The sequence below is a fragment of the Salmo salar genome, chromosome 02 (assembly GCF_965601325.2).
Source record: "Salmo salar chromosome 02, fSalSal1, whole genome shotgun sequence".
NCBI classification, from domain to species: Eukaryota; Metazoa; Chordata; class Actinopteri; order Salmoniformes; family Salmonidae; genus Salmo; species Salmo salar.
The window spans coordinates 86,286,031-86,519,991 of record NC_138292.1 but is presented as its reverse complement, the minus strand read 5'-3'; the positions used below and the strand labels follow the sequence as shown (position 1 = coordinate 86,519,991).

At 41.5% G+C, this 233,961-nt stretch overlaps 9 protein-coding genes and 1 non-coding gene across 11 annotated transcripts in view; all 10 read left to right on the top strand.

The window, feature by feature from the left end:
• The first annotated feature begins 4,939 nt into the window (after window positions 1–4,939).
• LOC106593232 (uncharacterized) lies at window positions 4,940–19,876 on the top strand. Of its 2 annotated transcripts, none has more exons than XM_014184590.3 (2): window positions 4,940–5,563; window positions 19,035–19,876. In XM_014184590.3, the coding sequence occupies exons 1-2, from the start codon at window positions 5,164–5,166 to the stop codon at window positions 19,580–19,582; spliced, it is 948 nt and encodes a 315-aa protein (XP_014040065.3). In that variant the 5' UTR covers window positions 4,940–5,163; the 3' UTR covers window positions 19,583–19,876. The 2 variants fall into 2 exon arrangements, with proteins under 2 accessions (XP_014040065.3, XP_014040052.3); XM_014184577.3 differs by lacking the exon at window positions 19,035–19,876 and adding an exon at window positions 10,118–11,518.
• A 2,299-nt stretch (window positions 19,877–22,175) lies between these two features.
• Window positions 22,176–32,935, top strand: LOC106593224 (uncharacterized). Its single transcript, XM_082967938.1, has 2 exons — window positions 22,176–22,307; window positions 29,954–32,935. The coding sequence occupies exons 1-2, from the start codon at window positions 22,274–22,276 to the stop codon at window positions 30,913–30,915; spliced, it is 996 nt and encodes a 331-aa protein (XP_082824064.1). The 5' UTR covers window positions 22,176–22,273; the 3' UTR covers window positions 30,916–32,935.
• An 8,909-nt stretch (window positions 32,936–41,844) lies between these two features.
• LOC106594470 (uncharacterized) lies at window positions 41,845–71,563 on the top strand. Its single transcript, XM_082969596.1, has 4 exons — window positions 41,845–42,481; window positions 59,738–59,929; window positions 70,882–71,020; window positions 71,313–71,563. The coding sequence occupies exons 1-4, from the start codon at window positions 42,059–42,061 to the stop codon at window positions 71,561–71,563; spliced, it is 1,005 nt and encodes a 334-aa protein (XP_082825722.1). The 5' UTR covers window positions 41,845–42,058.
• A 1,787-nt stretch (window positions 71,564–73,350) lies between these two features.
• LOC106594474 (uncharacterized) lies at window positions 73,351–108,356 on the top strand. The gene is made up of 6 exons (XM_045711456.2): window positions 73,351–74,011; window positions 82,164–83,029; window positions 86,736–86,928; window positions 90,927–91,507; window positions 94,885–95,311; window positions 106,523–108,356. Exons 1-6 carry the CDS (start codon window positions 73,576–73,578, stop codon window positions 107,563–107,565), a joined length of 3,546 nt encoding a protein of 1,181 aa, XP_045567412.2. The 5' UTR covers window positions 73,351–73,575; the 3' UTR covers window positions 107,566–108,356.
• A 3,487-nt stretch (window positions 108,357–111,843) lies between these two features.
• LOC106594493 (uncharacterized) lies at window positions 111,844–131,658 on the top strand. Its single transcript, XM_045711421.2, has 3 exons — window positions 111,844–112,458; window positions 120,571–124,120; window positions 129,753–131,658. Exons 2-3 carry the CDS (start codon window positions 123,352–123,354, stop codon window positions 130,463–130,465), a joined length of 1,482 nt encoding a protein of 493 aa, XP_045567377.2. The 5' UTR covers window positions 111,844–112,458; window positions 120,571–123,351; the 3' UTR covers window positions 130,466–131,658.
• Window positions 131,659–140,382: 8,724 nt separating this feature from the next.
• On the top strand, window positions 140,383–160,878 carry LOC106593767 (uncharacterized). The gene is made up of 3 exons (XM_045711420.2): window positions 140,383–149,831; window positions 153,776–153,914; window positions 156,670–160,878. Exons 1-3 carry the CDS (start codon window positions 149,823–149,825, stop codon window positions 158,241–158,243), a joined length of 1,722 nt encoding a protein of 573 aa, XP_045567376.1. The 5' UTR covers window positions 140,383–149,822; the 3' UTR covers window positions 158,244–160,878.
• Window positions 160,879–161,710: 832 nt separating this feature from the next.
• On the top strand, window positions 161,711–173,666 carry LOC106594479 (uncharacterized). The gene is made up of 3 exons (XM_045711419.2): window positions 161,711–161,955; window positions 167,543–167,681; window positions 167,857–173,666. Exons 1-3 carry the CDS (start codon window positions 161,947–161,949, stop codon window positions 169,680–169,682), a joined length of 1,974 nt encoding a protein of 657 aa, XP_045567375.2. The 5' UTR covers window positions 161,711–161,946; the 3' UTR covers window positions 169,683–173,666.
• A 504-nt stretch (window positions 173,667–174,170) lies between these two features.
• Window positions 174,171–183,128, top strand: LOC145850154 (uncharacterized). Its single transcript, XM_045711416.2, has 3 exons — window positions 174,171–174,397; window positions 179,998–180,136; window positions 180,385–183,128. The coding sequence occupies exons 1-3, from the start codon at window positions 174,389–174,391 to the stop codon at window positions 181,974–181,976; spliced, it is 1,740 nt and encodes a 579-aa protein (XP_045567372.1). The 5' UTR covers window positions 174,171–174,388; the 3' UTR covers window positions 181,977–183,128.
• A 15,204-nt stretch (window positions 183,129–198,332) lies between these two features.
• LOC106590052 (uncharacterized) lies at window positions 198,333–211,523 on the top strand. Its single transcript, XR_014382278.1, has 3 exons — window positions 198,333–198,556; window positions 205,601–205,739; window positions 206,000–211,523. It is a non-coding gene; the product is annotated as an uncharacterized LOC106590052 (transcript).
• A 12,740-nt stretch (window positions 211,524–224,263) lies between these two features.
• Window positions 224,264–233,961, top strand: part of LOC106594502 (uncharacterized) — a 12,096-nt gene continuing 2,398 nt past the window's right edge. Inside the window, exons 1-3 of the mRNA XM_014185876.3 lie at window positions 224,264–224,487; window positions 230,074–230,212; window positions 230,474–233,961. The exon at window positions 230,474–233,961 is cut by the window's right edge and continues 2,398 nt beyond it. Coding sequence (XP_014041351.2) covers window positions 224,479–224,487; window positions 230,074–230,212; window positions 230,474–232,422 — 2,097 coding nt within the window. The 5' untranslated portion in view covers window positions 224,264–224,478 and the 3' untranslated portion in view covers window positions 232,423–233,961. The remainder of the gene's footprint in view (window positions 224,488–230,073; window positions 230,213–230,473) is intronic.

The window sequence follows — 233,961 nt, the reverse complement described above, 5'->3', positions numbered from 1 at the left end:
TCGCCAAGCAGCTTGGTGAGAAGGTGACAACAGTTGGTGCGATTATTCGCAAATGGAAGAAACACAAAAGAACTGTCAATCAATCTCAGCCTGGAGCTCCATGCAAGATCTCACCTTGTGGAGTTGCAATGATCATGAGAACGGTGAAGAATCAGCCCAGAACTACACGGGAGGATCTTGTCAATGATCTCAAGGCAGCTGGGACCATAGTCACCAAGAAAACAATTGGTAACACACTACGCCGTGAAGGACTGAAATCCTGCAGCGCCCGCAAGGTCCCCCTGCTCAAGAAAGCACATATACATGCCCATCTGAAGTTTGCCAATGAACATCTGAATGATTCAGAGGACAACTGGGTGAAAGTGTTGTGGTCAGATGAGACCAAAATGGAGCTCTTTGGCATCAACTCAACTCGCTGTGTTTGGAGGAGGAGGAATGCTGCCTATGACCCCAGGAACACCATCTCCACCGTCAAACATGGAGGTGGAAACATTATGCTTTGGGGGTGTTTTTCTGCTAAGGGGACAGGACAACTTCACCGCATCAAAGGGACGATGGACGGGGCCATGTACCGTCAAATCTTGGGTGAGAACCTCCTTCCCTCAGCCAGGGCATTGAAAATGGGTCGTGGATGGGTATTCCAGCATGCCAATGACCCAAAAGACACGGCCAAGGCAACAAAGGACTGGCTCAAGAAGAAGCACATTAATATCCTGGAGTGGCCTAACCAGTCTCCAGACCTTAATCCCATAGAAAATCTGTGGAGGGAGCTGAAGGTTCGAGTTGCCAAACGTCAGCCTCGAAACCTTAATGACTTGGAGAAGATCTGCAAAGAGGAGTGGGACAAAATCCGTCCTGAGATGTGTGCAAACCTGGTGGCCAACTACAAGAAACGTCTGACCTCTGTGATTACCAACAAGGGTTTTGCCACCAAGTACTAAGTCATGTTTTGCAGAGGGGTCAAATACTTTTTTCCCTCATTAAAATGCAAATAATTTTATAACATTTTTGACATGCGTTTTTCTGGATTTTTTTGTTGTTATTCTGTCTCTCACTGTTCAAGTAAACCTACCATTAAAATTATAGACTGATAATTTCTTTGTCAGTTGGCAAACGTACATAATCAGCAGGGGATCAAATACTTTTTTCCCTCGCTGTAGGTAGAGTTATTAAAGTGACTATGCATCGATAAGAACAGAGTTGCAGCAGTGTAAAAGGGGGGCAATGCAAATAGTCTGGGTAGCCATTTGATTAGATGGTCAGGAGTCTTATGGCTTGGGGGTAGAAACTGTTTAAAAGCCTCTTGGACCTAGACTTGGCGCTCCAGTACTGCTTGCCGTGTGGTAGCAGAGAGAATCGTCTATGACTAAGGTGGCTGGAGTCTTTGACAATTTCTAGGACCTTCCCCTGACACCGCCTGGTATATAAGTCCTGGATGGCAGGAAGCTTGGCCCCAGTGATGTACTGCACCGTACGCACTACCCTCTGTAGTGCCTTGCGGTCGGAGGCCAAGCAGTTGCCATACCAGGCAGTGATGCAACCCGTAAGGATGCTCTCAATGGTACAGTTGTAGAACCTTTTGAGGATCCATGCCAAATATTTTCAGTCTCCTGAGGGGGAATAGGTTTTGTTGTGCCCTCTTCACGACTGTCTTGGTGTGCTTGGACCATGTTAGTTTGTTTGTGATGTGGACGCCAAGGAACTTGAAGCTCTCAACCTGCTCCACTAAAGTCCCGTCAATGAGAATGGGGGCGTGCTCAGTCCTCTTTTTCCTGTAGTCCACAATCATCTCCTTCGTCTTGATCACGTTGAGGGAGAGGTTGTTGTCCTTGCACCACACGGTCAGGTCTCTGACCCCCTCCCTATAGGCTGTCTCGTCGTTGTTGATGATCAGGCCTACCACTGTTGTGTCATTGGCAAACTTAATGATGGTGTTGGAGTCGTGCCTGGCCGTGCAGTCATGAGTGAACAGGTAGTACAGGAGGGGACTGAGCACGCACCCCTGATGGGCCCCCATGTTGAGGATCAGCGTGGAGGATGTGTTGTTACCTACCCTTACCACCTGGGGGCGGCCCGTCAGGAAGTCCAGGATCCAGTTGCAGAGGGATGTGTTTAGTCCCAGGGTCCTTTGCTTATTGATGAGCTTTGAGGTCACTATGGTTTTGAATGCTGAGCTGTAGTCAATGAACAGCATTCTCACATAGGTGTTCCTTTTGTCCAGGTATGAAAGGGCAGTGTGGAGTGCAATAGAGATTGCATCATCTATGGATCTGCTGGGGCGGTATGCAAATTGGAGTGGGTCTAGGGTTTCTTGAATAATGGTGTTGATGTGAGCCATGACCAGCCTTTCAAAGCACTTCATGGCTACAGACCGTGAGTGCTACGGGTCGGTAGTCATTTAGGCAGGTTACCTTAGTGTTCTTGGGCATAGGGACTATGGTGGTCTGCTTGAAACATGTTGGTATTACAGACTCAGTCAGGGACTGGTTGAAAATGTCAGTGAAGACACTTGCCAGTTGGTCAGCGCATGCTTAGTGTACACGTCCTGGTAACCCGTCTAGCCCTGCGGCCTTGTGAATGTTGACCTGTTCAAAGGTCTTACTCACATCGGCTGCGGAGAGCGTATTCACACAGTCGTCCGGAACAGCTGATGCTGTCATGCATGTTTCAGTGTTACTTGCCTCGAAGCGATCATAGAAGTTATTTAGCTCATCTGGTAGTCTCGTGTCACTGGGCAGCTCTCGGCTGTGCTTCCCTTTGTAGCCTGTAATAGTTTGCAAGCCCTGCGACATCCGACAAGCGTTGGAGCAGGTGAAGTAAGATTCGACCTTAGTCCTGTATCGATGCTTTGCCTGTTTGATGGTTTGTCGGAGAGCATTACGGGATTTTTTATAAGCTTCCGGGTTAGAGTCCCGCTCCTTGAAAGCGGCAGCTCAGTGCGAATGTTGCCTGTAATTCATGGCTTCTAGTTGGGGTATGCATGTACAGTCACTGTGGGGACGACGTCATCAATACACTTATTGATGAAGCCAGTGACTGATGTGGTGTACTCCTCAATGCCATCGGAAGAATCCTGGAACATATTCCAGTCTGTTCTAGGAAAACAGTCCTGTAGCTTAGCATCTGCTTCATTTACATTTTTACATTTTAGTCATTTTAGCAGACGCTCTTATCCAGAGCGACTTACAGTAGTGAATGCATACATTTCATACAATTTCATACATTTTTTTTTTTCCTGTGCTGGCCCCCCGTGGGAAACGACCCACAACCCTGGCGTTGCAAACACCATGCTCTACCAACTGAGCTACGGGAAGGCTATTGATTCATCTATTCATCTGACCACTTTCTTATTGACTGAGTCACTGGTGCTTCCTGCTTTAGTTTTTGCTTGTAAGCAGGTATCAGGAGGATATAATTATGGTCAGATTTGCCAAATGGAGGGTGAGGGAGAGCATTGTACGCGTCGCTATATTTGGAGTAAAGGTGGACTAGAGTTTTTTTCCCCCCTCTGGTTCCACATTTAACATGCTGGCAGAAATTAGGTAAAACGTATTTGAGTTTCCCTGCATTAAAGTCCCCGGCCACTTGGAGCGCCACCTCTGGATGATCATTTTTCTGTTTGCTTATGACCTTATACAGCTCATTGAGTGCGGTCTTAGTGCCAGCATCGGTTTGCGGTGGTAACTAGTTCGCTACGAAGAATATAGATGAAAACTATCTAGGTAGATAGTGTAGTCTACAGCTTATCATGAGATACTCTACCTCAGGCGAGCAAACCTTGAGACTTCCTTAGATATCGTGCACCCAGCTGTTGTTTACAAATATACATAGATCGCCACCCCTTGTCTTACCAGAGGCTGCTGTTCTATCCTGCCGATACAGTGTATCCCGCCAGCAGTATGTTATTCATGTCGTCGTTCAGTCACGACTCGGTGAAACATAAGATATTACAGTTTTTAATGTCCTGTTGGTAGGATATACGTGCTTGTAGTTCGTCCACTTTATTATCAAGTGATTGTACGTTGGCCTATAGTACCGATGGCAAAGGCAGATTAGCCACTCGTCGCCGGATCCTCACAAGGCACCCCGATCTGCTTCCGCGAAACCTCCGTCGAGTAACAATTAAACAATTAGTAACAATTAAACATAGTTAGTTTGATAAAATAAGTAACAGTCATCAGATTAATGATAGTCACATCACAACAATTTTTATCTGAATAAGAAGAAAATGAATATTTTTAACTGTGTTAGCCACTAGTGGACATTGATTATGTACATGTACATCTATGTACTTACAGAAATGAGCTCTTCTGAGCGGGTGATTGGATGGCTGGAAGGTAGACAACACAAGACAACGTGTCAGTCAGAACATCAGGAGAGCTCTTCTGAGTGGGTGAATGGATGGCTGGAAGGTAGACAACACAACATGTCAGTCAGAACATCAGGAGAGGTCTCTTCTGAGTGGGTGAATGGATGGCTGGAAGGTAGATAACACAACATGTCAGTCAGAACATCACTAGAGGTCTTCTGAGTGGGTGAATGGATGGCTGGAAGGTAGACAACACAACATGTCAGTCAGAACATCAGGAGTATTTTTCCAGGTTAGGACAGATGTTTCTACTACAGTGAATATTAACCAATGAGGTGGGTCTTTCCACATCCTACCAACCCAACAGATGTTTTTACTACAGTGAATATTTACCAATGAGGTGGGTCTTTCTACATTCTACCAACCCGACAAATGTTTCTACAACTGGGATTACTAACCAATGAGGTGGGTCGTTCCACATCCTACCAACCCAACAGATGTCTACTACAGTAAGTATTAACCGAAATTGAACCTTCCCTCGACTGTGTTACCCTTCCAGCCAGCAGATGGCGATGTGCCTGTTTCAGGCAATGCTGCCAGTGTGACGTATAATCTAATGGACGGGACGCTTCTTCAACAACAACAGCGAGTTATCCATCTCTGTATCTTTCTAGCCAACATAGCCGAAAACATTCAAGCTCTTTATAAGCTTTCGGTGTATATTAGACACAGTGTTATAAACACACTTGTCGTATCTACTAGCTAGTTACCCAATTTAATAGAATATTTACGTTGTTGTTAGTCAGCTAGCTAGCTGGCTGGGTAAATTAGCAGTAGTGCTAGTCTAGTCACTAATGCTAACTAGCTATCTAGCTAACATCCCAACCATGAGCTCACTAAACGACTCCCCTTCTGAAGAGGGGATCTGCTGGACGGAGAAAGAAACTCTGGGGCTGAACATTGTCGTGAAAGAGGAGAAGGAAGAAGAGGATGTCACAGTAAAAAAAGAAGCCGAGATTGAGGCTGTTACAGTGAAAGAAGTTAAATTGGCAGAAGATGAAGACGCGTTCAGAGTGAAAGAGGAGGAGGATGTTACAGTAAAAGAAGAGGAGAAAGATGAGGATGCAGTATTTGGATTGGGGGAGGTGACTGTCACAGTGAAAGAAGAGGCAGATATTTTTGGAATGAAGGAAGTGGGGGAGATTACTGTCACATTGGAAGAAGAGGAGGAGACAGGAGATCTGATTAACAAGAGTGAGTAATATCTTAAAAACAGGGCTACAAACTCTGCAGTTGTTGAACCGATGTGTGGTTTTAAAGGGGCATTCCACTGAAGTTCTACACTTTAATATTTCTGTACTGTAGGAATTGTGAAAGATACAAAGAGTGGGGGGGCGGCCAACAAAACGTTTATGGAGCAAATGCTTCAAAATATAATTTTCACTACATTTGTGAATAACTCTTTCTGTAGTGCTTTGCTCAGTGTCTATGCTTGACATCACATTAATGCAAAAATCAACTCATGTCTGACTTCAAATGATGAAGAGGACAGAATCAAGACAAGGAAGGATCATTTTGATCAGGATGAAATGTAAAAAAGAAATGACCACAGGTTATTTAAAAGCCGATGGAGTTAGTTTTGTGCCAACAGAAATAAGGGGTTAAATGTGTGTCCAAAAAAAACAACAAATATTTCCTTATCTTTTTTTATATCTGCTAGATCAAGGATAGACTTCAAAACCTTAGTCAAAATGTTGATTAATAAGGAATGTCTTTTTTGCCATTTATGAATGTGTTATTAAAATGCGTTTCTATGGGCTATAGTAGTAAAGGACAAATAAAATATTTTATCAAATGTTTAAATATTTTTGTGGGGATACCTAAAGGGATCCTACAATTCTTAATCTAATAGCTAAATGATCAACAGCATAACCATCTTAAAACAAGTCCATATGTTAGCTTAGTCAATTCTTAATCTAATAGCTAAATGATCAACAGCATAACCATCTTAAAACAATTCCATATGTTAGCTCAGTCAATTCTTAATCTAATAGCTAAATGATCAACAGCATAACCATCTTAAAACAATTCCATATGTTAGCTCAGTCAATTCTTAATCTAATAGCTAAATGATCAACAGCATAACCATCTTAAAACAAGTCCATATGTTAGCTCAGTCAATTCTTAATCTAATAGCTAAATGATCAACAGCATAACCATCTTAAAACAAGTCCATATGTTAGCTCAGTCTAAAAGCACCAACATTCCTAATGTTGTAAATTATGGAGAAATGACCATTTCTGTCTAACAGTTACACTGTTTCTTTTCTTAACCTTTTGTAACACAAGTTGATGTTTTAAATTCCCCAAAATAAGCATATATTAAAACATTTGTACACGTTTTTTTGTCAAATTTTGTGTTTACAAATATGTTTTTCATGTTTTGAATAGTTATTTTGATATATTTCATCTATTCCATGTTATTCATTCAAAAGTTTCTGTGATAGGCTGCGAAATTGGCAATTGAGCTAATCTGACGACCTAAAATGGTCACCGATATGGCCGTTATAGGCAATGGAACGCTATGGACTCTGGAAGTCAACTCCGTTATAGGCAATGGAACGCTATGGACTCTGGAACTCAACTTCTTTATAGGCAATGGAACGCTATGGACTCTGGAACTCAACTCCATTATAGGCAATGGAACGCTATGGACTCTGGAACTCAACTCCTTTATAGGCAATGGAACGCTATGGACTCTGGAACTCAACTCCGATGTAGGCAATGGAGCACTATGGACTCTGGAACTCAACTCCATTATAGGCAATGGAACGCTATGGACTCCGGAACTCAACTCCGTTATAGGCAATGGAACGCTATGGACTCTGGAACTCAACTCCATTATAGGCAATGGAACGCTATGGACTCTGGAACTCAACTCCGTTATAGGCAATGGAACGCTATGGACTCTGGAACTCAACTCCATTATAGGCAATGGAACGCTATGGAATCTGGAACTCAACTCCTTTATAGGCAATGGAACACTATGGACTATCAACTCTGGAAGCTTAATTGGAATTTACATATTTGCGTTCTTTTTTATGTTATAGTGGCTGTTACTCTCCCCAGGGGCCAAATGTGGGGTGTCTCCACATCTATATTTGTTCATACAGTACCAATAGAAAGTCTTCACCCCTCTTGGATTCATTTTCTTCAGTTTATTCAAATTCTACAGCACAACGGCAGAGTCATGTCCTAAGTGTAAAACAAACAGTGACTCCATGATTCAGGCCTTCTGGGAGTGCTATAAAGTCCAACAATTATATTGTTAGATTAAAGGAGTAACTCTGTTAGACTTAAAAAAATTTCCCCACCTCAAGTTCAACTGTCAGAGTCAGTTGGAACACATAGCTAAGCCCAATAATATCCACACCAAACCATAGCTAAGCCCAATAATATCCACACCAAACCATAGCTAAGCCCAATAATATCCACACCAAACCATCGCTAAGCCCAATAATATCCACACCAAACCATCGCTAAGCCCAATAATATCCACACCAAACCATAGCTAAGCCCAATAATATCCACACCAAACCATAGCTAAACCCAATAATATCCACACCAAACCATAGCTAAGCCCAATAATATCCACACCAAACCATAGCTAAACCCAATAATATCCACACCAAACCATAGCTAAACCCTATAATATCCACACCAACCATAGCTAAACCCTATAATATCCACACCAAACCATAGCTAAACCCTATAATATCCACACCAAACCATAGCTAAACCCTATAATATCCACACCAAACCATAGCTAAACCCAATAATATCCACACCAAACCATAGCTAAACCCAATAATATCCACACCAAACCTAAACAAAAGTTTCTTAACTTTATTAGGGTAATATCAAACGTAGGCCTGAGTCAAGTCATTGTTTATGGGGAAAATATGAACAGGTTGTTATATTGCAGCATTAAATTAAGTTTAGCATCTCACACTTTTTCTGTTTCATGGTTTGTGTGAGTAGCCCTATAGGCCAACTGGTAATTACATTATGTTGCAGAAAACACAACAGTAACTTAATTATGCCAAAGAAAACAGAATTAAACAAAACACTTGTTGCATACCATTCTAGCCCCATCTTAACCCCTTATGTACTATTCTAGCCCCATCTTAACCCCTAATGTACCATTCTAGCCCCATCTTAACCCTTTATCTAACATTCAAACCCCATCTTAACCCCTTATGTACCATTCTAGCCCCATCTTAACCCCTTATGTACCATTCTAGTGCCATCTTAACCCCTTATGTACCATTCTAGCCCCATCTTAACCCCTTATGTACCATTCTAGCCCCATCTTAACCCCTTATGTACCATTCTAGTGCCATCTTAACCCCTTATGTACCATTCTAGTGCCATCTTCACCCCTTATGTACCATTCTAGCCCCATCTTAACCCTTATGTACCATTCTAGTGCCATCTTAACCCCTTATCTAACATTCTAGTGTCATCTTAATTTAAGTTGTTGTTAGAATGGTACATAAGGGGTTAAGATGGGACTAGAATGGTACATAAGGGGTTAAGATGGGGCTAGAATGGTAGATAAGTGGTTAGGTTGGGGCAAGAATGGTAGATAAGGGGTTAAAAGATGGGGCTAGAATGGTACATAAGGGGTTAAGATGGGGTTAGAATGGTACATAAGGGGTTAAGATGGGGCTAGAATGGTACAATATAGGTTAAGATGGGGTTAGAATTGTACATAAGGGGTTAAGACGAGGTTAGAATGGTACATACGTGGTTAAGATGTGGCTAGAATGGTACATACGTGGTTAAGCTGTGGCTAGAATGGTACATACGTGGTTAAGATGTGGCTAGAATGGTACATAAGGGGTGAAGATGGGGCTAGAATGTTACATAAGGGTTGAAGATGGGGATAGAATGGTACATAAGGGGTGAAGATGGGGATAGAATGTTAGATAAGGGGTTAAGATGGCGCCAGAATGGTAGATAAGGGTTAAGATGGGGCTAGAATGTTAGATAAGGGGTTAACCCCTTATGTACCATTCTATTAGCAAACCAACAATTGGCCTCTAGGTGTCGTTATGGCAATTAAAGGGAGATAAAACATTTCTATGCATTTCTATTCAATAATAAATCTCCCCAAATAAGTTCTATACATATTTTATTTTACATACAAAATGGCTCAGATGCAGAGGTCGGATAGACAGATAGCAAGGATTATACAAGATGCTTTTTTCCAGTGGAGATTAGTTGATGAATTTCCTGGGAGGGCTGTGGGACAGTGGAGATTAGTTGATTAATTTCCTGGCTGGGTCTTCGGACAATGAATGTATAGGATTGATTCAAATGGAACTGTTAACATTACCGAGGTAGTATTGTGAATAACTAATGGCTATTAACCAATCGGCATCCAGGATCCAAATGCAAAGTTGAATAATGAGTGATCTAGTAATCAAATAAATAAAAAATACAACAGGAATACAACAAGCCCTTAACCAACAATGAAGTTTTAAGAAAAATACGTGTTAAGTAACAAATAGATAAATAAAAACAAATAAAGAGCAGCAGTAGACTGTGGCAGAAACTTTTATGTACAAACTAAGTTACAAATAATGCGAAAAAACACGCACAATTGGTTAAGAGCCTATAAAACGGCAGCCATCTCCTCCGGCGCCACTATATATTACAACAGGGTAATGGATTAAACCTCATAGGAAGAGCAGGAGATTTCATTCAGATCTCTCTGTTTAACTAAATACTCTGTCTTTGGCAGGAGAGAGACCAGACTCTCACTCTGACAGAGGGAAGAAGAGTCCTTCAGGAGAACCAGACCCAGAGACGCCAAAACCAGTGAGACGACACCACTGCTCCCAGTGTAATTTGAGTTTTAAGTTGTTATGGAAGCTGAAACAGCATGATAGGACACACACAGGGGAGAAGCCACACCACTGCTCCCAGTGTGGAAAGAGTTTTACCCTGTTAGGGAACCTGAAAAAGCATAAAGGAATACACACAGGAGAAAAGCCTTTCCAATGTTCCCAGTGTGGAAAGAGATTTTCACGATCACAGCACCTAAAATCACATGAGAGGACACATACAGGGGATAAACTACACCACTGCTCCCAGTGTGGAAAGAGATTTACCCAGTTAGGGAGCCTGAAAAAGCATAAAGGAATACACACAGGAGAAAAACCTTTCCAATGTTCCCAGTGTGGAAGGAGATTTTCAGGATTGCAGCACCTAAAATCACACGAGAGGACACACACAGGGGAGAAGCCACACCATTGTGCCCTGTGTGGAAAGGATTTTACCCAGTTAGGGAACCTAAAAAAACATCAGATGAAACACACAGGAGAAAAGCCTTTCCAATGTTCCCAGTGTGGTAAAAGATTTTCACGATCACAGGAACTAAAATCACATGAGATGACGCACACAGGGGAGAAACCACACCAGTGCTCCCATTGTGGGAAAAGTTTTACCCAGTTAGGGAGCCTGAACAAACATAAGAGAATACACTCAGGAGAAAAGCCATACCACTGCTCCCAGTGTGGAAAGAGTTTTACCCAGTTAGGGAACCTGAACAACCATAATATAATACACACAGAAGAAAAGCCGTTCCAATGTTCCCACTGTGGAAAGAGATTTTCACGATCACAGGACCTAAAATCACATGAAAGGACACACACGGGGGAGAAACCACACCACTGCTCCCATTGTGGAAAGAGTTTTACCCAGTTAGGAAGCCTGAACAAACATAAGAAGAGAATACACTCTGGAGAGAAATCTTAACATACTTTCCTGGACAGAGGACTTGAAATCACATGACAAAATAGAGAGGCTGTGTTCTGACGTCTGTTTTTTTATTAAATGTTGATATGAAAAATATGATTTGGATATTTTAAAATTACAGTTATTAAATAGATTAGTAGAATGTGCATTTCTTGATTTTAGCCTAGAAATGTTATGAATTTAGTAAAAAGCATTTCATTAAAGCAACATATCTTTTAATATAAATCTGAATATCAATTAAATATGGAACACCACTAGTGGACATTCATTATATACATCTATGTATTGTTACATGTAGGCGTATTATAGACCTAGATGCTTATTTAGAAATATTTTGATATTATCTGTTTATTTGACTGAATAAATCAGAAATTGCCTAAATACAGATGTGTAGTAGATGTAAAGTTTGTTTTCAATTCTCACTCATAAAAATGTTTCACTAATCAGTCAACACATGCTTCTCTTTATACATCTCAATATAATATTGTTAGCTTTCTAGTAAAAAAAAAAATTATACTTTTGGTCTGAAAACAAAAATATATTTTTTTGTACCCCTTATTCTCCCCAATTTAGTGATATCCAATTGGTAGTTACAGTCTTGACCCATCGCTGCAACTCCCGTGCAGCCTCGGGAAAGGCGAAGGTCGAGAGCCGTGCGTCCTCTGAAACACGACCCTGCCGCACTGCTTCTTGACACACTGTTCACTTAACCCGGAAGCCAGGCGCACCCAATGTGTCTTAGGAAACACTGTACAACTGGCGACCGTGTCAACGTGCACCTGGCCCGCCACAGGAGTTGCTAGACTGACACTCACAAGTGGCTGAATGATTTATTGCCATCATTGCCACCTTTGTCTACACCTCCCAGGGCATTTGAACTGGCATTTGAACTGATTCCAGAGGCCGACCCAAAACAATGCCGCCGGAGAAGAGGGTGCCGGAGCGGCCTTCTAGTGAGGCTTCGGATGCGCGCACACCATCCACCGCTCCTAGTATATTACTCGCTAATGTTCAGTCCCTAGTTAACAAAGTCAACGAAATCTGGGCAAGAGTTGGTTTCCAAAGAGATATCCGGGATTGTAACATACTCTGTTTCATGGAAACATGGCTAGCTGGGAACGTGCTGTCGGAGTCCCTACAGCCAACGGGATTCTCAGTGCATCGTGCCGACAGGAATAAACATCTCTCCGGTAAGAAGAAGGGAGGGGGTGTATGTTTGATGATTAACAACTCATGGTGTATTTGTAACAACATACAGGAACTCAAGTCCTTTTGTTCACTTGACCTAGAATTCCTCACAATCAAATGCCGACCGTATTATCTCCCAAGAGAACTCTCCTCGGTTATCGTCACTGCCGTGTACATCGACGTCTTGCTTCCAGACAAATTAAACAACTTCTTTATGTGCTTGAGGACAATACAGTGCCACCGATGTGGCCCGCTACCAAAGACTGTGGGCTCTCCATCTCCGTTGCAGACATGAGTAAAACATTTTAAACCTGTTAACCCTCGCAAGGCTGCTGTCCCAGACGGCATCCCTAGCCGCGTCCTCAGAGCATGCGCAGACCAGCTGGCTGGTGCGTTTACGGACATATTCAATCAATACCTATCCCACTCTGCTGTCCCCACATGCTTCAAGATGGCCACCATTGTTCCTGTTCCCAAGAAAGCCAAGGCAACTGAACTAAACCATGAAGTGCTTTGAGAGACTAGTCAAGGATCATATCACCTCCACCCTACCTGCTTACCGCCCCAATAGGTCCACAGACAATGCAATCGCCATCACACTGCACACTGCCCTATCCCATCTGGACAAGAATGCTGTTCATTGACTACAGCTCAGCATTCAACACCATAGTACCCTCCAAACTCATCATTAAGCTTGAGACCATGGGTCTCAACCCGGACCTGTGCAACTGGGTCCTGTACTTCCTGATGGGCCGCCCCCAGGTGGTGAAGGCAGGAAACAATATCTCCACTTCGCTGATCCTCAACACTGGGGCCCCACAAGGGTGTGTTCTCAGCCCCCTCCTGTACTCCCTGTTCACCCACGACTGCGTGGCCATGCATGCCTCTAACTCAATCATCAAGTTTGCAGATGACACAACAGTGGTAGGCTTGATTACCAACAACTATGAGACATCCTACAAGGAGAAGGTGAGGGCCCTTGGAGTGTGGTGTCAGGAAAATAACCTCTCACTCAATGTCAGCAAAAACAAAAGAGATGATCGTGGACTTCAGGAAACAGCAAAGGGAGCACTCCCCTATCCACATTGACGGGACAGCAGTGGAGAAGGTGGAAAGTTTTAAGTTCCTCTGTGTTCATATCCCCGACAAACTAAAATGGTCCACATACACAAAGACAGTGTGGTGAAGAAGGTGCAACAGTGCCTCTTCAACCTCAGGAGGCTGAAAAATTGTGACTTGTCACCGAAAACCCTCACTAACTTTTACAGGTGCAACTTTGAGAGCATCCTGTCTGGCTGTATCACCGCCTGGTATGGCAACTGCACCGCCCACATCCGCAAGGCTCTCCAGAGGGTGGTGCGGTATGCACAACGCATCACCGGGGGCAAACTACCTGCCCTCCAGGACACCTACAACACCCGATGTCACAGGAAGGGATAAAAGATCAAGGACAATAACCACCTGAGCCACTGCCTGTTCACCCCGCTATCATCCAGAAGGCGAGGTCAGTACAGGTGCATCAAAGCTGGGACAGAGAGATTTAAAAACAGCTTCTACCTACAGACTTGATATCATTGGCCACTATAATAAATGGAACTCTAGTCACTTTAATAATGCCACTTTAAGAATGTTTACATATCTCGCATTACTCATCTCATATGTATATAATGTATACTGTATTCTTCATCTAGGTTAGCACCAGCTGTTCTGGATGACTGTGTGATAACGCTCTCGGTAGCCGATGTGAGCAAGACCTTTAACCAGGTCAACATTCACAAAGCCGCGGGGCCAGATGGATTACCAGGACGTGTACTCAAAGCATGCGCTGACCAACTGGCAAGTGTCTTCACTGACATTTTCAACCTCTCCCTGACTGAGTCTGTAATACCTACATGTTTCAAGCAGACCACCATAGTCCCTGTGCAGGTGGTAAGGGTAGGCAACAACACGTCTGCCATGCTGATCCTCAACACGGGGGCCCCTCAGGGGTGTGTACTTCGTCCCCTCCTGTACTCCCTATTCACCCACGACTGTGTGGCCAAACACGACTCCAACACCATCATTAAGTTTGCTGACGACACAACAGTGGTAGGCCTGATCACCGACAACGATGAGACAGCCTATTTGGAGGAGGTCAGAGAACTGGCAGTGTGGTGCCAGGACAACAACCTCTCCCTCAATGTGAGCAAGACAAAGGAGCTGATCGTGGACTACAGGAAAAGGCGGGCCGAACAGGCCCCCTTTAACATCAACGGGGCTGTAGTGGAGCGGGTCGAGAGTTTCAAGTTCCTTGGTGTCCACATCACCAACGAACTATCATGGTCCAAACACACCAAGACAGTTGTGAAGAGGGCACGACAAAACCTTTTCCCCCTCAGGAGACTGAAAAGATTTGGCATGGGTCCCGAGATCCTCAAAAAGTTCTACAGCTGCACCATGGAGAGCATCCTGACCGGTTGCATCACCGCCTGGTATGGCAACTGCTTGGCATCTGACCGTAAGGCGTTACAGAGGGTAGAGCGTACGGCCCAGTACATCACTGGGGCCAAGCTTCCTGACATCCAGGACCTATATACTAGGTGGTGTCAGAGGAAGGCCCATAAAATTGTCAGAGACTCCAGTCACCTGAGTCATAGACTGTTTTCTCTGCTACCACACGGCAAGCGATACCGGAGCGCCAAGTCTAGGACCAAAAGGCTCCTTAACAGCTTCTACCCCCAAGCCATAAGACTGCTGAACAACTAATCAAATGGCTGCCGGACTATTACATTGACCCCCTTGTTTTTTACACTGCTGCTACTCACTGTTTATTATCTATGCATAGTCACTTCACCCTACCTACATGTACAAATTACCTCTAACCTGTACCCCCGCACACTGACTCGATACCGGTAACCCCTGTATATAGCCCCGTTATTGTTATGTTATTGTGTTACTTTTCATTATTTTTTACTTTAGTTTTTTTGGTAAATATTTTCTTTACTCTTCTTGAACTGCACTGTTGGTTATGGGCTTGTAAGTAAGCATTTCACGGTAAGGTCTACACATGTTGCATTCGTCGCATGTGACAAATAAAGTTTGATTTGATTTACTATCTATTGCTTCAGCCGCTCTAACACTGCTCAACCATATATTTATATGTATATATTCTCATCCCATTCCTTTACTAGATTGTGTGTATTAGGTTTTGTTGTGGAATTGCTAGATATTACCTGTTAGATACTGCTGCACTGTCGGATCTAGAAGCACAAGCATTTCACTACACTCATAATAACATCTGCTAACCATGTGTATGTGACCAATAACATCTGCTAACCATGTGTATGTGACCAATAACATCTACTAACATGTGTATGTGACCAATAACATCTGCTAACCATGTGTATGTGACCAATAACATCTACTAACATGTGTATGTGACCAATAACATCTGCTAACCATGTGTATGTCACCAATAACATCTGCTAACCATGTGTATGTGACCAATAACACCTGCTAACCATGTGTATGTCACCAATAACATCTGCTAACCATGTGTATGTCACCAATAACATCTGCTAACCATGTGTATGTCACCAATAACATCTGCTAACCATGTGTATGTCACCAATAACATCTGCTAACCATGTGTATGTCACCAATAACATCTGCTAACCATGTGTATGTCACCAATAACATCTGCTAACCATGTGTATGTCACCAATAACATCTGCTAACCATGTGTATGTCACCAATAACATCTGCTAACCATGTGTATGTCACCAATAACATCTGCTAACCATGTGTATGTCACCAATAACATCTGCTAACCATGTGTATGTCACCAATAACATCTGCTAACCATGTGTATGTCACCTATAACATCTGCTAACCATGTGTATGTCACCAATAACATCTGCTAACCATGTGTATGTCACCAATAACATCTGCTAACCATGTGTATGTCACCAATAACATCTGCTAACTATGTGTATGTCACCAATAACATCTGCTAACCATGTGTATGTCACCTATAACATCTGCTAACCATGTGTATGTCACCAATAACATCTGCTAACCATGTGTATGTCACAAATAACATCTGATTTGATTTGAAGTGCTAAATGTGATTATGTTCTTTTTTTTAATAATGTAGGAATTGTAAAAACGACACTATGTAGGCTAATAATGGACTGAACGAGCCTGACGGCTTACAGGAGATGTTGAATATGGAGATTCTCCTTTTCAAGCTTAATAATGTCAAAATACATTTTGGACTTTTAACAAAAAAATGGAGTTTCACTGAACAACTATGATCATTACTGCTGTCCCAACCAGTATGTACTTCCCAAAAAAATTTTAAGAAAAAGTTACATGCAACCTAAAATAACACCTTTAAATAACTTGTCTGGGAAATAAGTGTCCATTTTTAGGCCCAAATCCACCTCCGGCACACCAGGAGGATAAAAATGTAGATGTTCTCTGTGTGTACCCATAGTGATTACGCCCTCTCCTGGTGAGAATACGTTAGTGTAGGCTATCTTTAGTATATTGTTATGTAGGCCTACAGTGTTTTACAGGCTATGCATTATTATTATAATGCTCCTCTATCGTCACATGCGTTTTGAATGGAGCATTAAAGACCGTCAATGAACAGTTGATGGGAGAGGGGGCTTTAAACCCATGGTTAAAGTGCTCTATTGATTTCATCAACAGCTTTAGCAGTGTGTACCACTTAGAAGTGATGATGATAACAGTAGCCTACATGACTGCTATCTGACAAATTCAGAAGGCTCTTTGTTTGTTGTAAACACCTCATTTATCTTTTTTCCATAAAAGCACATGGATGTGTGAAACAGATAAACAAAAATTAAAATGTTGTCCAAAGTTAGTAGTAGCTGGTAGTCTAGTCAACGTTAGCAGTAGCTGGTAGTCTAGTCAACGTTAGCAGTAGCTAGTAGTCTAGTCAACGTTAGCAGTAGCTAGTAGTCTAGTCAACGTTAGCAGTAGCTGGTAGTCTAGTCAACGTTAGCAGTAGCTGGTAGTCTAGTCAACGTTAGCAGTACCTAGTAGTCTAGTCAACGTTAGTAGTAGCTGATAGTCTAGTCAACGTTAGTAGTAGCTGGTAGTCTAGTCAACGTTAGCAGTACCTGGTATTCTAGTTAACATTAGCAGTAGCTAGTAGTCTAGTCAAGGATGCATCAGTTAAATATTGAAACACAACATTTTGTTACAGAGCAACGGAACAAAAGGAAACGTTGAATTTGTAGGTTTAAAATATCCCTCTAGTGTCCAGGGTTGACCTATTTTAAGAAATACCATGTGGATCTAAAGTCTAAGATCTTTGATAGGCTGAAGAATTTGCAACATGATATAAATCACTGCCTCCTGGTTAGGTTAGCATAATGCTAACTTGTGCCATGTTATCTGATGGGACCAGCTACAATTTAGCGTTCTGTCACGTGCAAGTAAATCAACTATTTTAATGTTGAGCAGGAGAACCTGTTTAAAATTAAATGTTTGCTTATTGTTAGCTAGTGGTGCTAGACTGTTCGCAAGTATGGCCCCTGTGAGTTTGTTAGTCTTCAAAACATGAATAACCTTGACATTATCTATTATTATAGGGCTCTGCTCAGCCTAAAGACATGACATTAGGCTGAGCAGAGCTCTATAATAATAGATAAAGACATGACATTATCTATTATTATAGAGCTCTGTTCAGCCTGTAAACATGACATTATCTATTATTATAGAGCTCTGATCAGCCTGTAAACATGACATTATCTATTATTATAGGGCTCTGCTCAGCCTAAAGACATGACATCATCTATTATTATAGAGCTCTGCTCAGCCTAAAGACATTACATTATCTATTATTATAGAACTCTGCTCAGCCTAAAGACATGCCATTATCTATTATTATAGAGCTCTGCTCAGCCTATAAACATGACATTATCTATTATTATAGAGCTATTATAGAACTCTGCTCAGCCTATAAACATGACATTATCTGTTATTATAGAGCTCTGCTCAGCCTAAACATTACATTATCTATTATTATATAGCTCTGCTCAGCCTAAACATTACATGATCTATTATTATAGAGCTCTGCTCAGCCTATAAACATGACATTATCTATTATTATAGAGCTCTGCTCAGCCTATAAACATGACATTATCTATTATTATAGAGCTCTGCTCAGCCTATAAACATGACATTATCTATTATTATAGAGCTCTGCTCAGCCTATAAACATGACATTATCTATTATTATAGAGCTCTGCTCAGCCTATAAACATGACATTATCTATTATTATAGAGCTCTGTTCAGCCTATAAACAAGACATTCCATGAGAGCAGGATTACATTTTTTACATTTTAGTCATTTAGCAGACGCTCTTATCCAGAGTGACTTACAGTAGTGAATGCATACATTTCAATTCATACATTCTTTTTTTTTTTCTTTTTTTTTCTCCGTACTGGCCCCCCGTGGGAATCGAACCCACAACCCTGGCGTTGCAAACACCATTGAGCCACAGGGACGCCGGATTAGATTTGCATCTCTACATCATTAAATCTCACCAAGTTTATTTTGTATTATGAAATGTTGTGAAGACTGATCTCTGCCTATTGTGGGATATAGTCTGGATTAAACCTCAGAGGAAGATCGTTTTATCATGTGTAGGTTTCCTTCAGTTCTCTGTTTAATTAAATTATATGTTTGTCTTTGGTAGGGGAGAGTCCAGACCCTCACTCTGACAGCAGGAAGAGTCCTTCAGGGGAACCAGACCGAGAGATGTCCAAACCAACAGGACAACACCACTGTTCCCACTGTGGAAAGAATTTGACTCATTTACGGAATCTGAAAATGCACAAGAGAATACATACAGGAGAAAAGCCTTACCACTGTTCCCACTGTGGAAAGAGTTTTAGGTGGTACGGGAGCCTGAAGGAGCATGAGAGAATACACGCAGGAGAAAAGCCTTTCCAATGTTCCCATTGTGAAAAGAAGTTTACCTATCGAGAGAACCTGAAAATGCATGAGCGAATACACACAGGAGAAAAGCCTTACCAATGTTTCCAGTGTGAAAAGAGTTTTACCCAATCATGGAACCTGAAAAAGCATGAGAGGACACACACAGGAGAAAAGTCTTTCCAACATACTAACACACAGGAGGAGAAGACATACCACTGCTCTCATCGTGAAAAGACATTTTCACAGTCGGAGGACCTTAAATCACATGAGAGAATAGAGAGGCTGTGTTCTGACTTATGTTTTTGATTAAAAATTTGTTTTTATGACCATTAAATAAAATGGCATGTATGAAAGTTAAAAAAAAGACCTACTTGAGAAATTAAATAAAATGTGTTAAATGTTAAAATGTGTATTTTGTTGAAAATAATTAAGTAGATGAATAGAATGTGCATTTCTTCATTCCAACCTTGAAACCTCTTTAATTTGTTTCATTGAGTTAATTTGTGTTTCTAGTCTAGTAGCTAAAAGTGTATGAAAATGTGATGTTCTGATAACGTTGCTAAATTCTTGACATTAAAAAAACATTCACTACCTCGTGAATTGTTCCCATCAGTATTTTTCCACCATGTCAGAGTGCTGATTTATAAAGGATGTAGTTAACGTAACATATTTTTGTCTGAATAGAATTCAAATTTGGAACGTCACTAGTGGACTGTATACAGCTACATCAATGTATTCTTACATTATATAGAAGCAGTACTGACTGAATAATATATTGCCTTAAATGTAGCTGTGCAGTTGATTATTTATTTATTTAACCTTTATTTAATTAAGTAATCATAATATATTGAGACATACAAAAATAAACATATGTTGGTTCAGACTTTTAATGAGAATTGAAAACATACTAAGTGGCGAGTGGTGCAGCGGTCTAAGGCACTGCATCTCAGTGCTAGAGGTGTCACTACAGACACCCTGGTTCGAATCCAGGCTGTATTACAACCGGCCGTGATTGGGAGTCCCATAGGGCGGCGCACAATTGGCCCAGCGTCATCCGGGTTTGGTTGGTGTAGGCCGTCATTGTAAATAAGAATTTGTCCTTAACTGACTTGCCTAGTTAAATAAATGAAGAAAAAAAAGGTTTTGTCTGAATGTAAAATAAACATTTTCCTAAACTGCGTTGCCCAGTCAGCAGATGGTGATGTGCATCTTTCAAATCAAATCAAATCAAATGTATTTGTCACATACACATGGTTAGCAGATGTTAATGCGAGTGTAGCAAAATGCTTGTGCTTCTAGTTCCGACCATGCAGTAATATCTAACAAGTAATATAACCCAACAATTTCACAACAACACCTTATACACACAAGTGTAAAGGAATGAATAAGAATATGTATATAAAAATATATGAATGAGTGATGCCCGAACTGCATAGACAAGATGCAGTAGATGGTGTAGAGTACAGTATATACATATGAGATGAGTAATGTAGGGTATGAAAACATTATATAAAGTGGCATTGTTTAAAGTGGCTAGTGATACATTTAATTACATCAAGATGACAAGATGCAGTAGATGGTATAGCGTACAGTATATACATATGAGATGAGTAATATAGGGTATGTAAGCATTATATAAAGTGGCTAGTGATAAATTGATTACAAGTTGCACAGGGCGGGGTCGAGACCCAGGGCCTCCAGCTTAATGACGAGTTTGGAGGGTACTATGGTGTTAAATGCTGAGCTGTCGTCGATGAACAGCATTCTTACACAGGTATTCCTCTTGTCCAGATGGGTTAGGGCAGTGTGCAGTGTGATTGCGATTTCTTCGTCTGTGGACCTATTGGGGCAGTAAGCAAATTGGAGGGGGTCAGGTAGGGTGGAGGGTGTCAGGTAGGGTGGAGGTGATATGGTCCTTGACTAGTCTCTCAAAGCACTTCATGATGACAGAAGTGAGTGCTACAGGGCGATAGTCATTTAGCCCAGTTCCCATATTTTCTTAAATATTTTCCAACCTCATATTTTAAAGGCTACTAGAATATGAACTTAGTAGCACAGACTAGATCCATATAACGTTGAGAAATAGTGCATTGTGGGAAGTTTAGAAGATACCCTGGAAATAAGTTAATAAATACGTAATAACGCAAAAACATAACTGTTTGTACTTAATAAGTAACCAGATCGTGACCACAACTAAGTTACTAAGTATTTAACCACACTGTGTTGTTACATTGGTGAGTAAAAACTCATGCTTCCTACGCTGTCTGAAAATAAATATACATTTTGTTCAACTGCGTTACCCACTCCAGTCAACAGTTGGCGAAGTCAGACTTTAAGGTGACGTTTTTAGTGTGACGTATAATCTAGTGGACGGAACGCTTCTTTCAACAGCAACAACAGTTCGTCAGCCACCTCGGTAGCTTGCTAGACAAAATAGCGGAAACAATAAAGCTCTTTAGACGCTTTCGTGTATATTAGCCACTGTGTTTTAAACCCACTTATGTCGTCTACTTATTTATCCGGTTTAATTTCATATTTACATTGTTGTTGTTATTAGTCAGCTAGCGGGCTGGTTAAGTTAGCATTAGCCTAGCTAACTAACATCTCCGACCATGAGCTCACTAAGCTACTCTCCTCCTTCTAAAGAAGAGGTCTGCTGCACGGAGAAAGAAGCTCTCGTCAAAGAGGAGGAGGAAGAGGAGGCTGTTACAATACAAAAACAAGTAGAGGGTGAAGCTGTTACAGTGAAAGAAGAAGAGAAATACGTTTCCGTTAAAGAAGAGGAAGACGCGTTCAGAGTGAAAGAGGAGGAGGAGGAGGATGTCACAGTAAAAGAAGAGGCAGAGGAGGATGCTGTTTTTGGAGTGAAAGAGGAGGAGGGGGAGATGACTGTCACATCGAAAAAGGAGGAGGGAGGAGGAAACTGGATATCTGAGCCCGGTTTCCCAAAGGCATCTAAAGGCATCCAGTGGTTCTAATGATGAACTTAGCTGTAAGATGGTTTTGAGAAACCGGTCCCTGATTAACACTAGTAAGTACTGTCTTAAATACAGAGGCACAAACTCTGCAGTTGTTGAACTGATGTTTGGTGTTAAAGGGGAAATCTGCAGTTGCTACGTCCATATTGTGACTTTTAAATTATTTATATATAGCTATTGATTCATGAAGAATATAACACATGCCTCATGAGCTTAGTTCAACTGTTGTACCCCATCAGATCCCCAAATAAGCTTTTTTTACTCCAATGTTTAGAAACAATGTAAATCAACACTGTATAGCCTCAACATGGTTAAAACTATAATGTTGATATCATGGATGGTCAGTCCTTGCGTCCATAGGTCTGTCTATGAATTTGAGAGTAGTTACATTTCTCCAGCCCCATCCATCATCTTATTACCTAAACAGTGGCAAAGTGACGCTTTGTTATTGTTTGAACTGCAGATTGGTTGATTGATTGATGTGGCTTTTTTAAAGGGACAACCTAGGATTTAAACAGCAACAAAATGGCTGCCCAGAGACTTGGTTTGGTAAACAGCTGAGGGATGGGGCTTGGAGAAATGTAACCACTCTCAAATTCATAGAGAAAGCTATTTTAGAAACCTTAACCCCAAACCTAGCGACCTCGTCAAGAAGTTCAGACATCTTGGCGTAACAGTTATAAGGTGTTGGCTTGACAGTCACTGGACCCAGGTTTGAGTTCAGCTCAGGGCTACCCCCTGAATTCACTACACTATGAATACAAGGACTTGCCATCCATAAGGTTAAAATGATAGTTTTAACATGGTTTTGAAGCTATACCATGTTTGTTTATAAACAGTGGCGTTATACAAGCTTATGTTTTGGTTTCTGATAGGGAAATACATTTGAGGCATTTATAAGTGATTCTTGAAGAATATAAATGGTTATATAGTAAATGTGTCTTTCTATAACTGCCAGTGATGATTTCCTGTGGCGGTCAAATTGTTAGAGCTGTTGATAAGTCATTGTATAACATTCAGCCAATTGTTTTAGGGCTGACCGTAGTCGACTGGTCGATTGTTCTGTCGATAGGCAGTTTTGTTGACTGTGATTTATTTTTGTGGAGCAGTCGTAAATACGCTATATATACAACATTTTGTGGACACCCCTTCAAATTAGTGGGTTCAGCTATTTCAGCCACATCCGTTGCTGACTGGTGTATAAAATTGAGCACAATTGAGCACAAGAGTGCAATTTCCGTAGACAAACATTGGCAGTAGAATGGCCTTACTGAAGAGCTCTTACTTTAAACGTAGCACCATCATAGGATGCCACCTTTCCAACAAGTCAGTTCGTCAAATTTCTGCCCTGCTAGAGCTTCCCCAGTTAACTGTAAGTGCTGTTATTGTGAAGTGGAAACCTCTAGGAGCAACAACGGCTCAGCCGCAAAGTAGTGGGCCACACAAGCTCACAGGACGGGACCGCCGAGTGCTGAGCACATTCCAAGCTGCCTCTGGATGCAATGTCAGCACAAGAACTGTTCGTCGGGAGCTTCATGAAATGGGTTTCCATGGCCCAGCAGTCGCACACAAGCCTAGAGGTCGACCGATTATACATTTTTTTCAACGCCGATACCGATTATTGGGGGGCCAAAAAAAGCCGCTACCGATTAATCGGCTGATATTTTTTTTCATTTATTTAATTTATTTATTTGTAATAATGACAATTACAACAATACTGAATGAACACTTATTTTAACTTAATATAATACATCAATAAAATCAATTTAGCCTCAAATAAATAATGAAACATGTTCAATTTGGTTTAAATAATGCAAAACAAAGTGTTGGAGAAGAATATCATAAGGTGAATGCACCAATTTGTAAGTTGCTCTGAATAAGAGCGTCTGGTAAATGACGTAAATGTAAATGTGGAACGTTCCACAAATTATATTAAATTATAGTTGATATTCTTGAAGTCATAAACAGCGCAATGCTTGAAGCACAGCGAAGAGCTGCTGGAAAAACGCACAAAAGTGCTGTTTGAATGAATGCTTATGAGCCTGCTGGTGCCTACCACCGCTCAGTCAGACTGCTCTATCAAATCATATACTTAATTATAATATAATAAACACACAGAAATACGAGCCTTAGGTCATTAATATGGTCGAATCCGGAAACTATCATCTCGTTTTTTCTTTCAGTGAAATACGGAACCGTTCTGTATTTTACCTAACGTGTGGCATCCCTAAGTCTAAATATTCCTGTTACATTGCACAACCTTCAATGTTATGTCATAATTACGTAAAATTCAGGCAAATTAGTTCGCAACGAGCCAGGCGGCCCAAACTGTTGCATATACCCTGACTGCGTGCAATGAACGCAAGAGAAGTGACACAATTTCATGTTAGCAGGCAATATTAACTAAATATGCAGGTTTAAAAATATATACTTGTGTATTGATTTTAAAGAAAGGCATTGATGTTTATGGTTAGGTACATTGGTGCAACGACAGTGCATTTTTCGCAAATGCGCTTGTTAAATCATCACCCGTTTGTCGAAGTGGGCTGTGATTCAATGAGAAATTAACAGGCACCGCATTGATTATATGCAACGCAGGACACGTTAGATAAACTAGTAATATCATCAACCATGTGTAGTTAACTAGTGATTATGTTAAGATTGATAGTTTTTTATAAGATAAGTTTAATGCTAGCTAGAAACTTACTTTGGCTTCTTGCTGCCCTCGTGTAACAGGTAGTCAGCCTGCCATGCAGGCTCCTCGTGGAGTGTAATGTAAGGCAGGTGTTTAGAGCGTTGGACTAGTAACCGGAAAGTTGCAAAAACGAATCCCCGAATCCCCCCTGGACAAGGCAGTTAACCCCCGTTCCTAGGCCGTCATTGAAAATAAGAATGTGTTCTTAATCTGACTTGCCTAGTTAAATAAAGGTGTACAAAAAAATGGCAAATCGGTGGCCAAAAATACCTATTACCGATTGTTATGAAAACTTGAAATCGGCCTTAATTAATCGGTCGACCTCTATCTAAGATCACCATGCGCAATGCCAAACGTTGGCTTGGTGTAAAGCTCGCCGCCATGGGACTCTGGAGCAGTGGAAACACATGTTCTCTGGAGCGATGAATCCAACTTCACCATCTGGCAGTCCGACGGATGAATCTGGGTTTAGCGGATGCCCGGAGAACACTACCTGTCTGAATGCATAGTGCCAACTGTAAAGTTTGGTGGAAGAGAAATAATAATCTGGGGCTGTTTTTTCATGGTTCGGGCACCTTAGTTCCAGTGAAGGGAAATTTTAACACTACATCATACAATGACATTCTAGAATATTCTGTGCTTCCAACAGTTTGGGGAATAGTTTGGCTCTTTCCTGTTGCAGCACGACAATGTCCCTCTGTCTGTCTGTTTTCTACCTGTCTGCCTCTGCCTGTCACTGTGGCAACAGTTTGTGGAAGGCTCTTAACTGTTGCAGCATGACAATGCCCCTGTGCATAAATCAAATCAAATGTATTTTTATATAGCCCTTCGTACATCAGCTGATATCTCAAAGTGCTGTACAGAAACCCAGCCTAAAACCCCAAACAGCAAGCAAAGCATGTGAAAGAAGCACGGTGGCTAGGAAAAACTCCCTAGGAAAAACTCCCTAGAAAGGCCAAAAACCTAGGAAGAAACCTATGAGGGGTGGCCAGTCCTCTTCTGGCTGTGCAGGGTGGATATTATAACAGAACATGGTCAAGATGTTAAAATGTTAAAATGTTCATAAATGACCAGCATGGTCAAATAATAATAATCATAGTAGTTGTCGAGGGTGCAACAAGCACGTCCGGTGAACAGGTCAGGGTCCCATAGCCGCAGGCATAAAGCGAAGTCCAAACAGAAATTGTTTGTCGAGATTGGTGTGGAAGAACTTTACTTGCCTGCACAGAGCCCTGACCTCAACCCCATCGAACACCTTAGGGATAAATTGGTCTTAGCTTAATTGTCTAAGAAAATTGAGGAGAGAGCAAACCGCAACTTAATTAGGTCTATAATCAATAGCTTAACTGTTGAATATGCCTGGCTTTATAAATCAGCACCAGTCAAAAGTTTGGACGCTCCTACTCATTCAAGGCTTTTTCTTTATTTTGACAATTTTCTACATTGTAGAATAATAGTGAAGACATCAAAACTATGAAATAACACATATGGAATCATGTAGTAACCAAAAAAGTCTTAAACAAACCAACATTTATTTTAGATTTGAGATTCTTCAAATAGCCACCCTTTGCCTTGATGACAGCTTTGCACACTCTTGGCTTTCTCTCAACCAGCTTCATGAGGTAGTCACCTGGAATGAATTTCAATTAACAGGTGTTCCTTGTTAAGTTCATTTGTGGAATTTCTTTCCTTCTTAATGTGTTTGAGCCTATCAGTTGTGTTGTGAAAAGGTAGGGGTGGTATAGCCCTATTTTGTAAACGACCAAGTCCATATTATGGCAAGAACAGCTCAAATAAGCAAAGAGAAACGACAGTCCATCATTACTTTAAGACATGAAGTTCAGTCAATCTGGAAAATTTCAAAACTTTGTAAGTTTCTTCAAGTACAGTCGCAAAAACCATCAGGCGCTACGATGAAACTGGCTCTCATGAGGACTGCCACAGGAAAGGAAGACCCAGAGTTACCTCTGCTGCAGAGGATAAGTTCATTAGCGTTATCAGCCTCAGAAATGGGCAAATAACTGCACCTCAGATTGCAGCCCAAATACATTTTTCACAGAGTTCAAGTAACATACTTGAACTCTCAACATCAACTGTTCAAAGGAGACTGCGTGAAATCAGGCCTTCATGGTCGAATTGCTGCAAAGAAACCGCTACTAAAGGACATCAATAACAAGAAGAAGAGACTTACTTTGGCCAAGAAACACGAGCAATGGACATTAGACCGGTGAAAATCTGTCCTTTGGTCTGATGAGTCCAAATTTGAGATTTTTGGTTCCAACCGTTGTGTCTTTGTGAGATGCAGAGTAGGTGAATGGATGATCTCCGCATGTGTGGTTCCCACTGTGAAGCATGGAGGAGGAGGTGTGATGGAGTGGGGGTGCTTTGCTTGTGACACTGTTGGAGATTTATTTAGAATTCAATGCACACTTAACAGCATGGCTAGGAAGTGACTTCCTCGTGAAGCTGGATGACAGAATGCAAAGCTGTCATCAAGGCAAAGGGTGGCTACTTTGAAGAATCTAAACTATAAAATAAATGTTGTTTTGTTTAACTTCACTAGGGTAGGGGGCAGTATTTTCACGGCCGGATGAAAAACATACCCAAATTAAACGGCCTACTGCTCGGGCCCAGGAACTGGAATATGCATATTATTAGTAGATTTGGATAGAAAACACTCTGAAGTTTCTAAAACTGTTTGAATGATGTCTGTGAGTATAACATAACTCATATGGCAAGCAAAATCCTGAGAAAAATCTAAGCAGGAAGTGAGAATTCTGATGCTTGTAGTCCTTTCAAGTCATTGCCAATCGAACACACGGTGAGTTAGGGTTCATTTTGCACTTCCTAAGGCTTCCACTAGATGTCAACAGTCTTTAGAAAGTTGTTTGAACAGACACCGAATGAGAAGCCTGGGAAGTTTGTCACCCAGAGAATGACATCACTTCTTGGCGCGCATTCATGAGGATGGATCCTCCCGTTCCAGAACCTTTTTCAAGACACAGGAACCGTCCGGTTGAAATATTACTGAATCTTCACGTTCTGAAGGCCCTAAAGATTGATGTTTTACAACGTTTGACATGTTTGAACGAACGTAAATACAACTTTTTTTTACTTTTCGTCGCGACATCGTCCGTACACTTTCTACATTTGAAGTAGCTTACTGAATGCGCGAACAACAAGGAGTTATTTGGACATAAATTATGGACTTTATCGAACAAAACAACATTTGTTGTGGACCTGGGATTTCTGGAAGTGCCTTCTGTTGGAGATCATCAAAGGTAAGGGAATATTTCTAATGCAAATTAGGATTTTAGATGACTCCAAGATGGCGGCTATCTGTATAGCCTAGTGTATTTTTCTGAGCTCAGTACTCAGATTATTGCAAAGAGTGCTTTCCTCGTGAAGCTTTTTTGAAATCTTTCATAGCGTTAGCATAAAGGAGATGTTCATCTATAATTCTTTGAATGACAGTTTCATTTTGTATCAACGTTTATGACAAGTATTTTTGTAAATTGTGGCGCTCATTCACCGGCAGTATTTGAGGGAAAATATTTTCTGAACGTCACGCGCCGATGTAAAATGCTGTTTTTAGATATAAATATGAACTTTATCGAACAAAAAAAATGCATGTATTGTATAACATGGGGTCCTAGGAGTGTCATCTGATGATGAACGTCAAAGGTTAGTGCTTCATTTAGCTGTGTTTTGGGTATTTGTGATGAATGCTATTTGCTTAGAAAATGACTGTGTGGTTATTGTGTCGATGTACTCTCCTAACATAATCTAATGTTTTGCTTTCGCTGTAAAGCATTTTGGAAATCGGACAACGTGGTTCGATTCAGGAGAAGTGTATCTATAAAATGGTGTAAAATAGTCCTATGTTTGAGAACTTTAAATTTGGCGCTCTGATTTCTCACTGGCTGTTGAATAGGGTGGGACGATTTCGTCCCACATACCCGAGAGAGGTTAACACTTTTTTGGTTACTACATGATTCCATATGTGTTATTTCATAGTTTTGATGTCTTCACTATTATTCTACGATGTAGAAAACAGTAAATATAAAGAAAAACACTTGAATGAGTAGGTAGGTGTGTTCAAACTTTTGACTGGTACTGTACTTTTGAGGAAAAAAGGCAGCGTTCTCGACTCAAGCCCTGACTTTTATAAGGGATTTTCTGACGATTAGCTTAGCAATCACGTGACGCAGCGTGACAACCTGAACATGATTGGTCGACAGTCTGTTGGATGGGCGTTAGACGTTTGTTTACTAGCCTGTTTACTTTGGATCACGTGATGCGGCCTCAGTTAGCCCCGGGCTTGTGGCTGTTTAAATTCCTGCTGTTTGTTTTGGCAACAAACTGTAAATCACCGTGAGATGACATCATCACTGTCTGTGAATTATTATTTCAGATGACATTATCACTGTCTGTGAATTAAATGTCTGGCTTCTAAATAAACTGCTGTTCACCATCTGGGACCATTCAACACTCTAGATTTACCAGGTTATTACTTTTTGGGGTTCTCATAGGCTTACAATTGTTGTCTTGATTGTTGCTTGAACATGATCTTGCTCTGATAATGTGTAGAAATATTCGGAATACATTGTGAAAAACGAAGATCTTTGCTCACCATTTCTGCCCACGCAGATATACTGCAACTAGATAACAGATGTACTGCAACTAGATAACAGATGTACTGCAACTAGATAACAGATGTACTGCATATTGGTGACCAAGAATCTGCTTAGGGTTTCAACCACTGTATTAACTTATTTCTACAATCATCCACTTTACTACTGTAAAGTGGATGATTGTAAGACTAAATATGAGTGTTTTTGCTCACTTGACTGTGTTATTAAGACAATAGTCAAAGTTTGTAAAAGCTTTTAAACATTCATTACAATCATAAAAATCATGGGCATCACCTTTTAGCTCATATAAACAGTGGATTTCTGCTGTTGTGGGCCTTTAACCGTCTGTCTGACTTTGTTGTTCACACAGGAGAGAGACTTGACTATCGTGGATCCTCTGGAGAGCCTCAACAACCTCATGGTGCTGACGAGGCAGAGAAGAGTCTCTCCAGATCAGAACACCTCAAGAAACACCAGCAGAAACCCACAAGGAAGAAATCTCACCACTGCTCTGACTGTGGGAAGAGATTCACCTCTTCAACAGACCTTAAAAGACATCAGAGAATCCATACAGGAGAGAAACCATATAGCTGTGATCGGTGTGGGAAGAGTTTTACTACATCTAGCCAGCTGACTATACACCAGAGAATACACACAGGAGAGAAACCTTACCACTGCGCTGACTGTGGAACAAGTTTTGTTTCTTCCCAATATTTAAAATCACACAAGAGAACACACACAATAGCGAAACCTTTCCACTGCTCTGACTGTGGGAAGTGTTTTGTTTCGTCACAATATTTAAAATCACACCAGAAAACACACACAGGAGAGAAGCCTTATAGCTGTGATCAATGTGGGAAGAGATTTAGTCACTCAAGCAACCTGATGGTACATTTGAGAACGCACACTGGAGAGAAACCTTATTGCTGTGATCAATGCGGGAAGAGTTTTACTTCATCTAGCCAGCTGACTATACACAAGAGAACACACACAGGAGATAAACCGTACCACTGCTCTGACTGTGGAAAGAGTTTTGTTTCGTCCCAATATTTAAAATCACACCAGAAAACACACAAAGGAGAGAAGCCTTATAGCTGTGATCAATGTGGGAGGAGTTTTACTCACTCAAGCAACATGATATCACACCAGAGAACACACACAGGAGAGAAACCTTATAGCTGTGATCAATGTGGGAAGAGGTTTACTCAGCCAAATATCCTGATAGCCCACCAGGAAACACACACAGGAGAGAAATCTTATAGCTGTGATTGCTGTGGCAAGAATTATGCTGGTAAAAGAGCTCTGATTAAACATCAGAAAATACATGCATGAACGAGTTGTTACATGATATCAATGAAATAATGTAGAATGTTTTAACATTGTAGTAGGAGTATTTTAATGATGTCACAATGTGGAACCCTAAACGTTTGTCCCCTGTTCTATTGATTTCAGCATGATATGGATATTACCCTCATTGGAAAAATACAGGCTCTGAAATGGAAGAGTACTATTTATGTGATTAACATAAACACAAATGAAGTGTTGTGTTTCACTTCCCGCGTTTGCGACCTACTTGAATCAAACTGCAACACTTTAAAATGTAGCTTACTGTCTTCTGCAGGTTGTCCTCTAACCAGTGAGGTAAAAGATATCTCCCATGTCCATGTGTTTGTTTTAGTTGTTAGTTTCAACAGCACGTACAACCTGATTTCTCCCCTACTTGATATCAGTGATTTATTGCTACTTGTCAAAACAACAGTGTTTTTGGTCCTTGTGCAATGTATAAGGTGCTCGTTTAAAAAAATATAAGTAATATGATTACTATTGTGTTTGTGTAGATAGTACATTTTATGTTTAGGTTTTCAATATATCACAAACCATTTCTGCATATTGGTTATTGATTTGGACAAGTTAAAACTGTTTTGACATTGGGCTATCCCACCTAGGAAAATGTTGTTGAAAAGACGTTGAAAATAATAAGCCCGACGTCCAATCTACGTTCGGTTGTTGAAAATACTTATTTTTCAGGTCAATGACTTCAAAGCAACTCAATTTCAACGTACTTGCATTCTATGCATATGGATGCAGTATAAAAAAAATGAACTTGGACTAACTGATTAACAATTTTATTAACAAGAACAGTTTTATTAACAATGAACAGTTTTATTAACAATCCTACAACACTCCAGTATTTCTTTACAACATTCAACTGCTAATTGTCTTTATTCCACTACTGAAGAAGCATGACTCAAATCACCTCATATTTCAAACATCCAGCCTGACAAAAGATACATATTTTATTATTCCATGCCTCACCATTAAGTGAATTATTGCCAATACATATTAACAAAGGGGTGTACATTCGGTTTTTATATTTTCATAATATTTCAATGTAATGTAACATTTAGTAATCACAATAATTTATGAGACTAACTGAGTTTTATTGGCACAATGTAGTAAAACAAACGTATATTTTTGGTTGGATATTACATCCTATTCTTACTATTTTAATCAATGTCATTTCCTTAGAATGCTCATTAGTCTTTCAGTTTGTTATTCTTTAGTTTTTTATCCTCTTATGTTTGTTGTGTGGTAAATGTTTCCGTTTTTATTTTCATAGTTTTTTATTACGCTTGAAGAGCATTGTGTTCATCCATGTCTGAAATGTGCATTGTAAATTTGAACATATTGCAAAACAAATGAACCCAATGACTAACCAATCATCAGACTCTTGCAAAACCAAAAACCAAAATCAACACATATCTTGATCCATCTTAGTATCAGTTTTCAACCAATCCAGTACATTTTTGTTGAACTTTTTTTTTTTTAAATCAACAATACGTCAAAGGATTCAACTACTGAAAACTGAAACAAACAAATGGATCAAACAGATCAATCCCACTTTTCCAGCCTGCTGAAGGCGTGGTGGAGTGGTAAACACCACCCTCAGCTCTACCAGGGGCTTCAAGTGGTCTCCCACAGATTTAATATAATGTTTTAACAGAATGTAAACTTTCTGCACCCTCTTTCTCACTCAGTAGATTTCCTCTAGTTCTAATATGTTAACATGAATAAGTACATTTCAAGTTATAATTCAACACCATGTTCTGTGGCCTTGCTGTTCCATTTCTTGACTGCCCCTGCAACACAGAAACACATTTAGTCATATTATATAAAACACTCGAAGTATCTACTGTATTATTGACTGTATGTTTGTTTATTCCATGTGTAACTGTGTTGTTGTATGTATCAAACTGCTTTACTTTATCTTGGCCAGGTTGCAGTTGTAAATGAGAACTTGTTTTCAACTGGCCTACCTGGTTAAATAAAGGTGAAATAAAATGAAATCTACGGCCTCAAATCAAATGTATTCATAAAGCCCTTTTTACATCAGTAGATGTCACAAAGTGCTATACAGAAACCCAGCCTAAAACCCCAAACAGCAAGCAATGCTGATGTAGAAGCACAGTGGCTAGAAAAAACTCCCTATAAAGGCAGCAACCTAGGAAGAAACCTAGAGAGGAACCAGGCTATGAGGGGGGGGCAGTCCCCTTCTGATTGTGCCTGGTGGATTTTATAAGAGTACATGGCCATTAAGGCCAGATCGTTCTTCAAGATGTTCAAACGTTCATAGAAGAACAGCAGGGTCAAATAATAATCACAGTGGTTGTAGAGGGTGCCTCAGGAGTAAATGTCAGTTGGCTTTAATTTTTTACCCCTTTTTCTCCCCAATTTAGTGATTTCCAATTGGTAGTTACAATCTTGTCCCATCGCAGCAACTCCCGTACGGACTCGGGAGAGGCGAAGGTCGAGAGCCGTGCGTCCTCCGAAACACAACCCCGCCAAGCCTCACTGCTTTTTGACACACTAACCCAGAAGCCAGCCGCACCAATGTGTCGGAGGAAATACAGTACACCTGGCGACCGTGTCAGCATGCATGTGCCTGGCCCGCCACAGGAGTTGCTGGAGCACAATGGGACAAGGTCATCCCAGCCAGCCAAACCCTCCCCTAAACCGGATGAAGCTGGGCCAATTGTGTGTCGCCTCATGCGTCTCCCGGTCGCATCCGGCTGCAGCACAGCCCTGTATCGAACCAGTATTTGTAGTTAGCTGAGCCTTCTGAGGTCGAAACAACAGGTAAGGTAGAGAGCGGGTCGAAAACAGCAGGTCTGGGACAAGGTAGCACGTTTGGTGAACAGGTCAGGGTTCCATAGCCGCAGGAAGAACAGTTCAAACTGGAGCAGCAGCACGACCAGGTGGACTGGGGACAGCCAGGAGTCATCAGGCCAGGTAGTCCTGAGGCATGGTCCTAGAGCTCAGGTCCTCTTAAAGATAGAGAGAGATGGAAGAATTATAGGGAGCATACTTAAGATCACACAGGACCCCAGAGAATTGTGTGACCTCTCACCTCTCTGGCTGTAGATGTGTTCTTCCTAACCAGTCCCTCAACAGCTCTCAGACTGAGCTCCACCCTCACTGGGTCTTCAGAGGAGAGGAAGGCTGAGGAGGGATGGAAGGATGAATGGATCAGTCAGTCAACAAGTCAGTAATATAAAAAGAGAGTGCTGATCATCTTAAATGTCCATCTCCCACCCATGGAGAGACCTATATACTGTATCCAGGGTTGGGTAAGTTACTTTCTAAATGTAATCTGTTAGTTACTTGTTACTTGTCCAACATTGTAATCAGTAACAACCTTTGGATTACCCAAACTCTAACGTAATCTGATTACTTTCAGATTACTTTCCCCTTAAGAGGCACAGGTTTGTACCACAGTCATAAAATCTGATTTCACTTTAACCATACTGCTAACCCTAATGCCTAACCCTAACCTTAAATAACCCCAACTTTAACCATACTGCTATCCCTAATGCCTAACCTTAGATGATTTTTTACAATATAGCACATTTTGACTGCAGCTGTCCCTTTTAGCGGAAATCGATCAGTTCTGCGGAGCTATATCCAACAAAAGTGTCATACTTCTCGTGCTTCGCAGAGCAGCACAGAGCAGAGCTGTTGTGAAGAAAGTTGTCAAGGAAGTGAGTTTGTGTTTATACAGGACCTCCCCACCCTCACCTATCTTAAACCAATCATGTCAATGCAGAGCTATATGTAGCCTTCCGCATAGATACAAGAATTTGAGAGGCACACATCAATGCGGAACGGAGCTCAATTTGGCCTCTGCATGACTCCGGAGACTCCGCTTCCTTGACTAATTCCTTCACAACAGCTCTGCGCTGCTCGGCGAAACACAAGAAGTATGAAAACTTCGCCATGGTTTGTTGGACAAAACCTATGGGGAAACAAATGCCATTTTTGTAAGGTTTTTGGATAAACACTGAAAATAAGGTCTGTGGTGAACACAGGCTTAGGAGATCTTATAAGTTTTGTTTGTTTTGTCTTACCTTGTCTCGATCAAATCAAATCTGGATCAATCTGAATGTTCTCGGCTGCGATGACGTATCCCAGAAGGGAGATAGTGGAGCGATGAATTTCACACTCTGCCTTTTGACAAACAACTGGTTCTCCAGGAGACGCTGGAGAACTTGTAGGACATGAGGAACATGCTCCTGAACCGAACTGGAAAAGACAAGGATGTCGTCAAGGTAGACAAACACAAACCGGTTCAACATATCACAGAGCACATCATTGACCAGAGCCTGGAATACTGCGGGTGCGCTGGTCAGTCGGAATGGCATAACCAGATACGCGTAATGCCTGCTAGCTGTGTGAAAGACTGTCTTCCATTTGTCTCCTTCCCGTATCCAAATCAGATGATTTGCGTTCTGAAGGTCTAACTTCGAGAATACTGTCGCCCCCTGGAGAGGCTCGAAAGCCGAGGAGAGGAGTGGTAGCGGTTAAGGCCCTAGTAGTCGATACACGAGAAACTTGTGTCCTTCTCCACAAAGAAGAACCCTGCTCCCAGAGAGTCCTCAATGTAACCGTTGTCTTGGTTTCCGGACCAGACAGAGAATAAAGCTGCCCCGAGGCGGTGTAGTACCAGGCAGGAGGTCAATGGCACAGTCATAGGGTCGATGCGGAGGAAGATATGTGGCGTGGGCATTGTTGAAAACCTCCCCGGAGGTCCTGATACTCCGCTGGAATGGTAGATGTGAAGATGATGAACGTGCAAGTAGAGATGCACTACAGGTGCAGTGATCTGTGAGCTGCTCTGACAGCTGGTACTTAGAGCTAGTGAGGGAGATATGAGTCTCCAGCTTCAGTGATTTTTGCAGTTCGTTCCAGTCATTGGCAGCAGACAACTGGAAGGAAACGTGGCCAAATGAGGAATTGGCTTTGGGGGTGACCAGTGAGATATACCTGATGGAGCGTGTGCTGCTATGGTGAGCAGTGAGCTGAGACCTGTAGATAACCTGTAGCCAGTGGGTTTGGCGACGAGTACTAAGCGAGGGCCAACCAACGAGAGCGTACAGGTCGCAGTGGTGGGTAGTGTATGGGGCTTTGGTGACAAAACGGATGGCAGTGTGATAGACTGCATCCAATTTGTTGAGTAGAGTGTTAGAGGCCATTTTATAGATGACATCACCGAAGCCAAGGATCGGTAGGAGTAGTGATGCTGAACGGGCGGGCAGGTGCGGGCAGTGATCGATTGAATAGCATGCATTTAGTTTAACTTGCATTTAAGAGCAGTTGGAGGCCACGGAAGGAGAGTTGTATGGCATTGAAGCTCGTCTGGAGGTTAGTTAACACAGTGTCCAAAGAGGGGCCAGAAGTATACAGAATGGTGTCGTCTGCTTAGAGGTGGATCAGAGAATCACCAGCAGCAAGAGCGACATCATTTATGTATACAGAGAAGAGAGTCGGCCTGAGAATTGAACCCTGTGGCACCCCCATAGAGACTGCCAGAGGTCCGGACAACAGGCCCTCCGATTTGACACACTGAGCTCTATCAGAGAAGTAGTTGGTAAACCAGGTGAGGCAATCATTTGATAAACCAAGGCTGTCGAGTCTGCCAATAAGAATGTAGTGATTGACAGAGTCGAAAGCCTTGGCCAGGTCGATGAATACGGCTGCACAGTAATGTCTCTTATTGATGGCGGTTATGATGTCGTTTAGGACCTTGAGCATGGCTGAGGTGCACCCATGACCAGCTCTGAAACCAGATTGCATAGCGGAGAAGGTACGGTGGGATTCGAAATGGTCAGTAATCGGTTTGTTATCTTGACCTTAGAAAAACAGGGTAGGATAGATTTAGGTATGTAGCAGTTTGGGTCTAGAGTGGCACCCCCTTTAAAGAGGGGGATGACCACGGCAGCTTTCCAATCTTTGGGAATCTCAGATGATACGAAAGAGAGGTTAAACAGGCTAGTAATAGGGGTTGCAACAATTTCAGCAGATCATTTTAGAAAGAGAGGCTCCCGATTGTCTAGCCTGGCTGATTTGTAGGGGTCCAGATTTTTCAGCTCTTTCAGAACATAAGCTATCTGGATTTGGGTGAAGGAGAAATGGTGGCGGCTTTGGCGGGTTGCTGTGGAGTGTGCCGGGCAGTTGACTGGGGTAGGGGTAGCCAGGTGGAAAGCATGGCCAGCCGTAGAGAAATGCTTATTGAAATTCTCAATTATAGTGGATTTATCGGTGGTGAAAGTGTTTCCTAGCCTCAGAGCAGTGGGCAGCTGGGAGGAGGTGCTCTTATTTTCCATGGACTTTACAGTGTCCCAAAACTTCTTTGAGTTTGTACTACAAGATGCACATTTCTGGTTGAAAAAGCTAGCCTTAGCTTTCCTAACTGCCTGTGTATATTTGTTCCTAACTTCCCTGAAAAGTTGCATATCACGGGGGTTATTCGATGCTAATGCAGAACGCCACAGGATGTTTTTGTGCTGGTCAAGGGCAGACATGTCTGGAGAGAACCAAGGACTATATGTATTCCTAGTTAAAAAAAAATTAAATGGGGCATGCTTATTTAAGATGGTGAGGAAGGCACTTTTAAAGAATAACCAGGCACCATCTACTGACGGGATGAGGTCAGTGTCATTCCAGGATACCACGGTCAGGTCGATTAGAAAGGCCTGCTTGCAGAAGTGTTTTACGGAGCGTTTGACAGTGATGAGGGGTGGTCGTTTGGTCGCAGACCCATTACAGATGCAGGCAATGAGGCAGTGATTGCTGAGATCTTGATTGAAAACAGAAGAGGAGTATTTGGAGGGTGAGTTAGTTAGGGTGATATCATGAGGGTGCCCGTGCTTACGGATTTGGGGTTGTACCTGGTAGGTTCATTGATAATTTGTGTGAGATTGAGGGCATCAAGCTTAGGTTGTAGGATGGCCGGGGTGCTAAGCATGTCCCAGTTTAGGTCACCTAGTAGCACGAGCTCAGAAGATAGATGGGGGGTAATCAATTCACATATGGTGTCGAGGGCACAGCTGGGGGCAGAGGGTGGTCTATAGCAAGCGGCAACAGTTAGACTTGTTTCTGGAAAGGTGCATTTTTACAAGTAGAAGCTTGAATTGTTTGGGTATCGACTTGGAAAGTAATACAGAACTCTGCAGGCTATCATTGCAGTAGATTGCAACACCGCCCCCTTTGGCAGTTCTATCTTGGCGGAAAATGTTATAGTTAGGGATGGAGATTTCCGGGTTTTTGGTGGATTCAGACACAGCTAGGACATCCGGGTGGGCAGAGTGTGCTAAAGCAGTGAATAAAACAAACTTAGGGAGGAGGCTTCTAATGTTAACATGCATGAAACCAAGGCTTTTACGGTTACAGAAGTCAACAAATGAGAGCACCTGGGGAGTAGGAGTGGAGCTAGGCACTGCAGGACCTGGATTGACCTCTACATCACCAGAGGAACAGAGGAGAAGTAGGATAAGGGTACGGCTAAAGGCTACAGGGACTGGTCGTCTAGGACGTCCGGAACAGAGAGTAAAAGGAGCAGGTTTCTGGGGGCGATAAAATAGATTCAAGGCATAATGTATAGACAAAGGTATGGTAGGATGTGAATACAGTGGAGGTAAACCTAGGCATTGAGGGATGATGAGAGAGATATTGTCTCTAGAAACATCATTTAAACCAGGTGATGTTATCGCATGTCTGGGTGGTGGAACTGAAGGGTTGGATATGGTATTTTGAGCAGGCTAGAGACTCTACAGTGAAATAAGACAATAAACACTAACCAGAACAGCAATGGACAAGGCATATTGACATTAACGCGAGGCATGCATAGCTTAGTGATCATAAGGGTACAATATCACATTACATAAGGACCTTAAGGGACATACATACATTTATAATTCAACAGATTTTTTGTTAGTAGAGAATTTAATTGTCTGAAACTACAGTTCAATTTCTTTTTGTACAGTAAGAAAATGTGGTGTTTTGTTTGTAAATTTACATTTGGGAATATGAAATTTGGCCAAAAGAATAATTAAATTCATTACATAAAATTGTTTCAGCTTTTTTCTATCCTAGGTAAGCAATACATCTCTCCACAATGGTGTAACATCTTCATAAATGTGTTCAATTATATATCTACTGATGTCTTGCCGCAGATTCTTACATGAATACATTTCTGGGTGGTCATTACAAAAGGTACAATTTGAGTTGATGTTTTCCTTAAACTTCTTCATACAGTGGTTGGCAGGATAATATTTATGAATAATTTTAAAGGAAACTCCCTTAATTTTGTTAATAAGTAGTTGTGTGTGTGGCAACATCCAAACTTTTTCCCAACAGATGTTATCAATAAATCCGTTCCAATAAGACATGACATAAGATACAACATCCTGCTGAAACAAGGTTTGTATCGCTCTGTTGTTGAATGGACCAAAAGAAAAACAAATCTATCCTACTGATGAGTCAACAGGGGTAATCGTAGGTATGTTCTGAGGGTCAGGTCTTGACATGTTCCTGAATAATAAAACAACACCCGAGGGAATGGCAGCTAAAACAATGGCAAAATCTTTAGGTGTTACAGGGACCTTGTAAAGTGATAAGAATTCCTTATAACTGAGTAAAAGACCCTCTGCATTTACCAGTTGGCTCACCAATAGGATATTATTTACCAGTTGGCTCACCAATAGGATATTATTTACCAGTTGGCTCACCAATAGGATATTATTTACAAGTTGGCTCACCAATAGGATATTATTTCGGAACCAATATTATGAAAACAAAGAAGTATTTTCATACAATATGTCCCGATTATTCCATATATAATCTGTGTGGAGAAAAATGATGTTTATAAATGAAGGACCATGACAAGAAAACCTGCTGATGAAAAGCAGAAAGTTTCACTGGAACTTTGTCAATATTATAATTACAAACCAACATGAAGTTAAGGCCACCAAAAGTAGAGAAGACATGATGAGGAATAAAATTCCACATAGAAGTGGGTCTTCTAAGGAATTGTTTTATCCAATTGATCTTATTAGTATTATGGTGCCGCTAGCGGAACGCCTCGCCAATATCCAATGATAGAGCGTGGCGCGAAATTTCAAACACCCCAAAAATCCCAAAACTTCCATTTTTCAAACATATGACTATTTTACACCATTTTAAGGACAAGACTCTACATTATCTAACTACATTGTCCGATTTCAAAAAGGCTTTACATCAAAAGCAAAACATTAGATTATGTCAGGAGAGTACCCAGCCAGAAATAATCACACACCCATTTTTCAAGCTAGCATATAATGTCACAAAAACCAAAACCACAGCTAAATGCAGCACTAACCTTTGATGATCTTCGTCAGATGACACTCCTAGGACATTATGTTATACAATACATGCATGTTTTGTTCAATCAAGTTCATATTTATATCAAAAAACAGCTTTTTACATTAGCAAATGACGTTCAGAACTAGCATACCCACCGAACACTTCCGATGAATTTACTAAATTACTCACGATAAACGTTCACAAAAAACATAACAATTAATTTAAGAATTATAGATACAGAACTCCTTTATGCAATCGCGGTGTCCGATTTTAAAATAGCTTTTCGGTGAAAGCACATTTTGCAATATTCTGAGTAGATAGCCCAGCAATCATGGCTAGCTATTTTGACACCCACCAAGTTTGGCACTCACCAAACTCAGATTTACTATAAGAAAAATTGGATTACCTTTCCTGTTCCTCGTCAGAATGCACTCCCAGGACTTCTACTTCAACACCCAATGTTGTTTTGGTTCCAAATAATCCATAGTTATATCCAAATAGCTGCGTTTTGTTCTTGCGTTCAAGACACTATCCGAAGGGTGACGCGCCGGCTCGTATCGTGACAATTCAAAATATTCCATTACCGTACTTCGAAGCATGTCAAACGCTGTTTAAAATACATTTTTATGCGATTTTTCTCGTAAAATAGCGATAATATTCCGACCGGGAGACCTTGTTTTCGTTCAAACACTGAAAATAGAAAATGGAGTCTTCACATGCACGCGCGCCCCCGTGTCATTGTTCTCAGAACGACCACTTTCCAAAACCCCTACTGTTTTTCGCCCAGGGACTGCAGAGTCATCATTCCCCATTCTGGCGCCTTCTGAGAGCTTATGGGAGCCTTAGAAAATGTCACGTTACAGCAGAGATCCTCTATTTTCGATAAAGAGGCTGTAGAAGGACAAGAAATGGTCAGACAGGGCACTTCCTGTATGGAATCTTCTCAGGTTTTGGCCTGCCATATGAGTTCTGTTATACTCACAGACACCATTCAAACAGTTTTTGCAACTTTAGGGTGTTTTCTATCCAAATAAAATAATTATATGCATATTCTAGTTTCTGGGCAGGAGTAATAACCAGATTAAATCGGGTACGTTTTTTATCCGGCCGTGAAAATACTGCCCCCTATCCTAAACAGGTTAAGGTAGTAAAGTCCAGAAAATTCAGCCCACCATACTCATAAGTGTCTATTACAATAGTTTTCCTAATGTAATGGGTACGGTTTACTAGGATATGAACTCAGTAGCACAGACTAGATCCATATGACGTTGAGAAATAGAGAATTGTGGGAAGTTCAGAAGATACCCTGGAAATAAGTTAATAAATATGTAATAACGCAAAACATTACTGTTTGTACTTAAATTAATAGGTAACCAGATCGTGACCACAACTAAGTTACCAAGTCTTTAACCACACTGTGTTGTTACATTGGTGAGTAAAAAGTCATGCTTCCTACGCTTGAACATTTTGTAAAAAAAATATATATATATTTACTCAACTGCGTTACCCACTCCAGTCAACAGTTGGCGAAGTCAGACTTTAAGGCAATGCTGTTAGTGTGACGTATAATCTAGTGGACGGAACGCTTCTTTCAACAGCAGCAACAGTTCGTCAGCCACCTCGGTAGCTTGCTAGACAAAATAACCGAACCAATAAAGCTTTTTAGACGCTTCGTGTATATTAGCAACTGTGTTTGAAACATTCTGTCGTCTAGTTAGTTATCCGATTTACGGCGGTTATTGGTCAGCTAGCTGGCTGGTTAAGTTAGCGTTAGCCTAGCTAGCTAACATCTCCGACCATGAGCTCACTAAGCTACTCTCCTCCTGCTAAAGAAGAGGTCTGCTGGACGGAGAAAGAAACTCTCGTTAAAGAGGAGGAGGAAGAGAAAGATGTTACAATACAACAACAAGTAAAGGGTGAGGCTGTTACAGTGAAAGAAGAAGAGAAAGACGTTTCAGTGAAAGAAGAGGTAGACACGTACAGAGTGAAAGAAGAGGAGGAAGAGAAAGACGTTTCAGTGAAAGAAGAGGTAGACACGTTCAGAGTGAAAGAAGAGGAGGAAGAGAAAGACGTTACAGTGAAAGAGGAGGAGGATGTTACAGTAAAAGAAGAGGAGGATGCAGTTGTTGGAGTGAAAGAGGAGGGGGAGATGACTGTCACGTCGAAAAAGGAGGAGGAGGAAACTGGATATCTGGGCCCGGTTTCCCAAACGCATCTTAAGGTATTCAATGATGAACATAGCAGTAAGATGGTTTTGAGAAACCGTTCCCTGATTAACACTAGTAAGTACTCTCTTAAATACAGAGGCACAAACTCTGCAGTTGTTGAACTGATGTTTGGTGTGAAAGGGGAAATCTGCAGTTGCTACATCCATATTTGGACATTTAAATGATTTATTTATAGCCATTGATTCTTGAAGAATATAACACATGCCTCATGAGCTTAGTAAACTGTTATACCACATCAGAACCCCAAATAAGCTTTTTTTTACTCCAACGTTTAGAAACAATGTAAATCAACAGCCTCAACATGGTTAAAACTATAATGTTGATATTTACATTTACATTTAAGTCATTTAGCAGACGCTCTTATCCAGAGCGACTTACAAAATGGTGCATTCACCTTGTGATATCCAGTGGAACAACCACTTTACAATAGTGCATCTAAATCTTTTAAGGGGGGGGGGGGGGGTTAGAAGGATTACTTTATCCTATCCTAGGTATTCCTTAAAGAGGTGGGGTTTCAGGTGTCTCCGGAAGGTGGTGATTGACTCCGCTGTCCTGGCGTCGTGAGGGAGCTTGTTCCACCATTGGGGTGCCAGAGCAGCGAACAGTTTTGACTGGGCTGAGCGGGAACTGTGCTTCCTCAGAGGTAGGGGGGCCAGCAGGCCAGTGGTGGATGAACGCAGTGCCCTTGTTTGGGTGTAGGGCCTGATGAGAGCCTGAAGGTATGGAGGTGCCGTTCCCTTCACAGCTCCGTAGGCAATCACCATGGTCTTGTAGCGGATGCGAGCTTCAACTGGAAGCCAGTGGAGAGAGCGGAGGAGCGGGGTGACGTGAGATATCATGGATGGTGAGTCCTTGCATCATTTGGTCTGTCTGAATTTGAGAGTAGTTACGTTTCTCCAGCCCCATCCATCATCTTATTACCTAAACAGTGGTGGAATGACAGACTTGTTATTGTTTCAATTGCAGATTGATTGATGTGGCTTTTTTAAAGGAACAACCTAGGATTTAAACAGCAACAAAATGGCTGCCCAGAGACTTGGTTTGGTAAACAGCTGAGGGATGGGGGCTGGAGAAATGTAACCACTCTCAAATTCATAGAGAAAGCTATTTTAGAAACCTTGAGCCAAAACCTAGCGACCTCGTCAAGAAGTTCAGACATCTTGGCGTAACAGTTATAAGGTGTTGGCTTGACAGTCACTGGACCCAAGTTTGAGTTCAGCTCAGGGATACCCCCTGAATTCACTACACTATGAATACAAGGACTGGCCATCCATGATGTCATAATGATAGTTTAACCAGGTTTCTAGGATATATATAGTATATTCTATAATCCACCCATGAGGTCATAATGATAGTTTAACCAGGTTTCTAGGATATTCTAGAATTCATCCATGATGTCATAATGATAGTTTAACCAGGTTTCTAGGATGTATAGTATATTCGAGAATTCATCCATGATGTCATAATGATAGTTTAACCAGGTTTCTAGGATATTCTAGAATTCATCCATGGTGTCATAATGATAGTTTAATTCTAGGATATATAGTATATTCTAGAATCCATCCATGATGTCATAATGATAGTTTAACCAGGTTTCTAGGCTATATAGTATATTCTAGAATTCATCCATGATGTCATAATGATAGTTTAACCAGGTTTCTAGGCTATATAGTATATTCTAGAATTCATCCATGATGTCATAATGATAGTTTAACCAGGTTTCTAGGCTATATAGTATATTCTAGAATTCATCCATGATGTCATAATGATAGTTTAACCAGGTTTCTAGGCTATATAGTATATTCTATAATCCACCCATGAGGTCATAATGATAGTTTAACCAGATTGAGGCTATACAGTGTTAGTTTACAAACAGTGGCGTTATACAAGGTTATGTTTTGGTTTCTGGTGGGATAATACAATTGAAACATTTGAGGCATTTATAAGTTATATTCTTCAAGAATCAATGGTTATATAGTAAATGGGTCTTTCTGTAACTGCCAGTGTAGATTTCCTGTGGGGTTCAAATTGTTAGAGCTGTTGATAAGTCATTGTATAATATTCAGCCAATTGTTTTAGGGCTGACCGTAGTCGGCTGGTCGATTGTTCTGTCGATAGGCTGTTTTGTTGACCGTGATTTATTTTTGTGGAGCAGTCGTAAATACGCTATATATACAACATTTTGTGGACACCCCTTCAACTTAGTGGGTTCAGCTATTTCAGCCACATCCGTTGCTGACTGGTGTATAAAATTGAGCACACAGCTGTGCAATTTCCATAGACAAACATTGGCAGTAGAATGGCCTTACTGAAGAGCTCTTACTTTAAATGTAGCACCGTCATAGGATGCAACCTTACCAACGGGACCGCAGAGTGCTGAAACACAAACTGCCTCTGGAAGCAACGTCAGCACAAGAACTGTTCGTTGGGAGCTTCATGAAATGGGTTTCCATGGCCGAGCAGTCACACACAAGCCTAAGATCACCATGCGCAATGCCAAGCGTCGGCTGGAGAGGTGTAAAGCTCACCGCCATTGGACTCTGGTGCAGTGGAAACGCATGTTCTCTGGAGTGATGAATCCTCCTTCACCATCTGGCAGTCCGACGGATGAATCTGGGTTTAGCGGATGCCCGGAGAACACTACCTGCCTGAATGCATAGTTCATTAAACTGGGTTTAGCGGATGCCAGGAGAACACTACCTGCCTGAATGCATAATTCATTAAACTGGGTTTAGCGGATGCCCGGAGAACACTACCTGCCTGAATGCATAGTTCATTAAACTGGGTTTAGCGGATGCCCGGAGAACACTACCTGCCTGAATGCATAGTTCATTAAACTGGGTTTAGCGGATGCCCGGAGAACACTACCTGCCTGAATGCGTAGTTCATTAAATTGGGTTTAGCGGATGCCAGGAGAACACTACCTGCCTGAATGCATAGTTCATTAAACTGGGTTTAGCGGATGCCCGGAGAACACTACCTGCCTGAATGCGTAGTTCATTAAATTGGGTTTAGCGGATGCCAGGAGAACACTACCTGCCTGAATGCGTAGTTCATTAAATTGGGTTTAGCGGATGCCAGGAGAACACTACCTGCCTGAATGCATAGTTCATTAAACTGTAAAGTTTGGTGGAAGAGGAATAATGATCTGTGGCTGTTTTTTCATGGTTCGGGCCCCTTAGTTCCAGTGAAGGGAAATCTTAGTGCTACAGCATACAGTGACATTCTAGATGATTCTGTGCTTCCAACAGTTTGGGGAACAGTTTGTGGAAGGCTCTTTCCTGTTGCAGCATGACAATGCCCCTCTGTCTGTCTGTCTGTCTGTCTGTCTGTCTGTCTGTCTGTCTGTCTGTCTGTCTGTCTGTCTGTCTGTCTGTCTGTCTGTTTTCTACCTGTCTGCCTGTCACTGTGGCAACAGTTTGTGGAAGGCTCTTAACTGTTGCAGCATGACAATGCCACTGTGCATAAAGCGAAGTCCAAACAGAATTGGTTTGGTGTGGATGACTTGCCTGCACAGAGCCCTGATCTCAACTCCATCGAACACCTTAGGGATGAATTGGGCTTAGCTTAATTGTCTAAGAAAATTAAGGAGAGAGCAAACCCCAACTTAATTAGGTCTATAATCAATTGCCTAGCTGAATATGCCTGGCTTTTTAAATCAGTACCAGTCAAAAGTTTGGACACACCTACTCATTCAAGGGTTTTAATTTATTTTTACTATTTTCTACATTGTAAAATAATAGTGAAGACATCAATACTTTGAAATAACACATATGGAATCATGTAGTAACCAAATAGTGTTAAACACATCAAAATATGTTTATATTTTAGACTCTTCAAAGTAGCCACCCTTTGCCTTGATGACAGCTTTGCACACTCTTGGCATTCTCTCAACCAGCTTCATGAGGTACTCACCTGGAATGCATTTCAATTAACAGGTGTGCCTTAAGTTCATTTGTGGAATTTCTTCCCTTCTTAATGTGTTTGAGCCAGTCAGTTGTGTTGTGAAAAGGTAGGGGTGGTATAGCCCTATTTTGTAAATGACCAAGTCCATATTATGGCAAGAACAGCTCAAATAAGCAAAGAGAAATGACAGTCCATCATTACTTTACTTTAAGACATGAAAGTCAGTCAATCCGGAAAACTTAAAATGTTTGTGAGTTTCTTCAAGTGCAGTCGCAAAAAACATCAAGCGCAATGATGAAACGGGCTCTCATGAGGACCGCCACAGGAAAGGAAGACCCAGAGTTACCTCTGCTGCAGAGGATAAGTTCATTAGAGTTACAAGCCTCAGAAATTGGCAAATAAATGCACCTCAGATTGCAGCCCAGATATATTTTTCACAGAGTTCAAGTAACATACTTGAACTCTCAACATCAACTGTTCAGAGGAGACTGCGTGAAATCAGGCCTTCATGGTCGTATTGCTGCAAAGAAACCACTACTAAAGGACATCAATAAGAAGAAGAGACTTGCTTGGGCCAAGAAACACGAGCAATGGACATTAGACTGGTGGAAATTTGTCCTTTGGTCTGATGAGTCCAAATTTGAGATTTTTGGTTCCAACCGCTGTGTCTTTGTGAGATGCAGAGTAGGTGAATGGATGATCTCTGCATGTGTGGTTCCCACTGTGAAGCATGGAGGAGGAGGTGTGATGGAGTCGGGGTGCTTTGCTGGTGACACTATTGGGGATTTATTTAGAATTCAATGCACACTTAACAGCATGGCTGCCACAGCAATGCACCATCCCAGCTGGTTTGTGCTTAGTGGGACTATAATTTGTTTTTCAACAGGACAATGACCCAAAACACACCTCCAGGCTGTGTAAGGGCTATTTGACCAGGAAGGAGAGTGGTGAAGTGCTGCATCAGATGACCTGGCCTCAATAATCACCCAAACTCAACACAATTGAGATGGTTTGGGATGAGTTGGACCGCAGAATGAAGGAAAAGCAGCCAACAAGTGCTCAGCATATGTGGGAACTTCTTCAAGACTGTTGGAAAAGCATTCCAGGTGACTACCTCATGAAGCTGGGTGAGAGAATGCAAAGCTGTCATCAAGGCAAAGGGTGGCTACTTTGAAGAATCTAAAATCTAAAATAAATGTTGGTTTGGTCATTACGTGATTCCATATGTGTTATATCATAGTTTTGATGCCTTCACTATTATTCTACAATGTAGAAAATAGTAAAAATAAAGAAAAACCCTTGAATGAGTAGGTGCGTTCAAACTTTTGACTGGTACTGTACTTTTGAGGAAAATAGGCAGTGTTCTCGACTCAAACCCTGACTTTTATAAGGGATTTTCTGACGATTAGCTTAGCAACCACGTGACACAGCGTGACAATCTGAACATGATTGGTCAACAGTCTGTTGGACGGGCGTTAGACATTTGTTTTCTAGCCTGTTTACTTTGGATCACGTGATGCGGCCTCAGTTAGCCCCGGGCTTGTGGCTGTTTAAATTCCTGCTGTTTGTTTTGGCAACAAACTGTAAATCACCGTGAGATGACATCATCACTGTATGTGAATTATTATTTCAGATGACATCATCACTGTCTGTGAATTATTATTTCAGATGACATCATCACTGTCTGTGAATTGTTATTTCAGATGACATCATCACTGTCTGAATTATTATTATTATTACAGATGACATCATCACTGTCTGAATTATTATTATTATTATTATTATTACAGATGACATCATCACTGTCTGTATTATTATTATTACAGATTACATCACTGTCTGAATTATTATTATTATTACAGATGACATCATCACTGTCTGAATTATTATTATTACAGATGACATCATCACTGGGGAAGCAGACTATCTAGAGCACGTCCCCGTGAGATGACATCATCACTGTCTGTGAATGAAATGTCTGGCTTCTAAATAAACTGCTGTTCACCATCTGGGACCATTCAACACCCTAGATTTACCAGGTTATTACTAAATAAACTGTTCACCATCTGGGACCATTCAACAGTCTAGATTTACCAGGTTATTACTAAATAAACTGTTCACCATCTGGGACCATTCAACAGTCTAGATTTACCAGGTTATTACTAAATAAACTGTTCACCATCTGGGACCATTCAACAGCCTAGATTTACCAGGTTATTACTAAATAAACTGTTCACCATCTGGGACCATTCAACAGCCTAGATTTACCAGGTTATTACTAAATAAACTGTTCACCATCTGGGACCATTCAACAGTCTAGATTTACCAGGTTATTACTAAATAAACTGTTCACCATCTGGCACCATTCAACAGTCTAGATTTACCAGGTTATTACAAAATAAACTGTTCACCATCTGGGACCATTCAACAGTCTAGATTTACCAGGTTATTACTAAATAAACTGTTCACCATCTGGGACCATTCAACAGCCTAGATTTACCAGGTTATTACTAAATAAACTGTTCACCATCTGGGACCATTCAACAGTCTAGATTTACCAGGTTATTACTAAATAAACTGTTCACCATCTGGGACCATTCAACAGCCTAGATTTACCAGGTTATTACTAAATAAACTGTTCACCATCTGGGACCATTCAACAGTCTAGATTTACCAGGTTATTACTAAATAAACTGTTCACCATCTGGGACCATTCAACACTCTAGATTTACCAGGTTATTACTTTTGGGGGTTCTCATAGGCTTACAATTGTTGTTTTGATTGTTGCTTGAACAGTCGCTAAGATAATATTTGGTTGCGATAGTTGCAAAATACCTATTTTTGATGCTGCAGTTGTTAGCTTGAATGCTAACGCTCATTGACCGGCTGGTAGCAAAGCTAGCCAAAGAGCATTTTCCTCAAACATGATATTTAGCAGGACATTCAAACGAGCCTGTGAAATGCACTCACAAGCAACCTGTAAATGGAGGCTATTTTTGCTGTCAGCCTATGAGAACTCCGCAGAGTTTTCCCCCACAGTGTGGAATTAGTGAATAGCGACACAGAGCTTAATGTGAGTTTCCTTGAGTAGCACTCCTGATCTTGCTCTGATAATGTATGGTAATATTCGGAATACAATGTGAAAAACAAAGATCTTCGCTCACCATTTCTGCCCACGCAGATATACTGCAACTAGATAAGAGATATACTACATCCATAACTAGATAACACATATACTTCATTCATAACTAGATAACAGATATACTGCAACTATATATAACTACATCCATAACTAGATTACAGATATACTACATCTGTATATGTATATACTACATCCATAACTAGATTACAGATATACTACATCTATATATGTATATACTACATCCATAACTAGATAACAGATATACTGCAACCTTATAACAGATATACTGCATCTTTAACTAGATAACAGATGTACTACGTCCTTAACTAGATAACAGATATTTTACAACTAGATACATTTTTTACTACGTCCATATCTAAATAACAGATATACTACGTCCATAAATAGATATCAGATATACTACGTCCATAACTAGATAACAGATATACTGCATCTTTAACTAGATAACAGATATACTGCATCTTTAACTAGATAACAGATATACTGCATCTTTAACTAGATAACAGATATACTGCATCTTTAACTAGATAACAGATATACTGCATCTTTAACTAGATAACAGATATACTGCATCTTTAATTAGATAACAGATATACTGCATCTTTAATTAGATAACAGATATACTGCAACTCGATAACAGATGTACTGCAACTAGATAACAGATGTACTGCAACTGGATAACAGATGTACTGCAACTGGATAACAGATGTACTGCAACTGGATAACAGATGTACTGCAACTGGATAACAGATGTACTGCAACTGGATAACAGATGTACTGCAACTGGATAACAGATGTACTGCAACTGGATAACAGATGTACTGCAACTGGATAACAGATGTACTGCAACTGGATAACAGTGTACTGCAACTAGATAACAGATATACTACGTCCATAACTAGATAACAGATATACTACGTCCATAACTAGATAACAGATATACTACGTCCATAACTAGATATCAGATATACTACGTCCATAACTAGATATCAAATATACTGCGTCCATAACTAGATATCAGATATACTGCGTCCATAACTAGATAACAGATATACTACGTCCATAACTTGATAACACATATACTTCGTTCATAACTAGATAACAGATATACTGCATCCATAACTAGATAACAGATATACTGCATCCATAACTAGATAACAGATATACTGCATCCATAACTAGATAACAGATATACTGCATCCATAACTAGATAACAGATATACTGCATCCATAACTAGATAACAGATATACTTCATTCATAACTAGATAACAGATATACTGCATCCATAACTAGATAACAGATATACTGCATCCATAACTAGATAACAGATATACTGCAACTACAACTAGACAACAGATGTACTACGTCCTTAACTAGATAACAGATATACTACATCCATAACTAGATAACAGATATCCTGTGTCCATAACTAGATAACAGATATACTACAACTAGATAAGATGTACTACAACTAGATAACAGATATACTGCATCCATAACTAGATAACGGTTATACTGCATCCATAACTAGATAACGGTTATACTGCATCCATAACTAGATAACAGATGTACTGCAACTAGATAACAGATGTGCTGCAACTAGATAACAGATATTGTACGTCTTAACTAGATATCAAATATACTGCATCCATAACTAGATATCAGATATACTGCGTCCATAACTAGATAAGACATACTGCATCCATAACTAAATAACAGATATACTGCATCTTTAACTAGATAACAGATATACTACATCCATTACTAGACAACAGATATACTGCAACTACAACTAGACAACAGATGTACTACGTCCATAACTAGATAACAGATATACTACATCCATAACTAGATAACAGATATCCTGTGTCCATAACTAGATAACAGATATACTACAACTAGATAACATTTTTACTACGTCCATAACTAAATAACAGATATACTGCATCCATAACTAGATAACAGATATACTGCATCCATAACTAGATAACCGATATGCTGCAACTAGATAAGATATACTGCAACTAAATAACAGATATACTTCAACTATGTATATACTACATCCATAACTAGATTACAGATATTCTACATCTATATATGTATATACTACATCCATAACTATATAACAGATATACTGCAACTAGATAACAGATATACTGCAACTAGATAACAGATATACTGCATCCATAACTAGATAACAGATTGTAATGGTTGTTATCTGGAATGGAGGACCAAAACGCAGCAGGAATGTGGATGCTCATCTTGTATTTATTTGAAAATAAAGTGAACACCAAAATTACAAAAAAAACGAAGAACTCACGAACAACAAAACAGTCTTGTCATGCTCACACAGGCAAAACAAGAAACAATCTCCCACAACACCAAACCAAACAATTACCCATATATAGGACTCTCAATCAGAGGCAACGAGAAGCACCTGCCTCCAATTGACTCCAACCCCTATCAACCTAAACATAGAAATAAAACAAACCAGAAAGAACATAGACCAAAACCCGGAAATAATAAATCAAACACCCTACTACATAAATCACCACCCCGAACCACATAAACAAAATACCCTCTGCCACGTCCTGACCAAACTACAATAACAAATAACGCTTATACTGGTCAGGACGTGACACAGATATACTACATCTAGATAACAGATATACTACATCTAGGTAACAGATATACTGCATCCATAACTAGATAACAGATATTCTGCATCCATAACTAGATAACAGATATTCTGCATCCATAACTAGATAACAGATATACTGCATCCATAACTAGATTACAGATATACTGCATCCATAACTAGATTACAGATATACTGCATCGATATATGTATATACTACATCCATAACTAGATAACAGATATACTATAACTAGATAACAGGATGTACTACGTCCATAACTAGATAACAGTTATACTGCGTCCATAACTAGATTACAATTATACTGCATCCATAACTAGATAACAGATATATTACAACTAGATAACAGATATACTTCATCCATAAGTAGATAATATATATATACTTCATCCATAACTAGATAACAGATATCCTGCATCCATTACTAGATAACAGATGTACTGCAACTAAATAACAGATATACTGCATCCATAACTAGATAACAGATATACTACATCTAGATAACAGATATACTACATTTAGGTAACAGATATACTGCATCCATAACTAGATAACAGATATTCTGCATCCATAACTAGATAACATATATTCTGCATCCATAACTAGATAACAGATATACTGCATCCATAACTAGATTACAGATATACTGCATCTATATATGTATATACTACATCCATAACTAGATAACAGATATACTGCAACTAGATAACAGATATACTACATCTAGATAACAGATATACTACATTTAGGTAACAGATATACTGCATCCATAACTAGATAACAGATATTCTGCATCCATAACTAGATAACATATATTCTGCATCCATAACTAGATAACAGATATACTGCATCCATAACTAGATTACAGATATACTGCATCTATATATGTATATACTACATCCATAACTAGATAACAGATATACTGCAACTAGATAACAGATATACTATAACTAGATAACAAGATAACAGATATACTGCATCCATAACTAGATAACATATATACTACATCTAGATAACAGATATACTACATCTAGTTAACAGATATACTGCATCCATAACTAGATAACAGATATACTGCATCCATAACTAGATAACAGATATACTGCATCCATAACTAGATTACAGATATACTGCATCCATAACTAGATTACAGATATACTGCATCTATATATGTATATACTACATCCATAACTAGATAACAGATATACTACATCTAGTTAACAGATATACTGCATCCATAACTAGATATCAAACATACTACGTCCATAACTAGATAACAGATATACTTAATTCATAACTAGATAACAGATATACTACATCTAGATACATGCATCCATAACTAGATAACAGATATACTTCATTCATAACTAGATAACAGATATACTGCATCCATAACTAGATAACATATATACTGCATCCATAACTAGATAACAGATATACTGCATCCATAACTAGATAACAGATATACTGCATCCATAACTAGATAACAGATATACTGCATCCATAACTAGATAACAGATATACTGCATCCATAACTAGTTAACCGATATGCTGCAACTAGATAACAGATATACTGCAACTAGACAACAGATATACTGCAACTACAACTAGACAACAGATGTACTACGTCCTTAACTAGACAACAGATGTACTACTTCCTTAACTAGACAACAGATATACTACATCCATAACTAGATAACAGATATACTACATCCATAACTAGATAACAGATATACTACATCCATAACTAGATAACAGATATATTACAACTAGATAACAGATTTACTGCATCCATAACTAGACAACAGATATACTGCATCAATAACTAGATAACAGATATACTACATCCATAACAAGATTACAGATATACTGCATCTATATATGTATATACTACATCCATAACTAGATAACAGATATCCTGTGTCCATAACTAGATAACAGATATATTACAACTAGATAACAGATTTACTGCATCCATAACTAGATCACAGATATTCGGCATCCATAACTAGATTACAGATATACTGCATCCATAACTAGATTACAGATATACTGCATCTATATGTGTATATACTGCATCCATAACTAGATAACAGATATTCGGCATCCATAACTAGATTACAGATATACTGCATCCATAACTAGATTACAGATATACTGCATCTATATGTGTATATACTACATCCATAACTAGATAACAGATATACTATAACTAGATAACAGATGTACTACGTCCATAACTAGATAACAATTATACTGCGTCCATAACTAGATAACAATTATACTGCATCCATAACTAGATAACAGATATATTACAACTAGATAACAGATATACTGCATCCATAACTAGATAACAGATTTACTACATCTTCATATATATATATATATATATATATATATATATATATATTTATGTATACTACATCCATAACTAGATAACAGATATACTTCATCCATAACTAGATAACAGATATCCTGCATCCATAACTAGATAACAGATATACTACAACTAGATAACAGATATACTACAACTAGATAACAGAACATTTTCACTTCGTCCATAACTAGTTATCAGATATCCTGTTTGGGATAGGGGGCAGTATTTTCACGGCCGGATACAAAACTTGCCCGATTTTATCTGGTTACTGCTCCTGTCCAGAATCTAGAATATGCATATAATTAGTAGATTTGGATAGAAAACACTCTAAAGTTTCGAAAACTGTTTGAATGGTGTCTGTGAGTATAACAGAACTCATATGGCAGGCCAAAACCTGAGATGATTCCATCCAGGAAGTGCCCTGTCTGACAATTTGTTGTCCTTCTGTAGCATCTCTATCGAAAATACAGCATCTGTGCTGTAACGTGACATTTTCTAAGGCTTCCATTGGCTCTCAGAAGGCGCCAGAAAGTGGAATGGGGTGTCTGCTGTCTCTGGGCGAAGAACAGCAGGAGAATTTGTTAGTGGTCAGCCTGGGAACAGTGAGACTGAGAGGCGCGTTCACGAGACTTCTAAATTTTATTCTTTCAGCCTTTGAATGAATACAACGTCGCCCGGTTGGAATATTATCGCTATTTTACAAGACAAATAGCATAAAAATTGATTTTAAACAGCATTTGACATGCTTCGAGGTACGGTAATGGAATATTTTGATTTTTTTTGTCACAAAATGCGCTCGCGAGTCACCCTTCGGATAGTGACCTGAACGCACGAACAAAACGGAGCTATTTGAATATAACTATGGATTATTTGGAACCAAAACAGCATTTGTTGTTGAAGTAGAACTCCTGGGAGTGCATTCTGACGAAGAACAGCAAAGGTAATTCAATTTTTCCAATAGTAATTCTGAGTTTAGGTTGTCCCAAACTTGGTGGGTGTCAAATTAGCTAGCTGTGATGGCCGGGCTATGTACTCAGAATATTGCAAAACGTGCTTTCGACGAAAAGCTATTTTAAAATCTGACACCGTGATTGCATAAAGGAGTTCTGTATCTATAATTCTTAAAATAATTGTTCTGTATTTTGTGAACTTTTATCATGAGTAATTTAGTAAATTCACCGGAAGGTTGCGGTGGGTATGCTAGTTCTGAACATCACATGCTAATGTAAAAAGCTGTTTTTTGATATAAATATGAACTTGATTGAACAAAACATGCATGTATTGTATAACATAATGTCCTAGGAGTGTCATCTGATGAAGATCATCAAAGGTTTGTGCTGCATTTAGCTGTGGTTTTGGTTTTTGTGACATATATGCTTGCTTTGAAAATGGCTGTGTGATTATTTTTGGCAGGGTACTCTCCTGACATAATCTAATGTTTTGCTTTCGCTGTAAAGCCTTTTTGAAATCGGACAATGTGGTTAGATTAATGAGAGTCTTGTCTTTAAAATGGTGTAAAATAGTCATATGTTTGAGAAATTGAAGTTACAGCATTTTTGAGGTATTTGTATTCCGCGCCACGCTCTACCATTGGATATTGGTGAGGCGTTCCGCTAGCGGAAGGTCTGTCCTTAAGAAGACATTCTGCATCCATAACTAAATAACAGATATACTGCATCTTTAACTAGATAACAGATATATTACATCCATAACTTGATAACAGATATACTTCATCCATAACTAGATAACAGATATACTGCATCCATAACTAGGTAACAGATGTACTGCAACTAAATAACAGATATACTGCATCCATAACTAAATAACAGATATACTGCATCCATAACTAGATAACAGATATACTGCATCCATAACTAGATAACAGATATACTGCATCCATAACTAGATAACAGATGTACTGCATCCATAACTAGATAACAGATGTACTGCATCCATAACTAGATAACAGATGTACTGCATCCATAACTAGATAACAGATGTACTGCATCCATAACTAGATAACAGATGTACTGCATCCATAACTAGATAACGGATGTACTGCATCCATAACTAGATAACGGATGTACTGCATCCATAACTAGATAACGGATGTACTGCATCCATAACTAGATAACGGATGTACTGCATCCATAACTAGATAACGGATGTACTGCATCCATAACTAGATAACGGATGTACTGCATCCATAACTAGATAACGGATGTACTGCATCCATAACTAGATAACGGATGTACTGCATCCATAACTAGATAACGGATGTACTGCATCCATAACTAGATAACGGATGTACTGCATCCATAACTAGATAACGGATGTACTGCATCCATAACTAGATAACGGATGTACTGCATCCATAACTAGATAACGGATGTACTGCATCCATAACTAGATAACGGATGTACTGCATCCATAACTAGATAACGGATGTACTGCATCCATAACTAGATAACGGATGTACTGCATCCATAACTAGATAACGGATGTACTGCATCCATAACTAGATAACGGATGTACTGCATCCATAACTAGATAACGGATGTACTGCATCCATAACTAGATAACGGATGTACTGCATCCATAACTAGATAACGGATGTACTGCATCCATAACTAGATAACGGATGTACTGCATCCATAACTAGATAACGGATGTACTGCATCCATAACTAGATAACGGATGTACTGCATCCATAACTAGATAACGGATGTACTGCATCCATAACTAGATAACAGATGTACTGCATCCATAACTAGATAACAGATGTACTGCATCCATAACTAGATAACAGATGAACTGCATCCATAAATAGATAACAGATGAACTGCATCCATAAATAGATAACAGATGTACTGCATCCATAACTAGATAACAAATGTACTGCATCCATAACTAGATAACAGATGAACTGCATCCATAAATAGATAACAGATATTGTAACACTCTTCGTCGTCTGAAGATAAAGAGAAGTCATTGTCGGACCAATACGCAGCGAAATTATGTGCACTGATCTTCTTTATTTTAAACGGACAAGAAGGAGAACCAAAACAAACACGTACACAAAGAAAACACAACGACTAATCACAGGCTGGTAAGGCACAAGGCTATACACAGAACAATCTCCCACAAAGCACTCAACAAACACATACCTATATATAGGACTCTCAATCAGAGGCAACTAGAAAACACCTGCCTCCAATTGAGAGTCCAACCCCAATAAACAAAACATAGAAATACAAAAGACTAGACAGAACATAGAAATACACTAACATAGAACAGTGCCCAAAAACCCCCGGAATACATAAATCAAATACCCTACTAAACAAACCACCACCCCGAACCACATAAAACAAATACCCTCTGCCACGTCCTGACCAAACTACAATAACAAATAACCCCTATTACTGGTCAGGACGTGACAGATATACTACATCCATAACTAGATAACAGATATACTGCAACTATATATATATATATAACTATAAATATATATTACATATATATACTACATCCATAACTAGATAACAGATATACTACATCTATATGTATATACTACATCCATAACTAGATAACAGATATACTGCAACTAGATAACAGATATTGTGCATCCATAACTAGATAACTTCTATACTACAACTAGATAACAGATATACTGCAACTATATGTATATACTACATCCATAACTAGATAACAGATATACTGCATCCATAACTAGATAACAGATATAGTGCAACTAGATGACAGATATACTACAACCAGATAACAGATATACTGCATCCATACCTAGCTAACAGATATAGTGCAACTAGATGACAGATATACTACAACCAGATAACAGATATACTGCATCCATACCTAGCTAACAGATATTCTACAACAGGATAACAGATATACTGCGTATAAGACTAAATATGACTGTTGTTGCTCACTTGACTGTGTTAACCTCTCTTGGGTAGGGGGCAGTATTTTCACGTCCAGATGAAAAGCGTGTTACTCAGGCCCAGAAGCTAGGATATGCATAGAATTGGTAGATTTGGATAGAAAACACTGTAATATTTCTAAAACTGTTAAAATTCTGTCTATGAGTATAACACAACTGATATGGCAGGCGAAACCCCGAGGACAAACCACCCCCCCCCCCAAAAAAAAAAATCAGCCTACCACTGTTTTCAATGGCTGTCACTTTTTATTTTAAGGCGAATCCTCCCAGATTGCAGTTCCTAGGGCTTCCACTAGATGTCAACAGTCTTTAGAAAGAGTTTCATGCTGGTTTTTGGAAAAATGAGCCAGAAATTGTAGTTTTTCTAGGTGGCTCCCATTTTGGCTGTAGTGTTTCCAAGCGCGTAGAAGAGAGCGCGTTCTTTGGTATTTTTCTCCGGTAAAGACAATAACGATTCTATGTCTTACATTTGATCAATTATTTACATATTAGGGTACCTAAGGTTTGATTATAAATGTTGTTTGACTTGTTTGGAAAAGTTTATTAGTAACATTTGGGATTCATTTTGTATGCATTTTGATGGAGGGAAACTGGGTGGATTATTGACTGAAGCACGCCAGCTAAACTGAGCTTTTATGGATATAAAGGACATTATTGAACAAAAGTACCATTTGTGATGTATCTGGGACCTTTCGGAGTGCCAACAGAAGAAGATTATCAAAGGTAAGGCATTTATTATTTCGCTATTTCTGACTTTCGTGGCGCACCTGCCTGGTTGAAATTTGTTTTTCATGCTTTTGTATGTGGGGCGCTGTCCTCAGAAAATCGCATGGTGTGCTTTCGCCATAAAGCCTTTTTGAAATCTGACACAGCAGCTGGATTAACAAGAAGTTAAGCTTTATTTTGATGTATTACACTTGTGATTTTATGAAAGTTAAATATTTATAATTCTCCAGTTTGAATTTCGCTCTCTGCAATTTCACTGGATGTTGGCCAGGTGGGACGCTACCATCCCACCTGCCCATAAGAAGTTAAGAAAATAGTCAAAGTTTGTGAAAGCTTTTAAACATTCATTACAGACGTAAATTGTTGTATACAATCATGGGCATCACCTTAAGCTCATATAAACAGTGGATTTCTGCTGTTGTGGGCCTTTAACCATCTGTCTGACTTTGTTGTTCACACAGGAGAGAGACTTGACTATCTTGGATCTTCTGGAGAGCCTCAACAACATCATGAAGCTGCTGAGGCAGAGAAGAGTCTCTCCAGACCAGAACACCTCAAGAAACACCAGCGGATACCCAAACTTACCTCTTCAACAGACCTTAAAAGACATCAGAGAATCCATACAGGAGAGAAACCTAATAGCTGTGATCAATGTGGGAAGAGTTTTACTACACCTAAACAGCTGACTATACACCAGAGAATACACACAGGAGAGAAATCTTACCACTGCTCTGACTGTGGAACAAGTTTTGTTTCTTCCCAATATTTAAAATCACACAAGAGAACGCACACAATAGCAAAACCTTACCACTGCTCTGACTGTGGAAAGTGTTTTGTTTCGGCACAATACTTAAAATCACACCAGAAAACACACACAGGAGAGAAGCCTTATAGCTGTGATCAATGTGGGAAGAGTTTTAGTGTTACAAGCAGCCTGAAAGCACACCAGAAAACACACACAAGAGAGAAATCTTATAGCTGTGATCAATGTGAGAAGAGTTTTTTTACATCTAGCATTCTGACTGCACACCAGAGAACACACACAGGAGAGAAACCTTATAGCTGTGATCAATGCGGGAAGAGTTTTACTTCATTTAGCCAGCTGACTATACACAAGAGAACACACACAGGAGAGAAACCTTACCACTGCTCTGACTGTGGAAATAGTTTTGGTTCATCCCAATATTTAAAATCACACCAGAAAACACACAAAGGAGAGAAGCCTTATAGCTGTGTTCAATGTGGGTGGAGTTTTACTCACTCAAGGAACATGATATCACACCAGAGAACACACACAGGATAGAAACCTTGTGGCTGTAATCAATGCAAGTTCGAATGCCCGAGCTGATGAAATACAAATCTGTCATTCTGTCCCTGAACAAGGCAGTTAACCCATTCTTCCTAGGCCGTCATTGAAATTAAAAATTAGTTCTTAATTGGCTTGCCTAATTAATTAAAGGTAAAATAAAATAGAAATGTGGGAAGATGTTTACTCAGCCAAACATCCTGATAGCCTACCAGAGAACACACAGAGAAACCTTATAGCTGTGATCAATATGGCATGAATTACTCTGGTAAAAGAGCTCTGATTAAACATCAGAAAATACATACATGGAGTTGTTTCATCATATCAATGAATAATGTCACAATGTAGAATGTTTTAACATTGTAGGAGTATTTTAATGATGTCACAATGTAGAATGTTTTAACATTGTAGTAGGAGTATTTAATGACGTCACAATGTAGAATGTTGTAACATTGTAGCAGTATTTTAATGATGTCACAATGTAGAATGTTTTAACATTGTAGTAGCAGTATTTTAATGATGTCACAATGTAGAACCTTAAACATTTGCCCCCTGTTCTATTGATTTCAGCATGATATGGATAATCCCCTTATTGGGAAAAATACAGGCTCTGAATTGAAAGAGTACTATTTATGTGATTAACATAAACACAAAGGGTTGCGTTTCACTTCCTGCGTTGGCGACCTACTTGAATCAAACTGCAACACTTTAAAATGTAGCTAGCTGTTTTCTACAAATTGACCTGTAAACAGTGATGTACACATTATTCCCACATTCCGTGTGGTGTTTGAGCTGTTAGTTTTAACAGGAAGTGCAACCTCATCTCCCACCTCTTGCGCAATTGATTTCAAAGTGATGACGAATAAGTGTTGCGTTTTCTTAGTTTTGGGGACCCCTACATTTAAATGCATCACTCCAAAATGTAGCTGACTGTTTTCTGCAGGTTGTCCTCCAGCCAGTGAGGTAAAAGATATCTCCCATTTTCATGTGTTTTATTTAGTTGTGTTAGTTTCAACAGCACATACAACCTGATTTCCCCCTAAATTGATATCAGTGATTTATTTGCCACTTTTTGAAACAAGAGCGTTTTTGGTACTTGTCCAGTTTATAAGGTGCTCATTTAAAAAAAATCCAAGTGAAGTGATTACTATTGTGGAACATGTTTGTGTCGATAGTACATTTTATGTTTAGGTTTTCAATGTATCACAAACAGTTTCTGCATATTGGTTATTGATTTTTACACGTTAAAATTGTTTTGACATTGGGCTCCTCCCACATAGCAAAATGTTGTTGAAAATAATACTATGCCCGACGTCCAATCTACGTTCGGTTTTGGTTGAAAGTCGAAAATACTTTTTTCAGGTGATTGTTTCAATGAGTTCAAAACAACTCAATTTGAACGTACTTGCAGCTTATACATATGGATGCAATATAAAATGTTTAACTTGGACTAACTTATGAACAATTTTTAAACAATCATACATCACTCCAGCATTAACACATAGTGTTTCTTTACAACATTCAAGTGCTAATTGTCTTTATTCCACTACTGAAGAAGCATGACTCAAATCACCTCATATTTCAAACATCCAGCCTGACAAAAGATACATGTTTTATTATTCCATGCCTCACCATTAAGTGAATTATTGCAATACATATTAACAAAGGGGTGTACATTTGGTTTTTATATTGTCATAATATTTCAATGTAATGTAACATTTAGTAATCACAATAATTTATGAGACTAACTGAATTTTATTGGCACAATTATATTGTTTATTAACAATGTTGTAAAACTAGCTTAGTTTGGCTTGATATTACATCCTATTCTTACTATTTTAATCAATGTCATTTCCTTAGAATGCTCATTAGTCTTTCAGTTTTTATTGTTATTCTTTAGTTTTTTATGCTCTTATGTTTGTTGTGTTGTAAATATTTCAGTTTTTATTTTCATAGTTTTTTTATTACCTTTTCCTTGTGAAGCGCATTGTATTGCATTCATGTCTGAAATGTGCTGTATAAATAAAGCTTGATTTGATTTGAACATATTGCAAAACATATTAACCCAATCAACAAATATGTGCAAAATCAACACATCTTGGTTCATCTTAGTATGATAAACCATATCAATTCAGTACATCTTCCACCGTGTCAAAATGGTATAAAACTTTTGTATCAGTTTTCAACCAATCCAGTACATTTTTGTTGAAAATGAAAAAATGTTGAAATCAACAATATGTCAACGGATTCAACTACTGAAAACTGAAACAAACAAATGGATCAACCAGATCAATCCCACTTTTCCAGCCTGCTGAAGGCGTGGTGGAGTGGTAAACACCACCCCCGGCTCTACCAGGGGCTTGAGGTGGTCTCCCACAGATTTAACAATAACATGTTCTAACAGAATGTAAACTTTCTGCACCACCAGTTCTAATATGTTAACATGAATAAGGACATTTCAAGTTAGAATTCAACACCATGTTCTGTGGCCTTGCTGTTCCATTTCTTGACTGCCCCTGCAACACAGAAACACATTTAGTCATATTATACAAAACACTCAATGTATTCGGGCCTCAAATCAAATGTTTTTATGAAGCCCTTTTTACATCAGCAGATGTCACAAAGTGCTGTACAGAAACCCAGCCTAAAACCCCAAACAGCAAGCAATGCAGATGTATAAGCACGGTGGCTAGAAAAAAACTCCCTAGAAAGGCAGGAACCTAGGCAGAAACATAGAGAGCACTCAGGCTTTGAGGGGTGGCCAGTCCCCTTCTGATTGTGCCGGGTGGAGTTTATAAGAGTACATGGCCTTTAAGGCCAGATCGTTCTTCAAGATGTTCAAAAGTTCATAGATGACCAGCAAGGTCAAATAATAATCACAGTGGTTGTAGAGGGTGCAACAGGTCAGCACCTCAGGAGTAAATGTCAGTTGGCTTTTCATAGCCGAGCATTGTTTTATTTTTTACCCCTTCTCCCCAATTTCGTGGTATCCAATTGGTAGTTACAGTCTTGTCCCATCGCTTCAACTCCCGTACGGACTCGGGAGAGGCGAAGGTCGAGAGCCATGCGTCCTCCGAAACACAACCCCGCCAAGCCTCACTGCTTCTTGACACACTAACCTAGAAGCCAGCCGCACCAATGTGTCGGAGGAAACACCGTACACCTGGCAACCGTGTCAGCATGCATGTGCCCGGCCAGCCATAGGAGTCGCTGGAGCACAATGGGACAAGGACATCCCAGCCAACCAAGCCCTCCCCTAAACCGGATGAAGCTGGGCCAATTGTGTGTTGCCTCATGGGTCTCCCGGTCGCGTCAGGCTGTGGCACAACCAGGTATCGAACCAGGATCTATAGTTAGCTGAGCATTCTGAGGTCGAAACAACAGGTGCGGTAGGGAGAGGGTCGAAAACAGCAGGTCCAGGACAAGGTAGCACGTTTGGTGAACAGTTCAGGGTTGCATAGCCGCAGCCAGATCAGTTGAAATTGGAGCAGCAGCACGACCAGGTGGACTGGGGACAGCCAGGAGTCATCTGGCCAAGTTGTCCTGAGGCATGGTCCTAGGGCTCGGGTCCGAGCACGAGAGAGAGAATTAGAGGGAGCATACTTTAAGTTCACACAGGACACCAGATAAAACAGGAGAATTGTGTGACCTCTCACCTTTCTGGCTGTAGAAGTGTTCTTCCTAACCAGTCCCTCAACAGCTCTCTGACTTAGCTCCACCCTCACCGGGTCTTCAGAGGAGAGGAAGGCTGAGGAGGGATGGAAGGATGAATGGATCAATCAGTCAACAAGTCAGTAATATAAAGAGAGTGTTGATCATCTTAAATGTCCATCTCCCACACATGGAGAGACCTATATACTGTATCCAGGGTTGGGTAGGTTACTTTCTAAATGCAATCTGTTAGTTTCTAGTTACCTGTCCAACATTGTAATCAGTAACAACCTTTGGATTAACCAAACTCAGTAATGTAATCTGATTACTTTCAGATTACTTTCCCCTTAAGAGGCACAGGCTTGTACCACAGTCATAAAATCTGATTTTACTTTAACCATACTGCTAACCCTAATGCCTAACCTTACATTTTTGTTTTCATGATTTTTTCCAATATAGCACATCTTGACTGCAGCTGTCCCTGCTAGCGGAAATCAATCAGTTCTGCGGCGCTATATCCAACAAAAGTGTCATACTGCTCGTGCTTCGCAGAGCAGCACAGAGCTGTTGTGAAGAAAGTTGTCAAGGAAGTGAGTTTGTGTCCCCATCCTCACCTACCTTAAACCAATCATGTCAATGCAGAGCTATACATAGCCCTCCGCATTGATACAAAATTTGAGAGGCACACAGCAATGCGGAATGGAGCTCAATTTGGCCTCTGCATGCCTCCGGAGACACCGCTTCCTTGACTAATTCTTTCACAACAGCTCTGCGGCGAAGCACAAGAAGTATGAAAACTTCGCCATGGTTTGTTGGACAAAACCTATGGGGGGAAATTAATTGCGTTTTTGTAGGGTTTTTGGATAAACACTGAAAATAAGGTCGGTGGTGAACACAGGCTTAGGAGATCTTATAAGTTTTGTTTGTTAAGTTTTACCTTGTCTGTATCAAAATCAAATCAAATGTATTTGTCACATACACATGGTTAGCAGATGTTAATGCGAGTACAGCGAAATGCTTGTGCTTCTAGTTCCGACCATGCAGTAATATCTAACAAGCAATATAACCTAACAATTTCACAACAACTAACTTATACACACAAGTGTAAAGGAATGAATACGAATATGTACATACAAATATATGAATGAGTGATGCACGAACGGCATAGACAAGATGCAGAAGATGGTATATAGTACAGTATATATATATATATGAGATAAGTAATGTAGGGTATGAAAACATAAAGTGGCATTGTTTAAAGTGGCTAGTGATACATTTAATTACATCAAGATGGCAAGACGCAGTAGATGGTATAGCGTACAGTATATACATATGAGATGAGTAATGTAGGGTATGTAAGCATTATATAAAGTGGCTAGTGATAAATTGATTATGTCAACTTGTAATGGAAATTATATGATTAAAGGTTTGACTAAATGATTTCACCCTGAAAAGGTATAACCGAGTGATTATAAGATGAATGTACTAATGTGTGTGTGTTGGAAAAGTTTAAGCTTAAGGATTTAGCAATGTAGGCAAGACATTCAAGGGAAAAGGGGAACTGTTACCAGACAGAAGACAACTTGTGACTACTGTGAAACTGATAACAGGAAGAAGGTCTCCCCACCCAGAGAGGGGAGAAACCTTTAGGCTTACAGTAGATTATGTAACATGGGGCAGGATATGATAAGCAATGTATGTGATGGAGAAGACTTGTAAATAAGCATTGACAGTGTTAAAGAAGAGGAGGGGCATTTGTAAAGGCGTATGACTGAATGTCAGGTATAAAAGGCTGTGTACATTGTATGATATTCAGAGCTCTCGTAAATAAACATTCTGACCAATTGTAGGCTGGCTCTCCGTCTGCTTCATTCAACCAGAATCTTACACCCTCTGGGGGGCAGACTGAGTAGTTTAATTGAAGTTCGGTTTATGAACATTGGGAACAGAATTCCCATGACACAACTTTTCCATTATTAAAGTGGCTAGAGTTGAGTCAGTATGTTGGCAGCAGCCACTCAATGTTAGTGATGGCTGTTTAACAGTCTGATGGCTTTGAGATAGAAGCTGTTTTTCAGTCTCTCGGTCCCCGCTTTGATGCACCTGTACTGACCTCGCCTTCTGGATGATAGCGGGGTGAACAGGCAGTGGCTCGGGTGGTTGTTGTCCTTGATGATCTTTTTGGCCTTCCTGTGACATCGGGTGGTGTAAGTGTCCTGGAGGGCAGGTACTTTGCACCCGGTGATGCGTTGTGCAGACCTCACTATCCTCTGGAGAGCCTTACGGTTATGGATGGAGCAGTTGCTGTACCAGGCGGTGATACAGCCCGACAGGATGATCTCTATTGTGCATCTGTAAAAGTTTGGGAGTGTTTTTGGTGACATGCTGAATTTCTTCAGCCTCCTGAGGTTGAAGAGGCGCTGCTGCGCCTTCTTCACCATGCTGTCTGTGTGGGTGGACCATTTCAGTTTGTCCGTGGTGTGTACGCCGAGGAACTTAAAACTTTCCACCCTCTCCATTACTGTCCCGTCAATGTAGATGGGGGCTGCTCCCTCTGCTGTTTCCTGAAGTCCACGATCATCTCCTTTGTTTTGTTGACATTGAGTGTGAGGTTATTGTCCTGACACCACACTCTGAGGGCCCTCACCTCCTCCCTGTAGGCCGTCTCCTCGTTGTTGGTAATCAAGCCTACCACTGTAGTGTCGTCTGCAAACTTGATGATTGAGTTGGAGGTGTGCATGACCATGCAGTCATGGGTGAACAGGGAGTACAGGAGAGGGCTGAGAACGCACCGGGACCCAGTGTTGAGGATCAGCGGGGTGGAGATGTTGTTACCTACCCTCACCACCTGGGGGCGGCCCGTCAAGAAGTCCAGGACCCAGTTGCACAGGGCGGGGTCGAGACCCAGGGTCTCGAGCTTAATGACGAGTTTGGAGGGTACTATGGTGTTAAATGCTGAGCTGTAATCAATGAACAGCATTCTTACATAGGTATTCCTCTTGTCCAGATGGGTTAGGGCAGTGTGCATTGTGATGGCAATTGCGTCGTCTGTGGACCTATTGGGGCGGTAAGCAAATTGGAGTGGGTCTAGTGTGTCTGGTAGGGTGGAGGTGATATGGTCCTTGACTAGTCTCTCAAAGCACTTCATGATGACGGAAGTGAGTGCTACAGGGTGGTAGTCATTTAGCTCAGTTACCTTAGCTTTCTTGGGAACAGGAACAATGGTGGCCCTCTTGAAGCATGTGGGAACAGCACACTGGGATAGGGATTGATTGAATATGTCCGTAAACACACCAGCCAGCTGGTCTGCGCATGCTCTGAGGACGCGGCCGGGGATGCCGTCTGGGCCTGCAGCCTTGCGAGGGTTAACACGTTTAAATGTTTTACTCACGTTGGCTACAGTGAAGGAGAGCCCGCAGGTTTTGGTAGCGGGCCGTGTCAGTGGCACTGTATTGTCCTCAAAGCGAGCAAAAACGTTGTTTAGTCTGTCTGGGAGCAAGGCATCGTGGTCCGCGACGGGGCTGGTTTTTCTTTTGTAGACACTGCCACATACAGTGGGGGGAAAAAGTATTTGATCCCCTGCTGATTTTGTACGTTTGCCCACTGACAAAGAAAGGATCAGTCTATAATTTTAATGGTAGGTTTACTTGAACAGTGAGAGACAGAATAACAACAAAAATATCCAGAAAAACGTATGTCAAAAATGTTATAAATTGATTTGCATTTTAATGAGGAAAATAAGTATTTGACCCCCTCTCAATCAGAAAGATTTCTGGCTCCCAGGTGTCTTTTATACAGGTAACGAGCTGAGATTAGGAGCACACTCTTAAAGGGAGTGCTCCTAACCGCAGCTTGTTACCTGTAAAAAAGACACCTGTCCACAGAAGCAATCAATCAGATTCCAAACTCTCCACCATGGTCAAAACCAAAGAGCTCTCCAAGGATGTCAGGGACAAGATTGTAGACCTACACAAGGCTGGAATGGCCTACAAGACCATCGCCAAGCAGCTTGGGGAGAAGGTGACAACATTTGGTGTGATTATTCACAAATGGAAGAAACACAAAAGAACTGTCAATATCCCTCGGCCTGGAGCTCCATGCAAGATCTCACCTCGTGGTGTTGCAATGATCATGAGAACGGTGAAGAATCAGCCCAGAACTACACGGGAGGATCTTGTCAAGGATCTCAAGGCAGCTGGGACCACAGTCACCAAGAAAACAATTGGCAACACTACGCCGTGAAGGACTGAAATCCTGCAGCGCCTGCAAGGTCCCCCTGCTCAAGAATACATATACAGGCCCGTCTGAAGTCTGCCAATGAACATCTGAATGACACAGAGGACAACTGGTGAAAGTGTTATGGTCAGATGAGACCAAAATGGAGCTCTTTGGCATCAACTCAACTCGCCATGTTTGGAGGAGGAGGAATGCTGCCTATGACCCCAAGAACACCATCTCCACCGTCAAACATGGAGGTGGAAACATTATGCTTTGGGGGTGTTTTTCTGCTAAGGGGACAGGACAACTTCACCGCATCAAAGGGATGATGGACGGGGCCATGTACCATCAAATCTTGGATGAGAACCTCCTTCCCTCAGCCAGGGCATTGAAAATGGGTCGTGGATGGGTATTCCAGCATGACAATGACCCAAAACACATGGCCAAGTCAACAAAGGAGTGGCTCAAGAAGAAGCACATTAAGGTTCTGGAGTGGCCTAGCCAGTCTCCAGACCTTAATCCCATAGAAAATCTGTGGAGGGAGCTGAAGGTTCGAGTTTCCAAACGTCAGCCTCGAAACCTTAATGATTTGGAGAAGATCTGCAAAGAGGAGTGGGACAAAATCCCTCCTGAGATGTGTGCAAACCTGGTGGCCAACTACAAGAAACGTCTGACCTCTGTGATTGCCAACAAGGGTTTTGCCACCAAGTACTAAGTCAAGTTTTGCAGAGGGGTCAAATACTTATTTCCCTCATTAAAATGCAAATAATTTTATAACATTTTTGACATGCGTTTTTCTGTATTTTTGTTGTTGTTATTCTGTCTCTCACTGTTCAAATAAACCTACTATTATTATAGACTGATAATTTCTTTGTAAGTTGGCAAACATACAAAATCAGCAGGGGATCAAATACTTTTTCCCCCCACTGTACCTCTTGTGTCTGAACCGTTGAATTGCTACTCTACTTTGTCTCTATACTGACGCTTAGCTTGTTTGATTGCCTTGCGGAGGGAATAGCTACACTGTTTGTATTTGGTCATGTTTCCGGTTACCTTGCCCTGATTAAAAGCAGTGGTTCACGCTTTCAGTTTTGTGCGAATGCTGCCATCAATCCACGGTTTCTGGTTGGGGAATGTTTTAATAGACGCTGTGGGTACAACATCACCGATGCACTTGCTAATAAACTCGCTCAGTGTATTTGTCAATGTTGTTGTTCGCCGCAATACGGAGCATATCCCAGTCCACGTGATCTAAGCAATCTTGAAGCGTGGAATCCGATTGGTCGGACCAGCGTTGAACAGACCTGAGCGCGGGTGCTTCCTGTTTTACTTTCTGTCTATAGGCTGGGAGCAACAAATTGGAGTCGTGGTCAGCTTTTCCAAAGGGAGAGCGGGGGAGGATGCCTTATATGTGTCACGGAAGTTAGAATAACAGTGATCTAGGGTTTTGCTAGCCCTGGTAGCACAATCGATATGCTGATAGAATTTGGGGAGCCTTGTTTTCAGATTAGCCTTGTTAAAATCCTCAGCTACAATGAATGCAGCCTCAGGATATGTGGTTTCCATTTTACATAGAGTCGAATGAAGTTCTTTCAGGGCCGTCGATGTGCCTGCTTGAGGGGGAATATACACGACTGTGATTATGATCAAAGAGAATTCTCTTGGTAGATAATGCGATCGGCATTTGATTGTGAGGAATTCTAAGTCAGGTGAACAAAAGGACTTGAGTTCCTGTATGTTGTTATGATCACACCACGTCTCATTAATCATAAGGCATACACCCCCGCCCTTCTTCTTACCAGAGAGATGCTTGTTTCTGTCAGCGCGATGCGTGAAGAAACCAGGTCGCTGTACCGACTCAGATAGTGTGTCTCGAGTGAGCCATGTTTCCGTGAAACAAAGAACGTTACAGTCTCTGATGTCTCTCTGGAATTCTACCCTTGCTTGGATTTCATCTACCTTGTTGTCAAGAGACTGGACATTGGCGAGTAGTATGCTCGGGAGCGGTGCGCGATGTGCCCGTCTACGGAGCCTGACCAGAAGACCGCTCCGTCTGCCCCTTCTACGGCGCCGTTGTTTTGGGTCGCCGGCTGGGATCCGATCCATTGTCCTGGGTGGTTGGCCAAACAGAGGATCCGCTTCGGGAAAGTCGTATTCCTGGTCGTAATGTTGGTGAGTTGATGTTGCTCTTATATCCAATAGTTCCTCCCGACTGTAGGTAATAAAATCTAAGATTTTCTGTGTTAACTTTGTAAGAAATAACACATAAAAAAACAAAATACTGCATAGTTTCCTAGGAACGCGAAGCGAGGCGGCCATCTCTGTCGGCGCCGGATCAATCTGAATGTTCCCAGCCGTGATGACGTATCCCAGAAGGGAGCGATGAATTTCACACTTCTTCTCAGCCTTGACAAACAACTGCTTCCCCAGGAGGCGCTGGAGGACTTGTGGGACGTGGAGAACATGCTCCTGAACCGAACTGGAAAAGACAAGGATGTCGTCAAGGTAGACAAAAATGAACCGGTTCAACATGTCACAGAGCACATCACTGACCACAGCCTGGAAAACTGTAGGAGTGTTTGTCAGTCCAAATGGCATAACCAGATACTCGTAGTGCTCGCTAGCTGTGTTAAAGACTGTCTTCCATTCGTTTCCTTCCTGTATCCGAACCAGATGGTAGGCATTCCGAAGGTCCAACTTCGAGAATACAGTCAACCCCTGGAGAGGCTCGAAAGCCGAGGAGAGGAGTGGTAGCGGGTTAAGGCCCTGGTAGTCGATACACGGGAAACTTGTGTCCTTCTCCACAAAGAAGAACCCTGCTCCCAGAGAGTCCTCAATGTACCCATGGTCTTGGTCTCCAGACCAGACAGGGAATGAAGCTGCCCCGAGGCGGTGTAGTACCAGGCAGGAGGTCAATGGCACAGTCATAGGGTCGATGCAGAGGAAGAGATGTGGCGCCATCCTTGTTGAAAACCTCCCGGAGGTCCTGATACTCCGCTGGAACGGCAGAGAAATCCGAGGCTTTACCCAAGTCCGCAGGAGGATGTCGTGGGGCGGGCTGCGGCGCCTTGAGGCAATGCATGTGGCAGAACGGTCTCCAACCCAGGATTGAACCAGTAGCCCAGTTGATCAGGGCGTTGTGCCTCTGGAGCCATGACAATCCCAAAACCACAGGTGCATGAGGAGATTCAATGAGCAGGAACTGCATGGTCTCACTGTGGTTACCTGACACTCGCAGGTTGATAGGAATCGTACTGTGAGTGGCTGCCAATAGAGCGTCCGTCCAATACTCTGACGTCCATGGGAACAGAGAGGAGTTGTGTGGAGATACCAGCTCTTGCACCAGGGTAGTGTCCATAAAGCTCTTAAAGCACCCGGAGAGATTTAGACCGGTCACCCCACAGCAGGATACCATGGAGAGGAGTATGAGTAATGGGAGATGGGAGACTCCCTGTATGGTCAACCAGCGTTTATTTGTTTTTTTCCTCTCTTGAATCTACACATAATACCCCATGATGAAAAGCAAAAACAGTTTTTTATACATTTTTGCAAATTTATAAAAAATTATTCAACTTTAATAACACATTTACATAAGTATTAAGAAACTTTACTCAGTATTTTGTTGAAGCACCTTTTGGCAGCGATTACAGCATAGATTCTTCTTGGGTATGACGCTACAAGCTTGGCATACCTGTATTTGGGGAGTTTCTCCCATTCTTCTCTGCAGATCCTCTCAAGTCCTGTCAGGTTGGATGGGGAGCGTTGCTGCACAGCCATTTTCAGTTCTATCCAGAGACGGTTGATCGAGTTCAAGTCCGGGCTCTGGCTGGACCAGTCAAGGACATTCAGAGACTTGTCCCGAAGCCACTCCTGCATTGACTTGGCAATGTGAGTAATTTTCCTGTTGGAAGGTGAACCTACGCCCCAGTCTGAGGACCTGAGCGCTCTGGAACAGGTTTTCATCAAGGATCTCTCTGTACTTTGCTCCGTTCATCTTTCCCTCATCCTGACTAGTCTCCCAGTCACTGAAAAGCATCCCCACGGTATGATGCTGCCACCACTATACTTCACCGTTGGGATGGTGCCAGGTTTCCTCAAGACGTGACGCTTGGCATTCAGGCCAAAGAGTTTAATCTTGGTTTCATCAGACCAGAGAAGCTTGTTTCTCATGGTCTGGGAGTCTTCAGGTGTCTTTTGACAAACTCCAAGCAGGCTGTCATGTGCCTTTTACTGAGGAGTGGCTTCTGTCTGGCCACTCTACCATAACGGCCTGATTGGTGGAGTGCTGCAGAGATGGTTGTCCTTCTGGAAGGTTCTCCCATCTCCACAGAGGAACTCTAGAGCTCTGTCAGAGTTACCATCGGGTTCTTGGTCACCCCCCTGATCGGCCCTTCTCCCCCGATTGCTCAGTTTGGCCGAGCGGCCAGCTATAGAAAGAGTCTTGGTGGTTCCAAACATTTTTTGGATGCCAATTATCAATGAGTAACAAGTATTTTTTAGGTTTAGGAATTTGAGTAATTAAACCTTGCGTTAGAGGGGCTAGCATACAAACTCGGTAGCACAGACTAGATTCAGTTGATGTTGAGAAATCGTGCATTGTGGGTATTTTAGAAGATATCCGGAAATAAGTTAATAAATATGTAATAACCCAACAACATAACTGTTTGTACTTAATAGGTAACCAGATCGTGACTACAACTAAGGTACTAAGTCTTTAACCACATTCTGTTGTTACATTGGTGAGTAAAAACTCATGCTTCCTACAGTTTAACTTTTTGTCTGAAAATAAACTCTACATTTTACTCAACTGCGTTACCCACTCCAGTCAGCAGATGGCGGTATGGTACTTTAAGGCAATGCTGTTGGTGTGACGTATAATCTAATGGACGGAACGTTACTTTCAACAGCAGTAACAGTCAGCCACCTCGGTAGTTTGCTAGACAAAATTGCGGAAACAATAAAGCTCTTTAGACGCTTTAGTGTATATTAGCCACTGTGTTTTAAACCCACTTCTGACGTCTAGTTAGTTATCCAATCTAATTTCATATTTACGGTGTTGTTGTTATTGGTCAGCTAGCTGGCTGGTTAAGTTAGCATTAGCCTAGCTAGCTAACATCTCCGACAATGAGCTCACTAAACTACTCTCCTCCTGTTAAAGAAGAGATCTGCTGGACGGAGAAAGAGGGTCTGTGGCTGAACATTGTTGTGAAAGAGGAGAAGGAAGATGAGGATGTCACGATACAAAAACAAGTAGAGGCTGTTACCGTGAAAGAAGAAGAGAAAGACGTTACAGTGAAAGAAGAGGGAGACGCGTTCAGAGTGAAAGAGGAGGAGGATGTTACAGTGAAAGAAGAGGAGGAAGAGAAAGAGGAGGATGCAGTTTTTGGATTGAAAGAGGAGGAGGGGGAGATGACTGTCACATCGAAAAAGGAGGAGGAAGAAGAGGAGGAAACTGGAAATCTGGGCCCGGTTTCCCAAAGGCAACTTAAGGCGTCCAATGGTTCAAACAATGAACATAGCAGTAAGATTGTTTTGAGAAACCGTTCCCTGATTAACACTAGTAAGTACTGTCTTAAAAACAGAGGCACAAACTCTGCAGTTGTTGAACTGATGTTTGGTGTTAAAGGGGAAATCTGCACTTACACCATATTTTGACTTTTAAATGATTTATATATAGCCATTGATTCTTGAAGAATATAACACATGCCTCATGAGCTTAGTAAACTGTTGTACCCCATCAGAACCCCAAAGAAGCTTTTTTTTACTCCAATGTTTAGAAACAATGTAAACCAACACTGTATAGCCTCAACATGGTTAAAACTGTAATGTTTATAATGGATGGTCAGTCCTTTCATCCATAGGTCTGTCTATGAATTTAAGAGTAGTTACATTTTTCCAGACCCATCATCATCTTATTACCAAAACAGTGGTGGAATTTGTTATTGTTTGAACTGCAGGTTGGTTGATGTGTGACTTTTTTAAAGTGGCAACCTAGTATTTAAACAGCAACAAAATGGCTTCACAGAGACTTGGCAAACAGCTGAGGGATGGGGTCTGGAGAAATGTAACCACTCTCAAATTCATAGAGAAAGCTTTTGTAGCAACCTTAACCCAAAACCTAGCGACCTCGTCAAGAAGTTCAGACATCTTGGCGTAACAGTTATAAGGCGTTGAGTGTTGGCTTGACAGTCGCTTCTATACAAAGACTGGACATCCAGAAGGTCAAAATTATCATTTTAACCAGATTTGAGGCTATGCGGTGTTTGTTTGGTCCCGTGTGGCTCAGTTGGTAGAGCATGGTGTTTGCAATGCCAGGGTTATGGGTTCGATTCCCACAGGGGACCAGTATGAAAAGAAGAAGAAAAAAAAAGAAAAAAAATGTATGAAATGTATGCATTCACTACTGTAAGTCGCTCTGGATAAGAACGTCTGCTAAATGACTAAAATGTAAATGTTTATAAACAGTGGTATTATAGGAGCTCATGTTTTGGTTTCTGGTGGGATAATACAGTTGACACTTTTGAGGCATTTATAAGTTATATTCTTCAAGAATTATATAGTATATGGGTATTTTTATAACTGCCAGTGTAGATTTCTTGTGGGGGTGAAATTGTTACAGCTGTTAAGTCAAATTGTATAATATTCTGCCAAATTATTTCCACTTTTTTTTAGGGCTGACCCGTAGTCGGCTGGCAGATTGTTTGGTCGATAGGCTGTTTTGTTGACTAATATTTTTTGGTCAAGCAGTTGCAAATACACTACATATGCAAATGTGAAAACCGCTTCAAATTAGTGGATTCAGCTATTTCAGCCACACCCATTGCTGACAGGTGTATAAAATTGAGCACACCGCCATGCAATCTCATAGACAAACATTGGCAGTAGAATGACCTTACTGAAGAGCTAAGTGACTTTAAACGTAGCACCGTCATAGGATGCCACCTTTCCAACAAGTCAGTTTGTCAAATTTCTGCCCTGCTAGAGCTTCCCCTGGTCAACTGTAAGTGTTGTTATTGTGAAGTGGAAACGTCTAAGAGCAACAACAGCTCAGCTGCAAAGTGGTAGGCCACACAAGCTCACAGAACGGGACGGCCGCGTGCTGATGCGTGTTCCAAACTGCCTCGCACTCCAAACTGCCTTCGGACGGCCGAGCAGCCGTACACAAGCCCCAAGATCACCATGCGCAATGCCATGCATCATGGGCTGGAGTGGTGTAAAGGTTGCCGCCATTGGACTCTGGAGCATCGGACTGCCAGATGGTGAAGTGTGATTCATTCCGACGGACAAATCTGGGTTTAGCGGGTGCTACCTGCCTGAATGCATAGTTCCAACTGTAAAGTTTGGTGGAAGAGGAATAATGATCTGGGGCTGTTTTTTCATGGTTTGGGCCCCTTAGTTCCAGTGAAGGGAAATTGTAATGCTACAGCATACAATGACATTCTAGAACATTCTGTGCTTCCAACTCCGTAGCAACAGTTTGGCCCTTTCCTGTTTCAGCATGACAATTCTCTCGTGCATAAAGCCAAGTCCAAACAGAAATGGTTTGTTGAGGTTCGGTGTGGAAGAACTTGACTTGCCTGCACGAACTGCATATTAATGCCCATGATTTTGGAATGAGATGTTCGATGAGCAGGTGTCCCCATACTTTTGGCCATGTAGTGTATCATAACGTTTTGCTACCGTTATATTCCCGTGGTACCGTGCAACACTAGTAGTGTATGTGGGTTGGAGTGTCAGTGTAGGCTGTGTGGGCAGAGTCTAGTGAGTGTGCGGGCAGAGTCTAGTGAGTGTGCGGGCAGAGTCTAGTGAGTGTGCGGGCAGAGTCTAGTGAGTGTGCGGGCAGAGTCTAGTGAGTGTGCGGGCAGAGTCTAGTGAGTGTGCGGGCAGAGTCTAGTGAGTGTGCGGGCAGAGTCTAGTGAGTGTGCGGGTAGAGTCTAGTGAGTGTGCGGGCAGAGTCTAGTGAGTGTGCGGGCAGAGTCTAGTGAGTGTGCGGGCAGAGTCTAGTGAGTGTGCGGGCAGAGTCTAGTGAGTGTGCGGGCAGAGTCTAGTGAGTGTGCGGGCAGAGTCTAGTGAGTGTGCGGGCAGAGTCTAGTGAGTGTGCGGGCAGAGTCAGTGGAGCATTTTTGGGGGATAAATAAATAATAAGGGGAGTCAGCGAGTTAAGAAGAAAAAAAGGGTGGGGGTCAATGTAAATAGTCCGGGTGGCCATTGATTAGATGTTCAGCAGTCTTATGGTTTGGGGGGGTAGAAGCTGTTGAGGAGCCTTTTTGGTCCCAGGCTTGGCATTCTGGTACTGCTTGCCATGCGGTAGCAGAGAGTACGGTCTATCGCTTGGGTGGCTGGAGTCTTTTGACAATTTTTGGAGCCTTCCTCTGACACCGCCTGGTATAGAGGTCCTGGATGGCGGTGATGCAGCCGGCCAAGATGCTCTCCAAATCAAATCAAATTTCATTGGTCACATATTTAGCAGATGTTATTGCGGGTGTAGAGAAAATGCTTGTGTTCCTAGCTCCAACAGTGCAGTTGTATCTAACAATACACACACATCTAAAAGTAAAATAATGGAATTAATAAATATATCACTGTTAGGATGTCGGAGTGGCATTGACTAAAATACAGTAGCATAGAATACAGTATATACATATGAGATGAGTAAAGCAGTATGTAAACATTATTAAAGTGACTATTGTTCCATTATTAAAGTGACCAGTGATTCCATGTCTATGTATATAGGGCAGCAGCTTCTAAGATGCAGCGTTGAGTAACAGGGTGGTAGCCGGCTAGTGATGGCTATTTAACAGTCTGATGGCCTTGAGATAGAAGCTGTTTTTCAGTCTCTCGGTCCCAGCTTTGATTCACCTGTACTGACCTCGCCTTCTGGATGGTAGCGGGGTGAACAGGCAGTGGCTCGGGTGGTTGATGTCCTTGATGATCTTTTTGGCCTTCCTGTGACATCGGGTGGTGTAGGTGTCCTGGAGGGCAGGCAGTGTGCCCCCGGTGCTGCGTTGTGCAGACCGCACTACCCTCTGGAGAGCCTTCCGGTTATGGGCGGAGCAGCTACCGTACCAGGCGGTGATACAGCCCGACAGGATGCTCTCAATTGTGCATCTGTATAAGTTAGTGAGGGTTTTTGGTGACAAGCCAAATTTCTTCAGCCTCCTGAGGTTGAAGAGGCGCTGTTGCGCCTTCTTCACCATGCTGTCTGTGTGGGTGGACCATTTCAGTTTGTCCGTGATGTGTACGCCGAGGAACTTAAAACTTTCCACCATTTCAATGGGGCACCTGTAGAACCTTTTTGAGGATCTCAGGGCCGATGACAAATCTTTTCATTTTCCCTAAAGGGGGGAAGAGGCGTTGTCGTGCCCTCTTCACTATGTTGGTGTGTTTGGAACATGAAGCACTCGACACGCTTCACTAATCAAATCAAAAGCAAATTGTATTCGTCACATGTCCTGAAGACAACAACTCTAGTAGACCTTACAGTGAAATGCTTACTTACAAGCCCTTAACCAACAATGCAGTTTTAAGAAAATACCTAAAAAAGTAAGAGATAAGAATAACAAATAATGAAAGAGCAGCAGTAAATAACAATAGCGAGGCTATATAAAGGGGGGTGCCGGTACAGAGTCAATGTGTGGGGGCACCGGTTAGTTGAGGTAATATGTACATGTAGGTAGAGTTATTAAAGTGGCTATGCATAGACAATAACAGAGAGTAGCTGCAGCGTAGAAGAGGGGGGGCACACAATGCAAATAGTCTGGGTAGCCATTTGATTAGCTGTTCAGGAATCTTATGGCTTGGGGGTAGAAGCTCTTTAAAGCCTCTTAGACCTAGACTTGGCACTCCGGTACCGCTTGCCATGCGGTAGCAGAGAGAACAGTCTATGACTAGGGTGGCTGGAGTCTGACAATTTTTAGGACCTTCCTCTGACACCCCCTGTTATAGAGGTACTGGATGGCAGGAAGCTTGGCCCCGGTGATGTACTGGGCCGTACGCACTACCCTCTGTAGTGCCTTGCGGTTGGAGTCCAAGCAGTTGCCATACCAGGTAGTGATGCAACCATTCAGGACGCTCTCGATGGTGCAGCTGTAAAACCTTTTGAGGATCAGAGGACCCATGCCAAATCTTTTCAGTTTCCTGAGGGGGGATAGGCTTTGTTGTGCCCTCTTCACGACTGTCTTGGTGTGTTTTGTCAATGTGAATGGGGGCATGTTCGGCCTTCCGTTTCCTGTAGTCCACGATCAGCTCCTTTGTCTTGCCCACGTTGAGGAAGAGGTTGTTATCCTGGCACCACACTGTCAGGTCTCTGACCTCCTCCCTATAGCCTGTCTCATCGTCATCGGTGATCAGGCCTACCACCGTCTGGTTGTCAGCCAACGTAATGATGGTGTTGGAGTTGCGCTGCCATACAGTTGTGGGGGCGAACAGGAAGTAGAGGACGGGACTGAGCTACCATGTTGCGGATGATTTTTAAAATTGATTATTAAAACAAGCCGCTCAACATTTACATTACATTCAGTCATCTTGCAGACTCCCGTCCAGAGCGACCCACAGGAGCAACCAGGGTCAAGCGCCCCGCCCAAGGGAACGTCGACAGATCTCTCACCAAGCTCCTATTGGCCACCGGCCCAAGCTCCCAACCACCAGGTCACAAACCATCCAAGATCCCAGAGAGCTATCCGAGAACCCCCTCGCCCCCGGGTCCTTAGCTTATTGATGAGCTTTCAGGGCACCATGGTGTTGAACGCTGAGCTGTAGTCAATGAATAGCATTCTTACATAGGTGTTCCTTTTGTCCAGGTGGGTGAGGGCAGTGTGGAGTGCAGTAGAGATTGCATCATCTGTGGATCTGTTGGGGCGGTATGCAAATTGGAGTGAGCCCAGGGTTTCTGGGATGATGGTGCTGATGTGAGCCATGACCAGCCTTTCAAAGCATTTCATGGCTACAGATGTGAGTGCTACGGGGCAGTAGTCATTTAAACCAGTTACCTTGGCGTTCTTGTGCACAGGGATTATGGTGGTTTGCTTGAAACATGTAGGTATTACAGACTGGGTCAGGAAGACATTGACAGTGCGGCAGAGGCAGCAGCAGCAGAGATGAGGAAACAGCCCTTGCCTTAAGCCCTATTTGGACGGGATTAGTTTTACTGGGGTGGTGAGGTACATTAGAGTGTCTAGTTTGAGAAACAGATGCCTCACCTCAACTGGCATCTTAAGATTAAGATGGGCAAAAGAACACAGACACTGGACAGAGGAACTCTGCCTAGAAGGCCAGCATCCCAGAGTTGCCTCTTCACTGTTGATGTTGAGACTGGTGTTTTGTGGGTACTATTTAATGAAGCTGCCAGTTGAGGACTTGTGAGACGTCTGTTTCTCAAACTAGACACTAATGTACTTGTCCTCTTGCTCAGTTGTGCACCGGGGCCTCCCACTCCTCTTTCTATTCTGGTTAGAGACAGTTTGCACTGTTCTGTGAAGGGAGTAGTACACAGCGTTGTACGAGATCTTCAGTTTTTTGGCAATTTCTCGCATTGAATAGCCTTCATTTCTCAGAACAAGAATAGACTGACGAGTTTCAGAAGAAAGCTCCTTGTTTCTGGCCATTTTGAGCCAGTAATCGAACCCACAAATGCTGATGCTCCAGATACTCAACTAGTTTAAAGAAGGCCAGTTTTATTGCTTCTTTAATCAAAACAACAATTTTCAGCTGTGTGAACATAATTGCAAAATGGTTTTCTAATGACCAATTAGCCTTTTTAAAATGATAAACTTGGATTAGCTAACACAACGTGCCATTGGAACACAGGAGTGATGGTTGCTGATAATGGGCCTCTGTACGTCAATGTAGCTATTCCATAGAAAATCTGCCTTTTCCAGCTACAATAGTCATTTACAACATTAACAATGTCTACACTGTATTTCTGATCAATTTGATGTTATTTTAATGGACAAAAAAATGTGATTTTCTTTCAAAAAGAAGGACATTTCTAAGTGACCCCAAACTTTTGAACGGTAGTGTACTTTACGGAATTCAAAATGACAACGCTTGTCTTTTATAACTTGGATGTGTAAGTGGCTGGCATGTCATGTCGAAGTTTGCTAATCTTGTGCAGCCAGACCTATTTGCCATCTCTTTTGCCTCATCCCTCTCAACCATACATTTTTTTCAATTCCTCATCAATCCAAGGGGATTTAACAGTTTTTACAGTCATTTTCTTACTGGGTGCTTATTAGTAACTGGGATAAGCAATTTCATAAATGTGTCAAGTGCTGTGTCTGGTTGCTCGTCATTACACACCACGGACCAACAAATATCGTTTACATCAACAACATAGCAATCACTACAACACGTATTGTAACATTGTGTCTTCTAAAGCCACTAGGATAATGTTCATTTTGCTGAAGCATTATGGCGACTCAGCGACACAATGGTAGGGATCAGCTGAGCTGGACTTGGGTCATATGATAAGTCATTGTCTCAACGCAGCCTTATAATGCTGTGAAAGGATCCAGGAACCCACATGATTTGGATGGATCCCATCCTCCTAATAAAACAAGCTTCTGTTTCCAGAAGGTATCAGAATTGTCAGATGCTACACCCACAGAGTCAGTAGTCTCGTAGCCAGTTATGGAGGCTTAAAAGGTCAGTTAACTCACTGTTTAAAAATGTTAAATAAGAATTTGTTCTTAGCTGACTTGCCTAGTTAAATAAAGGTCAAATAAAAAGTAGTGACCCAATCAGTTCTTTTAAAATCCCTCTTCAGCTGTTCTGAGCTTCCCTTCATAATGTTATCCGACCCCACATGAACCATGACAGCATCAGCCCCACCGGTGACTGACCTCGGGAAGCCACCTGGTGATATCCTGACAAAGTCTTTGCCCCAGGTACAGATATATGCCTCACCGTCGAACTCCCTATCACAATCGCCGGAATGATCCGGCCTCTGGCATGTCTCGAAGCTGATTGCAAGGCCAGAGCCACAGAACTCACCTGAGAAAAGGGCTGTTGAGACGCCGGCTGCGTGCAGGACACAACAGCCAAAAGGACAAAGGTCTGATCCAGAGAGCACGGCCCAGCGGAGGGGGGCCTCGGTGGACCAGGCTGTGTCCAGGCAGTTGATTGACTAGGACAGGGAGAGGTAGCTGGAGTGGCATCCACAGCCATGGAGGGAACACCCAAGCTCCTGGCAGATGACAGCTGCTATGAGACATGAAATTGAGCTCAGGTGCATCCTGTTTCGATTGAGCATCCTTGAGATGCTTCTACCAACTTGATTGGACTCCACCAGTGGTAAATTCAATTGATTGGACATGGTTTGGAAAGGCACACACCTGTCTATATAAGGTCCCACAGTTGACAGTGTATGTCAGCTCAAAAACCAAGCCATGAGGTCGAAGGAATTGTCCGTAGAGCTCTGAGACAAGATTGTGTTGAGACACAGATCTGGGGGAGTGTACCAAAACATTTCTGCAACATTGAAGGTCCCCAAGAACACAGTGGCCTCCATCATTCTTATATGAAACAAGTTTAGAACCACAAAGACTCTTCCTCGAGCTGGCCGCTCAAGGATGCTCAATTTCACTTCTGTCTTAAGACAATTGTTAAATAAGTTTGGACACAACATCATGGGCATCACCTTTTAGTTAAAATAAACAGTGGATTACTGCTGTTGTGGGCCTTTAACCATCTGTCTGACTTTGTCGTTCATACAGGAGAGAGACGTGATTGTTGTGGATCCTCTGGGGAGCCTCAACAACATGAAGCTGAGGAGGCAGAGAAGAGTCTCTCCACATCAGCACACCTCAAACACCAGCGGAGACCCACCGGGAAGAAACCTCACCACTGCTCTGACTGTGGGAAGAGATTCCCCTCTTCAGCAGACCTCAAAAGACATCTGAGAATCCATACTGGAGAGAAACCTAATAGCTGTGATCAATGTGGGAAGAGTTTTAGTGTTACAAGCAGCCTGAAAGCACACCAGAAAACACACACAGGAGAGAAACCTTATAGCTGTGATCAATGTGGGAAGAGTTTTGTTACATCTAGCAGTCTGACTATACACCAGAGAATACACACTGGAGAGAAACCTTATAGCTGTGGTCAATGTGGGAAGAGTTTTAATGTTCCAAGCAGCCTGAAAACACACCAGAGAACACACACAGGAGATAGACCTTATAGCTGTAGTCAATGTGGGAAGAGTTTTACTTCATCTAGCCAGCTGACTATTCACGAGAGAACACACACAGGAGAGAAACCTTATAGCTGTAGTCAATGTGAGAAGAGGTTTACTCACTCAAGCAACCTGATGGTACATTTAAGAACACACACTGGAGAGAAACCTTATAGCTGTGATCAATGTGGCAAGAGTTTTGTTACATCTAGCTGTCTGACTATGCACCAGAGAACACACACAGGAGAGAAACCTTTTAGCTGCACTCAATGTGGGAAGAGTTTCACTCAGGCAAACATCCTGATAGCACACCGGAGAACTCACACAGGAGAGAAACCTTATAGCTGTGATCAATGTGGCAAGAGTTACTCTGGTAAAAGAGCTCTGATTAAACATCAGAAAATACATACATGAAGGATTGTTTCATGATATCAATGAAATAATGTCACAATGTAGAATGTTTTAACATTGTAGTAGGAGTATTTTAATGGTGTCACAATGTAGAACCCTAAACGTTTACCCCCTGTTCTATTGATTTCAGCGTGATATGGATATTATCCTCATTGGGAAAAATGCAGGGTCTGAAATGAAAGAGTAGTATTTATGTGATTAACATCAAGTGTTGTGTTAGACTTACCTCATCGGTGACCCATTTGAATCAAAATGCAACACTTCAAAATGTAGATAGCTGTTTTCTACAAATTGTCTTCTAACCAATGATGTACACATTATTCCCAGATTCTGTGTGGTTTTTGAGCTGTTTTAACAGGACGTGCAACCTCATCTCCCTCCTCTCTCACAATTGATTTCAACTTGATATCGATATGAGTATTGACAATAAGTGTTGCGTTTCTCTTCGTTCTGGGGACCTCTAAATTTAAATGCATCACTCTAAAATGTAGCTGACTGTCTTCTGCAGGTTGTCGTCTAACCAGTGAGGTAACAGATATCTCCCATTTCCATGTGTGTTTTTTAGTTGTGTTAGTTTCAACAGCACATACAACCTGATTTCCCCCCCTAACAGATATCAGTGATTTATTGCCTCTTGTTGTTTCTGGAAATTGGTTATTGATTTGGACAGGTTAAAACTGTGGTTTGACATTCGTGCTATCTCACCTAGCAAAGACTATTCTGACATCCAATCTATGTTTGATTTTGGTTGAAGTTGACATTTATTTTGAAAGTACGTATTTTTCAGGTCGTTGTTTCGACGACTTGAAAACAACTTAGTTTCAACGAACTTGCAACATGGAGGCAGTATATAAAAATGGTCTATGAACAGTTTTATTAACAATCATACATCATTCCAGTTTTTACACATAGTTTTTATTTACATCATTCAAGTGCTAATTGTCATTTTTTTCACTACTAAAGAAGCATGACTCAAATCACCTACTCATATTTCAAACATTCGGCCTGACAAAAGATCGTTTTTGTTATTCAATGCCTCTGCCCGACGTCCAATCTACGCTCGGTTTTGTCCAATCAGTCAGGCCACTGAATATGCATAAGCAATGTAAAGAGATGTGGGGAAAAGTACATTTGACACAAATTACCTTCATAATAACAAAGAACAAATGTGTGCCTGAGGGGAAATTAACTTTCATATAGCCAAAAGAGGTGATCAATTACACCAATATCAGTGGACAATTTGCACTAATGTAAATAAACATAGATGATGGAACATATTCCCTTTTGCTGACATGATGAACCACTAAGGGGACATAAATATTTACCATCTAAACCATGTGTGACCTCTGACCTCTCTGGCTGTAGAAGTGTTCTTCCTAACCTGTCCCTCAACAGCTCTCTGACTGAGCTCCACCCTCACTGGGTCTTCAGAGGAGAGGAAGGCTGAGGAGGGATGGAAGGATGAATGGATCAATCAGTCAACAAGTCAGTAATATAAAGAGAGTGTTGATCATCTTAAATGTCCATCTCCCACCCATAGAGAGACCTATATACTGTGTCCAGGGTTGGGTAGGTTACTTTTAAATCTACAATTACTAGTTGCCTATCCAGAATTGTCATCATTAAGTAATCTGATTACTTTTAGATGATCCTTTCCTGAAGAGCACAGGTTAGTACCAAAAATCTGATTTGAAACCTAACCTTAACCACACTGCTAACCCTAACATTAAATGTCCTTAACTTTAACCATACTGCTAATACCTAACCCTTACTTTAACCATACTGTTAACCCTAATGCCTAATCCTAACCTTACATTTGTTTTTTCATACATTTTTACAATATAGCACATTTTGACTGCAGCTGGTCCGTCTAGCGGAAATCCGTCAGTTCTGTCTCTAGGACAAGACTCATCACAATAAACATCACCAATTTTATCATTGCAATGTGGTACAAAAACTGGCAAAGGTGTGCTTGAGGACCATGCGGATGGCTCAGAGCGGTCTTTTTGGAGTTTTTAACTGGCTGGATTTAGGACTGAGCAGACACCACAGAGCAGGCAGACAGGCTGTGTGAAAAGGAAAGCTAATTATGAAAACCACCTAAATAGACTCACATTCACTGAACATTTAGTGTAGCAGTCAGTTAGGTTAAATGTTATAAAAAAATAAAAAAATTACCTTTATTTAACCAGGCAAGTCAGTTAAGAACATATTCTTATTTACAATGACGGTCTACTCCGGACAAACCCAGACGACGCAATCGTGCACCGCCCTATGGGACTCCCAATGACGGCCGGATGTGATACAGCCTGGATTTGAACCAGGGATTGTATTGACACCTCTTGACCTGAGATGCAGTGCCTAAGACTGCTGCACCATATGGGAGCAGATAGCCTAGCAGTTAAGAGTGTTGGTTCGACTCCCTGAGCCGACAGATTCATACATTAGGTGAAAAATCTGCCGGTGTGCCTTTGAGCAAGGCACTTAACCCTAATAGAACAATGAGCCAGATATTTCACCTGATGTATGAATCTGAAGCATCCAGTTGGCGTTCCACTCACTACCAAATATGGTGATGAGAGGAAGCCCAGTTGGCGAAATAGTAGCCAATTTTCTCATTGATGAAACGTTTGGTCTCTATACAGTTTTTTGTTTCCATGACTAAAATCTGTAACAAACAGTGTACTACCTTTTGTAGACTTTACCCTTTGCCAAAATGTAAATAAAAAAATTGTCGTTTAGGAGTGCAAGGGCGAAGTTAGTTATTGCAACAGCGCAATTCACAGAGTGGGCGTTCCCTAATGTAAATATGCAAATAAATGCCAGAACGCGCCAATAGGATCTCTCTAGCTCCTGCTTGGCTCTGCCCACTTCCCTGCTTGTTCTGTCCACTATGATTCATTTGCTCCCTTTGGAAACGATAAACTCTGGTCTATCTTGGGTTAGTTATACAAATCTTTGCACACACAGTCCATGAAAAGCATGAGGTGTGGCTAACGATAGCCAGCTTGAGCTAGCATACGTACTCGGTAGAACAGAGTAGATCAATTTGATGTTGAGAAATAGTGCATTGTGGGTAGTTTAGAAGATATCCGGAAATAAATTCATAATTATATAATAACCCCAAAACATAACTATGTTTGTACATATATGTAATCAGGTCGTGACTACAACTACATTACTAAGTCTTTAAAACTACACTGCGTTGCTACATTGGTGAGTAAAAAACAAATGCTTCTTACCGTTCAACTTTTTTCTGAAAATAAAATATAATTTTCTCTCAATTGCGTTACCCACTCCAGTCGGCAGTTGGCGATGGGGGGCTTTAAGGCTGTTAGTGTAACATAATCTAGTGGACGGAAAGCTTTCAGTAACAGCAAGTCAGCCACCTCGGTAGCTTGCTAGCCAAAATATCCGAACCAATAAAGCTCTTTAAACGCTTTCGTGTATATTCGCCACTGTTTTAAACCCGTTTCTGTCGTCTAGTAAGTTATCCGATTTAATTTCACATTATGATGTTGTTGTTTTTGGTCAGCAAGCTGGGTGGTTAAGTTATCACTAGCCCAGGTAGCTAACATCCCTGACCATGAGCTCACTAAGCTACTCTCCTGCTAAAGAAGATGAGGTCTGCTGGACGGAGAAAGAAGCTCTCGTGAAAGAGGAGGAGGAAGAGGAGGCTGTTACAGTAAAAGAAGAGGAGTAAGAGAAAGCGTGTGCAGTTTTTGGAGTGAAAGAGGAGGGGGAGATGACTGTCACGTTGAAAAAAGAGGAGGAGGAAGAGGAGGAAACTGGATATCTGGGCCCGGTTTCCCAAAGGCATCTTAAAGCATTCAATTGTTCTAATGTTGAACTTAGCCGTAAGATGCTATTGAGAAACCGTTCCCTGATTAACACTAGTAAGTACTGTCTTAAAAACAGAGACACAAACTCTGCAGTTGTTGAACTGATATGTGGTGTTAAAGGGGAAATCGGCTGTTGCTACATCCATATACATCCAATGTTTAGAAACAATGTAAATGTAAACCAACACTCTATAGCCTCAACATGGTTATAACTATAATGTTGATATCATGGATGGTCAGTCCTTGCATCCATAGGTCTGTTTCTGATGGGGGTAAGACAGTTAAAACATATGAGGCATTAATAAGTTGTATTCTTAAAGAATCAATGGTTATATGGGTGTTTCTAGAATTGCCAGTGTAGATTTCCTGTGGGGTTCAAATTGTTAGAGCTGTTGATAAGTCATTGTATAATATTCAGCCAATTTTCCCCCCATTTTTTTTTTGGGGCGACTCTAATCGACTGATCAATTGTTTTGTTATCATCATAACGTTACACATTTCATATGATGTATTCAGCGTATAACAGTTAAATTAGGCCTGGACATTGAACTACACTGAGCAACATGTATTGGTAACTAGGGCCTGTAGGACCTGCTTTGTTGATATTGTTGTTAAGAAGACAGAGAAACACTTTATTATGGACAGACTTCTCCCCATCTTAGCTACTATTGTATCAACGTGTTTTGACCATGACAGTTTACAATCCAGGTTTACTCCAAGCAGTTTAGTCATCTCAACTTGCTGAATTTCCACATTATTCATTACAAGATTTAGTTGAGGTTTAGGGTTTAGTGAATACAATGCTTTTAGTATTTAAAATATTTGTGACTAACTTATTCCTTGCCACAAAACTAACTGCAGCTCTTTAAGTGTTGCAGTCATTTCAGTTACTGTAGTAGCTGACGTGTATAGTGTTGTCATCCACATACATAGACACACTGGCTTTACTCAAATTTCCACATCATTTATTACAAGATTTAGTTGAGATTTAGGGTTTAGTGAATGTTTTGTCCCAAATACAATGCTTTTAGTATTAGAAATATTTAGGGCTAACTTATTCCTTGCCACCCACTCTGAAACTAACTGCAACTCTTTGTTATGTGTTGTAGTTATTTCAGTTGCTGTAGTAGCTGATGTGTATAGTGTTGAGTCATCCGTGGCATGTCGTTAGTAAAGATTGAAAAAAGTAAGGGGCCTAGACAGCTGCCCTGGGGAATTCCTGGCTCTACCTGGATTATGTTTGAGAGGCTTCCATTAAAGAACATCCTCTGTGTTCTGTTAGACAAGTAACTTTTTATCCACAATATAGCAGAGGGTGTAAAGCCATAAAATATACACGTTTTTCCATCAGCAGACTATGATTGATAATGTCAATAGCCGCACTGAAGTCTAACGAAACATACATTTCTCTTAGCCAATCATCACATATTTATGTAAATGCTGTGCTTGTTGAATGCCCATTCCTATAAGCATGCTGAAAGTCTGTTGTCAATTTGTTTATGGTAAAATAGAGTATCTGGTAAAACACTTTTTTCCATTAGTTTACAGGGTGATTGATCGGCTATTTGTGGCACTAAAGTGTGTTTTACTATTACTGGGTAGCGGAATTACTATTTAATATTACTATTTACTATTACTGGGTAGCGGAATTACTTTCGGATCCCTCCAGCCCTGAGGGCACACACTTTGTAGTAGGCTTAAATTGAAGATATGACAAATAGGAGTGGAAATATCGTCTGCTATTATCCTCAGTAATTTTCCATCCAAGTTGCCAGACCCGGTGGCTTGTCATTGTTTATAGACAACAATATTTTTTTCACTTCTTCCACACCCAATAAAGAAGCCCCTGCTCCAAAACCGCCATAAAAAAGATAGACTACGATTTGCAACTGCACACGGGGACAAAGATTGTACTTTTTGGAGAAATGTCCTCTTGTCTGATGAAAGAAAAATATAACTGTTTGGCCATAATGACCATCGTTATGTTTGGAGGAAAAAGGGGGAGGCTTGCAAGCCGAAGAACACCATCCCAACCGTGAAGCACGGGGGTGGCAGCATCATGTTGTGGGGGTGCTTTGCTGCAGGAGGGACTGGTGCACTCCACAAAATAGATGGCATCATGAGAAGGAAAATCATGTGGATATATTGAAGCAACATCTCAAGACATCAGTCAGGAAGTTAAAGCTTGGTCACCAATGGGTCTTCCAAATGGACAATGACCCCAAACATACTTCCAAAGTTGTGGCAAAATGGCTTATGGACAACAAAGTCAAGGTATTGGAGTGTCCATCATAAATACCTGACCTCCGTCCTATAGAAAATTTGTGGGCAGAACTGAAAATGTGTTTGCGAGCAAGGAGGCCTACAAACCTGACTCAGTTACACCAGCTATGTGAGCAGGAATGGGCCAAAATTCACCCAACTTATTGTGGGAAGCTTGTGGAAGGCTACCCAAAACGTTTGACCCAAATTAAACAATTTAAAGGCTATACTACCAAATACTAATTGAGTGTATGTAAACTTCTGACCCACTGGGAACCTTATGAAAGAAATAAAAGCTGAAATAAATCATTCTCTCTACTATTATTCTGACATTTCACATTCTTAAAATAAAGTGGTGATCCTAACTGACCTAAGAAAGGGAATTATTACTAGGATTAAATGTCAGGAATTGTGAAAAAACGATATTAAATGTATTTGGCTAAGGTGTCTATAAACTTCTGACTTCAAATGTACATACATATCCCAACAAGAAGCCAAGGATTACAGGCAACATCAAGAATACCAAGCTAAAGACTAAAGAACTAACACTTTCAAGGAGTGGGACACTAATCTGGACGCTTATAAGAAATCGCTCTATGCCCTCAGACGAACCATCAAACAGGCAAAGCATCAATAAAGGACTTAGATTGAATTCTACTACACCATTGTGTCAGGGCAAACTATTACGGACTACAAAGGGAAACCCAGCCGCGAGCTGCCCAGTGACGCGAGCCTACCAGACGGGCTAAATGTCTTTTTATGCTCGCTTCGAGGCAAGCAACACTGAAGCATGTTTGAGAGCACCAGCTGTTCCAGACGACTGTCAACATTCACAAGGTCGCGGGGCCAGACGGATTACCAGGACGTGTAATCAAGTAACCTGCCTAAATGACTACTGCCCCGTATCACTCACGTCGGTAGCCATGAAGTGCTTTGAAAGGCTGGTCATGGCTCCCATCAACACCATCATCCCAGAAACGACATACTCAATTCTCATTCCGCCCCAAGAGATCAACAGATAACGTGATCTCCATTGCACTCCACATTGCCCTTTCACACCTGAACAAAAGGAACACCTACGTGAAAACGCTGTTCATTTACAAAAGCTCAGCATTCAACACCATAGTGCCCACAAGCACCGCAAGGCACTACAGAGGGTAGTGCATACGGCCCAGTACATAACTGGGGCCAAGCTTCCTGCCATCCAGGACCTCTATACCAGGCGGTGTCAGAGGAAGGCCCTAAAAATCATCAAAGCCTCCAATCACCCTAGTCATAGACTGTTCTCTCTGCTACCGCACGACAAGCGGTACCGGAGCGCCAAGTCTAGGTCCAAGAGACTTCTAAACAGCTTCTAACCCCAAGCCATAAGACTCCTTAACAGCTAATCAAATGGTTACCCGGACTATTTGCATTGACCCCCCCCCCCCCTTCCCCCCTTTTTTACTTTAGTATATTTGGTAACTCTTTTTTTAATTCTTATTTTCTTAAAACGGCATTGTTGGTTACGGACTTGTAAGTAAGCATTTCACGGTAAGGTCTACCTACACCTGTTGTATTCGGCGCATGTGACAAATAAAATTTGATTTGAAATATGACAAAGGCTATTGTTGGTCACTTGACTGTCCATATTAGGACAATTGTCAAATACATTTGTAAAAGCATTTAAACATTCATTACAGATGTAAATTGTTGTACAACATCATGGGCATCACCTTTTAGCTAAAATAAACAGTGGATTTCTGCTGTTGTGGTCTTTAACCATCTGTCTGACTTTGTTGTTCACACAGGAGAGAGATGTGACTATCGTGGATCCTCTGGGCAGCCTCAACAACATCATGAAGCTGAAGAGACAGAGACGAGTCTCTCCCCATCAGAACGCCTCAAGAAACACCAGCGGAAACCCACAGGGAAGAAATCTCACCTCTGCTCTGACTGTGGGAAGAGTTACTCAAGATCAGATTCACTAAAAGAATACCAGAGAATTCACACAGGCGATACAACTCACTGCTCTGACTGTGGGAAGAGATTCACCTCTTCAGCAAACCTTAAAATACATCAGAGAATCCATACAGGAGAGAAACCTTATAGCTGTGATCAATGTGGGAAGAGTTTTAATGTTCCAAGCAGTCTGAAAACACACCAGAGAACACACACAGGGGAGAAACCTTATAGCTGTGATCAATGTGGGAAGAGTTTTAATGATCCAAGCAGTCTGAAAACACACCAGAGAACACACACAGGGGAGAAACCTTATAGCTGTGATCAATGCGGGAAGAGTTTTACTACATCTAGCCATCTGACTATACACCTGAGAACACACACACTGCTCACTGGTCTGACTGTGGAAAGAGTTTTATTTCGTCAGGATGTTTAAAATCACACCAGAGAACACACACAGGAGAGAAGTGTCATAGCTGTGATCAATGTGACAAGAGAGACTCTGATAAAAGATCTCTGATTAAACATCAGAAAATACATACATGAAGGAGTTATTCCATAAAATGAAATAATGTGCAATGTTTTAACATTATTTTAATGATGTCACAATGTAGAATGTTTTAACATTGTAGGAGTATTTTAATAATGTCACTATGTAGAACCTTAAACGTTTTCCCCTTGTGCTATTGATTTCAGCATGATGTGGATATTAGCCTCATTATGGGACTGAAGTGAAGGAGTACTATTTATGTGATTAACAAAAAAACTTTGCCGACATTCTTGAATCAAAATACAACTCAACACTTTGAAATGTAGCTAGCTGTTTTCTACAAATTGTCCTCCCAGATTCCGTGTGTTCTTTTGAGCTGTTAGATTTGACAGGACATGTAATTGGTTTCAACGTGAAATCAATATTAGTGATGACATATAAGTGTTGCGTTTCTACTGAATTTAAATGCATCACTCCAAAAATGTTGCTGACTGTTTTATGCAGGTTGTCCTCTGACCTTTGAGGTAAAAGATTTCTCCCATTTCCGTGTGTGTTTTTTTTTATTTTATTTTTTGTTTTTTTTTAACTTCAATACTACACCGTTTTTGGTGCAGTTTAAAAGGTGCTCATAAAAAAAATGATATGTATGTTTTGACATTGGGCTTATTTATTATTTTTCGTTGAAAAGAAGACCGTGCCCAAAGTCCATTATATGCTCGGTTTTGGTTGAAAGTGAAAGTTGAAAAGACGTGTTTTTCAGGTCGTTGTTCTCAGCGACTTGAAAACAACTTAATTTCAACGTATTTGCAGCCTATACACATGGACTATCAAAAATTGGTCTAAGAACAATTTTGTTAACAATCATACATCACTCCCGTATTAATTGTCTTTATTCCACTACTGAAGAAGCATGACTCAAATCACCTCATATTTCAAACATCCAGCCTGACAAAATATACATTTTTAATGCCTCAACATTAAGTGAATCATTGCCCATACATATTAGGGAAGGAGTGTACATTCGGTTTTGATATTAAATATTTTACATTTCATGTAAGATTTTCAACCAACTGACATTTTTTTTGTACAATGTTTACAAAACAATGTAATAAAACAAGCTTATATTTTGGGATATTACATAATATTCTGACTATTTTAGTCAATGATATTTCCTTAGAATGCTCATTTTTATGTTGTGTATTAAATATGTATTTTTTTAAATAAAAAAATAATAAATTCTGTGAAGCCATTGCTTTGCATCCATTTTTTTTAAACTAATTTTGTACATAATATTGCTGCTACCGTCTCTTATGACCGAAAATAACTTTTGGATATTAGAACAGCGACTCCTCACCTCGTACTGGAAGAAGCTTTTTCCGTTAACGAGTCAGACAAGAAGGAAATACTGCTTTCCCGGGAACAGGCCCAAATAAGGAGCGCCAATTATAGGACCAAAATTAACAGCTTCTCCCCCCAAGCCATAAGACTGTTGAATAATTACTTACATTTACTTAAATTACTTACATTTGTTTTGTATACTGCTGCTACTCGCTATTTATTATCTATGCATAGTCACTTCACCCCTACCTATATGTATAAATTACCTCAACTAACCTGTACCCACGCACATTGACTTGGTACCAGTACCCGTACCCTGTATATAGCCTCGTTATTGTTATTTTATTGTGTTACTTTTTATTATTTTTAACTTTAGTTTATTTGGTAAATATTTTCTTAACTCTTCTTGAACTGCACTGTTGGTTAAGGGCTTGTAAGTAAGCATTTCACGGTAAGGTCTACACTTGTTGTATTCGGGGCATGTGACAAATAAAGTTTGATTTGATTTGTCTGATATGTGCTGTATAAATAAAGCCTGATTTTATTTGAACATCAGATTAGTTTTACTGGAGGTGGTCGGGTAATGTAATTATATGCAGTGCCATGTCAGTAATTTGTGCAGGAGAGTAACAATTCCAGCCAGAATAACCTACTATTTTTTGGCGAACTGTGCGAATCGACATCCCTGTGTTTTGAGAGAAATGTCTGAGTTTGACAGGTATTGTTCACGGTTTGAGCAATGAAAACAATAACTGATTCAATAAATTGAACGAAGTGCTGCTCATAGCCTGTATAAGAAGGGCCTACATGCATCAACTTCCACCGGTCTAAGGCACTGTATGCCAGTGCTAGTATGTATGCCAGTGCAGTGCTAGAGGCATCACTACATTCCTTGGTTCGATTCCAGGCTGTATCACAACCGGTCGTGATTGGGAGTCCCATAGGGCGGCGCACAATTGGCCCAGCGTCGTCCGAGTTAGGCCGGTGTCAGCCGTCATTGTAAATATGAATTTGTTCTGAAGTGACTTGACTAGTTAAATAAAGGTTAAAAAAAGAATATAACAAAAATTGTTGAGTAGTTTAGATGATATCCGGAAATAAGTTCATCAATATGTAATAACCTAAAAACATAAATATGTTTGTACATATAGGTAATCAGGTGTAGCTGTACACAGCCCATCTGTAAATAGCCCATCCAACTACCGCATCCCCATATTGTTTTATTTACTTTTTTGCACACTAGTATTTCCAGTATTTCTACTTGCACATCATCATCTGCACATCTATCACTCCAGTGTTAATTTGCTAAATTGTAATTACTTCGCTACTATGGCCTATTTATTGCCTTACCTTCTTACGCCATTTGCACACACTGTATGTACACTTTTTCTATTGTGTTATTAACTGTACGTTTGTTTATTCCATGTGTAACTCTGTGTTGTTGTTTGTATCACACTGCTTTGCTTTATCTTGGCCAGGTCGAAGTTGTAAATGATAACTTGTTCTCAACTAGCTTACCTGGTTAAATAAAGGTAAAATAAAAGAAATAAAAAGGTCGTGACTACAACTACATTACTAAGTCTTTAAAACGACACTGTGTCGCTACATTGGCGAGTAAAAACTCATGTTTTCTACCGTTTAACTTTCTGTCTGAAAATAAAATATTATTTTCTCTCAACTGCGTTACCCACTCCAGTCAGCAGATGGCGGTATGAGGCTTTAAGGCTAGGCTGTTAGTGTGACGTATAATCTAGTGGACGGAACGCTTCTTTCAACAACAGTTAGTCAGCCAGCCAAAATAGCCGAACCAATAAAGCTCTTTAGACGCTTTCGTGTATATTAGGCACTGTGTTTTAAACCCACTTCTGTCGTCTAGTTAGTTATCCGATTTAATTTCACATTACGCTGTGGTTACTGGCCAGCTAGCTGGCTTGATAATTTAGCCTAGCACTAGTCTAGTCGCTAATGCTAGCTAGCTAACATCTCCGACCATGAGCTCACGAAGCTACTCTCCTCCTGCTGAAGAAGAGGAGGCCTGCTGGACGGAGAAAGAAGGTCTCGTGAAAGAGGAGGAGGAAGAGGAGGATGTTACAATACAAAAACAAGTAGAGGGTGAGGCTTTTACTGTGAAAGAAGAAGAGAAAGACGTTTCAGTGAAAGAAGAGGAAGACGCGTTCAGAGTGAAAGAGGAGGAGGATGTTACAGTAAAAGAAGAGGAAGATGCAGTATTTGAAGTGAAAGAGGAGGGGGAGATGACTGTCACATCGAAAAAGGAGGAGGAGGAAAAAGAGGAGGAAACTGGATATCTGGGTCCGGTTTCCCAAAGGCATCTTAAGGCGTCCAGTTGTTCTAATGATGAACTTAGCAGTAAGATGGTTTTGAGAAACCGTTCCCTGATTAACACTAGTAAGTACTGTCTTAAAAACAGAGGCACAAACTCTGCAGTTGCTGAACTGATGTTTGGTGTTAAAGGGGAAATCTGCAATTGCTTCATCCATATTTGGACTTTTAAATGATTTATATATAGCCATTGATTCTTGAAGAATATAACATATGCCTCATGAGCTTAGTTCAACTGTTGTACCCCATCAGAACCCCAAATAAGCTTATTTTACTCCAATGTTTAGAAACAATGTAAATGTAAACCAACACTGTATATCTTCAAAACATGGTTAAAACTATAATGGTCAGTCCTTGCATCCATAGGTCTGTCTATGAATTTGAGACTAGTTACATTTCTCTAGCCCATCCCTCATCTTATTACCTAAACAGGGTGGAATTACAGTGTTGTTATTGTTTTGACTGTAGATTGGTTGGTTGATTGTCCCTTTAAAAAAGCCAAATCAATCTTATATTTAAACAGCAACAAAATGTCAGCCCAGAGACTTGGTTTGGTTAACAGCTGAGGGATGGAGGCTGGAGAAATGTAACCACTCTCAAATTCATAGAGAAAGCTATTGTTGGAACCTTAACCCAAAACCGAGTGACCTCGTTAAGAAGTTCAGACATCTTGGTGTAACAGTTATAAGGTGTTGACTTGACAGTCACTGGACCCAGGTTTGAGTTCAGCTCAGGGCTTCCCCCTGAATTCACTACACTATGAATACAAGAACTGGCCATCCATGAGTTAAAAATGAGAGTTTTAACCTACTTTTGAAACTATACAGTGGTTGTTTACAAACAGTGGCATTATACAGGCGTATATTTTGGTTTCAGATGGGGTGAGACAGTTGAAACATATGAGGCATTTATAAGTTCTATTCTTCAAGAATCAATGGTTATATAGTGTATGGGTCTTTCTATAACTGCCAGGGAAGATTTCCTGTGTGGGTCAAATTGTTAGAGCTGTTGATAAGTCATTGTATAATATTCAGGCAATTTCCCCCCCCCCCTTTTTTTTTTTTTTTTTTAGAGCTGACTCTAGTCGACTGGTCGATTGTTTTGTCAGTAGGCTGTTTGTCGACCGAGATTTTTAAATATTTTTTGGGTCGAGCAGTCGCAAATACACTAAAACACTAAATAAACAAAAGTATGTGTTCACCCGTTCAAATTAGTGGTTTCGGCTATTTCAGCCACACCCGTTGCTGACAGGTGTATAAAATCGAGCACACAGCCTTGCAATCTCCTTAGCCCAACATTGGCAGTAGAATGACCTTAGTGAAGAGCTCAGTGACTTTTAACGTGGCATCGTCATAGGATGCCACCTTTCCAACAAGTCAGTTTGTCAAATTTCTGCACTGCTAGAGCTTCCCCTGTCAACTGTAAGTGCTGTTATTGTGAAGTGGAACGTTAAGGAGCCTTTTGGGCCTAGAGAGAACAGTCTATGACTAGGGTGGCTGGCATCTGACAATTTTTAGTGCCTTCCTCTGACACCGCCTGGTATAGAGGCCCTGAATGGCAGGGAGTTCGGCTCCAGTGGTGTGCTTAGCAGTACGCACCACCCTCTATAGCACCTTGCTGTCAGATGCCAAGCAGTTGCCATACCAGGTGGTGATGCAGCCGGTCAAGATGCTATCAATGGTGCAGCTGTATAACCTTTTGAGATCGGAAGGCCCATGCCAAATCTTTTTATCCTCCTGAAAGGGAAGAGGCGTTGTCATGCCCTCTTCACTACTGTGGACAGCGGAGTCAATCACCACCTTCCGGAGACACCTGAAACCCCACCTCTTTAAGGAATACCTGGGATAGGATAAAGTAATCCTTCTAACCCCCCCTTAAAAGATTTAGATGCACTATTGTAAGTGGTTGTTCCACTGGATATTATAAGGTGAATGCACCAATTTGTAAGTCGCTCTGGATAAGAGCTTCTGCTAAATGACTTAAATGTAAATGTAAATGTTTGGACAATAATTGGTCAGTGATGTGAACACAGAGGAACTTGAAGCTCTCGACCGGCTCGACTACAGTCCCGTCAATGTGAACGTGGGCATGTTTGGCCCTCCGTTTCCTGTAGTCCATGATAAGCACGCCCCTGAGGGGTCTGTGTTGAGGGTCAGTGTGGTGCGTGTGTTGTTGCCAACCCTCACCACCAGGGGGCAGTCTGTCAGGATGTCCAGGATCCAGTTGCAGATGGAGGTGTTCAGTCCCAGGGTCCTTAGCATAGTGATGAGCTTGGAGGGCACTATTGTGTGAAGGGGTGAGCTGTAGTCAATGAACAGCATTCTCACGTAGGTGTTCCTTTTGTCCAGGTGGGAAAGGGCAGTGTGGAGTGCAATAGAGGTTGCGTCATCTGTGGATTTGTTGAGGCGGTATGCGAATTGGAGTGAGTCCAGGGTTTCTGGGATGATGGTGTTGATGTGAGCCATGACCAGCCTTTCAAAGCATTTAATGGCTACAGATGTGACGCTATGGGGTGGTAGTCATTTAGACCGGTTACCTTGGCGTTCTTGGGCACAGGCACTATAGTGGTCTGCTTGAAACACGTTGGGTATTACAGACTGGGTCAGGGAGACGTTGAAAATGTCAGTGAAGACACTTGCCAGCTGGTCAGCGCATGCTCTGAGTACACGCGTCCTGGTAATCCGTCTGGCCCTGCGGCCTTGTGAATGTTGACCTGTTTAAAGTTCTTTATCACATCGGCTAACAGAATGTCAAATGTTAGGACTATAACTACTGTTCCCTGAAGGAGGGGAAACGAGGAACAACATCTTCTTTGGCACCGCACCTTCCTTTCCTGGGCTTGGTGAAGAGCAGTATTTCAATTGAAGGAATGAATCATCACCTGTGGAAGGCGAGACTTACAGCGAGGTGCAGATTTAATAGTATGTTCCTCGTTTCCCTCCTTCAGGGAACAGTAGTTATAGTCCTAACGTTACACTTTTCATATGATGTATTCAGCGTATAACAGTTAAATTAGGCCTGGACATTGAACTACACTGAGCAACATGTATTGGTAACTAGGGCCTGTTGGACCTGCTTTGTTGATATTGTTGTTAAGAAGGCAGAGAAACACTTTATTATGAACAGACTTCTCCCCATCTTAGCTACTATTTTATCAATATGTTTTGACCATGACCGTTTACAATCCAGGGTTACTCCAAGCAATTTAGTCACCTCAACTTGCTCAATTTCCACATTATTCATTACAAGATTTAGTTGAGGTTTAGGGTTTAGTGAGTACAATGCTTTTAGTATTTAAGATATTTTGTGAATAACTTATTCCTTGCCACCCATTCTGAAACTAACTGCAGCTCTTTGTTAAGTGTTGCAGTCATTTCAGTCTCTGTAGTAGTTGACATGTATAGTGTTGAGTCATCTGCATACATAATCATACTGGCTTTACTCAAAGCCTGTCGTTAGTAAAGATTGAAAAAAAGTTGTTTACAGGCTGATTGATCAGCTATTTGAGGCACTATGCGGAATTACTTTCGCTTCCCTCCAGGCCTGAGGGCACACACTTTGTAGTAGGCTTAAATTGAAGATGTGGCTAATAGGAGTGGCAATATCGTCAGCTGTTATCCTCAGTAATTTTCCATCCAAGTTGCCAGACCCCGGTGGCTTGTCATTGTTTTTAGACAACAATATTGTTTTCGCTTCTTCCACACTCGGTTGACAGAATTCAAAATTCTAATGTTCGTCTTTCATAATTTTATCAGTTATTGGATGTGTTGGATGTGTTGTGTCAGCTTTTGTTATTGGCATGTCATGCCTTAGTTTGCTAATCTACTGCAGAGATAGCCTGCAGAGTTCTATTTTACTATCCAGGTCTGTACCAAAACCATTCGAGCTTCTACTTCTAAAAATGTACCTTTCCAGAGACAGGTCTCTCACCGTTGTCGCTTGCTATAGACCACCCTCTGCCCCCAGCTGTGCCCTGGACACCATATGTGAATTGATTGCCCCCCATCTATCTTCTGAGCTCTTGCTGCTAGGTGACCTAAACTGGGACATGCTTAACACCCCGGCCATCCTACAATCTAAGCTAGATGCCCTCAATCTCACACAAATTATCTATGAACCTACCAGGTACAACACCCAAATCCGTAAACACGGGCACCCACATAGATATCATCCTAACTAACTTGCCCTCCAAATACACCTCTGCTGTTTTCAACCAAGATCTCAGCGATCACTGCCTCATTGCCTGCATCCGTAATGGGTCTGCGACCAAACGACTACCCCTCATCACTGTCAAACGCTACCTAAAACACTTCAGCAAACAGGCCTTTCTAATCGACCTGGCCGGGGTATCCTGGAATGACATTGACCTCATCCCGTCAGTAGAGGAAGCCTGGTTATTCTTTAAAGGGGCCTTCCTCACCATCTTAAATAAGCATGCTCCATAAAAAAAATGTAGAACCAGGAATAGATATAGCCCTTGGTTCACTCCAGACCTGCCCTTGACCAGCACAAAAACATCCTGTAGCATTCTGCATTAGCATCGAATAGCCCCCGTGATATGCAACTTTTCAGGGAAGTTAGGAACCAATATACACAGGCAGTTAGGAAAGCTTAGGCTAGCTTTTTCAAACAGAAATTTGCATCCTGTAGTACAAACTCAAAAAAGTTCCGGGACACTGTAAAGTCCATGGAGAATAAGAGCACCTCCTCCCAGCTGCCCACTGCACTGAGGCTAGGAAACACTGTCACCACCGATAAATCCAAGATAATTGAGAATTTCAATAAGCATTTTTCTACGGCTGGCCATGCTTTCCACCTGGCTACCCCTACCCCGGTCAACAGCCCTGCGCTCCCCACAGCAACTCGCCCAAACCTCCCCCACTTCTCCTTCACCAAAATCCAGATAGCTGATGTTCTGAAAGAGCTGCAAAATCTGGACCCCTACAAATCAGCCGGGCTAGAAAATCTGGACCCTCTCTTTCTAAAATTATCTGTCGAAATTGTTGCAACCCCTATTACTAGCCTGTTCAACCTCTCTTTCGTATCGTCTGAGATTCCCATAGATTGGAATCTCTTCAAAGTGGGAGACACTCTAGACCCAAACTGCTACAGACCTATATCTACTCTACCCTGCCTTTCTAAGGTCTTTGAAAGGCAAGTTCACAAACAGATTACCGACCATTTCGAATCTCACCGTACCTTCTCCGCTGTGCAATCTGGTTTCAGAGCTGGTCATGGGTTCACCTCAGCCACGCTCAAGGTCCTAAATGATATCATAACCGCCATCGATAAGAGACATTACTGTGCAGCCGTATTCATCGACCTGGCTAAGGCTTTCGACTCTGTCAGTCACAACATTCTTATTGGCAGACTCAACAGCCTTGGTTTCTCAAATGATTGCCTCGCTTGGTTCACCAACTACTTCTCTGATAGAGTTCAGTATGTCAAATCGGAGGGCCTGTTGTCCGGCCCCACAGGGCCCAATTCTCGGGCCGACTCTCTTCTCTGTATACATCAATGATGTTGCTCTCACTGCTGGTGATTCTTTGATTCACCTCTACGCAGACGACACCATTCTGTATACCTCTGGCCCTTCGTTGGACACTGTGTTAACTAACCTCCAGACCAGCTTCAATGCCATACAACTCTCCTTCCGTGGCCTCCAACTGCTCTTAAATGCAAGTAAAACTAAATGCGTGCTCTTCAACCGATCGCTGCCTGCACCTGCCCGCCCGTTCAGCATCACTGCTCTGGACGGTTCTGACTTAGAATATGTGGACAACTACAAATACCTAGGTGTCTGGTTAGACTGTAAACTCTCCTTCCAGACTCACATTAAACATCTCCAATCCAAAATTAAATCTAGAATCGGCTTCCTATTTCGCAACAAAGCATCCTTCACTCATGCTGCCAAACATACCCTCGTAAAACTGACCATCCTACCGATCCTCGAATTCGGCGATGTCATTTACAAAATAGCCTCCAACACCCTACTCAACAAATTGGATGCAGTCTATCACAGTGCCATCCGTTTTGCCACCAAAGCCCCATATACAACCCACCACTGCGACCTGTATGCTTTCGTTGAATGGCCCTCGCTTCATACTCGTCGCCAAACCCACTGGCTCCAGGTCATCTACAAGTCTCTGCTAGGTAAAGCCCCGCCTTCTCTCAGCTCACTGGTCACCATAGCAGCACATGCTCCATCAGGTATATCTCACTGGTCACCCCCAGCACACACCTGTAGCACGCGATCCAGCAGGTATATCTCACTGGTCACCCCCAAGGCCAATTCTTCCTTTGGCCGCCTCTCCTTCCAGTTCTCTGCTGCCAATGACTGGAACGAACTGCAAAAATCTCTGAAGCTGGAGACTCTTACCTCCCTCACTAGCTTTAAGCACCAGCTGTCAGAGCAGCTCACAGATCACTGCACCTGTACATAGCCCATCTAATCTACCTCATCCCCATACTGTATTTATTTATTTATCTTGCTCGTTTGCACCCCAGTATCTCAACTTGCACATCCTACCATCCCGGTGTTTACATTTACATTTTAGTCATTTAGCAGACGCTCTTATCCAGAGCGACTTACAGTAGAGTGCATACATTTTATTACATTTTTAAATACTGGTCCCCCGTGGGAATCGAACCCACAACCCTGGCGTTGCAAGCGCCATGCTCTACCAACTGAGCTACAGTTACAATTGCTATATTGTAATTACTTTGCCACCATGGCCTATTTATTGCCTTACCTCTCTTATCCTACCTCATTTGCACATGCTGTATATAGATTTTCCTACTGTATTATTGATTGTGTGTTTGTTTATTCCATGTGTAACTCTGTGTTGCTGTATGTGTCGAACTGCTTTGCTTTATCTTGGCCAGGTCACAGTTGCAAATGAGAACTTGTTCTCAACTAGCCTACCTGGTTAAATAAAGGTGAAATAAAACAATCTTGCCAATGAAAATGTGATTCAAGTAAATTGTCAATATCAGTGGGTTTTGTGATTTAATGAACCATCTGATTCAATAAATAATGAAGCTGAGTTGGCTTTTTTGCCCAACATTTCATTTAAGGTGCTCCAAAGCTTTTTACTATCATTCTTTATATCATTTATGTTTGTTTCATAGTGTAGTTTCTTCTTTTTATTCAGTTTAGTAACATGATTTCTCAATTTGCAGTATGTTTGCCAATCCGTTTTGCAGACAGACTTTTTTTTGTCATTCCTTATTCCTCATCCCTCTCAACAGTAAAAATGTTCAATTCCTCATCAATCCAAGGGGGTTTAAGTTTTTACAGTCCTTTTCTTAATGGCTCATTAGTAACTGGAATAAGCAATTTCATAAATCTGTCAAGTGCTGCGTCTGGTTGCTCCTCATTACACACCACAGACCAACAAATATTCTTTACATTAACAACATATGAATCACTACAAAACTTCTCGTAGACCTCTTATACACAATATTAGGCCCAGCCTTTAGAACTTTGGTTTTCCTAGATATGGCTACTGTATTGTGATCACTACATCCAATTGATTTAGACACTGCTTTAAAACACATTTCTGCAGCATTAGTAACGATGTGATCAATATATGTTGGTCCTGTGTGGCTCAGTTGGTAGAGCATGGTGTTTGCAACGCCAGGGTTGTGGGTTCGATTCCCACAGGGGACCAGTACGGAATAAAAATTTGTTTTAATGAAAACGTATGAAATGTATGCCTTCACTACTGTAAGCCGCTCTGGATAAGAGCGTCTGCTAAATGACTAAAATGTAAATTTAATTATTGTGCTGTTTGTAACAATGCTGGTAGGTTGATTGGTAACCTGAACCAGCTTGCAGTTACTAGTTACCGTTTGAAGCTTTTTCTTGAGTGGGCAGCTTGATGAAAGCCAGTCAATATTTAAATCACCCAGAAAATATACCTCTCTGTTGACATCACATACATTATCAAGCATTTCAAAAATGTTATCCAGATACTGACTGTGTTAGCACTTGGTGGTCTATAGCAGCTTCCCATCAGAATGGGCTTTAGGTGAGGCAGATGAACGAACCTGTTACTTCAACAGTATTTAACATGAGATCCTCTCTAAGCTTTACAGGAATGTGGTTCTGAATATAAAACAGCCACACCTCCACCTTTGGCAATTCTGTCTTTTCTGTAGATGTTATAACCATTAATTTCTACCACTGTATCATCAAATATATTATGTAAGTGAGTTTCAGAGATAGTCAGAATATGAATGTCAACTGTTACTAGCAAATAATTGTTGTTTTTTAAGCTACATATGTTAACGTGGGCTATTTCAGCACTTCTGGGATGCTTGATTGTTTTAATTGCTTTACTGGGATGCTTAGCGAAGTAGACATGCTCATGTTATTTATGTTAGTGCAGGGTGAACTTCCTACTAGGGCACACCGCCTCAAGTTTTTATTTTCTTTTTACTATTTTCTATGTTGAACAAACAGTGAAGACATCAAAACTATAAAATAACACATATGGAATCATGTAGTAAACAAAGTGTTAGTGTTATTCTTTAAAGTAGACACCAAAAACCATTGATTGCAAAGTTTAACAAACAATACACCTACAGTACCAGTCAAAAGTTTGGACACGCCTACTCATTCAAGGGTTTTTCTTTATTTTTTACTATTTTCTACATTGTAGAATAATAGTGAAGACATCAAAACTATGAAATAACACACATGGAATCATGTAATAACAAAAAAAGTGTTAAACAAATGAAAATATATTTTAGATTCTTCAAAGTAACCCTTTGCGTTGATGACAGCTTTGCATTCTCTCAACCATCTTCACCTGGAATGATTTTCCAACAGTCTTGAAGGAGTTCCCACATATGCTGAGCACTTGTTGGCTGCTTTTCCTTCACTCTGCCATCCAACTCATCACAAACCATCGCAATTAGTTTGAGGTCGAGTGATTGTGGAAGCCAGGTCATCTGAAGCAGCACTCCATCACTCTCTTTCTTGGTCAAATAGCCCTTACACAGCCTGGAGGTGTGTTGGGTCATTGTCCTGTTGAAAAACAAATTATAGTCCCACTAAGTGTAAATCAGATGGGATGGTGTATCGCAGCAGAATGCTGAGGTAGCCATGCTGGTTGTGCCTTGAATTCTAAATAAATCCCAGACAGAGTCACCAGCAAAGCACCCCCACGCATCACACCTTCTCCTCCATGCTTCACGGTGGGAACTACACATGCAGAGATCATCCGTTCACCTACTCTGCGTCTCACAAAGACACGGCGGTTGGAAACAAAAATCTCACATTTAGACTCATCAGACCAAAGGATAGATTTCCACCGGTCTAATGTCTATTGCTCGTGTTTCTTGGCCCAAGCAAATTTCCTTATTGGTGTCCTTTAGTAGTGGTTTCTTTGCAGCAATTTGACCATGAAGGCCTGATTCATACGGTCTCCTCTGAACAGTTGATGTTGAGATGTGTCTGTTATTTGAACTCTGTGAAGCATTTATTTGAGCTGCAATTTCTGAGGCTGGTAACTCTAATGAACTTATCCTCTGCAGCAGAGGTAACTCTGGGTCTTTCTTTCCTGTGGCGGTCCTCATGAGAGACAATTTCATCATAGCGCTTGATGGTTTTTGCGACTGCACTTGAAGAAACTTGACATTTTCCGGATTGACTGACCTTCATGTCTTAGAGTAAGGATGGACAGTCGTTTATCTTTGCATATTTGAGCTGTTCTTGCCATAATATGGACTTGGTCTTTTACCAAATAGGGCTGTGTCCTGTATACCAACCCTACCTTGTCACAACACAACTGATTGTCTCAAAAGCATTAAGAGGGAAAGAAATTCAACAAATTAACATTCAACTGTTCATTGAAATGCATTAAATGCATAATTGAAATGCTTTGAAGAATCTCAAATATAACATATTTTGATTTGTTGAACACTTTTTTTTTGTTTGTTTACTACATGATTCCATATGTGTTATTTCGTAGTTTTGATGTCTTCACTATTATTCTACAATGTAGAAAATAGTAAAAAATAAAGAAAAACCCTTGAAAGCACTGAGGCAGTGTGCCCTAGTAGGAAGTCCACTGTGTGCAGTTCACCCTGCACTAACATAAATAACATGAGCATGTCTACTGTCTACATGTCTACTCAAACAAGCAGTTTCTACAATGTAGAATTTTTTTAGAAAAACCCTTGAATGAGTAGGTGTGTCCAAAACTTTTGACTGGTACTGTATGTGTTTTTGTGAGAGACTTACCTTTCCACAGAGGGGTCGTATCAGTGTTTAGCTCAAACTGTTCGGACGCTACAGACGTTTTTGTTAGAAGGCTGATGATTGGCTGATGTGGTGGATTGAGATGCAAAAAAAATAGAAAAATCTCTTGAAGCTTTAAACAAACAGCTTTTTATTTTATTTGGTTTTATTATGCTAATTAGATGTCGGGGGGGGGGGGGCAGACATCAACTCTTAACCTTTCTCCTACCCTTCTCTGATTCACCAGGTCGGTGTATGTCATGGAAAGAGCAATGTTTTGCATATTCAGTGTACAGTGCATTCGGAAAGTATTCAGACCCCTTGACTTTTTTTCCACATTTTGTTACGTTACAGGCTTATTCTAAAATGGATTTTAAAAAAAAATGTTTTAAGTATAAATTGGTTGATTTTCGACGATGACACAAACATATTAAGTAGGACAAACAAGCCTTACAATTTGAATCCAAAAGTAGTTTGAAATGCACTCATAAGCAACCTGGAAATGGAGGCTGTATTTGCTGTCAGCCTATGAGAACTCCCCTCAGTTTTCCCCCACAGTGTGGAATTAGTGAATAGACACAGAGCTTAATGTGAGTTTCCTTGAGTAGCACTTCTGATCTTGCTCTGATAATGCGCTGTAATATTCAGAATACATTGTGGAAAACTACAATCATCGCTCACCATTTTTGCTCAACGTAGATATGCCACATCCTTAACTAACCGTTTCTTCTTCAGCGGGGAGAAGTTTCTGCAACCAAATTGCATGTGCATTATCCTCGTGTGGCAAATTTGAGCAAACACAGAAAGGGGCCTATATTCTAGAATCATCAACTTTACGACTAAAGTGGAAAAAAAACAAGACAAAATATGACTGTTGTTCACTGATTGTCAAATAAGTTTGTAAAAGCATTTAAACATTCATTAAGAATGTACATTTTTGTACAACGTCATGGGCATCACTTTTTTAGCTAAAAAGAAACAGTGGATTTTGCTGGCCTTTAACCATCTGTCTGACTTTGTTCACACAGGAGAGAGACGTGACTATCGTGGATCCTCTGGGGAGCCTCAACAACATCATGATGCTGACGAGGCAGAGAGTCTCTCCACATCAGAACATCTCAAGCGGAAACCCACACGGAAGAAATCTCACCACTTGACTGACTGTGGGAAGAGTTATTCAAGATCAGATTCAGTAAAAGTACACCAGAGATTTCACACAGGTGATACAGCTCATTGCTCTGATTGTGGGAAGAGATTCACCTCTTCAGCAGACCTAAAAAGACATCAGAGAATCCATACAGGAGAGAAACGTAATAGCTGTGATCAATGTGGGAAGAGGTTTAATGCTCCAAGCAGCCTGAAAACACACCAGAGAATACACACGGGAAAGAAACCTTATAGCTGCTCTGACTGTGGGAAGACCTTTTCAAAATTATATACATTACAATCACACCAGAGAATTCACACTGGAGAGAAACCTCATAGCTGTAATCAATGTGGGAAGAGTTTTACTACATCTAGCCATCTGACTATTCACCAGAGAACACACACAGGAGAGAAACCTTATAGCTGCACTGACTGTGGGAAGACATTTTCTAAATTATATACATTACAATCACACCAGAGAATTCACACTGGAGAGAAACCTCATAGCTGTAATCAATGTGGGAAGAGTTTTACTACATCTAGCAATCTGACTATTCACCAGAGAACACACACAGGAGAGAAACCTCATGGCTGTGATCAATGTGGGAAGAGTTTTACTACATCTAGCATTCTGACTATTCACCAGAGAACACACACAGGGGAGAAACCGTATAGCTGTAATCAATGTGGGAAGAGTTTTGTTACATCCAGCAATCTGACTATTCACCAGAGAACACACACAGGAGAGAAACCATATAGCTGTAATCAATGCGGAAAGTGTTTTGCTCATGCAGGCAACCTGGTAGCACACCTGAGAATACACACGGGAGAGAAACCTTATAGCTGTGATCAATGTGGGAACAGTTTTGTTACATCTAGCCATCTGACTACACACCTGAGAACACACAGGAGAGAAACCTCATAGCTGTCATAAATGTGGGAAGAGATACTCTGATAAAAGATCTGTGATTTAAACATCAGAAAATACATGAAGTAGTTGTTTCATGAAATACTGTCACAATGTAGAACGTTTTAACATCACAGAAGGAGTATTTAATATCACAATGTACAATGTTTTTAAAATTGTAGTAATGTAACCTTTATTTAACTAGGCAAGTCAGTTAAGAACAAAGTCTTATTTACAAAATGTAATTAAAAAGACGTTGAAAAGAAGACCATACCTGACATCCAATATAATTTCAACGTACTTGCAGCCTATACACATGGACTATCAAAAATTGGTCTATGAACAATTTTATTGACAGTTACATCACTCCAGTATTTACACACAGTATTTCTTTACAACATTGTAGTGCTAATTGTCTTTATTCCACTACTGAATAAGCATGTCTCAAATCACCTCATATTTCAAACATCCAGCCTGACAAAAGATACATTTTTAATTATTCCATGCCTCACCATTAAGTGAATTATTGCCAATACATATTAACAAAGGGGTGTACATTTGGTTTTGATATTTCATATTTTACATTTCATGTAACATTTTCAACCAACTGACAATTTTTTTGTACAGTTATTGTTTAGTAACAATGTAGTAAGCAAGCTTATATGTTGTGTTGGATATTACATCCTATTCTTACTATTTTAATCAACGTCATTTCCTTAGAATGCTCATTAGTCTTTCAGTTTGTTATTCTATAGTTTTAATCCTCTTATGTTTGTTGTGTAGCAAATATTAAAGTTTTTATTTTCATAGTGATTATTCATTTTTTCCCTGTAAAGCGCATTGCATGGATCTATGTCTGAAATGTGCTACATTTGAGTTGCAAAGAAAAAGCCATATCTCAGACTATCCAATAAAAATAAAAGATTAAGATGGGCAAAAAAGAACAGACACTGGAAAGAGGAACTCTGCCTAGAAGGCCAGCATCCCGGAGTCGCCTCTTCACTGTTGATGTTGAGACTGGTGTTTTGCGGGTACTATTTAATGAAGCTGCCAGTTGAGGACTTGTGAGGCGTCTGTTTCTCAAACTAGACACTCTAATGTACTTGTCCTCTTGCTCAGTTGTGCACCGTGGCCTCCCACTCCTCTTTCTATTCTGGTTAGAGACAGTTTGCGCTGTTCTGTGAAGGGAGAAGTACACAGCGTTGTATGAGATCTTCAGTTGCTTGGCAATTTCTCGCATGGAATAGCCTTCATTTCTCAGAACAAGAATAGACTGACGAGTTTCAGAAGAAAGGTCTTTGTTTCTGGCCATTTTGAGCCTGTAATTGAACCCACACTTGCTGATGCTCCAGATACTCAACAAGTCTAAAGAAGGCCAGATTTATTGCTTCTTTAATCAGAACAACAATTTTCAGCTGTGCTGACATAATTGCAGAAGAGTTTTCTAATGATCAATTAGCCTTTTAAAATGATCAACTTGGATTAGCTAACACAACGTGCCATTGGAAGACAGGAGTGATGGTTGCGGATAATGGGCCTCTGTACGTCTATGTAGATATTCCATAAAAAAATCTGCCGTTTCCAGCTACAATAGTCATTTACAATATTAACAATGTCCACACTGTATTTCTGATCAATTTGATGTTATTTTAATGGACAAAAAAAAATGCTTTTCTTTCAAAAACAAGGACATTTCTAAGTGACCCCAAACTTTTGAACGGTAGTGTACATCTTATCTACATGATGTATTGTTACACCATGTAGGAGCAGTATAGAGCTAAATGCTTATTTTAAAGTTATCTGTCTATTTGACTGAATAAATCAGAAAATGCTTAAATACAAATCAAATTGTATTGGTCACATACACATATTTAGCAGATGTTATTGCGGGTGTGGAGAAATGCTTGTGTTCCTAGCTCCAAACAGTGCAGTAGTGTTCTCCGAACATCCACTGACCAACTGGCAAATGTCTTCACTGACATTTTAAACCTGTTCATGTCTGAGTCTGTAATACCAACATGTTTCAAGCAGACCACCATAGTCCCTGTACCCAAGAACACTAAGGTAACCTGCCTAAATGACTACCGACCCGTAGCACTCACGGTCTGTAGCCATGAAATGCTTTGATAGGCTGGTCATGGCTCACATCAACACCATTATCCCAGAAACCCTAGACCCACTCCAATTTGCATACCGCCCCAACAGATCCACAGATGATGCAATCTCTATTGCACTCCACACGGCCCTTTCCCACCTGGACAAAAGGAACAACTATGTGAGAATGCTATTCATTAACTACAGCTCAGCATTCAACACCATATTGCCCTCAAAACTCATCACTAAGCTAAGGACCCTGGGACTGAACAGCTCCCTCTGCAACTGGATCCTAGACTTCCTGACGGGCTACGCCGTCAGGAAGTGGTAAGGGTAGGTAACAACACATCTACCACAACATGGGGGCCCATCAGGGGTGCGTGCTCAGTCCCCTCCTCTACTCCCTGTTCACTCATGACTGCACGGCCAGGCACAACTCCAACACCATCATTAAGTTTGCTGATGACACAACAGAGGTAGGCCTGATCACTGACACTGACAGCCTATAGGGAGGAGGTCAGAGACCTGACCATGTGGTGCAAGGACAACAACCTCTCCCTCAATGTGATCAAGACAAAGGAGATGATTGTGGATTATAGGAAAAAGAGGACCGAGCACGCCCCCATTCTCATCGACAGGGCTGTAGTGGAGCAGGTTGAGAGCTTCAAGTTCCTTGGCGTCCACATCAACAACAAACTAACATGGTCCAAGCATACCAAGACAGTCGTGGAGAGGCCACGACAAAACCTATTACCCCTCAGGAGACTGAAAAGATTTGGCATGGGTCCTCAAATCCTCAAAAGGTTCTACAGCTGCACCATCGAGAGCAACTTGACGGGTTGCATCACTGCCTGGTATGGCAACTGCTCCACCTCTGACCGCGAGGCACTACAGAGGGTAGTGCGTACAGCCCAGTACATCACTGGGGCCAAGCTTCCTGCCATCCAGGACCTCTATACCAGGCGGTGTCAGAGGAAGGCCCTAAAAATCATCAAAGACTCCAGCCACCCTAGTCATAGACTGTTCTCTCTGCTACAGCATGGCAAGCGGTACCGGAGCGCCAAGTCTAGGTCCAAGAGGCTTCTAAACAGCTTCTACCCCCAAGCCATAAGACTCCTGAGCAACTAATCAAATGCCTAACCAGACTATTTGCACCCCCCTCCCCCCCCCCCCCCCCCCACGCTGCTACTACTCTCTGTTATTATCTACGCATAGCAACTTTAACAACCCTACCTGCATGTACATAATTATCTCAATTACCGTGACACCGGTGCAACCGCACATTGACACATTGACTCTGTACCAGTACCCCCTGTATGTAGCCCCACTATTGTTATTTACTGCTGCTCTTTAATTATTTGTTTTTCTTATCTCTTACTTTTTTCTTACTTTAAAAAAACATGTTTTATTAAAACTGCATCGTTGGTTAAGGGATTGTAAGTAAGCATTTCACTGTAAGGTCTACACCTGTTGTATTTCGCGCATGTGACAAATACAATTTGATATGATTTGATTGAGTAAAGCAGTAATGAGTAAAGCAGAATGTAAACATTATTAAAGTGACCAGTGTTTCCATGTCTATGTATATAGGGCAGCAGCCTTGAAGGTGCAGGGTTGAGTAACCGGGTGGTAGCCAGCTAGTGATGGCTGTTTAACAGTCTGATTGCCTTGACATAGAAGCTGTTTTTCAGTCTCTCGGTCCAAGCTTTGATGCACCTTTACTGTTCTTGCCTTCTGGATGGTAGCGGGGGAGAACAGGCGGTGGCTCAGGTGGTTGATGTCCTTGATGATCTTTTTGGCCTTCCTGTGACATCGGGTGCTGTAGGTGTCCTGGAGGGCAGGTAGTTTGCCCCGGTGATGCGTTGGGCTGACTGCACCACCCTCTGGAGAGCCCTGTGGTTGTGGGCGGTGCTGTTGCCGTACCAGGTGTGATACAGCCCGAAAGGAAGCTCTCAATTGTGCACCTGTAAAAGTTTGTGAGGGTCTTAGGGGCCAAGCCAAAATGTGTAGTAGATGTTGAGTTTGATTAAAATTTTGCACTAATCAATCAACACATGCTTCTATTTGTACGTCTCTATATAAATGTATTTTACAATGAAATAACTTTTCTCTCAACTGCGTTGCCCACTCCAGTCAGCAGATGGCGATGAGCATCTTTCAGGCGATGCTGCTGTGTGACGTATAATCTAGTGGACGGGACGCTTCAACAACAACAGCAAGCTAGTCAGCCACCTCGGTAGTTTGCTAGCCAACAAAGCCGAAACATTAAAGCTATTTAGACTGCTCCGGTGTATTACTAGCTATGTTTTAAACACACTTCTGCCGTATCTACTTGTTACAGCATTTAATGTAATATTCATGCCTACGTTGTTAGTTACCGTAGTCATCTACCTGGCTGGTTAAGTTAGCAGTAGCACTAGGCTAATCGTTAATGCTAACTAGTTAGCTAGTTAACATCCCCGACCATGAGTTCACTAAGCTATTCTCCTCCTGCTAAAGAAGCGGAGGTCCGTTGGACGGAGAAGGAGGGTATGTGGCTGAACATTGTCGTGAAAGAAGAGAAGGAAGAGGAGGAGAATGTCTCGGTAAAAAAAGAAGTAGAGGGTGAGGCTGTTACAGTGAAAGAAGAAGTTTCAGTGAAAGAAGAGGAGGAGGATGTTACTGTGAAAGAAGAGGAGGAGGATGTTACTGTGAAAGAAGAGGAAGAGAAAGAGGTGGATGCGGTTTTTGGAGTGAAAGAGGAGGATGAGATTACCGTTACATTGGGGGAGGAGGAAGAAGAACAAGAAGAGAAAACCGGAGATCTGATTAACACCAGTAAGTCTTAAAAAACAAGGGCACAAACTCTGCAGTTGAACTAATGTGTGCTTTTTAAAGGGTATTCTACACTTGAATATGTTGTGCTGTAGGAATTGTTAAAGCTACAGAGTGGGGACTCAACCAACAAAATGTTAATGGATAAAATGCTTACCATTGTATTTTTCACAATTTTTAAACATCTCTAAATATATTTTTCTAAAATATGATTTAAAGATCTACATCTATGGTTTTATTAGGTCCTACGTTTTTCAGTTATATTGTAAGACAGACCGATCTGATTGAAATATTCTATACAGTTGAAGTCATAAGTTTACATACACCTTAGCCAAATACATTTAAACTCAGTTTTTCACAATTCCTGACATTTAATCCTAGTAAAAATGCCCTGTTTTAGGTCAGTTAGAATCACCACTTTATTTTAAGAATGTGAAATGTCAGAATAATAGTAGAGAGTGATTTATTTCAGCTTTTATTTCTTTCATCACATTCCCAGTGGGTCAGAAGTTTACATACACTCAATGGTAGCATTGCCTTTAAATTGTTGAACTTGGGTCGAACGTTTCGGGTAGCCTTCCACAAGCTTCCCACAATAAGTGAATTTTGGACCATTCCTCCTGACAGAGCTGGTGTAACTGAGTCAGGTTTGTAGGCCTCCTTGCTCGCACACGCTTTTTCAGTTCTGCCCACAAATTTTCTATAGGATTGAGGTCAGGGCTTTGTGATGGCCACCACAATACCTTGACTTTGTTGTCCTTAAAACCTCTTTGGGCTAGGGGGCAGTATTTTCACGTCCGGATGAAAAGCGTGCTCAAAGTAAACTGCCTGTTACTCAGGCCCAGAAGCTAGGTGGCGGACCTGGCACAATGCACGCTGACAAGGTCGCCAGGTGTACGGTGTTTCCTCTGACACATTGGTGCGGCTGGCTTCCGGGTTAAGTGGGCGTTGTGTCAAGAAGCAGTGCAGCTTGGTTGGGTTGTGTTTCGGAGGACGCACAGCTCTCGACCTTCGCCTCTCCCGAGTCCGTATGGGAGTTGCAGCGATGTGACAAGACTGTAACTACCAATTGGATATCACGAAAATGGGGTAATAAATAAATACAAAAATAGAAAAAACCCCAGACAGACTATAGCCCAGACAGACTGTAGCCCAGACAGACTGTAGCCCAGACAGACTGTAGCCCAGACAGACTATAACCCAGACAGACTATAACCCAGACAGACTGTAGCCCAGACAGACTGTAGCCCAGACAGACTGTTGCCCAGACAGACTATAACCCAGACAGACTATAACCCAGACAGACTGTAGCCCAGACAGACTATAACCCAGACAGACTATAACCCAGACAGACTATAGCCCAGACAGACTGTAGCCCAGACAGACTATAACCCAGACAGACTATAACCCAGACAGACTGTAGCCCAGACAGACTGTAGCCCAGACTATAACCCAGACAGACTATAACCCAGACAGACTATAACCCAGACAGACTGTAGCCCAGACAGACTGTAGCCCAGACAGACTGTAACCCAGACAGACTGTAGCCCAGACAGACTGTAGCCAGACAGACTGTAGCCCAGACAGACTGTAACCCAGACAGACTGTAACCCAGACAGACTGTAGCCCAGACAGACTGTAGCCCAGACAGACTATAGCCCAGACAGACTATAGCCCAGACAGACTATAACCCAGACGGACTATAGCCCAGACGGACTATAGCCCAGACGGACTATAACCCAGACGGACTATAGCCCAGACGGACTATAGCCCAGACGGACTATAGCCCAGACGGACTATACCCAGACGGACTATAGCCCAGACGGACTATAGCCCAGACGGACTATAGCCCAGACGGACTATAACCCAGACGGACTATAGCCCAGACGGACTATAACCCAGACGGACTACGGACTATAACCCAGACGGACTACGGACTATAGCCCAGACGGACTATAGCCCAGACGGACTATAGCCCAGACGGACTATAACCCAGACAGACTATAACCCAGACAGACTATAACCCAGACAGACTATAACCCAGACAGACTATAACCCAGACAGACTATAACCCAGACAGACTATAACCCATGGTGAGAAATAACCAGAGATAAAGGAAACGTATCCTGTTTTGTCTCTGAATGTCTTAAGCAAAGCTACAGCATTAAACATGAAATATGTTGCTGGGAGGAAGAGAACACACACACACTCACCAAACACACACACACTCACCAAACACACACACACTCACCAAACACACACTCACCAAACACACACACACACACACTCACCAAACACACACACACTCACCAAAACACACACACACACTCACCAAACACACACACACACACACACACCAAACACACACACACTCACCAAACACACACACACACACACCAAACACACACACACTCACCAAACACACACACACTCACCAAACACACACACACTCACCAAACACACTCACCAAACACACACACACACTCACTTACCAAACACACACACACACACTCACCAAACACACACACACACACTCACCAAACACACACTCACACACTCACCAAACACACACTCACTCACCAAACACACACACACACACTCACCAAACACACACACACACACACTCACCAAACACACACACACACACTCACCAAACACACACACACACACTCACCAAACACACACACACACACACACCAAACACACACACCAAACACACACACACTCACCAAACACACACACACACACCAAACACACACACACTCACCAAACACACACACACACTCACCAAACACACACACACTCACCAAACACACACACACTCACCAAACACACACACACTCACCAAACACACTCACCAAACACACACACACACACACACACACTCACCAAACACACTCACCAAACACACTCACCAAACACACTCACCAAACACACACACACACACTCACCAAACACACACACACTCACCAAACACACTCACACTCACCAAACACACTCACCAAACACACACACACTCACCAACACACACACACTCACCAAACACACTCACCAAACACACACACACACTCACCAAACACACTCACCAACACACACACACTCACCAAACACACACACACACTCACCAAACACACACACACACTCACCAAACACACTCACCAAACACACACACTCACCAAACACACACACACACCAAACACACACCAAACACACACCAAACACACACACACACACACCATACACACACACCAAACACACACACACTCACCAAACACACTCACCAACACACACACACTCACCAAACACACTCACCAAACACACTCACCAAACACACTCACCAAACACACACACACACACTCACCAAACACACACACACTCACCAAACACACTCACACTCACCAAACACACTCACCAAACACACACACACTCACCAAACACACACACACTCACCAAACACACTCACCAAACACACACACACACTCACCAAACACACACACACTCACCAAACACACACTCACCAAACACACACACACACTCACCAAACACACTCACCAAACACACACACTCACCAAACACACACACACACCAAACACACACCAAACACACACCAAACACACACACACACACCCAAACACACACACACACACACACTCACCAAACACACACACACTCACCAAACACACACCAAACACACACACACTCAGCAAACACACACTCACCAAACACACACACACTCACCAAACACACACACACACACACCAAACACACACACACACCAAACACACACACACACACACACACCAAACGCACACACACACACAAAACACACACACACATACACACTCACCAAACGCACACACAAACACACACACACTCACCAAACGCACACACAAACACCAAACACACACACACACACTCACCAAATGCACACACACTCACCAAACGCACACACACTCACCAAACGCACACACACTCACCAAACGCGCACACACTCACCAAACACACACACACACACACACACTCACCAAACGCACACACACACTCACCAAACACACACACACACCAAACACACACACACTCACCAAACGCACACACACTCACCAAACGCACACACACTCAAACACACACCACACACACACACACACACACCAAATGCGCACACACACACACACACCAAACGCACACACACACCAAACGCACACACACACCAAACACACACACACACACACACCACACACACACACACACACACACACACACTCACCAAACGCACACACACTCACCAAACGCACACACACACTCACCAAACGCGCACACACTCACCAAACACACACACACACACACGGACAGACGCACGTGCGCACACACACACTTTCTCTCTCAGCGTTTTATAAAAGCAGTATTTATCACTGTGTGAAAACAAAGTGCTGCGATTACAGGATGTTACATCATAGTGGCCTGGTAGGGGCTTCCTGTGGAGGGGGTGGGAGTGTGTGTGAGAGAGACAAAGAGTGGTGTGTGTGTGTGTGTGTGTGTGTGTGTGTGTGTGTGTGTGTGTGTGTGTGTTTAGTCACAGAGGGGGGCTAAGTGAACTCCCTTTGAACTAAGATCTCATGCCACTGGTCTGGTAACACTTCATATTAAAACACATCTTTTTTCCAGAGGAGATATTGACATTGTTCAATAGTTTGGAATGATTTCTTTTAGATGGATAATACCAGGATGGGGTCTTTTCCATTCCTGTCAGTTCAGAAAGAAATTCAAAATGTTTCTCCTTGAAAAGCATTGAAGAGAACTGGAATTTCAGCGTACTTCCTGAACTGACTGGAATTTAAATGGAACCTTATATCTCTATCCTACAAGAGTAAAGATGATTTCTGAAAAGTATTTGATGTAAAGCACTTCTGTCTTCTGGTATGGTGTGACAGGGTAGTTATCTGTGTATCTTCTGGTATGGTGGGACAGGGTAGTTCTCTGTCTTCTGGTATGGTGTGACAGGGTAGTTATCTGTGTATCTTCTGGTATGATGTGACAGGGTAGTTCTCTGTGTATCTTCTGGTATGATGGGACAGGGTAGTTCTCTGTGTATCTTCTGGTATGGTGGGACAGGGTAGTTCTCTGTCTTCTGGTATGGTGTGACAGGGTAGTTCTCTGTCTGTCTTCTGGTATGATGGGACAGGGTAGTTCTCTGTGTATCTTCTGGTATGGTGTGACAGGGTAGTTCTCTGTCTGTCTTCTGGTATGGTGTGACAGGGTAGTTCTCTGTCTGTCTTCTGGTATGATGTGACAGGGTAGTTCTCTGTGTATCTTCTGGTATGATGGGACAGGGTAATTATCTGTCTGTCTTCTGGTATGATGGGACAGGGTAGTTCTCTGTGTATCTTCTGGGATGATGGGACAAACCCCAGACAGACTAATAAGTTGGGTGAATTTTGGCCCATTCCTCCTGACAGAGCTGGTGTAACTGAGTCAGATTTGTAGGCCTCCTTGTTCGCACATGCTTTTTCAGTTCTGCCCACACATTTTCTATAGGATTGAGGTCAGGGCTTTGTGATGGCCAATCCAATACCTTGACTTTGTTGTCCTTAAGCCAAGCAAAGAGGCACTGAGTTTGAAGGTAGGCCTTGAAATACATCCACAGGTACACCTCCAATTGACTCAAATTATGTCGATTAGCCTATCAAAAGCTTCTAAAGCCATGACATCATTTTCTGGAATTTTCCAAGCTGTTTAAAGGCACAGTCAACTTAGTGTATGTGAACTTCTGACCCACTGGAATTGTGATACAGTGAATTATAAGTGAAATAATCTGTCTGTAAACAATTGTTGGAAAAATTACTTGTGTCATGCACAAAGTATATGTCCTAACCGACTTGCCAAAACTATAGTTTGTTAACAAGAAATGTGTGGAGTGGTTGAAAAATGAGTTTTAATGACTCCAACCTAAGTGTATGTAAATTTCTGACTTCAACTGTAAGTTAAGTACACTATACAACTCTGTGCACCAGGACTACTTTGAACAATGTCCACAGGGCCTCCTGGGTGGTGCAGTGGTCTAAGGCACTGCATCGCAGTGCTAGAGGCGTCACTACAGATTCAGGTTCGATCCTGGGTTGTGTCGCAGCCGACTGCAATCGGGAGACCCATGAGGCGGCACACAATTTGGCCCAGCGTTGCCCGGTTAGGGGAGGGTTTGGGCGGCTGGGGATGTCCTTGTCCCATCGCGCACTAGCGACTCCTTGTGGCGGGGCCGGGCGCAGTGCACGCTGACTTCGGTCCCCAGCTGTACGGTGTTTCCTCCGAAACGTTGGTGCTGCTGGCTTCAAGGGTTAAGCAGTGTGTCAAGAAGGTCGAGAGCAGTGCGGCTCTCGTCCTTCGATTCTCCCGAGTCCGTACGGGAGTTGCAGTGATGGAACAAGACTGTAACAACCAATTGGAAATCACGAAATTTGGCATAAAAAGGGCTAAAAAATAAGTTTTTTACACAGAACATTTTACAAAAACACATTTACTTGAAGAACAGTGGAGATGCAAAGTTTTGTAACAGAATGATATATATTTTACTGTTTGTGACGTCATTCTGTTACCAAACTTTGCACCTGCACTGGTCTTCAAGTAAATGTGTTTTTGTAGTTGAGTTGTATGGTTTGTTTAACTTTGGTTTTTGTTTTACATACATTTTAAAGTGAAAAATTGTAGTCTCAGCATCACTCTGTTGCCGTGGAAACGCCCCATACCAATGAGTTAATGACCCATCTTTTACATGTCTTCACTCACAAACTTGAAGTTCTTGAAGAGACCGTGTTCAATGTTCTATGTACATGCACCTCAATAGGAAAATAGTGCATTTACACAATGTAGAAACCTAATGACTGTCATTTCAATGACCGGAATATCAATATTTTATCATAAACACGTATTTACAGTGTTACATATTAATTTCTGGGGAACAATGTGTGCTTCAGAAGTAGCTGTATTATAATTCATATAGGCCCTATAGGCTATATCTCAATGGATTTAAAACTAGGCCCTATAGGCTATATCTCAATGGATTTAAAACTAGGCCCTATAGGCTATATCTCAATGGATTTAAAACTAGGCCCTATAGGCTATATCTCAATGGATTTAAAACTAGGCCCTATAGGCTATATCTCAATGGATTTAAAACTAGGCCCTATAGGCTATATCTCAATGGATTTAAAACTAGGCCCTATAGGCTATATCTCAATGGATTTAAAACTAGGCCCTATAGGCTATATCTCAATGGATTTAAAACTAGGCCCTATAGGCTATATCTCAATGGATTTAAAACTAGGCCCTATAGGCTATATCTCAATGGATTTAAAACTAGGCCCTATAGGCTATATCTCAATGGATTTAAAACTAGGCCCTATAGGCTATATCTCAATGGATTTAAAACTAATATTTGTTCCTGGTGCTCTTATATTTTATGTTGTCTTCACTTTTTTAAGTTGGGAGCACAAGTGTTAACAATGATACATTTTAATTTAGAGCTCTATTATTATAGAGCTTTGTTCAGCCTATAAACATGACATTATCTATTATTATAGAGCTCTGCTCAGCCTATAAACATGACATTATCTATTATTATAGAGCTCTGCTCAGCCTATAAACATGACATTATCTATTATTATAGAGCTCTGCTCAGCCTATAAACATGACATTATCTATTATTAGAGAGCTCTGCTCAGCCTATAAACATTATCATTATGATAAATCTCTGCTCAGCCAATAAACATGACATTATCATAGAGCTCTGCTCAGCCTATTAACATGACATTATCTATTATTATAGAGCACTGCTCAGCCTATAAACATGACATTATCTATTATTATAGAGCTCTGCTCAGCCTATTAACATGACATTATCTATTATTATAGAGCACTGCTCAGCCTATAAACATGACATTCCATAAGTGCAAGATTCGATTTTAAGCTCTATATTATTTGCTTTTAAAATCTCACCAGGTTTATTTTTAACAACAATGTTACTGAGGGAACTAGTCTTGATTAAACCAAATAGGAAGACAGTGTTATCATGTGGAGCTTTCATTCAGGTCTCTGTTTAACTAAATACTCTGTTTGTTTTGGCAGGAGAGAGACCAGACTCTCACTCTGACAGCGGGAAGAGTCCTTCAGGGGAACCAGACCCAGAGATGCCCAAACCAGCAAGAAAACACCACTGTTCCCTCTGTGGAAAGAGTTTTACAAAGTTAGGCAACCTGAAAGCGCATGAGATAATACACACAGGAGAGAAACCTTACCACTGCTCCCAATGTGGAAAGAGTTTTACCTGGATAGGGAACTGGAAAACACATGAGAAAATACACACAGAAGGGAGGAAGACTTTCCACTGCTCCCAATGTGGAAAGAGTTTTACCAAGTCAGGGTCCCTGAAAATGCATGAGAGAATACACACAGGAGAGAAGCCTTACCACTGTTCCTATTGTGAAAAGAGTTTTAGGTGGTTAGTGACCCTGAAAACGCATGAGAATACCCACACAGGAGCAAAGCCCTACCAATGCTCCCTGTGTGGAAAGAGTTTTACCCAGTTAGGAGGCCTGAATAGACATGACAGGACACACTCAGGAGGAGATAAGACCTACCACTGCTCCCACTGTGGAAAGAGATTTAACCGGTTAAGACATCTGAATAAGCATGAAAGAATACATACACAGGAGGAGAAGACATACCACTGCTCTCATTGTGGAAAGACATTTTCCCAGTCAGAGGACCTGAAATCACATGAGAGAATAGAGAGGCTGTGTTCTGACTTATGTTTTTGACTGAGAATTTGTGTTTTTGTTTATGGGCCATTCTACGGTATCAGAGTGATGCTGAGACTCACCTTTTCACTTTAAAATGTATGCCAAGCAAAAACCATTGATTGCAAAGTTTAACAAACAATACACCTACAGTACCAGTCAAAAGTTTGGACACACCTACTCATTCAAGGGTTTTTCTTTATTTTTTACTATTTTCTACATTGTAGAATAATAGTGAAAACATCGAAACTATGAAATAACACACATGGAATCATGTAATAACAAAAAAAAGTGTTAAACAAATGAAAATATATTTTAGATTCTTCAAAGTAACCCTTTGCGTTGATGACATCTTTGCATTCTCTCAACCATCTTCACCTGGAATGATTTTCCAACAGTCTTGAAGGAGTTCCCACATATGCTGAGCACTTGTTGGCTGCTTTTCCTTCACTCTGCCGTCCAATTCATCCCAAACCATCTCAATTGGGTTGAGGTCGGGTGATTGTGGAGGCCAGGTCATCTGATGCAGCGCTCCATCACTCTCCTTCTTGGTCAAATAGCCCTTACACAGCCTGAAGGTGTGTTTTGGGTCAATGTCCTGTTGAAAAACAAATGATAGTCCCACTAAATAAATCACTGACAGTGTCACCAGCAAACCACTATCACACCTCCTCCATGCTTCATGGTGGGAACCACACATGCGGAGATCATCCATTCACCTACTCTGCGTCTCACAAAGACACAACGGTTGGAACCAAAAATCTAAAATTTGGACTCATCAGACCAAAATACAGATTTCCACCGGTCTAATGTCCATTGCTTGTGTTTCTTGGTCCAAGCAAGTCTCTTCTTCTTATTGGTGTCCATTAGTTGTGGTTTCTTTGCAGCAATTCAACCATGAAGCCTGATTCGCATAGTCTCCTCTGAACAGTTGATGTTGAGATGTGTCTGTTCCTTGAACTCTGAAGCATTTATTTGGGCTGCAATTTCTGATGGTGCTAACTCTAATGAACATCTTCTGCAGCAGAGGTAACTCTGGGTCTTCCTTTCCTGTGGCGGTCCTCATGAGAGCCAGTTTCATCATAGCGCTTGATGGTTTTTGCGACTGCACTTGAAGAAACTTTCAAAGGTCTTTGGTCTTTTACCAAATATGACTTGGTCTTTTACCAAATATCTTCTGTATACCACCCCTGCCTTGTCACAACACAACCTAATTGACTCAAACAGATTAAGAAGGAAATAAATTCCACAAATTAACTTAACAAGGAACACCTGTTAATTGTAATGCATTCCAGGTGACTACCTCATGAAGCTGGTGGAGAGAATGCCAAGAGTGTGCAAAGCTGTCATCAAGGCAAAGGGTGGCTACTTTGAAGAATCTAAAATCTAAATATATTTTGATGTGTTTAAAACTTTTTTGGTTACTACATGATTCCATATGTGTTATTTCATAGTTTTGATGTCTTCACTATTATTCTACAATGTAGAAAATGGTTAAAAAAATAAAGAAAAACCCTTGAATTAGTAGGTGTGTCCAAACTTTTGATTGGTGCTGTACATTTATTTCTTTTATAGACCTAGATGCTTATTTTGATATCATCTGTCTGTTTGACTGAATGAATCAGAAATTGCTTTAAATGTAGATGTTTAGTTTGTGTGAAGTTTGTTTTAAATTCTCACTCATTAAAATTCCAAACTAATAAATCAACACATGCTTCTTTATACATCTCAATATAACATTATTTAATGAAATACATTTAAAAAAATAAACTTACATAAAAAAATTTAAATACATATTTTCCTTAACTGCGTTGTCTACTCCAGTCAGCAGATGGCGATCTTTCAGGTAATGCTGCTGCGTGACGTATAATCTAGTGGACGGGACGCTTCCTCAACAACAGCAGCTAGTCAGCCACGTCGGTAGCTTGCTAGCCAACATTGCCGAAACATTCAAACTCTATATACACTTTCGATGTAAAATAGACACTTTGTTGTAATTACACCTTTGTCGTATAGGTAGTTACCCCCTTTACTTTCATATTTACGTTGCTAGTAACTATCTGAATAGCTAAAACAGCATTAGCCTAGTGCTAGGCTAACATCCCCAACCATGAGCTCACTAAGCTACTTTCCCCCTGGTAAAGAAGAGGAGAAAGAAGAAGAGACTTTTATAAAGAAAGTTAAGGGTGAGGCTGTTACAGTGAAAGAAGAAGAGACTGTTAAAAGAGAAGTAGAGGGTGAGGCTGTAACGGTGAAAGAAGAGACTGTTAAAAGAGAAGTAGAGGGTGAGGCTGTTACAGTGAAAGAAGAAGAGACTGTTAAAAGAGAAGTAGAGGGTGAGGCTGTAACGGTGAAAGAAGAGACTGTTAAAAGAGAAGTAGAGGGTGAGGCTGTTACTGTGAAAGAAGAAGAGACTGTTAAAAGAGAAGTAGAGGGTGAGGCTGTAACGGTGAAAGAAGAGACTGTTAAAAGAGAAGTAGAGGGTGAGGCTGTTACTGTGAAAGAAGAAGAGACTGTTAAAAGAGAAGTAGAGGGTGAGGCTGTAACGGTGAAAGAAGAGACTGTTAAAAGAGAAGTAGAGGGTGAGGCTGTTACTGTGAAAGAAGAAGAGACTGTTAAAAGAGAAGTAGAGGGTGAGGCTGTAACGGTGAAAGAAGAGACTGTTAAAAGAGAAGTAGAGGGTGAGGCTGTTACTGTGAAAGAAGAAGAGACTGTTAAAAGAGAAGTAGAGGGTGAGGCTGTTACTGTGAAAGAAGAGGAAGATGTTACTGTGAAAGAAGAGGATGCAGTTGAAAGAGTGAAAGAGGAGGAGGAGGAGATGACTGTCACGGTGGAAGAAGGAGAGGAGGAGGAGACAGGAGATCGGATTAACACAATGAGTGAGTAATGTCTTAACAAAAGGACAAACTATGTAATTGTTAAACCCATGTGTGGTTTTAAAGGGCCATTCTACTTTAGTTTTACACTGGAATATGTTGTTTAGTACTGTAGGAATTGTTAAAACTATGGTGTGAAACAGGGCTCTCCAACCCTGTTCCTGGAGAGTCACTCTCCTGTAGGTTGTTGGCTCCAACTCCGTCTCTAGTTTAGATCACTGTAATACCAGACCATAGAAATAAGAATGAATAGAACGGGCTTGGAAGGTCCAACCCTGGCAATTGACTGGTAAACGCATTGGTACACTCACAATGTCTGCCTTGTATTGTGATGCAATCATTTCCATGGTGTTTTGGAATGTTCTATCAACTGATGCTGGATTGCCATGGTAATGTAGTATGTTCATTTAACTGATGTGGCTCATGCAATGGAATGTCATTTTTTTCTAATGTCAGTTGAGTTTACTCAACAAATCACAGCACAGATTGAAGGGTACACTTCCTAGTTTTACTTCCTGGCATGGGTACACTCAAAATGGCTGCCACTCCACCCATTCTGCCAGAGTTCCCCAAACTTGGCCCTTGGTACACGTTTTGTTTTTTTGCCCCTAACACTACACAGCTGATTCAATGTTTGCTGATTAGTTGATTTGAATTAGCTGTATAGTGCTAGGGGGGAGAAAACAAAACGTGCACCACTTGGGGTTCCGAGGACAGAGTGTGGGAAACCCTGCATTATGCCATCATTGACTTGAATACAGACGCCCTATCTATTCATTCCTATTTCTATCTTCCATACAGGGTTCTAGCTTAATGAGTCCAAAATAAGGTTCCACCACGACATCGAGTCACTATAAGTCCAGACTTGTAAAAATGTCAGTTCTTTAATTCCTTGTACCTATGTTTGTCCTTTGTAAATTGCGTGCCTTTCTTTGTTTTCTGAAATCCGTAGCTTTTAATAAACGTACTATTTAAATGCGACCTCTGCCAAGGGGTCGTTGTTTCTTAACGGAGAAGGAGCAGCCCGTCATTGCACTGCAGATTTGTTTTGGCAAGGGATGCATAGAATAAAAAATCATGGATTCCAACTGCCAACTGTGTAACAATCAGGACAAGCACAGGTACACAGTAGAATCCAACTTCCAACTGTGTAACAATCAGGACAAGCACAGGTACACAGTAGAATCCAACTGACAACTGTGTAACAATCAGGACAAGCACAGGTACACAGTAGAATCCAACTGACAACTGTGTAACAATCAGGACAAGCACAGGTACACAGTAGAATCCAACTGACAACTGTGTAACAATCAGGACAAGCACAGGTACACAGTAGAATCCAACTGACAACTGTGTAACAATCAGGACAAGCACAGGTACACAGTAGAATCCAACTGACAACTGTGTAACAATCAGGACAAGCACAGGTACACAGTAGGTGTTAAAGAATGGATATTTATAAAATATCGAGTGGTAGAGCACGCTTGAAGTCCTTACTTCCTACTTCATTGGACAACAATGGAAAGACGTCACATAAAATGTGTTTGATTAAAAACTATGGATTTTTAGCAAACAAAACACGCAATTAGACAGGAGAAACATTAGGTACGAGGAATGGAACAAATGCATTAAAGAAGTGACATTTTTACAAGTCTGGACTTATAGTGACTCAGTGTAGTGGAAGCACCCTCTTCTGGACGTATTGTGCTACAACCCTGTATGAAAGATATCCATATTACAGAGATCTAAACTAGAGGTCGACCGATTATGATTTTTCAACGCCGATACCGAATATTGGAGGACCAAAAAAAGCCAATACCGATTTTTTTTATATATATATATGTGTAATAATGACAATTACAACAATACTGAATGAACACTTAATATAATAAATAAATACAAATCTATATAATCTCAAATAAATAATGAAACATGTTCAATTTGCTTTAAATAATGCAAAAAGTAAGTGTTGGAGAAGAAAGTAAAAGTGCAATATGTGCCATGTAAAAAAGCTAACGTTTAAGTTCCTTGCTCAGAACATGAGAACATATGAAAGCTGGTGGTTCCTTTTAATATGAGTCTTCAATATTCCCAGGTAAGATGTTTTAGGTTGTAGTTATTATAGGAATTATAGGACTATTTCTCTCTATACCATTTGTATTTCATATACCTTTGACTATTGGATGTTCTTATAGGCACTATAGTATTGCCAGCCTAATCTCGGTAGTTGATAGGCTTGAAGTCACAAACAGCGCTGTGCTTCAAGCATTGCGAAGAGCTGCTGGCAAACGCAGGAAAGTGCTGGTTTGAATGAATGTTTACTAGCCTGCTGCTGCCTACCACCGCTCAGTCAGACTGCTCTATCAAATATCAAATCATAGACTTAATTATAATATAATAAACACACAGAAATACGAGCCTTAGGTCATTAATATGGTCAAATCCGGAAACTATCATTTCGAAAACAAAACGTTTATTCTTTCAGTGAAATACGGAACCGTTCCGTATTTTATCTAACGGGTGGCATCCATAAGTCTAAATATTGCTGTTACATTACACAACCTTCAATGTTATGTCATAATTATGTAAAGTTCTGGCAAATTAATTACGGTCTTTGTTAGGAAGAAATAATCTTCACAGTTCGCAACGAGCCAGGCGGTAAAAACTGCTGCATATACCCTGACTCTGCTTGCAGTGAACGCAAGAGAAGTGACAATTTCCCTAGTTAATATTGACTGCTAACATGAATTTCATTTCTTTTAACTTAATATGCAGGTTTAAAAAAATATACTTGTGTATTGATTTTAAGGCATTGATGTTTATGGTTAGGTACATTGGTGCAACGACAGTGCTTTTTTGTGAATGCGCTTGTTAAATCAACACCCGTTTGGCGAAGTAGGCTGTGATGATAAATTATCAGGCACCGCATTGATTATTTGCAACGCAGGACAAGCTAGATAAACTAGTAATATCATCAACCATGTGTAGTTAACTAGTGATTATGTTACTGTCCCAGTTGTAACTAACCTGATCAACCAGCTAATTACAGTTACTACTGTCCCAGTTGTAACTAACCTGATCAACCAGCTAATTACAGTTACTACTGTCCCAGTTGTAACTAACCTGATCAACCAGCTAATTACAGCTCCTACTGTCCCAGTTGTAACTAACCTGATCAACCAGCTAATTACAGCTCCTACTGTCCCCAGTTGTAACTAACCTGATCAACCAGCTAATTACAGTTACTACTGTCCCAGTTGTAACTAACCTGATCAACCAGCTAATTACAGTTACTACTGTCCCAGTTGTAACTAACCTGATCAACCAGCTAATTACAGCTACTACTGTCCCAGTTGTAACTAACCTGATCAACCAGCTAATTAGTTACTACTGTCCCAGTTGTAACTAACCTGATCAACCAGCTAATTACAGTTACTACTGTCCCAGTTGTAACTAACCTGATCAACCAGCTAATTGTTACAATCAGGTGAGCTAGATTAAGGTTGGAGTGAAAATCTACAGGACTGTAGTTCTCCAGTAACAGGGTTGGAGAGTCCTGCTGTAAAATGTCTGTACCAGGGGTAGGTAACCTGTTGTCATGGAGAGCCCTGCTGTAAAATGTCTAGACCAGGGGTAGGTAACCTGTTGTCATGGAGAGCCCTGCTGTAAAATGTCTAGACCATGTTTTTGATTTAACCGACCTGGAAGACCAGGTGTGTTGAATATAGGCAATCATTGAACTGATCAATTAGCTCATTTGGTCAGGTGTGGAAACAGGGTTGCATACCCCTGGTCTATTCCATCAAAGAGTGGACCACCAACAAATCACATTTTATTTGTCACGTGCTTTGTAAACACAAAGCGTTAGGGGATAGGCGTCCCGTCAACGGGACAGCTGTAAATCATGCAGTGCCTTGTCACAATCGCAGATTTTAGAGAAACAACAAATGTTGGTACATATAAGTGTCTTATATTGTCTGAAAGCTTAAATTCTTGTTAATATAACTGCACTGCCCAATTTACAGTAGCTATTTCTGCGAAAAAATGCCATGCTATCATTTGAGGAGAGCTCCTAACAACAAAACACTTTTTTCACCGCGATAGGTTTGATAAATTCACCTCTGAAGGTGAAATGTGTGCTTACATTCTGAAATCTTGCTCTGATTTATCATCCAAAGGGTCCCAGAGATAACATTAAGTGTCATTTTGTTAGATAAAATCATTTTTCATATCCTAAAATGGTCCATATAGCATGCACGATCGATTTTGTATTTCCACTTGTTCAATTTGCAAAGAAAGGAATCTGTGAAAATCTAACCCTAAACGTTGTTTCAACCAGTCAAATCACGTTCGTATGTATTCCTCAGAGATCCTAGAACATAACCAGACTTCACTATATCATTAGGGGTGTAGTATATCCTATAGAACACCAAATTTGGTCAGAGAGCAACACCTTCATGGCAAGCCGATGACACGGGCGGTCTTCACTTGATCGACTCTAACTTTGTCAAATAAGCACCAATCGGGGTCAAACAAGGTTAGCTAGATAGCCAATGAGATGGGCTTTACGGGAGTGTCCGGAAACCCTGTATCTGTCGCAAAATGTAGCTGCTAACCTTGTGCGACAGCATGCCTTTTCCTTTTGGACAGGAATTCTAAGAATATTCAGAGTTTTTAAGTTATGAAAACTGGTTGTTTTGCAAATGTTGAACTTATAATATGGCTACTAATACTGAAAAAGCTAAATCAAAGTCCAAGTATACAGATTTGACGATATTCAGAAAAATGTAATATGAATGCAAATGTCTCCTTCACGATTTGCCCAAATGTACCTGGGTGACTTCACACTAAATGTCATTTAGTTTGCTCATACTTCAAGTTGTCCGTTTGAAACTTTGCACATGCACTGCTGCCATCTTGCGGACACCATCTGAATTACAAACAGAGTGATGGCTTGATGTGGGACCTTTCTGTTGCATTTCAAAGATGGTGGTAGAAAAAAAGGTTGTTGTTTTCTTTGCATTTTCTTCTACCAGATCTATTGTGTTATATTCTCCTACATTCACATTTCCACAAACGTCAAAGTGTTTCCTTTCAAATGGTACCAAGAATATGCATATCCTTGCTTCAGGGCCTGAGCTACAGGCAGTTAGATTTGGGTATGTCATTCTAGGCGAAAATTGAAAAAAGGGGGCTATCCCTAAGAAGTTTTTAACTATGGATCCAATGAAACCTCTGATGTTGACCGATAGTTATTCCTAACTATTAATATAGAGCTCTGCTCAGATTAAATACATGACATTATCTATTATTATAGAGCTCTGTTCAGCCTAAAACATGACATTATCTATTATTATAGAGCTCTGATCAGCCTATAAACATGACATTATCTATTATTATAGAGCTCTGCTCAGCCTATAAACATGACATTACAATATTAGATTTGAAGCCTTACAACATCTTTCCTTTTTTTAAATCTCACCAATATATTTTTTAATGATGGAATGTTCTGTAAAACTGACCTCAGGTTAATGAGTAATTTAGTCTGCATTAAACCTCATAGGAAGACAGTTTGATAATGTGGAGGTTTCATTCAGGTCTTTCTGTTTCAATAAAAACTGTTTGTTTTTGGCAGGACCAGACTCAGAGGAACCAGAGCCAGAGACGTCCAATCCAACAAGACTACATCACTGTTCCCAGTGTGGAAAGAGTTTTAGATGGCTATGGTGCCTGAAAAGACATGAGAGAATACACACAGGAGAAAAGCCTTACCAATGCTCCCTGTGTGGAAAGAGTTTTACCCGGTCAGGTCAACTAAAATTACATCAGAGAACAAACACTGGAGAAAAGCTTTACCACTGCTCCCACTGCGGAAATAATTTTACCTGCTTAGCGAACCTGAAAGAACATGAGAGAATACATACAGGAAAAAACCTATACCGCTGCCTCCACTGTGGACAGAGTTTTACCCAATCAGGGGACCTAAAGGAACATGACAGAACACATATAGGAGAAAAGCCTCACCAATGCTCCCAATGTGGAAAGTTTTTTACGTGGTTACAGAGCCTGAAACATCATCAAAGAATACACACAGGAGAAAAACCTTCAAATACAGGAGAGGAGCCGTCACACACAGGAGAAAAATCTTCACATACAGGAGAGAAGCCTTACCACTGCTCTCAATGTGGAAAGACTTTTAACTGGGAAGGACACCTGAAATCACATGAGAGAACTCACACTGGACAGAAGATTTTCCATTGCTCTCATTGTTCAATGACATTTCCCCGGTTAGCGGCCTTGAAATCACATGAGAGAGTTGAGAGGCTAGTTTCTAAGTTAAAGTACTAAGCTAAATGCTAAGATAAATGCTAAGCTAAGAATGTGAGATTTTGTGTTTTTGTTTATGCCATGAAATCAACTTGGTTAAAGCTTATTATGGCTGAGGTTCTAATAGAAGCGAAGCGCGCTTGACAGCTGGCAATTAGACTTTTAAAAGTAATTTTCCCAGTACTTTGTTGTCACACTCTCCAGAATAATTTAAAGAGTGAAGAATATGTTATAAAAAAATAATATCTTCACCTTTAAACTCTGAATCATTGACAGTTTACAGCCAGACTACAGAAAGAAATAAGTCTAATAAGGCCTAGTTATGGGAGTGTTGGGAATTTAGGTTGTTCGACCTCACAGAAAGAACTGGCTTCCAGCAAACAGTTATGGCAAAGCTTTGTCCAATTTCAAATCAAATCAAAATGTGCCGAATACAACAGGTGAAATGCTTATTTTACGAGCCCCTAACCAACAATGCACTTAAAAAAAATATGAATAAGAATAAGAAATAAAAGTGACAAGTAATTAAAGAGCAGCAGTAAAATAATAATAGTGAGACTATATACAGGGGGGTACCGGTACAGAGTCAATGTGCGGGGGCACCGGTTAGTTGAGGTAATTGAGGTAATATGTACATGTAGGTAGGGTTATTAAAATGACTATGCATAGATGATAACAACAGAGAATAGCAGCGGTGTAAAGGAGGATGGGGGCGGGCAATGCAAATAGTCTGGGTAGCATTTTGATTAGATGTTCAGGAGTCATATGGCTTGGGGGTAGAAGCTGTTTAGAAGCCTCTTGGACCTAGACTTGGCACTCCAGTACCGCTTGCCATGCGGTAGCAGAGAGAACAGTCTATGATTAGGGTGGCTGGAGTCTTTGACAATTTTTAGGGCCTTCTTCTGACACCGCCTGGTATAGAGGTCCTGGATGGCAGGAAGCTTGGCCCGGTGATGTACTGGGCCGTACGCACTACCCTCTGTAGTGCCTTGCGGTCAGATGCTGAGCAGTTGCCATACCAGGCGGTGATGCAACCAGTCAGGATGCTCTCGATGGTGCAGCTGTAGAACCTTTTTAGGATCTGAGAACACATGCCAAATCTTTTCAGTCTCCTGAGGGGGAATAGGTTTTGTTGTGCCCTCTTCACGACTGTATTGTTTGATATGCATACATTCATCCTAAAGGTAAAATAAAAAATCCTGTTCTCTGTTGTAGTCCATTTGATATGTATACATTCATCCTGTTCTATTCCCTGTTGTAGTCCATTTGATATGTCTACAAATTAAATTAGATTTAAGTTAAATTTCCACCACAATACAAATCCAAGCTAAACAACAACAACTACTTACACTACATGACCAAAAGTATATGGACACCTGCTTGTTGAACAATCTCACTCCAAAACCATGGGTATTAATATGGAAATGGTCCCCCCTTTGCTGCTATAACAGCCTCCACTCTTCTGGGAAGGCTTTCCACTAGATGTTGGAACATTGCTGCGGGGACTTGCTTCCATTCAGCCACAAGAGCATTAGTGAAGTCAGGCACTGATGTTGGGCGATTAGGCCTGGCACGCAGTCGGCGTTCCAATTCATCCCAAAGGTGTTCAATGGGGTTGAGGTCAGGGGTCTGTGCAGGCCAGTCAAGTTCTTCCACACCGATCTCGACAAACCATTCCTGGATGGACCTCTCTTTGTGCACAGGCATTGTCATGCTGAAACAGGAAAGGGCCTTCCCCAAACTGTTGCCACAAAGTTGGAAGCACAGAATCGTCTAGAATGTCATTGTATGCTGTAGCATTAACATTTCCCTTAACTGGAACTAAGGGACCTAGCCTGAACCATGGAAAAACAGCCCCAGACCATTATTCCTCCTCCTCCAAACTTTACAGATGGCACTATGCATTGGGGCAGGTAGTGTTCTGGCATCTGCCAAAACCAGATTCTCCTGTCAGACTGCCAGATGGTGAAGCGTGATTCATCTCTCCAGAGAACTCATTTCCACTGCTCCAGAGTCCAATGGTGGCGAGCTTTACACCACTCCAGCCGACGCTTGGCATTGCGCATGGTGATCTTAGGCTTGTGAGCAGCTGCTCGGCCATGGAAACCCATTTCATGAAGCTCCTTATGACCAGTTCTTGTGCTGACGTTGCTTCCAGAGGCAGTTTGGAACTCGGTAGTGAGTGTTGCAACCGAGGACAGACGATTTTTGCGCGCTATGCGGTTCAGCACTCAGTGGTCCTGTTCTGTGAGCTTGTGTGGCCTACCATTTCGCGGCTGAGCCGTTGTTGCTCCTAGAGGTTTCCACTTCACAATAACAGCACTTATAGTTGACCGGGGAAGCTCTAGAAGGGCAGAAATTTGACAAACTAACTTGTTGGCATCCTATGATGGTGCCACGTTGAAAGTCACTGACCTCTTCAATATGGCCATTCTATTGCCAATGTTTGTCTATGGAAATTGCATGGCTGTGTGCTCAATTTTATAAACCTGTCAGCAACGGGTATGGCTGAAATAGCTGAATCAACTAATTTGAAGGGGTTTACAAGTACTGTTGTATATACAGTGTACTTTGTATTCACGCATCCCATCCATATAACTCCACCCACGCGTCAGGTATTGCAGACATTGTAAGTTAATCAAATTAGTTTAAACTGTTCTAGCGAATGTTGATTTTAGCAATCCGTCACCGACTGGCAGGTTCAAGTTGGCTAGCTATAGGCTATCTAGCTAGCTAACGTTAGCATAGAAGGCAAGCTAACGTGACTTGTCAGTCAATTAGCCACCAACAGGATACATTGATCAGCTAATGCAGTGGTTACCAACCTTTTGGATCACGAGTAACGAGTTGGACGCTTTCACGTGCTTTGAACTCGTTGAGAAACGTTGATTGGCTAATGGCAAACAAGCCGCGTCAAACCATAATCTAAAAGTACAGCTATGATGCAAGCAAATTTATAGTGTTGGAAAAACCACACTAATAGATTGCTTTTTGTAAAAAAAAAAAGAAGATATATATTGTTGTTGCATTAAACTTCCTGAAAATGCTGTTATCAAGGTCATTTCCTTAGCACAGTGGTCACCAACCTCACTTTCCCGAGTCAAAATGCAAGCCGAGACCTACCACTCAGATTTTGTTTTTAAACATGACTTTAAAAAAAACGTAAGCCTATGCAACATTAACCAATTAAAGACAGTTCTGTAACAATGAGGTTTGTGTAGTGGGATATATACCCAATACATTGACCCTGCGTATTGGCTCTGCTTGAATTGTCCTGCCAATGTTGTTCTTCTCAGACCATTTTGAAGTTATATTTTGAAATTTGAGGTATATGATCACACTGATCATTTGTTGTATTACTTGACAGCTTTTATCATTTTCTTTTTTTAAATTATTACTGGACTGATGGCATCTAAAGGTCAGTCTGAGGGGAGGAAGGGAGCAGCGGTGAGGCTGCATCTCACCCGACTCACCATCCCTCTGCCCTCCTTCCCTCTCCTGAGAAAAAGGGGACACAGTCTTCCAGCTGATGGAGAAACTCAAGTCACACTGCATTATTTCTGCCTCATGCACCAATTCATGTTGTTACCGCTATGACCAGAAAAAGTGAAATATTCCTTGATATTAAAAAAGACACAAGCCGATAATAACAACAATGCTTGTCGTTACACTTTGCTATACTCATTCATTGCAGCTGCAGTGCTGGTTTTAGCGTGAGTGGAAGTAGGGAGAACACACATTTTATGGCTTATATAAGTGAAAAATAAAGTGTTGACGTGCTGAATTAATCAATCAAATGTATTTATAAAGCCCTTTTTACATCAACCGATGTCACAAAGTGCTATACAGAAACCCAGCCTAAAACCACAAACGGCAAGCAATGCAGGTGTAGAAGCACGGGGGCTAGGAAAAACTCCCTAGAAAGGCCAGAACCTAGGAAGAAACCTAGAGAGGAACCAGGCTCTGAGGGGTGGCCAGTCTTCTTCTGGCTGTGCCGGGTTGAGATTATAACAGAACATGGCCAAGATGTTCAAACATTCATAGATGACGAGCAGGGTCAAATAATAATAATAATCACAGTGGTTGTAGAGGGTACAACAGGTCAGCACCTCAGGAGTAAATGTCAGTTGGCCGAACATTCAGAGTTAGAGACAGTAGGTGCGGTAGAGAGAGAAAGTCGAAAACAGCAGGTCTGGGACAAGGTAGGTACGGTGAACAGGTCAGGGTTCCATAGCCGCAGGCAGAACAGTTGAAACTGGAGCAGCAGCACGACCAGGTGGACTGGGGACAGCAAGGTGTCATCAGGCCAGGTAGTCCTGAAGCCTGGTCCCAGGGCTCAGGTCCTCCGGGAGGGGAGGGAGAGAAAGAGAATTAGAGGGAGCATTCTTAAATTCACACAGGACACTGGATAAGACAGGAGAAATACTCCAGACATAAGACTGACCCTTGTCCCCTGACACAAAAACTATTGCAGCGTAAATACTGGAGGTTGAGACAGGAGGGGTCGGGAGACACTGTGGCCCCGTCTGACAATACCCCCAGACAGGGCCAACCAGGCAGGATATAACCCCACCCACTTTGCCAAAGCACAGCCCCCACACTACTGGAGGGATATCTTCAAACCACCAACTTACTACCCTGAAACAAGGCTGAGTATAGCCCACGAAGATCTCCCCCACGGCACAAACTCGAGGGGGTCGCTAAACCCGGACAGGAAGATCATGACTCAACCCACTCAAGTGACGCACCCCTCCTAGGGACGGGATGGAAGAGCACCAGTATGCCAGTGACTCAGCCCCCATAATAGGGTAAGAGGCAGAGAATCCCGGTGGAGAGAGGAGAACCAGCCAGGCAGAGACAGCAAGGGAGGTTTGTTGCTCTAGTGCCTTTTCGTTCACCTTCACATACCTGGGCCAGACTACACTCAATCATAGGACCTACTGAAGAGACGAGTCTTCAACAAAGACTTACTGAAGGTCGAGAATGAGTCTGCGTCTCTCACATGGATAGGCAGACCGTTCCAAAAAATGTAGCTCTATAGTAAAGGAGAAAACCCTGCCTCCAGCTGTTTGCTTAGAAATTCTAGGGACAATAAGGAGGCCTGCGTCTTGTGACCGTAGCGTACATGTAGGTATGTACGGCAGGACCAAATCGGAGAGATAGGTAGGAGCATGCCCATGTAATGATTTGTAGGTTAGCAGTAAAATGTTGAAATCAGCCCTAGCCTTCACAGTAAGCCAGTGTAGAGAGGCTAGAGCACTGGAGTAATATAATCAAATTATTTGGTTCTAGTCAAGATTCTAGCAGCCTTGTTTAGCACTAACTGCAGTTTATTTAGTGCTTTATCCGGGTAGCCAGAGAGTAGAGCATTGCAGCAGTCTAACCTAGGAATGACAAGAGCTCTTTGTTTCTTGGGACCTAGAACTAGCATCTCTGTTTTGTTCGAGTTTTTTTTAAATTCCGCCATCCACTTCCTCATGTCTGAAACACAGGCTTCCAGGGAGGGCAATTTTGGGGCTTCACCATGTTTCATTGAAATGTACAGTCGTGGCCAAAAGTTTTCAGAATGACACAAATATTAATTTTCACAAAGCCTGCTGCCTCAGTTTGTATGATGGCAATTTGCATATACTCCAGAATGTGATGAAGAGTGATCAGCAGAATTGCAATTAATTGCAAAGACCCTCTTTGCCATGCAAATTAACTGAATCCCCAAAAAACATTTCCACTGCATTTCAGCCCTGCCACAAAAGGACCAGCTGACATCATGTCAGTGATCAGCTGACATCATGTCTCATTAACACAGGTGTGAGTGTTGACGAGGACAAGGCTGGAGATCACTCTGTCATGCTGATTGAGTTCAAATAACAGACTGGAAGCTTCAAAAGGAGGGTGGTGCTTGGAATCATCATTCTTCCTCTGTCAACCATGGTTACCTGCAAGGAAACACGTGCCGTCATTATTGCTTTGCACAAAAAGGGCTTCACAGGCAAGGATATTGCTGCCAGTAAGATTGCACCTAAATCAACCATTTATCGTATCTTCAAGAACTTCAAGGAGAGCGGTTCAATTGTTGTGAAGAAGGCTTCAGGGCGTCCATGAAAGTCCAGCAAGCGCCAGGACTGTCTCCTAAAGTTGATTCAGCTGCGGGATCGGGGCACCACCAGTACAGAGCTTGCTCAGGAATGGCAGCAGGTAGGTGTGAGTGCATCTGCACGCACAGTGAGGCGAAGACTTTTGGAGGATGGCCTGGTGTCAAGAAGGGCAGCAAAGAAGCCACTTCTCTCCAGGAAAAACATCAGGGACAGACTGATATTCTGCAAAAGGTCCAGGGATTGGACTGCTGAGGACTGGGGTAAAGTCATTTTCTCTGATGAATCCCCTTTCTACCATCAGTCCTGTGTCATGCCAACAGTAAAGCCTCCTGCGACCGGTCATGTGTGGGGTTGCTTCTCAGCCAAGGGAGTGGGCTCACTCACAATTTTGCCTAAGAACACAGCCATGAATAAAGAATGGTACCAACACATCCTCCTAGAGCAACTTCTCCCAACCATCCAGGAACATTTTGGTGACGAACAATGCCTTTTCCAGCATGACTGAGCACCTTACCATAAGGCAAAAGTGATCATTAAGTGGCTCGGGGAACAAAACATCGATATTTTGGGTCCATGGCCAGGAAAGTCCCCAGACCTTAATCCCATTGAGAACTTGTGGTCAATCCTGAAGAGGCGGGTGGACAAACAAAAACCCACAAGTTATGACAAACTCCAAGCATTGATTATGCAAGAATGGACTGAATGGGCTGCCATCAGTCAGGATGTGGGCCAGAAGTTAATTGACAGCATGCCAGGGCGGATTGCAGTGGTCTTGAAAAAGAAGGGTCAACACTGCAAATATTGACTCTTTGCATCAACTTCATGTAATTGTCAATAAAAGCCTTTGACACTTATGAAATGCTTGTAATTATACTTCAGTGTTCCATAGTAACATCTGACAAAATATCTAAAGACACTGAAGCAGCAAACTTTGTGGAAATTAATATTGGTGTCATTCTCAAAACTTTTGGCCACGACTGTGCAGCTGTGTATCGTCCTCATAGCAGTGAAAGTTAACATTGTGTTTCCGAATGACATCACCAAGAGGTAAAATATATAGTGAAAACAATAGTGGTCCTAAAACCGAACCTTGACGAACACCTAAACTTACAGTTGATTTATCAGAGGACAAACCATCCACAGAGACAAATTTTGCAATAATCTGAGTACAGCGCTCAGACAACAACAACAAGCAATACAGATACCCGCCATTTTGGAGTCAACTAAAATCAATAATAGCATTATAAATATTCACTCACCTTTGATGATATTCACTTACCTCAGAATGCACTCCCAGGAATCCCAGTTCCACAATACATTTTTGTTTTGTTTGATAAAGTCCATCATTTTTGTCCAAATACCTCCTTTTTGTTCACGTGTTTAGTCCACTACTCCAAATGCAGGAAGCGCGCGCAAAATGTCATGACGAAAAGTCAAAAAAACGTATATTTACGTTCGTAGAAACATGTCAAACGATGTATAGCATCAATCTTTAGGATGTTTTTATCATAAATGTTCAGTAATATTCCAACCGGACAATTCCATGGTCTTCAAAAAAGAAAAGGAACAGAGCTAACTCTCACGTGAGTGCGCCACTGAACTCATGTCATTTTCTCAGTCGTCTACTTTCAGGACCTCTTATTTTCTCCCCAGTCACAGTAGAAGCATGACACAACATTCTAAAGACTGTTGACATCTAGTGGAAGCCTTACGAAGTACAAAATTAACTCTAAGTCACTGTATACTGTATAGGCAATCACTTGAAAAACTACAAACCTCAGATTTCCACACTTCCTGGTTGGATTTTTCTCAGGTTTTTGCCTGCCATATGAGTTCTGTTATACTCACAGACATCATTCAAACAGTTTTAGAAACTTCAGTGTGTTTTCTATCCAAATCCACTAATAATATGCATATCCGACCTTCTGAGCCTGAGTAGCAGGCAGTTTACTACGGGCACGCCTTTCATCCGGACATCAAAATACTGCCCCCTACCCTAGAGAAGTTAAAAACAAAAATATTGAGGATACGGTACAGACATCTGAGTGATCTGAGCTTTCTGCGCTATCTGATTGTCTGGTCTGTGGGTGCACTTGATTTGCTCTCTGGGCCTGTTCCACTGTTCATACCGGACCCTTTTTCTTTGTTCCATGGGCTACCAAAATTCCGCAGCTGTAAACACGGTAGACGAGGTGGAGTCGTAGTGAAATTGAGGTGAAGAGAAAACCGAACGGCCCTCCCCTAATTTCTATTGGCTAAATGTCCAGTCACTGGAGAATAAGATGGATGAGCTTCATTCGAGAGTCTCCCATCACAGAGACTTGAAAAGCTGAACTATTGTATGTGGGGCTCCTGAGTGGCGCAGCGGTCTAAGGCACTACAGTCCCTGGTACGATTCCAGGCTGTATCACAGCGGTCTAAGGTACTGCATCTCAGTGCAAGAGTTGTCACTGCAGTCCCTGGTTCCATTCCAGGCTGTATCACAGCGGTGTAAGGCACTGCTACTCAGTGCTAAGGCGTCACTGCAGTCCCTGGTTCGGATCCAGGCTGAATCACATCCGGCCGTGATTGGGAGTCCAATAGGGCAGCGTGCAATTGGCCAAGCGTCATCCGGGTTTGGCTGGGGTAGGCCGTCACTGTAAATAAGAATTTGTTCTTAACTGACTTGCCTAGTTAAATAAAGGTTAAATACAAAATAAAAATAAATACTGAAATATGGCTGGATGATAACGCTTACACGTGGTACTCGGTGGATTCTCCATGCAGCAGCAGGATGGTTACATATGGTCTGCGGTTGTGAGGCCGGTTGGACGTACTGCCAAATAATCTAGAATGATGTTGGAGGCAGGTTATGGTAGAGAAATGAACATTAAATTATCAGGCAACAGCTCTGGTGGACATTCCTGCAGAGAGCATGCCAATTGCACGCTCCCTCAAAACTTGACACATCTGTGGCATCGTGTTGTGTGACAAAACTGCACATTTTAGAGCAGCCTTTTATTGTCCCCAACACAAGGTGCACCTGTGTAATGATCATGTTGTTTAATCAGCTTTTTTATAAACCACAGCTGGATGGATTATTTTGGCAGAAGAGAAATGCTCACTAACAGGGAAGTTAACAAATAAGCATTTTGTGCCTATGAAACACGGGACCAACACTTTACATGTTGCATTAATATTTGTGTTCAGTGTAATGAAATACAATTTAAAAATGCATCAAAAGATCTGTGTTTTTTCTCCCTATGCGGTTGCAATGCTGTGCACAGTTGTACTGCACTATAGTGCTTCAAAAATCGATAAACCTCTCTTGTTGTTGCAGGACGACTATTATTTTGAAAAAAATAGATCCGCCTTTCTGCGGCCATTTCATGATCTGCTACCAGCAGAATGGTAACGTGAAGGAAATGTTTTCAATGGAACGGATGTGAAGGCGGAGTCTGTCTTTTCTTTCGGGACTTTAGGCAGAGAGTCATGTGGTGGAATATTGACTCAGAAATATACCGCTCTTACTAGAACTTGTGAATTCAATATAGACTTTATTACAAACGTAACATAGCCGAGCCCTTCCATGGAAGGACCCTATTACACACGTAACAGAGCCGAACCCTTCCATGAAAAAGACTACATTCTCATATTACAGAGTCCTGCCTTTATAGGATTCTGTCTTTGCATAACGTATAGAGTCCCCTCCCTCTATATGAAAGGTAGCGGGGCCCTGGTCTTATATGTTCCATTCCTTATATAGCCATTCTGTCTCAGCTCTTCAAAGTGGACAGCCTAAATGCTGCTAATAATGGAAATGGAATCATAGTCATGAGTTTTGCTCCCGCAGTCACAGGGTAGAATATAACGCTAGCTCCTGTGGGAGAAAGGAAGACGTGCTGAAGGAAGGAAAGACATAGATACATTAACTAGGGGAAGAGGAGATTAATATCTAACCTTAAGTAAAGGTAACAAGGACGTTGGGGATCACGTAAGGGCCAGGCAGCCTAACTACAGAGCCATGGCAAAGTGCAGTCAGGTGAATGAACCTATGTTAAGTACACACGGCCTAGGGTACACTTAGAAAAGTACATGAAAGTAGGTAACAAGTTAAGTACATATGGACTGGGTGCACTTAGAAAGAAACACACGTGAAAGGAAAATGGGACAAACACCAAGAGTAAGCATGCGATGCATGCATTATTTTTATATCCACGTGAGGAAAGTTTGGCCACCATTATGTTAGAAATAAGAGCAGATATGGGCGTTATCCTCAGATGTGGGCGTTATCCATAGGATTGAAAGATAATGGTGGCAGAAAGCACAAAGGGTTTTTCTTCATTTACATAAAGCATGGACCTATGTATTGTATGTGCATAAAAGCAGAGCTGGGGCCTGAGAAAGTCAGTTGTTCCGCGGACCAGCTCGGCTTTGATACTTTCTATTAAAGTCTATATTGAATTCACAAGTTCTTGTAAGAGTGTTACTTTTAAGACAATTTTCCACGACATATTTTGGCGAGCTTGCCAGGAGCTGCAGGGACCTCAAATAACGGCGTTTTTTGGTTGGTGACGGTTTCTCTGGACAATCTCACAAACAAGTGGCCACCCAACTATAAATAAGGTAAGCTTGTTCTTACAAATAGTTGAAATGTTTGTGTAGATTGCTTCAGAGATTCAGCCTCAACAAAGAAGGCGCCACGTAGGTCTCTCTATTTAAGAACTCCTAAAAATCTATTAGTACTGAAAGAACTTTTGAATTCAATAAAACTGCACGCATGCATGCATTGGGGATTGTTAAAAATGATATGTGTACATTTTGTTGTGATTACATGCGCAGTGGGTAGTGGACCAGCTGGTGTGGGTATCTAGCGGGGAGGGCTTGCGCCTGCGCTGATTGGACCGTTCTAACGGGCCCACGTGTGGTTTTGTTGGGAGGGATTGTCCCGTCTGAATCTGCTTGGCCGAGTTCGACTGTTTCAGGACCTGTTTTGGGATGTGCGTTAACACAGCCCAATCAACCTGATCAGGCGGTTCGTGTTGGGTGGGTGATTCGGGTTGGTCCTCTCACGAGACCATAAATCTGGGAACCTTGTGTGGCCCAAGAGGTGTGTGCATTTGCTCTCTTTCGGCTGGACTGCCTGACCTAGCGTGGGGCTACTGCTGCTGTGTGCGTGTGGTCAGAACAAATAGATAGAAATCCTACACAATCACGCCTAGGAGAAAATTAGAGGGCTTGATTGGGTGGGCTGCTCACGATATCGCTCGAGGAACGAGGATCTGTATGCAGTGAGCAGGTAGGGCACGGGAGAGATTCGACCTAGGTAGGCGAATGGTAACCGTGAAAAGTTAGTCCTACAGATAATAACGCTCCGCTTTGCTAACGGCGCCGGAAGATCAGTAGGGTCCACCACGTAGCTGCTCTGAGGAACGGAGGACAGTACGAGGGGGGGGACAAACAGTGTGAAGGGAAACTGACCCGATTAGGCAGGACTTCCGTCATATTGTGTATAAACGTAAATGGGAGAGGAAGGGAAACTGACCCGATTAGGCAGGACTTCCGTCATACCATAAAAACCTGAATGAGTGGACGCTTCTCTGTGTTGAGGAAGTGAATCAGAGAAGCTAAAGACTGCAGTTAAATATAGTATATACTGGTGTGTGTGTGTGTGCCAACTAGTCAAGGGGAAGGAATGCGCAAACCTCTCTGTGACAGTTGATTAAGTGTAATTTGAGAAGGGTGCGTCTAGTGAGTACTAGGAAGAAGAAGTGATAAATCAATAGGTATTGATTAAAAGGAACTATGTAAAGATAACACATTAACATAATACATGTGATAAATAACTATTCTAGAATGCATAGGACTTGTTGAATAAAGTATCAAACAAGACACATATAGTATATACTGGTGTGTGAAGTAAAGAGATAAAACATACAGATAGGCAACAGATATACTATATGGTTAAAATAAACTCAGGCTACTTAGAATAAATAGTAACAACAAATACATAAAGAACCATACCATGGTATAGTCTGTAGTATATACTAGAGATCTTACAGCACCGTGAAGGACGGTAGGAGGAAAACGGGGGGTATCACTGTAGCTGCAGGACCCCTAAGAAGTTACACCATCTTGGAGAGAGAGTGGGTCTGGAGAGACTCTACAAGTATAGAGAATAGATAGGATAAATTAGGAATATAAGTAACAGTAGGATAGAATATCATAAGTGAATAAATATAAAGAGATAAGAAAGTGTCGATATGAACAACAGCTGAATTAGACAGGAAAGTGTGATAAATAGGATGTAATAAAGTTAAAGTAATGGAATTTAGTAAAGCCATGGAGTCGCTGAGAGAAGCGCACAAAAATTCCACCAATTTGGTTTGAATGTGAAAGAGCAAACTGGATAATGTAGGGCAACATTACCCGGTAAACTGGATAAATAGAATCAAATAAAACCAGAATAAGAAGCTCAACTTACCAGTGTTTTGAAATCAGCATTCTATCATCAGAAAATACATTACGATGGGGGCCAGATATGACTCTGCTCGCCTCGCAGACGTGCGAGGGGTGAGTAGAGCAATAAAAGCCATAAAATATCAAAACGTAAGAAGATAGCTCCCTGTTTTAGATATGGGACTATGGGAAGAATGTGAGTAGGGAGACACTGAAGCCTGGTGCAGTGGCAGGAAATGCAGCTTACAAGAGTGTGCATCCTTTTCAATAGAGCAACAACTAATCGTTTTGAGGTTAGTAAGAATGGAACTTTCACATAGTGGTGTATGGTCTCCGTTCGATCAATGAGTGATTAATAGAGATTACAGTTTCTATGTGATGAAAGACGTATTAGATCACGTTCTGCCTGACTGTTATCAGAGCACCGATGGGATTTACAAATGGTTCCACTTGGTATCATTTTGCTTTGAAACAATCGTTTCTGTGGTGATAAAATACGAGGATGATTTGTTATTAGCGTTGAACAACGGAAAATAAACTTATATGAGAGATCACCACCTTAGTAAATTAGTTGGAGGAACAGGCAAAGCAAAGTTTAACATATTTGAGGTTTTCAATTTCTGAAAGCAAGACTTAACCCGGGATCGGGTAGAAACTATGCGTTCTGAAGCATGGCTAAACTCTCCGCGCATGCTCAGGAAAACGTAAGGGGTTTTCAATATTGTTAGACATTTCATGCCGACATTCTCTGAAACTGCTAAAACACTTGTGGAATGGAATCAAGAGCGTGAGGAAATGTTTGTCGGTTTAAAGAAGTAATTGGGTTAAACGCCAGCATTGGGATTGCCAAATTTAAATTAAAACTTTTAAAATGTTTTAGTTAGTTTATGAACATAGTGGAGGATTGAAGCAAACATTTAATGATTGGAGTAAGGATAGTGGAATTATAATTATAATATTCAGTATAAAAGTAATACTATTGGCTTGCTGACTAAAAGGTAACATTGTGAATACTAACGAAATGTACACTTTCTTTCCAGAAGGGGTTTTCATTTTCTCTTGTCAAAAATGTCCTTGGAAACTGCAATACTGGGGAAAGCAGTTAGTGATAGTCGGCTGTTTTAAGAGTAAAGTATCTGGATTAGGCTATAAATGGAGTTCCGGATAAGCCCGGTTCCTGTGTGTTCTTGATATACCAGCAAGTACACACCATACCGGGAAAGAATATGCGTTAGTGGATTTATTTAGAGAAGAGATAGTGTAAAATGGGATGCTTGGAAATGTTGTTCAGGCTATTTTGGTGGGATGCCAAAAGCACTAGAATGGATATACCAGAGTGCAGAATAACGGATTAGTTTACAAATGCTCTACAGTGGTTAACCAATGGTTTTGTATTATACTGAACTAACGACACAGGTTAAAATGATAAGATTACTGGAAAGGTCCTCTGGGATTTAATTTGGATGGACCTTTTTCAATCAGTTTTAAACTGGGGATACAGGAAGATGGAAATGTTTTGAAATATATCCAAATGGGTTCTGAAGGACAGGGACAGAGAAGGGAGAGGAAACAATTAATGGTGTCAAATGCCCTGAATCCTAATAATTTCCTGTGAAGACTGATCAACTTCACTAGAAATTATTGGAACAGGTGGGATTTAAATATAAAATGAATAAGAAACACCAGTCTCTATTCAGAGTGTACAATTACTTTGAAATTCTATTATTTCCATATGAAAATGATAAAGAGCTGTAATCTTAAATTGACTAGTTACTAAAATAATTGTATTTTTGATTTAACATGTTGTTGAATCATGTGTTCAGAGGGAAAATGAGCAGTTCCATGGGGTTATTGTCTTTGGGTAAATATACACGTGCTTTGTTCAGTCTGCATATAGAAAGGAAATATCTGTTAACAAGGGATGACAGCCACTCCAAATAGATTATGATACAAGTAAAGATGATTTCATTGCGTGTTTTTGTTTCAATACAACATTTGCAACAGTGGGATATTGAGGTTTGCGAGAGGTTATGTTGTTAAATGATCTGTAACTTGTCTGAGAGATCACCAGTAGAATAAGGGAGTTATAATGGAAGGTGATGTCAGAATGCATGGGAGAGATATTTTTACAACAAGTGTGTGTGAAGCTCGAACTCTCCCTAACCAGCGGAAGAGTGAGGGACAACTGCGTCTGATGACCTGTGAACTGTATCTGAAATAGACATGCTGGAATGATATGTGCTGGAGGAGGAAGACTAAAAGGGGAATAGGTTACTGACCTTTCATTACCAGGCCTCTCATGACAGAAAAACAGAGGCAATGGGGGTTGTAATATGAATAGATAGTATTGGTATTACAAGTTTAGTATTATTGTACATTTTTAAGGGAATGAAGCACTAAGAACTGAATTCTGATTTGGGTTGGACAATTTATAAAACGTTTTAGTTATGATTTGGATATAGAACTGTTTAAATGTACTAGGCCTAGGGAAGCTCTGGAAACTAAATCCTGAGACGGGGAGGTTGACAGAACTTACAGAAGATTAAAGGTTTTTGTTTCTTTTGTTTTATTATGTCATTACAAATTTAATGTTAAACTGTATTGATATAATTGATTGCATAAAAAGTTTATAGTCTGTTTTGCGATACACACAAGGATGAAGGTGGAGACCAACATTATGAGTAGTGATTTAGATACATTATGAGTAGTGGTCACTTATTACAAATATGCAGTTATTGTAATTTATTTTGCTCTTTTCTTGTCTGGTCAATTTATTTTAATTTTAAGGAACATAAGTGTGTTTATTGTTCCTGAGGAGGGAATGATATAAATTGACTAAAATTGATTTGAGAATGTTTAAGTATGTATCAAACTGTGGAAGGAAATTAGTAGTAAATTATGTGTTATGGGTTAGAAAAACTATGACTGCATTGGGGATCTGAGGGGGCTCATAAATGAAGGTAATGGTAGTAGAGGGGTGTTATTTCTAGAGACTATGTATATTAATAGAAGAGAGAACTCACAGAAGAGAAAGGACAGCTGGCTGTGAAAAATATTTAGAAAAAAAAAAAAATATATATATATATATATATATATATATATAGGAATGCACAACATAGGGACAATTCTGAGTAAATTGAACATTACACATACCTAGAGTATGGGAAGAATAAAAGTGATAGTGGTGACATTTAACACTATGGTAAAAGTTTAAGAGAGTTATGACTTGGAGTTTTAAGAGGTTGGATAGTCTTCCAACTGGAAGACACTTGACTGATTACATGTTATTCCAACAGCAGTTGCTGTAGGAACCATAATTTGGCTATCATTATGTATAAGAATATCTGTGGTAGGAGGCGAGGTAATTGAGACACTGTTTAAATAGGGCTGTTATTTAAATATTACAAGGTAGTGATCTTGACATGTGAAAGCATATATCTGTTGTCAGGAAATAACCCATGTGGTAGTGTGTATGTCCTCAGGATTGAGTGTACATCAAGATACACCAGGCTGGGGGTATACTTCTTACAGCACCTGCAGTGGTAAAGATCATCATGTCTCTCTTCGGTGGGCGCATAATTCTCACAAGAAGTAAGGTCCAGCTGAACAATGGGTGAGCTTGAAAGCACCATGACAGAGGACGCGGAGAGAGAGAGACTAGATTCCACTGTAGACATACAGTTGTTGGGTTTGGGAGCTACTTATTTTATTGATTAATGCATCATATGAAAAAAGGACAGATGTTAGGGTAATTGTGCTCTAAACAACATGTTGAAGGCATTAATGTGAAAGCATATACAGTATTGAATTACTTCAAGAAGATATAATGTTTATTAGGGATATGCCTATCAGTTGAAATGGAGTAGATGGGAAACAAAGTGAAAATGACATGATTTGGGAACACCTCTCAGAACCTGGAGCCGAAAGGGGAAGACTGGGTGGAAGCACGAGGAAGCTTTTTAGTGCTTTTATTTTTGTGGATCCCAGCAGAAAAGTATCCTGGAGGCATAGAGTCAGGTGAAGAGAGAGTGGGAATTGTCATGGTCTCAGATTTCAGTTTCCATGAATATATTTATGCATGACATATCACATTGTCAATACTGTTGTGTTTTTGTTTTCCACATTCCAAGTCTTATGCTTAGGAACCAGAAGGAGAGGAGTCGCCAGCTTCAGCTGGAATGTTAGTTGGTGTATGATGAGTGATGGAAATAAGTGGATGTATGGTGTGATCATAAAACAGAGGCCATAAGTCTCTAAGTTTGAATGCCTCACAGAAAGAAGGCAGAAACCTGAACCAGGACCAGAGGTTCCACGTCTGATGATCCAAGAAACCAGGTCCGAGTGTTCCGGAAGAAAGGAATGAGCCAAGGAGGGAGGGTCCCTACAAGGTGGCTCGAATAATGTTAACTACCATCCAGGTGAAAGGAAGCAACACGTGGTACCATCTAAACCACTGTACCAAAGTCCCGTCAGGAAGGAGGAGCCAGGCAGGAGACAGGCAGGAGTCAGGCAGGAGCCAGGCAGGAGACGAAGAGGAGGTGTATCGAGGAGCAACTTTCAACAGCCAACAGACACTCTCTCCTGAATATCCAGAGTCCAGGGATGAGGAGGAGTGACATGCCTGTTGCTCCTGATGACATACCTACTCTGGCAGATACCCCTGATAGAGGTGTTGTTCAAGGGGACGGAGAAACAACGACAGGAGAATGGAAAGGAGACTTTCTTATCAACTTCTCTGTCCTCACATGGTCTTTTTAACAGACAGTGGAACAGGATAGATGAAGAATGGTAGAATGGTCTTGACAGCAACAGCAACAAACCTAGAAGAAATTGTAAAATTACCTCCCACTAGAGACTAGTACACCAACTAAGACAATAGAAAAACCATAAGAAAGTGGGTTGATGCAGAAAATCTGGACATCTGTTACCAACTGGGGTAGCTACAATGAAGAAACTACCCAAGAATCAAACATTGATCAAACATTTTGAAAAGCAATAACAAATGGCTTGTATAGGTGGGCTCAGTAAGAAGCAACTAAACATAGGATGGACAATTGCATTTTGTCTAGCAAATCACATTTGTCTGATATTTTAATAATACCTGAACTTGTATCTGTTGAAGAATGTGTTAAATGGAAAATGTTCAATGTATTCAGAATCAATACTACATACCTTTGTGTAACATAGAATGCAGATTGGCATTAGGTAGCACTAAAGATAGAAGATAATTAAACCAAAATATGTTGAAAAAACATGAATGTGCAACATATGACATGAAAACTGAATTAAATGGTCCTCATAATGATAGGTTTACTATGGTAAAAAGTAGATATGAATGTTTCTACAGCTATGGGGATAATGGGATAGATGTGAGAAACACTACAGTTAATTGTTAAACTATTGGGTGTTAGAAACTGCAGAAGTTAGTAAATTTGATGATAAAGGAATGATTATGGATTACAAAGGTACATGTGGTAATATAACTCAAGTAACACTATCTTTTGCAGTGTTAAAGATGTATAACCTGGTAATCATTTACTATGGAGTGTATTGTCTATTACCTTTCTACCTTTGACAAGGGATAAATTAAGTTAGAACTTCTGAATTTTGTATACTTAAACTTGTGGGTAAAATGGGGAAATTCCGGTTTCAAGTGTCCATGGACCATGTCCTTAGTCCTTTAGCAGGTGTTTTCATTTGTGATTTCACTGTTGTTACAGAGGTGTCTGTAAGGAAGGATCTTGTTTAAGTGTCAAATTTAGAATGACATTATAAGGATTTTCTTATTTTCTTTATGTTTTAAATAACTGAGATAAACTCAGGCAAGGCTATGTACTACATGTTCATACTTCTTCATAGTATACTGATTTGTTATATGTATCCTCGTTCACTATTTGATAAGTGTGACTGGATGTTTTACTCCTATCCATGTTATCGTTTTGGAGATGTTTGGTCCAGCATATGACTATGTTTTATCTTCTCACATTGCGTTCTACACACTTACTATTTGATGGATTATTATTATTATTATTATTGTTATTATCCATTCCCATCTTTAAATTCTCTAGGGTTATCATGTTTTGTGTGGGACTAATTAGTCCCAGAGGAGGGATTTATGTGGGAGAAAGGAAGACGTGCTGAAGGAAGGAAAGACATAGATACATTAACTAGGGGAAGAGGAGATTAATATCTAACCTTAAGTAAAGGTAACAAGGACGTTGGGGATCACGTAAGGGCCAGGCAGCCTAACTACAGAGCCATGGCAAAGTGCAGTCAGGTGAATGAACCTATGTTAAGTACACACGGCCTAGGGTACACTTGGAAAAGTACATGAAAGTAGGTAACAAGTTAAGTACATATGGACTGGGTGCACTTAGAAAGAAACACACGTGAAAGGAAAATGGGACAAACACCAAGAGTAAGCATGCGATGCATGCATTATTTTTATATCCACGTGAGGAAAGTTTGGCCACCATTATGTTAGAAATAAGAGCAGATATGGGCGTTATCCTCAGATGTGGGCGTTATCCATAGGATTGAAAGATAATGGTGGCAGAAAGCACAAAGGGATTTTCTTCATTTACATAAAGCATGGACCTATGTATTGTATGTGCATAAAAGCAGAGCTGGGGCCTGAGAAAGTCAGTTGTTCCGCGGACCAGCTCGGCTTTGATACTTTGTATTAAAGTCTATATTGAATTCACAAGTTCTTGTAAGAGTGTTACTTTTAAGACAATTTTCCACGACACTCCCTAATCTACAATTCAACAGACTAGGGATAAACATCTCATCTGGTTCACTTCGCCTGAACTCTGCAAACGACCGGCCGTAAACGAGTGTCTACAATGAATCAGGTGAGTTAGATACATGTAAAGTATATATAAAAACACGTCTGCGGGCACGAACGACGTAACACGTTTCACGGAGCTCCGACAGGTTGTGACACAATTTAATTTAGAGCACAGTTATATTTATTGTTTAATTTCACTTTACTAAGTATTGTTAACATAGTTTAATATCTCGTTGCACTCCCGATCGGTAATAATGGCCGTGAATTGCTGAATGGAAGACTGCTAAAGTAGGCCTCAGCAAAGCCTTGGATTTTCCTGAACGAGCTACCGACTGGAGAACCGTGCATGTATCAGGAGCAGACATATGCCAGGCTCTCCAGTCGGTAGCTCGTTTAGGAAAATCCAAGGTTTTGCTGCGGCCTACAGTTAAATTCATTTGGTCGGCAGAATATCAGAATCAATGTTTTTCGTCTCTCTTCTCTTCATAAAATTTAAATAAAATTATAGAATTGTTGTAAACGCGACTTGACATAGGAATTGCCTTCTTATATTTGTTGGACAGTCTGGTTAGTTGTACTGTATCATACTATAATTAGTGTGAATTGATAGGCCTATTGTAGTATACTATAATTAGTCTGGTTAGTTAGGCCTACTGTAGCATACTATAATTAGTCTGAATGGATAGACCTACTGTAGTATATTATAATTAGTCTGAATGGATATATCTACTGTAGTATACTATAATTAGTCTGAATGGATATATCTACTGTAGTATACTATAATTAGTCTGAATGGATAGACCTACTGTAGTATACTATAATTAGTCTGAATGAATATACCTACTGTAGTATATTATAATTAGTCTGAATGGATAGACCTACTGTAGTATATTATAATTAGTCTGAATGAATAGACCTACTGTAGTATACTATAATTAGTCTGAATGGATAGACCTACTGTAGTATACTATAATTAGTCTGAATGGATAGACCTACTGTAGTGTACTATAATTAGTCTGAATGGATAGAACTACTGTAGTATACTATAATTAGTCTGAATGAATAGACCTACTGTAGTATACTATAATTAGTCTGAATGGATAGACCTACTGTAGTATACTATAATTAGTCTGAATGAATAGACCTACTGTAGTATACTATAATTAGTCTGAATGAATAGACCTACTGTAGTATACTATAATTAGTCTGAATGGATAGACTACTGTAGTGTACTATAATTAGTCTGAATGGATAGAACTACTGTAGTATACTATAATTAGTCTGAATGAATAGACCTACTGTAGTATATTATAATTAGTCTGAATGAATAGACCTACTGTAGTATATTATAATTAGTCTGAATGAATAGACCTACTGTAGTATACTATAATTAGTCTGAATGGATAGACCTACTGTAGTATACTATAATGAGTCTGGTTTGTATTTATTATGGATCCCCATTAGTTGCTGCCAAAGCTGTTGTTAACAAAAATAAAAACATTACAAAACATTTCACAGCAGATTTCACCAGACATTAAGTGTGTTCCCTCTGGCCGCTACTCTTCCACAAATCTACAACCCAAATAAATCCCTGTGTACTTGTGTGTGTATATAGTGCGTATGTTGTCATGTGTGTGTCTCTTCACAGTCCCCGCTGTTCCATAAGTTGTATTTTTAATGTTTTTAAAATTTGGTTTTACTGCTGAGTTACTTCATGCCTCTATGTAGTACTGTGCTCCTCACATAATCTGTGCTGGACTTGGGGACTGTGAAGAGACCTCTGGTGACATGTCTTGTGGGGTATGCATGGTGTGTGCCAGTAGTTCAAACAGACAGCTCGGTGCATTCAGCTTGCCAACACCTCTCACAAATACAAGCAGTGATGCATCTCTCCTCTACTTTGAGCCAGGAGAGATTGACATGCATATCATTAATGTTAGCTCTCTGTGTACATTTAAGGGCCAGCCATGCTGCTCTGTTCTGAGTCAATTGTAATTTTCCTAAGTTCCTCTTTGTGGCACCTGACCACATGACTGGACAGCAGTCCAGGCGCAACAAAACTAGGGCCTGTACTCCCTACCTTGTTGATTGCGTTGTTAAGAAGACAGAGCAGCGCTTTATTATGGACAGACTTCTCCCCATCTTAGCTGCTGTTGTATCAATATGTTTTAACCATAACAAATTATAATCATGGGTTACTCCTAGCAGTTTAGTGTCCTCAACATGATTAAGTTACACATTATTCATTGCAATAATTGGTTGAGGTTAAGTGAATGATTTGTCTGAAATACATTACTTTTAGTTTTGATCCTGACTAGTCTCCCAGTCCCTGCCGCTGAAAAACATCCCCACAGCATGATGCTGCCACCACCATGCTTCACCATAGGGATTTGTACCAGGTTTCCTCCAGATGTGACGCTTAGCAGCCAAGGTGGTTACAAACTTCTTCCATTTAAGAATGATGGAGGCCACTGTGTTCTTGGGGACCTTCAATGCTGCAGACATGCTTTGGTACCCTTCGCCAGATCTGTGCCTTGACACAATCCTGTCCTGTCTCGGAACTCTACGGACAATTCCTTTGACCTCATGGCTTGGTCTTTGCTCTGACATGCACTGTCAACTGTGGGACTTTATATAGACAGGTGTGTGTCTTTCCAAATCATGTCCAATCAATTAAATTTACCACAGGTGGTCTCTAATCAAGTTGTAGAAACATCTCAGGGATTATCGATGGAAACAGGATGCACTTGAGCTCAATTTCGAGTCTCATAAGGGTCTGTATACTTATTTAAATAAGGTATTTTTTTACCTTTTTTTATACTTTTGCAAACATTTCTAAAAACCTGTTTTTGTTTTGTCATTATGGGGTATAGTGTGTAGATGAGGAAAACATTTTTTAATTTAATCAATTTTAGAATAAGGCTGTAATGTAACAAAATGTGGAAAAGTCAAGGAGTCTGAATACTTTATGAATTCGTTGGTCATTTAGTAGCCAGCTAGTGGTGATACTTGTAAACATTACTGCTAGGTCGTTCCAGCTGTTATTTTAGTTACAAGCTAGCTACATTTGGAGCACTGTAGCTAGCTACTAACTACCTAACCTACAGATAATTAGGCTATCAGAAAAACAGGTCAATGGTAGCTAGCCAACATAGTTACAAGTACTATTATGCTTTGGAACCAATTATCCACAGTTGCGAATAGTTACCTGGCTGGCTGGCTAGCTTTATTGGTCCATGGAGTAGGTTAGCTGGTATTACTGCAGTATTACCACTTAACTCTGTACTCATCCTTGATTATTCCATTCCGTTGCAGAAGAGGGAGGAGGAGAGTGAAGGGTCCTCCTCCTGGCTTGTTGGTTTGTTTACAAATCGCAGAGTGTGGGCTGTGCCAGAAACTATATTGGCTGTGCACACAGAGGAAGGTGGAGAAGTGCACCCCCGATTTAATCAATAATTAGTCGGTTTTCGGAGGGTGGAACTAAACTAGCATTTCTGCACTAGGACAGGAATTAGGTAGAAATAGTGTCTGCAACTTCCTCTGGAGGACGGGTCCTTTAATATTTCAGCTAAGCTCATCAACTTCCTCTGGAGGACGGGTCCTTTAATATTTCAGCTAACCTCATCAACTTCCTCTGGAGGAGGGGTCCTTTAATATTTCAGCTAACCTCATCAACTTCCTCTGGAGGACGGGTCCTTTAATATTTGCCTTTTTAAACGGGATTGGAATGACTTGAGTATTTTAAATTACTGACATGGGTCAACACCTTATCAAAGCAACTATGATGATGATGATGATGATGCAGAGGTTGTTGATTGTGCTCTTCTCAAGTCCTCGGTGTGTAAGAGCTATACATGGAGACACAGTTCCCATAATGCAACACTAGACTATAATAGGACATCAGGAACTGTTTTCTGGACAAAGGTTTAATAGTTGGAAGACTTATTTTAGATCATTATTGTTTTGTACCAATATGACAACACACCTACTCTCTTTTTGGGTTGACAGGAAACACTCTCCCTCCAACCTTCCTCCCCCCTACCCCTCCTGGAGTCCCCGTGTCATGCCTCTCCCGGTAGCCCCTTACTGCTGGGTCTGAAGAGGCTGTCTGTGCGGCTGGTCGACTGCAGGAAAACACCGGCGCTAAGTGGGTTTATGCTCTGACATACATTTATTTTGGGACACTCCCTGAATGTCATTAATTACCACTAAATACAATCTGTTTTAAAGATGTAGAATTTAAAAAATAAATAAATAAATTCACCTTCATTTAACCTGGTAGGCTAGTTGAGAACAAGTTCTCATTTACAACTGCGACCTGGCCAAGATAAAGCAAAGCAGTGCGACACAAACAGCAACACAGAGTTACACATGGAATAAACAAGTGTACAGTCAATAACACAATAGAAACGAAGGTCTATATATAGTGTGCAAATGGCGTGAGGAGGTAAGGCAATAAATAGGCCATAGTAGCGAAGTATTTACAATTTCGCAAATTAACACTGGAGTGATACAGTGGGGGGGGAAAAGTATTTCATCCCCTGCTGATTTTGTACGTTTGCCCACTTACAAAGAAATGATCAGTTTATAATTTTAATAGTAGGTTTATTTGAACAGTGAGAGACAGAATAACAACCAAAAAATCCAGAAAAACGCATGTCAAAAATGTTATAAAATGATTTGCATTTTAATGAGGGAAATAAGTATTTGACCCCTCTGCAAAACATGACTTAGTACTTGGTGGCAAAACCCTTGTTGGCAATCACAGAGGTCAGACGTTTCTTGTAGTTGGCCACCAGGTTTGCACACATCTCAGGAGAGATTTTGTCCCACTCCTCTTTGCAGATCTTCTCCAAGTCATTAAGGTTTCGAGGCTGACGTTTGGCAACTCGAACCTTCAGCTCCCTCCACAGATTTTCTATGGGATTAAGGTCTGGAGACTGGCTAGGCCACTCCAGGACCTTAATGTGCTTCTTCTTGAGCCACTCCTTTGTTGCCTTGGCTGTGTGTTTTGGGTCATTGTCATTCTGGAATACCCATCTTCAATGCCCTGGCTGAGGGAAGGAGGTTTTCAGCCAAGATTTGACGGTACATGGCCCCGTCCATCATCCCTTTGATGCGGTGAAGTTGTCCTGTCCCCTTAGCAGAAGAACACCCCCAAAGCATAATGTTTCCACCTCCATGTTTGACGGTGGAGATGGTGTTCTTGGGGTCATAGGCAGCATTCCTCCTCCTCCTCCAAACACAGCGAGTTGAATTGATGTCAAAGAGCTCCATTTTGGTCTCATCTGACCACAACACTTTCACCAGTTGTCCTCTGAGTCATTCAGATATTCATTGGCAGACTTCAGACGGGCCTGTATATGTATTCTTGAGCAGGGGGACCTTGCGGGCGCTGCAGGATTTCAGTCCTTCGCGGCGTAGTGTGTTACCAATTGTTTTCTTGGTGACTATGGTCCCAGCTGCCTTGAGATCAATGACAAGATCCTCCCGTGTAGTTCTGGGCTGATTCCTCACCGTTCTCATGATCTTTGCAACTCCACGAGGTGAGATCTTGCATGGAGCCCCAGGCCGAGGGATATTGACAGTTCTTTTGTGTTTCTTCCATTTGCGAATAATCGCACCAACTGTTGTCACCTTCTCACCAAGCTGCTTGGCGATGGTCTTGTAGGCCATTCCAGCCTTGTGTAGGTCTACAATCTTGTCCCTGACATCCTTGGAGAGCTCTTTGGTCTTGGCCATGGTGGACAGTTTGGAATCTGATTGATTGCTTCTGTGGACAGGTGTCTTTTTTACAGGTAACAAGCTGCGGTTAGGAGCACTCCCTTTAAGAGTGTGCTCATAATCTCAGCTCATTACCTGTATTAAAGACACCTGGGAGCCAGAAATCTTTCTGATTGAGAGGGGGTCAAATACTTATTTCCCTCATTAAAATGCAAATCAATTTATAACATTTTTGACATGCGTTTTTCTGGATATTTTTGTTGTTGTTCTGTCTCTCACTGTTCAAATAAACCTACCATTAAAATTATAGACTGATCCTTTCTTTGTCAGTGGGCAAACGTACAAAATCAGCAGGGGATCAAATACTTCCCCCCCCCCCACTGTAGATGAGCAGAGGGTGATGTGCAAGTAGAAATACTGGTGTGAAAAGAGCAGAAAAGTAAATATAAACAATATGGCGATGAGGTAGGTAGATTGGGTGGGCTATTTACAGATGGACTATGTACAGCTGCAGCGATCGGTTAGCTGCTCAGATAGCTGATGTTTAAAGTTAGTGAGGGAAATATAAGTCTCCAGCTTCAGCGATTTTTGCACTTTGTTCCAGTCATTGGCAGCAGAGAACTGGAAGGAAAGGCAGCCAAAGTAGGTATTGGCTTTGGGGATGACCAGTGCCATATACCTGCTGGAGTGCGTACTATGGGTGCTTGTTGCTATGGTGATCAGTGAGCTAAGGCGGAGCTTTACCTAGCGTAGACTTATAGATGACCTGGAGCCAGTGGGTCTGGCATCGAAAATGTAGCGAGGGCCAGCCGACTAGAGCATACAGGTCGCAGTGGTGGGTGGTATAAGGGGCTTTGGTGACAAAACGGATGGCACAGTGATAGACTGCATCTAGTTTGCTGAGTATTGGAAGCTATTTTGTAAATGACATCGCTGAAGTCGAGGATCGGTAGGATAGTCAGTTTTACGAGGGTATGTTTTTTGCGACGTTGGAAGCCGATTCTAGATTTATCATTACAAGCACTCCTACACCCTTGGATACATTGACAATTTGAAGATTTAATACGATTTTACATTGAAGATTTGAATGCTTATATTCGGTTACAAGAGTGTGAAAAGCTGGGCCTAAATCTGGCTTTGATATGAAGGAAACATAACTCCCTGTCTTTGCTTCACAGGGGACATTCCTAACCGTCACTCTCTCAGATGGGGCTTGTCATCTGGGGAGGCAAAACATCATGATGCTGACGAGGCAGAGAAAAGTCTCTCAAGATCAGAACACCTCAAGAAACAACAGCAGAGACCCACAAGGAAGAAATCTCACTGCTGCACTGACTGTGGGAAGAGTTACACCTCTAAAGTAAACCTTAGAGGACACCAGAGAATTCATACTGGAGAGAAACCTCACTGCTGCTCCCAGTGTGGAGCTAGCCTCTCCACTGCCAGTGCACTGGAAGGGCACATGCGGATTCACACTGGAGAAAAACCGTACCAGTGCTCAGAATGTGGGCAGAGATTTACATACTCCAGTGGTTTACGTATACATGAGAGAATAAAACACACCCACGAAAAACCACACTGTTGCTCTGACTGCGGGAAGAGATTTTTTACATCACAAAGCTTAAAAGCTCACTGGCGGATTCACAGTGGAGAGAGACCGTTCCACTGCTCTGAGTGTGGGAAGAGTTTCACAGAAGCCTCGGCACTGTCTGAACACAAACGAATACACACAGGAGAAAAGCCTCACCACTGTGAGCAGTGCGGGGGAAGCTTTTCCTCAGCTAAGTTACTCAGAATACATCAGAGGATTCACACAGGGGAGAAACCTTACCAATGCACTGTCTGTGGGAAAAGCTTCAGATTTTTGTCTTCTTTAAGATGTCACCAGCTAAGACATACTGGAGAGAAGCCCCACCAATGTACTGAGTGTGGGAAGAGGTTTGCTGTTAAGAGTGGACTCTTGCGACATAACATAGTGCACACTGGAGAGAAAGGCTACCAATGCCAACAGTGTGGCAAGAAGCTAGGATCATCTCATTCTCTAGAGCAGCATAAGCGAACACACACTGGACAGAAACCCTTCCATTGTTACCACTGTAAGTTGAGCTTTGCCACTAATTCAGCCCTGTACAAACACCAGAGAATTCACACAGGAGAGAAGCCACACAGCTGCAATGTTTGCCAGAGGAGTTTTGGACGGTCGGATCACCTGAAAAATCATATGCAAATTCACACAGGAGAAAAGCCATACCACTGCTCTAAGTGCGAGCTGAGTTTCAGTAACGATAGATCTCTGAAAGAACATGAGGTCAGACACACAGAAGATAAACCTCATTGCTGCTCCCAATGTGGCGCTAGTCTGTCTTCTGCCAGGGCACTGGAAGGACACATGCGAATTCACACTGGAGAGAAACCGTACGAGTGCTCTGAATGTGGGCAGAAGTTTGCACATAGAGCCAGTCTTGGGACACACCGAAGAATACACACAGGAGAGAAACCCTATCACTGCTCTGACTGCAAGAAGAGCTTTTCAAGACTTGACTCTTTAAAGAATCACAAGTTCACACATTCAGAGAAGATGTACCACTGCTCTCAGTGTGAGTCGAGCTGCACAACGCCAGGCGCATTAAAGAAACACCAACTTATACACACTGGAGAGAAGCCTTACCACTGCTCCCACTGTGACAAGAGCTTCCTTTGGCAACAATCTCTCAAACAACATGAGCGTTGTCACAAGGGAGAGAACCCGTAATCTTGCTCAGATTGTGATAACTTTGCCACAATGGCAACCTTGCAAATTCACCAGCGAAGACACACAGGAGAGAGGCCAAACCAATGCCCTTTCCCTGACTGTGGGAAGAGTTTTTCCCAGGCCAGCGCCTTGAAAGTTCACAAGAGAAGGCACACAGGAAAGAAGCCGCACCACTGTGATCAGTGTGGGAAGAGTTTTGTCACGTCAGGTGACTTTCAAACTCACTCCAAAAATAATGTGGACTTAGTTTTTCTAGATCTGATTCCTTAAAGATTCACCAGAGAATCCACACAGGAGGGAGGCCGTACAGCTGCTCAGAGTATGATGGGTTACACCTTGAAGGGTCACCTTACTAGACACCAGCTGACACACAGGAGAGAAACTTCACCACTGCTCTGACTGTGGGAAGAGTTTTATTCTCTTAGGCAACCTAAAAACACATCAGTTAACGAACACCGGAGAGAAGCCTTACCACCGCTTTGATTGTAAGAAGAGTTTTACCACTAAGGGTCAACTGAATGGCAGAGACACAAAGGAGAGAAACCACACTACTGCTTCAAGTGTTCAGTCGACTTTATTCCACGTTCAGCGCAAGCACAGCGGGACACCCTACCACTGCACCCTCTGTGCGCAGCTTCAGCTCACCACAGCATCTGAAATACCACTAGATGAGACACGCGGGAGAGAAACCATTCATATGCACCGACTGCAGGAAAATATTCACTCAGGCCGGGCGATTGACTTAACACAGGAGGATTCACACCGGAGACTAACCTCACAGCTGGGATCAGTGTGACGAGTTTCTGTAAAAGGAGCAGTCTGCAATCACACCAGCGGACGCACACAGGAGAGAAGCCTTACAGTTGTGATTGAATGTGGGAAGAGATTCACTAAGTCAGGAATCCTGGCTTCGCACAAGAGAATGCACACCTGTGAGAAACCTCACCACTGCTCTCTAACGGTGGGAAATGCTTTACCACCTCAAGTCAACTAAGTATACACCGGAGAACACACACAGGAGCGAGGCCTAATGGCTGTGCACAAGATACATTTTATGCCTGGATCAAATTTGTAATTTGTAGATTATGGAACACCTATAGAGTAATTTATAGAATGAGCAACAAGGACACACGTAACAACTGTGAAACGTGAATGCTTCTAGGTTGTCCTTGACAATGCCCATAACTGAAACCACAATACTTCAAAATACAGAGGGTTTCACTCTGTGTTGTGGATTTGACCAAAACCCATAGTTTTTAATTTAGGCCAAAACGTTTAATCTGTTTACTGTGTTGCCTTGCAGTATTACTTAACATCTTTGTTGCAAACAGAATGGATGATTGTTAGTGATTTTCTTTAAACACAAGCCTCCTTTGTCGTACAGGCCAGTAATGTGGACTCACCTTGGTCAAAACACGAGACTCGTTATCCCTCACCACCAGAGAGCAGCAAGGATGCTCAGTTCTCCCCTCTACTCACTCTACACCAATGACTGCACCTCATACAACTCCTCTGTCAAACTACTCTAGTGTCCAGATTACATCACTCTGGTCAGTCTCATCACCGACGGCCATTAATCCATGTCATGTGGAGAGGTCGACCGGCTAGTTTTTCCTAGCCACCGTGCTTCTACGTTTGCATTGCCTGCTGTTTGGGGTTTTCGGCTTGGTTTCTGTGTAAGAACATTGTGACATCTGTTGATGTAAAAAGGGCTTTATAAATAAATGTGATTTGATTTTTATGATTGTCACAAAGCCACACCCGCATTAACATTTCTGAATGAGAAAGGGTAGGCTAAATATAAACAATTACGCTCAAATAGAAAAATCATTCAGCAAAATGTGTTCATATCAAGGTGTACATTTTTAGTCATTTAGCAGACGCTCTTGTACATTTCATACATTTCTTTTCCCTGTACTGGTCCCCCGTGGGAATCGAACGCACAACCCTGGCGTTGCAAACACCATGCTCTACCAACTGAGCCACACGAGAACACCAGTAGTCGAAAATATCATTCAACCTTTGAAACACGGCCTCATGGGATTGACTCTGTGCAGCCAATGGCACTGTCCACTTTAGTTATAATGCCAAGAGCCGCTTGTGGATTTGACAACTCTAATGCAGTTCTACCTCCGACAACAAGCCCTGAGAACAGACATATTTCTCAACATGCTCACAACTTGTCATTGGATACAAATTATAAACATTAGGGCTAGATTCTGCCTTAACCCGTGATAACCGACAACTGCATAGTCATTTCATTGATTTTAGTCAGGTGATGTCTGAGGTGTAACTGCATTAGAGCTGTCAAATTAGCAACCGTCCCCCTGCTGTAATACCCATCGTGGACATTGCCACTGGATAATCTCATGCAGCCTTGTTAGATTCGAACGTGTTTTGTAATCTACCCCTCAAATAGCCTGATATGCTGTAATCTACACCTTGATTAGCCTGATATAATGCTGTAATCTACACCTGATATGGTGTAAAATTACAAGATTATGTTCTATACTGCTTATGCATTGAATAGTTGGATCAGTTATTTTCCACTGTGTCTGTTGGCCTGAGTTAGGCCTCTGGGTTTAAAGCCAACAGCCGATTGGGGGTAAAATTGTCATAAGGCTACATCCTGTCTTCCAGCCGGGGTGCGCTGGGGAGGAGAACTGAAAGATTACCTTTGTATAGCATCAGCAATATGACCTGGAGACAGAAACTACACCTGATCTGAGCTAATCTTGTTGTTCCTGCTTGAGTGCACAATATACCCTTTTATGCTTTCACACTTCTGCTGACTGCTACGTAGACAGAGCTTTTCATAAAACCTGAGACCCAACTCTGTTCTGTTCAGGGGCTCTTAACTGCACCATTGAGTGATTGTTAACCATTCCAGAATTGCTATTCTTATAATAAAACTTGTGGTTTGAAGATTCTGCAGTCTCTTCCTTTAGAAGTTTCACAACATTTGTAATCTACACCTCGACTAGCCTGATATGTTGTAATCTACACCTCAATAAGCGTGATAAAACTGCACATTTTGGAGAAGCCTTTTATTGTCCCCAGCACAAGGTGCACCTGTGTAATAATCATGTTGTTCTATCGGCTTTTTGATAAGCCACATTGATTATCTTGGCAAAGGAGAAATGCTCCCTAACAGGGATGGAAACAAATTTCTGCACAAAATCTTATAGAAATAAGCGGTGTGTATGAAAAAAAATATATGTTTTTTTTCACAATCTGGGATTTTTTTATTTCAGCTCATGAACATGGGACCAACACTTTACGTGTCGCATTAATATTTGTGTTCAGTGTAATGAAATACATTTAAAAATCTAAATCAAATGAACTGTTTTTCTTCTTCCTATGCGGTTGCAATGCTGTGTACAGTTGTACTGCAATATAGGGCTTCAAAAATCTATACATTCGCTTGTTATTGCAGGACGACTCTTATTTTGGAAAAAATAGATCCGCCTTTCTGCGGCCATTTCATGATCTGCTACCAGCAGAATGGTAACGGGAAGGAAATGTTTTCAATGGAACGGATGTGAAGGTCTAGTCTTTTCTTTCGGGACTTTAGGCAGAGAGTCACAGAGTAGAATATAACGTTACCTCCCTAATCTACAATTCAACACAGTAGGGATAAACATCTCATCTGGTTCACTTCGCCTGAACTCTGCAAACGACCGGCCGTAAACGAGTGTCTACAATGAATCAGGTGAGTTAGATACATGTAAAGTATATATAAAAACACGTCTGCGGGCACGAACGACGTAACTCGTTTCACGGAGCTCCGACAGGTTGCGACACTCTTTAATTTAGAGCACAGTTATATTTATTGTTTAATATCGCTTTACTAAGTATTGTTTGCACAGTGTCATCTCTCGTTGCTCTCCCGATCGGTAATAATGGCCGTGAATTGCTGAATGGAAGACTGCTAAAGTAGGCCTCAGCAAAGCCTTGGATTTTCCTGAACGAGCTACCGACTGGAGAACCGGGCATATCTGCTCCTGACACAGTTAAGGTTAATTTGGTCTGCAGAATATCAGAATCAAATTCTTTCATCTCTCTTCATTTACAGTGAAAGAAAATATATAATCGTTAACGTAACTTGACATAGGAATTGTTGCTGCTTGAATTTGTTGGACAGTGGTTACTTAGTTCTACTGTAGTATACTATAATTAGTCTGAATGGATAGACCTACTGTAACATAATGTAATGGGAACTTTAATGTTTGTGCTTTTCTTACAACTAATTGCAGTGATCTATTCCTGTGCTGTTCTATATACCAATTTCTGTGTTCATGCAAGTGGCTGATTGTACAAATCACCTATCAGTATCTGCAATTTGGCAGTACACCCAGACCGTGTTTTGAGAACAACTAAAGATATCTCAGTTTCAAGGTCTAAGCTTAGAGGAGAAACCTCGAGAGGTGTTAGTCTGTCACATGTTATGAAACAAAACGGTCCTGAATAAATAATTATGCTAAATCATGCAAATATAACTTGTCTGTGTATAGCCGTGTATATGACAACTGCTGGGACTGTCCCGGCAGAGCTCCTGATTGACATGTACTATGGTGCATTGAGTTGTTTGGAACCTCTCCAGCGCGCTGTCAATAAACGATGATTCATTTAAGATTGACTTCGAAGTGTCCCTGTGTAAGAATTTTTCCACAACAATGCTATAATTAGTTTGAATGGATATACCTACTGTAGCATACTATAATTAGCCTGGTTTGTATTTGTATTTATTATGGATCCCCATTAGATGCTTGAATAAAATAAAAACATTTCACAACAGATTTCACCACACATTAAGTGTGTTCCCACCGGCCACTACTCTACTAACACAAATCTACAACCCAAATAAATCCCTGTGTACTTGTGTATATAGTGCTTATGTTGTCATGTGTTTGTGCCTGTGTGTGTCTCTTCACAGTCCCTGCTGTTCCATAAGGTGTATATTTATCTTTTTTATTTTTTTAATCTAATTCTACTGCTGGCGTCAGTTACTTGATGTGGAATAGAGTTCCATGTAGTCATGGCTCTATGTAGTACTGTGTGCCTCCCATAGTCTGTTCTGGACTTGGGGACTGTGAAGAGACCTCTGGTGGCATGTCTTGTGTGGTATGCATTAGAGTTCGACCGATTATGATTTTTCAACGCCGATACCGATTATTGGAGGACCAAAAACAGCCGCTGCCGATTAATCGGCCAATTTCTTTCTTTATTTATTTGTAATAATGACAATTACAACAATACTGAATGAACACTTAATTTAACTTAATATAATACATAAATAAAATTAATGTAGCCTCAAATAAATAATGAAACATGTTCAATTTGGTTTAAATAATGCAAAAACAAAGTGTTGGAGAAGAAAGTCAAAGTGCAATATGTGCCATGTAAAAAAGCTAACATTTAAGTTCCTTGCTCAGAACATGAGAATCTATGAAAGCTGGTGCTTCCTTTTAACATGAGTCTTCAATATTCCCAGGTAAGATGTTTTAGGTTGTAGTTATTATAGGAATTATAGGACTATTGCTCTCTATACAATTTGTATTTCATATACCTTTGACTATTGGATGTTCTTATAGGCAGTTTAGTATTGCCAGTGTAACAGTATAGCTTCCGTCCCTCTCCTTGCTCCAACCTGGGCTCGAACCAGGAACACATCGACAAAAGCCACCCTCGAAGCAGCGTTACCCATGTAGAGCAAGGGGAACAACTACTCCAAGTCTCAGAGCAAGTGACGTTTGAAACGCTATTAGCGCACACCCAGCTAACTAGCTAGCCATTTCACATCGGTTACACCAGCCTCATCTTGGGAGTTGATAGGCTTGAAGTCATAAACAGCGCAATGCATTGCGAAGGGCTGCTGGCAAAACGCACGAAAGTGCTATTTTGAATGAATGCTTACGAGCCTGCTGCTGCCTACCATCGCTCAGTCAGACTGCTCTATCAAATCATAGACTTAATTATAACATAATAACACACAGAAACACGAGCCTTAGGTCATTAATATGGTCGAATCCGGAAACTATCATCTCAAAAACAAAACGTTATTCCTGTTATGTCATAATTACGTAAAATTCTGGCAAATTAGTTCGCAACGAGCCAGGCGGCCCAAACTGTTGCATATACCCTGACTGCGTGCAATGAACGCAAAATGACACAATTTCACCTGGTTAATATTGCCTGCTAACCTGGATTTCTTTTAGCTAAATATGCAGGTTTGAAAATATATACTTCTGTGTATTGATTTTAAGAAAGGCATTGATGTTTATGGTTAGGTACAGTCGTGCATCGATTGTGCTTTTTTTGCAAATGCGCTTTTGTTAAACCATACCCCGTTTGGCGAAGTCGACTGTCTTTGTTAGGAAGAAATAGTCTTCACAGTTCGCAACGAGCCAGGCGGCCCAAACTGCTGCATATACCCTGACTCTGTTTGCAAGAGAAGTGACACATTTTCCCTAGTTAAAAGAAATTCATGTTAGCAGGCAATATTAACTAAATATGCAGGTTTAACAATATATACTTGTGTATTGATTTTAAGAAAGGCATTGATGTTTATGGTTGGAGAAACGTGTACCTAAGTGATTATATGCAACGCAGGACAGGCTAGATAACTACACATGGTTCATGATATTACTAGTTTAACTAGTGATTATGATTGATTGTTTTTTATAAGATACGTTTAATGCTAGCTAGCAACTTACCATGGCTTCTTACTGCATTCACGTAACCTCGTGGAGTGCAATGTAAAGCAGGTGGTTAGAGCGTTGGACTAGTTAACCGTAAGGTTGCAAGATTGAATCCCTGAGCTGACAAGGTAAAAATCTGTTGTTCTGCCCCTGAACAAGGCAGTTAGTTAACCCACTGTTCCTAGGCCGTCATTGAAAATAAGAATGTGTTCTTAACTGACTTGCCTAGTTAAATAAAGGTCTAAAAATAAAAAATAATAATCGGCGTCCAAAAATACCGATTTCCGATTGTTATGAAAACTTGAAATCGGCAATAATTAATCGGTCGACCTCTAGTAAGCATGGATGTCTGAGCTGTGTGCCAGTAGTTTAGACAGACCGTTCGGCGCATTCAACATGCCAACACCTCTCACAAATACATGTAGTGATGCATCTCTCCTCTACTTTGAGCCAGGAGAGATTGACATACATATCATTGTTAGCTCTCTGTGTACATTTAAGGGCCAGCCGTGCTACTCTGTTCTGAGTCAATTGTAATTTGTAAGTTCCTCTTTGTGGCACCTGACCACATAACTAGACAGCAGTGCTTATAGTGCCTATTAGAACATCCAATAGTCAAAGGTATATGAAATACAAATCGTATAGAGAGAAATAGTCCTATAATAACTACAACCTAAAACATCTTACCTGGGAATATTGAAGACTCATGTTAAAAGGACCCACCAGCTTTCATATGTTCTCATGTTCTGAGCAAGGCACTTAAACATTAGCCTTCTTACATGGCACATATTGCATTTTTACTTTCTTCTCCAACACTTTGTTTTTGCATTTATATAAACCAAATTGAACATGTTTCATTATTTATTTGAGACTAAATAGATTTTATTCATGTATTAAGTTAAAATAGTGTTCATTCAATATTGTTGTAATTGTCATTATTACATATATATAGCGATTAATCGGACGATTTAATAAATAAATAAAAAAAATAGATAAAAATCGGCCAATTTAATCGCTATCGTCTTTTTTTGGTCCTCCAATAATTGGTATCGGCGTTGAAAAATCATAATCGGTTAACTTCTTACGTTTTTAAGAATGATTGAGGGCACTGGGTTCTTGGGGACCTTCAATGCTGCAGAAAGTTTTTGATACCCTGCGCCAGATCTGTGCCTCAACACAATCCTGTCTCTGAGCTCTACGGACAATTACTTTGACCTCATGGCTTGGTTTTTGCTCTGACATGCACTGTCAAATGTGGGACCTTATATAGACAGGTGTGTGCCTTTCCAAATCATGTCAAATCAATTGAATTTACCGCAGGTGGACTCAAAGTTGTAGATACAGCTCAAGGATGATCAATGGAAACAGGATGCACCTGAGCTCAATTTTAAGTCTCATAGCAAAGGGTTTGAATACTTATGTTTAAGGTATTTCTGTTTTATTTTGTTTATAAATGTGCAAAAAATGTCAACATTTATTTTCGCTTTTTCATGGGTTATTGTGTGTAGATTGATGAACAAATGTAATTTAATCAATTTTAGACTAATGCTGTAACAAAATGTGGAAAAGTCAAGGTGGCTGAATACTTTCCGAATTCATTGGTCGTCTAGTAGCCAGCTAGTGGGGATACTTGTAAACAGTACAGCTAGGTTGTTCCAGCTGTCGTTTTGTTACATGCTAGCCTCATTTTGAGCACAGTAGCTAGCTAGCTACTAACTACCTAACCTCAGATAATTAGGGTTTTAGAAAAACAGGTATATGGTAGCTAGCTAGCCAGCATAGTTACAGGTACTTTTATGCTTGAAACATCTTTGGAACAAATTATCCACATTTGCGAATAGTTAGCGGTAGCTAGCTTACTTATTGGTCCAGGGAGTAGGTTACCTGGTATTATTTGCTAAACTCTGTACTCATCCTTGGTCATTCCATTCTGTTGCAGAAGAGGGATGAGGAGAGTGAAGGGTCCTCCTCTTGGCTTTTTGGTTTGTTTACAAAACGCGGAGTGTGGGCTGTGCCAGAAACTATATTGGCTGTGCACCCCGATTAATCAATATTTAGTCGGTTTTTGTTGGTTGGATCTAAACTAGCATTTCTGCACTTGGACAGGAATTAGGTTGAAATATTGCCTGCAACTTCCTCTGGAGGCCCCTTTAAAATTGACGCTGGCCACATAACATTTTCAGATGTTTCGAAGTACATTTTTGAAACTTTTTTGTTTTGTTTCAGCATTTATTTTTTTTACGTATTTTTTTTTTTTGTTGGTCATATATCAACTACCAGTTTACTTTTGTAATGATTTAAGTAGCCTATATTAAATAATTGTTGGAATCCAGACTCTGACAGTACCTGGTCTGGGAAAAGTGGGGATTTAAACAGGCCCTGAAAAGCAGATGGATTTCATGCCCATCCATTTCTGAGTATAAGCTACCAAGTTCCCATAATGCAACACTAGACTATAATAGGACATCAGGAACAATTCAGAGGAACAGTTTTCTGGACAAAGGTTTAATAGTTGACTTATTTTGGACCATTTATTTAGTTGTTTTACCCTCAGTGTACCAATATGACAACACACCTACTCTCTTTTTGGGTAAACAGGAAACACTCTCCCTCCAACCCTCCTCCTCCCTACCCCTCCTGGAGTCCCCGTGTCATGCCTCTCCCGGTAGCCCCTTACTGCTGGGTCCGAAGTGGCTGTCTGTGCTGCTGGTCGACTGCAGGAGAACACCGGAGCTAAGTGGGTTTATGCTCTGACATACATTTATTTTGGGACACTCCCCGGATGTCATTAATTACCACTAATGAATGTGATTTTACATTGAAGATTAAATTAGGTTACAAGAGTGTGAAAAGCTGGGCCTAAATCTGGCATTGATATGAAGGAACCATAACTGTCTGTCTTTGCTTCACAGGGGACAGTCCTAACCGTCGCTCTCTCAGTAGAAGGGGCTTGTTAACTTGGGAGGCTAAACAACAACATGATGCTGAGGAGGCAGAGAAAAGTCTCTCCAGATCAGAACACCTCAAGAAACAACAACAGAGACCCACAAGGAAGAAATCTCACTGCTGCACTGACTGTGGGAAGAGATTCACCTCTTCAACAGACCTTAAAAGACACCAGAGAATTCATACTGGAGAGAAACCTCACTGCTGCTCCCAGTGTGGAGCTAGCCTCTCCACTGCCAGTGCACTGGAAGGACACATGCGGATTCACACTGGAGAAAAACCGTACCAGTGCTCAGAATGTGGGCAGAGATTTAAAGACTCCAGTGGTTTACGCATACATGAGAGAATAAAACACACTGGCGAAAAACCCCACTGCTGCTCTGACTGCGGGAATAGATTTGTTACATCGCAACACTTAAAAGCTCACCGGCGGACTCACACTGGAGAGAGACCGTTCCACTGCTCTGAGTGTGGGAAGGGTTTCAAACAAGCGTCAGCACTCTTTGAACACAAACGAATACACACAGGAGAAAAGCCTCACCACTGTGAGCAGTGCGGGGGAAGCTATTCCTCTGCTAAATTACTCAGAATACATCAGAGGATTCACACAGGGGAGAAACCTTACCAATGCACTGACTGTGAGAAAAGCTTCAGATTTTCGTCTTCTTTAAGATGTCACCAGCTAAGACATACTGGAGAGAAGCCCCACCAATGTACTGAGTGTGGGAAGAGGTTTGCTTTTAAGACTGGACTCTTGCAACATAACAAAGTGCACACTGGAGAGAAAGACTACCAGTGCCCACAGTGTGGTAAGAAGCTAGGATCATCTCATTCTCTAGAGCAGCATAAGCGAACACACACTGGACAGAAACCCTTCCACTGTTCCCACTGTAAGTTGAGCTTTGCCACTAATTCAGCCCTGTACAAACACCAGAGAATTCACACAGGTGAGAAACCTCACAGCTGCAATGTTTGCCAGAGGAGTTTTGGACGGTCAGATCACCTGAAAAAGCATATGCAAATTCACACAGGAGAAAAACCATACCACTGCTCTAAGTGCGAGCGGAGTTTCACTAACAACAAATCTCTGAAAGAACATGAGGTCAGACACACTGAAGCTAAACCTCACTGCTGCTCCCAATGCGGTGCTAGTCTCTCCTCTGCCAGGGCACTAGAAAGACACATGCGGATTCACACTGGAGAGAAACCGTACGAGTGCTCTGAATGTGGGAAGACGTTTGCACACAGAACCAACCTTGCGAGACACCGAATAGTACACACAGGGGAGAAGCCGTATCAATGCTCTGACTGCAAGAAGAGCTTTCCAAGACTTGGCTCTTTAAAACTACACAAGTTCACACATTCAGAGAAGATGTACCACTGCTCTCAGTGTGAGTCGAGCTGCACAACGCCAGGCGCATTAAAGAAACACCAACTTATACACACTGGAGAGAAGCCTTACCACTGCTCCCACTGTGACAAGAGCTTCCTTCGACAATATTCTCTCAAAGAACACGAGCGTCTTCACAAAGGAGAGAAACCATTTTCTTGCTCAGACTGCGGGAACAACTTTGCCACAATGGCAATCTTGCGAATTCACCAGCGAAGACACACAGGAGAGAGGCCATACCACTGCCCTTTCCCTGACTGTGGGAAGAGTTTTGCCCAGGCCAGCGCCTTGAAAGTTCACAAGAGAAGGCACACAGGAGAGAAGCGGCACCACTGTGGTCAGTGTGGGATGAGTTTTGTCACGTCAGGTGACTTGCGAACTCACTCCAAAAAGAAGCATTAGTGCTGCACGAGTGTGGACTCTAGTGTTTCTAGATCCGATTCCTAATAAAATTACGAGAATCCACACAGGAAAGAGGCGGTACAGCTGCTCAGTGTGACGAGTTACACCGATAATGGTCACCTGTTTACACCAGCTGACACACACAGGAGAGCAACGTCCTCACTCTTCTGACTGTAAGATGAGGTTCCCCACTAAGGGTCAACTGACTGGACACCAGCAGAGACCCACAGGAGAGAAACCTCACTACTGCTCCGAGGGTGGCAAGAGCTTCAAGTGTTCAATGGACCTGAGATGCCACATTCAGCGCAAACACAGTGGGACATCCTACCACTGCACCCTCTGTCAGCGCAGCTTCAGCTCCCCATAGCATCTGAAGTATCACCAAATGACACACACGGGAGAGAAACCATTTGTCTGCACCGACTGCGGGAAGAGATTCACTCTGGCAGGTGGGTTGAGGTACCACAGGAGGACACCAGAGAGAAACCTCACACCTGTGATCAGTGTGACAAGCATTTCAGTAAAATGATCCATCTGCAATCACATCAGTTGACACACAGGAGAGAAACCTTTCAGCTGTGATGAATGTGGAAAGAGATTCACACAAGGGAACCCTGGCTTCACACAAGAGAATACACACCTGAGAGAAACCTTACCACTGCTCTCTAACTGGGAAATGCTTTCCCACCTCAAGTGATCTGATTATACACCAGAGAACACACACAGGAGTGAGGCCTAATGGCTGTGGACAAGAGAAGACTGATAAATATTTTAATTAGTCATTTGTAATTGATTGAACACCTATAGAAACAATTATAGAATGAGCATCAAGGACACACGGTAACAACTGTGAAATGTGAACGCTTGTAGGTTGTCCTTGACAATGCCCATACCTGAAACAACAATACTTTAAAATATGGAGGTTTTCACTCGGTATTGTGGATTTCACCAAAACCGGTAGTTTTTAATTTCGGCCAAAACGTTTATCTAAAAAAAAAGGGCTTTATAAATAAATGTGATTTGAACTTGCATCATTGTCACAAAGCCACAACCGCATTAGAAGTTCTGAATGAGAAAGTGTAGGCTATATATAAATAATTACGCTCTAATGGAAAATCATTCAACAAAATGAGTATTTCTATCAAGGTGTAGCCAATAACATTGTTTGAACTTTGATACACGGCCTCATGGGATTGACTCTGTGCAGCCAATGGCAATGTTCGCTTTAGTTATAATGCCAGGAGCCTCTTGTGGATTTGACAACTCTAATGCAGTTCCACCTCCAACACCGCCAAAACAATCACTATGCAGATGTTGTCTAACACGGGTCTAATTGAATCAAGCCCTGAGAACGGACACAGTTCTCAACATACTCACAACTTGCCATTGGATACAAATTATAAACATTTGGATGCAGAAAATAATTGCTGCAAATGAAGTTCTAGTCAAATACTGTATGGAACATGATATTTACCATCTACTGTTCTTTCTTCTCAGCACTTCAAAATGAACACTTTTGAAATGTAGCTGGTATTTTTTTGCATTTGGATTGTGGGCTCAATTCAATGAGATTTGTAGCTAGCCGACACCTGCATAGCTGGTGTTGTGACGGTGTCTGAGGTGGAACTGTGTCAGAGCTGCTAAAAACACAAGCTGTTCCTGTTGTCGTGTCTTTGGCATCATTAAAGTGAAGACTGTTATTTTATCAAATCAATTCTCTGTAATTATTATTACGTGATTAAACTAATCATGTAAATGTAATTAACTAGCAATTCTGGGCACCAAGGAAAATCTTCAGATTACAAAGTTATAATTTTCCTAATATAACTCTTCAGATATTTTAATATCTCATCAATTAGTCTTCTAATTAATGAATTATTATTTACCTCACGTCAGTCTCAACCAACAATTTACAACGTTTGGAATATCTGCACGAACCCAGCCTTTACTATAAATCATCCATACACCAATTGGCTTAATTATTTATTTACTTACTATCTAAATAATCACAGAAATGCATAAACAAACACACAAATGATGGGGAAGATTCCCTAGTGGGCTAAGCCGATATGACGGCTTGGTGGACAAAGGGAAGTGGGTGTGGACTGAGAGAGAGAGCGGGAAAGACAAAAGGGAGTCACTACACACTACTATAATTATATTAATTGAAATGCTAATCCTTTGCACATGAACGCTCACTCATTTGCGAATAATTGCAATTAATATATATTTACGCCCATGTGTCGTCGTGATCTCTGTTGGAATCGTCAGTCCATCTGCTGGAGAGGTCATCCGAGTCTTTCTGTTTCCCTGAAGATCGAAGTCTTTCGTGGTTAGAATGGATACTTCAGAGTACCATTCAGAAATGTTCTCGTAGTATAGACGTTTCGGCGGTTGTCGGTCGTTGCATCCCAGGTTTATATAATTTCTAGCTACAGACTAGTAATTAGTATCTAAGATTTTCTCTTATTCTGTAGGGATTGATATTCTCAGAGTTTAACCATTTCCAGCCGTGTAGCCAATGCTCCACGTAGTATGGTTAAGAATTCAATAACTATTCGTAATCACAGCTCACTCTGTGGGTTTGCTTAGTCTAAACTCAAACCTGTGCTACCTCAGTTTACCCCGAGGTATGTGTGGTCTGAAGAGGATTTCCTCAGGAGGGGCTTTTATTCGTAACAGTAGAAAAGGCGGTTCTATGACACCTGATCATGTCTGTGCTCACGGGGGCATGGCCAATGACTTAGTTAAATTTTAAAGGGAATACAGTTCTTTCACATTAAAGGTTTAACATCATATTACATCATTTCACGAATAGTTTCATCTTTACACATTCATTTTATACAATAATTAGATGAAACCTCATAACGGAGGCACCTGTATAAACAGAGTTATGGTAATGTGGCTGTATTGTTTTTCCATGAGGTCACAAACATAAAACAAAACGTACCGGGTCGTAGCTAGTTTCTCCACTGACCGTTTGCACATTCTCCAAAACATGGATATTGTTCCAGTCTCAAATTCTGGAATGTAGTAGAATTTGGCAGGAGTTCCTTTGTTCTACTGTGGATCTCTCTCTCTCCATACTGCATGAAAAGGGGGAGAGAGTCTCCGCCAGGAATTTACGACCTGAGATAACAGAAACTTGGTGTAGGAGAGAGTGAGAAGCCATGATCTATACCCAGAAAGGTCCATGTCATGACACCGTCTTATACCTATCGTGAAAATGGACATTGGCTGCATGGAGGAGTAGGAATCCCATTCAGCCATGTTTACAAGCTAAAACTCTGGAATGTAATTTAGGGCTGGATTCAATCCATTCTGCCCTAATCCGCCATAACCGACAACTGCATAGTCGTTTCATTGTTTTTATTCAGGTGATGCCTGAGGTGTAACTGCATTGGAGCTGTCAAATCAGAAACCTGCTGTAATACCCATCACTGATGTTGCCATTGGATAATCTCATGCAGCCTTTTTAGATTCAAATGTTTGCTCTAGTCTACACCTCGATTAGCCTGATATGCTGTATGGTGGAAAATTACAAGATTATGTTCTATACTGCTTATGCATTGAATAGTTGGATCAGTTATTTTCCACTCTGTGTCTGTTGGCCTGAGTTAGGCCTCTGGGTTTAAGGCCAACAGCCGATTGGGGGTAAAATTGTGATAAGGCTACATCCTGTCTTCCATACACTGAGGGTGCAGCTGTGTGGAGGAGAACTGAAAGATTACCTTTGTATAGCATCAGCAATATGACCTGGAGACAGAAACTACACCTGATCTGAGCTAATCTTGTTGTTCCTGCTTGAGTGGACAATATACCCTTTAATGCTTTCACACTTCTGCTGACTGCTACGTCGACAGAGGTTGTACCTTTTTATAAAACTGACACCCAACTCTGTTCAGGGGCTCTTAACTCTGCACCATTGAGTGATTGTTAACCACTCCAGAATTGCAATTCTTATAATAAAACTTGTTTGAAGAATCTGCAGTCTCTTCTTTTTGATTAGAATTTCCTCAACAGTTGTAATCTACACCTCAACTAGCCTGATATGTTGTAATTTACACCTCAATTAGCTTGATAAAACGGCACATTTTGGAGAAGCCTTTTATTGTCCCCAGTACAAAGTGCACCTGTGTAATATCCATGTAGTTCAATCAGTTTTTTGATAAACCACACCTGGATGGATTATCTTGGCAAAGAATAAATGTTCCCTAACAGGGATGGAAACAAATTTCTGCACAAAATCTGATAGAAATAAGCTTTTTGGAAGAAAAAAAATCACAATCTGGTCATTTTTATTTCAGCTCATGAACATGGGACCAACTCTTTACGTGTCACATTGAAATGTATTTTTCTTCCAATGCGGTTGAAATTCTGTGTACAGTTGTACTGCAAAATAGGGCTTCAAAAATCTATACATTCGCTTGTTATTGCAGGACGACTCTTATTTTGGAAAAAATAGATCCGCCTTTCTGCGGCAATTTCATGATCTGCTACCAGCAGAATGGTAACGGGAAGGAAATGTTTTCAATGGAACGGTTGTGAAGGTCTCGTCTTTTCTTTCGGGACTTTAGGCAGAGAGTCACAGAGTAGAATATAACGTTACCTCCCTAATCTACAATTCAACACAGTAGGGATAAACATCTCATCTGGTTCACTTCGCCTGAACTCTGCAAACGACCGGCCGTAAACGAGTGTCTACAATGAATCAGGTGAGTTAGATACATGTAAAATATATATAAAAAACATGTCATAGTTTAATATATCGTTGCTCTCCCGAACGGTAATAATGGCCGTGAATTGCTGAATGGAAGACTGCTAAAGTAGGCCTCAGCAAAGCCTTGGATTTTCCTGAACGAGCTACCGACTGGAGAACCGGGCATGTCTGCTCCTGACACAGTTAAGGTTAATTTGGTCTGCAGAATATCAGAATCAAGGTCTTTCATCTCCTCTTCATAACAGTGAAAGAAAATATATAATCGTTGTAAACGCGACTTGACATAGGAATTGCTTCTTCTTGTATTTGTTGGACAGTCTGGTTAGTTAGTTCTACTGTAGTATACTATAATTAGTCTGAATGGATAGACCTACTGTAGTATATTATAATTAGTCTGAATGGATAGACCTACTGTAGTATACTATAATAAGTCTGAATGGATAGACCTACTGTAGTATACTATAATTAGTCTGAATGGATAGACCTACTGTAGTATACTATAATTAGTCTGAATGAATAGACCTACTGTAGTATACTATAATTAGTCTGAATGAATAGACCTACTGTAGTATACTATAATTAGTCTGAATGAATAGACCTACTGTAGTATACTATAATTAGTCTGAATGGATAGACCTACTGTAGTATACTATAATTAGTCTGAATGGATAGACCTACTGTAGTATATTATAATTAGTCTGAATGGATAGACCAACTGTAGTATACTATAATTAGTCTGAATGGATAGACCTACTGTAGTATATTATAATTAGTCTGAATGGATAGGCCTACTGTAGTATACTATAATTCGTCTGAATGGATAGACCTACTGTAGTATACTATAATTAGTCTGAATGGATAGGCCTACTGTAGTATATTATAATTAGTCTGAATGGATAGACCTACTGTAGTATATTATAATTAGTCTGAATGGATAGACCTACTGTAGTATACTATAATTAGTCTGAATGGATAGACCTACTGTAGTATACTATAATTAGTCTGAATGGATAGACCTACTGTAGTGTACTATAATTAGTCTGAATGGATAGACCTACTGTAGTATATTATAATTAGTCTGAATGAATAGACCAACTGTAGTATATTATAATTAGTCTGAATGGATAGACCTACTGTAGTGTACTATAATTAGTCTGAATGGATAGACCTACTGTAGTGTACTATAATTAGTCTGAATGGATAGACCTACTGTAGTATATTATAATTAGTCTGAATGAATAGACCAACTGTAGTATATTATAATTAGTCTGAATGGATAGACCTACTGTAGTGTACTATAATTAGTCTGAATGGATAGACCTACTGTAGTATACTATAATTAGTCTGGTTTGTATTTATTATGGATCCCCATTAGTTGCTGCCAAAGCTGTTGTTAACAAAAATAAAAACATTACAAAACATTTCACAGCAGATTTCACCAGACATTAAGTGTGTTCCCTCTGGCCGCTACTCTTCCACAAATCTACAACCCAAATAAATCCCTGTGTACTTGTGTGTGTATATAGTGCGTATGTTGTCATGTGTGTGTCTCTTCACAGTCCCCGCTGTTCCATAAGTTGTATTTTTAATGTTTTTAAAATCTGGTTTTACTGCTGAGTTACTTCATGCCTCTATGTAGTACTGTGCTCCTCACATAATCTGTTCTGGACTTGGGGACTGTGAAGAGACCTCTGGTGGCATATCTTGTGGGGTATGCATGAGTGTCTGAGATGTGTGCCAGTAGTTCAAACAGACAGCTCGGTGCATTCAGCTTGTCAACACCTCTCACAAATACAAGCAGTGATGCATCTCTCCTCTACTTTGAGCCAGGAGAGATTGACATGCATATCATTGTTAGCTCTCTGTGTACATTTAAGGGCCAGCCGTGCTGCTCTGTTCTGAGTCAATTGTAACTTTCCTAAGTTCCTCTTTGTTGCACCTGACCACATGACTGGACAGCAGTCCAGATGCAACAAAACTAGGGCCTGTATGATCTACCTTCTTGATATTGTTTTTAAGAAGACAGAGCAGCGCTTTATTATGGACAGACCTCTCCCCATCTTAGCAGTTGTATCAATGTCTTTTGACCATGAGTTTATAATCATGGGTTACTCCTCAACATGGTCAGGTTATACATTATTCATTTCAAGAATTGGTTGAGGTTTAGTGAATGATTTGTCTGAAATACATTACTTTTAGTTTTTTTAAATTTAGTATTAGTTTATTATTTGCCACCCATTGTAAAACTGACTGCAGATATTTAAGTGTAGCAGTGATTTCTCTTGCTGTGGTAGCGGACGTGTGTAGTGTTGAGTCCTCAGCGTACATAGACACACAGGTTTTACTCAGAGCCAGTGGCAGGTCATTAGTAAAGACTGAAAAAACTAAGGGGCCTAGACAACTGCCCTGGGGAATTCGGAATTCTACCTGGATCATGTTGGGGGGGAATTCGGAATTCTACCTGGATCATGTTGGGGGGGAATTCTGAATTCTACCTGGATCATGTTGGGGGGGAATTCTGAATTCTACCTGGATCATGTTGGGGGGAATTCTCAATTCTACCTGGATCATGTTGGGGGGGAATTCTGAATTCTACCTGGATCATGTTGGGGGGGAATTCTGAATTCTACCTGGATCATGTTGGGGGGAATTCTCAATTCTACCTGGATCATGTTGGGGGGGAATTCTCAATTCTACCTGGATCATGTTGGGGGGGAATTCTGAATTCTACCTGGATCATGTTGGGGGGAATTCTCAATTCTACCTGGATCATGTTGGGGGGGAATTCTGAATTCTACCTGGATCATGTTGGGGGGGAATTCTCAATTCTACCTGGATCATGTTGGGGGGGAATTCTCAATTCTACCTGGATCATGTTGGGGGGGAATTCTCAATTCTACCTGGATAATGTTGGGGGGGAATTCTCAATTCTACCTGGATAATGTTGGGGGGGAATTCTCAATTCTACCTGGATCATGTTGGGGGGGAATTCTCAATTCTACCTGGATCATGTTGGGGGGGGGATTCTGAATGCTACCTGGATCATGTTGGGGGGGAATTCTCAATTCTACCTGGATCATGTTGGGGGGGAATTCTCAATTCTACCTGGATCATGTTGGGGGGGAATTCTCAATTCTACCTGGATAATGTTGGGGGGGAATTCTCAATTCTACCTGGATCATGTTGGGGGGGAATTCTCAATTCTACCTGGATCATGTTGGGGGGGAATTCTCAATTCTACCTGGATCATGTTGGGGGGGAATTCTCAATTCTACCTGGATCATGTTGGGGGGAATTCTCAATTCTACCTGGATCATGTTGGGGGGGAATTCTGAATGCTACCTGGATCATGTTGGGGGGAATTCTCAATTCTACCTGGATCATGTTGGGGGGGAATTCTCAATTCTACCTGGATCATGTTGGGGGGAATTCTCAATTCTACCTGGATCATGTTGGGGGGGAATTCTCAATTCTACCTGGATCATGTTGGGGGGGAATTCTCAATTCTACCTGGATCATGTTGGGGGGGAATTCTCAATTCTACCTGGATCATGTTGGGGGGGAATTCTCAATTCTACCTGGATCATGTTGGGGGGGAATTCTCAATTCTACCTGGATCATGTTGGGGGGGAATTCTCAATTCTACCTGGATCATGTTGGGGGGGAATTCTCAACTCTACCTGGATCATGTTGGAGGGGAATTCTCAATTATACCTGGATCATGCTGGGGGGGAATTCTGAATTCTACCTGGATCATGTTGGGGGGAATTCTGAATTCTACCTGGATCATGTTGGGGGGGGGGGGGGGGGGGGCTTACATTAAAGAACACTCTCTGTGTTCTGTTAGACAGAACTCTCGATCCACAATATAGCAGGGAAGCCATAACAGCCTTTTCCCAGCAGCAGATTTTAATTGATAATGTCAAAAGCTGCACTGAGGTCTAACAAAACTGCTCCCCACAAGCTTCTTATCGTCAATTTGTTTCAGCCAATTATCAGTCATTTGTGTAAGTGCTGTACATGTTGAGTGCCACTCCCTGCAATCGTGCTGAAAGTCAGTTGTTAATTTTGTTTTCTGTGAAATAGCATTGTATCTGGTCTAGAGGTCGACCGATTAGTCAGCATGGCCGATTTAATTAGGGCCGAGTTCAAGTTTTCATAATCAGTAATCGGCATTTTTGGAAGCCGATTATGGCCTGATTACATTGCATTCCACTTAGGAAATTGTAAGTTGCTAACTAGCATTAAACTTATCTTATAAAAAACAATCAATCTTAACATAATCACTTAACTACACATGGTTGATGATATTACTAGTTTAACTAGCATGTCCTGCGTTGCAAATAATCAACGCGGTGCCTGTTAATTTATCATCGAATCGCAGCCTACTTTGACAAGCGCATTCACGAAAAAAAGCACTGTCGTTGCACAAATGTACCATAAACATCAACGCCTTTCTTAAAATCAATACACAAGTATATTTTTTTTAAACCTGCATAATAAAATAAATTCATGTTAGCAGGCAATATTGACTAGGGAAATTGTCACTTCTCTTGCTTTCAGTGTAAGCAGAGTCGGGGGTATATGCAGCAGTTTGGGTCACCTGGCTCGTTGCGAACTGTGTGAAGACCATTTCTTCCTAACAAAGACCGTAATTAATTTGCCAGAATTTTACCTAATTATGAGATGACATTGAAGGTTGTCCAATGTAACAGCAATATTTAGACTTATGGATGCCACCCGTTAGATAAAATACGGAACGGTTCCGTATTTCACTGAAAGAAAAAACTTTTTGTTTTCGAAATGATAGTTTCTAGATTTGACCATATTATTGACCTAAGGCTCGTATTTCTGTGTGTTTATTATATTATAATTAAGTCTATGATTTGATAGAGCAGTCTGACTGAGCGGTGGTAGGCTGCAGCAGGCTCGTAAGCGTACATTCAAACAGCACTTTCCTGCATTTGCCAGCAGCTCTTCGCTGTGCTTGAAGCATTGCGCTGTTTATGACTGTAAGCCTATCAACTCCCAAGATTAGGCTGGCAATACTATAGTGCCTATAAGAACATCCAATAGTCAAATGTATATGAAATACAAATAGTATAGAGAGAAATAGTCCTATAATTCCTATAATAACTACAACCTAAAACTTCTTACCTGGGAATATTGAAGACTCATGTTAAAAGGAACCACCAGCTTTCATATGTTCTCATGTTCTGAGCAAGGAACTTAAACGTTTGCTTTTTTAAATGGCACATATTGCACTTTTACTTTCTTCTCCAACACTTTGTTTTTGCATTATTTAAACCAAATTGAACATATTTCATTATTTGTTTGAGACTAAATATATTTTATTTATGTATTATATTAAGTTAAAATAAGTGTTCATTCAGTATTGTTGTAATAGTCATTATTTTATATATATATATATATATAATGACAACACTAGACTATAATAGGACATCAGGAACAAGTCAGAGGAACAGTTTTCTGGACAAAGGTTTAATAGTTGACTTATTTTGGACCATTTATTTAGTTGTTTTACCCTCAGTGTACCAATATGACAACACACCTACTCTCTTTTTGGGTAAACAGGAAACACTCTCCCTCCAACCCTCCTCCTCCCTACCCCTCCTGGAGTCCCCGTGTCGTGCCTCTCCCGGTAGCCCCTTACTGCTGGGTCTGAAGAGGCTGTCTGTGCTGCTGGTCGACTGCAGGAGAACACCGGAGCTAAGTGGGTTTATGCTCTGACATACATTTATTTTGGGACACTCCCTGAATGTCATTAATTACCACAATACAATCTGTTTAAAGATGTAGAATCATTACAAGCGCTCCTACATCCTTGGATACATTGACAATTTGAAGATTTAATATTGAAGATTTGAATGCTTAAATTCGGTTACAAGAGTGTGAAAAGCTGGGCCTAAACCTGGCGTTGATATGAAGAAGGAACCATAACTGTCTGTCTTTTCTTCACAGGGGACAGTCCTAACCGTCGCTCTTTCAGTAGAAGGGGCTTGTCAACTTGGGAGGCTAAACGACAACATGAAGCTGAGGAGGCAGAGAAAAGTCTCTCCAGATCAGAACATCTCAAGAAACAACAGCAGAGACCCACAAGGAAGAAATCTTACTGCTGCTCTGACTGTGGGAAGAGTTACACCTCTTCAGCAGACCTTAAAAGACACCAAATGATTAATATCGGAGAGAAACCTCACTGCTGCTCCCAGTGTGGAGCTAGTCTCTCCTCTGCCAGGGCACTGGAAGGACACATGCGGATTCACACTGGAGAAAAACCGTACGAGTGTTCAGAATGTGGGTTGAAGTTTGCACATAGAACCAATCTCTGGTCACATCGAAGAGTACATACAGGAGAGAAACCCTATCACTGCTCTGACTGCAAGAAGAGCTTTCCAAGACTTGCCTCTTTAAAACGACACAAGTTCACGCATACAGAGAAGAAGATGTACCACTGCTCTCAGTGTGAATTGAGCTGCACAACGCCAGGTTCATTGAAGAAACACCAGTTTATACACACTGGAGAGAAGCCTTACTGCTGCTCCCACTGTGACAAGAGCTTCCTTCGGCAAGATTCTCTCAAAGAACACGAGCGTCGTCACAAGGGAGAGAAACCGTACTCTTGCTCAGACTGCGGAAACAACTTTACCACAATGGCAACCTTGCGAATTCACCAGCGAATACACACAGGAGAGAAGCCTTACCACTGCCTCTTCCTTAACTGTGGGAAGAGTTTTGCCCAGGCCTTTCACTTGAAAGTGCACAAGAGAAGGCACACAGGAGAGAAGCCGCACCACTGTGATCAGTGTGGGAAGTGTTTTGTTGCATTAAGTGACTTACAATCTCACCAGCAATCTCACTCCAAAGAGAAGCCTTATTGCTGCAAAGAGTGTGGACTCAGTTTTTCTAGATCCGATTCCTTAAAGAATCACCAGAGAATCCACACAGGAGAGAGGCCATACAGCTGCTCAGAGTGTGACAAGAGTTTCACCATGAAGGTTCCCCTTACTAGACACCAGTTGACACACACAGGAGAGAAACCTCACCACTGCTCTGACTGCGGGAAGCGTTTTACTCTGTCGGGCAACCTCAAAAAACATCAGTTAACACACACAGGAGAGAAGCCTTACCACTGCTTTGATTGTAAGAAGAGTTTCACCACTAAGGGTCAACTGACTGGACACCAGCAGAGACACACAGGAGAGAAACCTCACTACTGCTCAGAGTGCTACAAGAGCTTCAAGTGTTCAGTGGACCTGAGATGCCATGTTCAGCGCAAGCACAGCGGGACACCCTACCACTGCATCCTCTGTGAGCGCAGCTTCAGCTCCCCACAGCATCTGAAGTACCACCAGATGACACACACAGGAGAGAAACCGTTCGTCTGCACCGACTGTGGGAAGAGATTCACTCAGGCCGGGGGGTTGAGGTACCACAGGAGGATTCACACCGGAGAGAAACCTCACACCTGTGATCAGTGTGACAAGAGTTTTAGTACAAGGAGCAGTCTGCAATCACATCAGTTGACACACAGGAGAGAAGCCTTACAGCTGTGATGAATGTGGGAAAGGATTCACTCAGTCAGGAACCCTGGCTTCACACAAGAGAATACACACCTGAGAGAAACCTTACCACTGCTCTGACTGTGACCAGCTCACTGGTAATGATAACAACACCCACCCGTAGCACGCGCTCCAGCAGGTATATCTCACTGGTCGTCCCCAAAGCCAACACCTCCTTTGGCCGCCTTTCCTTACAGTTCTCTGCTGCCTATGACTGGAACGAATTGCAAAAATTGCTGAAGCTGGAGACTTATTTTTCCCTCACTAACTTTAAACATCAGCTATCTGAGCAGCTAACTGATCGCTGCAGCTGTGCATAGCCCATCTGTAAAAAGCCCAACCAATATACTTATCTCATCCCCATATTGTTTTTATTTACTTTTCTGCTCTTTTCACACCAGTATTTCTACTTACACATCATCATCTGCTCATCTATCACTCCAGGGTTAATTTGCTAAACTGTAATTACTTCGCTACTATGGCCTATTTATTGCCTTACCTCCTCACGCCATTTGCACACATTGTATATACACTTTCTTTTTTTATATTGTGTTATTGACTGTACATTTGTTTATTCCATGTGTAACTCTGTTGTTTGTCGCACTGCTTTGCTTTATCTTGGCCAGGTCACAGTTGTAAATGAGAACTTGTTCTCAACTGGCCTACCTGGTTAAATAAAAGCGAGAAGAAAAAAAAATGCTTTACCACTGTGATAGAAAAATTACATATTTACCTGATTTGTTTGTTTATTAATAGTTAATGGTTATATACTTATAGTAAGTCATGTCAGTTCTATTAAATGTCTGTGTGAACTGAGGAGCCTAAAAACCATAGATAAGATGTGGTTGGATGTAACCAAGATAAAGAGAACCTGGGGGAGTAGAACAAAACCCTAATTGTTTGTTCTCATCCTTGCATCTGGGAAACTTAGCATGGAGGATTAATATAACATCCCCAGTGCAGATGACCACAGGATGAACCCAACGTGGCTTATGGTGACCCAATCTGCAGGGGAGGGGTGGGAAAGCATTGTCTGTAATGTTTTGGCTGCTCGGCCCAACAGTCAAGAGTGTTGGGCTGACTAGTCTTATTATTGCAATAATTAATCAATATTAAATAAAGATGATTGTTTGAAGAAATTATAAAGTCTCAGTATGATTTTCCATGACGAGGAGGTGATCTGCAACTTCACCTGTTGACCACTCCTGAAGATCTGGATAAACTGTACACAGGGGATCAGAAATTGGGATCTCAGGGAAAACCACAGTCATTATTGAGCAGCTAGACCCGCCTATGATCTGAGAGGTAGCGTGCATGGGTGGATGCCAGATCTCAGACATTGTCCAAGCCTACCTCAGTACTATCTATCAATAAGTGAGGAAATTCTAAAAATAAAAAGCCACTGATGAGGGGAGCGAGGTCTTCCTTAAGAGAGCCACAGCTGATGTAAACTAGCAGGACTCCATTAATAAGTCTTCTTAAGTGCGGTATCCTTGAGCATGATTGTTAATTAGCCAGTTGCGGGCAACCAAAAGTCCAGATCCGTGGTACTGAGTTGATCGCAGTAGGGGGGTTAATGTGGAGTGAAGGACTAGAGTGTGGGTGATCTTGCGAGAGAACTCGGCTTGGTGAAGCTCATTGAACGAGGGACTAGAGTGCAGGTGATGCCTTGCGAGGGCATCTGGCTTGGGGAAGTCCAAATGATGACGTGTAATGTTTTGATAAAATCTTTGATAAATGTGGTAACAGGTATGCCCTGGGTTACTATTGTTTAGGTGTTATTCCCTGTGTTTGTGAATGTGATATGAGAGTTGTGTGAGTGTGGAAATAAGCGTTCATCTGAAGTTTGTGATAAGACATAGAAATGTGTATAATAAGCTGATTTTTAAATTTGGATAAGTTTCGGTATGTAGAGCTGGTTCATAGGGATAAGTCATTGGAAACACACTTGAATTAATGTGAGTACCTAATTGATTACTAGAGATTTGTTAATGGAAATAATAATAATATGCAACCTTGCACACCCATACGTCAGGGGTGTACAAATGATTCTGAGGTTCAGAATGGTCCCTTTAAGGATCATTTGATAGAGGTAAGGTTAAAAGAATTAGATGACTGTCTAAACGCTTATGTGATTTTCTACATCCGGGTAATACATAGAGAGAACTGCCCATAAGGCCAGAAAAATGTATTTTTCGCAGTAAGAGATGAGTTGCTGTATTTATTGAATAAATCAGAGCGAATTAAAGGTGGAATTTCCACCTCACTTATATAACGTAGTAATACAAAGCCTAACTTATATAACGTAGTAATACAAAGCCTACCTTATATAACGTAGTAGTACAAAACCTACCTTATATAACGTAGTAGTACAAAGCCTACCTTATATAACGTAGTAGTACAAAGCCTAACTTAGGGTTTTTCATCAAGATAATAATCATTATGGAGCTGATGTGATGTAATAAAAGCCGATGTGATGTAATAAAGGAAGAGAAAAGATCAGTTTTTATTGGCCAGATGTGTTTCCAAATCAATGCATGTTGATTCACCTAGTTGACCGCTAAATCCCCTTTTGTGCCTGTAAAATCTCTGCGGAGGAACACTTTGATGACCTGGTAATTGTCTTGTTTATTATGTGCCCAGATGTTAAGACTACAGAGCATTATGATTGGGTTATTTGCGGGATTTGTTATCAACTGCCTTTTTCTCTCAGGAGTGCAAAAGGAGTCCACGTGAAGTGAGCATGGAGAGAGATCCGTTCTAAAACTTTTCTCATATTGCTGGTCTACTGGTTGGCAAATGGACATAGTAGGAGGTGACATAGTAGGAGTTGTGGTGGGGCTCAGGTGAGACATTGACATTGGGACATTATCATTGCCTATCCACTTTGACCTCTGAACCTATCTGAAAAAGAAATGCCAGAAGATTTGAGTGCCGGGAAAGGGAGGGGGTTGGTCAACTGTGCCCGTAATTGATTTAGACTTTATTTTAAAATAGTTTATTTTGGGTTATCAGGTTGATTTTGAGCTCTACAAACTGCTAAATGTATAGTAATTTATGCTAAGAATGCATTGAGATGCACATCCCAACCAGAAGCCATGGATTACAGGCAACATCCGCACTCAGCTAAAGGGTAGAGCTGCCGCTTTCAAGGAGCGGGACTCTAACCCAGAAGCTTATAAGAAATCCCGCTATGCCCTCTGACAAACCATCAAACAGGCAAAGCATCAATACAGGACTAAGATCAAATCGTACTACATTTTAGTCATTTTAGCAGACGCTCTTATCCAGAGCGACTTACAGTAGTGAATACATGCTTTTTTTTTTGTACTGGCCCCCGTGGGAATCAAACCCACAACCCTGGCGTTGTACACACCATGCTGCCGTTGCAAACACCATGCTCTACCAACTGAGCCACAGGGAAGACCCTGTTCCGACACTCGTTGGACGTGGCAGGGCTTGCAAACCATTACAGACTACAAAGGGAAGCACAGCCGCGAGCTGCCCAGTGACCACGCTGTCCGCAGCTGATGTAAGACCTTTAAACAGGTCAACATTCACCAGGCTGTGAACTCCAAACATGTGCTGACCAACTGGCAAGTGTCTCCACTGACATTTTCAACCTCCCTATCTGAGTCTGTAATACCAACATGTTTCAAGCAGACCACCATAGTCCCTATGCCCAAGAACACTAAGGTAACCTGCCTAAATGACTACCGACCCGTAGCACTTACGTATGTAGCCATGAAGTGCTTTGAAAGGCTGGTAATGGCTCACATCAACACCATTATCCCAGAAACCCTAGACCCACTCCAATTTGCCTACCGCCCCAACAAATCCACAAATGATGCAATCTCTATTGCACTCCACACTGCCCTTTCCCACCTGGACAAAAGGAACACCTATGTGAGAATGCTATTTATTGACTACAGCTCGCTCATCAACTCATCCTTGACTGCTGGCTACGTCCCTTCCGTCTTCAAGAGAGCGAGAGTTGCACCCCTTCTCAAAAAACCTACACTCGATCCCTCCGATGTCAACAACTACAGACCAGTATCCCTTCTTTCTTTTCTCTCCAAAACTCTTGAACGTGCCGTCCTTGGCCAGCTCTCCTGCTATCTCTCAGAATGACCTTCTCGATCCAAATCAGTCAGGTTTCAAGGCTGGTCATTCAACTGAGACTGCTCTTCTCTGTGTCACGGAGGCTCTCCGCACTGCTAAAGCTAACTCTCTCTCCTCTGCTCTCATCCTTCTAGACCTATCTGCTGCCTTTGATACTGTGAACCATCAGATCCTCCTCTCCACCCTCTCCGAGTTGGGTATCTCCGGCGCGGCTCACTCTTGGATTGCGTCCTACCTGACAGGTCGCTCCTACCAGGTGGCATGGCGAGAATCCGTCTCTGCACCACGTGCTCTCACCACTGGTGTCCCCCAGGGCTCAGTTCTAGGCCCTCTCCTATTCTCGCTATACACCAAGTCACTTGGCTCTGTCATATCCTCACATGGTCTCTCCTATCATTGCTACGCAGACAACACACAATTAATCTTCTCCTTTCCCCCTTCTGATAACCAGGTGGCGAATCGCATCTCTGCATGTCTGGCAGACATATCAGTGTGGATGACGGATCACCACCTCAAGCTGAACCTCGGCAAGACGGAGCTGCTCATCCTCCCGGGGAAGGACTGCCCTTTCCATGATCTCGCCATCACGGTGGACAACTCCATTGTGTCCTCCTCCCAGAGTGCTAAGAGCCTCGGCGTGACCCTGGACAACACCCTGTCGTTCTCCGCTAACATCAAGGCGGTGACCCGATCCTGTAGGTTCATGCTATACAACATTCGCAGAGTACCACCCTGCCTTACACAGGAAGCGGCGCAGGTCCTAATCCAGGCACTTGTCATCTCCCGTCTGGATTACTGCAACTCGCTGTTGGCGGGGCTCCCTGCCTGTGCCATTAAACCCCTACAACTCATCCAGAACGCCGCAGCCCGTCTGGTGTTCAACCTTCCGAAGTTCTCTCACTTCACCCCGCTCCTCCGCACACTCCACTGGCTTCCAGTTGAAGCTCGCATCTGCTACAAGACCATGGTGCTTGCCTACGGAGCTGTGAGGGGAACATGTTAAAGGAATTTTATATCTTGATGATAATAATCAATAATCAATTCGCCTTGACTAATGCCCAAGGTTTGTAAGACAATGGGTTAAAATAATTAGGCAAGGACTCAGCTTTCTGCAAAAGGTTTCTGTAGCTTTATTCAGAGAACGTTCTGGCGTCAGGATAACAAAACAGTCATTATATAGTTCTTGCTTACTTACGCACATGCATTTACACACAATCTGTTGGTGACCTGCAACCCCCATTGACTTCTCACGCTGTTTATCACATTCTGGCTCAGCCTGTTCCTTTCCTTCAAGGTTAGGAACTCTTTGAAGTTTTACTCCCTTGACCATCTGCTTCTGTAGCTCTCTATACTAATTGCATACACACATTTCTTTCCCTCTCCAGTGGTTTCCGGAACTAATCAGACCAATCGATCCCTACATTGATCATTACATTGATTATTCATTAACCATGCTGTATGACTAATAATTCATCATGGTTTATTGATTCATTTACCTTTATTAGATAATTCTCTTATCAATTCCACCCTTAAATGATTCAATAATTCACCATGATGATCAAATGCTATATGAGAACCCTACTAATCACATGCTTTATGTAAACACAAATAATCACACGCTATATGGAAATACAAATAATCACACGCTATATGGGAATACAAATAATCACACGCTATATGGAAATACAAATAATCACACTATATGGAACTTAATTGTGATACAAGGATTAAACAAGACCAATACATGAATATTCCTCCTACTCCTCCATTACTGTCCTAGGCCTATTTCCAATTATGACACTTCGATTTAGGATTTTCATCATAATTTTCATTAAAGGAACAGTGAATCTAAATGTTGAAAATTGTTTCATCAAACATTGGCTCCTCGTTATTGAAAGAGACGGAGCCATCTTCCTGGCCTGGAGGCCCGCATTCGCCATCCCACTGATCGGAGCTCGGAAATGGTCCATATCTCACCATCTGCTGCGTCATCGATCTCTCTAGAGTCCCTGTGATTAAACCTCTCACACATGGGACGAGACAACATCCACACAACACAAACACACTCATACAGGTGAAAGCAGCCCATAATACAGTTCTTACAACACTTTTCCATTTCTCAAACATGGGATGTGTTATCTGGAATGTACGTGCAGCAATGAACCTAATCATTCTACCTACACTGCCCTCTTCTGCCAGTAACATATCGAGAGTCAGTCTATTTTACCAGGTCATGAGGGAGGTGGCGGATAATTGGTCAGAGAACCTCTTTACTGCATCCTCAGTTTCATTCATGAATCTCTGTTGATTATAAAAGATGTCATTAATCCAATCCACATTTCTATTTATTGTCAACCACCAAAATAATGTAGTGTTAAAGGCTTCACATATTTGATTCATAGCTTTGTATTCATCTGGAACTTCCCTGAGGATGCCAATAGCATCCATCTAGACAAAGCTACTCCCATCCTGGTCAAAACTCCTCCTGTGCCTACTTTAGCCTCCTATAACTGGCCTCTGATGACTAACTCGAACTGGTTGGACCAATAACCCCAAGGAGAAAGTTCCTAACCACCGTTTGTGGTCATTTCTGTCGTATGCGTCCTTTGCTGGTACTAGCCCACCCTTCATCAGTTATAGGTGCTGTGAGGTTAAGAATTTTCTATTCGTCTTTCAAACCTAAGTCAGTCACATTACTTTCAGCCGTTAAAATCATCTAAGTTCTCGGTGCCATTCTTGTATCTATAACACTGGTATTCATCTGGAATTTAGGTGAACCGAGGTGGGTTGGCTGAGTACTTCAATCTGGCCAACCCCAATTCCTGTACAGTTGTCTGCTTCCCCAGGAAATTGTTTAATGTTTACCTTAAATTCTTCATCTTGATCTTCTTTGATTCCTTATTCTGTAAGTCACTCATCAGTGTATTATATAGTTTATCTTTTACTTCTTCTCAATGACAACGGTATCGTATGATTAGTACCGGAAGGTGGTGGATCTGAATGTATCAGAAAGGTTACCAAAACTATGATGCAGCTCAGAGTCTCTACTCTTCCCAAAAACCGCCAACCCTCTCCTGCCCTTAGCCGATCTGCTAGGTTCCACCCCATACTCACACCTCTAGGAGCACACACAGTGATGAACGGTCGGGATAGGGAATCTTCGTTAAGGAGGTAACCCCCGGACCCTGTTGGTACTCGGTTCTTCTCCTAACTCTGTGTGTGATCAGCAGTGCTCATATGTGTGCATACCTTCTTGCAGTGGGTAATGTGGACCCAAGTGACTCTCTCAGCTTTTCTAATGGCAAAGGCAGTGGTTTACCAGAACCTGGTATGGGCCTTCCCAATGGGGCTGCTTCCAGTCTTTTCTCCTCAGGGACTGGATCCACACCCAGTCTCCTGGTTGTACTGAGTGAATCACCTTCTCCTGTAATTCACCTGTTGGTGTCACGTCCTGACCAGCAGATGGAGCTGTTGTAGTAGTTTGGGGGTCAGGACGTGGCAGTCTTGTGTGTGTCTTGTGACTCCTGATCAGGAACAGCTGGGAATCGTTGTTCCTGATTGGGAGTCATATATGTAGGAGTTGTTTGTCACTGGGGTTTGTGGGTGGTTGTTTTGCACTGCGTTTTTTAGCCTGCAAACTGTTGCTGTGTTATTGTTTCCCTGTGGATGCCTTACTTGAGTCTATTAAAGTATGAGTATTCACAGTCTCGCTGCGCCTTGGTCCTCTTCTCTCCAGTACGACATTTTCCAGGATGAGTACGACTTATTTTATGACAGTTGGACACAAAATCTTGGACATACGGGTTTGGTTAACAAACAGTCTTCTCATGTGTTCTGTTAGTATTTCTTCAACTTCTGTCTACCAGTTCTGGTATCTCTAACTCTGGCATTCTGTAGGCTTTACCTGATTAGCTAAACTGTCATCCATCATTTAAAGAGATTGCTCCTAGTAAACCAACTCTAGGGATAATATCTTGACTTAATATTTTAGCTACCATAATCATGTCCACCAAGTAAGTTGGGAACATTTCTACCCATTTGCTATACTTATCTATTATTGTTAAACACCCCTTCTTCCCCTTAATTCGGAATAGTTCAATAAGTCCAATTCCAAATGTTGGAATGGATCTTCTTACAAAAAAAATGTGTTTAAGTAATTATCCTCTAGGCCATCACTCTTTCCTAACTACTCTACTATACTTCCCTCCCCTTGATACATTGCTTAGCCTATGTATCAATATTGCTGCATATCCATACAATGTCTTTGGTAGGATAAGTAAATTATCCTTATGTCAGACCTTCTCTTGTAGGATGCCCCCTTTCATTTTCCACATTTCCAATTCTCCCTGGGGCCTTCATCCTTGGCTATCATTTAACAATCCTCTGTCAAGTTTCTTATCGTCTTTAAGATTTATCTATGCTGCTTTGTATGGTTTTAAATGTCTATGTGCTTGTCTGTGTAAATAGTAACTTTTCTCTCCTTTCTTATTTCACCGGTTCTAGTCAACGCTACTATTTCAGCCTACTGTGCAGAATAGTGTCTGGGCAATGGTTCAGTGTCTAACACCTGAAACCAACTAAGCTTTCATTGCCCTTTTAGTTAGGGTAACAATTACTTTCAACAAAATGATCATATCTCCTCCTAGCGAATTTACCAAACAAACTTAAAATCAAAACTAAAATACATGCCTATGGAGCCGATAGTCTCTCCATGAATTAATATCCTAAAGCTAAGTGAACCAAATTCTCTTCCTATCTACTCCTGCTGGCCCCCCTCCTTTCTTCCTGCTACTCCCCAACCCTCGAGGTTTCAGCAGTGCAGGGGAGGATTTCTCCGTCTGCCCTTCTATCTGTCTCCAGCTTTTTCTCATAATATGGGTTGTTTCCAAATATTGACTAAATGTCTCATTGTCTCCTTGGTTGCCCTCCTGAGTTTTAGAAAAATCAACCTGTCTAGATGTTGCATATCTACTTAAATTTATCACAATACCCTCAGTGATCCTAGATCACCTACAGATGTCATATATCCCTGTCCTGTTGACATAAGTCTACCATTATTAAACTTATTCACAACAAAATATAATACTATTATATCAATTCCACAGCCTTGTTGTGTTAAATCTCTTACACTGCTTTCAACAACAGCTGACTTCCTAAGGGAAAATAAACTTATCTAGATCATGTAAAAAATACCCCTGCTACTGGTCAAAATATTTTCAAATAACATAATCAGATCAAAATGACTAATCTGATTTACTCCACCAAGAAAAATGATTTTACCGTTATTGTTCTAGGAAAATAGACTTAAAGAAGCCTACCCTTAGTCTAAGGCTTTGCCCTTTTAGTCTTCTCATTGGTTCAAATTATCAATTGTGTCTAAGAACTTTAACTCCATAATTATCAGTTCTACAAATTCCCTTAAAATCAATATCACCAATGACCTTAAATTCACCATCCAAATGGCTTTTCAATGTGGCTGATCAGACCACACAGGAAAAGTCACCAGAGGGGTAAAAAGTCATACCACCCTTTCAGAACCATGTTTCTTACTACATTAAACAAATTAAAACTAAGAACTTTATCTACATTTTGTATCCCAGGTTCCCAGAACATTCCCTATCAAAAGAATTTAATGTGTTTATTAAAACTCAGAAAACAAGACACGCCCCAGTATCACACAGAAATTTGATTCTCTCTCCCATTACTGTTAGTGTCAAATAGGGTTTCTGTTCTTGTTGTAATGCCAAATCAATTGTAGCCAATTCAAAAACTTCACAATCGCTGTTTATAACTAAATTCTGAAAATCGTCCTTCCCCTCACTAGTGTCTGTTCCCCCGCTCTCCATAGTTAGTCCTGCCCCATCCTCCTCCTCCTCTGAGTCTGGCTGTGGGCGCCTGACCTTTTCTTTGTATCTGTCTCTACTCCCTCTCTGGCCTTGCTTGTCTCTGTTTTTGTTACAATCTCTACCAGAATGGTTTCCCTCCCTGCAGCGGTTACACGGTGCTTTACACTGTCTAGCAAGGTGTCCTAGCTTGTGACAATTGAAACACAGCTTCTCTCCGTCTCTGTCAGCGCGTCTCCCTGTTTTTCCCCTTCTGTCTACAGAGTCTCTGCTCCTCCCCACTATTTCTCCTAGGGTTGCTATCAGGTACTCTGTTACCCCGACAGTTACTGTTAGATGCTCTATCTCAACCGATTCACTCTTTTTACAGTTTCGACCTATTTTATTGCAGTGTTTACACAGAACCTCACATTCTCTAGCAAAATGACCCGGTTTGTTACAGTTAAAGCGTCCATCTCCCTCTTTCTTTTGTCTATTCCTATCCGGACTTTGGTTATGGTAAACGAGTCTACTGAGGGCTCTGGGTTGTGCAGCACCACCAACACGCTCTCTACCCCTAGTTCTCATCTTTCTCTCTCACTCCGTTTCTATCCGCTTTTTCAATAAAATGGCTAAATCCTGTCCTCCCCTCTGTGTCTCTTCCTCTCTACCTCCCTCGGCTCCCTGAGGACCAGCATATGGGGGAGGGGTATTGGTACGGGCGGCACTTGATGTGGTTGCCTCCGTCTCACTACCACCACCTCGTTATCTGGGTTCTCCCGACACCCCTGGTCAGCCAGGGAGGGGTATAATTCGGGTTTAGATGGTGTCTCTGTGGGAGCCGTGGGAGTCCTCTCTGTCTGCTCCTGGCTACCCAAATCATTGTTAGCAACGCCCTTATCCCTGGCCCCCTCCGCTCTCTTCCTAGCTTCTGCCAGCCAAACACGAGCGGTGTCAAGGCCTTCTGTGCGCTGCTTCTCTGTCTTATCCCCACAGACCCTATCTATTTGTTTTATCCTTAATTCCAATCTTTCAACATTTAAACATCCATCCTCCATTTCGGGCCAAAATAAAATGTTCCTCTTATCTTTTCCCAGCATAAAACGTTCATCTCCCGTCCATACCGGGATCTCCTTAGAGGATTTACCATCCGTGTTGTTAAAGTACACTCGTATTTATTCTGCTTGTTTTCCCTACCTAGAATTTTAAAAGGATTATTCGTAAGAACCTTAAACTATGTGCTTTAATTTATACAACTCTGGATCAGATACAATCAGTGTTTACTCGCTGTTAATCTTTATGTGTATGCTATTTACTGTTGTTAAGCTAGAATTGAAGAATAATTATTCGCATGCTATGTGACACATTGCTTCTATCTCCAGCTTAAAAGAACAAACCAGCTTTTTTCGCGACTGTTGATTTGAACAATATGTTTTCTATATGTATCAACACCCATTAATTTCCTTCTCACAATATAGAGTTATTCTGCTAGAATGATCATACGTATCTATCCTGACATCCTGTCTTTATCTCACTCATAGACAAACACTGCAACCCGTTTTATTTTTAGGTTTTACTGTCTGTCTTTTTCTCGCGATTTATTGACAGAATTCTCCTCACACGCAATCCCTCATCCCAGTATAGTTACTCTATCTCTCTCTAAACTTTATCTATAGAGGGGATATTGATCGGACATTAGGTCTCATACGTATGCAACTATAAACTATTTTCCAGGGGTCGTAAAGCCCTAGTTAACAGTCTATATATCTGTTGCTTCATGTAACTCTTGACACTAATATCTGTTTCTCACTCCGCCATATTAGGTCTCACTTCACCCATAGATATCAGACCTAAATCCCTATATTTAGGTACCGACTATCCCCTTATGGTTTTTTGACCCTTTTGCTACGTTATCAGGTCTCACCACAAGCCCTAGTTTAGTTTTGTGCAGTGGCCACAGTTGCCCAGGGTCATTTCGGACCCTGTTTCATTTTCGAATTCGTCGTTTTGAATTTACAACTAATTCCTGCCTTCCATTCGCGCAGAATACTTGATTCCCTTTAAAACCGTTTTCTCCACACGAACTTCTGAAGCCAGGTCACCAGCTATAACATTCACCAATTTCAGCGTCTAACACCCAGAGTACATTAAAATCCTCTACTTGCTCCCGCCTTTCACTCTCACATCAATCGCTTTTGCCTTTCACTCACATCAATCGCTTTTGCCTTTCACTCACAACAATCACTTTTGCCTTTCACTCTCAACAATCGCTTTTGCATTTCACTCTCAACAATCGCTTTTGCCTTTCACTCACAACAATCGCTTTCTCATCTAATGCCAACACCCAATTGTGTCCCTTATTCCATCATGCAATGCAGACATACAGGTGTATTTCTCATTTCATCATGTAATGCAGACCTATAGGTACTTCACTCATTTCATCATGCAATGCAGACACACAGGTGTATCACTCACCCCTTATTTAACGTAATCATACAGGTGCTATTCCCCAAAAGTATGAATAAAGCTTACTAACCTTATAATTTGCAGCTGAGTTTTTCAATGTTCGTTGAATCTCGTCACCACCTCTGTCGCGTACCAGTTTGCCACCGGCCTGTAAAGAACCCACAGTAAAGGGCCAGGTCTTTGATTTATGGATATTTCATCCGCCCGTGCACGGTTTCAGTGTCTCCTTGGAACGACAGCGGCAGTTTGAGATCCGGCTCGAAGGACCAATTGTTAAAGGAATTTTATATCTTTATGATAACAATCAATAATCAATTCGCCTTGACTAATGCCCAAGGTTTGTAAGACAATGGGTTAAAATAATTAGGCAAGGACTCAGCTTTCTGCAAAAGGTTTCTGTAGCTTTATTCAGAGAACGTTCTGGCGTCAGGATAACAAAACAGTCATATAGTTCTTGCTTACTTACGCACATGCATTTACACACAATCCGTTGGTGACCTGCAACCCCCATTGACTTCTCACGCTGTTTATCACATTCTGGCTCAGCCTGTTCCTTTCCTTCAAGGTTAGGAACTCTTTGAAGTTTTACTCCCTTGACCATCTGCTTCTCTAGCTCTCTATACTAATTGCATACACACATTTCTTTCCCTCTCCAGTGGTTCCTGGACTTTCCGGAACAAATCAGACCAATCGATCCCTACATTGATCATTACATTGATTATTCATTAACCATGCTGTATGACTAATAATTCATCATGGTTTATTGATTAATTTACCTTTATTAGATAATTCTCTTATCAGAACGGCACCTCCGTACCTTCAGGCTCTGATCAGGCCCTACACCCAAACAAGGGCACTGCATTCATCCAGCTCTGGCCTGCTGGCCCCCCTACCTCTGCGGAAGCACAGTTCCCACTCAGCCCAGTCAAAACTGTTCACTGCTCTGGCACCCCAATGGTGGAACAAGCTCCCTCACGACGCCAGGACAGCGGAGTCAATCACCACCTTCCGTAGACACCTGAAACCCCACCTCTTTAAGGAATTCCTGGGATAGGATATAGTAATCCTTCTAACCCCCCCCCCCCCCCAAAAGATATAGATGTACTATTGTAAAGTGGTTGTTCCACTGGATATCATAAGGTGAATGCACCAATTTGTAAGTCGCTCTGGATAAGAGCGTCTGCTAAATGACGTAAATGTAAATGTGAATGTTCTACACCATAGTGCCCTCAAGGCTCATCACTAAGCTAAGGACCCAGACTCTAAACACCTCCCTCTGCAACTGGATCCTGGACTTCCTGATGGGCCGCCCCAGGTGGTAAGGGTAGGTAAAAACACATCTGCCACACTGATCCTCAACACGGGGGCACCTCAGGGCTGTGTGTGCTCCGTCCCCTCCTGTACTCCCTGTTCACTCATGGCCAGGCACGACTCCAACACCATCATCAAGTTTGCAGATGACACAACAGTGGTAGGCATGATCACCGACAACGATGAGACAGAAAAATAGGGAGGAGATCAGAGACCTGGCCGTGTGGTGCCAGGATAACAACCTCTCCCTCAACGTGATCAAGACAAAGCAGATGATTGTGGACTATAGGAAAAGGAGGACCGAGCACGCCCCCATTCTCATCAACAGGGCTGTGGTGGAGCAGGTTGAGAGCTACAAGGTCCTTGGTCCACATCACCAACAAACTATTATGGTCCAAACACACCAATACAGTTGTGAAGAGGGCACGACAAATCCTATTCCCCCTCATTAGACTGAAAAGATTTTACAGAGGTAGTGCGTACGGCCCAATACATCACTGGGGCCAAGCTTCCTGTCATCCAGGACCTCTATACCAGGCGGTGTCAGAAGGCCCTAAAAATTGTCAAAGACTCCAGCCACCCTAATCATAGACTGTTCTCTCTGCTACCGCACGGCAAGCGGTACCGGAGTGCCAAGTCTAGGTCCAAGAGGCTTCTAAACAGCTTCTACCCCCAAGCCATATGACTCCTGAACATCTAATCAAAATACTACCCAGACTATTTGCATTGATCGCCCCCATCCTCCTTTACACCGCTGCTATTCTCTGTTGTTATCATCTATGCATAGTCATTTTAATAACCCTACCTACATGTACATATTACCTCAATTACCTCAACTAACCGGTGCCCCCGCACATTGACTCTGTCCCGGTACCCCCCTGTATATAGTCTCGCTACTGTTATTTTACTGCTGCTCTTTAATTTATATATATATATATATTTTTTTACTTATCTATTTTTTACTTAATACTTATTTTTGTTGGTTAAGGGCTTTTTAGTAAGCATTTCACTGTAAGGTCTACACCTGTTGTGTTCGGCGCATGTGACAAATACAATTGGATTTGTGGATTTCACTCACCAACGGCTATGAGCCCATGTAACGTGGTGGTTGACTAGAGAACACGACCCCCACCAGATTGATGGCTTAGCTGTTAGCAAGGCTGAATCATTCAAATTCTTGGGAGCCATCATCTCCCACCACCTTTTATCAGGAGGACAACGTCACAGCGGTCATCCAGTGGATGTACTACTTGCGGCAGCTGAAAAAGTCAGTCAATCCTGATCTGGATGTCCGCATCAATTGTTGAATCCATCCTCACCTCCTCCATTACTGTTTGTTTGGTCTGCATCTGCCCGCTGCAAGAAAACGCAACACATTGTCAGGTGTGCAGAGAGGGTCATCAGCTGCCGTCTTCCACGACTCCAGAGAAAGGAAGCGTGCACGAAAGATCACAGCAGACCACTCCTACCCCGGTCACCCCCTCTTCCAAAAATGTACCTCTGGCTGGCAGTTCAGATTGCTCATGACCAAAACATCCCTGAACAGTTTTTTTCCCCCGGGCTGTGGCCAAAACCTCCCCCCACCTGAACAGTTTCTTCCCCCGGGCTGTGGCGCTCACCAACCGGACATCTGGCCCATAGATACTGAAAGACTATGCTGCACACCACAACAAGCCATCTCTGAACTGTACTCTAAATAACTGTGCTATACTGCAATGCCCTCTATCCATCCCTCTGCATTTAGATATATTCATACTGATACTGTACATTTGTACATCCACTGAATATCAACCGTATACCCACTGTGTATCAAACGTATACCCACTGTGTATCAACCGTATACACATTGTGTATCAACCGTATACCCACTGTAAAAAGATCCACAGATGACGCAATCTGGGAGGGCACCCACTGGGGAGCCAGGCCCAGCCAATCCGAATGAGTTTAACCCTCCACTAAAGGGCTTTATTACAGACAGAAATACCCCCCTCAGACAATCCCGAAGGTAAAGAAGTTGGATGTGCAGGTCCTGGGCTGGAGTGGTTACATGTGGTCTACGGGTGTGAGGCCGTTTGGACGTACTGCCAAATAATCTAAAACGATGTTGTAGGCAGGTTATGGTACAGAAATTAACATTCAATTCTTGGGCAACAGCTCTGGTGGCTCCCTCAACACTTGAGACATCTGTGGCATCATGTTGTGTGACAAAACTGCAAATTTTAGAGCAGCCTTTTATTGTCCCCAACACAAGGTGCACATGTGTAATGACCATGTTTAATTAGCTTTTTGATAAACCCCACCTGGATGGATTATCTTGGCAAAGGAGAAATGCACCCTAACAGGGATGTAAACAAATGTCTGCACAAAATATGAGAGACATAAGCATTTTGTGCCTATGAAACATGGGACCAACACTTTACATGTTGCATTAATATTTGTGTTCAGTGTAATGAAATACATTTATAAAATGCATCAAATTATTATTATTATTTTTTTCCTTCCTATGCGGTTGCAATGCTGTGCACAGTTGTACTGCAAAATAGTGCTTCAAAAATCGATTCATTCGCCTGTTATTGCAGTACGACTCTTATTTTGAAAAAATAGATCCGCCTTTCTGCGGCCATTTCATGATCTGCTACCAGCAGAATGGTAACGTGAAGGAAATGTTTTCAATGGAACGGATGTGAAGGCGGAGTCTGTCTTTTCTTTTGGGACTTTAGGCAGAGAGTCACAGGGTAGAATATATCTCTACCTCCATAATCTACAACAGACTAGTGAGAAACATCTCATCTGGTTCACTTCGCCTGAACTCTGCAAACGACCGATCGTAAACGAGTGTCTACAATGAATCAGGTGAGTTAGATACATGTAAAATATATATAAAAAACATGTCATAGTTTAATATCTCGTTGCACTCCCGAACGGTAATAATGGCCGTGAATTGCTGAATGGAAGACTGCTAAAGTAGGCCTCAGCAAAGCCTTGGATTTTCCTGAACGAGCTACCGACTGGAGAACCGGGCATGTCTGCTCCTGACACAGTTAAGGTTAATTTGGTCTGCAGAATATCAGAATCAAGGTCTTTCATCTCTCTTCTCTTCATTATAGTGAAATAAAATATAAACTCGTTGTAAACGCGACATGACATAGGAATTGCTTCTTCTTGTATTTGTTGGACAGTCTGGTTAGTTAGTTCTACTGTAGTGTACTATAATTAGTCTGAATGGATAGGCCTACTGTAGTATACTATAATTAGTCTGGTTAGTTAGGCCTACTGTAGTATACTATAATGAGTCTGAATGGATAGGACTACTGTAGTATACTATAATTAGTCTGAATGGATAGGCCTACTGTAGTATACTATAATTAGTCTGAATGGATAGACCTACTGTAGTATACTATAATTAGTCTGAATGAATAGACCTACTGTAGTATACTATAATTAGTCTGGTTAGTTAGTTCTACTGCAGTATACTATAATTAGTCTGAATGGATAGACCTACTGTAGTATATTATAATTAGTCTGAATGGATAGGCCTACTGCAGTATACTATAATTAGTCTGAATGGATAGACCTACTTTAGTATACTATAATTAGTCTGGTTATTTAGGCCTACTGTAGTATACTATAATTAGTCTGAATGGATAGGCCTACTGTAGTATACTATAATTAGTCTGAATGGATAGACCTACTGTAGTATACTATAATTAGTCTGGTTTGTATTTATTTTGGATCCCCATTAGTTGCTACCAAAGCTGTTATTAACAAAAATAAAAACATTACAATACATTTCACAACACTTTTCACCACACTCTGTGTTCCCTCTGGCCACTACTCTACTACCACAAATCTACAACCCAAATAAATCCCTGTGTACTTGTGTATATAGTGCTTATGTTGTCATGTGTTTGTGTCTGTGTGTGTCTTCACAGTCCCCACTGTTCCATAAGGTGTATATTTATGTTTTTAAAATGTGATTCTGCTGCTTGTATGAGTTAGTTGATGTGGATTAGAGTTCCATGTATTCATGGCTATATGTAGTCTGTTCTGGACTTGGGGACTGTGAAGAGACCTCTGGTGGCACGTCTTGTGGGGTATGCATGGGTGTCTGAGCTGTGTGCCAGTAGTTTAGACAGACTGTTCGGTGCATTCAACATGCCAACACCTCTCACAAATACAAGTAGTGATGCATCGCTCCTCTACTTTGAGCCAGGAGAGATTGACATGCATATCATTAATGTTAGCTCTCTGTGTACATTTAAGGGCCAGCCATGCTGCTCTGTTCTGAGTCAATTGTAACTTTCCTAAGTTCCTCTTTGTTGCACCTGACCACATGACTGGACAGCAGTCCAGATGCAACAAAACTAGGGCCTGTATGACCTACTTTCTTGATAGCGTTTTTAAGAAGACAGAGCAACACTTTATTATGGACAGACCTCTCCCTGTCTTAGCTGCTGTTGTATCAATGTTTTGACCATGACAGTTTATAATCATGGCTTACTCCAAGCAGTTTAGTCTCGTCAACGATCAATTTACACATTATTCATTACAAGAATTGGTTGAGGTTAAGTGAATGATTTGTCTGAAATACATTGCTTTGAGTTTTGAAAATATTTTGTACTAGTTTATTACTTGCCACCCGTTTTAAAACTGACTGCAGCTCTTTAAGTGTAGCAGCGATTTCAATTCCCGATGGTAGCTGACGTGTGTAGTGTTGAGTCCTCAGCGTACATAGACACACAGGCTTTACTCCGTGCCAGTGGCAGGTCATTAGTAAAGACTGAAAAAAGTAAGGGGCCTAGACAACTGCCCTGGGGTATTCTGAATTCTACCTGGATTATGTTGGAGGCTTCCATTAATGAACACCTGTGTTCTGTTAGACAAAACTCTCGATCCACAATATAGCAGGGAAGCCATAACAGCCTTTTCCCAGCAGCAGATTTTAATTGATAATGTCAAAAGCTGCACTGAAGTCTAACAAAACAGCTCCCCACAAGCTTCTTATCGTCAATTTGTTTCAGCCAATCATCAGTAATTTGTGCCAGTGCTGTACATGTTGAGTGCCACTCCCTATAATCATGCTGAATGTCAGCTTTTAATTTGTTTACTGTGAAATAGCATTGTACCTGCCCCCCCCACACAAAAAATGTATCAAAAGTTTACTTCGGGTTGGTAGCAGGCTGATTGGTTGGCTGTTTGAGCCAGTAAAGGGAGTTTTTACTAGTCTTGGTTAGCGGAATGATGTTTGCTTTCCGCCAGGCCTGAATGCAAACAGACAGTTTTTTTTTAATATAAAAGCAGACCACAAGTTCCCTACCTTCTTCCACTTGGCTGTGCGCACAGATGAAGGTGAAGTGTACGCCCGATTTAATCCATATTTAGTTGGTTTTCAGAGGTTGGAACTAAACTAGCATTTCTGCACTAGGACAGGAATTAGGTTGAAATATTGGCGTCAACTTCCTCTGGAGGAGGGGTCCTTTTTAATATTTCACCTAACCTCATCAACTTCCTCTGGAAGACCCTTTAAAATCGACACTGGCCACAACATTTTCAAATGTTTCGACGTAAATTATTGCAACAGTTTTTTGGGGGTTTGTTTCAGAAAGTATTGTTTTGTTGTATGTTTTGGTCATATGTCAACTACCCCCATTTGCCTTTTGCCTTTTAAAGGAGATTGGAATTGTTTAAGTAGCCTATATTAAATAATTGGTGGCCTCCATACTCTGACAGTACGTTGTCTGGGAAAAGTGGGGAGTTAACTTCTTACAGATCACTGGGATGCTAGCGTCCCACCTCGACAACATCTGGTGAAATTGCAGAGCGCGAAATTCAAAATACCAAAGTAGTAATATTAAACATTCATGAAAATACAAGTGTTATACACCATTCATTAGCAATCAAACAGCTTTGTCTGATTTACAGTAGGCATTACGGCGAAAGCATAGCATTTGATCGTCTGAGGACAGCGCCTCACCCACTTCCTACATTAACATGAATTCTTAACTTGCACAGGTGTCACAAATAGCGATAAAATAAATCACTTACCTTTGACAATCTTCATCTTTTTGCAATCCAAAGGGTCCCAGTTACACAATGAATGGTCGTTTTTGTTCGATGAAATCCTTCTTTATATCCCAAGAATGTCTGTTTATTTGGCGCGTTTGATTCAGAAATCCACCTGTTCCAACTCGCCCAACATGCCTACAAAGGAATCTAAAAAGTTACCTGTAAACTTCGTCCAAACAATTCAAACAACATTTCTAATCCAATCTCATATACCTCATGTAAATAATCGATAAAATTTAAGATGGAATATACTGTGTTCAATACCGGAGAAAAAGAACGAGGAGCGCGCACTCATTCACGCGCGCCAAAAGACTAGAGTTCTGAGGGATACAAAGAAAGAATACGAATACTTCATTTTTCAAGAAACAAGCATGAAACAATTTCTTAAGACTGTTCACATCTAGTGGAAGCTGTAGGAACTGCAATCTGGGTCCTAATTATTAGACTTTCCCATAGAAAACCATTGAAAAGTCCAATGACCTACATTTTTTTCCCCTGGGTGGATTGTCCTCGGGGTTTCACCTGCCAAATCAGTTCTGTTATACCCACAGACAGTATTTTAACAGTTTTTTAGAAACTTCAGAATGATATCTATCCATATCCTAGCTTCTGGGCCTGGCTGCGATGGTCCTGCTCCGTCTTGGGGCCATGATACTTTTGTACTTTTCAGATTTCATGAACAATATATATTTTTTTATATATATGGGTTAACCTGTTAGGGCTAGGGGGCGGTATTGACACGGCTGGATAAAAAACATACCCGATTTAATCTGGTTACCACTCCTACCCAGTAACTAGAATATGCATATACTTATTACATATGGATAGAAAACACCCTACATTTTCTAAAACTGTTTGAATGGTGTCTGTGAGTATAACAGAACTCAAATGGCAGGTCAAAACCTGAGAGATTCCTTTACAGGAAGTGGCCTGTCTGACCATTTCTTGAACTTCTTTTCCATCTCTATCATTTACTAAGGATCTCTGCTCTAACGTGACACTTCCCACGTCGTCCATAGGCGCTCAGAGCCCGGGAAAAAACAATGTCGTCATTCCAGCCCCAGGCTGAAACACATTATCGCCTTTCTCAAGTGGCCGATCAAGGGACACTGGGCTTATGCGCGTGACCCGACCGCCCCCGCCTTTGGGATTTTTTCCTCTGTTTGCCGAAAAGGAGATTCCCTGTCGGAATATTATCGCTTTTCTACGAGAAAAATGTCGTAAAAATTGATTTTAAACAGCGGTTGACATGCTTCGAAGTACGGTAATGGAATATTTAGAATTTTATTCTCACGAATTGCGCCATGCGCGCGACACTTCTTTACTATTTCGGATAGTGTCTGGAACGCACAAACAAAACGCCGCTATTCGGATATAACGATGGATTATTTTGGACCAAACCAACATTTGTTATTGAAGTAGCAGTCCTGGGTGTGCATTCTGACGAAGACAACAAAAGGTAATCAAACTTTTATAATAGTAAATATGATTATGGTGAGTGCTAAACTTGCCGGGTGTCTAAATAGCGAGCCCGTGATGCCTGGGCTATGTACTTAGAATATTGCAAAATGTGCTTTCACCAAAAAGCTATTTTAAAATCGGACATATCGAGTGCATAGAGGAGGTCTGTATCTATAATTCTTAAAATAATTGTTATGCTTTTTGTGAACGTTTATCGTGAGTAATTTAGTAAAATGTTAGCGAATTCCCCGGAAGTTTGCGGGGGGTATGCTAGTTCTGAACGTCACATGCTAATGTAAAAAGCTGGTTTTTGATATAAATATGAACTTGATTGAACAAAACATGCATGTATTGTATAACATAATGTCCTAGGGTTGTCATCTGATGAAGATCATCAAAGGTGAGTGCTGCATTTAGCTGTCTTCTGGGTTTTGGTGACATTATATGCTGGCTTGAAAAATGGGTGTCTGATTATTTCTGGCTTGGTACTCTGCTGACATAATCTAATGTTTTGCTTTCGTTGTAAAGCCTTTTTGAAATCGGACAGTGTGGTTAGATTAACGAGAGTCTTGTCTTTAAATAGCTGTAAAATAGTCATATGTTTGAGAAATTGAAGTAATAGGATTTTTAACGTTTTGAAAATCGCACCACAGGCTGCCAGTGGCTGTTACGTAGGTGGGACGCAAGCGTCCCACCTAGCCCATAGAGGTTAACCTGTTGGGTCTAGGGGGCAGCATTTGCACGTCTGGATAAAAAAAATGTACCCGATTTAATCTGGTTACTAATCCTACCCAGTAACTAGAATATGCATATACTTATTATATATGGATAGAAAACACTCTAAAGTTTCCAAAACTGTTTGAATGGTGTCTGTGAGTATAACAGAACTCATTTGGCAGGCAAAACCCTGAGACATTTTCTGACAGGAAGTGGATACCTGATGTGTTGTATTGACTTTAAACCTATCCCATTGAAAAACACAGGGGTTTAGGAATATTTTGGCACTTCCTATTGCTTCCACTAGATGTCACCAGCCTTTACAAAGTGTTTTGAGTCTTCTGGAGGGAGATCTGACCGAACAAGAGCCATGGAACGGTGATGTCCCATTAGACACCTGGCGCGCTACTTCATGTTGGGTACCCTCGTTCCAATACGTTATAAAAGGCTATGCATTCGTCCACCTTGAATATTATTCATGTTCTGGTTAAAAAAGGCCCTAATGATTTATGCTATACAACGTTTGACATGTTTGAACGAACGGAAATATATTTTTTCCCCTCGTTCATGACGAGAAGTCCGGCTGGCTTACATCATGTGCTAACGAGACGGAGATTTTTGGACATAAATGATGAGCTTTTTTGAACAAAACTACATTCGTTATGGACCTGTGATACCTGGAAGTGACATCTGATGAAGAGAATCAAAGGTAATGGATTATTTACATAGTATTTTCGATTTTAGATCTCCCCAACATGACGTCTAGTCTGTATCGCAACGCGTATTTTTCTGGGCACAGTGCTCAGATTATTGCAAAGTGTGATTTCCCAGTAAGGTTATTTTTAAATCTGGCAAGTTGATTGCGTTCAAAAGATGTAAATCTATAATTCTTTAAATGACAATATAATATTTTACCAATGTTTTCTAATTTTAATTATTTAATTTGTGACGCTGACTTGACTGCCGGTTATTGGAGGGAAACGATTTCCTCAACATCAATGCCATAGTAAAACGCTGTTTTTGTATATAAATATGAACTTGATAGAACTAAAAATGCATGCATTGTCTAACATAATGTCCTAGGAGTGTCATCTGATGGAGATTGTAAAAGGTTAGTGTATCATTTTAGCTGGTTTTATGGTTTTGGTGACCCTGTCTTTGACTTGACAAAACATTACACACAACTCTTGTAAATGTACTGTCCTAACATACTCTAAATTTATGCTTTCGCCGTAAAACCTTTTTGAAATCGTAAAACGTGGTTAGATTAAGGAGATGTTTATCTTTCAAATGGTGTAACATAGTTGTATTTTTGAAAAATTTGAATTTTGACATTTATTTGGATTCAAATTTGCCGCTCTTGAAATGCACCTGCTGTTGATGGAGTGCACCACAGGTGGCACGCTAGCGTCCCACCTAGCCCCAAGAGGTTAACACAAAGCAACACTAACAATGATAACAGCAGACTATACTATAAGGGACATCAGGAACAACTCAGAGGAAATCGAGTTTTCTGGACAAAGGTTTAATAGTTGAGGACTTATTTTCGGCCATTTGTTTATTTATTTAGTTGTTTTACCCTCTTTAGAGCATTGTGTTTTACCCTCAGTGTACCAATATGACAACACACCTACTCTCTTTTTGGGTTGACAGGAAACACTCTCCCTCCAACCCTCCTCCTACCTACCCCTCCCGGAGTCCCCGTGTCGTTCCTCTCCCGGTAGCCCCTTACTGCTGGGTCTGAAGAGGCTGTCCGTGCTGCTGGTCGACTGCAGAAGAACACTGGAGCTAAGTGGGTTTATGCTCTGACATACATTTATTTTGGGACACTCCCTGGATGTCATTAATTACCATTCAATACAATATGTTGAAAGATGTAGAATTGTTACACGCACTCCTACACCCTTGGAGACATTGCAATTTGAAGATTTAATAAAAAATTACATTGAAGATTTTAAATGCTTAAATTCGGTTACAAGATTGTGAAAAGCTGGACCTAAGTCTGTCTTCGATATGAAGAAGGAACCATAACTGTCTGTCTTTGCTTCACAGGGGACAGTCCTAACTGTCACTCTCTCGGTAGAAGGGGCTTGTCATCTTGGGAGGCTAAACATGATGCTGAGGAAGCAGAGAAAAGTCTCTCCAGATCAGAACACCTCAAGAAACAACAGCAGAGACCCACAAGGAAGAAATCTCACTGCTGCTCTGACTGTGGGAAGAGTTACACCTCTTCAGTAGGTCTTAGAAGACACCAGAGAATTCATACTGGAGAGAAACCTCACTGCTGCTCCCAGTGTGGAGCTAGCCTCTCCTCTGCCAGTGCACTAGAAGGACACATGCGGATTCACACTGGAGAAACCCATACCAGTGCTCAGAATGTGGGCAGAGATTTAAAGACTTCAGTAGTTTATGGGTACATGAGAGAATAAAACACACTGGCGAAAACCCCACTGCTGCTATGATTGCGGGAAGAAATTTGTTACATCGCAAAGTTTAACCTCTCTAGGCTAGGCGGGACGAATTCGTCCCACCTACGTAACAGCCACTGCCAGCCTGTGGCGCGATTTTCAAAACCTTCAAAATCCTATTACTTCAATTTCTCAAACATATGACTATTTTACAGCCATTTAAAGACAAGACTCTCGTTAATCTAACCACACTGTCCGATTTCAAAAAGGCTTTACAACGAAAGCAAAACATTAGATTATGTCAGCAGAGTACCAAGCCAGAAATAATCAGACACCCATTTTTCAAGCCAGCATATAATGTCACCAAAACCCAGAAGACAGCTAAATGCAGCACTCACCTTTGATGATCTTCATCAGATGACAACCCTAGGACATTATGTTATACAATACATGCATGTTTTGTTCAATCAAGTTCATATTTATATCAAAAACCAGCTTTTTACATTAGCATGTGACGTTCAGAACTAGCATACCCCCCGCAAACTTCCGGGGAATTCGCTAACATTTTACTAAATTACTCAGGATAAACGTTCACAAAAAGCATAACAATTATTTTAAGAATTATAGATACAGACCTCCTCTATGCACTCGATATGTCCGATTTTAAAATAGCTTTTTGGTGAAAGCACATTTTGCAATATTCTAAGTACATAGCCCAGGCATCACGGGCTCGCTATTTAGACACCCGGCAAGTTTAGCACTCACCATAATCATATTTACTATTATAAAAGTTTGATTACCTTTTGTTGTCTTCGTCAGAATGCACACCCAGGACTGCTACTTCAATAACAAATGTTGGTTTGGTCCAAAATAATCCATCGTTATATCCGAATAGCGGCGTTTTGTTCGTGCGTTCCAGACACTATCCGAAATAGTAAAGAAGTGTCGCGCGCATGGCGCAATTCGTGACAATAAAATTCTAAATATTCCATTACCGTACTTCGAAGCATGTCAACCGCTGTTTAAAATCAATTTTTACGACATTTTTCTCGTAGAAAAGCGATAATATTCCGACAGGGAATCTCCTTTTCGGCAAACAGAGGAAAAAATCCCAAAGGCGGGGGCGGTCGGGGTCACGCGCATAAGCCCAGTGTCCCTTGATCGGCCACTTGAGAAAGGCGATAATGTGTTTCAGCCTGGGGCTGGAATGACGACATTCTGTTTTTTCCCGGGCTCTGAGCGCCTATGGACGACGTGGGAAGTGTCACGTTAGAGCAGAGATCCTTAGTAAATGATAGAGATGGAAAAGAAGTTCAAGAAATGGTCAGACAGGCCACTTCCTGTAAAGGAATCTCTCAGGTTTTGACCTGCCATTTGAGTTCTGTTATACTCACAGACACCATTCAAACAGTTTTAGAAAATTTAGGGTGTTTTCTATCCATATGTAATAAGTATATGCATATTCTAGTTACTGGGTAGGAGTGGTAACCAGATTAAATCGGGTATGTTTTTTATCCAGCCGTGTCAATACTGCCCCCTATCCTAAACAGGTTAAAAGCTCACCAGCGGACTCACACTGGAGAGAGACCGTTCCACTGCTCTGAGTGTGGGAAGAGTTTCAAACAAGCCTCAACACTCTTTGAACACAAACGAATACACACAGGAGAGAAGCCTCACCACTGTGAGCAGTGCGGGGAAGCTATTCCTCTGCTAAATTACTCAGAGTACACCAGAGCATTCACACAGGGGAGAAACCTTACCAATGTGCTGACTGTGGGAAAAGCTTCAGACTGTTGTCTATTTTAAGATGTCACCAGCTAAGACATACTGGAGAGAAGCCCCACCAATGTACTGAGTGTGGGAAGAGGTTTGCTTTTAAGACTGGACTCTTGCAACATAACAAAGTGCACACTGGAGAGAAAGGATACCAATGCCCAAAGTGTGGTAAGAAGCTAGGATCATCTCATTCTCTAGAGCAGCATAAGCGAACACACACTGGACAGAAACCCTTCCACTGTTCCCACTGTAAGTTGAGCTTTGCCACTAATTCAGCCCTGTACAAACACCAGAGAATTCACACAGGCGAGAAACCACACAGCTGCAATGTTTGCCAGAGGAGTTTTGGACGGTCAGATCACATGCAAATTCACACAGGAGAAAAGCCATACCACTGCTCTAAGTGCGAGCTGAGTTTCACTAACAACAGATCTCTGAAAGAACATGAGGTCAGACACACAGAAGCTAAACCTCACTGCTGCTCCCAATGCGGTGCTAGTCTCTCCTCTGCCAGGGCACTGGAAGGACACATGCGGATTCACACTGGAGAGAAACCGTACGAGTGCTCTGAATGTGGGCAGAAGTTTGCACATAGAGCCAATCTTAGGAAACACCGAAGAATACACACAGGAGAGAAACCATTTCACTGCTCTGACTGCAACAAGAGCTTTTCAAGACTTGACTCTTTAAATAATCACAAGTTCACACATTCAGAGAAGATGTACCACTGCTCTCAGTGTGAGTCGAGCTGCACAACGCCAGGCGCATTGAAGAAACACCAGCTTATACACACTGGAGAGAAGCCTTACCACTGCTTCCACTGTGACAAGAGCTTCCTTTGGCAACAGTCTCTCAAAGGACACGAGCGTAGTCACAAGGGAGAGAAACCGTACTCTTGCTCAGACTGCGGGAACAACTTTGCCACAATGGCAACCTTGCGAATTCACCAGCGAAGACACACAGGAGAGAGGCCATACCACTGCCCTTTCCCTGACTGTGGGAAGAGTTTTGCCCAGGCCAGCGCCTTGAAAGTTCACAAGAGAAGGCACACAGGAGAGAAGCGGCACCACTGTGATCAGTGTGGGATGAGTTTTGTCACATCAGGTGACTTGCGAACTCACTCCAAAAAGAAGCATTAGTGCTGCATGAGTGTGGACTCAGTTTTTCTTGATCCGGCTCCTTAAAAAATCACAAGAATCCACACAGGACAGAGGCCATACAGCTGCTCAGTGTGACTAGTTACACCGATAATGGTCACCTGTTTAGACACCAGCTGACACACAGGAGAGCAACGTCCTCACTCTTCTGACTGTAAGATGAGGTTCACCACTAATGGTCAACTCACAGCATCTGAAGTACCACCAGATGACACACACGGGAGAGAAATTGTTCGTCTGCACCGACTGTGGGAAGAGATTCACGCAGGCAGGTGGGTTGAGGTACCACAGGAGGATTCACACCGGAGAGAAACCTCACACCTGTGATCAGTGTGACAAGCATTTCAGTAAAAGGATCCGTCTGCAATCACATCAGTTGACACACACAGTGTAACTTTTCAGCTGTGATGAATGTGGGAAGAGATTCACACAAGGGAACCCTGGCTTCACACAAGAGAATACACACCTGAGAGAAACCTTACCACTGCTCTCTAACTGGGAAATGCTTTACCACCTCAAGTGAACTGATTATACACCATAGAACACATACAGGAGCGAGGCCTAATGGCTCTGCACAAGAGAACAGACTGATAAATATTTTAATTTGTCATTTGTAAATGATTGAACACCTATAGAGACAATTATTGAATGAGCATTAAGGACACACGCTAACAACTGTAAAATGTGAACGCTTGTATGTTGTCTTTGACAATGCCCATACCTGAAACAACAATACTTTAAAATACGGATGTTTTCACTCGGTTTTGTGGATTTAACCAAAACCCGTAGTTTTTAATTTCGGCCAAAACGTTTATCTAAAAAAAGGGCTTTATAAATAAATGTGATTTGAACTTGCATCATTGTCCCAAAGCCACACCCGCATTAGAAGTTCTGAATGAGAAAGTGTAGGCTATATATAAATAATTACGCTCTAATGGAAAATCATTCAACAAAATGAGTATTTCTATCAAGGTGTAGTCAATAACATTGTTTGAACTTTGATACACGGCCTCATGGGATTGACTCTGTGCAGCCAATGGCAATGTTCGCTTTAGTTATAATGCCAGGAGCCTCTTGTGGATTTGACAACTCTAATGCAGTTCCACCTCCAACACCGCCAAAGCAATCGCTATGCAGATGTTGTCTAACACGGGTCTGATTGAATCAAGCCCTGAGAACGGACACAGTTCTCAACATACTCACAACTTGCCATTTGATACAAATTATAAACATTTGGATGCAGAAGTAAATGGTGCAGTGAAGTTCCAGTCAAACACTGTATGGAACATGATATTTACCATCGACTATTTTTCTCTGCACTTCAAAAAGAACGCTTTTGAAATGTGTATCTTGTAATTTTTAGCATTTGGATTGTGGGCTCAATTCAATGAGATTTGGCGCTAGCCGACACCTGCATCGCTGGTGTTGTGACGTTGTCTGAGGTGGAACTGTGTCAGAGCGGTACCTATCATGAAAATGGACATTGACTGCATGGAGGAGTAGGAATCCCATTCAGCCATGTTTACAAGCTAAAACTCTGGAATGTAAATTAGGGCTGGATTCAATCTTTTCTGCCTTAATCCACCATAACCGACAACTGCATAGTCGTTTCATTGTTTTTATTCAGGTGATGCCTGAGGTGTAACTGCATTGGAGCTGTCAAATCAGAAACCTGCTGTAATACCCATCACTGATGTTGCCATTGGATAATCTCATGCAGACTTGTTAGATTCAAATGTTTGTTTTAATCAACACCTCGATTAGCCTGATATGCTGTATGGTGGAAAATTACAAGATTATGTTCTATACTGCTTATGCATTGAATATTTGGATCAGTTATTTTCCACTGTGTCTGTTGGCCTGAGTTAGGCCTCTGGGTTTAAGGCCAACAGCCGATTGGGGGTAACCTTGTGATAAGGCTACATCCTGTCTTCCATACACTGAGGGTGCAGCTGTGTGGAGGAGAACTGAAAGAAGATTACCTTTGTATAGCATCAGCAATATGACCTGGAGACAGAAACTACACCTGATCTGAGCTAATCTTGTTGTTCCTGCTTGAGTGGACAATATACCCTTTTATGCTTTCACACTTCTGCTGACTGCTACGTAGACAGAGGTTGTACCTTTTTATAAAACCTGAGACCCAACTCTGTTCTGGGGCTCTTAACTCTGCACATTGAGTGATTATTAACCACTCCAGAATTGCAGTTCTTATAATAAAAGTTGTTTGAAGAATCTGCAGCCTCTTCCTTTTGATTAGAATTTCCACCTCAACTAGCCTGATATGTTGTAATCTACACCTCAAATAGCCTGGTATGTTGTAATCTACACCATTATTTAGGTTGTTTGATCGGTGCCCTAAATGTCAGAATGACTAACCACTGAGCCTATCATTATTACATTTTAGTCATTTAGCAGACGCTCTTATCTAGAGCGACTTACAGTAGTGAAGGCATAAATGTTTTTCTCCGAACTGGTCCCCCGTGGGAATTGAACCCACAACCCTGGCGTTGCAAACACCATGCTCTACCAACTGAGCCAACTACATACTTATGGATTGGAGATTAAACTGAATGACTAACCAGTGAGCCTATCATTATGGATTGGTGACTAAACTGAATGACTAACCAGTGAGCCTATCATTATGGATTGGTGACTAAACTGAATGACTAACCAGTGAGCCTATCATTATGGATTGGTGACTAAACTGAATGACTAACCAGTGAGCCTATCATTATGGATTGGTGACTAAACTGAATGACTAACCAGTGAGCCTATCATTATGGATTGGTGACTAAACTGAATGACTAACCAGTGAGCCTATCATTATGGATTGGTGACTAAACTGAATGACTAACCAGTGAGCCTATCATTATGGATTGGTGACTAAACTGAATGACTAACCAGGGAGTTTATCATTATGGATTGGTGACTAAACTGAATGACTAACCAGGGAGTTTATCATTATGGATTGGTGACTAAACTGAATGTACATATGGTGTTTCACAAAACTTTGATTTTGCATTAATGAGAGAAGTGTTGAACTCCAATGAATGCCTGATGAAAAGGTTCTGAACATAAGATAACACCTGTAAAACCAACTGAGTTTAGAAAATAAACCATTTAACATCTGAAAAATGTGTCAAAGTCAATAAACACAAGAACTGTGGGATTCTGATAAATATTAGACATGTTTTATTCACCAAACTATAAATGAAAAGACAACAGTCAAAGTTTAAAAGGGAAAAAACATTTTCATTTAAAAAAAGTGTAAGTTAACAGTAACTTCCACTAGTCACCATTCAGTTAGCCTGACTTCAGATCAGTTCATATGAACATGATGAGATAACCTACTATACATCAGGGAAGTGTCACAAATTAACCCCTATTCCATTTATAGTGCACTACATTTGACCAGAGTCCTGTAAACTAGGCCCATAAGACTAGGGCCCATTAGACTAGGGCTCTAATGACTAGCGCCCATTAGACTGGGGCTCATAAGACTAGGTCTCTAATGACTAGCGCCCATTAGACTGGGGCTCAGATGACTAGGGCTCATAAGACTAGGGCCCATTAGACTAGGGCTCTAATGACTAGCGCCCATTAGACCAGGGCTCTAATGACTAGCGCCCATTAGACTGGGGCTCAGATGACTAGGGCTCATAAGACTAGGGCTCTAATGACTAGGGCCCATTAGACTAGGGCTCTAATGACTAGGGCTCTAATGACTATGGCTCTAATGACTAGGGCCCATTAGACTAGGGTTCTAATGACTAGGGCTCTAATGACTAGCGCCCATTACACTGGGGCTCATATGACTAGGGCTCATAAGACTAGGGCTCTGATGACTAGCGCCCATTATACTGGGGCTCATATGACTAGGGCTCATAAGACTAGGGCTCTAATGACTAGGGCCCATTAGACTAGGGCTCTAATGACTTGGGCTCATTAGACTAGGGCCTATAAGACTAGGGCTCTAATGACTAGGGCCCATTAGACTAGGGCTCATTAGACTAGGGCTCTAATGACTAGGGCTCTAATGACTAGGGCCCATTAGACTAGGGCTCATAAGGCTAGAGCTCTAATTACTAGGGCCCATTAGACTAGGGCGCATAAGACTCTGGTCAAACGTTATGCAATATATATTGAATAGGGTTTAATTTGGGACACTTCATCGTTTCAGACACCTTATAGCCATATATCAGGGTAATAGAATATACTGCAGCATCATCATCTACAAAGTATCACCCAAGAAGGATAAGTCCACTTGTAACCTTTAGCTAAATGCTAACGGAGCTAGCATGAGCTAGCAAACTCAGGTCGTAACCATTAGCTAGATGCTAACGGAGGTAGCATGAGCTAGCAGTCTCAGTTGTAGTCTTTAGCTAAATACTAAAAGAGCTAGCATGAACTAGAAAACTCATGTTGAGAACAAGTTCTCATTCACAGCTGCGACCTGGCCAAGATTAAGCAAAGCAGTGCGACAAAACACAACACAGAGTTACACATAAACAAACGTACAGTCAATAACACAAAATAAAAATCTATCTACAGTGAGTGCAAATGTAGAAAAGTAGGGAGGTAAGGCAATATGTAGGACAGAGGTGAAATAATTACAATTTAGCATTAACACTGGAGTGATAGATGTGCAGATGATGATGTGCAAGTGGAGATACTGGGGTGCAAAAGAGCAAGATGAGCTTGGGAGATGACCAGTGAAATATACCTGCTGGAGCGCGTGTTAGGGGTGGGTGTTGCTATAGTGACCAGTGAGCTGAGATAAGGCGGGGCTTTACCTAGTAAAGACTTATAGATGACCTGGAGCCAGTGGGTTTGGCGACTAATATGTAGTGAGGGCCAGCCAACGAGAGCATACAGGTCGCAGTGGTTGGTAGTATATGGGGCTTTGGTGACAAAACGGATGGCACTGTGATAGACTACATCCAGTTTGCTGAGTAGAGTGTTGGAGGCTATTTTGTAAATGACATCGCCGAAGTCAAGGATTGGTAGGATAGTCAGTTTTATGAGGGTATGTTTGGCAGCATGAGTGAAGGAGGCTTTGTTGTGAAATAGGAAGCCGATCTTGATCATGTGGTGTTCCTTCTCTCTTTCTAGAAGCCATCAGTTACATGTGGTGTTCCTTCTCTGTTTCTAGAAGCAATCAGATACATGGTGTTCCTTCTCTGTTTCTAGAAGCCCGGGGGCCCCGCAGGCCTCAGTTGCATGGTGTTCCTTCTCTGTTTCTAGAAGCAATCAGTTACATGGTGTTCATTCTCTGTTTCTAGAAGCAATCAGTTACATGTGGTGTTCCTTCTCTCTTTCTAGAAGCCCTCAGTTACATGGTGTTCCTTCTCTGTTTCTAGAAGCAATCAGTTACATGTGGTGTTCCTTCTCTCTTTCTAGAAGCCATCAGTCACATGGTGTTCATTCTCTGTTTCTAGAAGCAATCAGTTACATGTGGTGTTCCTTCTCTCTTTCTAGAAGCAATATGTTAACAGGAAATAATACAGATTGTTGCTTTCAATCAAACTGAGGACAGAAAAATGTGCGCGAGGTCAAGACTTCTTGCTTGGCCTTGAGATATGTAAGTTAACAATAATTAATTTTGGAACAATAATATGAATTGCCATAATTCAATTTTCATGTTGCTTTCCTTCCACCCAAGCCTTGTATACCTGAGTCAGGAAGAGACAACTAGCAGACAACTGGCTCAGTTAGGAAGAAGAGACAACTAGTAGACAACTGGCTCAGTCAGGAAGAAGAGACAACTGGCTCAGTCAGGAAGAAGAGACAACTAGTAGACAACTGGCTCAGTCAGGAAGAAGAGACAACTGGCTCAGTCAGGAAGAAGAGACAACTAGCAGACAACTGGCTCAGTCAGGAAGAAGAGACAACTAGCAGACAACTGGCTCAGTCAGGAAGAAGAGACAACTAGTAGACAACTGGCTCAGTCAGGAAGAAGAGACAACTGGCTCAGTCAGGAAGAAGAGACAACTAGCAGACAACTGGCTCAGTCAGGAAGAAGAGACAACTAGTAGACAACTGGCTCAGTTAGGAAGAAGAGACAACTAGTAGACAACTGGCTCAGTCAGGAAGAAGAGACAACTGGCTCAGTCAGGAAGAAGAGACAACTAGTAGACAACTGGCTCAGTCAGGAAGAAGAGACAACTGGCTCAGTCAGGAAGAAGAGACAACTAGTAGACACCTGGCCCAGTCAGGAAGAAGAGACAACTGGCTCAGTCAGGAAGAAGAGACAACTAGTAGACAACTGGCTCAGTCAGGAAGAAGAGACAACTGGCTCAGTCAGGAAGAAGAGACAACTAGTAGACAACTGGCTCAGTCAGGAAGAAGAGACAACTAGTAGACAACTGGCTCAGTCAGGAAGAAGAGACAACTAGTAGACAACTGGCTCAGTCAGGAAGAAGAGACAACTAGTAGACACCTGGCTCAGTCAGGAAGAAGAGACAACTAGCAGAAAACTGGCTCAGTCAGGAAGAAGAGACAACTGGCTCAGTCAGGAAGAAGAGACAACTGGCTCAGTCAGGAAGAAGAGACAACTAGCAGAAAACTGGCTCAGTCAGGAAGAAGAGACAACTAGTAGACACCTGGCTCAGTCAGAAAGAAGAGACAAGTAGTAGACAACTAATATGATATCTAACGTTAACTAGTGCTAACCACTAGCTAGCTAGCCAGTCAGTGGCACTGATAGGTTGAAACTAGTGTCATGGAAAATCAACACAGGGACACTCAAAGTCAAAATGAAATGAATCACTCTTTATTGTCAGCAAGCTGGAGAGGTCACAGTCAATCTGAAATTAATCGTTGTTTATTAACAGAAAGCTGGAAAGGTCACAGTCAAACTGAGATGCATAAAGTACGGGTCTGAAGGGAGCTCTAAAAGGGTGTTCCTTATATACGGCAACATTAAAACCTACATAAACATGATTCATTGGATTGGTTCCTACATGTGACTGGCTCCGTATTCTATCTCAACTTAAAGAACATATTCTGGGATGTTCTGACGGCCTCCCCTCATATCTTTACCAAGTACAGGCAGGAACCAAGGATCGTTTATGACACCAAAGACAAGATGAACGTTTTCAAAGCTGTCTCTTCACATAATAACATTTCCTTCACATTCCATCCTCTTATCACTTGTGTGATAATAATGAATCTAATTTCATTTAGAATCATCATAATGAAGGTTCAGCTTCCATTAATAGGAGTGAATCTAATTTCATTCAGAATCATCATAATGAAGCTAAAATCTACAATCAAAGGTTATAATCAACAGGAGTGAGTCCTTCAAAAATACACACGCATGCACAAGGGATCTGTAGATTCAGGGGTAAATAAATCTCTCAATTGTTTCCATAGTTCTTACCACAATCGGGTTGGATTGACCTTTGTTCTGCACTAACTGTCCATGGGACATCAACTTAGTCAAAATGTAAAACCTTGTTGTTTAACAAATCTGCTAAGACCTTCAAAAAGTTGGTGCTGGTTTAGCAGCTCAGTGGTCCACTTTATGGAAAGAGATTATTGGTTTAGATGACATTACCCTCAACTTGTTAAAACGAAAACAACCTTCAATCGTTACTCTTCATCCATGTCTACAGGGGGAAATGGGAGCTCGTCCATATCTACAGGGGGAAATGGGAGCTCGTCCATATCTACAGGGGGAAATGGGAGCTCATCCATATCTACAGGGGGAAATGGGAGCTCATCCGTATCTACAGGAGGAAATGGGAGCTCATCCATATGTACAGGGGGAAATGGGAGCTCGTCCATATCAACGGGGGAAATGGGAGCTCGTCCATATCTACAGGGGGAAATGGGAGCTCATCCGTATGCAGGGGAAAATGGGAGCTCATCAGTCTCACCATTGTCTGGAGGAGCAGAAAACATGATAGCTGCTGAAACCTTATCATCCAGAGAGGCCTTATAGCATGTTAATAACACATTTAGGCAAACTAAGCAGAAAACATGATAGCTGCTGAAACATTATTAGCCGGAGAGGCACATATCGCCTTACAGCATGTTAATAACCCAATTACATTCAAGGCTCCTCTTAAAAGGACAATAACACTATAGACTGAAATACCATAAGTAACATTACCAAGTTCCTCAGTGTCGGCCTTGTTAACAGTTAACTTACAAGTATTGGATCAATTGTAATACATTGTACAATTACATTCTAGTTCACCCAAATGATTTCCTCAGTTCTCCTCTAATACACCAAGGGGCTGTCATCACTCCTGCTACTGGAATGTGTGGGAGTAAAGTATTATCTGGCCTAGCAAACAACGGTGGGCCTGTGTGGTTGTGTCATGCAGAGAATGTCATGGGGTCAGGATTACGTGGCATCTCTACTAAGAATGGTAAGTCCATATACATAGTCAGATTTACCCCCTGTGGGAACTCCCACAAGCGGCAAACCTGTTCCTAACTTAACTGGCCCCAACCCACACACCGAACACTCTTTTTGTCCAGATGTAAGATTAGCAACCATTTCTGCTCTAGATAAGAACAAATTGTCCTCATTGCTGTGAGGACCCAGTAGGGCTCTCTTTCCACGATGACCATCTATTTCTGGGCGTCTACTCCAGACGTGCGGTGGCCCCTTTGGCTCAGGACTCCTTCTACGATGACCATCTACTTCTGGGCGTCTACTCCAGATGTGCGGTGGCCCCTTTGGCTCAGGACTCCTTCTACGATGACCATCTACTTCTGGGCGTCTACTCCAGACGTGCGTTGGCCCCTTTGGCTCAGGACTCCTTCTACAATGATCCTCTACTGTTAAAGTGAGAAGTTCACATACACTTCGGTTGGTATTCATTAAAACTCGTTTTTCAACTACTCCACAAATTTCTTGTTAACAAACTATAGTTTTGGCAGGTCAGTTACAACATCTACTTTGTGCATGACACAAGTAATTTTTCCAACAATTGTTTACAGACAGATTATTTCACTTATAATTCACTGTATCACAATTCCAGTGGGTCAGAAGTTTACATACACTGAGTTGACTGTGCCTTTAAACAGCTTGGAAAATTCCAGAAAATGATGTCATGGCTTTAGAAGCTTCTGATAGGCGAAATGACATCATTTGAGTCAATTGGAGGTGTACCTGTAGATGTATTTCAAGGCCTACCTTCAAACTCAGTGCCTCTTCGCTTGACATCATGGGAAAATCAAAAGAAGTCAGCAAAGACCTCAGAAAATAAATTGTAGACATCCACAAGTCTGGTTCATCCTTGGGAGCAATTTTCCAAATGCCTGAAGGTACCACGTTCATCTGTACAAACAATAGTACGCAAGTATAAACATCATGGGACCCCGCAGCAATCATACCGCTCAGGAAGGAGACGCGTTCTGTCTCCTAGAGATGAACATACTTTGGTGCGAAAAGTGCAAATCAATCCCAGAACAACAGCAAAGGACCTTGTGAAGATGCTGGAGGCAACAGGTACAAAAGTATCTATATCAACAGTAAAACGAGTCCTATAGCGACACAACCTGAAAGGCCGCTCAGCAAGGAAGAAGCCACTGCTCCAAAACAGCCATAAAAAAGCCAGACTACGGTTTGTAACTGCACATGGGGACAAAGATCGTACTTTTTGGAGAAATATCCTCTGGTCTGATGAAACAGAAATAGAATTGGTTGGCCATAATGACCATCATTATGTTTGGAGGAAAAAGAGGGAGGCTTGCAAGCCGAAGAACACCATCCCGACCGTGAAGCACGGGGGTGGCAGCATCATGTTGTGAGGGTGCTTTGCTGCAGGAGGGATTGGTGCACTTCACAAAATAGATGGCATCATGAGGGAGGAAAAATATGTGGATATATTGAAGCAACATCTCCTCAAGACATCAGTCAGGAAGTTAAAGCTTGGGTCTTCCAAATGGACAATGACCCCAAGCATACTTCCAAAGTTGTGGCAAAATGGCTTAAGGACAACAATGTCAAGGTATTGGAGTGGCCATCACAAAGCCCTGACCTCAAACCTATAGAAAATTTGTGGGCAGAACTGAAAAAAAAAGCATGTGCGAGCAAGGAGGCCTACAAACTGACTCAGTTACACCAGCTCTATCAGGAGGAATGGGCCAAAATTTACCCAATTTATTGTGGGAAGATGGTGGAAGGCTACCCGAAATGTTTGACCCAAGTTAAATAATTTAAAGGGAATGCTACCAAATACTAATTAAGTGTTTGGAAACTTCTGACCCACTGGGAATGTGATGAAAGAAATAAAAGCTGAAATAAATCATTCTCTCTACTATTATTCTAACATTTCACATTCTTAAAATAAAGTGGTGATCCTAACTGACCTAAAACAGGGAATTTTTACTAGGATTAAATGTCAGGAGTTGTGAAAATCTGAGTTTAAATATATTTGGCTAAGGTGTATGTAAACTTCCGACTTCAACTGTACTTCTGGGCATCTGGTCCGGACCTGCGTTGGTCCCTTTGGCTCAGGACTCCTTCTACGATCACCATCTACTTCTGGGTATCTAGTCCGGACCTGCGTTGGTCCCTTTGGCTCAGGACTCCTTCTACGATCACCATCTACTTCTGGGTATCTAGTCCAGACCTGCGTTGGCCCCCTTTGGCTCAGGACTCATCTCACCCTCTGTCAGGTTTTTAACAAGAGGACAACCTACTGCTCTTATTAACACTCCTGAGCTAATGCAGAGGGCCACACTGCACCACCGGAACTTGCGAAGTCCCATCTTCACCTGGATCAGGAAGTCGTCTGCAGTCTAGGTATCTCTCTCAGAAACCTTCACCACGGTGGGGGTGGTCAGAAGAACTTGGTAAGGGCAAGAGATAGAGACACCACAACACTACATGAAAAAGAGACATGACAACAACATAGCTTGGCAGCAACACATGACAACACAGCATGGTAGAAACACCACATGACAACAACATGGCAGCAGCACAACACATGGTACAAACATTATTGGACACAGACAACAGCACAAAGGGCAAGAAGGTAGAGACAACAATACATCACGCAAAGCAGCCACAACTGTCAGTAAGAGTGTCCATGTTTGAGTCTTATGTGACTAAAATGGCCGTGACTAAGGGAGTGGAAGCTATTCTGTGACCAAAATGGCTGTGACTAAGGGAGTGGAAGCTATTCTGTGACCAAAATGGCTGTGACTAAGGGAGTGGAAGCTATTCTGTGACTAAAATGGCTGTAACTATGGGAGTGGAATCTATTCTGTGACTAAAATGGTTGTGACTAAGGGAGTGGAAGCTATTCTGTGACTAAAATGGTTGTGACTAAGGGAGTGGAAGCTATTCTGTGACTAAAATGGTTGTGACTAAGGGAGTGGAAGCTATTCTGTGACTAAAATGGCTGTGACTAAGGGAGTGGAAGCTATTCTTTGACCAAAATGGCTGTGACTTAAACTAGACTAAAATTGTCTAGAGTTTTAGTTGACTGATAATAACTAAAACTAAGAAGTATGAAATTACTAAAATGGGACCAAGACTAAAAGGTATTTCAGTGATAAATCTAAAATAGGTGATGAAAGGAACACTGTCCTTGTCCGATATATAACTGGTCTTGGCAGTGTTAGTTCTGTCCTTGTCCGATATATAACTGGTCTTGGCAGTGTTAGTTCTGTCCTTGTCTGATATATAACTGGTATTGGCAGTGGCCTAGTTCTGTCCTTGTCCGATATATAACTGGTCTTGGCAGTGGCCTAGTTCTGTCCTTGTCCGATATATAACTGGTCTTGGCAGTGTTAGTTCTGTCCTTGTCCGATATATAACTGGTCTTGGCAGTGTTAGTTCTGTCCTTGTCTGATATATAACTGGTCTTGGCAGTGTTAGTTCTGTCCTTGTCTGATATATAACTGGTATTGGCAGTGGCCTAGTTCTGTCCTTGTCCGATATATAACTGGTCTTGGCAGTGGCCTAGTTCTGTCCTTGTCCGATATATAACTGGTCTTGGCAGTGGCCTAGTTCTGTCCTTGTCTGATATATAACTGGTCTTGGCAGTGTTAGTTCTGTCCTTGTCTGATATATAACTGGTCTTGGCAGTGGCCTAGTTCTGTCCTTGTCCGATATATAACTGGTCTTGGCAGTGGCCTAGTTCTGTCCTTGTCTGATATATAACTGGTCTTGGCAGTGGCCTAGTTCTGTCCTTGTCTGATATATAACTGGTCTTGGCAGTGGCCTAGTTCTTCCCTTGACCGATATATAACTGGTCTTGGCAGTGGCCTAATTCTGTCCTTGTCTGATATATAACTGGTATTGGCAGTGGCCTAGTTCTGTCCTTGTCCGATATATAACTGGTCTTGGCAGTGGCCTAGTTCTGTCCTTGTCCGATATATAACTGGTCTTGGCAGTGGCCTAGTTCTGTCCTTGTCCGATATATAACTGGTCTTGGCAGTGGCCTAGTTCTGTCCTTGTCTGATATATAACTGGTCTTGGCAGTGTTAGTTCTGTCCTTGTCTGATATATAACTGGTCTTGGCAGTGTTAGGTCTGTCCTTGTCTGATATATAACTGGTCTTGGCAGTGTTAGGTCTGTCCTTGTCCGATATATAACTGGTCTTGGCAGTGGCCTAGTTCTTCCCTTGACCGATATATAACTGGTCTTGGCAGTGGCCTAATTCTGTCCTTGTCTGATATATAACTGGTATTGGCAGTGGCCTAGTTCTGTCCTTGTCCGATATATAACTGGTCTTGGCAGTGGCCTAGTTCTGTCCTTGTCCGATATATAACTGGTCTTGGCAGTGGCCTAATTCTGTCCTTGTCTGATATATAACTGGTATTGGCAGTGGCCTAGTTCTGTCCTTGTCCGATATATAACTGGTCTTGGCAGTGGCCTAGTTCTGTCCTTGTCCGATATATAACTGGTCTTGGCAGTGGCCTAGTTCTGTCCTTGTCTGATATATAACTGGTCTTGGCAGTGTTAGTTCTGTCCTTGTCCGATATATAACTGGTCTTGGCAGTGGCCTAGTTCTTCCCTTGACCGATATATAACTGGTCTTGGCAGTGGCCTAATTCTGTCCTTGTCTGATATATAACTGGTATTGGCAGTGGCCTAGTTCTGTCCTTGTCCGATATATAACTGGTCTTGGCAGTGGCCTAGTTCTGTCCTTGTCCGATATATAACTGGTCTTGGCAGTGGCCTAGTTCTTCCCATGTCCTGTCTCTGTAGGCCAACATCGTGTACAGAGACACACTTTGAGACCCAAATATATAAACGCAACATACAACAATTTCTAAGATTTTAAGATTTTTACTAATTTTACTGAGTTAGGTAATTAGTGAATTTAAATCAATTCATTTGGCCCTAATCTATGGATTTCACATGACTGGGATTACAGATATGCATCTGTTGGTCACAGATACCTAAAAAAAGGTAGGGGTGTGGATCAGAAAACCAGTCAGTGTGACCACCATTTGCCTCATGCAGCGTGACACATCTCCTTCGCATAGAGTTTATCAGGCTGTTGATTGTGGCCTGTGGAATGTTGTCCCACTCCCCTTCAATGGTTGTGCGAAGTTGCTGGATATTGGCGGGAGCTGGAACACGCTGTCGATCCAGAGCATCCTAAACATGCTCAACGGGTGACATGTCTGGTGAGTATGCAGGCCATGGAAGAACTGGGACATTTTCGGCTTCCAGGAATTGAGACATCTGTGGCATTGTGTTGTGTGACAAAACTTGCAACATAGGCAGTGCATTATCATGCTGAAACATCAGGTGATGGAGGCGGATGAATGGCACGACAATGAGCCTCAGGATCTCATCACGTTCTCTCGGTGCGCTAAAATTGCCATTTATAAAATGCAATTGCGTTCGTAGCTTTTGCCTGCCCATGACATCAGCAAACCGCTCACCCACACAAAGCCATACTTGCTGTCTGTCATCTGCCCGGTACAGTTGACACCGGGATTCATCTGTGGCCAATGGGAAAGGGGAAGTGGGGATACCTAGTCAGTTGTACAACTGAATGCCTTCCGCATTTAAGCCAACCCCTCTAAATCAGAAAGGTGCGGGGGGCTGCCATAATCGACATCCACAGCGCCTGGGGAACAGTGGGTTAACTGCCTTGCTCAGGGGTAGAACAACAGATTTTGTACCTTGTCAGCTCGGGATTCGATCCAGCAACCTTTCGGTTACTGGCCCAACACTCTAACCACTAGACTACCTGCCACCGAAGGTGAGCATTTGCCCACTGAAGTCGGGTCAAGACCCTGGTGAAGAAGACAAGCTCGCAAATTAGCTTCCCTGAGACGGCTTCTGACAGTTTGTACAGAAATTCTTTGGTTGTGCAATCCCACAGTTTCATCTGTTGTCCAGGTGGCTGGTCTCAGACGATCCCACAGGTGAAGAAGCTGGATGTGGAGGTCCAGGGCTGGCGTGGTTACACGTGGTCTGTGGTTGTGATGCCGGTTGGACATACTGCCAAATTCTCTAGCAACAGCCCTGGTGGACATTCCTGTAGGCAGCATGCCAATTGCAGGCTCCCTCAAAACTTGAGACATCTGTGGCATTGTGTTGTATGACAAAACTGCACATTTTAGAGAAGCCTTTTATTGTCCCCAGCACAAGGTGCACCTGTGTAATGATCATGATGTTTCATTAGCTTTTTGATATGCCACACCTGGATGGATTATCTTGGCAAAGGAGAAATGCTCACTAACAGGGATGGAAACATATTTCTGCACAAAATCTGAGAGAAATAAGCTTTTCGTGCATATCGAACATGGGACCAACACTTTACATGTTGCATTCATATTTGTGTTCAGTGTAATAAAATACTTTTTTTTTTAAATGCATCAAATTATTTGTGTTGTTTTTTTATATGCGGTTGCAATGCTGTGCACAGTTGTACTGCAATAGAGTGCTTCAAAAATCGACCAACTTCGCTTGTCATTGCAGGACGACTCTTATTTTGAAAACAAATATCTGCCTTTTTTTTCTGCGGCCATTTTATGATCTGCTACCAGCAGAATGGTAACGTGAAGGAAATGTTTTCAGTCTAACGGATGTGAAGGCGGAGTCTGTCTCTCCTTTCATGACTATAGGCAGAGCATTACATGTTGAAATATAACCGTCCGTTACCTCCCTAATCTACAATTCAACAGACTAGGGATAAACATCTCATCTGGTTCACTTCGCCTGAACTCTACAAACGACAATAAACGAGTGTCTACAATGAATCAGGTGAGTTAGATACATGTAAAATATATAACTGGTCTTGGCAGTGGCCTAGTTCCGGCATCCGTTTGACTTTCAGAAAGTAAAGTGTGTTTAGTTTAGCCTGTTATGCGAAGCCTACCTTCCCGCCCATATATATATATATATATATGTAAGTCAAACGGATATAAAATAATTTGTGGTTTGTTTAAAACGATTTGTTTACTACATGATTCCATATGTGTTATTTCATAGTTTTGATGTTTTCACTATTATTCTACAATGTAATAATGAAAAACCCTTGAATGAGTAGGTGTTCTAAAACTTCTGACCGGTAGTGTAGTGTGTGTGTATATAAATATACATAGGCGGGAAGGTAGGCTTCGCATAACAGGCTAAACTAAACACACTTTACTTTCTGAAAGTCAAACGGATGCCGGAACTAGGCCACTGCCAAGACCAGTTATATACAGTTGAAGTCGGAAGTTTACATTTAAACTCTGTTTTTCACAATTCCTGACATTTAATCCTCGTAAAAATGCCCTGTTTTAGGTCAGTTAGGATCACCACTTTATTTTAAGATTGTGAAATGTCAGAATAATAGTAGAGTGATTTATTTCAGCTTTTATTTCTTTCATCACATTCCCAGTGGGTCAGAAGTTTCCAAACACTTAATTAGTATTTGGTAGCATTCCCTTTAAATTATTTAACTTGGGTCAAACATTTCGGGTAGCCTTCCACCATCTTCCCACAATAAATTGGGTGAATTTTGGCCCATTCCTCCTGATAGAGCTGGTGTAACTGAGTCAGTTTGTAGGCCTCCTTGCTCGCACACGCTTTCTCAGTTCTGCCCACAAATGTTCTATAGGATTGAGGTCAGGGCTTTGTGATGCCCAATCCAATACCTTGACTTTGTTGTCCTTAAGCCATTTTGCCACGACTTTGGAAGTGTGCTTGGGGTCAATGTCCATTTGGAAGACCCATTTGCGACCAAGCTTTAACTTCCTGACTGATGTCTTGAGATGTTGCTTTAATATATCCACATAATTTTCCTTAAGATGCCATCTATTTTGTGATGTACACCAGTCCCTCCTGCAGCAAAGCACCCCCACAACATGATGCTGCCACCCCCATGCTTTACGGTTGGGATGGTGTTCTTCGGCTTGCAAGCCTCCCACTTTTTCCTCAAAACATAATGATGGTCATTATGGCCAAACAGTTCTATTTTTGTTTCATCAGACCAGAGGACATTTCTCCAAAAAGTACGATCTTTGTCCCCATGTGCAGTTGCAAACCGTAGTCTGGCTTTTTATGGCTGTTTTGGAGCAGTGGCTTCTTCCTTGCTGAGCGGCCTTTCAGTATAATTTAAAATAAGGCATCAAGAAGAAGATATGGTTCGTCCCTCTCCATAATACATATGCAGATCTAGGAGAAGCTGAACCTAGATCTGTACCTAGGGGAAGCTGAACCCAGATCTGTACCTAGGGGAAGCTGATCCCAGATCTGTACCTAGTATACTATAATTAGTCTGAATGGATAGACCTACTGTAGTGTACTATAATTAGTCTGAATGGATAGACCTACTGTAGTGTACTATAATTAGTCTGAATGGATAGACCTACTGTAGTATACTATAATTATTCTGGTTAGATAGGTCTACTGTAGTATACTATAATTAGTCTGGTTAGTTAGGCCTACTGTAGTATACTATAATTAGTCTGAATGGATAGACCTACTGTAGTATACTATAATTAGTCTGAATGGATAGGCCTACTGCAGTATACTATAATTAGTCTGAATGGATAGACCTACTGTAGTATACTATAATTAGTCTGAATGGATAGGTCTACTGTAGTATACTATAATTAGTCTGGTTATTTAGGCCTACTGTAGTATACTATAATTAGTCTGAATGAATAGACTTACTGTAGTATACTATAATTAGTCTGAATGGATAGACCTACTGTAGTATACTATAATTAGTCTGAATGAATAGACCTACTGTAGTATATTATAATTAGTCTGAATGGATAGACCTACTGTAGTATACTATAATTAGTCTGAATGGATAGACCTACTGTAGTATACTATAATTAGTCTGAATGGATAGACCTACTGTAGTATACTATAATTCGTCTGAATGGATAGACCTACTGTAGTATATTATAATTAGTCTGAATGGATAGACCTACTGTAGTATACTATAATTTGTCTGGTTTGTATTTATTATGGATCCCCATTAGTTGCTGCCAAAGCTGTTATTAACAAAAATAAATCACAACAGATTTCACCACACATTAAGTGTGTTCCCTCCGACCACTATTCTACTACCACAAATCTACAACCCAAATAAATCCCTGTGTACTTGTGTATATAGTGCTTATGTTGTCATGTGTTTTTGCCTGTGTGTGTCTTCACAGTCCCCGTTGTTCCATAAGGTTTATATTTATGTTTTTAAAATGTGATTCTGCTGCTTGTATGAGTTAGTTGATGTGGATTAGAGTTCCATGTATTCATGGCTATATGTAGTCTGTTCTGGACTTGGGGACTGTGAAGAGAGCTCTGGTGGCATGTCTTGTGATGAATGCATGGGTGTCTGAGCTGTGTGCCAGTAGTTCAAGCAGACAGCTCGGTGCATTCAACATGCCAACACCTCTCACAAATACAAGCAGTGATGCATCTCTCCTCTACTTTGAGCCAGGAGAGATTGACAGACATATCATTAATGTTAGCTCTCTGTGTACATTTAAGGGCCACCTGTGCTGCTCTGTTCTGAGTCAATTGTAACTTTCCTAAGTTCCTCTTTGTGGCACCTGACCACATGACTGGACAGCAGTCCAGGTGCAACAAAACTAGGGCCTGTATGATCTACCTTCTTGATAGCGTTTTTAAGAAGACAGAGCAGCGCTTTATTATGGACAGACCTCTCCCTGTCTTAGCTACTGTTGTATCAATGTTTTGACCATGAGAGTTTATAATCATGGCTTACTCCAAGCAGTTTAGTCTCGTCAACATGATCAATTTACACATTATTCATTACAAGAATTGGTTTAGGTTAAGTGAATGATTTGTCTGAAATACATTGCTTTTAGTTTTTAAAATATTTACTACTAGTTTATTACTTGCCACCCATTTTAAAACTGACTGCAGCTCTTTAAGAGTAGCAGCGATTTCAATTCCTGATGGTAGCGGATGTGTGTAGTGTTGAGTCCTCAGCGTACATAGACACACAGGCTTTACTCCGTGCCAGTGGCAGGTCATTAGTAAAGACTGAAAAAAGTAAGGGGCCTAGACAACTTCCCTGGGGTATTCCGAATTCTACCTGGATTATGTTGGGAGGGAATTCCATTAAAGAACACCCTCTGTGTTCTGTTCGACAGAACTCTCGATCCACAATATAGCAGGGACGCCATAACAGCCTTTTCCAAGCAGCAGATTATGATTGATAAGGTCAAAAGCTGCACTAAAGTCTAACAAAACAGCTCCCCACAAGCTTCTTATCGTCAATTTGTTTCAGCCAATCATCAGTCATTTGTGTCAGGGCTGTACATGTTGAGTGCCACTCCCTATAATCATGCTGAAAGTCAGCTGTTAATTTGTTTACTGTGAAATAGCATTGTACCTGCCCCCCACACAAAAAAATTAATCAAAAGTTTACTAAGGGTTGGTAGCAGGCTGATTGGTTGGCTGTTTGAGCCAGTATAGGGCGTTTTTACTAGTCTTGGTTAGCGGAATGATGTTTGCTTTCCGCCAGGCCTGAATGCAAACAGAGAGTTTTTTTTTTTTTATAAAAGCAGACCACAAGTTCCCTACCTTCTTCCACTTGGCTGTGCGCACAGATGAAGGTGAAGTGCACGCCCGATTTAATCCATATTTAGTTGGTTTTCAGAGGTTGGAACTAAACTAGCATTTCTGCACTAGGACAGGAATTAGGTCGAAATATTGGCGTCAACTTCCTCTGGAGGAGGGGTCCATTAATATTTCAGCTAACCTCAGCAACTTCCTCTGGAAGACCCTTTAAAATCGACACTGGCCACATAACATTTTTAAATGTTTTGACTTAAATTATTGCAACTGTTTTTTTTGGTTTGTTTCAGAAAGTATTGTTTTGTTGTTTGTTTTGGTCGTATGTCAACTACCCCCTTTTGCCTTTTAAAGGAGATTGGAATCGTTTAAGTAGCCTATATTAAATAATTGGTGGCCTCCATACTCTGACAGTACGTGGTCTGGGAAAAGTGGGGAGTTAACTTCTTACAGATCATTGGGACGCTAGTTTCCCACCTCGACAACATCTGGTGAAATTGCAGAGCGCGAAAATCAAAATACAAAAGTAGTAATATAAAACATTCATGAAAATACAAGTGTTATACACCATTCATTAGCTTAGAATCTTGGTAATCGAACCGCTTTGTTTGATTTACAATAGGCATTACGGCAGAAGCATAGCATTTGATCGTCTGAGGACAGCGCTTCACCTACTTCCTGCATTAACATGAATTCATAACCTGCACAGGTGTTGCAACTCAAAAATAGCGATAAAATACATCATTTACCTTTGAAGATCTTCATCTTTTTGTAATCCAAAGGGTCCCAGTTACACAATGAATGGTCGTTTTGTTCGATAAAGTCCTTCTTTATATCCCAAGAAATTTAAGACGGAATATACTGTGTTCAATACCGGAGAAAAAGAACGAGGAGCGCGCACTCATTCACGCGTGCAAGAAGACTAGAGATACTTCGAAAGAATACGAATACTTCTTCATTTTTATTTTTTTTAAAACAAGCATGAAACAATTTCTAAAGACTGGTGACATCTAGTGGAAGCCATAGGAACTGCAATCTGGGTCCTAATTATTAGACTTTCCCATAGAAAAGCATTGAAAAGTCCAATGACCTCCAATTTTTTTCCCCTGGATGGATTGTCTTCGGGTTTCGCCTGACAAATCAGTTCTGTTATACCCACAGACAATATTTTAACAGTTTTAGAAACTTCAGAGTGTTGTCTATCCAATACTACCAATTATATGCATATCCTAGGCAGTTTACTTTGGGCACGTTTGTCATCCAACTTCAAAATACTGCACCCTTGCCCAAAGAAGTTAAACAGGCCCTGAAAAGCAGATGGCTTTCATGCCCATCCATTTCTGAGTATAGGCTCCCAAGTTCCCATAATGCAACACTAACAATGATAACACAACATAGGCTACCAAGTGGATGTTGCAAATTTTCACAAAGGATTTCCCCTAGTGTTTTACCAAAAACGCCTCCATTGGCCGGCACCAGTTTCTCACCTGTACATGCCTGCCATGGTCCTGCTCTGTCTTGGGGCCATGATACTTTTTTTACTTTTGTACTTTTCAGATTTCATGAACAATAATTTTTTATTATATGGGTTAACACAAAGCAATACTAACAATGAAAACAGCAGACTATACTATAATGGGACATCAGGAACAACTCAGAGGAAATCGAGTTTTCTGGACAAAGGTTTAATAGTTGAGGACTTATTTTCGGCCATTTATTTATTTAGTTGTTTTACCCTCTTTAGAGCATTGTGTTTTACCCTCAGTGTACCAATATGACAACACACCTACTCTCTTTTTGGGTTGACAGGAAACACTCTCCCTCCAACCCTCCTCCTCCCTACCCCTCCTGGAGTCCCCGTGTCATGCCTCTCCCGGTAGCCCCTTACTGCTGGGTCTGAAGAGGCTGTCTGTGCGGCTGGTCGACTGCAGGAAAACACCGGCGCTAAGTGGGTTTATGCTCTTATATAAATGTATTTTGGGACACTCCCTGAATGTCATTAATTACCACTAAATACAATATGTTTAAAGATGTAGAATCATTACAAGCCCCCCTACACCCTTGGATACATTGACAATTGGAAGATTTAATACAATTTTACATTGAAGATTTTAAATGCTTACATTCGGTTACAAGAGTGTGAAAAGCTGGGCCTAAATCTGTCTTCAATATGAAGAAGGAACCATAACTGTCTGTCTTTGCTTCACAGGGCACAGTCCTAACCGTCACTCTCTCGGTAGAAGGGGCTTGTCATATTGGGAGGCTAAACATGATGCTGAGGAGGCAGAGAAAAGTCTCTCCAGATCAGAACACCTCAAGAAACAACAGCAGAAACCCACAAGGAAGAAATCTCACTGCTGCTCTGACTGTGGGAAGAGTTACACCTCTTCAGAAGGTCTTAGAAGACACCAGACAATTCATACTGGAGAGAAACCTCACTGCTGCTTCCAGTGTGGAGCTAGCCTCTCCTCTGCCAGTGCACTAGAAGGACACATGCGGATTCACACTGGAGAAAAACCGTTCCAGTGCTCAGAATGTGGGCAGAGATTTAAAGACTCCAGTGGTTTACGGATACATGAGAGAATAAAACACACTGGCGAAAAACCCCACTGCTGCTCTGACTGCGGGAATAGATTTGTTACATCGCAACACTTAAAAGCTCACCGGCGGACTCACACTGGAGAGAGACCGTTCCACTGCTCTGAGTGTGGGAAGAGTTTCAAACAAGCCTCAACACTCTTTGAACACAAACGAATACACACAGGAGAGAAGCCTCACCACTGTGAGCAGTGCGGGGGAAGCTATTCCTCTGCTAAATTACTCAGAGTACATCAGAGGATTCACACAGGGGAGAAACCTTACCAATGTGCTGACTGTGGGAAAAGCTTCAGACTGTTGTCTATTTTAAGATGTCACCAGCTAAGACATACTGGAGAGAAGCCCCACCAATGTACTGAGTGTGGGAAGAGGTTTGCTGTTAAGAGTGGTCTCTGGTTACATAACATAGTGCACACTGGAGAGAAAGGCTACCAATGCCCACAGTGTGGCAAGAAGCTAGGATCATCTCAGTCTCTAGAGCAGCATAAGCGAACACACACTGGACAGAAACCCTTCCACTGTTCCCACTGTAAGTTGAGCTTTGCCACTAATTCAGCCCTGTACAAACACCAGAGAATTCACACAGGAGAGAAACCACACAGCTGCAATGTTTGCCAGAGGAGTTTTGGACGGTCAGATCACCTGAAAATTCACGTGCAAATTCACACAGGAGAAAAGCCATACCACTGCTCTAAGTGCGAGCTGAGTTTCACTAACAACAGATCTCTGAAAGAACATGAGGTCAGACACACAGAAGAGAAACCTCACTGCTGCTCCCAATGCGGTGCTTGTCTGTCCTCTGCCAGGGCACTGGAAGGACACATGCGGATTCACACTGGAGAGAAACCGTTCGAGTGCTCTGAATGTGGGCAGAAGTTTGCACATAGAGCCAGTCTTGGGACACATCGAAGAATACACACAGGAGAGAAACCCTATCACTGCTCTGACTGCAAGAAGAGTTTTTCAAGACTTGACTCTTTAAAGAAACACAAGTTCACACATTCAGAGAAGATGTACCACTGCTCTCAGTGTGAATCAAGCTGCACAACGCCAGGCGCATTAAAGAAACACCAGCTTATACACACTGGAGAGAAGCCTTACCACTGCTTCCACTGTGACAAGAGCTTCCTTTGGCAACAGTCTCTCAAAGAACATGAGCGTAGTCACAAGGGAGAGAAACCGTACTCTTGCTCAGACTGCGAGAACAACTTTGCCACGATGGCAACCTTGCGAATTCACCAGCGAATACACACAGGAGAGAGGCCATACCAATGCCCTTTCCCTGACTGTGGGAAGAGTTTTGCCCAGACCAGCGCCTTGAAAGTTCACAAGAGAAGGCACACAGGAGAGAAGCGGCACCACTGTGATCAGTGTGGGAAGAGTTTTGTCACGTCAGGTGACTTGCAATCTCACCAGCAAACTCACTCCAAAAAGAAGCCTTACTGCTGCACAGAGTGTGGACTTAGTTTTTCTAGATCTGATTCCTTAAAGATTCACCAGAGAATCCACACAGGAGAGAGGCCGTACAACTGCTCAGGTGTGACAAGAATTTCACGTTGAAGGGTCACCTTACTAGACACCAGTTGACACACACAGGAGAGAAACCTCTCCACTGCTTTGACTGCGGGAAGAGTTTTGCTCTCTCAAGCAACCTAAAAACACATCAGTTAACACACACAGGAGAGAAGCCTTACCACTGCCTTGATTGTAAGAACAGGTTCACCACTAAGAGTGAACTGACTGGACACCAGCAGAGAGAGACAGGAGAGAAACCTCACTAAATATTTGAGTGCAACAAGAGCTTCAAGTGTTCAATGGACTTGAGATACCACGTTCAGCGCAAACACAACGGGACACCCTACCACTGCACCCTCTGAGTGCAGCTTCAGCTCCCCACAGCATCTGAAGTACCACCAGATGACACACACGGGAGAGATACCATTCGTATGCATTGACTGCGGGAAAAGATTCACTCAGGCTGGGGGGTTGACTTACCACAGGAGGATTCACACCGGAGAGAAACCTCACAGCTGTGATCAGTGTTACAAGAGTTTCAGTAAATGGAGCAGTCTGCAATCACACCAGTGGGGACACACAGGAGAGAAGCCTGACAGCTGTGATGAATGTGGGAAGAGATTCACACAAGGGAATCCTGGCTTCACACAAGAGAATACACACCTGAGAGAAACCTTACCACTGCTCTCTAACTGGGAAATGCTTTACCACCTCAAGTGAACTGATTATACACCAGGGAACACACACGGGAGCGAGGCCTAATGGCTGTGGACAAGAGAAGACTGATAAATATTTTATTTATTCATTTGTAAATGATGGAACACCTATAGAGACAATTATAGAATGAGCATCAAGGACACACGCTAACAACTGTGGAATGTGAACGCTTGTAGGTTGTCCCTGACAATGCCCATAACTGAAACAACAATACTTTAAAATACGGAGGTTTTCACTCGGTTTTGTGGATTTCACCAAAACCCATAGTTTTTCATTTCGGCATAAACGTTTATCTAAACAATTGGCTTTATAAATAAATGTGATTTGAACTTGCATCATTGTCCCAAAGCCACACCCGCATTAGAAGTTCTGAATGAGAAAGTGTAGGCTATATATAAATAATTACGCTCTAATGGAAAATCATTCAACAAAATGAGTATTTCTATCAAGGTGTAGTCAATAACATTGTTTGAACTTTGATACACGGCCTCATGGGATTGACTCTGTGCAGCCAATGGCAATGTTCGCTTTAGTTATAATGCCAGGAGCCTCTTGTGGATTTGACAACTCTAATGCAGTTCCACCTCCAACACCGCCAAAGCAATCGCTATGCAGATGTTGTCTAACACGGGTCTGATTGAATCAAGCCCTGAGAACGGACACAGTTCTCAACATACTCACAACTTGCCATTGGATACAAATTATAAACATTTGGATGCAGAAAATAATTGCTGCAAGTGAAGTTCTAGTCAAATACTGTATGGAACATGATATTTACCATCTACTATTCTTTCTTCTCAGCACTTCAAAATGAACACTTTTGAAATGTAGCTGGTATTTTTTTGCATTTGGATTGTGGGCTCAATT

Bases quoted from the DNA above. Each gene is read 5' to 3' on its own strand.
- LOC106593232 (XM_014184577.3), top strand. From the start codon at position 5,164: ATGCTAACTAGCTATCTAGCTAACATCCCAACCATGAGCTCACTAAAC. The intron at 5,564-10,117 runs GTGAGTAATATC...TGTCTTTGGCAG, and splicing joins AGGAGATCTGATTAACAAGA to GAGAGAGACCAGACTCTCAC.
- LOC106593767 (XM_045711420.2), top strand. The intron at 153,915-156,669 runs GTGGGTTTATGC...TTTGCTTCACAG, and splicing joins CAGGAAAACACCGGCGCTAA to GGGACATTCCTAACCGTCAC.
- LOC106594474 (XM_045711456.2), top strand. From the start codon at position 73,576: ATGAGCTCACTAAACTACTCTCCTCCTGTTAAAGAAGAGATCTGCTGG. The intron at 83,030-86,735 runs ACATGAAGGATT...GAAGAGGAGTAA, and splicing joins TTAAACATCAGAAAATACAT to GAGAAAGCGTGTGCAGTTTT. The intron at 86,929-90,926 runs GTAAGTACTGTC...TTGTTCACACAG, and splicing joins CCGTTCCCTGATTAACACTA to GAGAGAGATGTGACTATCGT.
- LOC106593224 (XM_082967938.1), top strand. From the start codon at position 22,274: ATGGTTTTGAGAAACCGGTCCCTGATTAACACTA. The intron at 22,308-29,953 runs GTAAGTACTGTC...TTGTTCACACAG, and splicing joins CCGGTCCCTGATTAACACTA to GAGAGAGACTTGACTATCGT.
- LOC106594493 (XM_045711421.2), top strand. From the start codon at position 123,352: ATGAGCTCACTAAGCTACTTTCCCCCTGGTAAAGAAGAGGAGAAAGAA. The intron at 124,121-129,752 runs GTGAGTAATGTC...TGTTTTTGGCAG, and splicing joins AGATCGGATTAACACAATGA to GACCAGACTCAGAGGAACCA.
- LOC106594470 (XM_082969596.1), top strand. From the start codon at position 42,059: ATGAGCTCACTAAGCTACTCTCCTCCTGCTAAAGAAGAGGTCTGCTGG. The intron at 42,482-59,737 runs GTATTCAATGAT...TTGTTCACACAG, and splicing joins TTTCCCAAACGCATCTTAAG to GAGAGAGACTTGACTATCTT. The intron at 71,021-71,312 runs GTAGGAGTGTTT...CTTGGTCTCCAG, and splicing joins TGACCACAGCCTGGAAAACT to ACCAGACAGGGAATGAAGCT.
- LOC106594479 (XM_045711419.2), top strand. The intron at 167,682-167,856 runs GTGGGTTTATGC...TTTGCTTCACAG, and splicing joins CAGGAGAACACCGGAGCTAA to GGGACAGTCCTAACCGTCGC.
- LOC145850154 (XM_045711416.2), top strand. The intron at 180,137-180,384 runs GTGGGTTTATGC...TTTTCTTCACAG, and splicing joins CAGGAGAACACCGGAGCTAA to GGGACAGTCCTAACCGTCGC.